This window comes from Rhinolophus ferrumequinum, chromosome 12 (assembly GCF_004115265.2).
Source record: "Rhinolophus ferrumequinum isolate MPI-CBG mRhiFer1 chromosome 12, mRhiFer1_v1.p, whole genome shotgun sequence".
In the NCBI taxonomy this organism is placed as follows: Eukaryota; Metazoa; Chordata; class Mammalia; order Chiroptera; family Rhinolophidae; genus Rhinolophus; species Rhinolophus ferrumequinum.
The window spans coordinates 21,424,386-21,712,743 of NC_046295.1; the positions used below are offsets into that span (position 1 = coordinate 21,424,386).

The following is a 288,358-nucleotide window of genomic DNA, read 5'->3' on the forward strand; positions in this document are numbered from 1 at the left end:
AAGAAAATTTTCTCTTTCAAACCCGTCAAGACATATTAGAAAAATAAATGAGACGAATTGCCTCACCGAACTTGTTTTCCATTTTGGTTCAGTTTACTTCTGTTTCTGTTTTCACCTCAGACAGTTCATTCTGTGATCAGTTTTAGAAGAACAAGTGTTTTGGGGTGGGTTCAACATTCCCAGTGGCGGTCCACAGTTCTCTGTTCTTCTCTATATTTCAAGTTTTGTAAAAAGGAATTTATTACACTTCAATAAAAATAAGGAATCCAGACAGTTCTGAATCTGGCAAGTGCATTAATGGTCTCCAAAACTTCCTTAAATAAATATTTAAATATTAAGCTCTTCCTGGAAACTATGGTTATGGTACTTCTATTTCAATTGACGTTGATTCATAAGGAGATCACTCTTTTCAGTGCAGGCTCTTGCTATTAGTTTCCCTTTGGAGTCACAGAACTATTACACAGGCACAGTCACATGTGAATGTGTGACTTTAAAGGCAATGGAATGCTTTATTAGTTCAAATATGGTTGAATACATATATGTCTCTTTCTGGATTTGCTCTTCTGCACAGACATCATTTTTCCTATCATTGCATCAACACCACACTATCCTAATTATTATGATTTTATGTTTAATATACAGAAATAGTAAGTCTTTCAACTTCATTGTTATTCAAGAAGAAATATCTCTTTGCTGTTCCACATACATTTTATAATATGCTTGTCAATTTTTACACACACAGGAAAACTGAGATTTTGGTTGAAATTGCACTAAATCTATAGATCAAATGGGGACAAAAAACATCTTTACATGTTGAGTTTTCCAGTCCATAAACACAGACTATCTCTAGCCTTATTAAAGTCTTCTTTATTTTTTCTCAAACATGTTTCATAATTGTCTATGTAAAAATCGCATATAATTATTACTCACATTTATACTTGTGAGTTTGATTTTTTTGATGTCTTTATAAATGATATATTTTTTAAATCCGTTTTTTGTATTTATTTGTTACTGGTATATAGAAATATTTTTTAGATATTGATCTTATATCCAGTAATCCTATGAAATTTGCTTATTGATTCTAATAGTTTATCTGTGATCCTCTGGATTTTCTCCACTCATAATAATGTCATTGGTAATATCTTTTTTAAATTGGTTTTAAGAATTTATCTGTGATACTCTAACTCATGTAGCTAGCAAAAATATTATTTTCATGTTAGAGGAGTTCACATATAGAACTTAGTATATTAGATTAAAACTAGACGTCTGGAGTATTTGCCTCCGTATGGAAGAATACAAAGGGCACCCAATACATAAAGAACATGTTTATTTTCTCAGGAGCTTGGGAAATACATATTTTGTGTGGACTGTTTCCCTATCTCCACCCCTAAACCTCCCTCCAGCGCCTCCCCATACCCACATATACACACCAAGAGAAACAATGCTGGCTTCTGACCAGTTAGTACCGTGTTTCCCTGAAAAATAAGACCTAACCGGAAAATAAGCCCTAGCATGATTTTTCAGGAGGACATCCCCTGAACATAAGCCTTAATGCGTCTTTTGGAGCACATCTTAATATAAGACCTGGTCTTATTTTCAGGAAAACACGGTATTTCCTTGTGTACTTCTTTCTCTTTAAGCCCGAAAGAAAACAAAAGACTGGTTGAAATGGTGTATTTTATTTGCCCATCTGAACATTATACTCTTCTAATATCACCATTGATGATAACTCATTCAACTTCTAGAAGACCTCTTCTTCCCACTTTCATATCCTCTCTCCAAAATTTCCTCCTTTCTGGTGTTATCAAGAAGTTACCAGTGTCCAGGCTTGCTTGATCCTTGACGATAGAACTTTTCCTGCTTACAGAGAAGTGGTTGCATCTGACTTTGCATCTGAGGTTGGAACCAGGTCTGGTATGGTTGTATCAAAAGCAACGGGGAAATGGGCCTTAGTCCACCCCCTATAGGACCAAAGAACTGACACAAAATAAAGGGCCAGAGCCTTTGGTTCTGTCTTCAGCAATGTTTATTGGAAACAGCGATGCTTCCTGTGGTAAGAGTTTGTACATTAAGCAGTAAGATTTGCCTTTCACTCCACATGATCCACTACCGCAGGTGGCACATCCGAAGCAGCACGTTAAACCTCTCAGAGAATCTGCATAGCTAGATAAATAGAACTCTGGATAGAAACTAACAGGGCTATAATGACTGGTACAAAAGAAAACACTCATAAATTTACACACAGCGCTGTACACACAAAAGGAAGATGAGATCAAAGGGACAGAGATAAAAGTAACGACTGAATTGGGAAAGAGTTTTGCATATGCAGCCACGCACCTTAAACCGCTAAACACAAAAATCATCTTTATTTGGTCCTCATTGAGGGCAGAATATGCACAAATGATGTTCAGAGAACACAAGGTGAAAGTGGAAAGAAAAGGTGTTTACTGTTTCTTGGTCTATGAACTAAGGGAAGAATGATCTCTAGTGTTTTTCTCCTTGGGTCTCGGTGTCAAACGGATTCATGAAACACATAACTCATAAATAAAACTGAAGTGAAGATAGGTGTTCCCTCTTCCCAGTACCTTCAGAAATGCCCTCAATACAGATATCATTTCTGTGCAGCAAGAAATTCAAGCTTGGAAATCAGATCTCCACAATTCCTCATAAAGGAGAGTCTCCTCTTTTCAACTCCTTCCACAATATGCTGATTACTACTTGTTTTACTTAGAAATAAAATGGGAGTTTCCCTTTGGCTTTAGCAGCAGGGAGGGAAGAGAACTGGCTGTACCTCAGAGATAGGCAGCGGGAGGAAGAAAGGTGAATGTTTTCAGAGAAGACTTTGAATCCGCACTCAACACTTTTTCTACCAAGAGCATCAAGGGAATAACTCATTCAGACCAGAAGACAATTTGCTGGTGAGGGAGGCTTTCTTCCACAATTCTGTGACTCACATATTTGGGAGGGGACAATGTGAAAGCCAAGACTTTCTCCTGTTTAAATGGAGAACCTGAGACCTGGCGATGGCCCCTGGGTGATAGATAATATCTTCAGTAGGATGGTTTTTCTGGGATGTGGCGCAGGGTCATTATTTTAAGAAGCCACAGCCTCCTGAGAACTGTGTGAACGGCAGGTCTCTGACTGGCTGGCCTTAGATGGTGTTTCAAAAGCACATGCCATGCCTACCAGGCTGAGAAGATACCATCCATCACCATGACTCCTTTGGGGTCACACACGTCAACCACAGACACGTGGTGGGGCTTGATGACTTGGACCACTGCGGCCTGCACTTGGGATGTGTTGTGAGCTGCATTACCAAAGCAGTGGTAAAACGTGACTATCTGGGTCAAGAGGAGGTGAGCCAGCGCGTTACACACTAATGGGGCAGGGCGACCAGAATTTCCACGTAATTGATAGGGAAGAAGCCTGACTGGCCATGAAGCATCCCCTCATACCAGTTCTCATCAATTTGGTTAGTGAGTGTGATGATATCACCCTCTTTAAACCCCAATTCCCCTTCATTTTCGGGTTCAAAGTCGTACAGAGCTCGGCAGCAGGGCTGATCCATCGGGACACCTGAGTCAGAGCAGGAGAGAAGAACACAGGAAGACAAGGGGAATTTAACTCGTGTATCTGCCATCTGCGACACCCACCTGCTGTCCCCTCAGGTTCCCCCCATGCGCCCCTTCCTGCCGAAGCTTCCTCTTTCTACTCGCCCCCAGTGTCCACTGCGTGGCATCTCCCCTCACCAGTCTTCAGAAGCTTTCTCAGATTTCTGGAAGTTGTTGGATTCCTGTTTTCTGTTTCCAGTATGAAAAATGGCCACGTCTATTCTTATGATATGTACAAGAGAATCTACGAAGGCTTGCTGCCTTCCTGACAATGCCCGGTAATGGGAGACTCAACAACTTAATGAGTTTGAAGGAGATTTAGGTACATAAATTCTGTACCTGCAAAGCAGGACCAGAATTCTTTCCATGTTAGCACTTCAAAACTTCTGAACATGTGAAATAGCACAGTTAAGTACGATGCTTTGCAACCTCAGAATAACAGTGCGGTTCTCGCTTTTTAAGAAGAAATAGTCCAACCTCTGAAAATCGGCTATAACGTGGTGAAAACACAACAGAAAACACTGGATTCAAATTTGAACTCTGTGTGACCTTGCCCAAGGCACTTCACTCTTAGTTTCTTTGTCTAACAACTCACTTCACAGTACTGTTATACCTAGTAAATGAGATTATGCAAAAAAAAAAAAATTATATAATTTACCCTTTGTAAACTGTTGCATGTATAAATATGGGAAGTGCATCAGCGTTACGGCATATAAACAATAATGTACTTTACCTTGAGTAAAATAATGAAAGATAGAGTCCTATCTTAAGAGGGATCTATGTTAAATGACCAAATATATTAATATGGCACGCGACTCAGAAAAGTGCATACAGCTCCCATGCCATCTACATGGCTTTGAAGGGAATATATTTTCTTACTTAAAGAAAGCAGAAAGAAGAGTGAAATATGCGGCTGGTTTCTGAGCAGGAAGAAGTGAGTCACACATAACTTATATGACTAGTCCTTGTAGCCAGCTAACTTCTAAGGGCCACTCCTGTCTATACCCCACACTGTGTCTGAACAGTAGAGGTGAACACAAGGGCAGAGGCCCCAACTCTCATCTCAACCTTCCTTTGTCCTGCATAGTCTCCTAAGAACATCTCATACCCTGTGTCCCCGAAAATAAGACCCAACCGGACAATCAGCTCTAATTCATCTTTTGGAGCAAAAATTAACATGAGACTCGGTCTTATTTTACTATAAGACCAGGTATGATATGATATGATATGATATGATATGATATGATATGATATGATATGATATGATATATAATACTGGATATAATATAATATAATGTAATATAATATAATATAATATAATAATATAATACTGTGTCCAATATAATATAATTACTGGGTATTATATTAATTTTTGCTCCAAAAGACACATTAGCGCTGAGGACTTGTTTTCAGGGAAACACGGTAGAGAGTGTCCTGCTGTAGAAAATCAACCACTGGAGATACAGGAGAGATAGTAGAAAGCTGCTTCTCTTTAAAATCCATATCCAGTAAAAGACGGTTTCCACTTCTTCAACCAGGCAAATCTTAAGGTTGAAAATATGTCAAGCACTAGCTTTTGTCTAAATTGTGAGTACGGGGTGCAGAGCAGTGATGCCAAACAAAAGAATACATATTGGGTATGTATCAATATTCCTGACAGAAAGTGAATTTCAGCTTTTATTGAACCAACTTCAGCAACCATGACATGATGAACTGGTTGGATGGTGAGAGGAGTAGGGAAATCTAGCAGATGTTCATCTGCAAATATTTTCACACATATGCTCCTGTGACTCAAGAAATCCAACTCAGCGTGTTCCTGGAGCTGCTGCCTGTGGGTTTATGTGAGTATATGTGGGCATGCATGGCCCAGGGGCATTCACTCTTATGCATGCTGGAAACACAGAAGGGGGAAAACAGAAAAAACAATGGCATCCCAGCACCAAACTGACATGTTAAGCTGATGTTATGACCACATAGGAGGATCAAAATCAAATGTGTTAGTTAGGAGTTGAAGAAAGTATTGATGACGGAAAGTGAGAGAAAAGGGGACAAGGGACACAACAGTTTTATAGATGACAGAAAAGGGAAAAAAAGGAAAATAAACGATCAATGAGAAAAGAAGGAAGAGTCCTTTAAAAGAGTTTCTACCTGATAAAACCAGCCTGTGGGTAGATTTACCACTGTATATTTCCTATGCTGCCAGGTTGGACTGCTCCTAGAATTTCTGGAAAAGTGTCTGTGGGATGTGCCCAAGGTCCATGTAATGGGGTCTGTAAGTCTCAGCTCCTTACCTGTAGGTTTGGGGGTGCCTGTGTGGGAGAGGCCCCCGTTGGGTTGAGTACTGTCTCCCATTGGAAACTCCAGGCTCATCCTCGGTTTAGGCTGATACTCCCTTCTAGGCTGAGATGAAGCTTGTCTTATTCTGCATTGAAAAGAAAAAAGGGGAGAAAAAAGAGTATGTAGCCAATTAAGAAGCAAAAAGAAAAGCATTAAAATCTGGGAAATGCTTGGGTCACCCACCAATCTACCACTGTGGAGCAGGGGAAATCTGAAAAGGTTCCTTCATTTTCTTATGTGACTATGCGTCTGCTTTCGGTAATGTCCCTCTATGGTCATACCCTTGCTTTCCTGTCTTCATCCTTCCTCTCAATCCCTCACTTCCTCCCTCACTTATTCAGAGCTCACTTTGCAGTGTGCTAGGTGTCAGGAACACAAAGATGAATAAGGCACAATTCTTGCCCTCAAGCAACGTACGGTCTGTAGGGGAGACATAACATACACAACCAATTACCATAAATTGTAACAGTAAATGCTGTTATGGAGATATGAACAAAATGCTACAGGAACACGGGGGAAAAGGGTGCAGGGGGCATCTACCTGTGCATGTAGAGCTTGAGAAGGTTTGGAGGGAAGAAAGGAGGAAACACTGTGTGCTCTTAGAGCAGTGAGCAGTTTGTGATGTAGGAAGGGGAAAAGAAATGAAGGAAGACCGGAGGAAGGTGGAAAGGTCCAGCCAGTAAGTGTATTCTGCACACCCCTAAGTATTTTGCACAGTTTCAGGTGTTCACTAAGCAAAGTGTACAAGAGATTGGCAAGGGTGGGAGAATTTAAGGTATGGTGATAGCAGATGACATCACAAACACATACAATATTTCTTTAGCATGTTGAAGTGCATGGTTTTAAACCTTTCTAGAGGCTTCAAAATGTTACACACATTTCCACACGGGTGCACTGTGGGAAGCTGAACAATCAAAGCACTAATCAGGGAAAATACTGAAGAGAGGAAGAGGCTGGCCAGATGGAATAATGGGAACAGTGAGGCCATTTCCCCAGCGCAGTACAATGACTGGAGGCTCCACTGTGCATTTAGCCATCGCATCAGCTATTGAGTCTATTTTGGCCATGAGCTGAGAATAAAGGCTGCTGAGGTGACCCCTTGACGTAGGGACGTTAGGGAAATCATCCTGTTTAATCTGCCTAAATAACGTAACACAGCTGTGCAGGCTTCCCCCACACTCCAGGGAGCCCCATTCATGAAGAAAACAACCACAGCCCTGCTGTTCTACCTCCTGAGGAGGTAGAACAGGCATAAGAAAGCAGCCCCCACAGTTGCACTTTGTCACCAGTCAGGGAAACAAAGTGTGAAAAGATCCAAGCTCTCAAACAGGTTCAGCTTGTTCATGAACCCCACTGGATCACTGTATGACCCAGGGCTACTTCAGGTCGCTGAGCCTCAGTTTGCTCAGCTGTTAGACGAGGCAAACAATCCTCAGCCTACAGGGCTGTTATATGAGTGATGAGGATATGCCTTTAGGACCCACACAGAACAGATGGTCAGTAAGCTGCATCCATTATCACTGGAGCATCCTGATGTCCCTGCTGTGGTAACTAAAATATAATCCAAGTATCACGCTCTTATAAATACCAGATTAGATTCAACAGAACAAAGTAAAACAAAGCACAAGACAAAATAAAATCTAAACGAATGATTCCCAGTTGCCTCTGTAGGATCAACAGGAATTTGAGCAGAAGTTTTTCTTCAAATGTATCCTATTATTTCCATTATTTCGTCACACATCATGCCATAGCAAGAAAATGGAACTGTGAAATGCAGGGGGCTGCAATATACCTTTCTTCCAGTCTGACGGTGACTTGCTGCAGTATCTGGACGGCCTGCTTATGGTACTCCAGCTGGGCCTGGACGAGCGCAGAGAGCTGGCTCACCTGTTCGATCTGCAGACCAGTGGGAGGAAATCACGCCTTTGTTACCACATTTCTGTCCTTAAGCAGCCTCTACTATCTGGCACATAAAACAGAGCTGCCCCTGACACAGATCCCTGTGCTCGGTCATGCCGTGACCATGTGGTGAGCCAGGCTAAGACACAGAGTTTTACAGGCTCCAAATCGATTAAAGATAAAGTGCCCTTATGCTTGGAAACTCCAGTACCGTGAGGAGATGCAACTCAAGTCAGAATCCTGACGATCGCATAACTCTCACCAAACAGGCTCATGCTTAGCTAGAACCTTCTGATGAGGGTTTGGCTGATTTTATTGATTTCCTATAGGAAAACACACATTGATGAAAGGAGTCATCGCTCTCTATACTTTTCATGCTAAGTCAATATTAGTACTGTTAATAAAAATGTGAATATTGATTTCTCACATGAGGCACCACGGGAGGCAGTGTAGTGTGACGGAAAATCTTTTGTCCTCTTTGAGCCTCATCTGTAATGTAAAGGAGTTGGGTCAAGTGACCTTTGGGTTCATTCCAGCGCTAATAGTCTAAGCATCCTTGGTTACCCTCCATTTGGCAGCTTGTGTTGTGTTCTGGTTGACTAGTGGCCTCCACGTCAACAGAGGCAATGCTGCCTCCTGCGTTTTGCAGCCCTGGGAACAAGGAAGGAGCACTTCATTCAGGTCACCCCTCATTCCTACAGCATTCCTCAGCAGTAGGTAGGCGGACAAGTTGTTGTACATAAACAGAAGCACAAACCTGCACTGTCTCTGGGTGGTGAGAAAGTCTGGATGTGGTCAGCACACCTTCCCTGTGCTCAGCACTCAGCACTCAGGGCAAAGCAGTTACGTGATAAGTACACAAAGGCTCTGTAAACATCCTGGCAGAAGCTGGTCAACAACTGATGGGCCCGCAGGTGGGGAGCAAGGACAGGAAAGCTAATTACCAGGTTTTACGGCATAAGTGGTCGGACATAACTTTCAGAGCCACGGATAATAATACACTACTCTGGAAATGTGAAAGCGTGCCCCAAAGGTAGTATCCATGCGTATACCACAGTCATCAATCTCAGCTGAAATTACCTTTTGCAAAAAAGTCAAAATACAGAACATCTTAACCTACATTGGACACTCACTTCTAAATGCATTTTAGTCGATATTCTTATACAACCTGAAGTCAATGCGCTCTGCCTTTCAACAGAGTATTTTTCTGAGCTATTTGATGACAAGTGGATCATCAGAAACATTCTTTGTTTCCCCGCTATTAGGAATATTTTAAGATCATTAGTAGATAAAAATGTAGTTAAATCAAACAATAGGAATACAGAAAACAATTTTACCATTTCTCCATCTACTTTATAGTTTCAAAATATTTAAAAGAAATAACTCTCTATTGAAGTTCTCACCACATAGTGTGATCAGATATTAGCATGGTTAATTATATAATCCTTTGGAACACTAATCTTGTACCTCAATGGCAAGATTCAGTTAAAAACCACAAGAGAGTAACTCACATCCATCTCTAAGAGATTGAACATGCTTGACTCAGCAATTTCTTTAGACTCATCAAATTTCTCCAGAGCTTGACGGAGCTCTTCATCTGGAATCTTGCCTTGTCGTTTCTTCTTATAATCGAAGTCCAGCCGTCGACCCTCCAGCTTCTTTAGATGATGCTGAAAAAGGCACAGGCAGGAATATGCTTTGGAAAGGATTCATGGAAAAGTCCTACATACAACTCACTTTCACATCATGCCTATTTTCTTCCAAAATAAGACAGGCTAAATTCTAAAATATCATGTCTCCAGAAAAGTAAAGAAACATGCATCAGTGGGGCAAATGCTTCCAAAGGCTACATGTGGGAAAATATCTTTAAAAATAATTAAAAGCAAGAAAGAAATTGTGGGAGATACAAGTGCCCTTTATTTTCTGCCTTAGTTGGGGCAAAGCCAAGCTAGAATATATCTTTCCCCCCTGACAGAAGCTGGGGATATGTCAACACGCCCTACACATGTGGAATGTACAGGCACACAGGGCCCACAAGTCCCCATCTTCAGAAGAAATGGTATCTCATGAGAAAGCAGGATAAAAAAAAAAAAAAACACTTTCTTTGAAATGAAGTGAGAAAATGGCACTCTTGCTTTTTTGAATCATAGAGCACTAGCGCTAGAAAGGACTTATCTTTGTGGTTATCCAATCTATTAGAATCACCTTATTAATTACTATTAAATGCTTACTTAAAATATAGATTCCTGGTCATCTAACTGGTAATATCAAGGCCTGTGGCCTAGGAATCAATATAGTAGCACTTATTCTAGTTGACTGAAGCAGCTTTCAGGGAAACACTCATTAGTTTAAGTCTCCCATTTGACACTCAGGCACGAAACCTAACTTGGAAGGGACTTAGAGGGGCCTAAAGCCCCACAGTGCACTTCGGTCCCTCCTTGCTTCATCCCTACCACGTGGCTGCCCAGTCTCTGCCCAACAGCTTTAGTAACCAAGTGGAAAAGTAGTTTCCCAAAGCTACAAAGTGTTTTTTCCTAAGAGATGCAGTGTTCCACTACTAATGGGTGGGAGAACGTGCTGGTTTTTCCCTGGATCCTGGGTGTGTACAGAAAGAAAGGGAAGGAGAAGAAAACAGAGGAGGGGTAGTAAAGAAATGAGAAGGAAAGGAACAAGAAACATATCCTAGACCTTCCTGCCTCTGATCCATGTTCTGATCCAAGCTAAATGTTTATTCCTTTGGAAGGAATACTGCTATAAAACATTTGCACTTGCAGGCAGCTGCAGGGCAGAGTACTAGGTCAGAGTTACATTTTAGACTTAGAGTGAGTCAGCCCCTTACTAAGTATGCAACGTTGAGCAAGTGGTAGGGCTGAAGGAGATTTCACCCAGAATAAGGAGATCCAGGAGGCGTCCAGTTCACAATAAAGAAAATTAAATTTCCGACAGGCTCAACAAATATTTGTTGAAAGGAATGAACAAACATTACACACCTAGATAGAGTTAAAGCCTGTTGAACTTTATTTGGAACAGCGCAACTGTTCTATGTGTCTTAGAAAGAGAACAGTCGGGTATGCTTCCTCAATCCTAGTAACTGTTATAAAGATAGAAAAATACGTGTTTATAGAATGACACAGTAACTATGTATTTAAGCTAACAACTGGTACAGGTAACATTTTAGAGGGTGAAATCAGCCCAGAAAACCATAGAATAATTAATAAAATTTTGTATTACAAAGGAAAGGATATTACCCGTCTGGAGAGAAAGGGCTTTAAAAATCTTGAAAATTTAAAGTGAAGAAGTCAAATGTAATATTCATGAGTGGAACAGTCCTAATAGTGGGGCAAAAAGTATTGCATTTCTGGTTTCCCTCAATTTATCTGGCTAGACTGTTTTGCAATTCACGTGCTCAGGGCTGACAACATGCATGGCAAGCTTGAAAACGGATTTCTTAAGGAAAAGGGCACCTGCATGTATAACTGAAATTGCCCACTCCCCAAAGGACTAGTTGCAGATACCTGAATTTCCCTCAGATCTTTGTCATGAAGATTCTGAAGGGGGTCAATGAAGTTTTGCTTTACTTCCATGTCTAAAGAGTCTTTCACCTCCGAGAGCTCCCGCATGGCCTCCCCTACCTCACCGAGCGCTGGGCCTGGAGGGGAGAATGAAGCCCTTGCTTGTTAAAGAGCAGAGTAAAATGCATCTGGAATAATAGGGCCCATCACAGAGGAAAACCCACGGATTTTGGCTTGTCTTCTGAAGACAACCGAGCTAAGAGACAGTAAGTATATGATGTCCTCCAGAGAACAGCGGGTATACCACCTTAGACAATTCATACCGGCAAGACTCAATGCCCACTAAGTAGGTGGTATCTCTTATACAATTCTGCTTTTGCTTTGAAAAGCAATTTGAGAAGCTCCCTGCCCTCCCTTGTAGTTACCAGCATTCCTTAATAGGAAACCTGCTGAAGGCCAATTCATTTAGCAGAAGTTAATAGCAGGAACAGATAACCGAGTTCAACCAGGAAAAACAGGCGTTTGCTAAGACCTCACATCACAATGGGATGAAAAAGGAAGGGGTTTAGTATGGTAGCTGAGGATCAGAGGACGGAGAGGGGAAGGAATAATATGCCTGGCATCTCACCTGAGGTAGTAGAATTAGGTACCACATACGAAAGGGCAGAGCTCTGAGAGAAAGCTCACGGGGCAGGGTATTGCATCATGTTCATTGTGACAATTTGCTCTGCCCTGATATCCAGTTACTGCCAGACACACTCAAGAGTAAGTGGCCAGACATCTGGATATATCAACCAGCTACTGTCAAGACTTGGATCTCAACAAGGAAAAAGAACATACATAAAACTTCTACAACAAATCACACTAAAAATGACGAAACAACTCTGAAAATAATTTTTTGGCCTACGAGCACAAGGCTAACTGAGAATTAAAACATAAAATGGTTTGAATACTTTCCTACAGAGTTTCCTTCGGGCACTAACACCCCCGTGGACAAAGAAAAGAATTAAAATGTGAGAAAGCACTAGTTACCAAAGTTGCATTCATCCCCAAGCTCTCTTCCGAACTTGAGCATGGCCTCTGCGAGCAGTGCTTCCGCCTGAGGGTAGCCTGGCCCTTTCTCCTGGCCACGGATTTTTGACATGGTGTTGATCATGCTGAGTTTAGCTCTGGAAGCTGAAGGCAAAGAGACAAAAAGCTTTCAAAGTAGTGAATGTGATCAAGCAGAAACAGGGCTGGATAGAGAATCCGGCCTTAACCAGTCTGCAAACCAGCTCAGCCACTGAAAACTGTCACTTCACTTTCCTAGCTTCAGTGTCTTCGTTGACAATATGTGAGGGTTGCTTCATAGGTGGGTAGAGGTAGATTTTTTTTTTTTTTTTTTTTTTTTTATCACTAAACTCTCCCTTTCTCTCCAAATCTTCTAAGGACGTTAGCAGAAAAGTCAAAGCTCTTCCAGGTGAAGATCCCATCCTCACGTGCTCCTCCCCTCTTCTTGTGCTTGTTCTGGTCCTTTCTCCATGTGGTGGCCCTGGCAGTGACTATGTGAAGCTGGATGGCCCCATAGAAAGCATTTTGAAAACTACTGGATGATGTGCTCTCTACGTTTTAGGATTCTAGTTCTGAATTTCAAATCTAGGCGTCTATGGACTAAAGAAGGAAATTAATTAATTAATTCTTGCAGTGTGGGCCTTAAGCCATGTTTCACTTACACCATGTATAACATAGAACTATTTCCAAAATCACTTCTTAACTAAGATTCTGACGGTAAACACACCCAGGAAGGAAAGAAATACTGTGTTTGTTAAAAGTACTTAGTCATTTCTCTAGCACATACTGCATTTGAAAATTAATTCTGTGTCACAAAGACAGGGTTTTAATTTCTTTTTTGCTTTTATTTTCATAAAAGAAGATGCCTGGAAAGCAATTCCAGTTTTAGAAAAAGAAACTGCTTTATTAATACACTGTTAAAATCAATGATTTACTTGATGCTAGGATACCAGCGCTCCTCAGGTTAATTATTAGCGTCGGGGGGCTGTCCATTAACCTGGGACTGTGCCCAGGATGCCCTCGGCATGGAAACCCCAGAGAACCACAGCTGAAGGCACTTCCAGCATCCCGCGGCTGACGTTTCTTCTTGAACATTTGTTTCAAATAGGCTTTTATTTCGATTTTGGGCTTCAAAGGTCGAGACTGGAGATGAGGCGAGTTCTCATGAGAGGACCCCCTCCAATCCCAGCACCAGGCATGTTACAATGACCAGGGCAGCTATGGCCCCTCCTTTACAAAGTTTAGAGTGAACTGAGGGTAGTATCTATTTGAAAAGCAAGTAGAGTGAAGTGTATATACTAAGTGTCATTCGGGGGATTACACTGAGTCACAGAAACATCTCCCTAGTGTATGGGAGTGAGGCACTGCAAAGCAAACTTGCGGAGGGAAGTGTCTTGAAACTTAGAATCACATAGTAAGCAGCAGTTAGGCTAAATGCAATATGCAAAGCCTGGTGTTAACTTGAAAAAAAAAACACATAAAATTCACATTTATTTACTCTGCTTTTCATAAAAAAGTGTATCATACACGTTCAATTTCAAAAACTGAAAATGCCACGTGATTACACTTTTTTGGCAGGGAAGAGAGCATGAGAGTATATTTTCTAAGGCTTTTCTATAAAAAGCCATATCTGAAATCCAGAAAAGACCCAGCCCCTGCCCTCAAGGTCTCACAGTCTAGTGAGGCATCAGATAAACAGACAGTGGCAACAGACATGATAACAGCAACTATGGCTAACACGTACAGGGTACTGGGGGGACACAGAGGAGTAACAACAGCAGGTCAAAGAGAAATAAACAACAACTAGACGATAAGAAGTACCAAATGAATTGAAAGAAAGGAGATACCTGGAGAGCAAAGAATTTAAATAAAACATACAATTTAAAAATCAACAGAAGCAAAGATGATAAAGTTGAAGCAAATCCCCCTGCCCCAAAGTAGAATAGCAACAACCAAAAAAACAAAAACAAAAACAAAGAGAGAGAGATAAAAATTCAGAAAGCAAACATAAAATCAGGATCTGTCCAGGTCTGGCAGCTGAATAATAGAAATTCCAAAAAAGGAAGAACACAGAAAGAGAAAAGGAAGAAGTTCTTTTTAAAAGCTCAAGAAAATTTCCCCAAACTAACAAACATGTGTTTCCAGATTGAAAGAGTCCATTGAACATCCAGCACTATGGATCAAAGGGTCCATACCAAGGACCCTTAATATGGAATTTCATAAAACTGGAGACAAAGAGAAGTTCCTAAAACCTTTCAGAGAGGAAAAATAGGTGACACACAAAATGTCAAGAATAAGAAGAAAATTGAACATAAGAAAACCATGAACATGAGAAATTTCCTCAGAAAACAATGGAGCAATGACTCCTAATTTCTTAGAGAAAATAATCTACAATTCTACACTCAAATTATCAGTGAAGTATAAAGGTAGAATAATGATATTTTGAAGTGCACAGGAAGGTCACAATTTACTCTTCCCAAGCTAATGGAAGAGGTACTCTACCAAAATGAAGGTGTAAATCAAGAGACAGGTATGAAATCTAGAAAAAGGGATCCAGTATAAGGAAAGTGGTGAAAATGACAAAGGGAGGTCTCAAGATGGTCATTATGCATCAAGCATAAGGAGCTGTAGCTGATACTACACATAACTAGGAATGTACAGCTCAGGGAGCCATGAGCTATAAAGGAGCTAGGAGCTCCCCATGTCCCCCAGCGGGATCAAGCTACAGCTGCGCACCACTGTACCTTGCTTTCTAATGTCTCCTTCACTGGCCTCTTCTCCTTCCCTACTCCCCTAACAGGGTTTTCTGGAATCACCTCCCCAATCAACCACTTGTGCTCAAATCCTTGCCTCATGGTTTGCTTTGGGGAAACCCAATCAAAGACATTAACTAATCCAGAACGCAGCATCGGGTATCTCAAAGACGACGAACACCTGACAATTTTCAACGTATTGAGAGGAAATGTGTATGTGTGGCAGAGAGTTTGGGAAAGAATTAGTGAAATATACACAAAAGGTTAAAAAATGAAAAAAAAATTATTAATTCCAGGAAAAAACAAAACGGCTGTTTAAGAAAGGAAATATAGGGTTATTATTCTACATGTCCCAGCTTTGTACAAATTTACAAGGGCATAAAATGTAAATTTTTGAAGAGACTGGCTTTTAAATGTACTAGTGAAATGAGAGAGGGAAAGGATGTGGAAGAATAGGAAAACAAAAAAAGAGCAAACAATTCTCATCTTCCAAATAGGGAATCAAACAGAAAACACCTAAGATTGGAAAACCAACAAGGAGCAATATAAGCATCTCGTTGCAAGATTAGAAACAAAACCCAAAGGAACAGCCAAAAGGATCTTAACAGTGTTGCTTCTGGGACATGGAAATGAGGGAAAGGATGCAATTCCAGGGGACTACTGTTTTCTGTAAAAAAAATCTTTGTAAAACTATACGATTTTTTATAATATGTGCATGTATTACTTCCGTTATAAAAAAAAAAAAACTAAATTTAAAATATTTCCCATTTCTCCTTCCCTCAGGAAAACAATACTCATAGTACCTTGACAATCTAGGCACTGCTCTAACCTCAAGGACCTTTCAATCAAAAAAGCTCAAGTGAAAAAAAAAAAATACGTTCACTGGTGTTGAGAGAATTGGCTGGGAAAAGGTAATAAGGATTAACAGGTGAAATGCCATCAGAAAAACGCCATTCTAGGAACCGGCTTGATGAGTCCACATTCTAGGTGAAATGTATCAGATGAATTTCAACAGCAGGAAGTAAAATTAGGATGACCATAAAAGGCTGATCTGTTCCCCAAAAAGGGCTCCCATTGTTTTGTGTTCTACTAAAAATGGCAGTTTCTTTTTTTGGCCCCCAAATCTGTGCTATCTTTTATGGAAGACAAACAGGCAAAGCTCAATCTAAAATCATCTTCCAACTCTAAAGCATAATCCCTGACGAGCTTTCTAATTCTGGGCACAGCCGAAGGGAAATCGAAGCTCTGCTGAGAGTAAAACAGAAGCTCCGCTCGCCCTGCCAACAGTTATTTTCCTCTGACCTAAAAGCAACGTCTGTGTGAGTCACTGCTCAGTCTCCCTTAAGGTTGCTTATCTAGTGAGGTTAACTAGCTGGGAAAGTTGAAAACTCAGCCCTTGTGCTAAATCTCAGTTTTTTAAACATTTTTACTTCTTAAACCAAATAAACAAACAGGAAAACAAGTCTTGTCTTTCGTGGAAAGCAGCACAGCGTGTTAAAATAAATGTTAGCATTGGGCTTACACAAACAGGTGAAAATCCAGGCTCCAAATCTTACTAGCTGTGCATCCCTGGAAAAATACACCTCATTTGTAAGTGTGTTATCAGTGCTCAGTGATCAAGAGCAAAAAGCGTAACTAGCAGAGACACACACCACAGACCGGGAGACAGGAGAACGCACCTCTTCCTTTCCCCACCATGCTCTCTTGTCTGTGAGATCTGTGCCAGAGAGCTGCACTGTCCCCTTGGTTGGATCAGGAACTACATTTCCCAGAGTCTCTTCCCCACATTTCCCACTTAGAACTGGTCCAAAGTGACAATGTACCAGATGTGGGAGGTGAAGGTAAAGCAGCAGCCTCAATATTCTTCACCAGCTGTGACTGGTGAGAAGAGGTGAGAGACTGAGGCAGAGGTGGAAATGGGTTCCAGCTGTCCTCACGCTTCCCTGCTCTGGGTCCAGCTCTTCTCAAATGCTGCTTCTGCTGCCCGACAGTGATCTCAGGCCCGCCACACACCGTTGGCTGTAAACTTTCAGAGGTAGTAACCTGAGAGAGACAACAACCTTCTACAGCCTTCCACGCCAGAGCCGTTTGCAGTCGTGCTCACCCAGCAGTGGGACCTGCCTGCCTACCTTCCAGATCCCTACGTTCCTTCACTTGGGCCAAGGCTGATCAGTGACCTTTGGCTGATTCTTCAGCTCCACTTTTTTGACCTTTATTTATCCAGATCTTCCCATAAGTGTACAAACTCTGATTCTCATACTAAATCTGTTATTCCATAATATCCACAATGGCTTTGCTGTCCTGATTTAACCCTGCCTGACACCGTGTTTGATGGTCTAATATCGCAACTGACAAAAAATTACGATCTATCCTTGAGAAAGAGCCCTGAAAGTGAGTCAATAAAACTGACTGTCCGTATTTCACTTCTGCAAATCTATGCTTTCAGGATAGTCATAAAAGAGAGAGAATAACTATAGGTAGGAAGGCGTTAGCTGCTAATTGTGGGGAAAATACCAGAAAGGAGAACCAGATGAACAAAGTGGGATTAAGATGCAGACTCGGGAGTTAGACTGTCTGAGTCCAAATGCCGGCTCTATTTCTTGCTAGGTGACTTTGGGCCTCGTTGCCTCCTCTGTAAAATGGCACCTGACTCTCATTGGGTTAGGCTGATGTAAGGACTAAATAACATACTGTATGTTACAATGCTGGCTTACGGTGAACAGTCAATAAATGTTGGATATTTCTGAGTGCCAGACATGCCAGTAAGTTCACTGTGTGATTCTGCATGAGTTACTTAACCTCTCTGAGTCTCAGGGTCTTCATCCATAAAAAGCTGAGGGGAAAAAAAAAAAAAGTATTAATTCCTAAAACTCTTCCAAGTTCCCTTACGTAAGGTGATCCTTCTTAGATATAAGACTTCTCACAGAAAGCATACCCTGGCTTTCAGCTGCAGGAAACTTCTGGCAGTTTCCTGAAGTTGCTAGAACTGTCACTCTTCTTGGAACAGCCTTCCCTCTCTCTATCTACCTGCCTCACACAATCCTTGGTACACCTCTTCTACAAAGTATTTCCCAATCACCCTTTACCTCCTCTGCCTTTAAGTAAGTGACTCCTTCCCTCATTTTATGTCTCCACTGTGTCGGGCTTACACAGATCATATCTCACATGATATTTTCTTTCTTGTTTTTTCAGCATGTCTGTTTCCTGCTACAAGTGGAGAAACTGTATCCTGTTGAATTCCAGCACAGTGCCAAGCATACAGCAGGTGCTTAATTATAAATTGTGAGCTGAACGATTTCATTTAAAAGTTTTCATTTTTTGTAAAATTCTTCTGCAAATATACCTGTTTTCCTAATCCTTAGAAAACGACTGCACTGTTTAAAAGCACAGAGACCTCCTATTATGCTCTGAAGAAAGCTAGAGGCTGCTGATAAGCCCTAATTATACACGGACTCTGCTATCTGACAGGATGGCTTGGGCCAACAGGCCATGCTGACAGCAACCTGGCCTGCCGTGCTTCCCTCACACAGACTGGAGTGTAAGAATTTTGAAGCTGCTGGGTCTTTCATGTCTTCTGATTCCATTTCCTAAAGTGCAGATGAGGGGACTCCCACTTCCCATTCACTCTTATTAATACTGATGCTTGGGAAGTAATTCACCTCTGAATGACACCATAAAAAACTGCTTTATGCGAAAATGATAAGAAACTAATCACCCAAACTCCTACAATCGGGAAATAGGTTCCCATTTCCCCCACAGGAGAAGGTTCCCAAGCTAACTGATGAGCCCTGGCTGAGGAATAAAATAGATCCAAATATGAAGAAGCAATCAATAAATTACAATGGAAACAATTAGGTCTTCCCCCCCTAAGGAAAAATTCTGAATTTGCACTGCCTGACTGAATTGCTACTTACTAATAATCTGCTTTTCAAAGACTTTTTTTCTGTGATGCAAATGAGCAAAATGAGTATTTATGAAGCACCTACTATGTGAAAGGAACTATGCTAGGGAGACTCTGAGAGAAGCCAGGCCCAGCCTCTGCTCCCAGTGAGAGACCCACTCCACTCACTGCGATCCAGTCAGACATGGGCCATCCTGTGGACAAGGTTATAATGCAGTATCCACGTCACAGAAGAGAGCAATGCCTTCTGCCTTGAAGAGTCAGGCTGGGAAGGCGTACGGAACAGGTGACACTTGAGCTGTGCTCAAGAATGGGCTGTAAAGGGAGAGCCATTGGAAAGGACATTCCAGGCATCTGGAGACGATAAGCAGAGGTACATGAAAGTGCCTGATGTATCTGGAAACTTCAAAAGGTCCGTGATTTAGGGAACGAGGCTGCAAAGGCTGTGAGCTGGGCTGTGGAGGGCCTTCAACATCATGCTAAGGAGCTTAGATTCTATTTTGTAGACAATGATTCCCATCCAAGGTTTCTGACAGAGAGTTATTTACGATCTAGCCCCTTAAAGGGGCTTTAATTCAAATTAAATCAGATTTAGGTTTGGCAAAAAAGATTCCTATCATTAATACAGGGAACGTAGGAAGTGGAAAGGAAGGCGTTGCCCCAAAGTGGGAAGACAACTATTACAGTATTAAGAGAATACTGTAATACATGAGTCCTAAGGAAAGAGGAGAAAAAGAGATGAATTACAGAATCCTTTGGAGAGTAGAAGAGGACCAGATGACTGATTAAATACGAGGAGAAAGAAGAGGGACATCTGGGATGATGTTTGGGCAATGGGGGGCTGCCCGTTAGAATCACCTGAGGAGTTTTTTAAATTATTGATTCCTTCAGAATTGGTACTGGGTCTTCTAAATTCCATAAGGAAAAATACTGACTCATGACTCCATCTCATACTATACCTAACTAAAATCAATTCCAGGTGGGTTGCAGATCTAATTATGGAAGGAAATACAGCACAACTTCTAGAAAATGATATAGGAGAACATATTCATGGCTTGGAGAGCATGCAAATACTTCTTAAAATAGGTTAAAAAACATCAATAAAGAAAAATATTTATAAAGTGCATTATATTAAAATTAAGAAACCCCTTCTTTCAAAAGAACTTCTTAAGAGTTAAAAAGCAACCAACAAAGCGAGTTAAAGACATTCACGGTACTTATATCAAAGTAGAATTTGCGTGCAGAATAAAATAACAAACTCCTATTAAGAAACTCCTAATAAGAAAACAATAGCCCAATTTAAAAAAAAAAAAAGGGTAAGAGACCCGAACAGACACCTCACAAAAGAAAATATCTAAATATCTAATTAGCATCTGAAAGATGTTCAACTTCATTAGTTATTTTGGCAATGCAAATACAGTCACACCGAAACATACCCATAAGAATGGTTAAAGTGAAAAAAAAAAAATACAGAAAACATCAAATGTTTAGAGAGTATAGAACAGGCTGAACTCTCAAATACTGCTGGTGGAGTATGAATTGATAGGGCATTTTGGGAAACAATTTGGAAGTATCTACTAAACCTGAACAGACATATACCCTGTGCCTCAGCAATTCCACCTGTAGGTACATATCCATCATAAATGTGTACATGTATAACAGACATGTCCAAAAATGGGCAATTCAAAAGAGTCAAAAACATGGAAACACCCATATGTGCATCAGTGAGAAAATGGACAAAGAATATGTGCTATATTCTCACAGTAGAATGTTATACAGAAATGAATGAAAAAAATTACACCTACACACATCAATAACAAATATAAAGTTGGACACAAAAATCCAGATCAAAAGAGTACATGCTCTGTGATTCTATGTAAGTCAAGTTCTAAGAGACAAAATTGTATGGTGTTAGAAGTCATGGCAGCTTGTGTCTGGAAGGGGGTGTCTGGGATGCTAGTCATGTTTCTTGAACTAGGATTACACAGGATTATGAATTTGTAATCACTCATTGAGATATACACATAAGATCTGACCACTGCATGTTTTTGTATGTTATAAATCAGTAAAGAGTTCAGGCAAAAAACAAACAAAAAAACACCTATGCTGTGCCCCACTCCCAAATTCCTGTATTGTTCTGGCACATGGCATGGCCGTCAACTGTTTTTAAAGTCCCCTAGGTTATTAAAATGTACAGCTAAGGTTGAGAAACACTACTTTAGCGTCGCTACACTGAATACCTGGGTGGGTGATAATACAAATCTGAGATGAAGAACAGAAGAGGAAGAAAGATTTTGGAGAGGAAGTATAAAAGTGTTCCAGTTTCAGCAAATACAAAGTCTAACAGAGTATCCATCAGGTTGCACTAAACACATAACAAAGGGGTTTTGAACCAAAGAGAAGGTGGATTGAGTAAAGACAGATAGCTTGTCTGGTAACACCTGGAATTTTTTTATACCAGTTTTATTGACACATAATTGACACATAACGTTGTTTAACTTTAAGGTGCACAACAAAATAATTTGATATATGTATACACATATGTATACAAAATGATCATCACAATGTGTTTAGTTAGCATCTATGACCTCACAAGTAACACATTTTTTTTCTGTGATGAGAGCCTTTACGATCTATTCCCTCAGCAACTTCCAAGTATATGATACTGATAAATACAGCACCACGCTGTGCATTACATCCCCAGGACTTATTTATCTTATAACTGGACATTTGTACTTTTTGACATTTTTTCACCGATTTTACCCACCCCTACCCCTAGCCTCTGGCAACCACCAATCTGATCTCTGAGTTTCATTTTGTTAGATTCCACATATACATGAGATCATACAATATTTGTCTTTCTCTAACTTGTTTCACTTAACATAACACCCTCAGGTCCACCCATGTTGTCACAAATGTGTGTATTTGTGTGTGTGAGTATTAGAATTACTTAGAAAACTTTTTTAAAACACAGATTTGAGGTCCCCACCTTTCTCCTACTGATTTACAAGGGGGTTAGATCACAGAACACGTCTCCGGGGTACTCTGGAAATGAGCAAGTGTGGGCATTGGTGTACCACTTTTTATTGATTCTGAACAATCACGTAGTCTCTTTGAGTAGGTCGGTTTAATGATTCTCAAATTTATCTCTGTAGCCCAGACCATTCCATTGGGTTACAGACAGACTCGTGTATTCTAGTACCTACTGGACTCTACCAGCATATGTAGGCATCTAGAACTTAACACGTTCAAGCTAAACTCTACATTTCCCACCATCATCCCATAACTGTTCTTACTATACTATTCCCCATTTTGGTCAATACAACTCTATTCATTCTTTTACTTGCTTAGACCTGAAACCTTATAGTCCTCTTTGATGCCTTTCTTTGTCCCACACCCCACATCCAATCTGTCAGTAAATTTTGTCAGCTCTGCATTCAAAACATATCCCAAATCAGACCACTCTGGTCTGAGCCACCATCATCTCTAGCCTGGATTATTCAAAGAGGCTCCCACCGGCCTCCCTGCTTTCGTTCTGTATGTGAGTCCTTTTCAGTGTCAGAGCATTCACTCTTCTCAAATCTCTTTAATGTGTCCCCATGCCATTCAGAATAGGAGCCAGAGTCTTTCCGATGGCAACAGGGTCCCACGCGCTCTGGGTCCCATGATCTCTCCCTCCCACTGTGCTCTTCTCAGTGCCCCGAGACACCACCACCGTGTTCGGTCATGTTCTGTTTCTTTACCCTTGATTTCTCTTTGTTGCACTGACCACCATCTGACCTTGGATATTTAGTCTCTATACTCTCTTCCCACTAGACTGCAGGCTCCATGAGGGCAAGGTCTTGGTCTGCTTCATTGACTGATGTGTGTCCAGGGCTTAGAACTCCACATTGGAGTAAAGGTAGCAGATGATTTTAGGAAATGAATGGTTTTCCTCTTCTACAGAATAGGGAAAATCAAAGCTACCTTGCTAGGTTGCTGGGAGGATTAGAAATGATGACTGTCAAGTACCTGGCACGGAGCTTGGCATTTGAAGAACACTTAATAAAATGAAAGCTATAGTCAACATGATAAATTAGTTATTGTATAAAAAGTAAGTGCACCAAGCAGTATACTGAACGGAACAAATATGGTGTTCCCAAATTATCACAAGGAGAGTGTTCTTAGAGCTGGTGGGTCGAGACATAAATATCTAATGCTGCCTGTAGCGTAACACAAAGGGCAGGGACAACACAGCCCTCTCTGGGTTAAAGGAACAGAGTCCTTCAGAGAGCAGGAAGGCATATGAGGATATCCAGAAAATTCTCCATTCCCATCTCCTTCCTTCCTCTCACCACCCCTGGGTCTGTGGATTAAATCTAAAGAGACTGCAGTGTTGACTTAACAGAAAAAGCTATAGTTATTTATGTACTGAGCATGTGCTGCCTCTACCTATGGGAGCTATTCTTCCTTGGCAGCTTCCCCCATTGGTGTGCTGGACACAGCCAGCGCTGGCTCACAGGAGCCAGCTGTGAGATTCTCTCCACAATTCTGCATTCAGTGATGTCATGTTGGTATCTTGAAAATGGCCACGGGAGACTTAGCAACACAGGAACTGGAAAATGCTACAAGTCAAGGTTTTTCTTCAAAAGACTGTTGTTGTTAAACTTTAAGCAGCACACCACTGGTTAACCCCCCAACTCCCTCAGCTTGTGGGGCATTTTATTGCACTCCAATTCTCATTTGTGGGGCTAAGTAATATTATACTTTACTTTAAAAAAAGATGAGATATTTCAAACATATGAAGAAGTATAGAGAATAACGAAGTACAGTCATATACGAAGTGTGATCAAACAATAGAGTGAATGTTTAAATAAAAAAAGTTTATTACAGTAAAAGACCCATTGCCATTAATCCCCTTCAGAATACTCCCCCTCGATTCGAACACACTTATCCCATCGTTCTTGCCGCTTTCTGAAGCAGTTCTGCAAGTCCTCTTTTGTGTGTCTTTAGTTGGGCTGCCGTGGCTGTCTTGATGTCCTGAATCAATTCAAAATGTTCATAGTCATTTTGATTTGGGGGAAGAGCCAGAAATCTCACGGTGCCAGATCCGGTGAATAGGGTAGATGAGGAAACACCATAATTTTTTTGTGTTTGTTTTTGGCAGAAATTGTCATACCAGAAGCCATGTGTGACACAGAGCCTCTCCATTGTTAATAAAAAATATGATGAATGCTGCTGCTGAGTGCCATCCAACGGAAAGGCAGGGATCTTCAATATCAGAAGCAGTGCATGGAACGTTAGTAACAATGTGTGACAAGTTTCAACTTGTTTGGTGCAGTCAGTCAGGTGTGAGCTGTGGTTGAGAGAAGGTGTATTTTAAAGTGTGCTGTAAATCATCCTCCATCATGACAATGCTCCATGTCACACATCGCTTTGGTCAAATAAAAACACTACAGTGTACCCTCGACCACCTTATTCACCAGATCTGACACCATGTGACTTCTGGCTCTTCCCCAAAATCAAAATGACAATGAAAGGAAAGTGTTTTGAATCAATTCAGGACATCGAGGCAGCCATGACAGCACAACTAAAGACACTCATGAAAGAGGACATTCAGAACTGCTTCAGAAAGCGGCAAGAATGATGAAGTAAGCGTGTTTGAAGTGAGGGGGAATATTTTGAGGGGGATTAATGGCAATGTGTCTTTTACTGTAACAAATTTTTTAAATTTAAACATTCACCATCTGTTTTGATCACACCTTGTATACACCACTCAATTACATCATTATTCAGTATGGTTATCAATCCATTGGTTCCTGTGAATCTCTGAACAGGTACTTCTGTACTAGCATTTCCATCCATCACAAAAGAAGAAATACACCGTTTGGTTTCTGTGCTTCCCCTCCTTTCCTGGCATAGAACTCCTAAAACCCTCCCAACATCTAAAGTGGTAAGTATTTTTTATATGCTAATGAGATGATTGGTGGCTGAAGGCTTCTGAATAGCCTCTATCCAGGATGGATTTAGGATGGAGTCTCCCTAAAATCCCTAACCAAAAGGCTTCAGAAAGCATCCAGGTTGGTGAACACATTGCGGTACTGTGAAGGTGGCGTGCCTGGAAGCTCTGTGCTCCCTTCCCCATAACTTGTCCTATGCATCTCTTCTGTTTTGCTATGCCTGAGTGGTATCTTTTATAACAAATGAGTAAACATTAAGTAAGTGTTTCTATGAGTTCTGTGGGTGATTCTTGGTGAAGTTGATAGGGTCAGAATTGAACTGAATCGTAGGATATGCCACTGAAGTTGGAGAATTGGTTGGTGTGCGGGAAAATCCCACATATCTGGTGTCAGAAGTGTTCTGTGGGTAGAGTGTAGAGAAAAACAGTCGTTTTCCTTTTACATTTCTAAAACAGGATGTAAAATAGGAGTGGGTGCTGAGGTTTTGACAGACATTTGTAGGAAAACTCTGGAGATCCATTTCGTAGGAAAGTACCGTGAAATATCAGCACATTTGGATCCCAAGCCTTTGAAGACAAGGCAAAGTGGTGACTCCTAAGGGGGTTTGGGCCCTTAGACAACGATGGCAGAGGATGGAGTGTGTTGTTTTCCTAAAGGGGGGAGGGGGAGAAAAGAAACCTAGGGAGCCCTGATGTCATTTTCTATTTTATTAAGTTTCATTCACTATAACTCAAAATTAAGGTTTATAGCAAATGGGATTTGTGTAGCTCTAGAGACTAGTAGTCCTTATGGAACAGCAAGTTGGAATGAAGAGGGTTAGCGCAATATCTGAGCACCGGGTGTGGGTGTACAGAGGACGTGATAATGGGTATTCAGTGCTGCAGGGGGGCAGGGATGAACTCACCCTCCTCCCCACCCCAAAGGATCACAACGGGAGTGTTTAGGCAGAAACCCTTGTGTAAATAAAATACAATTACAACCTGCTTTAAACTGCTGTATTATGCTCTTAAGAGTGGTTTCCTTTCCTTTTCAAGTGTGAAATTTCAAGTTAAAAAACACTGACAGAGCATCTGTCTATCACAACAGGGAAGAAGAAAAGCCAATCCTTGACCTTGGCTTGTATTGATAAATGTGGTTGACACAATAGGCAGAAGAGGTGGCCACAGCATTCCAAGTTATATCTTTGTGTTCTGACTGCTAGGAGAAACCTAATGGACTTGGCATCCACAAGGGAAGACCAAAGACATGGAAGAGATTTTCTGGGAGCCTTTCACTGCTTTTAGGAACTAAATTCTTTTACCATCACTACCTACCTTACAGAAACCAAACCCAGTGCTCAAAAGAGCAAAGATCTTTAGCAGACAAATACTTAATGATTTGTACTCGTATTCATAAAAGCTACCATCTGGTCTGAAAACTTAGACAGAGCCTTGAAATATCTTTGAGAAACTGAAGATCAGGACCACGATTCGTCCCACAGCTATCATTTCAGAAGTCTCTCCTACGTGTAATTCACATACATCATTTCTGCAATCCTCCCAACGACACAAGAGACAGGTTTGGCTTCTCCATTTTACAGATAAGGAAAATGAAGCACAGAGAAATGATGTAACTTGCCCAAGGACATATAGCAACAAGAAGCAGAGCAGAATACGAATCCTAGTTGTGTCTCCAAGGCCTGTTCTCATCCCAGGAGGCCACACTGGCTCTCATTCCTTTACTAGGCCTCCATTAAAATAAGTCAAATTAGGACTGTCAGCAGCAAAGTGTAGAGCTTTAGCTATATTTACACTCGTTAGGTGTTTAAAATGCAGAGGGGAGGAAGCCTGATAGAGGCTGCGACTCAGAAAGCAGGATGAGCACGCACATGAGTGCGGAGACTGGCGGTCTTCCCATCGGCATGACCTTGGGCGAGTTGCCTCATCTCTCTCCATCTCTGTTTCCTCACGACGAACATAAGACCTGCTTACCTGATTTCTTTAATGCCCTTCAAATCTAAAAATCTCTCATACAAGCATTAGAATCCAGTAGGATAAGTGGACAAGGTCATTTGCAAATGAGTAGACGGTTTCTATCGAAGTGTACAAAAAAACATAATGTAAATTTTCAAAACCAGTGAAACGTGTCCTTGGGTAAACTGTAACTGAGATCAAAACCAGTGAGTCTTCCTTTAAAACTCTAATGTAAAAATTTTAACTTGACTCTTTTTAAAAACACACCACGTTTGTTTCTATTTCTGTAAAAATGAAAATTACAGCCAGCCCATTTTCTAATGATCTGGTTTCTGTTTATGGGTTGCTACAAAAAGATTTTAAAAAAGATAGATATTTCAAGAAAAACAAAAAGGCAATTTATTCTCTCTTCTTCTGAAAAATTATCAAATTTCATTAACGATAAGTAATTACCAAATACAATAAACGTTGTGAACAAGCACTGTTAAAATTTAGAGCAAAGTCCCATTTAAATGTGAAAATGCAGCCTCTTTTTGAAGATAAAAAATTAGAACTGCATTCTCCTGTGACAGACTGTACTATCTAATTAAGGCAAGGGCATGTACTAACAAAAACTAACACGGGGCAGGTTCAAACTCCTGCTCTGCCGCTCCCCAGCTCTGCAGGGCAGTGAAGGTGCTTACCTCCTCTCTGCCTCACGGTGCCTGGTTCTAAACGAGAAATAATAATACTTAGGGATAGAATTGTTGCAATGGTGAAATGAGGTGATGAATGTAACCAAAGCAGACACTAAACCACTGTTAGTCTTTTCTCCTCTGTCCCACTTTTGGCTGGAGAAAACTATTAATGATAGCCATTCCAGTGAAATGGCCACCAATAGCGAAAAATTCTACCTACCTCTTTATTTATTATCTATCAAAGCTCAGTGATGTCTGTATTGGAGGGGAAAAAATAACTCTGAATTAGTTAAACTAAATTTGTAAAGTTTAGTACAAAGATTATAATTAGAATATGAGTATAAATCTCCAAATCACACTAGAGTTGGAGTCTAATAGTTGCAACAAAAATGTATGCAATAAATAATATTTTAGCATGTGTTTCACATTGGCGACCTGCGATGATTATACACAATGGCCTGGTTTTCGCAGGTGGAATCTCAGAACGTCTCCAAATCTAAAATGAACCCTTTGCTGCTCTATCCACTACAAGCAATCTGTTCCTGGCCTTGTACCTAACAATTATTAAGGGATGCAGAAGATTTATATGATGATGACTTAGGTACATTTCCTCAACTGCTGTTGTAATACAAATACGTAACTTTAGCACTGAATCATGTGACCCTCAACACAAATAATGGTATTTATGTAACACCTCTCTCCGAGGTGACAGAACTCTTTTATGCCCCTGCTGAAGGGGAAGCAGCGGGGAGATATTTTAAGACACTGAGCCGTGGTACACAGTCAGCAGCCTTAAGGATCTGTGAGTGGGGACAGCGAACTTCTCCCACCTCCACATGAGGTGTTGCAAGAAGCCATCACAGGTCTCACAGTGCACCCTGGGAAAGCAGGCAATCATACCAGAGGAGTACAACGTAGTTCCTGCAATTAAAAAAATACACAGCCCTCTGTGTACTAATGTCATGAGCGTTTGCCTCGTTAGGTTTTTGGAGCAGGTAGGGTGTGGGTGCTTGGCGCTATGACATGGTCTTGGGAAGGGTCCTGCAGTGCTTTTCCCTGCAGATCACACACATGGAGGAATGGAGGAATTGATGGGTAAGCACCTGAATCCCCAGGGAGGGTTGCAAGCCACTGAGAAGAGAATGTGGGTGACATTTCTTAAGCCCCTACAAAGTATTAGGCACTGTGCCGAGAGTTTTCTACGGTCTCATGTTTCAAAGGTATCTTTAGTCATAGCATGGAGTGGACCTGTCCAACCACTCCTTAGGGGACTCGGGAGACTTCATCCTAATCTGAAAAGATGTGACGGGTTTTCCCAGTCTACCTCCGGCTTCAATGTAACATATCCAGGGACCAAAAGTGATAAGAGCAAATGGCCTGATGGCCCAGCAGACAGTGACAAGTTTGAAATAGGAGCTCTGGTTGGGGAACAAACAGCCGTACTATATTAGTTTGCTATGCTGCATTACAGAATTCCACAAAGTTAGTGGCTTCAAACAACACATATTTATCTCACAGTTTCTGTAGATTAGAAGTCCAGACGTGACCAGAGTCCTCTATGCAGGGTCTCTTAAGGCTACGATGGATGTGTCGGCTAGGCTGCCCTGTAATCAGGAAGCTTGCGTAAAGAAGGTTCTGCTTCTAAACTTACTCAGGTTGTTGACACAATTTCACTTCCTTGCGGTGATGTGACTGAGGGGCTGGGTTCGGGCTAGCTGTGGGCTAGCTGTGGGCCATGCTTAGGTTCTAGAAACCCCTGCCCCCCGTCCAGCTCCCTGACACTTGGTCCTCTCCTCAGGCTGTCACAATATGGAAGTTTGCTTCTCCTAGGCCAGCAGGACAATCTCTCTCACTCCAGTCTGTTATGACACTTTTGTATAACGTAATATGATCATGGGAGCGACGTCCCATCAACTTTGCCATATAACCTAATCAAGGAAATGGTGAGTGGCTGATCCCATCAACTTTGCCAATTCTATTGGTTAGAAGCAAGTCACAAATCTCACCTAAATTCAAAGGGAAGGGATTATACCAGGGTGTGAACAATAGAGGTTACTCTAGAGTGTATTCACCACACATACCAAGACTGAAGGTGTTATCACAGTTTGTAGCATAAGACAGTGAAAAAATGAACTCTGGAGACAGCTGTATCTCAGTATGATTCTGGTTCTTTTGTTGCATGATTTGGGGCAATTTATTTAATCTCTCTTGAAGCTTCAGTTTTCTAATCTGAAAATAGGAACATTACCTATGTCTGTAAATATGAATGTTCTGTCAAGGGCTTCAGCCCAATGATCTTAAAATATGAGAGTATGCACCTCCACAATTTTTCCAAAGCAACTGTGAAAAGTATTAACTGTGCATGACACCAAGCGGATATAATATAGACAGAGTAATAGCTCTGATCCTGGCCTATTCAAGTCTTCACAGCACGCGTCTACCTGTAAGGTTAGTTACTCCTAATAGATGGAGCTTAAATATGCTTAACATGATTTGATTGATTCATTCAGCAAATTAAGCATCTACTAAGCACCAAACACTGTGCTAGGTACTGGGTATACGTACATGAGCAAAACAGACAGTTCTTTGTTCAGTGAGTGTATGATAAAGTGGGAGAGATCAACAGCATTCGTTCACTAAATATTTCCTGAGGGTGCGATATGTATATTAGAGACATGTAACAGGACAAAACCCCTACCACCCTCGTGGAGACTACATTCTAGACGGGAAATGAGGGTGATGAGCAAATGATAAATAAAAAAAAGGTAAAATAGAAGAGAGTTTAAAATAGTGACAGAATAATAGAAGGGGATATGAGAGGGTGGGGACGGGCTATTTCAGATAGGGTGGCCAGGGAAGGACTGCATAGGGAGGTGGAGTGGGGTCAGGAGAAGGAGCAGCCACATGGGAGCCGGGAGAAGACCATTCTGGGCAGAGCAACTTCCTGTGCAAAGACTTTGAGGCAGGAACAAGCTGTGCATGCCTGAGCATCAGAAAGAAGCCAGTGACAGTGGACAGAGGACAATATGGGTTGAGGGCAGAGTAAGAGCCAAACTATACAGGGCCTTGTAGCCAGGATGTCTATGATGAGCTGAATCGGAGGCACTGGAGAGTAATAAGCAGAGGAAAGGTGAGATATGACTTACATCTTTCATGGAAGGAGCTAACTGCTAAGTGGAGAATGTGAAATAGGGGAGTAAGAATAGAGGGAGGTAGTATATTGAACAAATGAAAACTGACTTATAAAAGTAAATGTTGTGATAAGCACATTAAAAGATAAGAACAGGGTTCTTTGCAGTGTACAAACAACAATGCTACACTCAGGCCACTTGCGTTTTGGTGGGAAAGAGAAGCCACAATTTAACAAGTAAAATATAATAAAAATTTAAGTAGTAATAAGTGCCATGAAGAAAAATAAAATGGGGAAAGGGCATAGAGACTTGTGGTGAGTAATAGGTTAAGCAAGACGGTCAGGAAAGCTGCATAAATACAGTGACATTCGAGCAGAGACCTGGAGATGAAGTGATTCAGGCAGAAGGACTGGTGCGTTTCGGGATGAATGAGAGTGCTTGTGTGTAGGAATGCAGGAAATGAAGCCCGATCACTGGACCTTGTAACCCATGTTGAGAACTTATCCTAAGTGGGGAAAGACCTGAGAGATTTGTGCAGGGGATTTATGTGAAGGTGTCGTGAGACTACAACACTCGAGGGGACCTGATTTGCACAGGAGCCAATGGAACACCTCTCAGAGGAGGTGATATGTAAGCCTGAGGCAGGAAGGATGAGTAAGAAGACAGATGCCACATAAGGGGCCGATGGGGCATTCCAGGAAGAGGGAACAGGCAGTGCAAAGTCGTGATGCAGGAAGGAGCTTGACGCACTGGAAAAATTAAACGGCCAGAGTAGCTACAGTAGAATGAACAAGAGGGAGAACAGATTTGGAGACAGAGACACTGCAGGGACTACCACATGCAGATCGTGTATAAGTAGCTCAAGACTATTAAAGTGAGATTCCATTCGCTTAATTTTCCATTTATATATGTATCTTTAAAGGCACACTATCTCTGTTATGATCAATTACATTTGAAGTAAGGTCTGACTTTAGCAGTCTTAATAGACACAGTGACTGAGTATCGTTAACACACCAGTTCCAGCTGACTTAATACTCTGAATTATGTAAGGTGCCTGAAATATACTAGGAACCTATTAATTTTCAATATTTTTCCGACAGATGAAGTAAAAATAGGAAAATCTTCCAGCGTTTTCAATACATAGAGTATATGAATCATACCATGTATTACCCGACCTATATTTTCTTCTTTAACATGTGCATCCTTGGACCACCCTAGTCCTTTGAGTTTCAGCAACATTTTCCTCAAAATTACTTTTCTAAACCTGTCTTTGATGTGTTTTGCTTATTTTTCAGTGTCAGGATTTGGAAAAGTAAATGCTCTGGCAACTAGATTCAGTCCACATGCCCTATTCTTTAAGTGAAGGATGGACATGTTCATTTATGCGCCTATTAGGAAGACATACAAGGGGACCACTGTACAAAGCACAATGCAAAGAGCCCCGAAAGACAAGAAGAGGGATACAACTCAGGTCCCGCCCACCAGGAAACAGCACATTCAGTGTGTCCCGGAGCCAAGGATTTGAATACGTGAATGCCACGTAATAGGCGTATGGATTTTCAATTCAACCACCACCAAACAACTTATAATCACTGTATTTATTCATCTTTGGAAGGAGATAACTAAAAGGGCAGCGTTGGGAAATAAGTATAATAATTTTGATGTAATGTCTTTCCAGGGATTAATATGACATGTTAAAATTAATACAGAGAATTTTTACTTCCACAGGCAACATTCCACAAATGAGATTTGAGTTTATTACTGAAAAATTCTGAATAGACATCTAATGAGCCTTATTTACTATTCCAATCTTAGGCATGCTAGAGAAAAGCTAGATCATGTAGACAGCATTCAAGGGGAAAGCATTTCTGTAGGGAACTAAACCCCAACTGTGCAGCGTTTTTCATATTCAAACTGTTTTTTATTGATGCATCATAGAAATCTGCATTGGATTATGACATCAGGGTCAGAATAACTTTTCAGTGCCAACTGAGAAAGCCTCTGTCATGACCAGTATGCTACGTCTGGGAAGAAAATACAGCCCAGTTTGGCCATGTCTATTATTCTATTGAAGGGGACTACCTCCAATACAGCGCCATGAAACAGATTTGCAGGAGGTTATAAAACACAAACAAATTTAAAGACATCCTGATCCAAAATCAAGTCCATTTCTCAATTAAAAAATAAAACACTAATATACAAAAACCAAGCAGCTAAACATCAAACACACACGAAAATATAAAAAATAGGTTGAATGGCAAACAGTCTTGTGAGTTCATTATGGAAACCCCTGTCCACATGGGGCTATTGAGCATTTAAAATGTGGCTAGTCCAAACCAAAATGTGTTGCAAATATAAAACACACAACGAATTTCAAAATTTAGTACAAGTAAAAACTTCTCAATAATTTTTTAAATGGGTTAGTATTTCGGATACATTAATGAATAAAATACATTATTAAAATAAATTTTACCTTTCTTTTTTCCTTTTTAAATGTGCCTACTAAGAAATTCAAAATTACACATATGGCTTGCATCTTATGTCTGTTGGAGAATGCTCATTTAGTGCACTTCCCTTCCCACAAGGCATCAGAATACTCAAACAAGGAAACTGATGTGTATCTTCTCTGGTGATCCTTGCTGTTAGATACCATGAAAAGCGGGGCTCACAATCTGTAGAAGGGAATTTCTGCACAGTACTTTTCATGTTCAAACTATTTGTCTTAGCAGGTTGGAAATGTGTGCTGGTTTATGCTGTTCCTGTTAGAATCATTTCACAGTCTGCACGGAAAGACTTTACAGCTCTCTGTTGTATGTTCTCCAAAGCCCCGCTTCGCAGGGCACACCTGTAGACCCGTGACCCCACTCACCCTCCTACCTCATCAGTTAGCTGGACTCCCAGAAGGCACAGGCCATGAAGCCCGCTGAGCCACTCTCCGCAGAGGATATGGACTTGAGGCTGTTAGACTGTGAGGTCTCAGAGAGCAGGGGCCCAGTGTTGGTCCTGTTTCTACCCACACTGCATCTAGAATCGGTCTTCATAGAAAAGCGAAAGTGTTTGATACACAGGGGTTACATGGGTAGAGCTGATGGTTTAGCGAAAGAGTTTTCCCTCCTCTCCTTTATACATTAGAGCAATTTTATCACATCAGCCACTGACTGTCAACTATGAGCTGGGGGCGGGGGATTCAATGATGAAAGAGGAAGGCACAGTCCAGATCTTACAGATGAGGACAAACAAAAGCAGCCACATGACAGGATTACAGTAACTGGCATGTGCCACCAGCGAAAAGCAGCTGGGATCGTGAGAGGGACACCGACAGGAGAACCTAATGTAGTTCGGGGTAAGGAAATCTTCTAAGTAACCTTTGCACTGGACTTGAGGGAACTGTCTCCCTGGCAAGGTGGAAGGGAAAGGACTGGCTGACCCTGCAGGAAGGGACTTTTAAGCCACGCTGAAACTTTTAAACTTAATCCTAAAAGCAATGAAAGACCATTCAAGGGTTTTATGTAAAATAATGATCTGATCAGATTTGCCTTTTAAAAATATCACTCTGGAGGTGGGTAAGAAGAGCAGATGTGGGACCGACACAGAGCATAGCTACAGACTGATGAAATGAATCATCCTCTCTTTGGTCATCCTTTCAACAGACACTGAGTTTGAGAATATAAAAGATGTGTATGCTCCACAACTATAAGAGCAGAAAGCATCCTATAGTATTAGTCTACTATAAGACACTCTCGAAGCAGCTTCACAACACTGATTTCCACGGATTCTACTCGCCTGGCCACGTAAACTTGTTACTTGGCATCAGCCTTTGTCCTGACCCAAGCCAGATCTTGCGTATTCAGGACCAACACCCAGTGATCCATACTGACCAGCTCCTGGGGTCACTGAGGCTGAGTGGTCAAAGTATTTAGCAAACTGCATGAGTTTGGAAATATTCTTCATGGTCTTTTGTGCCCAAGGGTGCCTCTCGGTATTTGCTGGATTCCTGTGTCCCCTTCTCAAGGACACTTGGGTTTTCAACCAGTGTGCTTGACTGGCCAGTGTCTTTCAAGAGCAGGCATTGGCTGCTCTCAAAGCAAGAAATTCATGAAGGTACTAAATCATTATCATACACCAATTAAGGACATATTGTCTAAATTCTGCAAAATGAGTATATGACATTATTTTGTTCTGGACTCTTCTGGGTGACCCTTCTTTGTGTGTGTGTGTGTGTGTGTGTATGTATGTGTATGTATGTGTATATATATATATATATGGCCTGCCCATCATAACTGCTTTTCTGAAACCAACTTGAGAGTGCCTGATGATGGCCTTTACTGTTCTCCTTGAGTGCAGATTTCCATTCTATTTTCAAATAGCTATAAAACTAATATAGTGGCAACTACATAGCACATTCACGTTCTATTGAAACTGTGTAATTTCTAAAAATTCAAATCTCCCCCAGTTACCTCTTCTTGCAATCCTTTTTATTAAAGTAAAAATAAGTCTCAACCCCACAACCTGCTTCCTTTCTGAATTTCTGTACCATCAGGAAGTGAAGGACCCTTTGCACCTACATGACACTGAACCCATCCTTCTCAGAGGCAAGATCATGAAACGTACAGTACGTGGGCTTAGGAAGCCATCAGACCTGGGTTCCAATCCTGACTTCATCTCCTCCTAGGTGTGTAACTTGGGGAAAGTTTCTTAAAATCTCTGGCCCTTGTTTTGTGTTTTTTTCCTGCATAAAATGAGGCTAGCCTCCTGTAATAGTTTTCTAGTGCTGTCATAACAAATTACCACAAAATGGGTGGCTTAAAACAAGAAAAATTTACTCTCACAGTTCAAGAGGCCTGAAATCAAGATGTCAGCAGGGTTGGTTCTTTGTAGAGGCTCTCTGGGAGAATCCTTCCTTGCCTCTTCTAGATCTGGTGTCTCCCTGCTTTCCTTGCCTTGGGACATAGCTGCAGTCTCAGCCTCCATCTTCACACGGCTTTCTTCCCTGTGTCTTCTCTTCATATAAGGACACCGGTCCTTGGATTTAGCACTCGTCCTAACTCCAGGATGAGTTCATCTCAAGATCATTAATTATATCTGAAAAGACTATTTTCAAATAAAATCACATTCTGAGGTCCTGGGTGGCCCTGAATTTGGGGGGGACATATTATTCAATGCACTATATCTGCCTACAACAGAGCATCATTCCATTATACTCAGGAACCCTGATGAGTCCCCACAGAAATTTTGTACTACAATGGATTTTTAGTCCTTTTTCTATACTATTAAGTTGCTCATCTGCATTTTGTTTTTGCAATCAGAAAAAATGGTTATTTTTAGAGATGAGGCAGTGTATATAACTACCACTGTACTGAAAATACATTAGTGCTCAATAAATGCTATACTGTTCTTCCCCTTTCCTATATTAATCTTAGACGTACAATGAGTTACTAGCACAATTCACCTGTAAATCTTAGGTAATCAGAGAGCACTTCAGTTCTATGCAAAGATAAAGACATAAATTTCTTAGCCCCTATAGAATAATTTCTCATGGTGAGGCAGGGGAGCATTTCTCTTTTCAGAACTTGACCTACTACAATTGTTTAAATACTAAAGAATACGTGTACGTTTAAGCAATCCCAGAATCTCTGTGGAATACAAAGGTCGTGAAGACAGCTCTGAGTAATCATTAGAAACTTGATTTTTGCTATTCTTTGCCTATTTGCCTACCATTTGGTCAGCTGTCAGTTAAATGCCTGGTTCCTACAGCTTACCATAATAACTAGTAGATTTTCCTTCCTCACATAATCCCATCTCTGATGTGGTTGAAGAAGGAAAACAAAAATAGAAATGTCATTCCCACATAGTTTGTTCATCTTCAAAACAGCAGCTGCACTGTCACAAGTAAACAAAGGTTGAATGTAAGTGTCGCCAGCAGGCAGCGGAGAGCTACTCAGGCCTGCCTTCCTCTTATCCCACATCTCTCCTTTTCTATCTCTGGCCCAGTCATGCTCAGTACGCAAGCACACTGAGCCTGGCACAGTGACGGGACTATCTTCCCCGGGACTGCCAAAGACAATGGAATCCCCAACCAGAAACGCCCAGAAACTAGTCTCAAGAGTAAGCAGTTTTCCAAATAGGAATGCGTTTCACTTACATCCATTCAGCCTTGCTTCAAGTCTCTATACTCTGGGTTAGGAACCGCCACAGAGAAAGAGTAGGGAGGAGGCACTTGGTGATGTCAGGTGCTTTGCTCTGTTATACCTCTTGCCTGTAGAGATTGCCCCAGTTCTGCCTGGTTCTCTTTTCAAGGTATAGTTCCATTATCTCTTTCATATCTTCCTTCTCTTAGAGTGTAACAGCTTAGCAGGAACTAATGCTGATCTGTGACGTGCTTGGAGCGGAATAAGAATTAAGAACAACCCTCCAAAGACTTTAGTGATGTTATATGAACAGAAACCCTCTGAATTTCACAGAAACTGTTCACCTTCCTACATTTTCACACCTTCTGGGAATTACTATGTCTTCTCTTAATATCATTCCAATTTTCTTGCTTACCATCCTTTGAAAATTAAAGTTCCATTAATAACAGCTTATTGCTACAATGACATTGCATGTCATCCAAGCCATCTATCTATACAATATTGTCTGTTAAATACACCAGTCAGATAAATGCCACAGAATCCTCCAGTCACTTCAGTGTAAGCCGTAGAATGTCCCCCGATCCCAAATGAACATGCTATACCTGAAGTCATTGAACCTCCAGAAAACTGGGCTAAGGAAACAGAAGCACACCAAACCTGAAATGTCTATTAAAGAACATTAAATGTTACCTGGAGGGATACTTTGAACCTATAAAGTGACCCTTTACCTGGATTGGGTTGAAGGTATTCAATTGTTTTAGTCATTATTTCCATCACAGCCCTGCTGGTGACATCCACTTTCTGAAATGAGAAAATAAATATATTAAAATGACAGAAATTATTAGCTTTAGAACCTTAGTTTTTGCTTAGATTTGAGTAGATATACAACTACCTTAGTTTTGAGTAGATATACAACTACTGGCAGTGCAACAGAAGTAATGGCAAGTCTTGAGTAGAAGGCAAGGGCTGAGGAAGATTAATAATGGTTTTGCATCCAGTGTGTCCCATATAGACTGGGAAGCCTACTTATCCAAAGAAGAACCTGGTAACTTCCTAAAATTTCTTTCAAAATATACGTCATTGTCTTCTAGCATCACTGATCATTATTGATCTGCCATCTTCCTGTAGAAGCCTGAGGTGATCTCTAAAAATGGTTCACTATTCAACTGACCCAGAAAACCCAACAAAATCACACAAATCAAGAATTTCCAATCTTCTTGTTCTCTTTAAGAATATCTGTGAAACTGTCCAGGCCATCTAAGATATGCATATCCAAAAAGCCACCGAGTATCAGAAAGATGTCACTTCATAGAAGCAATGCGTCATTACAATGTTCCATCGTTACAATGCTGGATCTGGTAGGTGTGCCCAGGCCAAACAGTGGGTCTGGCCACAGGCTCCATGACCCAATAAGAATACTGAATTTTTGCTGCACATGCTTCAAAATGCAGAGTGATGCCGAACTTAAGGGTTCTGATGTAAATTCTCTGGTCACTGAGGTAAACAGCCACGTAAACAAAACCCCCAAGGTAGGCCTCAATTTACAATCTCCTAGTGGATTAACTCCGACATGAGTTTGCCCTGCCACCTGAGATGATCCGTACTGAAAAGAACAAATGGTTCCTAAATGAAAAAGGAGAGGTTGCATAGGAGAAAAAGAACTAGAAGAAACTGAAGAAATAAAAATATATAGCCCAGGAATAAAGTCAGCATAAAATAAATGTAAATTAAAGTTAATATAAAGGTGGAGATAATGAATTATATTTTGCCCTAGAGGCATTTACTGTATGTCTACCGTGGGCCAGGCATGACAGATTTCTGTACCCTAAGGAAAGAAAAATATAGCATCAACTCTGTTTATTTAAGTAAGAGGCAAAGTTTTTATTTATTATTTATTTATTATTTAACTTCTAAGAACATCCTAAGTATATAACCAGTTTGAACTTCTGGTTAATTCTAAATAAAAGTCTTGGTGCTCGAGTCTATCCCTGTACAATTCTGAATGGTCAGTATTTGCATTCAACAGGTCACCATGGCCTCTCTCTGTTGGGGAGGCAATGTCAGCTGTTCAGTGTAGTTAGGTGTTCTCCACATTCTCCCATGAAATCCTTTCTTATCAACATGTCTGGTCCATTCATTCACTCCAGAGGGGAAATGACTAGTGAAAATAAATACATCTTCCTCTCAAAGTTATGTGCATATAATATATAGATATGAGTGAAAGGAATTCATTTTTGATGGTAGAGTTTCAGATTTCAATTAAGTCTATGGGAAATTTTTGTTTGGGTTTAATTGGAATTCAAGGGCTCCTCTTTCAATTCCAGGAAATTTTTCAATAATGTACTGCACCTACATATAAAATTATCTGTTCATGGTCGGGTAAGCCTCCTTCTCTTTCATAGTCAGAAACCAAGCCATGACCCATCAGAAAATTTTACCTTTCAGTTTGGTTTTCCAGTACTTAATCATTTCCCATTCTATAGAGGTGATATTAATGTCATGTAAGGAATTTGCTATTACTGTTATTAATAGAGGGAAACGCTTTGTCTTGTGAGGTCATCTTGGTACAAAATTACATTAAAAAGCACTCCAACTTAAAAGGTGCCTCCCTATATATGAACCTAGTACCATGTCCTTTGGGTCTGTGTTTTTGCGATGTCTTAGATGAGAGTATGTACTAAATAGTATTTAGTTCTGAAGTGAATAGTGGTCCCCCGGAGTTGATCAGTGCAGGACTTATATGGCCATGCATGGAGGTCCCGGAAGTACTAGCAAAATGCAAACTAACTTCTATGTACTCAATGTCAGGGAAATGAATTCAAAGGTTGTATGCAGAACAAACATTCTGAAGTCCAGGTTCTACGTGTGACTGGAGGAAAATGCAGATATCCTGCTGACTACATGACAAGGATTAAGGAATTCAATGTCAAATGTATCCAAAGGTCCTGCGTGGCTATAATGGGAAGAAAAGTAACTTCAAAGATCAAGGTTTCTAAGAGAGAGTGCCAGAACTATCCAATGATAAAATAACTTTTATATTCTCAAGTTACCTAATGGTAGGAGGCTAACCAATTTCTCACTTTCCTTCATCACTGTATTCGATAATAATTATAACTATCATCATCATAAAGCATTTTCTATTTGTCAGAAATTGTTCCAAAGGCTTTAAGTATCTTTACGCATTTAATCCTCAGAAACCCTATGAAATAGATACAGAGAGGTTAAGAAACTTGCCTGGTCTGGCTCTAGAGTCTGCGTTCTTCAGGGCTACTTCTTGAAATCGTAATCTCCTCCTAAAAAGACAGGCAACAGGGCCATCTCCCCACCTGAAGAGAGAGACCAGTCTTTGTGCTGTCCTCCAGATGGGGTTTAGGGACCTGGCAGTGGCCAATCACATAGGGCCAGGGTGAAAGCACCTGCCATTCCATCTTCTGTTTTTGTGTTGAAAGTCCTCAAAGTCTGTAGAAACTTCTTCCACAAGTACTGTTCTGCCCTGGGCCTCTGAGAAAGGGAGGCTCTCCCACACAGAGCTGTGTGACCCCACACCTTCAGTTACACAGGCTTCTCTACAGAGGCTGGGTGCCAGCAATGGAAATCTTGAATGGCCCACAGGGAGGTTACTAAGGAAGGTTTGAAAAGTGGTTGTTATTTTGGATATGCAACCAGCTCTCCCCTCTGGGCTCTGTAAATAGACAGCTCAATTACTCAGGCTCTATAAAGATAAGCTACTAGCAAGGCTAAAGGCATGGTCTCAGGGGAGGCACAGATACACTAGAGATACCAATATTAGATGATTAAGTTTGGTCCCCACAGTAGAATTCAGCAGATGGCAGTAGGAATAAAAACCACCTCAGCATCCCCTGTGGTGTGACTGAAATCTCCCAGGAAGGAGCCCTCCATGCCAACCCAGATCTTTACAGATTTTTGTGCCCAACGAGGCCAACTCCTAGTTACCTAATCTAGACATCATCATAGAACAAGCTCCAGCTAAACCCTTTTGATCAGAGTATAAAATAACCTGCACCTGAACGCCACCTCTCAAAACAACTTTATCCAATAGAATTATTTGTGTACAGCACTGTCAAGACATTCCCCCTAACAGGGAACAGCTATTAGCAAACTCAGGATCTTGCTCTTGATTTTACTCTGACAGATAATTACTTCACAGAGTTAATGAACACAGAAGGAAGAGACCAGTAGAGAATCTAGTCCAGAGACTTAGTTTTTTAACTATGTAAGTCTGGACCTAGAGAAGGGAAATAAACTCCCTGAGGTCACACAACTAGTGTGGCTATGATGCGGAAAAAGCCGTCCTGAAGGTCATAGATCAGTGGGTTTCTATGAAAGAGTGCTGGAGGAACCGAACTGATCAATAACGATCTGCAGGCAGGAGGCTGACCACTTTCTAACTTCTCTCCATCTCTGTCCTCACGAATAATGTCCAAGACTCTTTTTGCTGAACTAAACCACACTGCATCATTCAGGGACAGGCTGAGGGCCATCACCTTGCGAGAACCTTGAATGTGCCTTGTTAGGCACTTGCTAGGAAAGCCCTTTATATACTTAAATTGGCAATGTCCAGCATATGCAGGCATGGTATAATGTGCATTAACTCAGAAGTTTTCCATTTAAATAATTCATTATAACTGGCAAGAACTTTTCCCAGTTGAGAGCAGCACAGTTTAACTTTGAAATTATGACATAGAGCTAATGTCTTCTTCAATGCCCAAAGTCTCCTGTTACTTGAAAATAAGTTTTGCTGTGTCCTAAATTACAACCTCCATTCTTAAGAGCTCCTGAGCCTCCATTTCTTTAGCTAACCTTATCTGAATGGGGGTAGGAAGCCATTAGGGAGGGCTGTTTGAAGGAGGTGCAACTGTAAATACATGCAAATATGGGGATGTTTTCAGGAAATAAAAACTCTGCCTGAAATAAATTTCTTTTCAAAAGTGTAGGCATCTATTCTTCTCATCACTTTTCTTCAATTTTCTCAATACCAACATTTTAGCAACTCTCAATACCATCGGCCCTTGAACAACGTGGGGGTTAGCGGTGCCGACCACCTACACAGTCGAAAATCCATGTATAACTTTTAACTCCCCCAAAACTTAAATTGTTTCTCAGTATCTGTGAGGGATTGGTTTTCCAGGAACCCTCACATTTACCAAAATCCATGGGTGCTCAAACCCCCTATGTCAAATGGCATAAATCAATGCATACACCCGGCCCTCACCATCCAAGGACTCCCAATCGCAAATCGAAACAATACAGATATTTAATGAAAAAAGTCCCCTTATACGTGGACCCGGGTAGTTCAAACTCATATTATTTAAGGGTCTACTGTACTTTAGAGTCAGGAAGTTCTTCGTCCATGATCCATTCTTGTAATTTACAATGTTGGATAGAGAGAAAAATAGCTCTCTAAACCTCTTTACTCACTATATCAATTTTCTTCTTTGACTAAGGCAAGAGTTGGCAAACGATGGCCAGCAGGCCAAATCCAGGCCACTACTTGTTTTTACATTTTAAACAATTGGGAAAATTAAAAATTATTCTTCACTGCACAGAATAATGATATGAAATTCCTAATTTCAGTGTTCTTAGATAAATTGTATTGGAACATGGCCACATTTGCTTTGGACACCATCCACAGTTGCTTTTGCTCTTCCACAGCAAAGGTAAAGAGTTACCACAGAGACCACAGAGGCCCTCTGGCCCACAAAGCCTGATGCACTTACAGAAAAAGTGTGCTGATCACTGTGCCAAGGTTCTATTTTCACTAAGGCACGCCACGCTGGATCTCTGAATGATGCTGACCATTTCACCAGGGGCCTACGTCTTTAGAGAGAAGATACAAGAGAGCTGAAAGGCACTGAATTGACTAGCACGGAGTTAGTTACTCTTTGGAGGCATCTGAATATTGCCTTTTTCCGACTAGAGAAAACAGGAATCAGAGTTTCCTGAACTTAGGTGGGAGCACACATGAACAGCACAGCGTTCTCTGAGGAGCAACAAAAGGACTGAAAGGTACTGCATTATACCAGATACTGTCATAGGGATGCAGCCGCAGAGTTTAAGAAAAAATGCACACCTTAAAATGGAGCACAGTTTGGGCGTTCAGTGATCATAACAAATAGGTGAATCAAACACCCCCTGGGACATGGGGTGACTCAGTGGTTACACAGAAGAAAAAAAAGTAAAATGTTAAATGAAACATTAAACTCTTTTCAAATTCTTAACTTTCCATCACCAAAGTTAAAAAAATATACATATTAAGAAAGCACACGCACCCACTGAAAGCACTGAGAACCCTGAATGAGGACACGTAATTGAACAAGTCATGAAGAAAACTGCAACCTAGGAGAGTCTGTCCGGCAGTAAGACACAGGCTGGTCCAATAGGATGTTTGTAATAGTTCCTTAGTGACGCACAAGGGTTCATGGACCTGTCCCTATACTGTTCTGCCGTATAGCAGTTACCTTATGTCTTCAGAAAGCCTGATTAATAAACAGGGTGTCAAAAAACAAAAATAATCAAGGCATTAGGCTCAGATTGCCCCAGCATATTTTTTTTTTTGCTAATCTTGGCCATTACCTTTAATGAATATGGGCTTGGAAATATACTGAAAACACGTAACAGGAAGAAATTTGTCTTCCTTGAATTTCAGGATAAGCAGAAGCCATCTTGAAAGCTCATCTTGTTTGGTGCTCTCACTTATCTTACAATTCTACACCAGTGAGTGAGTATCTACGTACAGAGCTCCACATCTTCTCTTTTATCACCAGGCCCATGAAGAAGACAGTCATAGCACGACAGACAGCCATGGATCCATGCAGGGTATGCGTCACTCCGAGTGTGCTGGTTGGGACTTAACCCCTTTCCCATTTGACATAAATTACTAGAATTCAAGCAAGTGTGATACTATTAAAAAGTGACATTATTAGTAACAAATTACTTGCCACAAAACTCGAAAGAGATGACGATTAGTGTACTTCACACTGCAGTTGAGAACTGTGGGTTTAGCCTCTGTTTAAACAAGGGCAGTGACGGGGAATTCAGTATTTCCTAAGGCTCTCTCCCTTTTTAAAACAGCTCTTACAGCCGAAAGTCTTTCCTTTTGTTGAGCCTGACTCTATCTCCCCACGGTTTCTACCCATCAATTCTACTTCTGTCACTTGAGGTTGGATAAAAGGATCTATCCCCTTGCCACCCAATGACTATATGAAAATAACGACCAAGGACATTTTCCCAGCAGCCCTTCCCCACACCCCACTCTGCAAAGAACCCACTCTTTCTCACTTTCATATGGAATAGCATTCTTTCTGTTCTTGCTCAATATTCTGCTTTTCTTAAAACTTGAGGCTGCCCCTTGATAAGAATTCCATTCTTATTAAAATGGTCTAAAATCACATTTCCAACCCTACAACCCCTCTGGTTTCAACAGAAGAGATTTCCCAGGATACTTTGCAGGGTGCAAAGAGACACTACACTCCTAGGCTTGGCGTCTGCATTACCCTTAAGCGCAGGGCCAAGAGAAAAGGCCAGGATTTAGCTCAGGTGCTCTCTCCTCTAGGAAGCTTCCACTGATCTACTTAGCCTGAGTTAGTTCTTCCTTGGGAATCGCCCCAGGACATTAAGTCCTGTAAGCCACTGCTTTTTGCACTGACTTCTTCCATCAATGCTGGAAGCTACTTGAAGGTAGGAATTATGCCTTAATCATGTCTGTATCCCTGGCATGTGGAGGCTTTCACAGATATTCCATGTGAATCAATGAACATAACTGAGCATACAAACACACAGACTCACTGCAGAGACTGATGGCAATTTGAGAAGGAAGCAGAGGTCCCTTATTTTAGAACTTCCTCTTGACAAAAACCCCTGCAGCTTCTCAAAGGACCAATCCACACAATGCCTGTACCATGGGGAGAAATTTAGTTTGTGGTTAATGAAACTCGTAAGAAGCAGATACCATTTAAAATGAACACAGAAACAATTTCCATGCAAAACGATTCCACTTTCACAAACATCATCTAATATAATCTCACCATCATTCTATGACATAGATGGGAAGTCCTATTTTCCATGAAGACGAAATTGTAGCTTAGAGGATTTAAACAATTTACCAAAGACCATGAACCTAGTAGGTTTTAAAGAAAGAATTCAAACTTGTGTCTTAGGAGGAGGAGCAAAGTGGTGATGGGCAGGACTGCTGCACAGACAACACAGACGCAGGAATCTCACCCAATCAGCTCTGAGAGAGGACGACCGCAAGCACTAAGAGACACACATGGTAACCTTATTGCATCTCAGCAGGACAGTGGCTGCGGTGGCTGATCAGAGAAACAATCTCTGGGAATACCCACTGCTCTCTCCCAGCAGTGCTGCTTGATGCAAACCTTTAATTTACTTCATTGTGTTGTCTAATTGCGCCTCTGAGGATACAGGCGAACAAAGGTCTCTACTCCAACTCCCTGATGAGCAGAACACCAACTGTGGAAGGGTGTTTCTTCTGTAGGCTTGGGAATACTGAGCTAAAATACTTTTGTGAGTGATAAACATATTAACGGGAGAGAAAAGAATTGATGTTCTAAATCTGAAACATGTGCTTTGCGATGACCACAGATACCTTTACCTTTATTGCAAATATAGCATGAGTACAGAGTACAAAATTTCCAATGAAGACATAGATAACACAAAAGATGTGAGAAATACAACAGAATGAAACAATTTCGAGATCTAAATCTCTCAATCTACCTAGGTATGAACCCAAATACAAAACCGTAGGTGTCTTCTTCAATCAGCAAAAGTTCACGTTATTGCCAGAATATCTACATTTTGAAATAAAAGCTTCAGGAACTCATTATTTTTTTAGGAAATAGAAGAAATAAACCCTCAGACTCAGAGGGATGTCTGTGGTTCTGTGCCTGAAATAAAATACTTGCAAGATCCTCTTTTATTTCAATTAGTCTGCAAGACTGGCATGGATTCAAAGCCTTAATTAGTTGTTCAGTTATAAACTCTCCTCTTTTCTCCAAATTTCTTATTCTTTTTGGTCTCATTTAAGAAACAGAAAGTTAATTTGTCTTAGCTTAGGCAGTGAGCTACCTAGCTTGTTACCTTTAGTCCTGGCAGATGAAGAAAACAGAATTCGAACTGACTCCAAATTTCTAAATTCTGAAATATCTGCCTAATCTGTCATTAACGATAGGACATTTGGCCATGTGGCATACTATAGATTCCCTCCAGGGTGGGGGTGGGGGGAGACATCAAAGGATAAGGGGGGACAAAGGAAAATCGGGTGACGACAGAAGTTGATGCACATGAAAAGATGTACAGGGCTGCTCGTAACAAGGAGCATGGAACTCTAATATTACAGGGCGTAAAGGAGTCAAAGTCAAGTCACTCCGAGCAGGTGAGTAGGTATCTGGAGACTGAGATGCTGTAGAAGAAGGATGGGGAGAATACCATTTCCAGAACTATGAACAGCCATGACTACTAGTTTTCGCTGAAGATCAGGTGGTATTTAGAACTGTCTAGAGATGAGAAAGGGGAACCAAGGCAGACTTCAGTCATGGGGCACGTGGCTGCCAGACATTCAGAGTAAGAGGCTGGCTGCCCAGACTTCAGGCTGGGACTGAGGACTCTCATTGTAAATCTCCTCTCAGTGGATACCTAGCCTATCAGTGCTGTCCAGCTCAAGAACTTAGCCAGAATGACAAGCTGTGTAAACACTGCAGTCTCATTTCCTGAGACCCCTGTCTTTTGGCAACTCGTTTTTTTTCAGGAATTCAATTGTGTCCTATTCTCCTGTTTGTTGTTTCCTTTACCAGAAACACACTAGGCTCTGCAAATGCTTACTTACCTCCACATCTTCACTTAAATATCAGGAGCGTCTTCCCTGACTACTCTGTGTGGGTGCGTTTCCTCTCCTCTATGCTTCTCTACTACCCTGTGTCATTCCCCTTCCACACCAGCCAGTATTTGTCCAGAGTCTTCCTTCTGCAGTACACTATGAACTCCACGTGGTCAGGCCCTTATCTAGCTGTTCACTGCCAGGTCCGACATGCCTGGCTCGCAGGAAGCACAAAACAAGAACTTGCTGAATTCCGCAGTGAACTCGTCAGAAGAAAAAGTGAAAACGACAAGGCAGAAAGTATGTAGGATTTTTCTTTCTTTGACTTTTCCCACAAACAGCAAAAATAGCAAAACTGAGGCAACGTCCTGGAATTGATATGAACTAAATAAAAATACGGTTTCTAGGTATCACAGGCTTTTGACATTCTCTCTGTTCAAGTCCAGGGTTTGTATTCCCAGCTCCTTCACCCATCTGCAATTGAACACCTAAATTAATCCTTTGCGCAATGTAATACACACTTCACCATAAGCCTAGGAATCACTTGCTATAAACAATCTCAAAGTGAAAGAAAAGAAACAAAGAAAATATGGTGTATGTCACAAGAAAAGTGAAATGGGATTATTTTGCTCACCACTTCCACCTTCACTTGCTGAGAACCAACTTTTCGGCAGAATCCTAAAGGATTTGTACTATTTTTAATCCTTAATAAAAGTCCCCCAAGAACGGATTAGCATCCTCGTTTTTTTATTTAAAAACAAAGAAAAGAAAAAAGAGGGTCCAAGCAATAAATTGACTTGGGAAACAAGCGGTGGAAGTGGAGCAGGTACAAGGTCAGAAAGGCCCACAGCTGCCTTCTCTCCACTCCACCTGCTGCCTCTGGCTGGCATGGTCCTGCAAGGGACAGCTTCTAAAGCCAGAAAGTGACTCAAACTCTCCCCAAAACATGTGAGACATCGGTTCCCACGTTCTCTTTTCTTCCCACCTCACCACAATTCAACAGCAGCTCTATGTTGTCCCTGTTTGGAAAAATGATGACAAAATCCAGCAGGCAAATTATATCATGGCATTCCACCTTCACTGAGGTATTGTCCTTGGGATAGTACAAAGGGAAGATGGGATACTTCACATTTTTTGTTTTAAAATAGATACTGGGAAGAAAAAAAAAAAGAAGAGTATTTTTCAAAATAAAAAAATGTATTCCCAGGCACCAGTGGAGAACAGTTTCCCCTTTCCTTTCTCCCTTCTTCTCTTAGTAGCCAGGCAATTTTATGTCAAAGGGAAGTTTAAGCGGTAATGACTTACCCTCTCCATCTCCTTGAAGTCATCATCTAGCTTGGTTCCTTCAGCTCCTCCAACCTTCTCACTCACTTTCTGTAGAAAATAACCAAACGGAAAATTATTATAAAGTTTCTTTAAAAATACATTACAAATGTTAAGCACTTTCACAAACATCATCTAATATAATCTCACCATCACTCCATGACAGATGGGCTGTCCTACTTTCCATGAAGACGAAACTGTAGCTTAGAGAATTTAAACAATTTACCAAAGACCATGAACCTGGTAGGTTTTGAAGAAACAATTCAAACTTGTGTCTTCTGATTTCAACCCCAGCACTCTTTCTATTATGTAAATCATGATATAACTCTCTAATCACTGACATTCTCTTTTTCAAAGTTCTGAGGGACAACAGCATCATAAAATACTCATCTCCCTCTGTATAATGGATCTAAAATGCTCCCTAGATAGAAAAATAAAATTCTTACCTAATTAGATTGCTACTTCTTCAACTTATTCCTCAATGGACTATTGAACAGATAATCACATTTATCAAACTTGCAAGAAAAAAAAAATCATCCCAGCTGATCTTCAAATAAAAGGACTTGAACACTAGTCTTAGAAAGCGCCCTGTAGCTGTCTGCATCCTTACGTACATACGAGAAGACAATATGGAATGATATTGATGCTATTTCTTGGAATTCCCATTATCATATAATTTATATTCATCAATTTATACGTGCAAATGTTCATTTTTCACATGTAGGATTCACATTCATAAAACATTAGCTATACTATTCTGTTCTGAAATAAAGATTCAAATTAAGTCTAATAAAATTTTATGAAGGGATCACAAGAAAAATACGTTGGTTTCATCCAAGACAGATATGTTAAATGCTAACGACATCAGAATTTCGTTCCTCTTACAATACTCTAATTGTAAAGATAGACACTTTTCAATAAGACATCACTGTACTACAGAGTTATCACACACAGATATCAAAGTACGATTTTTCATTTCCTTTAGTAGCCACTGCGTTGTGGGTCTCTGAAGGATTCCCATCACGACCAGCCCTGCAGAAACCTCAGTAACAACCTGGATCATCCCAGCGAGCGTGGTTCACCTCCTTCTAAAAGGGCCTCTGGATGCATGGCTCAGTCTCCTGGCCATGGAAGCTTGTATATCCTGGATTGGGCGGCTAAGGTATATTCCTTACCCTCTTTTTTCTCTCTGTCTTCTGCTTTCTGCCACAGGAAAACCTTTAGAAGAGATCACTCTTGGAGTAACCAAGAATCTGAATTCTACCACCACTCTAGCCCTTCGTACAGATACCATTCATTTCACCCCAGCAGCAATAACAGGAAAATATGCTGTGATGGAAAGGCATGACATGGACTGACTCCTCTACTCTTTGCTAGGTAAACTCAGTTCTTATAAAAATTAAATGGCATAATAAATATAAGAATCTGTGTCTGAACCTACACAATATGTAGTATATCCTAGCTCCTGTCTCTCATCAGTACAATATGTATCTACTTATAGTACCGTGGACTTTCTCAGCCATTTACTGAACTGTTCTTTCATACCTTGAGAAGAATCTAGCAATTTTAATTAACATAATATAATGTTAGGCAGATAAAGGTCAATGATGAAACATGAAAGCTCAATAAAAGCGATATGAAGCATCTTTACTCTGTATAACTGACGCATAATTTTTCACTTGTAGTTTATCATCTGTGTACCTCAAGAACTATGTAAAACAGATATTATTCCTATGCTGCAGATGAGCAAACTGAGGGTCGCATAAATTAAATTCCCTACCCATGGTAGAGACCTTTAGCCATAAAGAGGTGTCGCCAGGACCTGAAGGGAATTTTCCCAGGCTAAACCCTCCGCTTTCCACGTCCACCACGACTTTGAAGAGCTGTCCATGGTACTGGCCTCCTCAGCCTGAAGTTCCATTAGATTCAGAAAAGCCCGAGGTGGATGCACTGCCTTAACCCTTCACAGCAGCTCTCTCACTTAACTTGTGTCTTGGGTGATGCTAGCTATTCACTATTTCAACAACAGGCACAGATCCCGGCTTTGTCTGGCATTACTACCACCTAATCTTAAGCTTGCACCAACTGCGATCTGGCCCAGCAGTCAGCTTCTTTGCCAGCTTTCTTAAAAATGTTTACCAAACCAGAATTGGGGGGTGGGGAGACCCTAGCATTCAGTTTAGAACCTCCTAGTGGGAGCCTGCATGCCAGTGACTTGATCTGCACATTCAGGTCTTCATTACAAGAAATCACAAATCAAAGGGGCCTTAAAGGTTATCAAATTTTCCCTACCATCCAACGGATTTTTTACACTGATTCTCCTCCTTTCACTTTGCTCAGTGGTAGCAGTTGTATATGGCTCATATTTCTACTCCTCTTGTGTCTTATTCTTGAAGGATGTGGTTTTTAGTTAAATTTAGGCTGGAAAACTCTAATCTAGTTGATCTCCTATTGAATAAAGAAACACATGCTACACAACCCCAAATCAACTCTCAGTTCCAGTCGACTGTCTCCAATGCCAGGGAACTCAGTATATGTATCCCAAGGTCCCATTTTGGTAAAAACTAGATCATTATAAATAGACCCTTCCCATGACCTATGAATGAGATATTTTTTATTTGCAAAGTTGTCACAAAAAAACACATAGCTGAGAAATGTCTCCATTTGTAATAACATTAGAGAACCCTGTTAACCTTGGGTTAATTACATTTTGATCATCTCTAGGATATAAAATATGGCTTTCATCAAAAACCACAATATCACATTTTCAACCCCATATGGCTTAACTGAGAATGATTTTAATTTCTCTACTTTTTGCATCTATCACAGGTTAGAACCACAGTTGCTGGCTCACTGTGTCAAACAGGACACCAAATGGGATCACTGTGTCCATTAATAATAATTTAGAACTAGTCCTGGTAACTCATACTAAATCCAATTCATCAGTCCATTAGCTGTAACTATTTGGTTTAAGGCGTGTGCGTGTGTGTGTGTGTGTGTGTGTGTGTGAGAGAGAGAGAGAGAGAGAGAGAGAGAGAGAGAGAGAGAGAGAGAGGGAGAGAGAGAGAGAGAGTGAAGCTCTCTTCTCAACAAAAGCTGACATTAGAGGTGCTCTGAGAAAAACAGTTCAGCAAACAGTGAATGAGATACAAGTACTGATTTGATTGGTTGGTTGATAAAAAAAAATTCTTACCTAATTAGATTCTTGGAAAAATAAGAGTATTCAAACTGAAATCTACACTGTTCTCTGGGCTTTTTTTTCCCCCAAGTCACAGAGGATCTAAATCTATCTAGGCACTGAATTACACAATGGGATAAATAACAACTGACTCATTCCTTAGAAGTATGCCAAATATTTTCTCCTCCGGTTCCTTAAGTACATTACTAAGACTTCTATCATTTAATGCATGAGTCAAGGTAAGGAATGTAGGCTCCCTGAGCCCATCTAGCCAACAATTAGTTTTGTTTTCCTTTCCCAGTGCCATTTATTTAAGAATAATTTTGTCCTGTTTTCCAGTGAGGTGAATCCTGAAACCAAGATTTGATAGTATTGAGTATTTTCTGATGCTGTTTGTGCTAATATGCTTGCCATTTGAGAAAGTGATCCATTAGTTAAATGAAAATCAACAAGTTCTTTGAATAAAAAGCAGTACAAATGAACCACTATGCCCTTGTGCATCTTAACAAACAACAACAAACAAACAAAAAACTCCTCTAGTCAAATTCCTTAATTTTACCCACTTTAGCACGACATTGGGAGCTTATGCTTCTAATCTTATCTTCTCTCACACCCTCCACAGGCTCTCTGTTCCAACCAAACCAAAATCTCACCTTCCTCTACCTTACCTTTATTCTTCATTGTGTTTCTCTCAATAATGTACTCAGTAAAGATTTATGGAACCGAAGCACAATGTACTTTTGTAAATATTAATGTTAAGATGACAGAGGAGGCAAAAAGTGAGGCAAGTAAGACTGATCATTTCACTCTGGGATGGACTTTCAAAATGCACAACTTTTCCAAAAAAAAAAAATAATAACAACATAAATAATAAAAACCAACTGATGTTTTAAATTAAAAGTCTTCATTCTGAGTCTGCACCAGTATTGTCTCATGCTATCCTTCTCCATATACCAAATGAGAAAAATGTCCATGGGAACCAGCGGCAAGAGACAGCTGAGATAAATGACCACTATTCTCAGCAGAGGATGCTGCACTTTCCAACAATGACTCATGCTCCCCCTCACTAACTGTCATCTCTAGGCAAAAGCCACTCCACCTTCTAAGCACAGCTCAGATTATTCCCTGCATTGCATCGCATTAAACACTGGAGGGCCAACTACCAACCATCTCTTCAACTGCCTTTTATAAAGGTCTCCTTGAAAATCACATCATCAGTGAAATTCAATAGACTGAAGACCAAATTTATTCATACCTCACACAATGCGAAGTTATTTACCTCCTAGCTTCTCTCTTTTTGTTCAGCTTTATATCTATTATCCATCATACAAAGCCAGGTTTCCTTACCATCCACCAACTATGTTTATTCCCTCTTCCTTGGGCCTGGACCTACTCACCCTTTCCTATTTTTCAAATCCTACGAATTATCTATAATGCTCGCCCAGATTTCACCTTTTCCATCCACTTGACCGCCCACCCTAGTTGAAAGTTATTAGACTTCCTTTGCAGCTTAATGAAACACATCATCTGTTGGAGTACTTGGAACTTGCCACCTGAGTAAAACTGCTGAGGACCTTTGCTCATCTGAATTATAAGACATTAAAGGAGGGAATCCTATCACATGCTTCTTTATTTGAAAACTTCCGAGACTGCATTACTGAACATAGTGCTTGCAGAGCAGACAATTATGAGTTGAAAAAATTTTATCTCAATGAATTACTCTAAGACCAAAAATTGCTCACAAAAGGAAGACCCTTAACTATGAGTTAGCACTGGTTCTGTATCTCCTTTCTAGGAGTTTAATCTCCCCTCCAAAGAGTAATGTCTTTTTCTCCATCAGCAACAGGCAGAAAATTCAATGAACTATGATGCCTGATATTTATAGCCAAAGTTAAAGAAAATTCTCTTAACTGTAACCATTCTACATTCATTCATCAAATTACTTTTAGTACAATTACAATTAAGAGTAATGACATACGTTCTTCCCATTAAACATGGTTCTAAATACGTATGTATTTTATATATGTCCATGTGTGTACATAAACACACATGTGGGCAAACATGTTAGTGTGTGTGTGTACCCACACTATAAAATAGAAAGTAAATATAATATTTTTCCAAAGTGCTTTTTAAAAATCATCAAAAATAACTTTACTAAGTACTGTACTATCTGTTTACTCATATTAAACAGATAGAATTATTTTAATGTTCCATAAGTTAAGCATAACTAGTCTGTCAAAAGAAGAAAGTAGAACTCCTGCCCACCTGTACCATGGAACAATCCACAGAATTATATACATGTATAATGCAACCTCAATGAAAATGAAGTCAATGAGAGACAACGGAGGTAATTTTTATTTTTAACTGGATCTAGAATCAAGACACCTGAATTCTAGCCTTGATGATGATATCAAATAGTTGAATGAAAGAGAAAATACATAACTTGTTATTGCCTCAATTTCTACACCCAAGAAATGAAAACCACATCATTTAACACTAGATTTTTTGGAGAATTAAATTAAACTATACATGTAAGAGCACTTTGTAAACTATCAAAAACCATTATTAAAAATAAGGGGTTTATTGTGTCTTAACAGGTGGTCTTACATGAAAGGTAGAATTTTAAGTTGGTTTCCTACATTTGGCAAAAAAAATTCTACATGCCTTAAAGAACAACATCACTTAATGCACAAGCTCTTTAGAAAGAACTGAACTACCTCTGTGGGACACTGTACTGTTTTCCCAACATTTGTAGACAACCATCACCTATGAGAATAAATAAAAGTCCATATTCTGACTCTTCGTGAAGCTTCTTCAATCATTAATCATTAGAAAGGTACTAAAAATAAAATTTATAATGAAAATATTTAATGACATATCAACTATGCAGAAGGACACAGAGAGTCAAAATTACAGCAGTATTTTCTTGGTATTTGGCTAAATAAAGTAGATCTTGCTTTTCCAGATGGTGGTATTCTCATGTATGAAAGGCAGGGTGAATTCATTCCGTGGGATATAAGTTTCACACTAGTTTTTCTCAGCTGTCATTAAATTGGAATGCTTAAATGCCATGATGTTTTGAAAGTGAATTTCGGGGAAAAAAATATATATATATATTTATATTCCAGCCCCCATCTAGAAACTTCAGATTTTCTTTGAAAATGAGTAAAGGCATTTTTATCTATCTAAATTGAGCTAATTCTGCCCATTTCTTACAATCAAGTAGAATTTATATATTGAAGAAAAGTGGAAAGGATCCTCTTATATAATATAAAAACTAGTGATTTCCCCCCACAATAATTTAATAAGATTAAGATTGATTTTCTTTGAACACCTGGAGCTAAAAACATTAAAATGAGTTTAGTGAGCTAAGCACTTGGTCCTTTTCCCAGCCTCCAACCTATTTTGCTTCTGGTCAAACACTACATAGAAAATTCAGAAATTGATTTACATGATATTCTAATTGTGTCTGGTGTGGTTCACTAGGGTTAACAGGAAAAACTTTCCAAACTCCATTTACCCAAAGTGAGACTTTCCCACAGACTATGTAGCTAATTACATACACCCCCTCAAAGAGAGTTGGTAGGATTTATTATAGGGTATCATGCAGAGTTTCCCTGGAAAGACAGTTTATACTATCACCTATAGTTTCATTTGCAAATGATGCTATTTTTGTCTTCTAGAAAAAAAAATTAAAAGTATAAAAATGTACAGTATAATAAAACAACCAGTATTTCTCTATTTTTCAACTCCCCAAATAATCTAGTTCCTCACCAAGTAAGGAGCAAGTTTCAAAAGAGGGGGATGATATTTCCATCAAGTTTCCCATCCCTGACAACAGGAAAAGTTTTATACATTTTCCTAGTCCACTGCAATAAGCCACTGAAATTGAACAAAATATAAAAAGACAGTGTTTTCTAAAAATAGACCCTAAGACTTAGGGCTAGAATTATGTCATATAGCATTTTTAAATTCTATTTAAAGCTCAGTCATAAATTCCCTTGAGGAAAAAAAACAGAAGCTGCAAAGAGAAAAAATGGTACCAGTAATTCATTTGAGATTTCCGTCCTGGTTAATGAATGACCTAGAACCTAGATGGAGTGCTATTTATAGCACATCAAAAGTAGATAATAAGCTAGGAAAGAGAGAAAAAGAGAAAATACCATGCAAAGCATTTGGAATAAAAAGAACGGAAACAAGGAAGGAAGGAAAGAAGGAAGGAAGGAAGGAAACTCTATGATACTTTAACCCCCAGATTCTCATTCTAAAAAAAATAAAAAAAAGACAAGAAATCATCTTTAGTTTAAATTGACCAAATGGAATGAATACAACAGAACTCAACTTGAATGCCAACTATGTACCAGGGACTTTGCTAGTGCTGGAGGTTTCATATGCAAATAAGACATGGCACATGCTCTCTGGGAACATGAGTTTGGTGAGATATGTGGATACACAAACCATTTCAATATACAGCAGGACCTCGAATAGCATTATTTTATTCAATGTCATTTCGTTATAAGTTGATGAGATACTATAGGAATTTAACTCTTATTTATATCAAATAGCCTATGACAAAACTGTTTTTGTTACACATCATTTTACTTAAAGTTGCAGAACATATTGACAGTGTTAAGTGAGGACTTACTGTAATGAGGTAAGTACATAAAAATATGTAGACAATCATTAGAACTTGGGATAGACAATTTTATCCTAGTTGAATAAGAAGAAAAGGTTGGGGAAAGCTTCTCGCAGTGTGGCTAATTCTCAAATGTGTATAGGTAAGCCAGAAGGATAGATAGATGTGGGATACAGGAAGAAATTTTCTCAAGTAGAAGCTACTACCTGATGAAAAACAAATATAACAACAACAGTGTATGCAGCAAAGTAGATATATTTCAGTGCTTCCAGAGCTCAGAACATAAGGCAGGGAATGATAAAAAGTGATACAGGAAAAAGCAGAAAGAGAATGGTAGTGAGCCTTCTATGCCACGCTAAAGACCTTAGTGTTTTTGTGGTTTTTTTCCCTGAGTTTTAGGGAATTTACCTAGTTGTGTAATCATCTCTACAATCCAATTTTAAACACTTCCATCACCCCAAGAAGTTTCCCTGTGCCGGTTTTTAACAATGCTCACTCCCACCATTAGGCAACCACTGATCTGCTTTCCATCTCTACAGTTTTACCTTTTCTGGAAATGTCATATAAGTGAATCATACAATAGGTAGTCTTAAATATCTAGTACCTTTCCTTTCGCATAAGACATTTGAGATTCATCCATGGCATTACATGTATCAGTAGTTTAGCTCCTTTTTATAGGTGAATAATATTCCATTGCATGGTTATACCACATTTTAATCTATCCATTCACCAATTGATGGATATTTGGATTACTTCCAGTTTGGGGATATTTTAAATAATGCTGCTATGAATGTTTGCATACAAGTCTGTGTGGATGTATGTTTTCATTTCTTTTGGGTAGAGAGCTAGAAAGAGAATCATGGGTCTTATGGTAAGTGTGTATTTAACATTTAAAAAAGTTGCCAAAATATTTTCCAAAGTGTCTTACTATAAAACCTTAGACTTTATCTTAGAATTGATGGGGGAACCTGCAACAGGTTTTAAGCTCGGTAATATAGTAAAATTAATTGTTGTCATCTGATTACAGAGAGAAGACTATAAAAAAACAACAAGATTAGAGACAAGCAAATCAGTTAGAATGCTACTGCAATCATCCAGGTGGACGATGAGGGCTTAAACCACAAACTCTGGGAAGAAGGACAGACTCAGTAAATGTTTAGGACATAAAATAAACAGGTCTTTGTGACTGATTTGATACAGGAGGGAAGCAGAGAATTCTAAGATGGCTCTTAGGTTTCAGGCTTTGATAGATGGATGAATACAAATGAGCAGAACTCAGGTACAGAGCCATAGGGTTTGAAGTCCTAGTAAATATGTCCAGCAGGGAACTGAATATATGAGTCTAAGCCTGTAGGGAGAGGTCAAGGCAAGAAACAGCTATAAGGAATCAGCAGTTATGTATTTGATTTATAAAACTGGAAAAGTAGACGAGATTGCTCAGGGAGAATATGTATCCACAGAGCAGTTATCGCTCAAGGAGAGAACCTTAAGCATCACCAAAAAATTAGCGACAGGAAGCGGGGAAAGCCAACACAACGATCAAGAAAAAAAGTCAGAAAGTAGAGGAAGAATTGGGAAAGAGAAGAATCAAAGAAACCAAAGAAGTCGTTTCTCAAATGAGTGCAAGCAAGCCCAGAGGAGGAACGAGAAGGTGGTGGTGGGTCGTGATTAGCACAATTATTCCAAGAGTCTGACAGCTATGTGACCATGCAAACTGCTACGTGTTGATGTCGGTTGGTACAATGAGCTCAAAGGCAAAGTACATGCTCTAAGGGACACCAGGAATCAGAGAACAGGAACTACAGCCTCATACTTTTTGTGGATAGCATTTCTTCCATTTCACTTTCTGCCTATAGAATTATCGTTCACTACTGCATGAAATACTCATAACAAGTAGAATAACTGACAGGTCCCAGCTGCAGGGCAGGCAGCTCAGAATATGCTCCATTTCCATCACTCATGCTTAGACAGCCTCCTTCCATCCATTCAAGGCAGGTACTTCAGCGCTGCAGAAAGCAAACATCTGGGACAAATTGCAAGCCAATGGGTATCTCAAGACACCTGAGCGACTCCTACAAGTATTTCATACATCATTTTATGTCACATGTGGCAGCCACACTCTATCCTGAGGTAACTGCTCTTCCCCTCCTAAGCCAGAGAAAACTAGCATTACGCTCACAGCTGCAATAAAAATCACAAATTTTACCTTAAATAACGATAAGAGATATGAAGAGACTTCAGAGATAGTCATGAAAATAGATGGACAGCCAGTTGGCATTCAATGAAGAAATCCCAGGCCCACTATCTTATACAGATCACTGATCCATTGACAAAGGAATTACATTCGGACAAAGAATAACCATACAAAACTCAGAAAGATGGATCCCTGTCTGAGATTATCAAGTTTGATAACTCCTATCTGCAGAAATTCCATCATCCGAACCAAAAATTTGAAAGGCGCCTTAGTGATCCAACGATATATAGAGAGATATATTCCATTTACAATCCTGGGCAGGATTTTCTGAATGCTAAGCACCCTGTCACTGCAAAGAGGCTGTGTGCACTGACAGAGGCACCACTCTGCTTCCACTCCGAGCTGCAAGGTCTGCTGCCTGCAGTGAAGCCGACTCTCCCTGGAGACTCACACCTTGCAGGCTCTGAAGTCAGAGAAGGAGAAAGGGTGGCAGCTCCCCCCACCCATCACACAAATTCATGGTTTGCTTTTTTACCCACAATCTCTGGTATTAGAACTAGGTGTCCTCTGCCCCTGCAGCATATATGTAAGAGGAAAGGCTGCTGCATTAGCTGGAGCATATATTCAAGTAATGCCACTGCATCCCATGCTAACTTGGTTCTTTCTTTCCCAATATGCTTTCCAGATGTGGAAAGACGCTACAGCCTTTATCATCCCATTTCCTATTGCCTCTATCAACTATGTAACAATAGTTATTTTTCCCACTCTTATACAAATATACATAGCATTTAATAAACAATAAGGACGGTTTTGGCTCTTCTACAGGCTTAGAGTGGCACAAAGTTGGGGACAGGCTCTAAATACGATCTTAGCAATAAAAACTGGCACTAATGGCTTCCTTTGCTTTCAAGTTTCTGCCCAGCACTTTTCAACCATGTGGAAGACTTGCTCTTGCTCCTGAAAGGGTTGACTGCTTGCAGAACTCTAATGAAATTATGTCAAAAAAGAAAATATGGGAAGGACACAGGAAAGGATATTCTGGTTTTAATTCTGCACAGGCTTACTAATGGCCCAATGTCAGCACCTGCTCATGAGCAGTAGGTGGTGAATACAGGGACTCTGAGAGGCTGTCCTCTTATTTGTTCAAATTGGACATGCGAGGAAGGGATAGAGGAATACTCAGAAGGGAGAGACTTTGAAGATGAGGCTGGGTACCTCTTGGTATGGCAGGGAAAAGAATGAAGCCAAATATGTACCAAGAAGGCAGCCTAGTGACAGTTGGTTTGAAGTCACTTGTCCTTAAGCTCTGGGATGTAAGGAAGAAAAGAGTGAATTGACAATTTTAACCACTTTATTGAGATATAATTAACATGTCACAAAGTTTATTCATTTAAAGTATACAATTCAGTTATTTTTAATGTATTTACCGATTTGTGTGGTCATCACCATAATGTAATTCTTCAACACTTTTCATACCAAAAAGAAACTTCATACCCATCAGCAGTCACTTCCCCAACTCCATTCACTGCCCCACCCCCGACAACGCCAATCTCCTGTCTCTATGGATTTATCTAGTTTGGAAGTTTCATATAAATATAATCTTCTAATTACGTGGTGTTACTTCTGGTTTCTTTCACTTAGCATAGTATTTTCAAGGTTCATCCATGTTATAACCTGGATGAGTACTTCATCTCTTTTTACAGTAGAATAACTTTCAATGTATGGAGATACCACATTTTGTGTATACATCCATAAGTTGATGAACCTTTTATGTTTTCTTTCTAGGTTGGTAACCTTGAGCACGTCATTTTCACTTTTAAGTTTTCCAACTTAAGAGGTGGATAATTAAAAGCTACTTCCCAGGGCAGTTATAGACTGTAGAATATAACTGAGTAAGCTTTGTCAACTGTAAAGTACTTCTATAATGGAAAGTAGTGCTGTTACTCTCCACATACCACGACATGACCCTGTAACTTAAGAGTGACAAGGTGACAGGACATGTGGAAATTCATGCACATGGTGACTGGAAGGTGAAGGCTTCCAAAACGCTGCTACCCAGGACTAGCATGTGGTAAAAGAGAGAAACACAAACACTTTCCCAAATCCAGGTCAATTAAAGGGTGGAGAGACATTAACATATACGGCATGATGACAGATGAGGATCTTTAAGACCAAAATGGTGTTCCTGTGGGCCCCTGTCACTCATTAAGTGTCACTCAAATTTACACTTCAGAAGGCGATGTTATACTGAGAAAGCACTTTTCAGAAGTGACCCCTTAAGTTTTCTTATCCAGTCACTTCATGTTATCCGAGTCCTATGGTGTATTCGTTCACTGAGTTAGCAAGGAGAGGTTACGTTAGAGAATATGAGAGGAAAGCGGATACATTCATGAGCCAGTGCAGTATAGACTTTTTTGTGCGTCAAAATGAGAGATGTCAATTCTTAGTTGGGGTGGGGGTTGTAAGAAAGAGGAAGTCAGGTCATCCAGCAGCAAAGAATCAGTGCAGGAGTGAACTTGTGTTTGTGATGGGAACACACCATGCCATGGGCACCTGTGCACACCGGCAAGCAGGGAGAGGGGCAGGGATGGGAGCCACTGAGGAAGTGGGCTCCAGATGAACAGGTGCGTTATGTCAGGCAGCCAGGTCCTACCAGGCACCGGACTGAAACCCAGGTCCCCTAATTCTTACACCCAATAAAACTCCTGATTCCCAAGAAACGGTATACGTGGGCTGATGGTAATCAAGAGGGATCAACCGGCAGCACTGTGGGATACTGTAACGGGTGAAATTGTTAACTTGTTCCCATACTGTGTATATTGCTAAACACTGTGGCTAAACATTTCTCTGGTAACAAACAAGGACTGATTAAAATGAGTTAGGCTTTCCTGTCCTTCAATAATAAATCAATCGCTTCCTTCCATTGCCTACACTCCTACTGAATCGGATTGTCTCTAGGTCAATTGTGCCCTCCTCTGTGAAGAAGTCCAATCCCCTCTGTCCTCCCACCACGCCTGGGCCTAACTCTAGTTAGCACTTGGTAGACTGCATTTTGCACCACCATTACCCGTTTACATGCCTCTCCAACTTTTTCAAGTTCCTGGAAGGCCGTGATTTCAATCTTGCCATCTCTATTTCTCAGGGCCTCGCTCAATGTGTGAGCAGAAGAGAAGGCAGTAGAACAGCACACCCACCACTGCACGCACTTGGTCTGCTTGTTTTTTCCTTTAGCTTCTTCTTTCCATGCAATTCTATTTGATCTCATTCCCTTGAACCATCATTGCACTTGCCTTTTCTTCTTTCCCACAAAATACCCCTCAGCCAATGGCAAAGCTTGAAGACAAAAGGTGAATATAGAAAACAGGAAACCAGCAGCAGCTCTGGGCACTTTCGACCGCAGTAGTATTTTAAATGTGTGTTTTAAAAATTAAGGTAAAATGCTGGCATGACTGTTGGTAAGAATGTGATGAAAAACGTTAGAAGAAGGAGGGTAAAAGAGTCGGCCTCTCAAACACTAATGATCGGATGAGGAGTCAAAGGTGTTACCTTTTCATACACTTGTTTCCCACCACATCTCCATCACCACCACGACCACCCTACAGCTTCTGATTTCTGCCGTTCATTCATTTGGAAAAGACTGAATTCTTTTTATGTGGCAGGCACTGAAGATGCCACGAAGGGGATATGCAAAGACCCTGGCCTATGGGGTAAGCATGGCTCCTCCAAGCGGCCAGCATGACTCAAGATCGGAGAGGGAAGGAGGAAGCACCCAACGTGAAGCTGGAGATACCTGCAAGAGCCAGACCCAGCAGGTCCTCTGGGACTAAACGACGGCCTTCCTACTAAGAGCAATGAAGGTGAAACATCAGAGGATTTATGATTCTAAAATATCATGCTAGATAGACTTAGTGCAAAGCCACTGAGCCAAATAAGAGCTTGCATTCAAAAAAGGATGCTGCATTAGGAAAAGGTTTCATTCCTGCCATAACGGCTATACAGCGTTTCGCTTTCCTTTGCAGGACCAGAGAACTGTGATTGTCACAAGTCTGGCATGCACAAGAGAACATATGTCGTCTCTCTGGAAGAAGTCCTGCATGCATCAAATCCCAAACTCGCTAATAAAAACATCTTGCTCTCTAAGTAGACTTAGAGAACATAATATATAGGTTTTATTGCTGTTGTCCATTTGTTTTGGTTATGATTCCCTTTCCCTACACAGCCCATGAAAACCCACAGTGGGACTTAATTTACTGGAACCTAAAATAAATGTTTCCAATGAATTATTTTATAGTTTCCTGCAAACTGTGTTTCCCTTGAGTGAATTACCATCTACTCTTACATAATATTTCCTAACTTAGAGTATGCTCAACTTGTCATTTAAAGCTCAGGAGAATATAGTTAGTAAAGCAGAAGGTTTTAGATAACACACTACCATTACAAGAGAAAGTTATACCATGGGAAAAAAATGGAGGGAAAGTCTCTTGCTATTTAATGAATGTGATTCTCCTTCTTTTCTACTAGCTAAACACAGGTACCTTTCTTTACACTCGTCATGAATTAATGTCACTCAAATAGGGAATGTGCCAAGGTAGAAACGGGATTTAAGCACCACAAGAGACAAGTTTCTGAAGAAAAATTAAAGATCAAAGAGGAAGGCTAGTTTCACATAGAAATCTGGCATGTTATTTCCAACTCCAAAATGTGTACACCCATCTATATGCCACTCAGCTTCCAAAAAGCGAACAATTTTCTCCCTTTGGTATGAATACTTTTAAATAAATAAAATGCTCTCCCAACTCCCCCCCCCCGACACATTACTCTCTTTCCCAATGGCAGACCATTCATTTTTAACTACTGCATAGTGTTCCACTGAAAGAATATATCAACATTTGCTTTTGTGTTTTTTTTTCCTTTAAATTAAAGTTTATTGGGGTGACAATTGTTAGTGAAGTTTCATAGATTTCAGGTGTACAGTTCTGTAATTCATTATCTATATCTCACATTGTGTGTTCACTATCCAGAGTCAGTTCTCTTTCCATTATCATATATTAGACCCCATTTACCCTCTTCTAGAGCTGCCCCTCCCACCTCCCCCCTTGTTTATCCATTTCCTTAGTGATGTATATTTGGGCTGTTTTACATTTTTTACCAGTACAAACAGTATGGTAGTAAGCACCCCCTGCATCTCCTGCTGCCTGAGTGAGCGTTTTCTCTAGGAGTTCAGTGAAATTAATGTGGCAGAAGGTACACAAGTGTATGAATCTTCAACTTATTTAGCTATTGCCACATCACTCTCCAAAGCAGTTACACTAATTTATAGTCCTACCAGTAAGGTACCAAATTTCCCATTTTTCCACATCTTTCTCATTATTTAGTTTTGTCAGACTTCTTAAATTTTGTAAAACTAATGACTGTAAATTTATATTACCACCTTGTTTTCATTTTCCTGATTGTTAGGGAAACTGAACATCCTTTCACACTAATTGATCTTTTGTGACTCTTATTCTACAAGCAGCCTATGCATATCATGTACCTATTTTTGTTGTTGTTATGGACGTTTGCTCTGCTGTTGGATTGTCTTTTCTTATTCACATGTCGTGCAGTAGTTCTTCATACCCTTTTTATTTTTTAAAAGTTCTGGCTGTCTATGAATGGGCTGGGCCAGCAGAGTCTAGACCTACTTCCACACCCAGCAGGGCTACCAAGTACCCAAAATCCCAACTGCATGTACCACCCCCTTTGAGTAAATCTAAATGCCTCACTTGAAAAATATGATACACATCCATCCATTCATCCACTCAGTCACGGACATGTATCAAGCACTAACCATGAGGAGGCATTCACAGTACTAGCAATGAGAGAAGTCACAGCCCCCTGAACCCTCTCAACAACAGGGAAAGATTAGTCCAGATGAGCTAAACATCACTTGGCTTGGAGCAAAGCCTTGCAAAATAGGAAAGGAGGGTGTGAGGGAAGTTGTACTCTAGACAGATACAGCCACGAACATGGGGGCTCTCTCCCTTCCCAGCTCCTGGTCCAGGGCTACACTTTCTCCTACGAGGGGCAGGCTGCCATGCTTCTCATTCCACTGTCCCTACCCCGCACTGCACATGCACACATCTGGGCAAGTGATGCTAAGAGGACATTTCTCTTCTTCCACTCACTTTCCACTTGCTGGGTAGGGCTTTGTCCCAGGAGCGACAGCCTCAGAACATCGGGGCTCCAAGCACCCCAATTCTAGTGCAGTCATAGGGCAAAGATTCCACACCGAGAGGAGCCAGCTAAGAAGCCAGGGGCTACTCAGTGCCAGCTTGTACAGAAGGGATGTCACTCTGAGAGAAGCAGGCTACTGTGCCTGCTCCAAACCCCTGTGCAATGGCGCAGAGGTCCTGCCCAGGAGAAGAGGCAGGCCATGATGACACAGAGCTCCATCACGCTGCCTGAGGACACTGATTTTACTTGGGACAGTGTAGGGAGAAATTCATGCCTAAGGAAACAGTCAAGAACAACGGAGGTTCTGGTGGCAAGCAATTAAGTACGTGGGGGCCAGTAGCTTTGTAATATGAGTGGCAAAAACGCAAAATGATGGACCATGTATAAATTTACCAGAGATATCCAAGCATGAGAGACATCCAAGAAGAGTTCCCCTGGGATCACACTCACCCTGAAGGTCCGTAATGTTGATACCACACCTTAGGCTGTACCCACTGAGGAGTAACCAGAGTGGTACACGGGGCAGAGAGGGAAACATTCCACAAATCACACCCAGACCCATCAGCAAGAGGAGGAAGCCTTACTGACTCTAAGGGCTTAAGCACACACTTTGACCATACACTGGCTAAACCATAAGCCCCTCTAACCTAGGAGGAAGTCAGGCTGAAAAATAAAATCACATTCACTCCTCATGGTCTGAAAGACTGTATGCCCGGCCCGTGCTGCACCCTCTCAGGAGAGACTGGGCCTTGAACCACTACATCTTGGCTAAGTGTGTGTGTGTGTGTGTGTGTGTGTGTGTGTGTGTGTGTGTGTTGGGGGGGCGGGGATTGAAAGTCACTGAACTGTGAAAGCAGTCTACAAGCCACACACAAATCCAACTGGCTAAAGTGGCTGAATCACAAACTTTGATCAATAAACGGTTTCTGTAGACCCAAGGAAAACCCTAGGAAGCCAGGCTAAAGGATGAAAACTAGAAAAAAAGTTTGAGCAGATAGTCAGAGAGCACACAATGTCAGTAAAACAGACGACACAGAAAGAGTCCAGCGAAGTCGCTACGCAGGTGAACAAGTGACCAAACAAACAATTTCAACAATCGGTCTCCGAAACTGGGGAGGGGACAGTATTCAGAGGAACAACGTTTTACCTAAAATGTGCAGTTTTCAACAACAACAACAACAAAAATATGAGACATGTGAAAGACAAACCAAAAACTAGAAAAGTATGACCCATACAGAGGGAAAAAATACAGGTAGTAGAAACTTAGGTGCCAGAAGTTATATTCAACAGATAAAGACGTGAAAGCAGCCATTATAAATACATTCAAAGAACTCAAGGAAACTAATGCTTACAGAAGTAAAGAAAGGTATGATGACAATGTCTCATTAAATAGAGAATATCAATAAACAATATTTATTTACTGATAAATAGCAATTACAAAAAAGAACCACCGGGAAATTCTGGAGTTAAAAAGCACAGTAACTGCAATGAAGAATTTACTAGAGAGCTCAGCAGTAGATCTGAGGGCAGAAGGAAGAATCACTACCTTAATAACAGATAGAGACTAAGGGGAAAAAAAGAAAAACTGAATGAAGAAAAAAATAACAGAGCTTCAGAAAGGTGGGACACGATTAAACGTACAACATATGCATAACGAAAGCGCCACAGGAGAGGGGAGAGAAAGACACAGAAATATATCCGAAGAAATAATGGCTGAAAACATCCCAAATTTGCTGGATAACACTAATCTACACCGCTAAGGAGTTCAATAAACTCCATGTAGGGTAAACTCATACTCAATTTATCAAAATATTGAAAGCCGAAGATAACCTGTTGAAATCACCAAGAGAAAAACAACTTGTTGCACTGTGGTACAATGAAACAACAATAAAATTAACAGCTGACTTCTCATCAAAAATAATGGAGACCAGAGAGTTGAAAGAAAAATCAAAAAAAGACACGTAATTTTTGACTGTGGGAGAGAGAAAAATCCAGAAAAAATATTTGAGAAGGGTCGTTAGAGGCAGTAAGAATCCTCAGGCATATGGAGGAAGAATGGAGAAGAATTACCTGAGAGAAAATATGAAGGAAAATACAGATCACACTTGTTAAAAGATTCCACCTGACTTTTTATTTAACAGAGAAAATCTCTCATGTACATGGTTTAGAAGTCTATGAGCAGTTAACAGACCTGTCAGGGAGCCATGCTGTGTTTAAGCTGATGTATGAAAGATGTATCAAATCATGTGTTGGTTTTCAGAAAGGTATGAAAAAATTATTATTAACAGCTTACAAGTATGTGCTATGTGGGTGACACTGAAGGCCAAAGTAATGTGAGGTTAATTACATAAGAAAACCAGAGAATTTACTCATTCGTATTTTTAGTGACAATATACGATTTCAAAGTTTGTAAAAATAGTGGGCACATTCAGGAGAAATGATAGAAGGCTCCATGAAAACTATTAGTGCTATGAAAGAAGATAAGACACATACATGTAAAGTGAGAATTTGAAAGTACTTTACTAAACTTTTGGTACAGAAATAACTCAAATAAGATCTACAAAGACCATTCCTTTATACCATTGCAATGACCTTGCTGTAGCTCAGAAAAAAAGGTGTTGTTTTTTTTCTTCTATGTATTTAGACATGCTTTTACTAGAGAGTACTGATTATCCTTCACAATGGAAGAAAATTTACTAATCAGGCACTGGTGATTTAGACAAAATATATGTCAGAGAAAGGGGCATGGAGCACCAACAAAGCTGAGATAATGAGCTGACTCAAAAAACTTGCCGATTATATTTACTGTGCCCTGGATATGCACCTCTCACCTAAACTACCACTCCCTACGGAAGCCTATGATCAGATATGGACATACATTACTGACAGAAGAAAAGGGCTACTTTACAGAGAAAATAAGTGGTGATGGTAGTGGCCCTATCAGAGAGTGAAGGGAAGTACTGACCCAGAGGTGGGTAAATCTTAATGAGCCATTTGGTAACAGAAGGAATTTTTGTAAACCAACATTTTATTGCACTCAAAAGCAAAATAGTTAAATTATGAAACAAAACAAAGAGAGTATTTCCAAAAGAAAATGAATGTTCATAATGGCACAGAGAAAATGTTTTCCCTTGAATGGATATTAACTATATTCAATAGGCATCTTCCAGCACAGAAAGGATAGCATCCACATACGAGGTCTGACAATTAAGTCCGCGAACTTGTTGTAATGATGTTGCTAACTTTTTTTTTTATATCAGAGGGATTATTTATTATGAATTTGTATCAACTGGACAAACAGTTAACCAAACTTACTATTTGGAAGTGCTATAAAGACTGCATGAAAAAGTAGACGACCTGAACTTTTCGCCAACAATTCATGGCTCTTGCATCACGACAATGCACCAGCTCACACGGCACTGTCTGTGAGGGAGTTTTGAGCCAGAAAACAAATAACTGTATTGGAACACCCTCCCTACTCACCTGATCTGGCCCCCAATGACTTCTTTCTTTACCCGAAGATAAAGGAAATATTGAAAGGAAGACATTTTGATGACATTCAGGACATCAAGCGTACTATGACAACAGCTCTGATGGCCATTCCAGAAAAAGAGTTCCAAAATTGCTTTGAAGGGTGGACTAGACGCTGGCGTCAGTGCATAGCTTCTCAAGGGGGGTACTTCAAGGTGACCATAGTGATATTCAGCAGTGAGGTATGTAGCACTTTCTAGGATGAGTTGGCGAACTTGATTGTCTGCCCTGGTATGATTATTTTATTAGTATTGCAGACAGGTAGAGTGAAGAGTCAGCAGCTCTACTTCAGCCTGCAGCATTCATTATCTCCCTGGTAAGAGACTGTCTGGGGCGATGCAGGCAGGAGGACTGAGCACCACTGCTAACATCACTACGGCTTTCTCTGTAGAGCTGCCCCTATTTCCAATGGGCTTAATTTTCCAATTAATGATCAAATACATACTGAGACACAAATACATACTGAGAAACTTGTATGTAAGTGCACACATGTGTGATCACACATGAAAATACACTTTTATCTTTACTTCAGCTAGAAAGGAACTGGGCAATTTAAGAGAAACTTTCCCAAGAAACTAAGAAACAAACAACCAACCGGTTAACTTTATTTAATGTAACACACAGCCACCATTTATAATGGGAAAGAAATTAATTAGATGTTGTGAAGTAAAAATAAGTCAGGTTTAAAACAGTATGATCCTAAGTCTTGAAAATATGTATTTAGAAAAAGATTGGAAGAGAAGCCCGAGTCCTCAAAATATCAAAACTATCTCTGGTGAGAGAATGATAGATTAAATTTTTCTTCTTGTGTTTGTTTACACTTTTCATAATGAATATATGTAACTTTTTCAATCCCAAAAGAAATCCTGAAATGGTTAACTTTCTTGGAAACCACTGGATGAGGCCATTTTAATGTTGATTTCCTAAGTCAGATAACGTTGGGTTGGGTGCGTCTGTACATAGGAACCAAAGCTGAAACCAGAAGCCATGTGGTCAGTCTAACCAAACTGCTCATCTCCAGGGGCTGGACAGATGTGTAGAACCCAAGCAAGGTAGTGAGAAAGAGAAGAGCTGGAAGATTCAGAAAGTTGTATGCAACGTGGCCTGAGATAGAGACTTCGCTTTGTTACATCTTCCGACTAAGCTTTTCACCTCTCTTCTGCCACAGCTGTACCCTGCTCAACAACACACTGCCACTCGGTATCATCAAAACGTTTCTTCTAGAAGACAATGTGGCGATGACTGTATTATAGCAAACATTACTTGTGTACACTGATCGCATTTTGGTGGCTCACCTATGAAGGGATCGTGGTACAAATGGACACCATGGCTCATAAACTAAGCACTACCAGTTTAGAGCGCTGTATATCTTGAATCCCTAAGACTACCGGGCTTTTGTAAAGTTAAATTTAGAAAATGGAGTAGTAAGTCCTTTCCTTTTAGTTCTCCCATTTCCTGACATGTCATTTCACCTAAAGTATCAAAACTATGCTAGAAAGTCAATTTCTTGTCTCTTTTGTCCTTTCCCTACTACAAAAAGGTACAAGATCATGCAGTTAATTCATCTGTATCTCGGTACCAAATCAATTTCTTTGTAAGAATAGATGCTGCTAAAATTATAATTTTAGAACCAAGCACAATAAATTAAAATATCTTTCCTTTCATTGATAAAGTACAAATTCATATATACTTGTCCATGATGATTTGGTTTGTTTTGGACTACAACTTTACAAAATAGGATATGCAATATGTTAAAAATGTATGGAAGTTTGTGTAAATAAGTGACAGAAACAAAAAGAAATTCTACTTATCAAAAATATATAAGGTTTACAGTTTATTATATGGAGGTGGAATAAGAAGTATAAAAAAGATTCTTTACATAGTGCTATACTTTTTAAATATTGATAAACATAAGGCACTAAAACTGTCAAATGCACTCAGAAAGACATGTGTGTAACTCCAAAAGTTAATTTTATATTCCAGGTAGATCTTGTTCTTTCTTCATATTTATAATTTGCCAGATCATGAAAACACTGATTGGAAATAGGCCTAGAAACAGTTCCTACAGAAATAGTTAACTCACATATACAATGCTTCAAATTTTAGAGTTTAGAATCTTATTTCGTTAGCTTAGCCACTTCGAAAAGTAAGTAACATTCAGCACATTTTATGCTAAGACAGCATAAAGGAACACTTGCTATGACAGTGGGAAGTCACTTGATTTTCAATAATTTTTCCCAACAGCCCTGAAGAATAGGGAGATTGTATTGTCTAGATTATACAGGTGTTTTAAGGATAGACTAAAGATTCTTTGAGAACAGACATTAACTCATCATTTTGACTTCTTGTGATATAAATTCCTGACAAAAAGTAGACCTTCAGAAGTAGGTGGAGGCAAGAACAAATACAGGGTCAGAAGGCAGGCAAAGATTTCCTGCTTTTGGTGGGAGATGAGGGTAAGGGGGATCAAATATATGGTGATGGAAGGAGAACTGACTCTGGGTGGTGAACACACAATGTAATTTATAGATGATGTGTTACAGAATTGTACACCTGAAATCTATGTAATTTTACTAACAATTGTCACCCCAATAAATTAAAAAAAATAAAATAAAAAATAAAAAATAAAGATTTCCTGCTTTTGTATCACTGGCTCACTCCTCCACCAACGTTTCTCAAAGTACCTGTGCTAGAATCACCCAGAAACGAATTTCAAGTACACTGCACTTCCCCGCCTCCCCCACACCATACCCACCAAATAGCTAAATCAGAATATTTGGAGGTGTGGGTCTGAAAATCTACGTTTTTAACACACTCCCCAAGTGTAAGAAATGCTGCCACAATGCGTGCTCTTGCAAACCCCTCCCTCAACAACCTGTCATGTATATATACCGGGGTGCCAAAAAAAAAAAATGTATACACATGACTTGTTTTCATCTTTTGTTATCGGTGTATATTGAGTAGTACAATTTTAAAACAGGTTTTTTTTTCCTTTCTTAAATTGTGTATACATTTTTTTGGCGCTCTTTGCAGTTCTTCCTCTTAAATTCATTTATTATGTTGTTGGCAATGTAATGAGATGCTTGAAAAACTACGATGAGAAGCTCTGACACCAGTGAAGGAGACACAGCGTGACCCACTTCTACAAAACCACCACATCTGAATTTTGCCACTGCTTTCTTCTGAAAGTTGTTTTCTGTTTCCCCATATGGTAAATGCTGAAGTATTATCATTGCCATCTGGAGTTTAAAAGTGTGAAACAATAAAGCATCAGTAGAGATTTACAGTGCCCCTCACTTACAAGACCTGGATTCACATAAAAATTCCCCAAGTACAAGTTGTCCTTTCTAAGAGCTGAGCCCAAATAACCTGCAGGAGAAAAAATTCACATATTGGCATGCTCCTACCCCCTCTGTGGGCACCACCACATATCGAAACTCATTAATTATGCGGAATCCAGAGGCTTCAAACAGATCCTTAAACTCAAAAGGTCAGAGGCATCACAGGCTTCAGAAAAAATAATGGGGACAGGTCAGCTGTTGATTCACCTTTGACTATAGCTAATAATAATACCAAACACATTCATAGTCCTTTTTAGTGTATAAACTATACTTCGGATACCTTAATTAATTTTATCTTTTCTGAAATCCTGTAAAGGGCCCGGCACACTTGGCAAGCTTCTATTAACAGACATTTCTGTGTCTCTGCTGCACCACTTGACATCTCTTTCCCATGAGTTTGTGGAAGAGGGAGACAGCATATTCTCTTCTGCATCCTTAGCATCTGGTCCTCTGTCTCACTCATTGAAGAAGGCACTCCCAGATACAGGAATTCTTTTTTAAAACAAATACCGCATTCTAGAGATGAGACAGGAGTCTCCTATCTAGACAACTGAGACTCAGAGAAATCAGAAGGTGTTTATCCTGGAGAGATGACTTGGGAAAGAAGGAAGCAAGCAGCTCTCAAACATGAGTGGGGCTACTGTGTGGAAAAGGGATTAGATTTACTTCACATGACTTCACTGGACAAATCTAGATGGAAGTTAATGGGACACAGATTTTAGTTCATATTAGAAAGAAGTTTCTAACAAGGAGAAACATCTAAAATAGGAAATGTGTTCTTTAAAAATGAGAGTTGCCCAACATGTAAAAATATAGGAGAGGCTGTGCAGAAGGGGATTTATATATCAGCTGGAGAATTGACCACACATCCTATCAAGTTCCATCCAAATAGAAGATTTGGTAAGTCTGTCCCTTGAGACAGCTTACACAGCTCGTGATTGGTCAAAAGAGGATAACACTCTCAGCCTCCTCTCACTGTTCCCATTAGACCACAATGGATACCTTTGAAAACATTTAGCTAACAGTTCTGACAATTCAAAAGGCATCCCATTAGACTTCAGCTCCATAGCAAGATGGAGTAAGGACTGATTTATGCTCCTTCCTGAAACCAACCAACCATATGATATGTATGTATGCATGTGAGTGTGCATGTATGTAAGAAACAACAGCTTTCAAGATGGGGCATCAGGAAATGAAAGTCAGTGAGCCCTGATTGGCAGGAAACAAATGAGATGAGCCCTATAACTGTCCCAACTGAATGCTTTGAGACATTCTGGAGGCACAGTGCAGGAAGGGAAAACACAGGCGAAGCCTCAGAGATCAGAGTCTGAGGAGAGCAAGGCAGTTAGAACTTGTAAACCAGAGTACCCAAGTGGGGAGCGCTACACAGGCACAGAGAGAGAACTGAGAGGTCTGTGGAGGGTCCCCTTGGCTAGTGGGGTAATGACCAGCACAAGCATGTGAAGGAACTAGCCAAGACTGCTGATAGAACCATCCAACATTAGACGGAATCACGCCCATCACTCACACGCAGCCAGGGATATTCCCACCAGACATACTGGGAAACCATAACTGACCCAGCACTGAGGAGAGAACTCAGAGAGGCTGTGCCTCAACAGTGGCAAGTCAGGTGCTTTAGCTACAGACTCAACATTGCTCCGGTCCTCCCCAGAAAAATTTTAAAAGACCCAAAAGGATAAAACTGTTTCCCAATAATTTAGCTGTAATCCCAGAACAAGGTTCAAGAATTTTTATAGGGATATAAAAATACCCAATAAAGTAAAATTCACAACATCACATAACCAAATATTATCAAACACGTAAAGAAGGGGAAAAGAATCACAATGAGAAAAATCAACCAATTAAATCCAACCCAGAACTGACACAGATGACAGAATTAGTTGACAAGGACACTAAAACAATTACAAAGAATGTTTCTTGACCTATGGTGGGGATATGTCCCAATAAACTCATCAGAAGTTGACAATACCATAAATGAAAAAATGCATTTAATACACCTGAACTACTGAAAGTCATAGCTTGGCCTTAAACACGCTCAGAACACAATAACCCGTAACGCCGGCAACACAGCACATTGCAGAGAATCGGCTGTGTACCCCCACGATGGCGTGTACACCGGGAGCCGTAGCTCCCCGCCGCTGCCCAGCATCACGAGAAGAGTCTTACACCATCACGAGCCCAGGAAAAGATCAAAATTCAAAATTTGATGTATGCTTTCTACTGAATGCTTATTGCTTTTGCACCATCGTGAAACCAAAACATCATAAGCCAAACCATCCTAAGTCAAAGACTGTCTGCAATTGTATTCCATGTGTTCCAGAAGTTAAAGAGAGGCACAGAAGATACATACACAGTTCACCCTGGAACAACATGGGTTTGAACTGTGTGGGTGCACTTTTGCATGGATGATATTCTTCAATAAATATACAGAAATCCCCGGGTTTTACATATGCGATTCAACCAACCAGGGATAAGAAAGGCTGACTGTATGCCTTGTTCTAGACCATTTTATATAAAGGACTTGAGCATCCATGGATATTGGTATCCTCAGGGGGATCCTGGATCAAATTTCCTATAGATATCGAGGGATTTTTGGGGACTCAAAAGTTATAATGCAGATTTTCAACAGCATAGGGTATCAGCACCCCTAACTTATGCATTGTTCAAAGGCCAACTGTACATACAAAAGATGCAAATCAAACTCCTAGAGATGAAAACTGCTATGTCTGAGATAAAAAAAACATACTGGATGGCATTAACAACACAAAATATTGCTGTACAAAAGATTATTGTATTTGAAAATACAGCAATAGAAACTATCCAAAAATCAAACACAGAGGAAAATGAATTGAAAATAAATGAGCATCAATGAGCTGGGTGAAAACTGAATTAAAAGTAAATGAGCTGGATGACAACTTCAACTGAGCTAATATAAGGATAATTGGAGTTTTTGAAGGGGATGAGAGTTGGTAGACAGAGCAGGAAAAACATTTGAAAAATCATTAAAAACTTTCCAAACTTGAGGAAAATTGTAAAGCCATAAATACAAGAAGCTTGATGAACTCTAAACACAAGAAATGTGAAGAAAACTGTACCAAAGCAAATCACAATCAAATTGCTCAAAAACCAGTGATAAAGGAAGACGTCTTCAAAGCATGCCAGACGAAAAAGGACAAGCTACATACAGAGGATTAAAATTCTGGTTGACCTCATAAACAATACAAACTAGAGAGACTGTGCAGCAACATCTTTAAAGTACTAAAATTGTCAACCAAAAATTCTGTATCTAGTCTAAAACCTTTCAAAAGCAAAGGCAACATGAAGATACTTTCAGACATATAAAAACTGAAAATAATTAACTACCACAAGAACCACACTAGAAGAAATGGTAAAGGACGTTCTTCAGGGAAAAGAAAAATGGTACCACTTGGAAATCTGTATCTATACATGTACAAAAAAATAATAGAAAACACAGAAAATGCTACATGATTAAATATATGAGATTTTTTTTTATTATTTAAATTTATTTAAAAGATAATTGACTGCTCAAACAAAAACAATAATTATTTATTGTGAGGTTTATAACACAGCTAAAAGTAAAATTTATGACAATAACATAAAGACCAAGAGGGGGAGAAATAGAAGTATACTGCTGTAAGGTTCTTATTCTATATGTGAAGTAGTAGTTATCACCTGAAGGTAGACTTGATGAATTACATATCAAAATTAGCAGGATGGCATTAAAGCAGTATTTAAAGAAAAATTAATAGAACTAAACAGTTATGTTAAGAAAGAAAAAAAAATGTCTCGAATCAATCACTTTGGCTTCCACCTTAAGAAATCAGAAGCAAATTAAACCCAAAATAAACAGAAGAAAGAAAATAAAATTCAAAGCAAAAATGAATGAAACGAAAAGCAGGAAAACAGAGAGATATCAATGGAATCAAAAGTAGGTTCTTTGAGATCAATAAAATTGGTAAACTTCTAGGCAGGCTTATTAAAAAAAAAGAGAGAAACAACACAAATCACCCATATTAGGAATAAAAACACATGACATCACTACAGATTCTACAAGTTTTAAAGGAACAGTAAGTGATGTTTTTTCCAGGAACATAGGGTTAGCTTAACACTGAAAGAAATCAATCACCATATTAAGAAACTAAAAATGGAAGATGATATAATCACCTCAATAGATGCAGAAAAATCATTTGACAAAATCCAACGTCTACTCCTGACAAAAACTCTCAGCAAACTAGGATGATAAAAGAATGCCCTTAATATTAAAAAGGACACGTGCAAGTAAGATCATATTTAGGGGTAAGAAAACTGAATGCTTTCCCTTGTGATCAGGAACAAAGAAAGAACATCCACAAGGATGTTTGTGCTAACACATTTATATTCAACACTGTAATGGAATTCTAGCCAGTGAGGAATTATTATATAATAAATCCAGAAAGAAAAGTAAAAAGAATCCTGATTAAGGAAGAAAACAGATGACATAATTCTGTAGAAAATTCAATGTACTCTACACAAAAAGCTACTACAACTAATAAGCAAGATTAGCGAGGCTGTAGGATAAAAGGTCGACATTTTCTATATACAGTTGCATTTCTATATACTAATAATGAACAATCAGAAACTGAAATGAAAATATCATTTTAAGTAGCATCAAAAATATAAAATATTTACAGATAAATTTGACAAAAGATACAATATCTGTACACTGAAAACTGTAACACTGATGAGAGAAATTTCAAAAGACCTAAATAAAGTGAGATATACTTTGTTCAGGGGTCATAGGATTCAATATTGTTAAGATCCCTACCTCTCCAAATTGATGTGTAGAGTCAATATAATCCCAATTAGAATTCTAGCAGACTTTTGTGTATGTGCAGAAATTGACAAGCAGGTTCTAAAATTCACATGGAAATATGAAAGGCATAGATAGCCAAAACAACTTTGAAAACCAAGAACAAAGTTGGAGGGTTAACACTACCAGATTTCAAGTCTTAATTACAAAGCTACAGTAATCAAGACAGTGTGGTATTGGCATACGACAGACAATGAGATCAATGTAACAGAACAGAAAGTCCAGAAATTAATCTAGGTACATAGGACAATAATTTTTTACAGAAATAGAGAATTCAGTGAAGAAAGAATAGTTTTCAACCAATGATGATTGAACAATTGGATATCCATATACAAAACCAAACAAAAAACTTCAATTCATGCCTTCTACCATAGGCAAAAATTAATGCACACTGATCATAGATCTAATTCTAACACCTAAGACTAAAAAACTTATAAAAGCAAACATAGGATAAAATCCTTGTAATGTTGACTTAGGCAAAAATCTCTTAGAAAATGAACGAAAAGCATAGGGCTTAAAAGAAAAAATTGATGAATTAGATTTTCACCAAAATTCAAATCTGCTGCTGCTTCAAAGACAGTGATAGGAGAACTAAAAGTCAAGCCATAGCCTAAAAGAAAGTGTTCACAAATCATATATCTGATAAAGGACTTGTATCTATAACATATAAACTATTCCCAAAACTCAACCATAAGAAAACAATCGACCCAATAAAGAAATGGGCGGGAGATTGGAACATACATATCATCAAAGAAAATTCAGGAATGGCAAATAAGCACATAAAAAGATGCTTAGCATCATTAATCATTAGGGAAATACAAATTAAAACCACAGCTAAATACAACAGCATACTATTAAGAGAGGCTAAAATTAAAAAGCGTCTCATACCAAGGGTTGGAGAAGATGTGGAACAGCAGAATCTCTCATACATGGCTACTGGGATGTAAAAGGGAACAACAGCTTTGTAAAATTGCTTGGGAGTTTCCTGAAAACCTAAACATAGGTCTACCACATGATCCAGCTATTCCACTCCTTGACTTGCCCTAGAGAAAAGAAATTATATATCCACAGTAAATCTTATAGATGAATATTCAGAGCAGCTTTATTTGTAATACCCGCAAACTGGAAGCAACCCAAATAGCTATCAACAAGCACAGAGGGTAAACAAATTATAATATACCCATACAATAGAATAATACTTAGCAATATAAAGGAACGAATTATTCACACATAAACATGGATGAATCTCAGACAAAAAAGAATACATGCTGTATAATGCTATTTCTATAAAACTCTCGAAAAATGCAAACTAATCTATAATAAGAGCAAGAATATCAGAGGTTGTCTGTGGGGATAGAGCCAGGGGGGAGATCGAGTGACTACCAAGGGGCCTGAGGAAAATTTGGGGGTGATGAACACATTCACCTTCTGGATTTCAGGGATGGTTTCATGGATGTATACATATATCGAAACTTAGCAAACTATGTTTTAAACAGGTACAATTATTGTATGTCATCTATACCTCAATAAAGCTGTTAAAAATAAGAAATCTCATCAAAGCCAAAGAAGCAAGATTAAATTGCCATATTGCTTAAAATAAAGAAGTCATAGCGATGCAGCAACAAAAGCTGCTGCAGCAGCTAATGTTTATTGAGGAGTTACCATGGGTCAGACAGCCTTTGAAGTACTTTAGATGGGTTTACTCATTTATTACTCAGAACCATTCTGTTGTTTCACCTATCCTAATAGCTTTAAGGTTTGTTCATGTTGTAGCATGTGTGAGAATTTTCTTCCTTTTTAAGGCTGAATAATATTCTATTGTATCGATATACAGTTTGTTTATCTTTTCATCTGTTGATGGACATTTGGGTTGCTTCTACCTATCAGCTACTGCGAATTATACTGCTGTGAACAAGCATTACAAATTATACTTCTGTGAAGAACGACCTTCAGTTCTTTGGGGTATATACCCAGAGAAGGATTTGCAGGGCATATGGTAATTCTACATTTAAGTCTTTGGGGAACAACCTGACCCTCTGATTCCTAAGCTGCAATCCACAGAGTGAATTTCCTAGAAGGCAAATCTGACCATGTCACTCCGAGGCTTAAAACTCCTTAATGGTTACTTAAGTGACTTTGAGGTGAAATTCCGATTCCTCAGCAGAGCAGGTCCTTCCCTGACAATTCCCTCCTACCCCAAATCCCCATCCCAAGGACTTCCTCTACGGTTCCAAAGAACCTTGCACATATAGTCCCTCTATTAGCACTTACCTCATTCTATTATTAATGGTTTATTTTTCTATCTCCCTCAGGTGTCTGTAAGTTACCTGATAACAAGATTCATATTTTTATTCCTCTTTGTATCTCCAATACCCTTCCAGAGTGCCTAGAATATAGAAACTTGATACCTATTTGTTAAAGGGATGAATGTCAGCTCAACTGTCCAAAGAATAAAATATTGCCCTATTGTGAAGCAAAGGAACAGAGGAAACAGAATATAGGTTAAACATGTGCATTACACTCGTATGTGTGCGTAAGACACATACAGGTTACTTATGCATGTAAATACGTATGTAATGATGCAACCTCTTTTCTTTACATATAATGTATACTCATTCACAGGTTAGCTTCCATTTTCAGTCTTAAACTCCTTACTCTGCAGTCTGGAGGCCCTGCTCAGCAAGCAGTGGAGGAAAACAGGCCAAGGATACAGAGCCCATGTACGTCAGACACAGTACCAGAAACAGGCGAACATCTGAGGTGCCTCTCTCTGCTGAGAAGGGATGAATCTGTGTATGGACTGGGCCTTTGGTTTTATGAACACACCACATCAGAAATATGTTCTTGCATCTGAGACAAGGAATCTGGTGTGACTTCTTGATTAAACGTTTAATAAGCGTCTGTTTTACACTCATATACAGACTAAACATAGTAATCTAATATTAATAATAATCACTGTCTAATAAGAAAATATTAGAAGAGTACTTCATCATACAGCTAAACCTGATGAAAGATTATGGATAATGGCTTTCCTGAAGCAATAATTCAAACTAAAATAAATGACAGTTTCTAACTGTGCACACTAGAATACTGCTGACTTTTCTTTTAACTCTTTCGATCTTTCCTGATAAAGGAAAATGTCATATTTTCCAAAAAGTTTCTGGCTGTGCAGGCTGCACTGCTGCAGGGGGAAAAAATTGTCACAGAGCACATTCTTGGGCTTTCTGTTCATGAGCTGGTACTACAAGGGGGGTGATGCCTCCAGTCCCTGCCAGGTAATTGTAAGGCGTGACCTCTCTCAGAAATAAGATGCAAATAAACAGAACAAGCTTCTTCCAGGACAAATGCATCCCTCACGGGCCCTAAGTGAGCAAGCCCTGGGAAACATTTCGACCTACACAATCAGGAACATTGCAGATCTTCAGAACTTCTGGGCTAAACACTTGATCTATATTAGAAACAAATGAAATGCTTTGATAGGAGTCAAGAGTCACAACAGCAGGAAACAGACTGATAAGCAAACACTATATCAAGACTATAAAATCAATTTCTGAACATGGAGAAAATTATAGCCCGGTCACTTAGGACTCCAAATTAAAGAAAATACACTGCTGCTAGAAGTGGAATTCTTCTCATATAAATTTTAAAAGGCTTTTAGTTGCAGGAAAAAAAAAATCTAAGATCTACGGTAACCAAGAACGTCAAATGCACTTCAAATTTTCTTAAACTTGAATCCTGTAATCAGGTTGGATTTGTATAGCCCAATTTCTTAAATGAGACCATGCAGATAGCCTTCAAATAGCACTTTTAAAAGTGATCTCAGAAGTGGACTCCTTCACATGGCAAATTTGAAGCACAACAAAAAACATTATCTGAGCTACATGAGGGGAAGTAAAGCAGTCTGTTAAAGCCACTAGAGACCTGACCATGAATGCATGGTTAAAGAACAACTTAATTTATGAGAATGTAATACAATCATATATATTTCTCATAAAGTCAAGAGAAAATGGTTCCATCTTCCAATTTTGCAGGTAAAGCCCAAGTCACAATATTTTCAAACTGGCATTTTCCGACCCTCGTGGTTAAATCACTCAAGGTAGAGTTCTTCTAGAAAGAAACATCATACAGGAAACAGAGCCAAGAAGAGTCAAACCCAAGAAAATAAAATGGATAAAACGTGGCAATCAGTTAAGATGAAGTAAAATTCAGAATCCCTATGAAAACCAAACTTCAGTCCAAGTGAAACTAGAAAAACCATAAAAAAAGAAGGAAGCAGTCGAGGTGGTGGATAACAAGTCAAGAAGCAGGCACAGCAACTGGGGAGAGGCAAGCTGCCCATGAGGAGAAGAAAGAAGAAAACGCAGCAGGAATAGCCTAGAATCTGGACACACACCATCCTTCCCCACCCCAGACACCCTGAGGGCAGCTCTGAATCACAGAACGTTCTTTACGGAGATGCCCAGACATAAAGATTTGCCGAATTATCTTTGGTAAACTCTACTTATTATGCAACTGACTTGAGTAGCGACTAGGTTAGGGGTGCCCACCCCCCCACACACGAGAACACCTGTATATAACTTTTGATCCCCAAAAGACTTAAGTTGTCCCTCGGTATCCAAAGGGGATTGGTTCCAGGAACCCCCTCCTCATACCAAATTCTCAGATGCTCAAATCCCCTATATAAAAACGGTATCAATAAATGCACAGTCAGCCCTCCGCATCCACGGACTCCCAAACACGGATCGAGAACAGTACAGGTATTTATTGGGAAAAAGGTCCATGTATAAGTAGACCTGCACAGTTCAAACATAATGTTCAAGGCTGAACTGTAATGGGGACATCATGCATAAAATCCACTCTTCCAAAAGGACAAGTGTGAAAATATATGTTATCTCCGGGTCTGACCTCGCATTTAGGGGGAATGTGAAGGGTTAAATACATGCGATGAGTGTGTGTCAGGTAGTACTTATGTGCCTATGGGTTTACTTGATGGGCTGTTTGTGTTGGGCAAGAATTTTGATTATCTGTAGCAAGTGGAACAGACTTATACACCGGCTGTGCTTTATACCTCAGGGGTAAGGATTCAGGGGTAAGCTCTAAATAAATGTTTGCTGCCAGTGATAACTCTCAGTCTCTTTCCTCTGCTGAAACACATGTATAGATTCATGCAGAAAGTCAAGAATTTTCCACATCAGTTGAAGATTGAAATGAAACTAAATTTAATTTGGGCTACTATTCATAAACATATCAAGTTCACAAATGAGACTGTTTGCATAACATGAACTCAGTGTGACACAGTAAAAGACAGGTAGATCCTAGAGAATGACATAAGGTGCCTCCAGCTTACCAGTATTTTGCCTGCAGTTGTCCTTAGATTACACAGCTTTCAAATACACAAGGAACACCACACAGCCCTAGAGGAAGAGTTGAGACCTGAAGTTAAATGCCCCTGGAGGATAGCTACAGGTTACAAACACGTTCTGTGTAGCCCTAGGAGGTAGACTCAGAACTGAGAGACGAGAACCAGAAGATACATTCAGCTCAGCTTCCGACTATGAAATAATCTGATGAACTGCCTGAGAATAATGGTTACTGCTACCTAATTTAACTCTCATAACATCCTAATGAGATTACGATAAGGAATTGGAGGACCAGAGAATTAAGGGTCTTGCTCAAAGTCAGAGCACCTGCACTGCAGTCAGGATACCGAGATCTACCAGATTCAAAAGCCGAGGTTCTTTCTGTCACTCTAGCTGCTCTCATAGATTTCTGGTCTTCAGGGCGGGTCCAGCAGAGGTGGGCTGACCACTGGCCAGCAGTGTAGGGACTTTATATGTCACGAGGTTAACACAGATGTTGCCTAAAATTCCCTTTTCACCCTGAGACGCTACAATTCTCTTACCAAAGCACACTGCTTGCATTGCCTTTCAACACTTGCTATTTTGTTGAGGTAAACCCATAGGAACTTTCTCTAGCCTTCTGTGGCTCTTGTCCTTTTAAGACTCTCTTATGTGGAAAGCAGGATTCTGTGTATGTCGTTATTCATTGTAATGGCATGAGATTAGCCTTAGACGTCAGGAAGAAGGGGACAAAGGAGGAAGATCCAAGGCACCTGAGCTGCCCACCTACGGGCCATTCATAAACAAAACCTCCCATTCACACAACAGAGACGAGGATGAAGACATACACAGTTTGCACCATATAATTTAACACAGGAAAGATTGAATGCACTGCATTCAATGATAGAGATAAATAACCATAAACATGTGCCAAGGTAAGAACAGATAAGAGGACAGTACCATGAACTATGGATTTCTTTAGGAACAGCATTGCTCCTGCTGCGTCTGGCGGAATTGAAAGGCTGGTGCAACGGAGAGGACAGGAAAGTTCATGAAAAGGTGCTGGAATCCCAGGCAACGTGGAAGAAACGTTTAAATTAAGAGAGCATAAAAATACATTCATGTCTATCATGCCCTACTGAAAACGTCACACCATGCTAAGGGATTGAAGATAACCCATTTACATAAAGGTATGAACAGAAGTGCCATCCTGAGAAGGAGAGGGCACACAGCCCTGGGTACCAGGAGACCTGGGATCCCAGCCCTACTGAGTGGCCTAGAGCAAGTCCCTTACCTCCTTCAGAATTAAAAGGGTTCTAAACTCTGGATACAATTCTAAGTCTTATAATACTTAAAATCTGAAATCTATTACTTTTATCAGTCTTTTGCTCTAAGTCTCAGAAAAACTTTTTATTAAATCTACCTTAAAAATCTGAAAACAGGACGTCATAGGAATGGCGGCAGCAGGGCGCACTATCTGAGTTCTCCTCCAGATCTTGTTGCAAACGGGAACTATAACCCATCGAGGAAATTTTCGCTCACCACACAATATTGTGGAGAGATTCGTGGATTGCTTGAAGCTAAGAAATTCTTGGGGATAAGCTAACTGGACGGAGCAAGGAGAGGAGGAGGAGAAGCGGCGTGGGAGCGCCCGGCCGGCAGCGGCGGGAGAGCCCAGCCCCCAGCGGAGCCTCAGCTGGCGGGGGCGAAAACCGAAAACCACGGAGCCGGGCAGGCGCGGGATCCCAGGCAGAGCGGAGAGCGCAGAGACCGGGGGTAGGCCCTTTCCCTGCGTCCCGCGGCTGATTTCTCCCGCCGGGAAGGCGGCGTGCCCTGCGGCGGACGGAGGGCGCAGTCTCCATACCTGGGCCCCTCCCCCCGCCCTGCCCTCCCAATCCTACCCCGCCCTTCCAGAGACTGGGACTGGAAACCGCGGTGCAGCCCCGCGGTGCCGGGCGCGCACAGGGGCCCAGGCGGAGCGGAGAGCGCAGAGACCGGGAGGCGGCTCTTTCCCTGCGTCCCGCGGCTGATTTCTCCCGCCGGGAAGGCGGCGCGCCCTGCGGCGGACGGGGGGCGCAGTCTCCATACCTGGGCCCCTCCCCCCCGCCCTGCCCTCCCAATCTTACCCCGCCCTTCCAGAGACTTAAACCAGCCCCTGAACTGAGAAGTGGTATCTAACGCTCACGCTTTGGGAAGCCTGACGGGCAGCCCTGACCCAGGCAGACTGGGCAGTGTGCGTGATTTTGGCTGCGCTAGGAGAGAAGAGACGCCTCCACCCCCAGCCACCACCTTTTCTGGCCTGCGGGAAGAGGGCGACGCACGGCTGGGCTGGGAGAGTGAAGACCCCTCCATCTCCAGCCCCCACCCTTCCTGGCTTGCCTAGGGTGGGGTGGGTGCAGCGGCCGAGACACACCCGGAGATCAGCAGTGAGGCAGGCGCAGCTCTGGGCTTTCAGCAGATCAGAAATCTTCTGCCCGCACTCACACACACACACACTGAAGAGGTGCCTTAAGACTCAAGAGTTTTGGTCACATATCTGGTGGTGCCACTCTCAGTGTGCATTTGTGCAGGCAAGGGCAGAAACTGCACTGATATTGTAAAAACTATCATCCAGACCCCTCAGGCCCACGCTTTTAAGTCTGCAGTCCCAAAGTCTCTCTGGGCACCAGGTGACCGGCTCTGCCTGCGCAATAAGCAGGGGGCTCCTTGGTACAGCAGAGAACAACCTGGACATTGCTTGGTGGGCTTAGGCCGAGACTGTCGCTGCTTTTTGTATTGCTTTGTTTTGTCTTGTTTTGCTTTGTCTTTATATCTTTGATATCTTTGCCTCTGTCGAGTGGGGTTATCAGGTGGTTTTTGCATGTGAACGTATTTGATATTTTTCTTTGTTGTTGTTGTTGTTGTTGTGCTTGGTGATTTGCTTTGTTCTGAAACTGCCCTGCCAGGGCCCAGCTTGTGAGGCACGGTCAGCAGATCAGAAATCTCCCGCCCGCACCCATACACACACACTGAAGGAGTGCCCTAGGACTCACGAGCTCTGGACAAAGGACTGGTGGTGCTCCTCTCGGTGTGCATACGTGCGGACAAGGGCAGAAGCTGCACTGACTTTGTGGAGACTATCATCCAGACCCCTCAGGCCCACGCTTTTAAGTCTGCAGTCCCAAAGTCTCTCTGAGCACCAGGTGACCGGCTCTGCCTGCGCAATAAGCAGGGGGCTCTTTGGTACAGCAGAGGACAACCTGGTCATTGCTTGATGGGCTCAGGCCGAGACGGTCGCTGCTTTTTGTTTTGCTTTGTTTTGCTTTGCTTGGTTTTGTTTTGCTTTATCTTGTATCTTTGATATCTTTGCCTGTGTTGAGCGGGGGTTATCGGCTGTTTTTTTTTTTTTTTTTTTTTTTTTTCTTTTCTTCTTCTTTGCTGTTGTCGTTGCTGCTGTGCTTGGTGATTTGCCTTGTTCTGGGACTTCCCTGCCGGGGCCCAGCTTGGGTGGCACGGGACTCGGCATATCTGGGGGCCAACTCCAGACCAAATCGGAGTGCAGCCGGGGTTGACCTACAGGTCACATACCTAGAGGGGGTTCTCGGCAGGCTCTGGAGCCCATAGAGGCCAAATCACATTGGGGTGGTCAACCCTCACGCAGCAGAGTGCCCTGCGGGGGGCAGAGCCAAGTCTCACGGCAGGTCAGCCCAGGAGTTGACCCCACCTGCTCATTAGCGGGAAGCAATTAAAGATCTTCTTGAACGGGACAGTGTACACAACACAAGACTCACCTTTGGAGCACACGCAGAGGAGGACGACGTGGTGCGAGTCAAATATAAAGGACACATACTACACAAGATAACCTAGCAAGAACTAAGAACTCTAGGGGATCTACCTAATATATCAAAATAAACACAGTCAGCCAGAATGGGGAAACAAAGATACACGTCCCAAATAAAAGAACAGAAGAAGCTTCCACAACTGGAACCAAATGAAGCAGACGTAACCAACCTCTCAGAGACTGAGTTCAGAACACTGGTGATAAGAATGTTTAAGGAGCTTAGAGAAGACATAAAGAAGGATGTAGAAATCATAACAAACGAGCTTAGAGAAAACATAAAGAAGGATGTAGAAATCATAACGAAAAACCAGTTGGAACTAAAGAACACAATTACCGAAATTAAGAACTCACTTGAAGGAATTACCAGCAGGCTAGATGAAGCAGAGGATCGAATCAGCGACTTAGAAGACAAGGTAGCAGAGATCACCCAAACGGAACAACAAAAAGAAAAAAGAATAAAAAACAATGAAGATGGCCTAAGAGACCTCTGGGATAACATCAAGCGCAACAACATGCGCATCATAGGAATACCAGAAGGTGAAGAGAGCAAGCAAGGGATTGAGAACATATTTGAAGTAATAATGTCTGAAAACTTCCCCAACCTGATGAAGGAAACCAACATACAAGTCCAGGAAGTGCAGAGAGTTCCAACCAGGATTAACCCAAACAGGTCCACACCAAGACACATTATAGTTAAAATGGCAAAGCTTAAAGACAAAGAGAGAATCCTAAAAGCAGCAAGAGAAAGACGGAGGGTTACATACAAGGGAACTCCCATAAGACTATCAAATGATTTTTCTACAGAAACATTGAAGGCCAGGAGGGAGTGGCAGGAGATACTTAAAGTGATGGAAAACAAAGGCCTACAACCTAGATTGCTTTATCCAGCAAGGCTATCATTTAAAGTTGATGGAGAGATAAAGAGCTTTCCAGAAAAAAATAAGCTAAAGGAATTTATTACCACCAAGCCAGCATTGCAAGAAATACTAAAAGGTCTTCTGTAAATAGGAGAAAGATCAAAACAACCTAACTACAAATTTAAAAATGGCAATATCTATGTACCTATCAATAATCACTTTAAATGTAAATGGATTAAATGCTCCAATCAAAAGACATAGGGTGGCTGACTGGATAAGACAGCAAGACCCTTGTATATGCTGTATACAAGAGACTCACCTCAGAACAAAAGACACACACAGGCTGAAAGTGAAGGGTTGGAGTAAGATATTTCATGCAAATGGAAACGAGAAAAAAGCTGGAGTTGCAATACTTATTTCTGACAAAATAGACTTTAAAATGAAGAACATACTAAAAGATAAAGATGGGCACTATATAATAATAAAGGGATCGATCCGACAAGAGGACATAATCCTAGTAAACATCTATGCACCCAACATAGGAGCACCTAAATATATAAAACAGGTACTGACTGACATAAAGGCAGAGATCAACAGTAACACTATTATAGTCGGGGACTTCAACACACCTCTGACCACAAGGGACAGGTCTTCCAGACAGAAAATCAATATGGAAACAACAGCCTTAAATGATACATTGGACCACTTGGATTTAATCGATATTTTCAGAACATTTCACCCCAATGCTGCAAAATACACCTTCTTCTCAAGCGCACATGGAACATTTTCCAAGATAGATCATATGTTAGGCCACAAAACAAGTCTTGATAAATTTAAGAAAATTGAAATCATACCAATTGTCTTCTCTGATCACAATGCTATGAAATTAGAAATGAACTACAGGAAAAAAACGGGAAGACACACCAATTCATGGAGGCTGAATAACTTATTACTAAATAATGAATGGGTCAAGCAGGAGATCAAGGAAGAAATCAAAAGATATTTCGAGATAAATGAAAATGAAAACACGACGACCCAAAATCTTTGGGATGCCGCGAAAGCAGTCCTAAGAGGGAAATTCATAGCTTTGCAGGCCTACCTAAAGAAACAAGAAACATCACTAATCAACAGTTTATCTTCACATTTAAGGGATCTGGAAAAAGAACAGCAAAATAAGCCCAAAGGGAACACAAGGAAGGAGATAATAAAGATCAGAGCAGAATTAAATGAAATAGAAACCAGAAAAACAATACAAAAGATCAATGAATCCAAGAGTTGGTTCTTAGAGAAGATAAACAAAATCGACAAACCATTAGCCAGACTCATTAAAAAAAAGAGAGAGAGGACCCAAATTAATAAAATCAGAAACGAAAGAGGAGAAGTGACAACGGACACTGCAGAAATACAAAGAGTTTTAAGAAGTTACTATGAGCAACTATATGCCAACAAATTTGACAATTTGGAAGAAATGGACAATTTTCTAGAGGCGTACAACCTTCCAAGGCTAACTCAAGAAGAAACAGAAAACCTGAATAGACTGATTACCACCACGGAAATTGAATCAGTAATCAACAGTCTCCCAACAAACAAAAGCCCTGGACCAGATGGCTTTACAGGTGAATTTTACAAAGCGTTCAAAAAAGAATTATCACCAATTCTCCTCAAGCTCTTCCAAAAAATCCAGAAGGAGGGAAGACTCCCAAACACTTTTTACGAAGCCACTATCACCCTGATCCCAAAATTAGACAAAGACACCACAAAAAAAGAAAACTACAGGCCGATATCTTTAATGAACATAGATGCAAAAATCCTCAACAAAATATTAGCAAACAGAATTCAGCAATACATTAAAAAGATCATTCACCACGATCAAGTGGGATTCATTCCTGGTATGCAGGGGTGGTTCAACATCCGCAAATCTATTAATGTGATACACCACATTAACAAAATGAAAAATAAAAATCACATGATCATATCAATAGATGCAGAAAAAGCATTTGATAAAATTCAACAGCCATTTATGATAAAAACCCTTAAGAAAGTGGGAATAGAGGGATCTTATCTCAACATAATAAAGGCCATATATGACAAACCCACAGCTAACATCATACTCAATGGGGAAAAGCTAAAACCATTCCCCCTAAGATCAGGAACAAGGCAAGGATGCCCATTATCTCCGCTTCTATTCAACATAGTTCTGGAAGTTCTTGCCACAGCAATCAGACAAGAAAAAGAAATAAAAGGCATCCAGATTGGTAAGGAGGAAGTAAAGTTATCATTGTATGCAGATGATATGATACTATATATAGAGAACCCTAAAGACTCCACCAAGAAGCTATTAGAGCTGATAGATGAATTTAGTAAAGTGGCAGGATACAAAATTAATATTCAGAAATCAGTTGCATTTGTATATACCAATAATAAAACATCAGAAGGAGAAATTAAAAAAACAATCCCATTTACAATCGCTCCAAAGACTATAAAATACCTGGGAATAAATTTAACCAAAGAAGTAAAAGATCTATACTCAGAAAATTATAAGACACTGATGAAAGGAATGAAGGAAGATATAAATAGATGGAAACACATATCATGTTCATGGATAGGAAGAATTAATATAGTTAAAATGTCCATACTGCCTAAGGCAATATACATATTCAATGCAATTCCTATCAAACTGCCAACGTCGTTTTTCACAGAAATAGAACATATAATCCTAAAATTTATATGGGACCATAAAAGACCCCGAATAGCAAAGGCAATCTTGAGAAATAAGAACAAAGTGGGAGGTATAACAATACCTGACTTCAAATTATACTACAAGGCTACAGTAATCAAAACAGCATGGTATTGGCATAAAAACAGACACATAGATCAATGGAACAGAATAGAGAGTCCAGAAATAAATCCACGCCTATATGGCCATTTAATCTACGACAATGGAAGCAAGAATGTACGATGGAGTAATGACAGTCTATTCAATAAATGGTGCTGGGAAACCTGGACAGACACATGCAAAAAAATGAAGTTGGACCACCTCCTTACACCATATACAAAAATAAATTCAAAATGGCTTAAAGACTTAAATGTAAGGTCTGAAACCATAAAATACCTAGAAGAAAATATAGGAAGAAACTTCTCAGACATTACCCGGAGTAAGATTTTTACTGATATACACCCTCGCGCGAGGGAACTAAGAGAAAGAATAAACATGTGGGATTATATCAAACTAAAAAGTTTTTTCACAGCAAAGGAAACCATCAATAAAACAAGAAGGGATCCTACTGAATGGGAAAAGATATTTGCCAGTGATATATCTGATAAGGGATTAATATCACAAATCTATGGAAAACTTACTCAACCCAACTCCAAAAAAACAAACGTTCCAATTAAAAAATGGGCAGAGGACTTGAAGAGACATTTTTCTGAAAAGGACATTCAGATGGCAAACAGACATATGAAGAAATGCTCAACCTCACTAACCATCAGAGAAATGCAAATAAAAACCACAATGAGATACCACCTCACCCCAGTCAGAATGGCTATCATCAATAAATCAACAAACAACAAGTGCTGGCGCGGATGTGGAGAAAAGGGAACGCTTGTGCACTGTTGGTGGGATTGCAGACTGGTGCAGCCGCTATGGAAAACAGTATGGAGGTATCTCAAAATTCTGAAAATGGAACTACCTTATGATCCAGTAATTCCACTCCTAGGTATCTATCCGGAGAAATCCAGAACTTCAATTCAAAAATCTCTATGCACTCCTATGTTTATTGCAGCACTATACACAATAGCTAAGACATGGAAACAACCAAAATGCCCATCGGTAGCTGATTGGATTAAGAAACTGTGGTACATTTATACAATGGAGTATTATGCAGCCATAAGGAAGAAAGAAATCTTACCATTTGCAACAACATGGATGGATCTAGAGAACATTATGTTAAGTGAAATAAGTCAGACAGAGAAAGATAAGTTCCATATGATCTCACTTATTTGCGGATTCTAAAGAAAAGAATAAGTGAATGAACTAATCAGAAACTGGGAGACAATGAGGAAAAACTGAGGGTTGCTAGATGGGCGGGGGGAGTGGGGGGTGGGGGGGAGGGTGAGGGGATTGGAGGGCAGTCGGTGACCACAGGATGGCCACGGGGTTTGAAAATTAATCTGGGGAACGTAATTTGGTGGTTACCAGAGCGTAAGGGGGTTGGGGGGTGGGGGATGAGGGTGAGGGGGATCAAATGTACGGTGATGGAAGGGGAGCTGTCTCTGGGTGGTGAACACACAGTGTGATTTATGGATGATGTGATTCAGAATTGCACAACTGAAATCTATGTAATTCTACTAACAATTGTCACCCCAATAAATTAAAAAAATAAAAAAAAAAAAAAAAAAAAAAAAAAAAAATCTGAAAACATTTATCCATAAAGACATACGTGCTCCAGTGGTCATTGCAGCTTTATTTGCAATGGCTAAGACAGGGAAACAACCAAAGAGTCCTTCGATAGATGATTGGATAAAGAAGTTGTGGTATATATACACAATGGAATACTACTTGGCCATAAGAAAAGATGAGATAGGACCATTTGCGACAACATAGTTGGATCTTGAGATTATAATGCTAAGCAAAGTAAGTCAGACAGAAAAAGTAGAGAACCATATGATTTACTGATATGTGGTATTCAAAACTGAAAACACCAAAAGAATAAGACAAACAAATGAAGAAACAAAAACTCATAGACATAGACAACAGTTCAGTGGTTACCAGAGGGTAAGGGGAGAATGGGGTTCTAGAATAGGGTAAAGGGGGTCAAATATACGGTGATGGAAGGAGAACTGATTCTGGGTGGTGAACACACAACGGGATTTATAGATGATGTAATACAGAATTGTACACCTGAAATCTATGTAGCGTTACTAACAATTGTCACCCCAATAAACTTTAATTAAAAAAAAATTATTCTTAGTAAAAATTTGGATGAAGCTGGCACGTTATTCTAAACATCACACTTAGTTTAAAAGTCAAATTTATGATTATGATACCAAAATTCGACCTTGATCAATCTCACAGTTGGTCTCACAAGCATCTTAAACGTCTTTATGAAAAGAGGTTCACTTAGTCTAGATTCTAAATAAAAAAACAAAATAATTTTTATTGTGTGTTTTTTTTCCCTGAGCCAAAAAACCCTTAAAATACTTCCCTACCCACAGAACATAGTTAATTCTCATTTGCTGAAGGGCTAGGAATTCTGCAGGCACCCAGGCTACCTCATTTCATCTGAGTCTTCTTTGAAGAGCTTGAGATTCCTGCCAATGTCTGATGTATACACACATCTTGAAGGATTTCTTACAGACTGCTGGGTAGTCATCTGTCACAGTCCCAAGCAATTTCTAAGGGCAGGGTAAAGCAATGGGCTTCATTCAGGTCAGAGCGAGATCCAGGACTAACAAAAGGATAATTAACTGACAGAATCATCTGACTGCAGGGCATTAACAGATTCAGAGTATTTGGAACACTGCAAGAAGGAAGTGTCTAAATTTAATTTAATAGGAAATTCTACAGCATATTCCCTCTCATTATAATTACTTTTTCTAACATTTCTAAAACTATATAATGTGTTTTTAAAAATATAGGTACTATTTACCCGAAGATTCATTTCCTGATGCCTTAAAAATGATTATGGATATTAAGGAATCATTAATATTTTAGTTATGATGATGGTATTTTAATGCTTTAAGAAAGGCATTTTACACACATATACACACACAAAAGTTTTTTTTGGATGAGATGATAACAAAAATAAGCTTCAAAATAAACAAGGATAGCCATGAGTTGATAATGGTTGAAATTAGGATGGGCAAATGAGGGTTCACTTTTTTCCTTATTTTTCCATTGTTTGAATCTTTCCATGACCCTGTTTATGGTGTTTTTTGGCCATGCTCCATGATTTCTTTTTACGTAGATAGATTTCTTTATATATATACTGGGGTGCCAAAAAATGAAAAAAAAACAGTATACGCATGGCTTGTATTCATCTTTTACTATCGGTATATATTGAGTATTACAATTTTAATATAGTTTTTTCCTTTCTTAAAATGTGTATACACTTTTTTTGACATTCTCTCTATATATTCTTTCTTTTATAGCTTCTGGGTTTGAAGCCACAATTAGAAAGGCTTTCTCCAAACCAAGATTATTTTTCTAAATTCTTCCATGGCTTCCCCATGGCTTTTATCATTTCATTTGTAAGCATGTAAATCTTTATTCCATTAGCAATTTGTCCTTGTATAAGATTTGAGCTATGAGCCCAACCTTTCTCCAAGAGGATTACTCATTTGTCCTAATAACATTTACTCAGTGATCTATTCTGTCTTCACTGATTTGAAATGCCACCTATATCTTCTATTAAATTCCCATATGCATTGGGTCTATGGACTTATTATTCTAGTCTACTGATATGATTCTTCGTGAACCAGTAACACAGTTTTAAATAGTGAAGTTTTTTTAATGTGTTTTAGTATCTGTCAGGGTTAGATTTTCCTTATGATCCTTCTTCATATTAATATTTTGCCAGGCTATACTTCATTATCTCTCCACATAACCTATAATAAGCTTATTTTGTTTAAAGTAGTACTTTATATAAGTAAGCTTATTATGTTTAAAGTAGTAGTTTTTGTAAGTATCACACTACATTTATAGTTTAATTTAGGTAAAACCGATCCTTTCATGATGCTGAGTCTTCTCATCCAAAAAACAACAAACAAACATGGAATGCCTTCCTACTTCTTATGTCTTCTTCTAGGAAGAATTTTACTTTTTTTTTTTAATTTGAAAATAACAAGTTGTATTCGTAGTCACTTTATTTTTTATTGATGCTACTGCTAATGAGATCTTCTGCTATATCTTTTAATTGGTGGCTGTTTGTAACTATGTAATCTAGTTCTGTATGTTATAATGAAAGCGATTATGGTTCGTCATGTTTTTTCATTTGATCCCATCAAGTTTTCCAGATATACAATCATAACATCTGATAATAGGAACGATTTTGCTGTCTTCCAATTTCTATCATCCTACTTTTATCCTTGTTGACCTGTGTCAGTGACAAAGTACCTCCAGCACAAAGTTAAGTGATAGCATTGTTCCTTTCTCTAATGAAAACGTTTTACTGTTTTGGCATGATGCTGATGACTGAGGGAGACTAAGGAATTAAGTGATGTGGGACTGAGGGAGATTAAGGAAGCATTAACCTAGTCCTACTAAAAATTATTGCAATGAATGAATGTTGAATTGTGCCAAATGCCTTTATCACTTATGGAAATATTTGTATTTGTCTCCTTAGACCAAATATGGTAAAATGTATTACCATATAAGCTGCCATTGCAAATCTAAGTCCAACTTGATTTCTCCTCTGATATTTTGTTACTTATATAGCTTATAAACTTATATGAATTTTAAAAATTAATAACTGCCTATTTGTTCTATATATGTATGTGTACATGTTATATGCACATATACTTTTGCTTTACCACATGAAAGCAAATTATGACTTAATGACACTTCATCTGCAAATAGTTCACTAAACATCTCCTAAGAGTAAGTACATTGTCTCAAATAACTACATACCAACACCACACTTTAAAAAAAATAATGATTTCCTACTATCATCCAGTATCTCATCCATATATGATTTGCTTAGTTGTCCTCAAAACACTTTCTAACTTCGTTTTTCCAGAATCCAGTCATGGTTTATATGTGACATTTGATTGTTATAACTTTCTAAAGTCTTTTAATTCTAAAATGTTTCCCTGCCCCTTCTTTTTTATTCCTCCATGACAATGATTTTTTTTTTTTTTTAACAGACCAGGTCAATTTTTTTGGAGAATGTGCCACATTACAGATTCATCTAATTGTTTTCTGATAATGTCATTTAACTTGTTCCTCTATCTCTGTATTTCCTGAAATTTAAACATTAGGTACAAAGGCCTACTTAGATCCAGATTAACTATTTTTTGAAGACTTCGTAGGTGATGATAGGCGCCTCAAATTACATCACATCAGGAGGCGTCCAATGTCAGGTTGTCTACTGATGCTCCGCTTCATCACCTGGTTAAAATGGTGACCCCCAGATTTCTCCATGATGAAGATAAATTTCTACAATTTCAATGAAAAAGAATTTTGTGGAGTGACAATCTAGTACCACACCAATATATTAATGGCCCTAGCACTGTTTAGTGGCCCTTATCAGAATCATTTTTTTTCCATTGGGGGTTATAGTACTGTGATTTTCTCACTCTATCAATTTTTTATACATTTACTAGGTATCATTCTTCTGTGTAACAAAAAAAAAAAAAAAAAAGCCGTTCTTTGCTTCACTTAGTGCCTTCTACCCTCAACTTAATATTGTCCGATAATAGGTTCCAAACCCTGCTTTTTTCCTTTTTTTTGGTCTACCTCTATTTGGTATACCATTGCAGATGTAATCAAGTTAAGATGAGGTCGTACTGGATTTAGCATAGGCCCTGAATCCAATATGACTGGTGTTCTTATAAGTAGAGAAGAGACAAGGAAACAGACACACAGGGGAAATGTCACGTGATGACAGAGGTACAGATTGGAGTGACATGTCTACAAGACAAGAACACCAAGGATTGACAGCAACACCAGAAGCTATAAGAAACAAGGAACAGGTTCTTCCCTAGGGCCTTCAAACATACAGCATGACACTGCTGACCCCTTGATTTTGAACTTCTAGCCTCCAGTGCTATGAGAGAATAAATTTTTGTTGTTTGAAGCCATCTCGTTTGTGGTTGTTAGAGCAGCCCTAGGATACACATGAATTTGGTCTTAATTCCGTCATACTTTAGGGAATACTTTGTTTTTAAGTTTTTACATTTTTTCCACCATTTGGCTATTTTACTTGGCATTGTCAGGACATGTACATGTGCAATTTAAAAAGTAATTATTTGAGTATGCTGAGTTTCTGAGAAGGTGACTCACTTTCAACTTTTCTCCTCAAAGAGGAGATAAGATCCAAACCCTACTCTCACTCCCCACGTCTTAGCATCTCCCTTCCCTCCCCTTCACTCCTTCCGGGACAGCACAGGTCTCGAGTTTCCTCTACATTTTTGGTCCCTGATATTTCCTTTATTTTCTGGTTAGCTCTGCTATTCATTAAAACATGTAATAGTTATATTTTATCCAGCATTCCTAGGTGCTTTATAGCAATAATTTTTTTCAAGATTTCTAAGCTAAGTCCTCTGGGAAGATTCTGTGCAAAAGTCTCCTGTGTATACACTGTGTTCATTCATTGTGTTCATACTCCAAAGGGAGTATTCCTTGCTGGTTTGGTGACTCCATTTTCACTCCTCCCTCTCTGCTTCTATGGGCCCACTTCAAGAGGGGAAAGGTTATGCAATGATGGAAGGTCACAGCTCATTTTACCCATGAGGGACTAAGGCCCAATATGAAATGACTTGCCAAGGGCAGGCACACTCCACATGCACATGATGAGACAAAGCTGAAAGCTCCATCCTTCTCCTTCTCCTTCTCCTTCTTATATTATTTTAGCTCCATCCTTCTAAAGGCAGCCCTTTGAGAGGAGTTCATCTGCCACTCTGCTTGGTATGGTTCTAATATTAGAAACTATTTTCTAGCACCTTTATATCATGTGGTTAAGTCCTCAGAGTTTGATTCAAAATATCAGAATATGTGTTTTCTTTAGTCTGCAGACCCTGTAGGATACCATATGGCTTATTGCTGACAAGATTTTAACATGGTCCTTCGCAATATTTAGGAGACTCTTCAAATTAATCAAAAGCATAGAATATGGGAAATTTTCCAAAAAGGAAGGATGAAATAAAGGGAAAACACCACAAATTTGGAAAGGGCAGAGAATCTGGCTAAAGAAAAGGTAGACAATTGAATATTTCAGAAAATCAACAAAGACAGACTTAGAAATTAGTACTGGCTAACCTAACCATGAGGAAACCACAGAAAAAAGGGCGCCGAATGGGATCGCTGCCATAGGTTTCAAGTTCTGTTGAGTTTTCGATTCAGAAGTGAGTTTTTGAGATATTGTTTTAAGAAATTTTAATTTGGAGTGCCTGAATTTACATTTATTCTACTGGGTAAATCATATGGATATAGAAAAAACAATAGAAGGTCACAAATAGCAGGCTCAGAAAAATCTGGGTACTTCAAATATGGTGAGAGAACATGAGATAAAATAGCCTCTGAATCCAAGTGGGTTGATACAACCATTTCAAAATAAAACTTATCTTAAAAAAAAAAAAAAGAAAGAAAGAAAGAAAAGAAAGACTCACAAGAAAATAATAAATCCTTAACAGATGGGTCCTGAACACACACAGGAACTGGAGTTCTCCAAAGATAATTTTGCCTGTGTGTGTGGCCATATGTTCCCCTTCAGAGACTGCAGTAGCCAGACTATTTTCTTCTTTCACAGAGATCACCAGTAAGTGTGATAAAGCAGGGTACTGTCATGCATTCTTGCTGGGAATGTAAATTGGTGCATCTATGCTAGAAGGCAAATTTGCTATATGGGTCAAATTTAATAGGTATATCTTCCGATCCAGCAACATGACTCCTGGGTGTTAAGTCTAAAGAAACAATTGAATAGAGTGTTCATCGTGACATAATTATAATTAATACTGAAAATGGCCTACATGTTCACCATTAGATAACTGGCACATATATCATCAGTGAAATTCTATGTTACAGAACAAATGGATGAGTCACCAGGTGAGCTGCCCTTGTTCAAAGAGCCAGGTGTGCTCTGCTAGGAGCTTAAGCTCAGGAGGAACCAGAGCAACATAGGCAAGTACTGACAGACAGCTACGTGGTCAGCACGCAGGAAGGCAAAGGGACAGGACAGCAGCAGGAGACAGATAAACACTAAGGCTCCTCCTGCTTGAAAGCTGCTCTCAGTGAATTTCCTCTTTGGACTGTGTAAACTTGGGGTGGGGGAGACAGAAGAAGATATCCCTGGAGAGTGATACTGAAATTCCTGTCAATCTGGCAAGTACGCATTTCAGTTAATTTTAATTTAGTTTGGAGAAATATGAGATGTAACCACTTGTTTCCTTCACCTTGAATGTGAAACAGTTCCTGCTGGTTGCACAGAACTTAATAATATCTTCACCAAATGATTGACAGTGAATCAGTTACAGTTATATATATGGAAATATTTCAGGAAATTTTGGCTTTTTTCCCTCCATGCCATTCTATATTGATTTTTTTTTCTTTTCTTTTTTTTTTTAATTTGCATATAATATACCTTTAGGAAAAGAATAAAAACTGAAAGGAAAAAACGATAAAACATCTAACTTCCCATCAAGGTCAAAAACATCTTTCATTGTACTTGTGACCTACACAGAACAGGAGCTTGAAGGACAATTTAGTCCAGCTCCTCTACATATGTGGAAACCAAGCCAGAGAGTTTGCTAACTGACCTGCCCAGCATCATTTTAATATTTTATGTCCTTCTCTTCTCTCTGTTATTTATTACGTATCAACTTTGAAATGAAATATTATCTCTTGATACTATGTCCTATTTCCTTTATGTAAAGTCAGGGATTCAGAACCATTCCAATATGAACATATTTTCACAGATTAAAAAACAAAAAAACTTCCAAGAACTTTCTGCTGGTTCTTACCTATTCACTAGGACTTTCCAGATACTTATTCTATTCTCTCTCTCTCTCTCTCTCTGTCTCACACACACACACACACACACACACACACCACAACTGTGAGTATGAGAGTCTTTTCTCTTATTATTCTCATAGAACTATACACCGTCAAGCTCTTCAATGACACTGCTTTCCCAACAGACATGTCTCCATGTCACCCTATAAATATTGTCAGCTGTCCTAATAATGGTTAATGACAAGGTCTTTGCTTCTCCCTCCAGCATAAAAGGTAACAGGGTATAGAACACAGGGATGAGGTGCCTTTGCACCCAATTCCATCTCTGTATGAGCCCAAAACAGGCTGGTTTAAACAAAGTTCGAAAATTCCACCAGCTCCATTTTATATTCCTGGGGCCACTGGATACAAAGAAGCTCATGTATTTATATATTTCAGAACTTACAGCAGATCTGGAAACCTCCAAAGCTGATGTTAAGAGCAACTATTATTGACAATGTGGCTTACATAGATCGGTTCATGAGTCAGAAGACAGCATGTTTTAGACAAAATAACAGAAACTGAGAGAGGTTAAGGTATTATTGACCAAAGCCCTAAGTGAGTAGCTGTATCTGGAGTTGAGTCCATGTCTCCAAGTCTTCCTATTCAGGAGTCTATTACAGTACACAATATTCATCTTTAAATTCTTACAGAATCTTCTAGAGAGTACCTGGTCAATTACATTTAAGGCTGACAAGAGAATCCTACAAGACCAGCTGCTGGGTAAGATTAGGAGTGAATGAGAATAAGAACACAGACAGAACACAGAGTGGATATGCCTTTCAAACCCTAATAGGCCACTTCCAAATCCTGGAGATTCAAGGCCAACCTGGTACTACTTTTTCCTTTCAACCAGCATCACGGCAATAGAGCAAATGAGAAGACAAGAAGAATGTAAGAGAAGCGATTCAAGCCATGTAGTTAGAAGACTGGGTTACATTCCTCGCAGTTTCTGTAGCTACAAAATTGTAGGATATCTGAAATCTCCTTGGTCCATTCCAAGCTCAGTCGTCTAACAGGCTATTTGGGAGGCAATGATGGGGTTTCCTTGATGAAGTCACTAGCAGAAATTACACAGCAAAGGATTTCCAATGAAGCTGCTCATAGCGGACTTGTTCATGCCAGATGACTAAAAATGTTGCTTTGAATTCCTTCAGTTATGTTATAAACACAAGAGCTGGGACTGGCTACTACTCTGATTACAGCTTATACAGAAATTTATTTGAGAATGATCCCGAGCTGAAAGTGTAAAGTCAGCAGCGAAAATGGAAGACAACAGATTGTCTGTACAGCTGTTAGCAATATATCTGCCCATCCCTGAGTGTCCACATCCCAGTTTCCACATCCCTCGTGGCCTCTCTAGTAAGTGTATGGTGTAGCTGACCCTTTAGGAGGAGGAACTGTCAGCCTGTGATGGCATCAAACTTCCAACACTGGACTTGGTCCATTCACCTAGTGGTGCACTCCTTCTTCTAAAAAATCAACTGTTATATCTGTAAGAGGCACTGAGGTTTCTGTGTTCAGTCTCAAAATCACCTTAAAATGAGCTCAAGTTAAGAAAGTGAAGGAAAGTAGGAGGGTCACAGAGATACTGTGCAAAGATGTGTAGAGGTCAATTTCATTGCATCATCTACTTAACTTTTCCGCCATAATATATGCAAGCATACTCTCTCTTTGGTTTTATTTACCCAACTGTTTTCTTCATAGAGGCCCTTAGCTTCAGGGCTCAATAATGAAATCATTGTTACAAAATACAAATGTGACAGTAATTTGTAGTTTAAATATCCCTCTTTGAATAATAAAGCCAGGGTTTAAAAGATATCCTGTTTAAAAAAAAAAAGAGTGTCTTCTTAATTTCAGTAATGTGGGCTTCCCCAAATCCTCATGCTGCCCTACTCAGAACAACAAGTTTCAGAACTGACAGGGACTTGGGGACAACAGAGTGCCTTCAGCGAAGGGATTAGAAAGGCAGGAAGAAGTCACGTGACTTGTAGCAGCACAACAGCACCAGACCTAGGATGCCTACCTACTCCTGGTCTAGTGTTTTTTCCCGCCCCCCAATATGTCAAGATACCTTTTCAAAATGCAGCATCACACAAAAAGGCCTCTATTACTTACTAAGATCGGATCTAAGAAATGACCCTGATACTCTTTACCAATTCCTTCTGATAAAATACCATGCTCCAGTTTCAGAGCCATCATGATTTATTTTCATGTTTCTATTTGAAACAAAAAAAAAATCTGGAGAGCTAGAGCTTTTCCTTTGCTTATTTCTGCCAAGAAGAAATCCACTCCCAACTCTCCACATAAAGGCCAACAGGACTGCAAAAGAGACTGTGATTATGTAACTGTCATCCGACCCACCACTACCATTGGAGTATCAAGACAGAAAGAGCTTTTTGCAGAGAAGGTCAGAGGACTCCAGGCGAGCACCCAGGGAGTTCAGATACCTCCTGGTTACAGAAAGTTTCCATCTGCAGGAGTACAGTGAGACCCAAGCAATCGCATTTCACTGAGGTTATGTGACAACAAAAACCTTATTGACTCACTGAAAACAATTCAGTTACTCCTTGTGTGTGCAGAGGAGAGGAGGTAGGTGAAGTTTCCAGCCTTTTAGAAATACAAATCTCCAATATTTGCTGACACCTCAGGCATCTAATCTACTGTGTATAAAGCAGAAACAAGTTCATGGGGTCCCTGAATTCCTCTCCCAACCTTCATCATGTGCTTGTCATCCTCAGAAGGCAGAGGGGTTGCATTTCATTTTTAGAAAATGAAAACACCTTGGTAAGATACTGAGCTAAGAGATACTATTGAACATTCCAGAATTTTCACCCACTGAAGAAAGCCATAAAAAAAAAATAGGATGACATTTCTTATTAATCCTCCATCTTCTAATTATTTTCTTCCTCTGTATTCCCTCTAGTAGTTTTTGCAGTGACTCTTTCCCCTGTAATGATCTCTAGCTATTTTTCTATGTTTTCCTATTATTTATTCATTTTATAGCATTTTATAATTTTTATTGGATTTCCTTAAAATTCAACATCATGATTGCTGTGAAAAATACCACTGAAGTGCTGCCTCCCCTACTCCAGTATGTAACCCCTAATTTGCAAAAATTTTAGTAGGCTCTATGAGTGTGACATTTGGTGTTTAACCCAATTATTTTAATATTTCAGAGCAACACCTTAGGGAAATCACCATCCCCATTTTACTGGCACACAAAAATCTAGAAAAACTACTCTCACTTTATCTAGAGGTGGATATCTTCATTTCCACCTATCACATCCTTATAATATTTACACTCTCAAATAATTGCTGCTTCCTCTCCTGGCTTCAGCTATACCATCTCAGTTGACAGAGAGAAAAAAAGTGACATTTTATAAGTTGAATTCTGAAGGCTAAATGATAGTCAATACTGTTAAACTGGTGGAGACATAGCATGCCTAGTACATGGCAAATACAGGACTATAGTATTAAAAAAAAAAAACAAAACAAACGAAAAAAACAATAGTTGCTTTTTTAAAAAACCAGAAATCTCCCAGAGAAAAAGAACTAATGTTTTCGTATTAGCATAAAAATAGGCAGTCAGCAACAGACTCTAGGTACATTCTAAGATCTGCTTCTGTCTCCAATTTCCTTACCAGGGTTTTTATTTTCTGAATAATATGAAAGTCTCCTTCTAGCAAAAAGACCCATTGCCAGTGAAAATCTTGAGAAAGAGTAGGTATAGGAAAAAGTAGTGAAATAAAATCTAGCATATACTTCATATAAATTCAGATCACCAATAAGCTTCCTAAATTTCCATTATACATTCAACAATAAACTCTTCTACCAACAGAAATTAAATTATTACTATAAAAATTCCAGCCAAGGTACAGGTAGTTAATATTATTCCAAGTATACTAATGTTCAGAGCCTATCCTGAGAGCAAAATAAGACCCCTCTCCTAGCAATAAGTTTTCCATGCATTCTACTCAGTGCCTGTTTCTTTCACCCAGCAGGTAATGCATCAAGTTCTCGGTAACTTCAATTCCATTGTTGCAAAATAATTTTATCTAGAGAGAAAATTATAAATTTCCAGGGGGCAATTTTGCTGTCCTTTTGTATGTGTGTGGAAAAACTCTTGTACAGAATGATAAAAATAACAAGCAGTTTTTCTTTTTGTTTCTTTGAAGAGCCTTTACACTATTCACATGTGCCAAACAAAATAAAAACAAAAACATCTCTCTCCCCATTTCATACCGAAGCAATGGCAACTCCTAGAAAGCAGAAACAGAGCCACATTAGTAAAGTCAGCTATCTCTGACAAAGGAGAAAAGACAACACAATGGAGAAAAGAAGGTCCTTTCAACAAAGGATGATGAAACAACTGGACATCCACATGTAAAAACTGAAGTACAGACATTACCCCCTTCCCAAAAAGTAACTCAAAAAGGATAAAAGACCTGAATGTAAAACACAAAATGATCAAACTCCTAGAAAATGACACAGGAAAAAACATAGATGACTTTTTAGATACAATACCAAAGGCAAGATTAATGAAAGACCTGATTAGCTGAATTTCATTAAAATTAAATTTTTCTGCTCTACAAAAGACACTATCAAGAAAATGAGAGACAAGCCACAGACTGGGAGAAAATGTTTGCAAAAGACACACTGATAAATGACTGTTATCCAAAATATACAAGGAACTCTCAAAACTCAATCAAAAGGAAACAAAAATCCTGATTAAAAAATGGGCCAAAGATGCTAACAGACACCTCACCAAAGAAGATATATAGATACCAAATAAGCATATGAAAAGATGCTCCACATAATGTCATCAGGGAAATACAAATTAGAACATCAATGAGATACCAACCACTACAAACCTATTAGGATGGTCCAAATCCAAAGCACTGACAACACTAAATGCTGGATAGGATAGAGCCCCAGGAATCTCATTCATTGCTGGTGGTAGTGCAAAATGGTAAAGCGACTTTGGATGAGCTTGGCAGTTTCTAACAATATTAACCATACTTTTACCATACAATCGAGCAATTGCACTTGATATTTACCCAAAGGAGGTGATAACATGTCCACAGAAAGACCTGCATACGAATGTTTACAGCAGCTTTATTCATAATTGCTCAAACTTGGAAGTGACCACGATGCCCTTCAGTAGGTACATCCAGACTATAAAATATTCAGCAACAAAAAGAATAGAGCTAAGAAGCCATGAAAAGACATGGATCAAACTTCAATGCTTATTGGTAAATGACAGAAGCCAACTGGAAAAGGCTACATACTGTGTGATTCCAACTATATGACAATCTAGAAAAGGCAAAACTATGGAGACAATAAAAAGATTAGTGGTTGTGAGAGGTTGGGGTGGGGTGAGGATGGATGAATACACAGAGCACAGAGGATTTTTAGGACAGTGGAAATACTCTGTATGATGCCATAATTATGGATAAATGGCATTATACATTTGTCTAAACCGATAGGCTGTACACCACCAAGAGTGAACTGTAATGTAACTATGGACTTTAGTGATTGTAACGTGTTAATGTAGACTCATCACTGATAACAAGTGTACCCCTCTGACAGGAGATGCTGAACATGGGAGATGCTGAACATGGAGATGCTGTGGGGGGCGGGGCAGGGGATATATGGGAACTATCTGTACTTTTGGCTCAATTTTATTGTGAACCTAAAACTGCTCTAAACAAATAAAGTCCATAGAAAGGGAAAACGTACAAAAGTATACATTGAAAAAATGCCCTATCCATCTCTGCCTTTAACTGTCATACTTTTCCCCACCTAATATTTATAAGCAACCACAGTTTTTGGTTTATTGGATATCCTCCCAAGTTTTCTTTAGGCAAAATAAGCAAATAAAAATATCAGTACACACCACCGTGTTTTCTTACATAAAAGTTATGAGTGTTCTGAACCTTTCCTCTGTATCAAAATATAACAACCCCCCCTGCCTTTTACCACTGGCTCAGTACTCCATTATGGATGTACTATCGTTAATTATCCCTATTCACATGCACTGATATCTCTTTAAAATACTTTGCCATTTCAAAAATGTAACTTTGCACATGTTACTTCACATATAAGTAAGTATGCCCCAGAAATAAATTCTCGGAAATTGATTGTGCTTGTAATTTTGATAAATATATCACAGGGCTATTTCTTCTGATGGATGAAATAAACAACTCTTCAAGATGTACCCTCAAAGAATATCAAGCAGTTTATATGAAATATGTAGTACTTCTGTCAAAGGCATTTAAAATCATTAATTTTAAAGTCAAAATCAAATACTGACAAGGTAAAGAACAATGCTCCAGGAAAAAAAAAGTCTCAGTAACAGTCAAGAACGAGGAAATCTACAATCCATTTTGTTACTGGCATAACACAAACTTTTTTTTTTATAAAATGCCATCTCTGTTAGTATAAAATCTGTAATTGCAAATCCTATCAATATTTGTCTGAAAGCAAGAACAGCAAATTATGGAGAAAGCAACTCAGCTCACTTACAAATTTTTAAAAATCCAATCACATTTCATATATTCAGTAAACTAAGTGCTTTTAGATTTACATGTAGGAATCATATGCAAATCAATTAAAGAACAAATGTAAACTCTAAGGAAAACCAATCATATAGGACTCATTTATAGAGTACTGACCCAAAAACGTTAAGAAATTTACTAAGTCCTTACATTTTTCTAAGCAGTGTATTAATTACCAATTTTATATTATCTGCTCAAAAAATTCTAAATAGGTAAATAAAACACATCTTTCTAATGTTTTGATTGACAATGGTGGTACTGTTTTCTGACTGACAATGTAAAATACAAGTGGAGTTAGGGTTTGGAAGGAATAAAAGGGTCATTTAGTTCTCAAAGGGAAGAGTCAAACCTGTAATAAAAAATCTATAAAAGCAACAACAAGGACAGAAAATAAAGAACTGAAGAAATATCCAGACACAATTTCACTGGCAACGAGCATTAACAGTTCTATTCAATGGAGTTCAATTAAATAGTTCTATTCAATGGAGTGTATACAGGAAACAACATCATGCTGCAAAACTGCTAGGGAAGAAAGGACAACAGTATGAATCTTAGGCCACACCATAAAGAATTTTAAGGCATCTTCCTGGAACTAGCTTCTTCCCAAAACCGCCTCCTCTGATGCATCAGTTCCAAGAGGCCTAGTGACTTTGTTTCCTTCACTGCATATGCTCAGCATCCAGAACAGTACTGAGCACACAGTAGGTGCTCAAGGTATATCTGCTGAATGAATAACTGAAATCTTCTTAGAGTAGTCAGGCTGCCTATGAATACTCACTAGCAATTCTTTCTCCAGACACATTACTCCACAGCCCCAAGTTATATTTCCGCTTTCTTCATCATCAGAGCTTCCACATATCAGTGCCCAGTCGGTGCACACAATCAATCGGAACAATGACAGCCAGCAGTTCAAAGTTTTGAACCTATGTACTCAAATAAGGGTATTCATAAATCCTAGAAGATAAAATTCCAAAGCTGACGTGTCAGGTACCTGGGGAGGAAACTGGGGATGTGAGGACAGAAAATGCCTATTTTGACTTGCCTACACGAACAGCTTTCAATTTTGTCTTAAAGAAGGTAGATTATAAATAGACTCTTTAAGCTCTAGATCTATTTCACCACAAGTTGCCAGAAGAAGAAAATAGTTTTGTCATTAAATGAGACTTGAAGAAATGAGAGATGTGGCAAAAGAAAACGAAGTTTAGTTTCTTTGCTAAAGATACAAAAGAAGAAATATCCTTTGTTTTAAAGGTTAAATTTGCCATCTCCTACTTTGCGTAAAGAATCTGGTCCAGGAGAAATTAAGAACTGAGCCCCTAAATTGGTAATAAGAAATCATTCCAATAAAGAAGTCATCTAGAAAAGGAATTAGCTAAACAGAATCCAGGGTCTTGCCACAAGCATAATTCCCTGCCTAAAAAAAAAAAAAAAAAAAAAAAAAAAAAGCCATTATGAACCAGCTTTTCATAATTATAAAATTAATTTGAACCAATCTTGACTCTTATCAGTCATAAAAAGAATCTTAAAAGACAAAAATGGCTTTAACTACAGAGACTCTGTTAGTTCAAAGGATCACAGAACGAAATGTTCTGGAAAACTTCTGGGTCCTAAGATTATGAAAAACAGTTTTTAAGGTTACTGCAACTCTAGAATGAGGGTACTTAGGGAAATTCTTCCCAAATTAGAGAAAAGAAATGCACAGAAATGTTTGTCATTTTAGCCACAGTTTCTTGGAAAGTTAAAAAAGAAATAGTCCCTTCTTGGCAGATAAAATGAAAACAAAAATACCAACGCTACCAACATAAAAGCAGGAAATCTCGCATGTGGCACCTGCAGGGGCAGATGCGTCATTATCTGTAACTTGTATGCTAAAGCTCTGTGATGAACTACTGCGAACGTCTCCACTCTGAAAAATATGTCCTTCCTTCATAGGAGGAGCTTATTTAAAAGTGTATTTGCCAGCACTGTGGGCAAGTGTGGGAGGCCACGATGCAGAAGTCTGTTTGCCGCTAGCTCATCACTATGCCTACAATTCATTCAGGCAAAGCTCTACTAGGTGGACAACAGCGCTCGAGTGAAGCTTCCTGAACACAGGTGTAGGGATCCACATACGGGGACCACTTGTTTGCATAAGTTCTTCAAAGTCTTTGTATTTTATTCATCTAGGTGTCCCAAGTCCGTGGCACTGTGCCTGTCATTCTTAATACACAGGAAAAGGGAGTCCATCTCGCATTATACATGTTGTATATGAGGTCTGACAATTACGTTTGAGAACTTGATGCAATGATGTGGCTAACCTTTTTTTGATATCAGAGGGATTATTCATTATGAATTTGTACTAACTGGACAAACAGTTAACCAAGTTTACTATTTGGAAGTGCTGAAAAGGCTGCATGAAAAAGTTAGACAACCTGAACCTTTGGCCAACGATTCATGGCTCTTGCATCATGACAGTGCACCAGCTCCCACTGCACTGTCTGTGAGGGAGTTTTTAGCCAGAAAACAAATAACTGTGTTGGAACACCTTCCCTCCTCACCTGATCTGGCCCCCACTGGCTTCTTTCTTTACCTGAAGATATTGAAAGCAAGACATTGTGATGACATTCAGGACATCAAGGGTAATACGATGACAGCTCTGAGGCCATTCCAGAAAAAGAGTTCCAAAACTGCTTTGAAGGGTGGACTAGGCTCTGGCATCGGTGCATAGCTTCCCAAGAGGAGTACTTTGAAGGTGACTGTAGTGATATTCAGCAATGAGATATGTAGCACTTTTTCTACGATGAGTTTGTGTCCCTAATTGTCTGACCTCGTACATTCACAGTGTTGAATTTCCTCCCCAGAAATGTGTCCTAACACCTGTTCTGGCTTCAGCAGGCCACAGGAGCTAGGTGCCTCATAACTACAGTTATTGAGTAAGATGAGATAGCATCCTACAGGATTTCTACACTAAGGCCTTAGCAAAAATGAAGAGTAATGTTTTCAATTCGAAAGAGGACATATGATGCAGGATAAACCAATATAAAGTCAAAAAGGTCAAATTCAAGGCAGCAGAAACATGGAAAAGTTCAGAATGGTGTACGGAGGTAAGGCCTGGATGGGTGCCCAAGCAAAGCAGATGTATCCAGCTTTTCTGTAGTGCCCAAGGCATATCACTAGGCTATGTTGAAAGCAGTCACATAACAGATGCAAAGCAGACACAAATATTTATCTCATAAATAGCTATTCAGCAGTAATTTCCTTTCAGGCAACGAGCTTGATACTTTGGGGGCACAGCGATAAATCAGAGATACACACTGCTGCAGTGTAGCCATTGGAAGGGAAGCAAGGTCTTAAACATACAGAACAGTAATACACAGCAGAGAATAATTTCTATGAGAGGCATAGAGAATGGGGTGGAAGCCTTAAGTGAAAAGGAAGGAGGCAGGATCAGAATTCTTCTTTCATTCACCCGATATGTACTCAGTGCCTACCTACTGGGTACCAAGGGCTGGCTACAGACAGAGAGTAAACATGCCCCAAAATGCCCCTGATACCATGTGTCCGAAGTTCTAGTGGAGTGGATGGAAAAGTTTAATGATAAATAAACCATTTCAAGAAAGACTGAGTACAATGAAGAAAAGGAAGGCAGGTTTTCTGGTTATAGACTATAAGAGACACAATTTTATGGAGGATGGTCAGGAAAGGTCTTTCTAACAAGGGGATATTTGCCAAAAGACCAGAATAAAATGTGAAGATCCCCAGGGACAGAATTCCAGGCAGAGACAATGGCCAATGTAAGGATCTATGTCAAGAACAATCTTGACATGTTCAAGGAAAAGGAACAAGGCCATTGTACCTGGAGCAGCTCAAGGAGGGAAATGCTAAGACACAGAACTGAAGAGAGAAGGGGCCAGGTCACGGGGCCCTGTAGGCGGTGGTGGTGAGAGTATTCTAAAGGAGGGCCACGTGCACTGGGCTTCAAAATGTTTGTGTTTCCTGTTACTAGCGCTTTACATTACTGTGGTCCATTTGTTATAACCAATGAACCAATATTGACACATCATTAGTTTACATAGTTTATTCAGATTTCCTTCCTTTTTTAACCAAGTGCCTTTTTGTTTTCCATGATCCCATCCAGGATACCATATTACCACTTTAGTTTTTATGTCCCCTGAGGCTCCTCTTAGCTGTAAACTGTTCTCAGACTTGTCTTTGATTTTAATGACCTTGACAGTTCGGAGGATTGACTGATCTGGTATGTTGTAGGAGCATCCTTCTACTGGAATTTGTGTGATGCTTTTTCATGATTTGACTAGCGTCTGGCTGTACCACAGAAGTAAAAGTGCCATTTCATCAGATCACATCCAGGGTGCATGTTGTCATTATGATTTCTTAGTGTTGATGTGAAACTTGATTCTTAGTGTTGATGGTGAAACTTGATCACCTGACTTGAGTAGTGTTCATCAGGTTTCTCCCTTTTGCCCACATCCCCTTTTCATATTTGTAGTCTCTGGTAGCAAGTCTCTGAGTAGCCCACACTTGAAGAGTGAGGACTTATGCTCCGGCTCCTTTTGGGTGGAGTACACAAATTATTTGGGAATTCTTTTGTGTAGGATATTTGTCTCTCCCCCCACCCAATTATTAATTTATCAATCATTTACTTTATCAGTATGGACTCATGAATATTTACTTAAATTGGGTTATGATCTAATACTACTAATTTTTTTTTTTTTTTGCTCAAATTATTCCATGTTTGGCGATTGAGAGCTGGTTGAGTTGACTCCCATGCCTCTCTAACACATTCTCATCAACATGTGTGTTTGTTTATTGGAGGAGAGGGTCAACATCTCTCCTTACCTTTCTGGCACTACCGGAAAAGGCTCATCTTCTATGTTTCTTGCCCTGGTCCTAGATCAGCCGTTTCTCTAAGGTCTTCAAAGTGTCCTGATTCCTCTTATTGGAGAATGGTTTTAGAAATCAGATCTGGGCATTAGAGGTACTCATGATCTCTGCTATATTTTAACACTGGATCTTAGTTTCCTTTTCTTCTGCTTATACATAATTTATCTGGTCCTTCTGAGGAATATGTTACTTCTCCTCTTATAGCCAATATTCTCTTTTCACCCAATGTCCATCTCAAACTGCAGTTTTCCAACTGTTGACCAAAGCAAGCTGTATCAAATACTACATACAACAGAAAAATGTTTTGCAAAGACAACTCTACTGGTTATAAAATTAGGAGAAAAATGCTAACATGTTGTGCTGCTGATTGTCCTCATAAAAGTGAGCTTAATGGACAGAACTGGATAACCTTGGTACCACTTTCCATTAGGCAGGTAGACAACTCATGAACATAACAACTTCAAACAGGTTCAGAGGCATTCGAATTTTCCAAGTACACTGAGACTGGAAGAGATGAATTTAGGTGAGTACAGGTAGCACAAGGCTAACACTCACACACTAGCAAAGCTGCTACTACCACCTGAACTGGGCAACGCAGCCTCTGTCCCCATCTTTTAAAAAAAAAAAATATATATATATATAATATATTATACACACACACGTATATACATATATACATACATATATATGTATATACATATATACATATCTGTGTGTGTGCATATATATATGTGTATATATATATATGTGTGTGTATATATATTCTCTGTGTGTCTCAGTAATTTCTGGCTGAAAGCCAGACATCTTGTGTCAAATAGTAGAGACTGAGGTAAATTTCTGCCTGGAAACGCAATGTGTCCTTCTTTGCCAGCCTTACGTGTGGGGAGTTGATTTAGTCTCGTCAGGAGCTGAGGGCTAGGTTTGGGTTTTGCCGTTGCTATGGTTATCCTCTGCTCATTATGGCTTTAGCATGACCTTGTGCTTAAGGGGAGCTGGTTTGCCAGAAAGTTTGTCTCACTGTCTGTTCTACCCTCACTTGTAAGTCTTCCATTTGTGCCTGCAGCTCAGAAAAGCAAGACTTTCCTTAGATTTCTGTCTAGTTGGTTGTTCAGCAACTTAAATTCTCTAATGGATACAAGAAAAGTTGTGATTTTGTAAATTAGATGTTTTTTTACTGTTGTAAGCAGGAGGACAATACTCTTTCCAACTTTTATATCCTAGCAGAAACCTGTTCTTATGAGGTTTTGTTGTTGTTGTTGTTTTATTTTATAACATGAAAGGATCTGGAACTTGAAATACACAAATGTGCATATATCATGTCAACTTCCTAACTAAAAGTATTTGGGAAAAGCTTGGGACTCAAGTTTAAAATGCTACCTCTTGGAATTCATTCAAACCAAATGGGTTTTACAAAGGAGGAACATACCTTATTTCCCATTTGATATCACATTTCCGAAACTCAGAGCCAGCAGACTTCCTGGTGACACATGCGTGTGTCACAGGAAAGCCTTAGTAGGTTTAGAAACGTGCTTGTATTTTTTCAGGTAAGTCGGAGAGAGGAAACACAATGGAAACAAAGAAAAAAAGAGAACAAAAAAAGATAAGCATCAACTGGTAATATTAAAGGCATGTTACTCAACTGTTCCTAGACTACGGCTTTCAATCCTATACTGATTATGCTAAGAAATCTTTTCAGAAAAAAAAAAATTGTCTTCCTAATCTTCACAGAGAACAAGTCAAAATATAAATGGGGTTCTTAAGCACAAAAGAGCGATCGTGCTCACCCCGGCAGAAATCCCTGAATCCACAGGAATGATTGGTAGCGTAATTGAGGAAGGAAGGACGACCTCTCTGAATGGTTCCATTTGGGGACAGGCCTGTGACCCCGCTAGCAGCCTGGTGCTGCAGTGGCTTCATTAATCTCTTGAGAAGGAACCACGACAGATGAGTAAGATTTTTACACAGGAGGGTAACGTAAAGATGTCAATAAGAGAACCCCGGGATGGAAAACGGGGGGGAGGGAAGGGAAAGGAGGCAGGACAATAATTGAAAAAAGAACAAAAAAAAAAAAAAAAAAAAAAATAGAAAAAATGGAAAAAAAAAGGACAAAAAGGAACTAGAGACAACATGGAAAGCAAATGGGGACGCACCTGTTGATGGGACAGACCTTCTTAGCCACAAATCTCATTTACTCAATGCAGATGGTATCATCAATCTCATTTTCAGAGGACAAAACTGAGTTGCGCAGGAAATATCAGCTTTAGAGATGCATGCGTACGTATTAAGGAAGGAAATGGAGTGAGGTCCATGCTATACTTTTCAAATTTTTGGCGAAAATAATTCTCCCCATTCTACATACTTAAATATTTTTATAGTAAATTTGGGAGGGGGGAAAATGAGAGAGAGAGAGAGAAAGAGAGGGAGAGAGAGAGAGAGAGAAGGAGATACCAGAGCCTGAAATCAGGAATTGAGATTAACGGTAGGGATTTGTTCTTCGGATAAAACACAGGGCAAAGTGACCTGTTGAGTGTGCACAGCCCCTAAGCTAGGAAGCACTTCTCTCCCTTCTAACCAGACCTTTTGCCTTCTCCCATGCTCCAGCTGCCTTTGTTATACACGCACTCTGGAAAAAGCACTCTGGAAAAAGCCATCCATGAAACAAATCCAACACACAAGTAAAAACCTGAGGAGTTTTACTGGGTTTTACTGGTCATCCACGAAGCAAGTCCAATAGCCACATAAGAGCCCTAGGGTTTTCAGGAGGGTACTACTGACAACAAATAGCAGCACTAACCACAGCATGTCCACATCCTTAAAGCACCTTCATCGCCTCTTCCCTCTCTAGTAGCAAAGAAGTTTGAAGCTCTAGGGGAAAAAAATAACCTCTATATACCTAAAGAACTCTGCAATTAGCTCATTCTTTTCAGATGTAGGGTGGCATTACACATTCTCATGCAGGTCTATTTCCTTGGCTTTAAAAGAAGTCCTCAAATTATGACTCAACTGAATTTGCAAGGCTGGGTGCTTGACACTTAGAATTCATTCCCCTTTGAAAGTTGGTCATAAATGGTTGTTAAAAGCTTACAACTTACAATGCAACTGAACAGGAACTATTATTTTAGTTATCAGGTCATGGCACTATGTCTATCTCAGAAAAGATGTTCAGAGTGGTAGGTAGATAGCTGTGCATTATAGTATTCTCTTACTTTTCTGTTATTTTAAATATCTGTTAATTTAAAAAGATAATTCACTCCATAGGTATTTAATGAAAACCTGCCAAATTAAAAAAAAATCTGCTCTGCACTATGGGGGATGCTCTCCCTGAATGCAAGAAAAAGGTGACCTACTAAAGAAGGAAGACCTACAACATTTAAAGCAGTTAAGATGAATACCACAGAAGTACTGCAAATAATGCACAAAAAGAACTCAAAACGTAGAGAAGCCAATCAGTTCCAATGAGGACCACTACGCTGATAGTTAAAAAAAGTCATCAATTCCTTCCATCCCTGTATGAACATCCCGTTCACTGTGGCACGTCTGCTCCTACCATCCAGACTGGAAACTATTTCCCCATCCCTTGGATCCAGGCTGGCCTTCTGACTTACTTTGACCTAAAACTGTGAGGGAATTGCTACCATGTGACTTTTGGGCCTGCATCTTCTGCCCTCACTTTCTTGCAGCCCTGAGTTCACCTTGTGCAGAAGCCTAGACCAGTTCCCTTAGGATGAGAGAGAGTCAGAGATAACAGCCGACTACAAACTGCCAGAAATGTGAGTGAGTACATTCTAGACCCTCCAGCTCCAGCTAAACCACCAGATGAAAGAAGACACATGAGGGAGCCCAGAAAAGACCAAAATAAGAAGTATCCAGCGGAGCCCAAGCCCAATTATGAGTCTATGATTTTCTAACAAAATCATGAACAAATAAAATATTTGTTGTTTTAAGCCAGTAAGTTTTGGGGTGTTTGGGTATACAACAATAGATAGCCAGAGAAATACAAAAAATATGTCACCAATTCTCACTGGCACTAACACGAAAAGGCAAAGACACTCCCTGCTACCACTGTGCAGTTAATTCTGCATGTCTTCATAAGCAAATGCATAAATGAATCCATCAAGAATTCAGGAGCCATACTATGCCACAGGGATACAAAGAGAAGTAACACAGAGACCCTCCATTCCAGGATCTTAGGGAGGAATTCAATAAAGTGGACAAGACTCTACCACAGAGATATACACAGGGTGCCGTATGGGGACCTCAGAGAAAGTAAACAGACATGATCCGAGATGGTAACGAGTATATGAGCAACAGAAATAAAGGTATCCTAGAGGAGCCAGAGCAAAATTTTGAAAGCAAAAAAATTAAAAGGGGCACAAAGATCAGTATGAAAGAACAGCACAATCACAGGTGAAACATCATGGTGTTTCCAGGGAACTAAAAGCTGTTCTGAATTGCTGCATCCTAAAGTATGTGTGGAGAACAGCAAGACATCAAGCTGGAGAAGGAGACAAGAGATCATGGTGGACTATTAGGTCAAGCCAAGGAGTTTGGACTTTATCCTGTTGGTGATCAAACATCATCCACATGTTTAAAGGGGGAGAGATGTGGTCAGAATTGTGTTTCTAAACAGACAATGGATGCAGTATAGAAGATGAACTTGAAAGGGCCACGTCCAGGGACAGGTGAACCAGTCAATATCAAAGTGAGAGTCACTAAACGAAGAAGAGAAGAGAAGGTAGACTTATCAGAGAGGCCAGCTGAGACAGAACCGGAAGGCCATGGCAAATGACTGGATATAGGAGCAATAGGAGAAATCAAAGAGCTCAGTAATATTCACAGGTATCACCCCAGATAGGACACAGCAGAGCAAGCACAGGCTTCTCTGGAGGGGCAGGTATGTAAAAGATAAATTCCTTGTAGGACATTTTGAGTTTGACCTATGAATGAAATAGTCAAGATGCCAAGAGTGTATTAGAACATACAAGTTTAAATTCTCAAGAAAGAGAATAAGGCTAGAGGCATACATGTAGAAGTCTTCTGTGTAAGTGCAAGAATTAGAACTGTGACCACAGATGAAATCAACCAGGGAAAGCTTATAGAATGAAAAGAGCCATATCGAAGGGAGAATTACAAGTGAACGTTATTGAAGGGTTTGATGAATGTAAGGCTTATCACTCTTTGCATCTTTCATAAAAACAATCCCTCCACAGGTCCTCTGTTTTGAGGGAGACAGAGGGAGAGTCCGAGGCTCCGTGGCAGCTCATTCACCTACCGATGGGCTGTCGCTCAGGATTCCCACATTTACTAAATCAAAATTCAACAACTAAATGCTTATTTAAGTCCCACTACTTTTCAAAATCCATGTACATGCCAGAGACTGTATCTGGGCTCCTTTCTTAGAGAATTAGCCAAGCTGTTCACTAGCCTGACCATAATGAGCTCATGTCAAGGAGCTTAGAATTCTGCTGACTATCATGGTGGTTTTACTTTCTGTTCAATCAATTATTTACAATTCGGGCATCTTCACAGTAAGCTAGTGGTACAGGGATCTGATGTTCATTCAGTTGCTTGGAAACCAAGATTTCTCAAATTTTTCTTTCGCTGCTCCCAATTTTAACTATTGCCAAACCAGAAATTTGTATCACCTTAACAACAACATAAGCAAATTCAGTATCTACATTTTAAGGAACTTTAAATAACTATTTTACATGCAAGAGTAGATTTGTGTCAAAATAAAACATCAAGTTGTAAAAGTCAGTTTCTCAGGAGGTCTCTTGTGACATACTAGGCTCTGGCATTCGTGAGTAGACTAGACATCCCTGGTCAGTTCTACCCTGACTTACATGGGATTAATTGATTGGCGTAGTTTCATTTCAGTCAAGGTATAGTACAGTCTTTGATGAGGTAAGTAAGGTAATAACACTTATTATGAGGCAAGAAATCCCTAAAGAAATGGTGTTTCAACCAAAGGCATTATTATCTCAAGGCAACCAAGAGGGCATTATCAGTTATAACGGTCATTAGTAAGTTTGTGAAATTAAATTTCAGCTTGAACTCTCAGCTCCACCACAGTAAGTCAATTATGCGCAAAAAAAGAGGCACAGAACTGTCAAAGTAATTCAAAGGATCCTGGAGTCAAGGGCTTTTGTTTTTTTAAATGTTGGATCTCAGGAAATATATATTAACTTTTCTAAAATAAAAGTTCTCAGTATGTAAAATAAAAGGCCTTGCACTGCCCAGAAAAGGAAGCCAAGAAATCTGATGAATAAATGAACGACTCAATAAATAGATGACTTAAAGATGGACTAGGCTATGCCTTTCAGTACTAAGATTTAAAGGTTTGTTACATATCTTGTCTCTTCAGCAGTACGGACCTGATGACATCTGTCCCATACGATCACTCAAATATAGTGTCAACCATAAGCTCTAACAACTTCCCTGAAAGACTCCATGAGCCATTCCATTACTATGACTAGGTTCTCAAAGTGTGGTCGCCAAACCAGCGGCATCAACATCACATGGAATTGTAGAAATGCAAAAATCTAGCCCCTTTCAGACCTACTGAATCCGAATCTCTGAGGGTGGGACCCACTGGTCTGCACTTTAACAAGCCCTACAGGTATTCTGAAGCCCTATAAACTTAGAGAACCACTGATGTAGATAAAGTCCCGTTGTTTGAGTAGGTAAGAGAAAAAGGCAACCTGATTCGGTAACTTTATTTTCCAAGCTAAACTGGACCAAAGAGATGGAGTTGGGAAAACAAAGGAAATGCTACTTGATGACCCATTTACAATTTAATAAGCAGGATAAATTAGATAAAATCATGTCACTGACATAATTGTTTCTCCCCATCCAAACTAGAAAAAACACTGAAAAAGAAAAGTTACCAAGGGGTATTAGCCAAAGCTGTGAAAAAAGGCTCTTTCATACTTTGTTGTAAGCATGAAAACTGATATACCCCTTATGAAGGGGAATTTGACAATATCTAACAAAATTACTGAAATGTTTTTAGACCTTACTAGTGAGCAATCTTACTCCCAGGAATCTGCCCTAAATATACACCTCCAACATTAGGAAAATATGTGTGCATATGATTATCCACTACAACATTGTTTCTGATTGCAAAATACTGGAAACAACTTAAATGCTGACATTTTAAAAAACTGTCTGAATAAACTATGTGATATTCACACCTAGGATACTATACAGCTTTAAAGAGGAATGACAAGCTCTATGAGTTGATCTGTAATGATACCCAGAATATACTGTACTGTTAAATGAGAAGCAAAGTTGAAAAATATATTGTATATAACCTTTTGTGTATGAAACAATGGAAAAAGAAAATATGCATGTATCAGCATATTTCTACAAAAGAAATAAAAGCAGGATAAACCAGAAACTAAAGACACTAATTACCCTGTTTCCCCCAAAATAAGACCTAACCAGAAAACAAGCCCTAGCATGATTTTTCAGGATGACATCCCCTGAACATAAGCCCTCATACGTTTTGGAGCAAAAATTAATATAAGACCTGGTCTTATTTTCGGGGAAACATGGTACCTATAGGTACCAGGAACTAGGATGGGAACAGGGTGGAAAGAATTGGAGTCATGACATTTCTGGGTAAATTTTTCACTTTTGAAACCATATAATGGTTTATCAAACCGTATTAATGCAAAGCAAACCAAGAACTGATAATTCTCTGATCCAATTTCCACATCACAATTGCCTTGATTTGTTTTCATGGACACATTTCTGGATTCTACATGTGTTAAGAGAGACTGTAATAGGAAGCCCACTTTACTAACATACTCATGGGAATTCATTTTACCCAAAAGAGATTAGAAAAACAATTTCAGTGTTTTTTTTTTCTTTTCAATTAAAGTTTATTGGGGTGACAACTGTTAGTAAATTACATAGATTTCAGGTGTACAATTCTGTATCACATCATCTATAAATTACATTGCATGTTCACTACCCAGAGTCAGTTCTCCTTCCATCACCATATATTTGGTCCCCTTTACCCTCATCTCCGACCCTCCACCCCCTTTACCCTCTGGTAACCACTAAAACTATTGTCTGTGTCTATGAGTTTTATTTCTCATTTGCAATTTCAGTGTTTTAATCAGAGATTTAAGCCTAATAGCACTGTCAACAGCTGTTCCTTTAGCATCTGGCAGCTTCATTTCATCATGTTCAATGCAAGTTTTTTATTATGAATACAGTGAAGTTAAAACTAAAGACTATTTCCAAAGGATAAATATATATTTTTAAAAGACAACAACACATCTGTTTCATTCTTTTTCTCCCTTAGCATTCTTTCATTTAAATCTGACACTGGTGGTGACCATAATCAAGAGATGGTGACTACAGGAATCTTTCTCTCATACCTGAAAACAAAAGTTCATTTCACTAATGAGTATTTAATTCATGTAATTCCAATAGCTATTTTTTAGGCTTTGATTTATTATTATTACTATTTTTTTTCCTGCATTATTTCATTTTCTAACTCAAGCTCAGCCACTGGCAGCAACTTCAACTTCCAATTTCAGATCCATTAACAATTAGTCTGCAGTGCCGTGGCATGGATTAAATCAGCCCACAGTAGATTTACACCAGCGCTCACACCTCTGATGGATCATTCCCCAGAATCTTTAATGAGAATATAATTAACAAGTAACTATGAAATGTCTGACTACAGTCACTGAACAACAACAAATCTATTATTCAGAACCCTGAGTGATCATGTTTTTTTTCATACCAGAATAAATTCCTACTTCTTTGATTCACAAACTTCGCTAATGCCAGATTCATCTTTTGTAAAATGAATCAGAGACTATATGTTAAAACTGAAGTCTAACAGAAATAGAAACCATAATGTGCAAACCAGTGGAGGGGAAATAATGAGAAAAGAAAATTTAATCACATAATAAATAAGGGGTAAACAGAAAAACAAAGAATTAGTACACACTAATATGCAAAAAGAAAAATTGAAAATAGAAAAAAACTATGAAGAAAACAAAATCTCATTGTAACAGTCATCAAGTTCTATAGTAAAATCACAAGGTAAAAAAGATTAATTCTTAGTTTTTGTGTGTGTTTTTTTTTAATTCCATCAATATGCTATTTAGAAGAGAAACATCTAAAATATAGTGGTGCTGCCCTGCTATTATTACTAAATACTGATCTCTCAAAGATCACATTTTATGTATCCTTTGTGAGTGACACCAATAGATGCTTAGCTATTTTTAGTTTCTCCTAATCCCAGAAAAACAAACAAACAACAAACAAACAACACCGAGCCCAAAGAAGTTGACAATTTTCTCCAGATAAGGGGCAGAGAAGTAAAATGTAACTTTCGAGAATGACTACTTTGTTAAAGCACAAAGCCTGCGGCTATTTTTTGTCATGTGACATATGACCTCTTTCTCTTACACTAGAATATATCCTCCCCAAGAGGTTTATTTAAAAAGAATTTGCTAAAGAAGAGAAATCATATAATTTTACATGTGCTACCATGGAAAGTGAAAACATGTTAATTCTACATGCTAACATACCAAAAGAGAGGACCAAATATTTGCATCCATGTCTGAGAGTTACTAAACACTAGAGGCCTGCCTAATCTACCCAACTCATTTTATAAAGAAGAAATTGGAGGTTCTCGTCTTTAGGCTTGCTCAATAACCATGAGGGATTTGAATGCATGATAGTATTTCTATAAGAGAGCAAATAGTATCCGACTCAGATATTAGATTCATGGGAAGCCACAGGGTGAGAGCACGGCCCTAGTATGGAGCCAAATATTCTCCCTATGTGATAGAGAGGGGCGATCAACTGTTTTCCATTAAGCAGAGCCGCAAACATCTGAACACTTAATATCAAACATGCATTAACTCTTTTCTCTAAGGCAATGCCAGGGCTCACTACTATGGGCACTCCAGGCGAGGCACAGGATAAAAAATCATCTCATCATGGGAACTACAACAGCCTCTTCTCAGCAACTGATTAGAACTACTAAATTAAAAATTAGCAGAGCTACAGAAAAACTGAACAATACGTCAACAACAAGATCGAATTGACACTTATAGAACACACCACATAAAACAATATACTACAAATTTTTATCAAGGGCCCATGGAATATTCACCAAGATACAAGTCCATCATATCTGAGGTCATAAAACAAACCTCAACTAATTTAAAAGAATGGAAATACAGAGTATATTCTCCAATAATAATGGTATCAAACTAGAAATCAATAGCTGGCAGACAACAGAACAATCATGTAACCATCTCAACATACTTCGCAGGAGAAATACTGTAACACATTTTTACACTTTATTTACATTATGTTACCTATGCAACAAGGTCATAAGCATTAAGGGTTAAAGCCAAAATTTTTATTCAGGAATATCTGACTCCAAGTCTATAGTTTCCACTAGACTGTGCTACCTCTCAACAGAGCTTCCAATCCAGTAGTTTTCTAAACTTTTGATCACACCATCACTTAACTGTTTAAAAAAAAAAAAAGAAAGAAAGAAAGAAAAAAAGAAAGAAAAAGCCTGTACAGCAGTTCCTCAAATAACATTGTTTCATTCAATGTCATTTGGTTATAACATTGATGAGATGCCACAGGAACTTAACTCTTTTGTTTATACTAATAGCCAATGGTAAATTGGGTTCATTATTGACTGTTTCATTTGAAGTCACAGACCTACTTATGCCATGAAGCCATTAGGTTAGGACTCACTGGGCTCCAAAGGCACATATTTCACGTTTATTCATTGTTATCACCCTTCTATGTAAATCAACACTCACAAAAGAGAGATTCTAAAACGACGCTTGCCTAAATATACTTCAGTACAAGTCCTAATGTTTTCTTTATGTAACACCGTGATGGTTATGGATTCTCCTTGCGTGGAGCAATCCATCAAAAGCCCTAGCTCTTTCTTTATCTGCTCTTAAGAGATTTCCTTCCCATCTTTGCTTGTGAAGTTCATTTTTCAAGCCCAAATTTCAGCACTGCACATTTATCCTTGCTCCATTATGGGCTACTGCTCCATTCTAGAAAGATATCTTCCATCCTGAGCCTGTCATCCATCGTATGACTGTCACTCCCCAGATTCACATAAACTGTTACATTAAGCACCTGCCCTGGACAGCTTCATCCAAACAAACAACGGAAATTTCAACAACACAGGACTTAATTCTTCAGCTGACCAGATTGGTATTGCCAAAAACTTGGAACATTATTTTTCAACCACTTTCTAATTCACCTAATTTTTCTTACAATCCATACTTCTCCATTTTATTTATAGAATATCACAAAAGTTTTTCAAACACCCTGTGGAAGTTTCAATGTCGTATATACCACTTTTCAGACAAGTTCACCACTGGAAGTAACCCTGAGAATCAGCTAGTCCAAACCCTCCAGTTTCCCTGGGAAACCACTGAGACTCAGAGAAGTTAAGTGGTTTTCTAAGGTCACCCAGTTAACGGAGGCCCCCCGGCACATAGCCTAAGGAGTACAACCAGCCAGCAATGCAGGTGCAAGGCTGCCAGACTGTCTCATTTCTGAAACTCAGATCTCTTCTCACAGTTAAATATTGGTTACTATGTCCAATTGAACAGTGTCCTGGCCAAACAATTATGCCCAAGTGGCGGGCCGACTTAACGCATGCCAGGCAATTTCCAGGCACCTCCTCATTAAGTTCTTCCCACGACCAGGGTTTTAATGGATGAGGCACCTCCTATAACTCAAACAGATTAAATGAACTTGCCCACATAGCTAACAAGCGCTAGAGTCATAATTCAAGCCTGTTTACTTAACGCCTTCACTACCTTGCCTCACTTAATCTTTATAACCACCCTCACAGGCAGTTATCATTAGCCATGTTTACAGATTGGGGAGTAAGTCACAGAGACTAGTAGACTCTGGCCTGAAGTCGTGTCAAGAACCCAGATTTATGAAAATTAGAATATGTTTGTCTTCCAAGTCTTCATGGGGAGGAAACACTCTCAAGCAGCGAGTCCTAAACTAGTAGTAACATATATTTCTTGACTTCCAACTGCTTTTTGTTGAGCTTGAAGGTCATCACTGAGATTTTTGTGCCTCTAATGAGATACAATTTCAGCTTTCATCTAACAAATAAATAAGACTAATTTTCAACTATATCTGATGAAATAATCAGTGAATCCTGAGAATAAACTCATTACTGTGTTTTACCACCAGTTTCTAACTTGGATTCCAGAGGAAATGTAAACATAGTATCCTCTGTCACAAGCACTCAGAGTTCTCCCCCTGAATCTAAATGACAGAGCCCCGAGATCAACCATTGTGTGTTCTTAACCTCCACGCATTCGTGAACATCTCTCCAGCCAGAGGGATATAAGGGAGTGTGCCGGTGTGAAAACAATCCCACGTACCCCACATATTCCAAGGGCTGACATTCCAGGTACAACTTCTATGTCCCTGTCCCCGTACATACAAGGTACTCAGGGATGATTTTGCTGGCCCCTATGCTAGAGCTGCAGCATCTACTGCTCATCCTGCACTGGGAGTTCTCCCAGAACCACAGAGAACGAAAGCATTGTCTGACTGAGGGATGGAGCCAAGGAAGGACTTTTCTTTATAATTTAGGATCTCCATGTAAACATAGGGAGGGATCTTTGTGGTCATTTAGATTCTCCCCACCTCCCTTTTCCCATCCTCCCCCACTCTATATTCTCCTAATTCCCTAGGAAGTATCACTAGCAAGAAGATTTCCATCACCTTTTTTCCTTTTCCAATTAAAAGTCACTTGAGTTTTCATTCAGCTCCATTTTTGCTCCGAGGAGGATAATTTCATAATTGAGTTCCTGTTTAATCAGTTACCCCTCCAGAGACACTGCATTTTAAGCAGGGACTCGCCACGATGGAAAAGACTTAATTCAAACGATTCATTTCTCATGGTTAGATTTTCGGTACCTTGGAAAGGCAAGAGGTAGTGATCTTGAGGGAGAACTTGGCGGACTTCAGCCACCTTTCTCCTCCATATTTTCTAACAGCCCCCTCCCCATAAACACACAACAAAATTCTTACTATGCAAATGCAGCAATAAGCCACATTTAAATAGTCACTCACCACCCAAGCAATCTTGTTCCTGATAGTCAGTAACCAAGCCTACAGCTGACTAAATTTAATTCATCTTTGAGTATCCACTACGTGTCATACATGTGTGTTAAGTGCTGAGGAAACAGAAACTGAAAAGACATGTTCAGATCTCTGCTCTTCAGGAATTCCTTGACCAGTGAGGGAAAGGGAGGGGAGACATATAGAAGCACAATGTCATAACAGAGGTGATGGTTAAGGAGAGGGTAATGGGAGTGAAGCACCGAGTGCCTAGGCACACTACAAGTCCTCAATCATTGTTAATGAGAATAATAACATATACACAGTTTAGTGTCAGCAGAGAGCATAATTAAGTCCTTTAGAAAAGGAAGAAGCAGGAGAAATTTTACAAAGAAACAGAAGTTAGCTTGAAAATGACTACATGATTTGATGGTACGTCATTTATATTTATTTTAATTAGTTTAACAATGTGGTATAAATAAAATATTAATCAGGTTCATTATGCTATCACTTTCTTACTTACTCTGCTTGTCACAAGGATAAATATAAAATTAACTAGAAAAAAATAAATAAATAAATAAATAGACATGAAGTTCAATACAAAAAAATTGCTATAGGGATATCTCAAATGTTCTTGAATGATTTAAATGAGATTATGTATTAAAAGGCCTAGCACTATGACTAGCATGCATAGTAGATATTTAATAATCAATATTATTTGTTACCGCTTTTATTAATTGTTATTATAAATCTATTTTCTTTCACATATTCCATTTGATAATACAGTGAAATTCAGATGAAATAAAGTTTTTTGTTAGGCATCCCGAAGGGGAAGGAAATTAAAATACGTCACCAGAAGAAATGAAATGAAGAAGCAGCATTATAATTCACTAGTAAAAGAGATAAGGTATCAGAAACGGCAACCCAGCTGGCTATAGCCATCTAAACAAGCTATATCTGGATTTTACTTCTTTCCGGGGAAAAAGTTTCCTAGAGGAAAATGACACCAACACTAGATCCGAAACCAACATGTAGATCTAACAAGAAAAGAAAGTTTTCTTTTTATAGGTGGCCATGCATCTGAAGGGATGGCAGCAGACACTCCAGACTGGGGATTTTTATTAACAATTTATCAATGACTATCAAAAGGGCAGCATTTAAATCACTGTTCATTTTTAAACCAACCTGCTACAGCCAGAGGAGAGTATATGATCTAAAAAGCGGCGTTTCCAAACACCTCAGCCTCAAGTGTGAGTTAATACAGAGCACGTGCTCACCTCTTCCGCTCCTACCTGTGGTTAGTTCATTCACTTCTGGATGCTCATCTGTAACAGGTGTCCCACAACATACAATTTTTATTAAGCCATTAAAGTTACATGGAATTTTAATGTTGAGAGCACTGCAAGACAACTGTGCTGAAAATCTTCCACCAGAATCCCAGAGAGGTAGAGTCAATCTCTTTTGCTACAAGAATAATATTTAAAATAATAGCCCCCTTTTACTGTGTGCTAAACACCGTGTTAAGGGCTTTACATAGTTTAACTCATTTAATCCTTGAAATTACCTTACGTCAAGCAACTATCATTACCTCCCTTTTACACATGATAACTCCAGAGCACAAGGGGTTAAGTACGACAACTAGTCCAGTCAGGAGGTAAGTGCCAAGAAGGTTAACAGTTAGCATGGACACGCTGTCTCCTCACTTACAAAGTTCATTCAGGCACACTATACCTTCTGGTCCTAACTGCCTTATGACGCAGGCATTTTGATGTCTGTCCCTAATTCTCAGATGGAGAAACAGACAGAGAGGTGAGTAACTTGCCCAAAAGCACAGGTTATTAGAGGGGCTGACCTCAGAATCCAAGTCAACCAAAGCAGCCTACCCGTGTTGCTTGTATGATCGCCTGCTGCCAACCCCAGAGATCTCACCTCTCCGTGGTGTGACATAAGGGGAACCCAGAGGACCATCTCCTCTCCTGCCCCCATGTTACAACTGGTCATCTGTGCATACCTTTAGCACAGTGTTTACAACAGTATATTAAAATGGCCTGTTCATGAATCTCTTTCTCTTACTAGACAAGAAGCTCCCAGTAGGCAAGATTATGTGTCGTTCATTACCCAACATACTTTCTCAATATACAGTACCTGCCAACTAGTAGGTAACAAAAAAAAAAGTTAAACTGAAATACTAATTCAGTGTGTGTAAGTTTATTAAATCACATTTCTCTTTGAGGTGAATGATTAAACAGTACTTCATGACCATCCCCTAGAAACAGTCACATTTTATTTGTAATTTTTTTTAATTTCTATAAATCTATAGTACCAGAGAGTAGTTTTCTTCAGCTTTGTTTCAATTACATATCACTTAACGATTTTTTGAAAGTCATTAAATAAAATCAGCGTTTCAATTTTCGTTAAAAGTTAACCAAAAAAGCACTATTTCTTCTTTTTTTAAATCGATTTTCCTCACCTAAACTTGTCAGGTAATCACATATGTATTTTAAGCAAACAGGAGAATATCCATTGAAAAGCATAAGAGATGTTTAAGCATGTTCCTCAAGAGATCTGAATGTAATTTAAACAGCTACCACGAGCAGTTGTTTCTTCTTTGCAAACATAAGAGTATGAACAGAATTCAGTTTAAACTATCAATCACACGCATATGCTTTAACAATTTATTATTTATTATTGAGTATTTGTGATGTTGCAAATGCAACAGATAATTTTCCCTAACGTACTACAGGCAAGATTATCCATGTGACTTGTAATCTACAAAGCAATGGCATGACATTTATTCTTCTAAATTATGGTATTCTCAATATGTGGATTCAGTCAAAAAACTCAACTTTTAACCAACTATTTTAAAAGGCCAGACTCTACTGATGTCATGATATATTAATCAGTTAGTTAATTCTCTGAAAAATATTACATATTAAAGAATATTTAAATTTACTCCAATATATCAATCCCTGCGTAACTTCCTTAGTACAAATCTGTCCATAAAAATAACTGAAAACACTCCAATAGAAATGATTGAGACAATATTGTGTACAGAGCCACCAACACAATTTATGTAGAAAACAAAGAAATTTAGTGTTGCCTAAATAACAAATAGATAAATGATTATGGAAAACCAATCTAAGGACTGAATTCTAACCTAGTCTGGCTGTCGGGAGTCCAAAAACAGTGAAACCTGCTTCTCAGTAAAGTAGCCCCCAAATCACTTTAAAGAGCTGTGGGAGAGGAAGAAAGAATGACTTGACATTCTTCCTTACATTCCTTCTCCAATCCCTCATCCCACTTTTTTCATTTGAACTCCTCAAATTTTCTCTTTCAAGTATCATCAGGTTGAGCTTTTATCATGTGTTCTATTTTTGAACAAAGAAAAATCCCAGCAACTCTGAGCTCAGTTGGCACTGTATTACCAGCAGGAACCAACATTTCTTAAGAGCAAATGGGTTAACGACCATAAAAATCATGTGACTAAGCTTCTGGGTGGAACACAAGCCCTGTTTGTGCAAGGAACATATGTTTTAAGCTTATCTTTGAGATATTTTCCATTTTTGTATCTGAAGCCAGAATTAGGTCACAGATTTTCCCAATCTACCATTAAGATATGATACAAGCATACTTCATGGAGGGAACAAATCCTCATACAATTAGCATTAGAATTAGTTTCCTTTATACTGAGTTCACTTGCCCATGAAATTAAGGCTAAATTTGCCCACCGAATTAGTGGCTTTGAGGTAACATTAAAGTACAGCTATAATATTTTTATTGCTTCTGAAATTAAGCTGAGCTAATAACTAACTTATAAGTGTATCTGCAGGTACTCCAAACCAATTTAAATTTTTATGTTTTGAATATGGACACTTTTAGCCCTGGTCAAAGCATGCATGTATTTTTTATGTGGCATCTAAACCAAAATTGTATCAGAATAAAAGCATATTACAAGAAACCAGCACACAGAAATGGCAGAGGAAAGAGATTATTTATATATGCCCATACTTCATTCCAAAAAGTTTTCAGGGCACTAAAATGGGAAACTTAAAGAGACGAGCCAATCTCAAATCAATGGTGACTTTAAATGTACCAGATTCACCTTTACCAGTCCTTTTCTTCCAAATCAAGAAAAGCAGATCTCTTGCAGGGGCAAACTGGGCCCCCCTCTACCCTCTTCTTGGGACACAACAGGCTGGGAATGACTTAAGGAAGTGGCTCTGGCGGAAGGCAAGTGCTCAGGGATGGTGTGATGACCTCAGAGATCAGGTATGACCACACTGATAGGCTATGTTCAATGTGCTCAAAAACCAGTCTCAGGGCTAGAAGAGCAAAGAAGGCAGATCCAGAAAATGAGACAGCAATTAGATCAGCAGATACAAAAAAATAAAGAAACCACCATTTCGTTTTTAACTGGTATGTTTAAATAAATACTATTTGGTTTTTTTTAAAATGGCTTTAAGTAATTAAGGTGTAATATAAAACATATTTCCCCATAAATCACTTTTGAAAATTGACTACTCAGATGCAGCTTACAAGGTACATAAATCAATCCATTATATGAAACATATTGTGAAATATTAAGTATTGCTGCCGTTTGTTTTATTAGAATGGACCCAGTTCATTTCACCACTTCCCCAGTTGCATGATCAAGGAGGCAGAGTCAGAAAATGCAGTAAAACATTCCATTTCCCTATTACAGAATTGAACTGAGGGAGAAGGAGGGAAAAGTCTGCATGCGTTCCTTGTTGTCATCCTTCTACTGCTATTTGAGAAAGGAAGTCCTATGCAAATTCAGGAAGATTATACAATAAAACAGCATCCACCGTGTTTCCCCAAAAATAAGACCTAGCTGGACAATCAGCTCTAATGCGTCTTTTGGAGCAAAAATTAATATAAGACCCGATCTTATTTTACTATAAGACCGTGTCTTAGATAATATAACATAAGACCGGGTATAATATAGTATAGTATAATATAGTATAGTATAGTATAGTATAGTATAGTATAATATAATATAATATACCAAGTCTTATATTAATTTTTGCTCCAAAACACGCATTAGAGCTGATTGTCCGGCTAGGTCTTATTTTCTGGGAAGCACGGTACCTACTAATTTTATAATAAATTACAATCTTCTGACCTATTGGATTGAGACTTCTTTCTCCTGCTGCAGCTTTCCACTCATGGACCTGGCTTCAAGCCTTCTAGGAGTCCAAAGCCTTCCCACCGAAAAGGAAAATGCATGCTGATCCAGTTCCTCTCTTCATCACATCCCTCTGCTGGAGAATTTTTCACAGAATGGCAAAAAATGGTTTGATCTATGGACATCTCTGCAGAACACTGAACCATGCATGGTTTCTTCCGGGATCGATTTAATCCCACTGGAGGGCCCCTTTCACATCCTCCGGAGCACAGCATGTCTTTGTCATTAAAAGTAGCAATTAAATAGAAAATATCCACATGCTACCGGTAACTTTTTTTTTTTTTCACAATTACCTCATTTTCTCTACTTATTATACTCTAAAAGTACTCTTCCAGTAGGGTAGTATATTTTTGTCATACCCGTCAGTATACTATTTTTTGTTCACACTAGCTATTGGTTAATACAGTCAGTGGTGATGAAACTCATTTTTTACCTACAGCTTCATTTTCATAAATTGTTCTTTCTAAATGTTTTCTTAATTTTCTCTTATGAGATTCCTAGACATGATATACCTTATTTTTATCATTAAATTCTATTCATTCCAAGCCCTAATTTACACCTTTGAACTAGCCGTACAGACAGAATACTGGCTCGGGGTCACAGCTCTCCTACTAAAACCCTCCGTTGCCTAGCCAAAAGGCAAGGTTCGTATATACTGCTACGTTTTCAATTACTACTTATCCACTCATTGGGATAACATGCTTCACTGCACACAGAGGAAAATACTCAACAGTCCCCTTCTCTCTTGCAAAGCAGTTACTCGGGAAATAGCACAGAAATCCATAAGAGAAATAAATTATAATCACCATAGTAGAGATTATGAATGATATCTGAACAAAGATACTGAGAAAAGAGGATTAATTCTTTAGCTGGGCAGCAGCGGTGGGAGGGTGGCAGAAGGGAGCTACCAGAGAAGTGTTGTTTTTCCATCCTGGTTTTCTTCCTTTAGGACAGGATTCTCATTTGATTCTCTATTTCTTGCCCTCCCACAGCCCAGCAGCTCCCTCCTTGTTTGACACATTCTAGCAGCTAGTCGCTAATTAGAGTCAAGGAAAAGTCAAAGCTTAAAATGTAGAATAAATAATGACAGAAGCCGCCTGGCTTTGTAAATACATGACACAACTACTTTTCTCAGGGTTAAAAGAAATCTTTCTTCATATGTAGGAGATAAAACTGAAGGCAACAAAGGAACAAGACAAACAAACAAAGAAACAAAAACTCATAGATACAGGTAACAGTTTAGTGGTTACCAGCGGGTAAGCAGGGAGAGGAGTAGTAGAAGAGGATAAAGGGGGTCAAATATATGGTGATGGAAGGAGAACTGACTCTGGGTGGTGGACACACAATGTGGTATATAGATGATGTATTACAGAAATGTACACTTGAAACCTATGTGGTTTTGTTTACCATTGTCACCCCAATACATTTTAACAATAATAAAAAAAGAAATATTTTGAGTCATTTCTTTTGTTATAAATTTGTTATTTTTTACCAACTTGAAGCTGGGTTATCGGGGACCCTCCCTGTCAGCCTCTTGGGAAGGTCCCCATGCGTGTTCATCAGGGAACAGCTTTCACAGGACCAGCCCAATTCAGCTGCTCTCAAATCGAACTGCTTTCACCCTTTAGGCTCCCATGAAAAGTGTCATGTATGTTCCTCTGAGCAATAAATCATTTCTACACACTGGCCTTTCCTAACCCACTCCCACACGTCATTACACAGCATACACATCATCTCAGGCATTATGACTTTCTCATACTCCTTCTTTTCACCATTGTGTCATCCCAAGGATTATAATGCTAGTAACTCTGCTCAGATTCTGCTCCTACTTTTGCTGTTTACCACCTTAACTCAGTTCTTCTCTCTGGGCCGACTTATGAAATGGGAATAGCAGCTACTTATTCTTTAGGGGATTTCTGTTTGGAATTAAATGAGACTGCTGTGGGATGGTGCCTAGCATAGAGGTTAATATGCAGAAACAACTCAATTAGTGAGAATTCTCTCTCTTTCTTTTCCTATTGGACAAACCTAACTCCAAACAGGCTTCCCCATAGGGTCACACCACTCTTGCTTCAGGAGGGTCTTGATTTATCACTTAGACAAAGGTAAGCAGTTCTCAGTCTAAGTCATCAGTGAAAAATTTAATAAGTAAACATTACGTAGCAGCATACCCTGAGATTCTACATGGTCGGGATATATTCTTATTTTTACAGTTTTAACACAATTGCATTTTGTTAACTAATATCTTGTGTAGATTTTCAACATCTCTGTTCATTGGACTGTAATTATCTTTTCTTGTATTTTCTTTGCCTCCCTTTTCTCCCTCTTTAAAGTTTTCCAGTCTTCGGTAGACATCATTATCAAGACAGGCAATAACTCCAGAGTTAAAAATGAGTCCAGAAAAAAAGTTTTAAGTCAGGTGAGGAACACAGGCAGTACCGCTGCCAGAAAAGGGTCCGTGGTAAATGCCACAGGAAAGAATTCAAGGACACACCAAATAAGCCAAGCAAGTGGTGAGTTAGTTAATTAAGTAAAAAGAAAGAAGCTAGTACACTCCCAAAATGGTGGGAGCGGGCAGGCCAGGAGAAGACAGCTGCACTGAAGAAAAAAGGGGCTTAGGAATTTATTACCCTCAAAATGAGGGCGTAAAATATCTGAAATTTAGGGGTGGCATCAAAGGTGTTCCCAAGCGGGTCTTCTCTGACCACTCCTTCAGGAGGAGGGATTCTCTAATCCTTATTTGGCTCAAGTTGGAATGTCATGGTGGCACAGGGGGTGGAGATTTTCCCTACCCGTAATGCTAATAATATTATAATATATTATAATTAGGTCAAGTTCACCTTCAGGGGTAAGACGGTGTTCTGGATCGATTCTCGGCCACTGAAATCTAGTTCTAGCCGATCCTGTAGCAGAATTTTTCTTAAGGATGATCTCATCTCCTCCCTTCTTTGTCTCCCCTTCTTTCCTCCTTCGTTTCCTCCCCACTCTCTCCTCATGGCCCTACTCTTTCTGCCTACGGTAACACTACGAATGATAGAAAACAGCCCCCAAAATTCTATACCGTACCTGAAAAAACCAAGCCAAGAAACTCTCCAGAATGAGATACAAGGTAAGAGATTTGGAGGCTAGAAGTAAAAGCATTAGGAGTCTCAGAAGAATACAGAAGAGTAAACAGATAGCAGAGAATAGCTGAAAAATTAACACTCAAGAGTTTCCAAGAACTGGGGGGAGGGGAGTAAGGCATCTGATTCAAAGAGTTTCCATTAGAAGTTAATTTTTTTTAAAAAAAAGCAATGCAAGAAAGCAAGCAACAAAGAAAACAGGTATGGTAAAGAGAAAACAAAATAAGTTGGCAAAACCAAGACTGCTTGAACAGTAACTATAATAAAGGAAAAAAGTTCATTACAAAAGACTCTCAGGTTGGATTTTTTAAAAATCATGACTCAAACAATCAACATTAAAGGTATGAAAAATATATGTCAGAGAAGCATAAAATGGAAGAAAGCCAGTTTTGCAATTTTCCTGTCAGACAGAATAAAAGTTAAAGCCAAACCATTATAAAAGAAGAGAGTACTTTTCTACTTATAAAAGAAATAATGCAGAACAAATATATGACAATCACAGAAGTATTAAGTATCTAAAATGTGTTCACAAATTATGTAAGTAAACAAGTGACAGATCTACTGGGATACATAAATCAACTATTTTCATTGGCTAATTTAATATGCACCCCCATAGAAACTGATAGAAGATTTAAATAAATGATTCATATTATCATACATATACTGTTAGGACACACCTCTCAGAAATGACAGAGAATATGTAAATATACTAATAATAGTAACACACAAAACTTCAAAAACACAAACTGTTTTTTCTTTTTAAGCACTCCTGGAATTTTCACAGATCTTGATCATTTCATAGGCGCCAATGGAATCCTCAAAAATTTAACAAAAGGCCATCAAATACATATACCTCAATATAATTAAGGTAGAAACAAATAATAGAATAATTAGAAAATATCCCACATATCTAATATAATATATATATATGTAATAATTTAAAATTATGTGATTTCAAGAAGAAATAATAAGGAGAACTAAAAATCCTTAAAGCATAATGACAAGAGAACTCACGTCAAAATTGATGATGAGGGTTAAAGGGGATCAAATATATGGTGATGGAAGAAGAACTGACTCTGGATGGTGAACACACAATGTGATATATAGATGATGTATTACAGAATTGTACACCTGAAATCTATGTAACAATTGTTTAATAACAGTTGTCACCCCAATAAACTTTAATTTAAACAAAATTATGGGATACATCTAAAACAGTAATAGTAGGAAATTCTGAGCTTTAAATGCCTTTAATAAAAAATAATAAAGATTTAAAAAGAAGCTAATAACTTAATTCATTAAGGAAGACAGAACCAAGGAAAAAAGCAAGAAATCAGAAGGCACAGAAACTATGGCAGAAATCAACGAACTGGAAGACCGGGGGGTGGGGGGGAGATCTGATTAATAAACCACCAAGTGGTGTTTTTTTTAAATGCTAGTAATTTAGCCTATGTCTCCTTCGTACCCGGAGAAATCCCACGTAGATATGGGGAGAATGTGCAAACTCCATACAGACAGTGGCCCAGGCCAGGAATCATTTTATTTTCTTATCAACATTATAACGAAACGACATTATTCAAGCGCCTGCTGTATCCCAAATAGGACCAGATTCTACAATGCAATAATGTCTGTTTTATCCTTTACATCACTATTTGCCTATGATTTTACAAAATATGCTTCAATCTATAAGACCATGAAAACATCAAGGGGGTATCACCTCAAACACCTTCCACCAATCTATACGAGTCACCTGATGATTTAAGTTTGGGGAACACACAGACCAGATTGCATGCTCTTTTTGGTACTTCAAATTGTTACAAGGATGTCATTTATTTCTATCTAGTTTAAGTAAAATCCTGGCAGGAATCACATTTTACGTATTTTATGTCAATACACATGTATAATACTTTATTCTGAATCTGAATGAAAATGACATCATCTCAACTATTGTTTTTAGTTAAAATTCTAATCAGAGTTGGTATGAAGTCAACTTTCCTCTTTCCAGAGAAGATATCATTGTCAGTATATTAGAAATGTGTGGGACACTAAATAAAAACTGGTGGACAGGAAAGCTATTCTTTTAGATTAACTTAAAATATGAGTCATTCCACATTTTTCCAGGTAGAATATCTGGATGCATTAAATACCCTTTTGGGACGTACCTGTCAAAACTTTTAACTATGATTTTTCTTCCTCATTTCTCCCTCTTATAACAGATGTATACGAATTGGTCTGAAACATTTATCTGTTCAAAATTCAGACTTAGTAGAAAAAGTATCTAAACTCTGAGAAAGAGTTTTATACATTTTTATTTAAAATAACTGAAAACATTCATTATTTTCCTTATGCCTGAAATGAACTTTATATGTGCTTTTTATTAAAAGAAAACTGTGTTGCCTCATTTGAACTATGTCTAATGAAGCAACCTCACTTGTGTAAGTAAAATAGGCACATAGCAAGTCAATTGATTTTTCATTTGAAGTCAAAAAGTTTTATGGCATTGCCCACTGCCTTTTTAAATATCATAATTTGGTAAGTTATAGATTTATCTTTGTCATACCATTATTATTTTTTCTCTTAAATCTTACCGAAAACCGAGACCTTTTGACCAAATGAGAATGCAGTATTTGGGATACTGTTAAAGTGAGCTGATAAATTCAAAATATGGTTGTAATTCTGTCTAAAAAAATGTATACTGTAGAACCTTATGATGAATCCCTGAGTGAAGGGGAAAAGCATAATAGCCCACACTGACAGATTTATTTGTGTACATACTCACTCACATGGGAAACACAATTAATCTCAGAGTGAAATAAACTCCTTGATGAAGTGGTGCTTCTTAGATCTAGATTTCACTGTGATCATTTGGAAAAAAACTGAGTGATGGTATGATGCGCAGTCCACAGTAGTCTGCTTCTGGCTTCTCATTTGTAACTGACGCTGTCAGCTCTTTTTAGGAGTTGCTTTCATCATTTCAATCTGAATGAACCAAACTGTCACAGGAAACTCTTTTGAACATTTCACATACACCGAACCACAGAAGTGAGACAATAGTTGACATCTTTCAACACAATTTAGAACCCTATGAAGCGACTCGGATGAAGTTTATTTTCTGAGCAGCTTTGATTCTATCAAGGTACTATCTCAGGACATTTTAGAAAATGAACGTGTTAAATAATAATGGCAACAAGGAAGTATTCCAAGGGAACTCTCCTTTTCAAGTGTCAATAATTTACCAATGTAAGAAATAAATACTACATAGGTTAGCGAATTAAATGGTCATGGTAGCTTTCCTAAAGAAGGATAAAGCCAAACTTCTTTACCTGGCACTCATCTTTAATGATCAGGCTCCAATTTACCTTTGCCATCCAGCTTCTTACCCTGCTTGAGTACCTTAATGTAGCTAAACTGACTATTTAATGGTCCTCAATCCCACCTCAACACCGTTGTTCAAGTACTCCCCTAATCTTGATTGTGCTCCTTGCCCCAAGCACTGATCTCCACATATCAAAACCCAATTTAATGGATGCCTCTGGGTCTGTGAGTTCCTAGAGGCCTCACTTTGTACTAAGTGCTTGATATACATTATTTATTTTAACCTTTACAATCCCTTCCCAGTGGTAGCCATAATAGCTAGGTACTACCATTAAGTACTTACTAGGAGGTACCAAGTGTTTTTTAGCATAATTGTATTTAACCTTCACAACAAGTTAGTTTGTTATTCCCATTTTACAGATGAGGAAGGTGAGGCTTTGGATGTTAATTGTGGGAATTAGGGACACCAACTCTGGTCTGAGTCTGAATCCCAGCTCCACCACTTGCACCTTTGTACAGAAGCAGTTTCCTCAAATGTTAGAGTGTGTGTGTGTGTGTGTGTGTGTGTATGTGTAACAAGAGCTCTTTCATAGAGCTGTTGTAAGCACTAAATGAAATCACCCCCATAAAACATTTAGCACAGCATCTGGCACACAACGTGAACTTGTTGGGTGTTAGCTATTATTCATTTTAGTCTTCGCCCACAGTATCTAGCACAATGCTTTGTGTATGGGAGAAACAAAAATTATACTAGTGATTAGAGAACCCTCCATCTTTTGTTAAAATACATTTCTTTTACAAATCAATTTAGAAAAGCAGTTTGTGTCCTGTTGATTTCACATTATTAAAAAACAAGACTTTGAATTCAAAATGTTTATGGATTGATCTCATTGATGCATCTTTCCTCTCACCTACTATGCTAAGCAGCGTGCACACCACGCAGTGGGGAGATGGTGATTGAGCTTAACTTCAAAGGGACTGGCAAAGCTATTTGCTTGGAAACACTACCGGATATTAGAAGGCTAAAACGGAGCATTCAACTCAAGCACAGAGCCTACAATATTAGAAAACTTGATAAAATAATCAGCATCTACCCCCAAAAAGGATCCTTTAAAACACGGGTGTCCAAACTTTTTTCAACGTTTTTCACCAAGTGCCATATGCGGTAAAATACACAAACAGCCGGGCCACTCACTCGAGGTGAAGTACGTATTGCCTCACCTGGTTTATTTAAGTAAACTAAATATATTTTTGGAATTTGCTGCAGGCCAATTAACAATGGATTGTGAGCCGCAGTTGGCCCGCGGGCCGCAGTCTGCATACCCCTGCTTTAAAAGCTTAATAATAATTTTTTAAAATGAACTCATCCAGGTAAAAACCAAACACAAATTTTCAACTTTGTTATAATCAAAAAGATCATATAATTCTATGTCAATTCAATTCCAGTATTTTACTTAGAATTTATGCATAACTTTAGGCAACCTCTAAAGGCAAGCTTTTCTGTATTTTTAACATGAATCAATATGCAAAAGATTTTAATTAGAAATTGACTGCAAAAACTACAAGAAAAACTTAAAGAACACATTGTTGATACTGATGCACTTAGGGTGGCCTTTCTTTCGACATTTATATATTTTAATGTGATCACACACTAAGTATAGGAACCATCTGCTAGTTACCACGCCAAGTTATTACATTATTACGGACTATATTTCTCTTCATCTTTTTCACCCATCCTTGTACCCCTCTCCCCTCCGTAGAGATCTCAGAAATAAACACTCACTTGTAGTATGCTCAATCAATCTATGACAAAGACAAAAATATACAACGGAAGAAAACAGTCTCTTCAACAAGTGGTGTTGGGAAAACTGGGTAGATACATCCAAAACATGAAACTGGACCACTGTCCTACGCCACATACAAAAATAAACTCAAAATGGATTAAAGACTCAAATGTAAGATCTGAAAATATAAAACTCCTAGAAGAAAACATAGGTAGTAAACTATTTGACATCAGTCTTAGTAATATCTTTTTGGATATGTCCACTCGAGCAAGGGAAACAACGGAAATAAACAAATGGGACTTCATCAAATTAAAAAGCTTTTGCACAGTGAAGTAAATCATCAACAAAACGAAAAGACAATGAGAGAAATGAGAGAAGGAGAGAAAATATTCGCAAATGACATGTCCAATAAGGGGTTGATATGCATAGTAGATAAGGCACTCATATAACTCAATAACAAAAAAATGAATAACCTGATCAAAAATTTGCAGAGGACATAAAAAGACATTTGTCCAAAGAATACATACAGATGGCCTACAGACATATGAAAACATGCTCAGCATCACTAACCATCAGAGAAATGCAAACCCAAACCACAATGAGATACCCCCTCACATCAGTCAATAACAAGTGTTGAAGAGGATGTGGAGTAAAGGGAACCCTTGTGCTCTGTTGGCGGGACTGCAGATTGCTGCAGCCGCCATGGAGAACAGTACTGAGGTGCCTCAAGCTTTTCTCTATTTACACTCTTCCCTAGAATTTAATTTAAAGAGTTAAAATTCTTATGCAATTAATTATTATGCTACATTAGGCAACATGTTGAAAGAAGGCCCACCAAGAAGAAGGATGTGGGGACACTGTCTCATTCCAAGACTCAGCTCACAGGTGACCTTCTCAAAGGACCACTCTCTCACCACCTTGTCCAGAATAGTTATCTGTCACCCCAATTCTTCTCCACCTCATCATTTGGTTTTCTCCATGGCATTTTCACAACTGACTATGCTTTCATTTACTAGGTGACTTTTCTGTCTGTCTTTACTATTTCTAAGAGGCTCCACTAGGACAGGGAAATAATCTGTTTTATCTTCACATCTCTCTAGCAAGTGCTCAATAAAACATTTGTATAAATGAACATCCAATGTGTATAAACAGCACAATGACTTCTTTGATATTGACTTGAAAAATGTGCTGGGGAATGAGAAAATAGTAAGGATTTCTCTGGGTTACCGTACAAAACGTCAGTCCTATGAAATCAGCGTTTTAAGATAAAAAAGTACACTTCATGAGGAATGGAAACCAAGTATTTGATCTAGTTTATTGGTTATCATGACATGAGTAACAACTACCATCTGGGCTCCTGCTGGTACCACCGGCGCTGTGCTAGGCACTTCCTTACATTCTCTGACTCCCTCGAAAAAACCACTGCAGCTGTTTTGAACATGTTAGCAGTAACTTCTGATGGTATTATCCCACCCTAACTGATAAGGAAGCTGAGGCTCAGAAAAGAGGTTCATAGCTAGTAAATGAACAAGAAAGAACTCTAACCACACTTCTGTGTCCAAAGAGTATGTTGTTTCCACTATTTCTTTGTCCTCATGAAGGCCTGTGTGGAACTCTGTCTTTTATACAAATTCATTCTTTTAGACATGTTACAACACAGTTCCTGGCTTTAAGAGTTCGGGTGATGAACACAGACATATCAACAGATAATAAATAGTGTAGCAAGTACTACACGGAAGCTATGAGAAGAGGTTTATGGGATTCAGAAACAGTTCTCAGAGCTCTAAAACAACTCTTATGTAAGCCTGGGAATTTAAGAATGATCTGTTTGGGCCTATATCTGATGGCCCTAATCCAGTCATTCCCCATTTACAGCAATGCTTACTCAAGTAGTAATCGTCATTAATAAAGTATGCAGCTAAAACTGTGATATGGTCTCTACCATTGGGATAAAATATAACATAAGCTAAATTAACTGCCAAGTGTTTGTTCTCATGTCCTAATTCCATCAAACCAAAGTGCCACAATTTACTGCAAGCTCCACCCAACAACTTGAGTTCTCAGAAGACACACCTACTACAGAAGAGACCATTTTAACAAGAAAAACTACTTGTTCTGAGTTCATCTTTTGAATTCTTTTTCCTTCCAGGCAATCAGCAAGTTAGAACAGGTACGATGTTTCCCGGAAAATAAGACCTAGCCGGACACAATCAGCTCTCATGCGTCTTTTGGAGCGAAAATTATTATTAAGATCCGATATAATATTATATGATATATGATATGATATGATACAATATAATATAACATAATAAACCTGGCCTTATATTATTTAAGACCTGGTCTTATATTATATGATATGTATAAGACCCAGCCTTATATTATAGTAAAATAAGACTGGGTCTTATATTAATTTTTGCTCCAAAATACACATTACAGCTGACTGTCCGGCTAAGTCTTATTTTTGGGAAAACACGGTATTCTATTTCAAGTAAAATGAAGAAATTTAGTAATAACGACACAATCACAAAGTGATTTAAGACCTCCTTTTTGCTCTAGCGTCTAACACACTAGAGTAGCTATTAAATTAACAAAGAAAACCACCCAGGAAAAGCAGTGCAGGCAATTGTTTCAACAATAAAAAGAGACAGCAGGTCTTAATTTTGGTTTTCACTTTCAAGACTATGCCCAGGAGAAGGTGACTAGTGCCAGTTTGGTGGACAGCAGAGAAACAATGTTTGAATTAAGTGTCCACTTGAAATTATTTTCCAGTGTAGGTTAAACATCTGACTTGATGGAAGGGCGACTGATGCAATGGCTAGTAAACTTGCACGATGAAAAAAGAATCTTCCTGGACCAAAAGAAAATACCTAATTTCCTTTAACATCATAAAAACAGCGGAACGGCTGCAAGTTGTACCGTGGCATGATTCCAACAGGGAAGAAGGTCATTTTTCAGGGTTATAAGCAACATGGAGAATGGAATGATGGATGCCGGCTCTGCCGTGCTGTTGCACACCATAAGGTTTCCTTACACAAACAGTTTAGCTACCAGGAAAATGTAAGATTGGAAAGATGGAAAGAATTTTGGTTTGGGATAAAATGTTGGGAACTCCAGATAAATCAGGCAGGTTTTTCATGGCATAGATCATCTATCTATTTTTTTTTAACATTTCCAAGCAGCCCACAGTGGCAAGTTCTATACCAGAATCTAGAAATACAGGGATAAAATGTAGATTAAGCTTCGCAATCCAAGGTTGTCTAGGGCTAGATATCTCTTTTTAAAGAGTTGCTATCGTTTTAAAAACCTCATCACTAATACTCCGCACACAAACACCTAGCACACGCATACTTACCACCCTCCACCAAGACCCAACCCCAATTAATAGCCTGTGAAAAGCACAGCAAGGAGACAAGAGCTAAAATAACCACATTTGTGCTGACGAAGCAAAGCTCCCGTGTTGCCAGGCTTCACAGCCTCGGCAGTCACGTGCCCACATACAGCTCAGCCACTGAATCCAAGACCTGTTGGTGAGAACTTGCGGCCATCATCTAGTTGATAAATGACGGCTACTCTCTAGAATGAAAGGTCAACTTTGATCCTTCCAAAGCTTCCGTAATAGTCCTCCACTGGACTCCCCTTCCAAAGCCTTTAGGGGACCACTCACTTTTCTCCCCTGTTCCTGAACCCTCACTAGCATCACAGCTGAGTCCAAGAGAGACATTCCAAGGAGGTAACAGAGACCAGCCTGTTGTGAACACTCAGTACCCCCGTGCCTTGTACCGCTGTCACCTGCCTTCTCAGCTGCACTAGGTGCTAGGTGAGGGGAGAACTGTGCAACTCCAGCCCCCAGAAGGCAGATGCTAGACACTACTTCAGGTGCCTACCTGATTCTGAATTAAATTGAGCCCTTAAAGAGGAAGCAGCTTAACCCAGGCCTCGTGAATCTGAGTCAGGTGATCACCTCACCAGCCCTTTGTTTTTTCACTTCATCCTAATGAGAGGGGTTCCGGTAAGCACTCACTTAGGCCTGTGCTTCCCCACAGAAGCTGTCACCGTACCATGACTTGAGAGCATGCTTACCCTTCTCTGTTCAGGACCCTGCTGCAAGCTCCACAAAGCAGAAAGTATGCCCAGCATTTACTCGGGGCTCAAAATCTGTCGGCCGACTGAGGTGATCAAAGACATCCTCTCTGTACCCTTCACGGAAGACAGCAAAGGGCACTGAACAAACCACAGACCAGCCAAGCAAAGATTAAGAGAACTGAGAATGGCACGGCTAGCCTAACCTGAGTATTTAGCCTTAAAGAAAAACACCGAGAAACATTGCAGTGATTTACCCACCTCACAAAAGTTAGTGGCAGAATCAAGACTTGAAGCTAAGTCGTTACTGAGAGCCAACGAGCCCATGCTGTGCTAGACATAGAACGGGGACTCTGCTGGAGGCACACAAATGACATGGACCGATTACCCTGTTTCCCCAAAACTAACACCGAGCCGGACCACCAGCTCTAATGCGTCTTTTGGAGCAAAAATAAATATAACACCTGGTATTATATTATTATATTATATTACATTATATTATACCCGATCTTATAATAAAATAAGACCGGGTCTTATATTAATTTTTGCTCCAAAAGACGCATTAGAGCTGATGGTCCAGCTAGGTCTTATTTTCGGGGAAACACGGTAGTGTTATGCTAACCTTTCCACTGGTCTTTTTTCCCATAGATTTCTAGAAGAAAGAATATTATATGTGGTTAAGAAAGTTCTTAAGCTCTACTAAAATCTTTCTGAAAATAACCCTGAAAAGAAGATGCTCAATCCTAAAACAAAAATGCTTTTGCCAAGAAAACCCGGATTTTCCCATGCCCAGAAAGAAATTATCAGACACATTTCAAAGCCATCACAAAGTATCGATCTTTCTGAGGTTGATTTCAAAAGTGTAAACATGAACTTGTAAGCAAGGAGCTGACCTGAAGCCATCAATAAGCTCACCTCTCTGTTTTTCAAAGTAAGTCTCTTCCAGGTATGGATTGGGAAATTTAAAAAAAATTCATTTTCAGAAAAAGTACAGAAAATATTAATACGTTTATTCAGGTCAGTGGAAAGGGCATTAGAATAAAGGATCCTAAGCTTAGGGATAATATTCAAAACATCTAACCCCAGTGCCTTCTGAGCCCCGACTGACGCGCACTGTTACCCAGCCCAGCTGATACAAACGTCAGTACGACAGGGCTTCATTTTCTCCAGGATATCAAATGAGTCTCCATCTACAGAGCTGCCAGAAGTCTTGTTTGGTGGGTTTAAATTAACTCCAGAAAAGGACAGCAAGAGAGATGACAGCAGGGACAGTTCTAAAGGCCAAGGTTCACCAAACACACCTACATCAAGGTGAACATAAGACCTGAACAAGAAAGGGTGACAGAACACGTCAACTGTTGTTGTTCATTATGTGCTACGAAGGCAAGAACTACATCCTTCAAACCCACACCCCTCTCAGCACACCCCAAAATATATAGTAGTCAATAAGGTTTGATAAATTGGACAATTAAATTGGTCACATTATTTTGATACAATTATTCTGTATCATAACATTTCCCAAGGAAAAGTAGAAGATCCTAAGGCTTAACACTCAGACACTGGAATGTCTTAATGAAACACATTACTTTGGGGAAAAAAGACACATAAATCTATTCCAGTGGTCTCCTAACTCTAAATACAACCCCAATCAGTAAAATACTTCAGTATGCAAGCTCTTGATATTTTATTTATAAGCGGTATGCATCCTACTACATTAATTCAAAATATAAAAACGTTTTTAAATTTGATGAAAATATAGAAATATTAAGTTATAATATATTTTCCCTACATCTCTAAATACCATCTTACAGACCCGGTGTGGAACCACCTGTCTATGAGGTGTAACAATTAAGTTCACGAACTCATCCTAGAAAAAGTGCTACATACCTCACTGCTGAATATCACTATGGTTACCTTCAAAGTACTCCCCTTGGAAAGCTATGCACCGATCCCAGTGCCTAGTCCACCCTTCAAAGCAGTTTTGGAACTCTTTTTCTGGAATGGCCATCAGAGCTGTCATCCTATTACCTTTAAAGTCCTGAATGTCTTCCTTTCAACATTTCCTTTATCTTCAGATAAAGAAAGGAGTCACTGGGGGCCAGATCAGGTGAGTAGGGAGGGTGCTGCAATACAGTTATTTGTTTACTGGGTAGAAACTCCCTCACAGACAGCGCCATATGAGCTAGTGCGTTGTTGTGACACAAGAGCCATCAATTGTTGATGAAAAATTCAGGTTGTCTAACTTTTTCATGCAGCCTTTTCAGCACTTCCAAATAGTTAACTTGGTTAACTGTTTGTCCAGTTGGTACAAATTCATAATGAATAATCTCTCTGATAGCAAAAACAGTCAGCAACATCACTGCAACAAGTTCACGGACTTAACTGTCAGACCTCGTATTCTATTCCATATTTGGTTTACCAATTTTTAGTGGATTAGAATACAGTTTGTATTATACTCAAACTACAGCTAGTATAATTTGTTTGACAACTTAGAAGACACTTTAGTAAGCTGATGCACTCAAGGTCATCTGTTTTAATGTTTACCTACTATAACCCTCTCATTTTACTGCTGAGTAAACAAAGACCAGGACATCTTCAATGGCCTCCCCAATGTCACACAAACCATCCATGGCAAGATCAGCAATAAGCTACTGCCAAGGTTCCCGAGGCCAGGGATGAACAGACTCCTGGTTCTCTTCCCTAGTCCACACCAGCAAGACGTCTTACAGAGCCATCGTCACTGCACTGAAACCTGAGAGGGAGCTGGTCAACAGAGTGCTGGGAACAGCACAGCACAGAAAGTTACCATCGGCAGTTTTTATGGAATTGATAAAACAGCAGGTGGCCCAACTTTGAAAGAAAGTTTATCTAAAATCTAAATTCAACCTGATGTTCAAAGCCTTTCTAAAGCAATTCAATCAAACTATAGAATATGTTTTCAATAAATCTCAGAAAGGGGGGATAGAAGCAGGACATTTTCTTAAAAAAAAAAAAAACAGAAAAAAGTATTGGGAATAGATTACAGATGTAAAGGAATCTAAAATACTGAAAGTAAAGTGTCATCTTAGTTAAATTGATTATCCACTTGGAAAACATAATCTCTTACATGGGATCTGACGATTAGAGCTAAAAGAGGCCTCCAAGACCAATTTGTGGTACAAAACTTCCTTTTCAAACATGAAAAACTGAGATGCAGAAGCCTAGAAAAATAATTCATGTCAGTAACACCATACGCATTGATGTTTGAAGGGGGTTACTGTGAATTCTAGGGGGATTGAGTCGGATATCTATCTTACACTGTGAAAAAACAAGTTACTGAATTTTTAGTTTTGTTTTTTAAAAACAAAATATACTGCGAAAACAGAAATACTTAGAAGAAATGTGACAACAGTGAATAAATAGTCTGCTGTGTGTACATTAGCTATTAAATTTGTAGGTTTCACCTTTCAGCCTTGTTTTATTAACAGAACAGTTTCCAAGAATTCATAAGGCTGGAGATCAGTTCAACTCCTCCTCCCGTCCATCCACCCTCTGCGGAGCCACCATCGCTGTGCCATAACTGACCCTGAAAGCAGACTATCAAGCAATCACAGCATGCAGAGGCTCTGGGCATTTTTTAATGCTATGAAAGATCACATTAAACCCATCGCTACTTACCCTACTTTCCCTTCGTTCTGATTGGTTCTGTATGTTGAATTCCTCAGTTCCTAAACAATTAGAGGGTGCTAACCTATGGGAGAAACGGGTTGTGACTGAAGAAATTATCACCAGCCAGCCCTGCCTTGACCACAGTCAGCAGGCAGAGGCGGGGCCTCAGGACCAACCTCCACTTCCCGTCCCCCATCCGCCAAATGCGATTTTGAAGTCCCACAAGCTACATCATCACCGCACAATAAACTAAGGAAATATCTGGTTTCCAGATTAACTACTAATTAGCAGTCATTTCTTTAATCAGTGCACCTTTGGTCTTGCCTAGTCTCTAGGTTCAGTGGTGCTATGGAACCACCACGAAGTTCTTAGAACAACAAGAAAAGCAAGAAGCCAGAGCAGGCGCCTTTCGCTTTTTACCACCCACCACATTCTGCCCTCCCAGTCGCTCCACTGGGTGGCCCTCCTAACACTGCAACCCTGTGCATATGCTCTCCTACAAGCTTCTCACCAAGGGGCTGGTGTGTTTCTGAACACAAGGTCAAAGACATCTGTGCACAAGCAGAGCAGCGTCCTGCAATATGTACTCAATATGGACTCAGTAACATCCTACCACAGACATGTTGTGTCTGGAAGACTGTTAAGATATGAAAGGTATGATGTTAGAAATTTATGAATGAAAAACCTATTTCCGTCGCTTGTTATGAGCACCATTCATTCATTCAATAAATATTGCATAGTCTTCAGTTATAAACAGGCTGGTAAAGGTATTTTCTAGCTTTCCAATGAACCACTATATATTCACCCATTCATGTACCGATTCATTTGCTCAAAAACTATTCATTGAACTCCAGTTATACACAAAGGTATAGCCCCAATTCCCAAAGACAGTGATTCTGAGGCTGATTAAAAGTTGAGTCACTTGGAAGCTGGCTAAGACTGAGGATTATTATACATTAACCCAAAAGACTTGGTTCCAGTAAGAATGAGATGTGAACCAGGAATCCGCACTTTTATCAAGTGCTTCCAAGTGGTTCTAGTGCAGATAACCTTTAAACAGTGGTCTAAGCGAAGTCAGAATACATACAGAAAGAAATATTCATGGAAGCACCTGCAAAGCCAAAGTAGTGTCAATGAACATGAGTACAGGACTTCACTGAACTGAGAAACCTGGTCTCAGGTGTGTGAAGAAGGTGGGCCTTCCAGTGGAGGATCACAAAAAGGGAAACCTGGATACAGGGAAAAGAAATAGGTTTAAGGCAAGCCACAAGTGCTCTCTGAATACATAACAAGGGAATCCACTTAACATGGCAAGAAACTTGGGTCAGACTGCCAGAAATCAGTATCTTGGTTCTTTAAGTCTCATTTTTGTCCCAAATATTCTTCAGAATCACCCAAGTTGCATGATTTCTAAAGAATATAGCAATATCGGTTTTAGGAGAGAGACTGTATAGCTTCATTTTTATCATGAAGCTCTAATAATTTATTGACATTAAAATGATGGGATTTTAGAGATTGTGCAATCCCCTTATTGAATAACTGCACAATCTGAGGGCCAGAATGGCCTGTGACGAGGCCCAGATAACACATTTCATGAAAGGCAGAACTGGGGTGAGACCCCGTCTCCAGCCTCCAGCCATCCCAAGAACACATGATACTCATACCTAAAGAACCACATCCCAAATTGCCTCTCAGTCCTCTGCAAAGGCCACATGCTGAACTTTGATGCAGCTTCATACAGTTTGGACAAAAGGCATCAGGGGGAAAAGAGGCAATTTAATTTTCTAAAAATTAATTAAAACATGGATTTTTATAAACAGCTGGTATTGGCTATCACCATATGCTGTGCTAGGGTGAGCACTGCTTCTAAAAATATTAAAGCTTCTTTGATGGAATTGGATCTGAGATCAATTGTTAGCTGGTAACCTATACGAAGCCTTGCTTCACATGGAAGCTCTATAAAAGCCTAGCTGGCAAGATTTCATCCAGGAATAGTTAGTGCGCTATATGCAATTCTCCCTTTAGCTGGACACAACCTACTCATAACTGTGCTGGAAAGTAAAGCTATGCATTGAACGAAAATCCTCCAAACACGCTTCTGGGTTTCTAGCTTCAAATGTAGGCTGTTATTTTATCTGCTCTCACCTTAAGATTGTCAAATCAGAGTCAAAAGGTCTGAAGTCACAAACGCAAGCTGTACCTCATTAGGTGGCATCCGCACTTACGCATACTTAACACACACAAATTAATACATACACACAAACCAACTAAAGTTACCTGGTCGTCTCCAGAACTAGAGATGTATTTTTAAGAGTGGCACTGTGTGTGAGAAATAGACTAATGTTCCTACTCTACTAGAGCCTTCCAGAAGGTTCTATTTGGGTTGGGAGTGTTAGGGAGGTGAGAGGACAGGGAGAAGAGTCACATACTTCTTGAACAGCCTTTTGCCAGCGACAATCCTAACTGCTTGATCTATTTGGCTCCCTTAAACTACAACCCACACCTTTGAATGATGTAATCATGTTCAAAAGAGGAAACTGAGACTCAGAAGAGCTTAAGTAAGTTGCCCATGGTCACAAAGTCTCATCTGTGGCATTCAGTGACTTGTGTGCTGTACTGCAAAAACAATTCCTCGAAGGGAAGGCACCCCTTTGAACCAGGAGACTTAGAGCTCTTGAATCTCCTGTGCACTCATTTTCACAACCAGCCTGTGCAATGTCTGGAAAAAAGTAAGGAATGTGAGGTGTGAAGAGGTCAGAACACTGCAGAGAAGAGGCTAAAGCCACACCTTCCCAGAAGGTATCACTGAGTCCCTAGTGCAGCAAAAAGAAACGATTCCCCACAGTTCATGTGCGAAGAGCCATAGGGCCACTCTGGATGTCAGGTGTCTTATCAGCTAATGTCACCTGAAGCTGTTACCTCAGGAGGTTTTTACCTGTTTGATGATTCGTTTACACACTTATCACAGAAGGATGAGGGGCACGGTAGGATAATAAATTCCTTTACCGTCTCAGAATGCCAGCAGAGCACAGCCGCAGCAATTTGTTTTCTTAATTGACAACAGACATTGCATTACATACAAATTTCATTCCCAGAATTAAAATCCCTGAGCTTTGGGTTTCTATTTTTCATGCCAATGAGGCTACGTGAAAAACACCTTATAATTGTGATTACTTTAATTATTTCTAATTTTAAAAGTCAGATAACAGATGGGGTCTGCTTGCTAACACTTCACTTCTGCTAGTACTTTTCCTACTCCAGCTGAGTCACTGTAGGCAGGAAGGCCCTACATTCTGGCCTTCACTTTAGAACAGCTCTCAGTGGGGCTGAGAAGGAAGAAGCCAGCGCAGTGACTGGGGACTGAGCATGTTCCGAAAGCTCCGCCATGATCCCCGCAACGTGCAAGCTAGCTCTCTGCCTCTTACAGGAAGATGACCTGAAGGTGGCCCCTGAGCACTACCTATGCTTTGGGGTGACTTTTGGTGCCACAGGATGAAAAAGAGGGAGAAGAACTAGAGGACGGCTTGGTGGGTGCTGTGAAAATGACAGTTGGTGTTTTTGTTCCTTGAGTGCACTGAAAGAACACTGGCGTTGGGATCTGGCAGATTTTACTGGTAGTCCAAATTCCTCTGTTCGATAGCTTGAACATGTTATGTTTAGCCCCTACCTTACAGGGCAATCATGAGAACTGAATGAGGAGAGGTGCACACAACACACAATCCAGGGCCTGACACAAAGTCAAGGAGAAAGAAAGTTGTCCTGGCTCAGAGCCATGCTCAGGGAACCAGGAGGGCATCAGAGGAGAAAGGAAAACAAAACCTAAAATGGTGCAGTAAGGGGAGGCCATTCTCAAGGCCTACTCCCCCAGACTCGTCCACAATTAAAGGGCTCAGAAAGCTATGAGAGACACAGCAAGCAAAGCCAGTTCTCCACAAGCAGGTGGAAAAGACACACTGGAGACCGTGCGTTGGAGAAGGGCTGCTGTGAAGACCTGCTTTGGGAATCTGCAGAAAGCTATAGGAGCTTCTCCTCAGAGAAACATACGAGGTTTGACAATTACATTCGCAAACTTGTTCCAATGATGTTGCTAACCTCTTTTGATATCAGAGGGATTATTCATCATGAATTTGTACCAACCGGACAGTTAGCCAAGTTTACTACTTGGAAGTACTGAAAAGGCTGAGTGAATAAGTTAGATGACTTGAACTTTTTGCCAACAATTCATGACTCTTGCATCACGACAATACACCAGCTCACTCGGCACTGTCTGTGAGGGAGTTTTTAGACAGTAAACAAATCACTGTATTGGGGCACCCTCCCTACTCACCTGATCTGGCCCCCAATGACTTCTTTCTTTACCTGAAGACAAAGGAAATATTGAAAGGAAGACACTTGGATGCCATGCAGGCCATCAAGGGTAATACGACAACAGCTCTGATGGCCGTTCCAAAATTGGTTTCAGGGGTAGACTAGGCGCTGGTGTTGATGCAGAGCTTCCCAAAAGGAGTACTTCGAAGGTGACCATAATGATATTCAGCAATGAGGTATGTAGCACCTTTTCTAGGATGAGTTCGCGAATGTAATTGTCCGACCTTGTATTCATACACACGAGTAACATTATGCATTTCATTTCCTTCCTGACTTAATGGCCTTCAATTTACTGGTGAAGGTTAGCGGGCAAGTCTCTTGAAGTAACTGCACTAGACTGCCATTGTTTTACTTCAAAAAGAAAAAAACAAATAAAAAAAAATATCATCTCTGCCATCTGAAAATCCAAACACATGCAGCCTTTGACAAAATGACAAAAACAAAAGCGGCACAGGAAATGTGAGAGATGAGCACACAGCCCAAGTACTGCCTTTCTGAAGCCACACCTCAGGCCCAGTAAAGCCCCTAGCGGGGCAGCTGTGTGGTTCTCTAACCTCAAGCCCTCTCCCCAACTGCCTCTCACCAAGGTTTCCAAACCTGGCCATAGGCCAGAGGAAATCTGGAAATCCTCCTATGGGGTCAGATCCTGACATATGGAGGCAATAGAAGGACCAGGTGCCAGGCAGAGGTCAGAACCCATCCCAGACCTGCACCTGCCAAGGTGTAGATACACAAACACAGGCTCCCACACGGTCCATCTGCTGTGTCCTCCGGCCAGAGCCTCCCTCTGTGAACCAGAACCAGAGAAACAAGAGGATAACGCTCCCACCCCCACAAGAGAGCCCATCCGCTCAGATAAGGGACAGCTCCAGTGAAGAGTCCAACATAAAGACCAGGAGAAAAAGAACAGCTTTTCTGCTCTGCTTCATCAATTACAAACAGTGAGACTGATTGGTACAGTTTTCCCTAATTGCCTTGGAATAACCCTGTGGTTTAAGGGTATACTTCCTGGGTCTGGTTTTCCATGAGGATACAGAGTGACCTCAGCTGCTCTTTCACACTGAAAAAGTACCGTGTTTCCCCGAAAATAAGACCAGGGCTTATACTGTATTTCCCTGAAAATAAGACCAGTTCTTATATGAATTTTTGCTTCAAAAGACACATTAGGGCGTATTTTCAGGGGACGTCTTACTTTTTCATGTACAATAAATCTACATTTATTCAAATACAATCATGTCATCTTCTTCTGGAACATTGTCATAACGTACTAATGCATCCGTCTGGCTGACGATCTTAACTGGGGCTTATTTTCGGGGTAGGTCTTATTTTCGGGGAAACACGGTACATCCTCAATATGCGAAGCTCCATATAGGAAGCTGACTAAGGAAGACATCTACCCCCTTCTAACCACAGCAATTTCCATTCCTAGGCCACTTCTAGAGGGCTCACTCACCTTCTTCAGTCTCTGAATTTCCAAGACCAAGGTGAACGAGTATGGAATTGAGAGACAGAAAAGCTGGGCTGAAGTCCCGGTTCTGCCACTTTTTAGCCGTTTCCCCCTACAGAAAATGACTCTCTTTGCCTGGTTTCATCACTTGTACAATGGAATTAATCTCTCCCCAATCACCACCCAAGGCTACTGTCAAGAGGATCCCATAAGCGGACACGTAGGAAGAGTGTTTAAATAGCTCCCAACAGTAAGGGAATGTCAGAAACCATCAGGGGAATTGTGGGGTGATGAGGGTAGGTGGGCTGTATGAAAGAAACATGTGTCCCCACAGCCCCGCAGTGATGATCCTGCTCATGCCGTACCACAGTACCAGGAGGAGCTCCCAGACCAGCATTCAGTCAACAACAGATGGGGCCAGTGGCACCCACGGGCGCTCCCAGGGAGGGAGGCGGAAGAGCCTCCTCTCACCTGCTCCACCTGCTTTTTCATGCATGAGGATCCAATGTTAAAGGAGAGCCTGCAGAGCTTGGTGAGACAGCAGGACAACTCAAAGTGCAGGCGTGGGAGAGTAAAAGGATAGAGTAACACGTTCATTAAAATGCAGGCCAGACCCCTCCCAAAAAGGTATAGCCAGAAAGAAAGGGACACCATCTGTCCGGCTAACTCTAGCCAAAGCTTACAAATAAATTAAATAGAACAATCTTCATCTCAGACATACTCTGAATATATATTCTTTACTGAACAACTGTAAATCAAAAGTGCCCTTCTCCTACACCCCATAATTTCAACTTGATCCAAAATTCATCAACCAAGCAACTGGAAGTTTCCAAAGAATTGGCCCAACACTCAGACAGCCGAGAGGTTCACTGAAAACGTGTACCTTCAAGTGCCGTACACTTTTTCCGCTGAAAGGAACCTAGGCTCCTCAAAGAAATGGCTGATTCCAGGGCCGGGACAGAGTATATACAAGATGATCCTGGAACATCTCATTATGCCAGAAAGTAAAAAAAAGTTCTCAAAAAAATAAAAAATGATGGGGAAAACACCATATGGACATAAGAGCCAGACTGAAGGGGCTCCCACTGACCAATGCTGGGAAAATTCGAGCACCAAAATAATTGAGTTGGGTAGTGGCTCATAAACCATTAGAAAACAGGAATTCATGAGTACATACCAAGAACTCATAGACAGAAAAATAGACAGGAATGAAGGATCAGATTAGGAGAAAAAAGAAAACAATTATACAGTCCAGACCTGGGCAACACCTTGCCAGAGTGATTAGAGTTAACACCACCGGTGGGCATTATTTGCCTTCAGATGTGACATGCCGAGAAGGACACAACCTATAAGACATTCCAACTGAGATTGTAGAGTCAGAATCCAATCATGAGGAAACATCAAACAACCCCAAACTTTGGACAATTCTATTTTTTTTTTTTTTTTTTTTTTTTTTAGGGGGAAGGGATATATATCTTAAAAACTGTCAATGTCATAAAAGACAAAACACGGCTGTGGAAGTGTTTCAGTTTAAGACAGATAGTGAATGAAGTAAAAGGAAATATCTGTCCCTAGACCAGATCCTGTATTGAAGGGCAAAATATTATAAAAGATATCACTGAGTTCACTGACCAAAGAAGAATATGTTAGATTTGATTTAAAAAAAAACAAACAAAAACACATTATATCAATGTTAAATTTACTGAAGTTCATGAATTATATAAGAGACCTTCCCAATTCTTAGGAAAGAAATATTTAGGTATTTAGAGGTAAAATATCATGAATTATGTAATATATATACTCAAAGTGGTTCAGAAAAAACACTGTGTGTAGGGGGTATGTGTGTGTGTGCGTGTGTATGTGTGTGTGTAATGATTCAGAAGCAAATAGGGTTAAATGTTAACAGCAGGTGGATCTGGGTAAAGGGCACACAGGTATTGTTGTGTAAGTTTGAAATTATTTTCAAGTAAAAAGTAAAACACAGAACACATGTCCTCTCATCCTCTGATTACATTCTTCTTGAAACACTGTAATGCCTTAGCTTCTAGAACATCAGTCTCTTTCAGATTTCCCAATTCTTTTCTGACTTCTCCTTCATAGACAACTGTTCTTCAACTCGCTCCCTAAAATTAGTGGGTCTCTTGTCCTCAGTTTACACACTAGCCTACATAAAGGTCTTTCATTCACATCCAAGGTTTGAACTACACATGGACACAATACCACCTAAATCCATATTTCCACCGGCTCTATTTACTGGATTTCTCCACCTAGATTCCCACAAGTTCCTCAAACACAACTCAATCCTGCCAGGAACATAGCTTCTAGATCCGGGGAACATTCAGACATAGCTTGGGACCCGATAAAGCAACACCACAAGACACCAAACCTCTTATTCCTCCTCTTCCTTACCACTAAGGGGACCCTCAGATGAAAAGGCAGGGAGAAAGAACAGACCAATGCTTTATTTCACACTTCCAAACACCAGCAAGCTAAAGGAGAATGGTTAACAAAAACCTCCAGAGAAAACAGAAGAACTGAGGAAGGAACAGGTATAATTTCACTCTGCAATACAACAGCCAGTGTAGTCCTCAGTCTCAGAAACCACAAGAGATGTCACAGTTCTAACGTCCCAAGCGCATACCCTGCCAAATGAAGGAACAGCACACGAGGCTGGAGACCCATTAATTTTTACCCACCATGGCTGCCTCTCCCCTTCCTCGTTTTGAAAACCAGGACATCAAGGGCACCCAGTTTCTCAGGGAAGAAGATAGGCCAGATCTGTATCAGAAAACCACAGGTATTATTCAATCCCAGTTAATATTCTTTTACATTTTCAGTTGGTATCACTTTTTTTTAATCTTTGTAGAGGGATACAAAAAATAACTTGAGGAAATCTCTGATGGAATACAGCATCCCACAGGTAGAGGCTGAATCTGGAAACAGGAGATTTTTCACTCACAAGTGGCCTGGGTACCCAATTCCAAATGTCCCTATTACCATGGGAACATTTTTAACCAAGGTACTTCTTTACAAATCCCCTCCCTCTTAAGAATGCTACTGAAATTAGTACCCAGCCCTGGCAGATCTCTGATTAAGAACTGGACGCTATCCTCCCATTTGGACATCGCAGATGGCTTATTTGCATATTGCCATTCTCCTAGTTGATGACTGTTTGGGGGGATATGGAAAGAAGCAGATGGGTGGACAAACTTTTTTTTTTAATGTGTCACTCTGGCAAGTAACCAGGCCAATAAATAATCCCTAAATAATAAACTTTCATAACAACTCATAATGCAAATTCATTAAAAGGTCACAAGGAGAAGATCAGTTTATGAACATACAAAATTTCAAAACAACAAATAGAGATAGCCTGAGTCTAGTTTTCCCAAAATTTACATTTGGGAATAATCCAAAACTAAATCCAATCCCATTGCTCTAGAAGCAGGAATTAGTAACGTCAAGAAAATTACACAAAATACGGCCATTGGCTGTGGAAAATCAAGGTGAAAAAAACTACAGAAATTAAAGGTTGGAGAGTAAAATTTTTACTGGGCTAAGTGGAAAACAAAGTAGAAAACTGAGACAATTACTGGCAGAATTCTAGTCAAAAAGTCATCCTAATTTTGCCCAAAATAAGTAGATAATTTAAAGTAAAATCTGTTTTTGTCCTGAATTATTCACATAATGGCTTTCATTCTCTATTACTTATCACATCAAGACAAGAAAAAATGCACATTGGAGAACAGGCATCTTCTAGTGAATTCCAGGGGGCTGTGCCACCATCAGCCAGATTTTGGCAAACTTAATCTTAAATAATTGGAAATATTATCCTGGCATCAATACTTTGAGAGTTAAAGAAAAATGATCATCTTCGCCACTTTCTTAGCTGATTAGATTTGTAAAAATTCTGGGCACTATTCTGTGTGAATCGGGTACAGGGCGTAATGAAATAAAGACACCGTACACAAAGTCATCTTGTGATTGGGATTATAGACTATGTTATAAACAGTAGGAAGTCAGTGATGGTGCCACAAAGATCATCAGGACAACACGTAACCCACTGGTTGATGAGAGGTAGGTCTAGCACATATTTGGTGGACATAAATTAGCACAAGAAAGTAATTTTGCAATATGTACTACAATCCAGTGATTTTAGTTCTGGTCTGCCTCCAAAGAAATAACCCTGAATGCTAAAGACTTTTACTGTAAAATTATCTGAAATAAAGAGAAAAAAGTCCTTTCACAGATTATTGATTATGCAAATAATGGTGCAATCATACTATCAAGTTGTCTGTAGGTATTAAAATGAGTTTTTAAAAGGATCCAAATCACACAAATTTGTATGTTTGATACATGAAAACCACAGCAACCAACTGACATTTTGTCAACATCGTTAAAAGCCATGAAACTTCCACATAAACTACACATTGTAAATATTTAAAGAAAATCATTTTCTGATAACTACCAGGGCAAATTTGGTGAGCTTCAAAGCCAATAACTTCCCACTATATGGGGGATAATGGCCTTCTGAGCATCTCCATCTTTCAATCTAACCAACAAAACTAAAGTCATCTCCACCTCCCCCAAAACTTGCTCCTCTTTCTCCCCTGGTCTTTCCCAACCAACTAATGGTACCACCATCTAGCAAGACACTCAAGTCAGAAAACCCAATCTTGTCCCTCTTCCTTCACATTCAATCACCAAGTCTGATGAATTTCCACTTGAAAAACCTTTCTGAATACTCCATTTCTCTCCAACCCCATTGCTGGACTGTCAGCTAAAGCCACGATATTTTTCACGCCCAGGTACTGCACCAACCCCCTAATGGATGTCCTTCAAAGTAGCTGAGTCACGCTCTGTCCAGTTTCAGATCCTGAGTCTGTCACTTAGTAGCTGTTTGTCTGTGATCACGTTACTTACGTTCTCTGTGCTTCAGTCTCATCAGTTACTTTGAGATAATAATAGTACCCACTTCATAAGGTTGCTGTGAGGGTTAAATGAGTTAATATATGTAAATAATTAGAACAATGCCTGACACCTAAGAAACACTACAAGCATTTACAATTACTGTTATTATAAAGATGTTCCTCACCGCCTCCCCGACACAAAGAACAGTGTGGGGTGCATAGATGCTCCATAAATATTCATTAAATGACTATTTTAGGCATACACTGATCATATATCAATACTATTCTGACCAAAATATTCCCTAATGCTGGATAGCTTTATTTCTGCCAACTCTCCATAATAATTTGAAATAGAGCCACAATTTAACTTCATGAATCAACCTGAAAAGAAAATGGTTGTCAAATTAAATTTTTTGAAATTTAATGTTTTAAAAATCAGTTGTTCCAACTACTTAATTGGGGTGCTTCCCCCCGCCCCGGGAAATTTCTTTACTTTTATCTTTAGCTTCTGACAAATTAAAAAATCATACTAAATGTCCAGCCATCTACCCATCTTCTCAGAAAACAAACTACTACATCTCAGAATCAGAAATTGGGAAAAAAATATTTTAAGACTCAGTGCTGATGAGGATGAAATACTAGTGGCAGCTTATATGAAAAGTCTGTAAAAAGTTATAAACTCTAAGCAATTCTCTTTAAAGCTATTCCCTAAAGAAATAATCAGAAATGTGGACAAATATTTATACATAAATGTGTTCATGCCAATGTTCTATTGTGAAACACTGAAAATAGCCAAAGTATCAACAATAGAAGACTGTTTAAATAAATTATGGTTCACTCAACTATTCTTTTCACTGTTTAAGCAGCCATTTAACAATCAGACTTTAAAAATATTTAACATAAATAGTTATGTTAAACCACAGAGAAGGGTGGGAAGAAGAGGGCTGGAAGGAAATACAACCAAATGGGAAGGGCAGTTTTCTCTAACTACTGAGATTATGGACGATACCCTTCTTTGGGCCAGAGTTCAAAGCCCAGCTTTGCCATTTACTGGGTATGGGATCTTGGAGTAGTTACTATGCTAGTTTCCTCATTGTAAACAACAACAGAATTCTGAAGATTAGTTAATACATGTAATGTGTTGAGAACGGCCCCTGGCACACAGTAAGTAAGCACTGCACAGATGAACTTCTTCTCAATGATCTTGTGTCATTTTTGGAATTTAAAAAATCAATGTGCATTACTAACAGTTCCTAATTTCTTAAAAGAAACCAAATCTGGCAAAAATTTAGATTAATATGTAAGTCCACAATCCCTTATCAGAAACCTTTGGGGTTTAAAGTATCTTCAGATGCAGTTTTTTTCAGATTTTTAGAAAGACACAGTGTGTTGAGCATTCTATATAAAACCGGAAGACAGGTCTGCAATCAAATACATTGACGATAAGTGAGTGCAGGTGAGGTTTTACTGCTAAATACATTATGAAGAAACTTCAAATTTTCAGAGCTTTTTAAATTGCAAAATGTAAATAAGGGGTCCTGAATCTGTATTATCAAATGCTAGCATCATGGCAAGATCAGCAGTCCCAAATGGCATATGATGATTTAGGTCACTTCAGATGCTTGGACAAAGAAATAATGACAACTTCCTAAGTCCTCAACCCTGGTAGGTCCCACTAGAGCAGGTTTATCAACAGGTACTACTGACATTTTGAACTGGATTTTGAATTCTTTGTTGTGGGGTTTTGTCCTGTGCATTGTAGCACGTTTCGCAGCCTCCCTGGTGGCAGCAGCACCTTCTCAGTCGTGAAAACCAAAACTGCCTCCAGATATTGCCAGATTTCCTCAGGAGAAAGTGGAGGAGGGGAGGCAAAATCACCTTTGGTTGAGAATCAGTGCATGAGCAAAAAAAAAAAAAAAAACAAGTCTACCACTTGCCACTACAGATTCCATGACAGAACTCCAAGCTACAACTTGTCCTGGAATTTCTGCTTATTTTATAGTCTCACCGCTCTGCTTCACCCCCTACTATACCCTACACCCCAGGCAAAATGAACTTGCTTTTTCCCCAAGTACATGATTCCATAACTCCAGGCTTTCGTTCACACAGGACTGCACCCAGAATATCTGATCCCACCTGCCTTCACATCCACCAACAGAAGATGGTCCTGACATACAGCTTTCCAAAGGTGTTCATTTGTCACATTAAGCATAGGGACGAGAGCAGTGAGCAAGCTACAGGTGTCCAGAAACATGACTCCAAAGGCAAGCAATCTGTCAGCTGGAAAAACCAAATGTTTAGCTAGTTTTCGCTATCTGTAAAATTGGGGAGACAGGGAGCAATCATACAGGTCATCATTTCCCAAACTCGGTTTCCCCAGAAACTATTTTGACAGATGTTAACAGGTATCTGGAAAGATGCGATGCTCAAATTAAGTACATAAACTTATCTTTAACAGTTTGTTGTCGAAACCAAGTGAGTACTTTAACTCTTTAATATGCTAATTATTTTATGAAACTCCAAGAGAAAATAGAGAACACTGCATTTCCCAAGCTTATTTGGCCATTAAATCCTGTTTCCCTTCTCCAACAATGTCTACTTCCCTGATGAGGATTCCAAGGATCACCAGTCTAGGAAGCAATGACAGAGCCCTAACCTCCAGGGACAACCCTAAAACCACCTTTCAGCTATTGGTTTCTACTTCTTTCTAAACAAATCTACCTATGTGTACAATTTCATAAATGGCAGCATTCTCCAAAAGAGCAAATTGAACACATCTTAAATGTGCACCAATAGCACACTGGTTAGTAGGTTAAGGCATAATAACAATAGCAGAATACAGCCCGACATGAACCAATGAAATGCTCTCCTTGTACGGAAACAGAGGAATCGACAAAGTACCTGAAGTGAAAACAACTAGACAGAATATTATGTTTTGTAGGCCACCATTTACGTAAGAAAGGAAGGGAAGGAAATGAGAAGAACATACGCAAATTTGCCAACACATGCGTGGACTATCTCTGCAGAGAAACACAGGCTAACAGTGATACTGGTTGCCTCCAGGGAAGCGGACTAACCAGGGGGAGGAGAATAGAGAGAGTTATTGGTGTCTAACCTTCTGTACTATGCTGACTGTATTACAGATTTAGAAAGAAAATTAACCTTAAAAATAACTATGTAAACTACTTTTCCAGTCTCTAGAATAGAAATTAAAATTAAGATGCACTAATATACTAACACTGCAGGACGCATTGGTAAAGAGGCAGAATAAGGAACTTATTCTGATCTTAATCAAATCAGCGATATGATTTGGAAGGCTGATAGCTTCATATTTTTTAAATAATAAACAAAGAAGGAAATACTTTTTGATAAAGCAGTAACATCTGATTCCCCTTCATGATTTCACAGAGATTCCTGATCCACCTATTCACTCTGCTCTCTCATTTGTAGCCTCCTACAACTCCCCAGCCCTCAACCTCCTCCCTCACCCATCACTTCACAAAAAATAAAACCACCACCTCCACAAAAATTACAATAACTTCTTTGATTAGTTTAGTGCATATGGAATTCACTTGGACAGATTACTCCTTATTGTTTTCAATTTTTTAAAAGCAAGCATCACTACAACCAATTAGCTACATACAGCTGAAGTTGTCCCCGCATGCTTTCCCCCAGTGGAACAAAATGCAGCTGCCACCGTCCTGAAAAATGGGTCACTGATTCACTGTGTATATCATATAAAGACATCATGCCTCTTTGCTAGCACTGCATTTCTTTAAACAAAAACAAAACATAAAGCTTCCTAATTTATCTTTTCCCAGGAACCTGAGTGCTTCATTCACTGTGTGATACATATTTACACAAAATAGCTTAGAAATAAATTTTCCTCAAAACATTAAGGCTGGTGTAAGATAAATAAAATGACGGGTAAATATCTCTCCACTACCGAACAAAGACCTCATTAATTAGGGAGACCTGGAGAAAGCAGAATGTTGACTGCCTCTGAATTTTTGATTCCCATAAACACCTTTCTGGGTTCTACCACTGAGATCTATGCAACCTGCTCTGCAATAGAGAAAGTAAAATGGTGCAAAACTATTTTTTAAACTACTAGAGCAAACTACCAACTGATTAAAATGATTACACTGCCATTTGACTGAGTTCTACAAGGTTAGTGTTAAATTTTTTCTAAAGAAAAAAAAACGAATTATTTTCTAAGTTTTTTTCACTAAGAGTATATATTAATACAGAAATAAAAAGCAAGGTGTTATAAGGGGAACATTCAAAGATGGAAATATTATACATTTTTTAAAGGGCCAGTTTATTCATACAAAACATAGGTGGTCAAGTATATGGCTTTAATTGAGAATGGCTAAAAGATCCCAGAAAACACTTCTGGAAAAACAGACTTTAGGCAGGTCCATAGCCTCAACCTGTCAGTGCTCACCAGAGGCCAACCTTTGAGTCACCAAATTGTGCAAGAAACACTCAGCAATTTGTTGCTATCAGTTACTTATCACCTGTGAGCAAGCAGCTCACAGCCAGTGTCCAGAATAGTTGGGAAGGGTGGCAAGGACAGGGGACCCTCGGAGCAGGGAGGACATTCTTAGATGGACCGAGATGGGGTGCTTGCCCCAATGAAGAGGTTTCATTGGCAGCTGGGTACCTCTGTGGGTCCCTGGAGGCCAGAGAAGCTTGCCCCTGTACCTGGAAATGATGCTGTATAGCTAACTGGGTGTGGGGAAATTGGAATCTTAACCTTTCTGGGCCTCAGTTTCTCCATTTATAAAACAGTAGTGGGAATAACGATAATAACAGCAATACACAGCTCACAAGGTTGTTACATGTACACAGTGGTTACATAACACTCCCTGACATGTAAGAGGTTCTCAACGAATGTTAGTTGCCTGCTCTCTTTCCCCAGAGCTTGACCTATTATAAAAAATAGCTATCGTGTCCCAATTCCAGGGCCACCAAAGATACTGACACAAATCTTAATAGGCCAGCCCATCCTGCTCCCTGAAACCCAGCCAAGTCAATTTCCTTGACATAAGGGTTCAATCCAATCTTTCCTATTTCCTCCAACAGAGCGATCTGGCTAACGCAGTCATGGTAATTTCCAAGTCAGACAGAGGCAAGGATTTTTATCTTTTTTTCCTCTTCTCAGAAACCGCGTGTTTTTAGCATTAGAAACACAAATGCACATACACACAACAGCAACTTTGATGGGACATTGAGGAAGGACAGAATGCTCGTGATTTGCTGAGAATGATCAGCACCGTCCAGCACCTAGAAAAATAGCAGTCAGGTTAAAGAAAAATCCTTACATCCCAAGAGATCTGTTAAGAAAGCATGTCCCCAAAAGTTGAAAAAAAAAAAAGATATAAAAGGCTTTTTGCCCACTGCCTTCTCAAACAGAGCCAAATAATTGAGTCTACCCATCAAAGAGGGAGAGGGAGAGGGAGACGAGAGTATAAAGGAGTACAAAACACTTTAGAAAGTGACCACACAAGATCTTTTGCGTGGTTGTCAGTCATTTGAGTTACCAGGCAGCCAGCCAAGGGAGGCACGGGTAATTTGGTGGCATTGTGATGCACTTGGGGAGGAGAGAAGAGGGAAAGGGAAAGCTTTTCACATTTGCGAAAGCCGAAATAGGAATTTCTAAATGACTGTGTAATAAATACCCAAGTAACTGTGAAATGCTAACATGAGTCCTGTGCAGGTATAAAAACATCTTCCTGGTATTCTTTTCCCGGTCATTATCTGCATTATGAAATGATCACTGGAAAGCCCAAGAACCAAACAAAGATTTTCCCCAATCAGTAAGGTATTCTGCATGACAAATTTCTTAAAAGGTCTTTAAATATCTAGAGGAACACAAACTTGTCCTTTCGTTGACAAAAATTTCAGAGCTTAGCACAAACAACATAGGAAAGAATGCTGTCTTCCTCTGGGGAGATTAAAATGGCCAAACATGCAGAACTGCAGGGAACAGACTGCTTGGGGGAGGGACAATCATGTGGCTTCTTGCCAAAAATAGAGCCATTGTTGTTATTTATCAGAACACAATATTTTGTCATTTTAATTTTCACCAACATCAGCTGGATATTTTGTAAAGATAGGCATAGTTTTCAGCAGAGCGTGGATGGCATACTACAGCTTTCATGGAAACAGTGGTTGAAAATTAAGGAATCCAAACTTCATTTGAAAAGAAAATGGAAAATACTAATACTTTACTTCTTCCACTGAAAGCATGTAACGATGCCCCTAGTATTCCATTGTCCCACAGTTCTCAGATTCTAGAGCTTGTAGCATCAGGAAAGCAACAGTTTCACTAGGAAATTACTCTTGTTGACTCTTAATGTACAAGGAAAAGACTGTCTCAACCTCAAGGCTAAGAAAAAAGGCAGCATAGCATCTCCTTACTCTTGCTCAAAATAAACTTAAGTAAAATGACAGCAAAAGAAAGCAATGAAGTGCTAATAAATGCCACAGCACGGATGGAGCTTGAAAACATTAAGCAGAGTGAGAAAATTCGTACACAAAGGACCACGTATTGTACCTCTTTCATATGGCAGATGGACAAAATAGGCAAATCACATCCATAAAGGCAGAAGTACACGGGTGATTGTGAGGGGCTTCCAGGAAGGCGTGGGCACTGCAAGGAAATGGCCAGTGTGTGCTAACAGGTATGGCGTTTCTCTTGGGGGTGATGAAAATGTTTAAAATTGATGTGTTGGTGGATGCACAAGTCTGTGAATACACTAAAAGACATTTAATTGTACACTTTAAATGAGTGAGTTACATGGTCTATGAATTATGTCTCATTAAATCTGTTATTTCCGAAAAGTAAAATGAAACATACTCACATTTACAAACATACATGAAACGAAATGCGTCCTTTCAGTCTCTCTCACACACACATAACCCTCTCCTTATTTTCAACCGAACGATCGATCCCTTGTCCTCTAAATTCTAGAGCTATTGTTTCACAAATTTAAGGGACATAAGAATCACCTGAAGACCTTGTTAAAGAGTAGATGATGATGATTCCTTGGTCTGGAGTGCCGCCTGAGATGCTGCATTTTTTAACAAGCTCCCAAGTGTGCACAATCAAGAGGGTGGTGTCCTTATCACACACTATAGATGTTGTACCACATACACGGACTCACAGCCCTTCCCAAAGCACTCAGCAGTGACTGGAGCTACTGAGTGGCCACAAGCCACACCCAGACGTATCAAAGGAAGGGCCTTTCCTCCCTGTCGCTCCCATGCCCAGTCTCCAGGGCCAGGAAAAAAGGTACTGTCACCACTGAACACTTGGACTTCCGACACCAGGCCAGCTCACGGGCTTGCCCTCTGCACCCCCTCAGCTGCCGCGAGACCTTCCACCACGTATGGCCTCGTCCGAGCTCATTTCCTCGTACTGGAGCCAATACCACTAGCTGCCGACTTCACAGAGTCATGTCCGGGGAAAATAAGAAAATGCATGCAAATAGAGTCTTAAGAACAATAAAATACCTTATGGTGGGCAGAAAGTGTTGAGATAGGCAAGTTGTTATTTCAATTTCCCTGGTGGATGCAAAAGACAAATTGGGCGGATTCTGGGGGTTGGGAGGTCCTGCCGCCTCCTTCTGTGGGCACTGAAGGCCAAGGCCAGGCTGCCACCCTCTTCACCCCTGCTAACAGGTCTTAGTGAAGGCAAAGCCAGTTCCAGAGAAGGAAGACTTCAGCAACCAAAGTTAACCAGACATGTTGTGAGAGGCGGCAAAAGCTTTAGTCCATACCGTAAGGATCCACCAGTTTCCTGTGAGAATGTCAGTGTGTGATCATGAACTTAATAATGGCGTACTCGGTTATCAGTCATGGAGTCTCCGACACAATGTCGCATATTCAGTTCACGCACATCTCAAGCACACTACTGCAATGACATGCAAATTCAAGGTCGCTGATTACACTGTAGCCAGAAGGAATTGAAGCCTATGAAGTTCTAAATGAGCTTTCCCTTCTATTAAATTGTTGTGCCCTGAGGATAAGTGAAGACTTATTTCACTGTAGAATATATTTTAGGTTTCATGAACAATTTCAACCTCAAGCAAAAATGCAAAAAAGAAACCAAAATGTCCTATACTGTCTATCATGGACCTATATTTATTCCATAAAATTAGTATCAGAAGTTACTTTCATAATTATGAAACTATTTAAGAAATACAGAACTTATGATGTATTTCTCTATAAACAGCTTCAAAACGTTTATAAGACTTGTGAATATTCATCCAGTTACTTATTACAAGACAGTCTTAAAATCAGATGCAATTACTCTATTTCCTTATAGCAAAATGACCGTTAAACTTTATGAAATACAAGACCGACAAAGCATATCTTCCTATTTGCAAGGTTATATTTGTTATATAATGTCTACACTATGAACACCAAAAACTAAATTAAAAAGTTATTTACATATTTCATGAAATAAAATTGTCATAATGATTAAGTACAGATTTAGAGAAACAGGGAAAAAAACAGTTAATTGCCAATTAAGAAAAAAAAAGAATCTCTGCTGGAAAAAAAATGAGAGCTTTATATAATAACCTGATACAATTCATATCTTCTCAGACAGTAAATTTTTAACTGCATTAACTTTAGTGTAAGGAGCCCACAACCTAGAGAGATAACTAATGATAATATATTCACTTAAAAATGTGTTCCTGTAATGTGTTCCTAAGAGAAGGCGTTCTGAAGAGGCACTGCCCTATTTTTACTACAATTCTGCATGCGAGTCAGCAAACTATAGAAGACAATTTACTTTGGAAACTTTTATAATGCCTCTGCTTGAAGAATTTGTGTGAAACTTGTACTCCTACTCCCCAACCCTCAAAAAAGAAAATAAATAAATAAACTAGACATTATTCAACCACCACAACGCTTACACCCTGTTTTTTTTTAAGTATACGTTTTAACAGTTCAAGGGTTTCCCCAACATTCTCAGCTCCCCTAGTGTGCATTTACCCTACCACAATCATCGTCATCATTCCAAATGTAGTGACCACTGAAACCAATCCAAGGCGCATGGTAGATGAGGGTAAAGGGGATCAAATATATGGTGATGGAAGAACTGACTCTGGGTGGTGAACACACAATGGGATTTATAGATGATGTAATACAGAATTGTACACCTGAAATCTATGTAACGTTACTAACAATTGTCACCCCAATAAAATTTAATTAAAAAAAAAAAAACCCAACAGTCGAACCTCAGCTTTTATGTGTCTCTCATCCTAAATTATAAACTCCGTGAGAATAGGAAGAGGCCTCTAACTCCCATCTTTAATTTCCCTTATGACTTCACAGGAGACTGTCAGCCAAAACGTACTATAAATAGAGTCAGAGCCCTTGTACTTACATACTTTCTGATCTTCAGAAATCTCCTTCGTTATCACATTCATAAATAAAGTGATCAATTAAAACATGAAAAGAAAGGAAACTATTACGTGCTGCATGCCAGACCCTTATGTGCACGTTGGTATTTAATCCTTTCAATACCCTGAGGAAACTGAAGTTTGAGAAGGTAGAACCTGCCCACAGCTAGACCAGGTGGGGCCTCAAATCAAATCCAGACCCGTTGAGTTAAAATTGCACACAGATAACACACTGACCATCTGAGGAAATATTTGATTTACTGATACCACGAGCTCCACCCCAATTTAGCAAATAAATACTTGAGCAGTACACTTGTATCACATAGTACCTTTGTTACTCACCTGGAGTTCTCAGGCAGCAAAATGACAATTTGAGAAGCACAGATGAGATGCATCCTACCGTGGCTTCCCTGAGTCTCCCACCCACCAATGACAGCCCAGGGAGCTCAGCTATCGCTCTGTAATGTGATCTGTAACTTTCTTTTAGGGAACAAAGTGTTTTCCCCATATTCTCAAACTACGTTCAAGCACCTGTTCAGGGTTGCACATTAGAGACTCACAAATTTGATACATTCCACAGATCTATTTTTATGAACCGTAGATGTTTTTTAAATCTTTAATAGTTTCCCTTCTAAAGATTAGCCAAACTGGGCTCACCATACCATGCCTACAGCGGCAGTCTTTCCAGCTCTCCACCTGGAAAGACTCTGCCCCTCCTGGTAGGCTGTACTCCTCTACCTGCCTGGTTTCTGTAGGCATTTGATTTGTGAACCTGCACTTATCAGAGTTTTCTAGGTAGTGACTGGGTCCCAAAAAGTGCTCAACGAGCCTGCTTAAACACAAAGTCAAGCATCTTTGCTCCTTCTTTTCGGTCCCAACCCTCCTGCAGAAAATCCCAGAAAAAATATCCCCTAACTACTTACTTGGTGCTTGGGCTGTACGGCCCTGAATATCTGGGCTCAAACTCTAATTCTTTCTTATAAATCGTAATCTTGAGCAAGCCGTTACATCTCTGCACTTCCACTGCCACATCTACAAACGGGGATGCCATTAGTACCTACTTCACTGGGTTACAAGAATCGTGGTTCATTAATAATGTCAGTCACTAGCACTGACCCTGCTGGACTGAAGCCCGCTGAGGGGAAGACCAAGCCTTCATCAGCCCTGCACCACCCACAGCCCCAATACTGATGCAGAAGTAACAGACGCTGGGGGTCAGTGTACCATTACCGGTAGGATATTGAAGTAACAGATCGCTTTTACGTATCAGTGGGTCTCTTGGACATCCATCCACTAAAACAGAGCTGCTTTACTAAAAATATGTTATTTTTTAAATTATTATGACTTAAGAGCAATGTAGCCACCTCCATGGAATTTTCAGTGTCTTCTATTCACTGGAAGAAAAAGGGGTTTGGTTAAATTATGTTTCCACTCGCATGTTACTAAAAATAATTCCTGTGTTTTCCCCCCACCTAATTACAACCTGAAATCCAGCTGCCAACTCCTGTGCTTTGAGCCTTAAATAATTTTATTTGCCTTCTTGAAATGTCTATGTAAGGAGAGATGGCAAAGAAACATGAAAGCATGTCCAACTCTTTCAAACTTCAGTGCTCTGTTTCTAACAATACTTTACCTAGGAACTGTCAAAGCAGCTTAAAATATTGCTGTGCTTCATCCAACAACAAATTGTCACTTCACTTGAGAAAACATGAGTCAAAATGAAAATACTTGTTGCTTCCAACCTATCTGAGAGAGAACCAAACCTGTTCATCAAGGCTTCCTCTAACAGATTTCTACAATAAAGTTTGACCATGAAGAGAGTTGTGTACAAATTCCAAGTTCAAACAAGATTTATTTCTAAATATATAACTTCCTCACTTGTTTATATACAAGTACTAGTCAGGCCCCCAAACACAAGTATTCCACTTTAATTTCAACAGATGAAAGAAGTAAAAGAAGAATCTTGAATTTCTCCAGGGTGATAAATATTTCATATCATCATACATCTAGCACTGAGCACAAGTATTTGAGACATAAAAGTATTCCATAAATCATAAAATGAACTGTATTTAATCCATGAATTTGAATGATCAGCTTGTGATGATACCAAGTTTGACATTATTTTCATGTAATTTCAACAGAGGCGATCCTGCTATGGACTGAAGCAAACACAACCACAAAGGACTCGCTCTTGGGGCCTGATCGGAATTTTAGCCATTCAAATTTTGAAGAAACAAGTCAAAAATACAATTGTGTATCCTATGACATAATGTAAATACAGACAGACTATGAATAGAGAGCCTGTAAAAAACACTTTGGACAAAAGCCTTAATATAATTTAACTGACTTACAAAGCTAAACGTACTATCATTTTAAAGAGCCATAGTGAAGAAGTCCTCTTTCCCTGGACACACAGACTCTCCCTCTATACCAGCCCCTGCAAGACGAGAAGAAAGAAAGGACTGCGGCTGGTAAGCACGCTCCACTGAAGCTCTGTGTTTGCAGATGTGATTCCATCTTTCACACGAATTCATGGGACATCACAGTGAGACCTTGTTTCCAACTGCTTAGGCTCCATCTAAATCGCCATTTCACTGCCAGGAAAGAGTTGCCTAGACAAGAAGTGGAGCTAGTCAAGACACATCCTGAATTTCATAATTTCATTTCTCTGTTACGGTAGTTATCAGCATCACAGGACAGACAACTCCTAATACTAAACTTCTCCTTTACTAACCTAACAGAGAAAAAGGGAAATGTCAAACAAAAAATGTTGGGCAGCTCAGACTTTAGGAGAATATCAAGCTTCCACTTCACAGAGAGCATCAATTAAACCTGACATAACTTTTAAAATTGATTTTAGCTTTTGTTTTTCCCGCAATACCATATCTTTCAAGATGGCCAACAAGAAGAAACCCAGCTGGTCCAGCCATGGGCCGTCAGAGCAAGCTGACCAGCATGGTTCACATCAATTAAAAGAAAAGGAGATGGCGTTCAAGCAATGGAGAGGCTAACGGTTCTCACCCTGGGTTGCATGTTGGTATCATTTGGGAAGCTTCTGGTTTAACTGGTCTGAGCACTTGTTTTAAAGCTCACCCAAGTGATGCTGACCCAGCAGTGAGGGGTGAGAATTATCGGATTAGACTACTTGAAAAAAGAATAAGCCATTACTGACAGTGGTCATGTGGTCCAGTGCAGAAATTTTACAGCAGACAATGAGTCAGTAACGGGAGGATGTTTATCATGTGGGGTCAGAAACAAAAATACTGGTGAGATAACACTAACACCTTTGTCCCTGCCTCACACTACGCCAAGCTCCACCTACAGGCTGGCCAACTTCTGGGAACACAGAGGAGTCAGTGTCCCCTTCCTCAAGAGGTCGTGGAAAGTAGGCTCAAGAGAACACCCTTCACCCTCAGCCCAAAATCAGAGTTTGGCATGTCTGCTCTCAGCACTGCTCTTGAAGACTAGGACTTTATAGATGTGAGGCCTCCTGTCTGCAGTGACGTGATGTCCCCTTAAACATTAAAACTGACAGAGCTTGTTACCACTAATCACGTGCTCGGTCGGGTACTAACTTCCTTCACAATCACCACACCAAAGCAAGAAATTCACCCACCCTATCTCACACACTGGTTAACAAGGAGAGACTAAGCAACTTGGCTAAGGACAGAGAGCTAACAAGTGATTGCCACTGAGCCTCAATTCCCAGCTTCTGCAGCAGAAGCTAGTGCAGCAACAATGATGGTTATAAGTAGCTAGCATTCATCTGTAGTGCGTGCGAAAACACCATGTTAAGTGCCTAACATGGATCGGCTCAGTTAAGCCCCATAACAACCTAATGAGATATTGATATGACTCCCATTTTAAAGATCTGAAAAGTGTTTAGAGAATTTAATCATCTGTATGGATTTGGGCAAGTAGTAGAGCTAGAGTGAAGTCCAGGCACTATTATTCCACAGCCTACTTCTCAGTATTCTCCGTATGTACTGCTGCCACAGAAAACTTTCTGGGTGAGCCAGAAGTTTGGAGGACCACATCCACCAATAAAGTGGGTAAATCACAACAGTTGAGACCCAGCTTTCTCACCTATCATCTGCAGATAATGTCTCAGGACTCTTCCAACCAATAGTTTTGCTCGCTGTATCATCCCCAGGACCAACTATAGGACCAGGATAGCCATACCCCACTGTGACAAGAAGCCAAAAAAAGAATCAGTGATTAACTCGGTTGATTTTTTTATTGTGATAAAATATACATAACATAAATTGACCACACTAATCATTTTTTAAGTGTACAGTTCAGTGGCATTAAGTACATACACAATGTTATACAGCAATTACCACCATCCATCTCCAGAACTCTTTTCATTTTCCCCAACTGAAACTCTGCACCCATTAAACACTAACTCCCCATTCTTCATCTCCAGCCCCTAGCAAGTACCATTCTAATTTCTGTCTCAATCCATTTGTCTACTCTCGTATCTCATACAGTCGTACCTCGATCATACCTTGATCCTCAACTGGAATCATACAGTATTTATCTTTTCTGTGATCGGCTTATTTCACTTAGCATAATGTCCTCAAGGTTCATCATTATAGCATGTGACAGGAGCCCCTTCCCTTTAAGGCTGAATAATACTCCACTGCATAGCTATACTCCATATTGTTTATGCATTCATTGGTTGATGGACACTTAGTTTGCTTCTACCTTCTGGCTATTGTCACTAATGCTGCTATGAACATGGGTATAAAGGTAATTCTGGGTCTTCAAGGAGGCAAGATGGATTCAGTTTATGTTCAAAAAAATTTTGTATCAGGAGATTTCTCATAAACAAATCAGAACTCTTCCCTCTTCCTAAACTGAGCCAAGCTCTGTAGTGACAGGCCTGGACACCCTGTAGCCTGTCATGGGAATCAGAGTCACACACAGCACTGCTCGCTCACAGGGTCCAGGTTCCTGTCACTAAAATGGCTTTTACACTATGACTGAAGAATAATAAACACATGCTACCTAAGGAAAATAATCTACCAAGAAAGTACTATAATGAGGAAGAGTTGAATACACTTCCCAGGGTATTTAAGATGGAATTTTATTGACAGCACGTCAATTTCTAGAGTAGCTATAGGATTTCTTTAAAGCACCCTGCAGTTAGCTCAAACATAAAAAAAAAAAAAGAAGATTCAATAATACAAGTCCTTTGATATTTTTTAAGTGTATTTATTCTAACTATTTTTTTCCATTAAAGTTGACATATAATATTATATTAGTTTCAGGTATACAACATAGTGATTAGACATTTTATATAAAATGTCTTACAAAGTGATAACCCCCATAAATCTAGTACCCATCTGACATCAATTATTACAGTTATTACAGTATTACTGACTGTATTCCCTATACTATACTTTATATTCCAATGTCCATTTTGTAATTACCAATTTGTACTTCTTAACCTCTTGAGTTTTTCATCCAGTCTCCAAACCCCTCCCTTCTGGCAACTATTAAAATATACTCTGTATCTACAAGTTTGCATTTGTTTTGTTTGTTAGTTTATTTTCTTTTTCAGATTTCACTTATAAGTGAAATGATAAGGCATTTGTCTTTCTGTCTGACTTATTTCAATACTATAATACCCTCTAGGTCCATCCATGTTATTGCAGATGACAAGATTTCATTCTCTTTTTATGGCTGAGTAATAGTCCATTATATGATATGTGACGAAACAATACAGTGAATGTTTAATTAATATATATTGTGTGTATATATATATATATATATATATATATATTACAATGAAAGACCGATTGCCATTAATCCCCCTCAAAATACTCCCCCTTGCTTTGAACACACTTATCCCATCATTCTTGCCACTTTCTGAAACAGTTCTGGAAGTCCTCTTTCGTGAGTGTCTTTAGTTGAGCTGTGGTGACTGCCTAAATGTCTTGAATCATTTTGACTCTAGGGAAGAACCAGAAGTCACACGATGCCAGATCTGGTGAATGAGGTGGATGAGGACACACCAAAATGTTTTTATTTGACAGAAATTGCCATATACCAGAAGCGATGTGTGACATGGAGTGCTGTCATAATGGAGGATGATTTACGACACTTTATTTTTTTTCATTTTTTTTATTAGACATTTTAAAACACACCTTCTCTCAACCATAGCTCATACCTAACTGACTGCACAGGACAAGTTGAAACCTGTTACACACTGTTACTAAGGTTCAACGAGCCACTTCCCATATTGAAGATCCCTGCCTGTCCATTGGATGGCACTTGGCAACAGCATTCCCTGTAGTTGTTAACCACAACAGAAATGCTCCATGTCACACATCACTTCTGGTATGGCAATCTCTGTCAAATAAAAACATTACAGTGTATCCTCATCCACCTTATTCACCAGATCTGACACCGTGCAACATCTGGCTCTTCCTCAAAGTCAAAAAGACCATGAACGTTTTGAATCAATTCAGGACATCGAGGTAATTGTGACAGAGCAACTAAAGACACTCACGAAAGAGGACTTCCAGAACAGCTTCAGAAAGTGGCAAGAACCATGGGATAACTGTGTTCGAAGTGAGAGGGAGTATTTTGAGGGGAATTAATGGAAATGTATCTTTTACTGTTTCTTTTTTATGTAAACATACACTGCATTGTTTGATCTCACCTCGTATATAGGTACCACTTCTTTATCCATTCATCTACTGATGGACACTAAGGTTGCTTCCAGATCTTGGCTACTGTAAATAATGCTGCATATGGATGCATATGTCTTTTGAATTAGTGTTTTGGATTTCTCTGGATAAATACTCAGAAGTCGAATTGCTGGGTTCTTCTTTGTCTCTTGTTATAGCCTTTGTTTTAATGTCTATTTTGTCTGGTACAAGTATTGCTGCTCTGACTTTTTTTTTTTTTCCATTTCCTTTTTCATGAAATATATTTTTCCATCCCTTCACTTTCAGTCTGTGTGTCTTTAGATCTGAAGTGAGTCTCTTGTAGGCAGTATATGCAAGGGTCATATTTTCTTACCCATTCGGCCACTCTATGTCTTTATATTGGAGCATTTGATCCATTTACATTTAAAGTAATTGATAGATATGTAGTTATTATTATTTTATTATTCATATTTTTGATGTGTTTTTTTTTCTTTTTTCTCATCCCTCTAAGTTTCCTTATAATACTGGCTTGGTGGTGATAAACTCCTTCAGCTGTTTCTTGTCTGGAAGCTCTTTATCTGTCCTTCAATTCTAAATGATAGCTTTGCTGGATAGAGTAGTCTTGGTTGTAGGTCCTTGCTTTCCATCACTTTGAATATTTCATGTCAATTCCTTGTGGCCTGCAAAGTTTCTGTTGAGAAAAAAGCTGACAGCCTATGGGAACTCCCTTGTACATAACTAACTGCTTTTCTCTTACTGCTTTTAAGATTCTTTTTAACCTTTGGCATTTTAATTACGATGGTTCTTGGTGTGGGACTCTTTGGGTTCATCTTGTTTGGGACTTTGGAGCTTACCGGTTTGTACGTCTATTTCCTTCACCAGGTTAAGGAAGTCTTTTGATATAATTTCTATGAGTAGCTTTTCAAGTCCTTGCTCTATCTCTCTTCTCCTTCTGATATCCCTACGATACAAATGTTGGTACACTTGATGTTATCCCAGAGGCCCCTTAAGCTATCCTCACTTTTTTGGATTCTTTTTTCTTTTTGCTGTTATTGGGTGTTTTCTGTTACCTTATTCTCCAAATCGCTGACTCCATCCTCTGCTTAATCTAATCTACTGTTAATTTCCTCTAATATATTCTTCATTTCAGTTACCTTATTATTCATTTCCAACTAGTTCTTTTTATGTTTTCTATCTCCATTTTTATGTTTCCTATCTCTTTGTTGAAGCTCTCACTGAGATAACTGAACATACTTACAACCAGTGTTCTGAACTCAGCATCTGATAGATTGCTTGTCTCCATTTTTCCAGTTATTTTTCTGGAGCACTGTTCTGTTCTTTTATTTGGGACAGGTATCTTTGTTTCCCCATCTTTGCCACCACCCTGAGTTTGTTTTTATGCATTAGGTAGGGCTGCTATGTTTCCCAGTCTTAGTAAAGTGGCCTTATGTAGTAGGTGTGCTGTGGGGCCCAGTGGTACAGTGTCCAGAGCTGGGTGTTCCAGATGTGTTCCTTGTATGGGTTGTGTGTGCCCTCTTATTTAGTTAAGCATTGATTACTGTTGGCATCTCAATGGGAGGGACTGATCCTCAAGCTGAATTGTTGTGAGGACTGGCCACGACTATGGTGGAGGAGCTGTTGTGCAGGGTCTGACCCTAAAGAACAGGATTTGCTTTAGCAGGGCTCTGATGCCTGATGAGTCTACCCCATGGGTGTGTCATTCAGGGAGATGGTGCTCTGGTGTGGTCTGAAGCTGGTCACTGGATATTCTGGTTCTGGGGCCTCTTGGGAGGGCCTCTGGTGCAGGCCAAGTTCAGCCACTGCCTGTACCCTACCCAGGGCCATCGGTATGAGCTACAAAGTGATCTGCAGATGCTTGCCACTTGTGTTGGCTTGGAGGTGCCTAGGAGATGCTAAGCTGTGAAATAAGTCTGGCTGCCACTAATGACTGGCTTCGGGGGTGCTTAGCAAAAGGTATGGGCATGCTGAGGCCAGATGCTGCTTGTGTGGGGTTTGTGAGAGATTTCAGGAATGTCTTCAGCTTGGGCCAAGACAGGACATTTTTATGGAAAAGCCACTGCAAGCAGCCTGGGTGGGCCCAAAAGTGGGGTAGGGCAGGGTCTCAGGGAATCATCAGGGCAGGGGGAACAAACGGTGTTAATCAAGTTCATGGAGACTCAGAGATGGCACCTACCTGTGACTGCATGCAATGTGAGGGAAGGGCTCAACAACAGAACAAAATGGCACAGAGAGCCTCCCCTCCAGCCCTCGCTCTGCAGCCAGACAATTCAGTTCCTCCCCATATAACCCTGGCACCTTTTGAGCTGCTGCCCTTTCTCTGAAGCCAGACAATTCAGTTCCTCCCCATATAACCCTGGAGCTCAGAAAGAGTGAGCCTGTTAACAATAAGTCCATGCGTGTTGAGACACTTTAAGAGGAGCATTTGGGACTGCAGTCATCCTCCAGCTCACTCAGCCACCATCTGCTCATTTTCACAACCAGAAGTTATGGGGACTTCTCTCCCCAGCAATGAAATCCTAGGCTGGGGAGCCTGATGTGGCATTGGGGCACCTCGCTCCTCTGGAGGGACCTCCATAGCCAAGATGGCCCTCCTGATTTTTAATGGTCACATGAGAGTCTGAGACCAGCCCGTTCCACATCTCTGCCCCTCCTACTAGTCTCCAAGTAGCTTCCTCTGTATGTCCTTAGTTATAGGACCTCTGTTCAGCCAGACTTCAGGTGGTTCTCAGTGATGGCTGTTCTGTAGTTTAGTTGTAATTTTGATGTTGCCATGGGAGGAGAAAAGCACAGAGTTTACCTAGTGTGACATCTTAGCCAGAAGCACAGTCCATTGTAATTCTTACAATTATTTTTTTTTCCATTGTGTTTCAGGTGTTTCCTACATGTCCCTACTCTATTTTCAAAAAATAATGGAAGAAAAAGGAGGAAAATGTGAGAGTAAATTGTCTCCTTACCACTGTTTATAATCCACCTTTGCTGATCAATAATGTTTATTTTTACACTGCTTGGTGTATATGGGACCAGGGCACTCCCAATATAGGGTTTAAGTCTCACGTGGAAGGCAAGATCTAACAGTTTGACAGTCATCAGACCTGCCAATCTGTTGGAGGCAAGGGTGAAAAAGATAAGGTGGCTAGTGGCCTCTATAGCAGAATATACTACAAAACACTTGGAAAGAGAGAAGCTGAAGTGTCACAAAAATGTTTTGGCTAAAATGTACCAAATCAGAGATAGTTTTGTATGCTTCATTGTGACCTAGCCATACAATTGATTTCAAGTGTGACTTATCACTGAATCCCTACATAAAACAAAAGAATTCAGATAATAGTAATCAAATTGATATTCTACTGATTGGGTTTTTGAGTTAAATATAACTAACAACAAATGTCCCTGTATGTGACATAGCATCTTGGGGGAGACAGGACCTGACATATAAGAATGCTTCTAAAGGACCAAGTAGGCTGCAGTAGTATTTAAGAAGCCACACCTCAGGGAAGGAGAAAGGCAGGACAGACCCAGCTTGTTTGGACTGCACACTAAGAACAAATTCAAAGGTTATTGCAAGCAATTATAAAGGGGGTTGGAGGAGCCCATAAGTCCCATTTCAAGTCATGGTCCCACAAATTATGATCTTTTATATCTCTAGCTATCCTGATCCTGAAGAAGGGTACTGGGCTGCCAAAAGCATCCCACCTTGAGTTGAGAGGAAAATGTCAAGGATGTCTCATTTCTTCAATCTTTTCCTCTTTAGGTCACACCAACCAATAAACACAACTCTTCACTTTTAAGCACTTTATATAAAGAATGCCAATTTGGCTTTCAAAAGTTGGGAGAGAGAGTCAGAAAAGGAAGAGTTAGGTTTCATCAAGTTAAACAAAAAGGTTTTCTGCAATGCCCTTAAAATGATGAGGTCTCAGCTTCCCTTAGGGGAAATAATCTGTAAAATCCCCAGCCCAAAAATACAACTCATGACTCCCAAGCTTGACCGTTTCTGTTGTATAACTACTTGAACTACTTGTAACTATTTGACAAAATTAAATCCACCACAGACAGATGAAGATTTCCCACAATGAGACTCTCTCCCCCAATCACCATATCTCAGGTTCTGAGGGGAGGATTCAACAAGTCACCAAATAAACTGTACCGCTCAAAATGATCTAAAAAATTACTTCTAGCTCTACTTAAGCATTCCATAGGACCTAAAAAATAACAGTGTAATTTAACCATTCACTTGTTTTTTCCTCTATTTCTTAAAATAATAATAACAATAATAACTTAATTACTATCATGGTTTATTTTAATATCCAACTTCTCCTTTTCTGAAGGTAATATGGGAAGATCTGATTTCTATAATGACTAGAAAGAAGACTTTACAAGGGATAAAAAGAAATACTACCGTGTTTCCCCGAAAACAAGACTGGGTCTTATATTAATTTTTGCTCCAAAAGACGCATTAGGCTTATGTTCAGGGGATGTCATCCGGAAAAATCATGCTAGGGCTTATTTTACAGTTAGGTCTTATTTTCAGGGAAACATGGTATCCATATAGCCATTGGACAAAATAACCACCTTCTCATAAATCTGGAGAAAAACACACACATACACACACACACACACACACACACACACACACACCATGGATACAGTTAAAACCAGCATTTCATCCTTTAAAAAAATAAACACCAAAAAGGCAAACATGAGCCAATGATTACATTACTTCACAGAAAATGGTGAGCTGCTTTTAAGTCTAAAAATATCCTCTGAATATGAAGCCCTGTGTTAATTTTTTCTATCTTTCATCTATTTTGCTAAATGTCCTTTGTTAACAGATTGGTACAGATTAAAGAATAAAATATCGCTTATGACAACATGAGCTTCAACAACCAAAAAGAAACACATCTGGGCATGACAAGCACACTGAACCCCAACAGGACCTGAGCTATTGGCTGAAGAGGCTAAATGGAGCAATAGAGCTGGAGAAACAACAGGCTGGAGGCATCCAAGGAGAAGCTTGTGCAGTGCAGGTATGCAATGATTAAAAATGCTGAGGGTCACATTAATTAAGAAAATAAAATCTCAATGGTTATCACAGAGCTAATTAAAAAGAAAAAAACTGCAGAAAAAAAATTATAGCAATCCATTACCTACTGCCTCCTCCAACCGCTTATTATAATCTTCGTACCCTGAAACCTAAACTCTAAATTCATGTGGCATTTTTCACCTACCTAGACAAGTTCTTCCTTCTGCTCTGCCTTCTAACAATCCCTCGCCTAGGACAATGGGTAAAGAATTTTTTTTTTATTCCAATTGTTTCCTCATTGTTGATTATCCTAAAACCAATCTTTAACATCCATTCCCCACAAAATCCAAAATATTGTACATATTCATTGAGCCACATAGAGTGTTGAATATCGAACACTGCTTGTAGTTCTGAGATGAGCAAACTAGTAACTAAAGAACAACTGGATACCTTACAGTGAGTGGAACAGAAACAGCATTCTATGGATATATCATTAGCAAAATTATGCGGCTAGATTATCCCTGTGTATAGTGTGTGGAGGGTTGCTACATAATTAATACTTGATTAAACTGTTCTCTGAAGATCTGAGAAAAGATCAGACTGTGAGCCAGCTGTGCTGTTCAATATTCTGTCTGAGGGAGGTGTGCGTGTGTAGGTGGTTTCTTCGAAATTCTCCCTTCAATACGATATTCCCATCTTTGACACTCTGGTGTTGATTTTTGTTTTTGTTTTTGTTTTGCCCTCCTTTGTCTTACTGTGTCTTTTAAGGCAAAGAACATAGGGCATTTAATTAAAAACAGAAGAGTTTAAGAACAGTGATGCTAAAAAGTCTGGGTTTCTATTAAACATCGATCCAGTTCATGCAGGAAGGCTTTTTGCTGTAGAATAAATGCCAGGATTCATGCAATTTTAATGAAAATGCTTCGAACCCCATTTCCTCCTTTGTGTTTGACCTTCTGTTTGGTACCCTAAATATTTCAAACGTCCCTAATATCTTAATTTTTTATTTCAAAAGCTAGAAAACTGTTCAGATGAAAAAATAAATAGAGCTATACAATCTTAGGTATTTATTCTCGTTTCCTGGATAGTATTCTTATCATCAAAAGGTGTATGTATGTTCATTCTACTTTTTTAAAGAAACAACATCCAAAAAACTTACGGAAAAGCTTTCAAAAGCCCACATCTAGAGATAATTATTAACACTGAGAACTTTGTTTCATACCCCTATCCTGCCTGCCACATGTTTGGACACAGGCCATGCCCACAATTTTACATATAGGTTCAGGCTACACTTGCCCTACTATTAAGAAAACCTGCCTTCTGCCCTGAGTTACATGTATCAAGGAAAGGCATCATGTGAATATAGATCACCTCATTTTTATAATAATAGCTGCATAGGACTCCATTGTTCGACTACACTCATTTCACCACCATCAACACAGTGGTGAATTGTGAACATATGCATATGTCTTTGCACACGTCTCTAATTTTCCTACCTGTGATCAATTTTAAGAAGTTCCTTAATCAAAGGGAACCGACATATTGACACACTGCCTAACTGGCTCCCAGAAAGAAGGAAGCTGTAAAGTCACATGAGGAGTAACCATTGGCTCCACACTTTTGCCAAAACTGGGTTTTGTCCATCTTGTTTTTTGGTTGTATGCTGTATATCTTAATCCCATTAGTCGTTTCCGTCACATTTAGGATACTTTTATCACTTATAAGTTCTTCATTTTTATGTAGCAAAAATCAACCATCTTTATTCTGCAGTCTCCAAACCTTATCAATCATGTTCAGAAATTATTTCTGTACCTCAAGAGAACCCATATTTTCCTTTTACTACTTTACACTCTTTAACCTTCATATTTTCCAACTACCTAAAATTCATTTTAGTGTAAGTTATGATAAAAGGATCCAGTTTTATTCCGTTTCCCAAATGGATAGATAACTATCCGAACATGATTTCCTGAGTAATTCATTCTTTTCTCCACTGATCTGAAATGCTGCCTTTATCATATAACATGTCTCCTTGAAAATAAGAAATAGCCACACAATCAGCTCTAATGCGTCTTTTGGAGCAAAAATTAATATAAGACCCAGTCTTATCTACCATAATACAATTTTTGCTCCAAAAGACTCATTAGAGCTGATTGTCCCATGTAGGGACGGAGTCCCAGAGAGCAGTTTCCAGGCTCTCGACCACAAATGAGAAGATGCTGGCTCGGTTATTAGATGGCCATCAGCTGTAACTAGTTGACCATCAGCTATAATCAGTTAGCCATTAGCCACTAATATAACTGCCATGGCTACGCTAGAAGATTGGTTGGTTGACAAAGAAGCAGATGGCAGATTGTGGCTAGCAAGTGTGGTTAGCAAGCGGATTACATTGCAGATTGTGTGGATCCGACTTCCTGTGTCTCACCTGGCCGCTAGCGAGACAGGTGCAGGAAGACACCTTGTTGGGATACTGGGAGATGTTTGGATTTGTCTCAACCAGCTGCCATCGAGAATATAGTGGTCTACTCCCCTATCTATGGCTCCATTGTTGTTCCTTTTTGGCCTCACCATACTCTGAGTCCACCCGCTGAGAGTGGGACCAGAGACCCTGCATTACACATGGCGCAGCGAGCAGGGTATGGTGCGGGCCAACGCTTTCCGAAGGGCAGTGGAACAGTTTGTACATATGAACACTCAATCTCAGGAAGCCCATGAGGAGTGGCGCCAGGAGCAGGAAACACAATCTGCCTGGGAGAGATGTGATCCCTTGGTGAATTGGTGGTCCTCTTGAGCCTCCGGATGGCACACTACCCTATTGGCCATAGCAGGTGGCGCTTGCGTTTTGTGGTCCGCTGCTGCCGTAGGCTCCTAAAGTTGTAGACATCTTACACCAGGGCCACCACCCCCTCGGATACCTGGTATGGCAAGCAAGGTTCCATTCAGGTAAGAACGATGTCTGACTCTGGGCAGGAGGACATGTGGCACCCACACAGTGTGTGGTGCCTGGTAGCCACTGTTCTCAGGAATTGGACCCCCACAGAGCGGTGGAAAGACATGGACAGTTCTTTAACCAGCTAGGCCAGAGAAAGCGAAGGTCATTGTGACCTTGTGGGCTGGGACGTGCTTGCTGAGGCAGCCCAGGTGCGGGACTTGTAGTCCCAGGAGGAAACGCTTGCTCAGTCCTTGGTGGAGGAGGTGGGTGAGGTCAAGATTGTCCCTCACCCCCAGGTTGGGGAGAACTTGGAGCCCTCACCCTGCGGAGAGGGCACACATTGTGAGGCCAACACACAGCTCTGGCAAATGACTGTGGACTATGGGGAACTGAATAAGGTGATACCACCTGTGCATGCTGCAGTGCCTTCCATCCCTGATTTGATGGATCAATTAACTGCTTGCTTGGGAACGTACCACCATGTAGTGTAACTGGCGGATGTTTACTTCCTGTGTCTCACCCAGCTGCAAGACTGTGGTGCAGGAAGACCCCTTGTTGGAGTATTGGCGGATGTTTACTTCCTGTGTCTCGACCAGCCACCATCGAGAATATGTAAGCACCTTGGCTGTGAGCCACTATTGTTTCAGCATAGTACCCTAAGAACCCTGGCTGGGCCCAGGAAGTCTGGCTGTGCCGAGAAAGACTGGCAGTACCCTGAGAAACCCTGGCTGTGCCCAGAAAGACTGGTGGAACCCTGAGAAACCCGGGCTATGCCCAGAAAGTAGGTGGACATCGAGGGACACCCCCTGGGACATTACTTGAACTGGACTGAAACTTTTTCTCATGTCAGGAACCCAGCTTGCAAAAGACACTGGTTGCACAGGGTGTGAGGCGAGATCCAGGAGGGGTGGAATGTGGGGACAGAGTACCGGAGAGCAGTTTCCAGGCTCTCAACCTTACATGGAAAGATGCTGGCTCAGTTATTAGATGGCCATCAGCTGTAACTAGTTGGCCATCAGCTGTAACCGGTTAGCATTAGCCACTAATATATATAACTGCCGTGGCTATGCTGGCAAATTGGTTGGTTGACAAAGAAGCGGACAGCGGATTGTGGCTAGGAAGTGTGGTTAGCAAGCGGATTACATTGTGGGACCTGTGTATCGTACTTCCTATGTCTCGCCCAGCAGCCAGCGGGACTGGGGTGCAGGAAGACCTCTCATTGGGGTATTGGCGGATGTTTGGATTTGTGTCTCGACCAGCCACCATCAAGAATATAGTGGTATGACTCCCCTATCGATGGCTCCTTTGTTTTTCCTTTTTGGCCTCACCATATTCTGTGTCCATCCACTGAGAACGGGACCAGAGACCCTGCATTACATCTGGCTAGGTCTTATTTGTGGGAAAACACGGTACCAAATTACCACAGTATACTTGTACTACCTATTTCTGGACTTTCTAGTCTGTTCCACTGACTAAAGAAATGAATTATTCAGTGACTGATTTCAAGTCTACTCCAACACCCAAAATATGGATTGCCAGTGTCAAATTCTGCATCCACCATTATGGAACAGCTGTGTTACTTTGGATACAGCCCTGAACCTCTCTGTGCTGAGCAGTAGATTATCTCAGGAACTTCCACAGAACCTCAAAAACTGACATTGTGACAAGTGCTACTATTTCACAGGGATAGATTTGGCATCAGAAAATTCTACATGACTAGTGACGTCGGGACAAAACGTGAGACTGTACAATGTAGAAAGAAGCCACTGTAATCAGAGAACCTAAAAAGTCAAAATGGGAGTGTAAACTGAAATATGGTCTATTCCCTAGAGAGGAATTCTAGTTCTGAGCAATTTCACTCATCCAAGGGACATTAATTATCAACCGTGAAAAGACAGCCTCTGTGTATTAAATATATTGAATGTACAAACAAAATGAAATCAAGACCACAAAGCACAGTGGCTAAGGCCTCTGCACTGCCATATTTGGCACTCAACAGCACCATGGTTTGTTACTCTTTATTTCTGGAGGCAGAGTCTTTCGCTTTGTTTCTCAATGTACAAGTTAATATTGGCTCCAGAAATTTGAAGAGATTCTGCAGAGGCTGAAAAAACAAGCTTTATTCCAGAAATGACTTCACAGCCTATTTGTCTCAGAGCTTGAAGCACTTTTCATTGAAGCCATTAAAGAGTGCCAGGCCCCAAAGAAAGCCAAACCATCCATAAAGGCACACTTGTGCCTAACCAGCAGCCACCCTCAGTGCTCCGACTCATCTTGCCAGGCCTGTCCTCTCTGGGAGAAAGCTAAAAATGGCCTGCCCATCTCAATACTGAAGCTGTGTTTCTTGGTAGTGGTTCCGCCATTTTTTGTCTATTTTGTTTGGGGTGGAGAAGAGGGGGTATTATTTTTCCATCTGTGGCTTTCTAAACTTTGCATTTTCTGTCCTCAAAATAGAAGCCCACTAGAGGCTACTGACAGTATTCTTCATCCATGCTCAAAGGGAATCAACAGGAATGTCTCCTATCTTCTTAGGATATCGCCACTTCACTCATTCTTCTTTGGTGCCTCCAAACCTTTTTTGTCAAGAAGCTAAGAAGTGACAGGCACCCAGGAGACTCCTGGTATAAGAGCTGGGGGATGAAGGTGAACACTTAACACCAAATTACCGAGCACATCTTGCAGAAGCACTGTTCTACATTATACATGTCCTAGCCACCCTCCTTCCCTTTATGCCAAACCAGAATCAAAGCCATGACACTGAGAAGATAAGACTAGGGATCTAGGGGAAAAACTTCATTTAAAAGAAATGCCAGCAAAAGCCGTTAGCAGTGTTCTTATTTAAGGTGCTTCTACACTTCTTAGAGAAATAGGAAAAGCAGCAATGCATTCAGAAGAAACCCAAGCAACAGTTTAATTCGGGGGCTCACTGAAGCACACAGCTGGTGTTCTAAATCGTCTGAAGTTAAATGCTAATGCAGGAGCAAACCTGCATCGATTTATAGTTCTAGAACTTGGCTGGAAACTAGGTTTGCTCCCAATCCCAGTGATGGCTTGTAAGATTCTATTCCTTGTTTTCAATTTAACCTGAGGAAGGTAGAGATGGGAATAAAGAATAAAGATGATGGCGTGGAAAGAAAATTTAGTGATAGGTATATATCTAAATATAAAACATAAGGAAGATTTATTGATGATAGCCATTTTGACTGGGGTGAGGTGGTATCTCATTGTGGTTTTTATTTGCATTTCTCTAATGATTAGTGAGGTTGAGCATTTTTTCATGTCTGTTTGTCCTCTTTATACAGATGAAACAGTCCATCTTTCATACAAATGAAAATTAAATTTTTCATCTGTATGTCCCCTTTAGAAAAATGTCTCTTCATGTCCTCTGCCCATTTTTTAATTGGGTTGTTTGTTTTTTTGGAGTTGAGTGAGTTTTTTAATAAATTTTGGATATTAACCCTTTATCAGATATATCATTGGCAAATATCTTGTCCCATTTAGTAGGCTCCTTTTTTTGTTGTATTGATGGTTTCCTTTGCTGTGAAAAAACTTTTTAGTTTGATGTAATCCCACGTTTATTTTTTCTCTTACTTCCTTTGCCCGAGGGGATATAGCAGTAAAAATCTTACTCCAGATAATGTCTGTAAACTTTCTTCCTATATTTTCTTCTAGGAGTTTTATGGTTTCAGATCTTACATTTAAGTCTTTAATCCATTTTGAATTTATTCTTGTATATGGTGTAAGGAAGTGGTCCAGCTTCATTTTTTTGCATGTGTCTGTCCAGGTTTCCCAGCACCATTTATTGAATAGACTGTCTTTACCCCACTGTAAATTCTTGCTTCCATTGTCGTAGATTAAATGGCCATATAGGCATGGATTTATTTCTGGGCTCTCTGTTCTGTTCCATTGATCTATGTGTCTGTTTTCATGCCAGTACCATGCTGTTTTGATTACTGTAGACTTGCAGTATAATTTGAAGTCAGGTATTGTGATACCTGCCACTTTGTTCTTATTTCTCAAGATTGCCGAGGCTATCCTTGGTCTTTTATGGTTCCATATAAATTTTCTTATTATATGTTCTATTTCTGTGAAAAATGTCCTTTGTAGCTTGATAGGAATTGCATTGAATCTGTATATTGCCTTAGGCAGTATGGACATTTTAATGATATTAATTCTTCCTATCGATGAGCACGGTATGTGTTTCCATATATTTGTATCTTCTTTAATTTCTCTCTTCAGTGTCTTATAATTTTCTGAGTACACATATTTTACTTCTTTGGTTAAATGTATTCCTAGATATTTTATAGTCTTTGAAGCAATTGTAAATGGGACTGTTTTCTTAATTTCTCCTTCTGCTATTTTATTATTGGTATATACAAATGCAACTGATTTCTGAATACTAATTTTGTATCCTGCTACTTTACTAAATTCATTTATCAGTTTTAACAGTTTTTTGTTGGAGTCTTTAGGGTTCCTATATATAGTATCGTGTCATCTGCATATAATGACAATTTTACTTCCTCCTTAACAATTTGGATGCTTTTATTTCTTTTTCTTGTCTGACTGCTGTGGCTAGAACTTCCAGCACTATGTTGAATAGAAGCGGAGAAAGTGGGCAACCTTGCCTTGTTCCTGATCTTAGGGGGAATGGTTTTAGCTTTTCCCCATTGAGTATGATGTTAGCTGTGGGTTTATCATATATGGCCTTTATTATGCTGAGATATGATCCCTCTATTCCCACTTTCTTAAGGGTTTTTATCATAAATGGCTGCTGGATTTTTTCAAATGCTTTTTAATCCAAAACTCTAATTTGAAAAAATGTATGCACCCCTATGTTTACTGCAGCACTATATGCCATAGCCAAGACATGGAAACAACCGAAATGCGCATCGGTAGACGACTGGATTAAGAAACTGTGGTACATTTATACAATGTTGTATTACGCAGCCGTAAAGAAGAAAGAAATCTTACCATTTTCAACAACATGGATGGACCTAGAGAACATTATGCTAAGTGAAACTAAGTCAGACAGAGAAAGACAAACACCATATGATCTCACTTATATGTGGAATCTAAAGAAAAGAATAAATGAACGAACTAATCAGACACAGCCTCAGAGATATAGTGGAAAAACTGAGAGTTTCAAGATGAGAGGGGGGTTGGGGATGAGGAAGAAGGTGAGGGGATTAGAAAGCACAGTTGGTAACCACAAGATGGCCACGGGGATATGAAAGTCAGTTTGGGGAATATAATCAATAAAGTTGTAAAGATTTTGTAGGGTACCCGATGGACACTTGTCTCATTAGGGAGACCACCTCAGGGATGATGTAGATGCCTGATCACTGCACTGTACACCTGAAGCTGAAGCTGAACAATAATGAACGTCAACTATAATTTTATACATATATATGTGTGTGTACATATATATACATATATATGTACACACACATATATACATATATATATGTACAAGAAGTGGAGTGCAGCATTAGGAATAGACACAGTGAAAATGTAACGGCTGTATGTGATGTCAGAGGCATAGCAGATTGGGGGAGGGTCGTTATCACTTTGTGAGGGATATAAATAATAAATGTCTAACTATTACATAGTTTTGCACACCTGAAACTAATAATAATTTTTTAAAAAAGAATAAAAAAATAAATAAAAAAACGTCGAGATACAAACTGCTCATCCATACACTTACTGATCAGGAAAAAATTACTGTTTAAATGTTAATTTAAAAAGTAAGCTTACAGCAATAGAGCACAGTGCCTGGCATACAAGTTTTCAGTGTATTTTAGCGACTATTATAGCTCTTTTTCCAATATAAGGCCTACTACATATCTGTTTTAGGGCCTGCTTCTTTCACTTAGCAATAATCATGACTATATCCCTACACCAATAAACAGTACAAAATGGTTGTAGATGCTCCATAGTATAGATATGTCATGATTTACTTCCCTATCCTCTATCATTTTGACATTTAGGTGGTTTCCAGTTTTGCACTATATTTATTAGCTGTGGACAGCTCCTAAAAACAGAATTACAAGAAAGAAAATTGCTGATCTCCAGAAGTGTTAACAACAGTTTACACTCCCACCACCAAATGAGAACCACATTCCTACACCTTTGCTAACTCAGAATGTTATCATCCCTTTAATCTATGCTGATCTAAACAATAAAAGATGTCATATACTGCTGTTTGATTTCCATGATTTGTACATTTGTAGCCTGGCCACGTGCAGTTCTTTCACATATTGCCTTTCCATATGCTTTTCCCCAATTTTTCTAGTAAGATGTCCATCTTTATCTCACTGATTACTAAATGCTTTAAGATATTCCTTGGTTTGACATTTCAGGCTGGAATAGAACTCACAGTTGAGAATTACTGGCAGTTGCCAGCTCTGAAACTAGCCTGTGTGGATTAAAATCCTGGCTCTGCCACTGAAGCTGTGGCACTACTCTGTGCTTCGGATTCCTCATCTGTCAAATGGGAGTAAAAATGCCCTTATAGGGTTGTTATGGGTAGTTAATGAGCTAAAATAGTGTCTCGCCATCCTAGCCATTTTTACAATTAAGGAACTTTAAAATTACAAGTTTGCAATTTTATGAGGGCATGTTTTAACTCAAGTTAACTCAAGAATATGTGATGTATTTTAAGCATAAATAAACTAATGAAAATATATATATACAGGATAACTTCTTATACATATACACAGAGACGGATAATAGAAAAGAAACAGGATGAATGTATTCATTCAATACGTATGGCATGCCCACCATGGGACTGGCATTGGGGACACAACGAAGGACAGAACAGAATCCCTTTCTTTATACCCACCCGAGGGAATACCAACAATGAAACCGATGCTTGCAGTACAGTGGGCCAAGCATCACTAAATTTAAAAGAAGTACTATGGGCCGTTTTCATTGCACATGGAAGGGCATTTGACCCATACCAAATAAGGGAAGGGTAAATCTGCCTAAGAAATTATCAAGCTGAGACCTTACAAGTAGTGTTTAGTCAAGAATCAAGTGGAAAAGAGGGAAAGGGAATTTCCACAGAGGACAGCATAGTACAAAGGCTTTAAGGCAGGTAAGCTTGTGTGCTACAAAGGAAGAATGTAAAAGATACTCAGTATGGATGGAAAAGATAATCACACATATAAAGAGCTGTGAGAGATGAGACTAGATCGGCAAACGGGGTTCAGATCTCAGTCCAAACTCCTTTACGGGACTAATAAGGGCTTTATGCTGGGAGCCATAGGAGCTACTGAAGAGTTAAAGCAGAGGAGCAACGTGAGATTTGCTCTTTAGAAACATGACTATGGCTACACTTAAATACTCATATGAATCAGAGGGGAACAAGACCAGAAGCATAAAATGTCAGAACTTAAACTCATATGAAGACCACATTACTCCAGCTATGGAACTTAGGAATGGAGATGGGGAGAGGTTGAAATCAAGTGACCAGAGACTTGTCTGGGGTCTCACAGGTCCTCAGAATGGGAAAACTAGACATCTGAAGTCTCTGAGCTTCTACTCTTGGGCTCCTATTGATTATGTTCTATACAGCCTGACGACGGATAGTCTCTCACCATTTTCTAAATGATTTTCTAAATCTCTTGAGATTCTCTTGAAGTAGGCCTCTGCATCCCTTCTAAACATTAGGCACAGAACATAAAGCAGCACAAACCAAGAACTTATGTATTATAATAAAGATTACTCAGTGCTGTTCTAAACACATGACTCCTTTTATGATACATAATCAGATCCCCTATCCTGAGCAGACAATTCCTTGATGGTGAGAAAGTGGTCAACCATTTATATAGTCAAACTGTGGATGGGGGCAAGTTTTGAACAATACAGTTGGTGTAGAATTGTTTCCTCAATAACACTAATTCCCTCAATGAGGATAACATTCGCTTTATTCTTCCTTCAATCGTTCTGATTTAGTGAAAAAGAATCTGTGTTTTGTTAGGGTACTGACTGCTTTTCTAACATTTGTTAATCTCCTGTTTCAACAAAAGCAGAATAGACCTCAAGCTCACAGATTTACTCAAGCATGAGTATCTAGGACTTATCTTTTTTGCACGATAATTTCCTACTTCTATAATAAGTGATAGTGATTTTTCCACTTATGAAAATGATGTGACTTATTTTTCAATTAAAGTCAAATCTGTAGTTTAAAGATGAATACAAATGCCAAAAGCCATGAAGATAAAACTGAATGACAACTTGGGGGAACAGTCAAATTTCCCCATCATACCCATATGGGGAGAATCTACAGAAGTTGACGGCCTCAACTCACTTGAATCATTCATGAAAGCAACCAGCAGACACAGTGACATCAGACCAAGAATTTAGATCTCACAAAGGACAGGCTAATATATACCACATGGTATAGGCATAATTCATTGCTTTATAAAAGTATAGTAATAGTCATCAAATTTAGACAAATTCATTGATAAAGAGATTTTTATGATAAGCATTCCTTTCAGATAAAATGGTTCATGGTGAAAATGGTTTAAATGTGTACATCTTGAGACATAGAAAGTTACCCAAAGAGCTTGTAAAAAAAATGAATTAAATTCATTTTAATGACCACACAATTTAAATTTTTAAATAATGATAAGCTTTCCCATCTTCTGTTGGAGCTAAGAAAAAGAAATTCTCCATGTCTATATCAAGACATTTAGAGGTGAGATGGATGATGAAGACTCTAAGTGGCTCTCTGAAAAATATGGACTAGGTTTAAGGTGAAGGTAATGACCAAAAAAAGTGGAAAACCTAGACTCTGGATTTGTGAGCTTCAAAGGGACCAAAGATACACAGAGAGTAGTGGATGAGATGAACACAAAAGAGGTTAATGTTTATTACATAATTAAAAAGTGGAACGAGAGAGAACTCAAATGTAAGGTTGAGGATAAGAAGCAGACTGAAACCTCTGGATAACAGGATATTAACTTTCATGAGTGAAATCTTGACGATGACATTGATGAGGAGGAGCTCCAGAAAGTACTTCTTTCAGTCAGTCTACAGACATGACACAGGACAGCCACAGCAACAAGCTTGGATTTGTAGGTCCCTCTTGCCCAAAAGTAGTCACTTAAGCAGTTTACTGAATAATATAAATATGGCCAGCAAGCCACTGTACACGGCATTCCCTCAACATAAAGAAGCACAACAGTGTCTGAACTTCAGTGAGTCGTAAATGCAGAAAGGGTGAAAGTTGTACGCCGTCCCCCCCATCACGTACTCAATTCCTACAAGACACCTCCCCTCATTTCATCACTCAGACATGGAACCATGTCTGCCTATTCTCTCCTTAGCCGAGCTGCTCAACTGACTGCAAGTCCTTACAGGACATCTCAGGATGCCAGAACTCATTTCTTCCAAAACATGTTTAACACTGTCCACCAGTTGCACTTAGAACCATTCAGGGCTTTGGATCTGGGAATTATGTCAAAGAGCATGGAGCTAACGCATGACAGACAAACACCACAATGCATGTTACATGTGTCTGTGATCCTCAAAAACAACTCAGCGAACAAGTCCAAGCAGCTGTCTGATGTGTCCACACCAGGTAAGGGCCACACAAACAGATGTAGGGTGAAGAATCAACCACTCTACTCTCACCGGTAAAAATCCCTGATGCCTTGTTGGAGACTAATAAGTCAAAAATGTCTTCACAGTTCTACAGTCTCTCCATTTTAAGGTGAACGAAGCTGTCACTGCACTACCAGCCCACCCAGCTAAGAAGCTGCTCAGAAAGTAGTTAACAACTTCACTGTTTAAAATTGATCAGGGACCACAAAAAAGAAAAAAGAAAAAAAAACAGAAAAACTTGGGCTTCACCAGAGATAAGTATCTAAATATCAAACAGTCTAAACACTGTAGGAGAAAAACACCCTGTAAAATACAAAATGTATTTTTAAAAAGGCATATGGAACATAGAAGCATATGTAATAAGACAAGATTGATTCAGCAAATTACACTTAAATTTTATATATGTGTGTTGTGATATATATATCTATGCATATATATATCTATATATATATGTACATATATACATATACACATACACACACTCACACACACATACACACATACATATATACCAGGGGTGACAAAAAATGTATACAAGTGGACACTTTGGTCAACATTGCTCAAGCAGTAGTTCACCATAATCAGAAGTGTCTGGACACTGATGGTAACCACTTTGAGCACCTCTTGTAACTGCAGAAGTCAAATGTGACTTGTATTCATCTTTTGTTATCGGTATATATTATTACAATTTTAATAGTTTTTTTTCCTTTCTCAAAATGTGTATACATATTTTGGCACCTTCTGTATATGTGTATGTGTGTGTGTATGTATATATATACATACACACACACACACACTCATAAGCATACAGTACATACAAATTAAAGTGTTATAGACACAGGGATAGCAAAGCTGTCTAGCTTCTTACCAACATCTACTTCTATATTCTGGGTACACTGCTGAACTACAGTTCCCAGCCTCCTTCCTTCCTCTATTATTGCACTTAGGTGTGTACCATGGTTTGGCCATGTTACAAGTTCAGCCAACTGAACACAAAGAGAAGTGATTGTTCCTTGTATTAGTTTTCTACTGTTGCATAACAAATTATTACAAATTTAGCAGCTTAAAACAAAAGCCATTCATTAGCTCACAGTTCTACAGGTCAGACGTCTGGGCCAGCTTGACTAGGTTCTCTCCTCAGGATCTCACAAGGCAGAAATGAAGGTGTGAGCTAGACTGGGTTCCTATCATCAGGCTGTAGGGAAGAACTCCTTTCCATCCAGGTTGCTGGCAGAATCCAGTTCCTTAAGGCTGTGGGTCTAGGGTCTCCATTTCCTATCTGGCTGTCACACAGAGCTAGACTCTGCTCCTAGAGGCTGAGTGTATTCCTTCCCACACGGGCCCCTTCATCTTTAAACATCAATAGCATGTCCTGTCCTTCTCATTACTTCCAATCTCTCTGACTTTCCCTTCTGCTCCAGCCAGAGAAAATGCTCAGCTTTTAAAGGACTCATGTGATTATATTAAGCCCAATCATATCATCTCCCTCTTGCCATAAAAAGTAACAATCTCAGGAGTCACATCTTTCCATAGTGATAGGTGACTCACACTCAAGGGGAAAGGATTATACAAAAGGGAGGGTAATTGAGGGTCTTCACATTCTGCATATCACAATCACAATCCTCTTCAAAGCCTGGCCCATGAAACTCTCCCATTCTTGTTCCAATACACGCTTTCCCTTTGGCAACCTTAAAACTCATGTGTTAAAGATGGCGTGATTCCAGTCATCCTGGATCCCTGAAGCAGACAGGAAATAAGCATGAAACGAGCTTTGAGCAACAGAGATGCATTAAGCCTTTTTGGTTTAAACCAAAGTATTAGGCCCTCTTTCAAAGTTCAGATCAACAGAACCAATCCAACTGGTTGAAAACTAGATCAAAAAAAGGAACTTCCATTGTGGTAACTGGCAAGTGGAATTGACAAGAAGAAAACAGATCAGAAGTCTTTTATATGTTTTTGAAGGAATTTTATCGTCCAAATTATCCATGAGCCATGAGTAGTTAAAAGCCCATGACTATAAAATGATACCCCAATTTAAAATAAACAGGAAGCTTACTTTAAAAAGCTGTGCATCTCTCAAAGAGGCCACATTTCTTGACACCATCTTTAGGTCTGGCCAAATAGAGGAAAAAACAAGAGTTCTTCCTAGATTGCAGAACCAGGTTAAAACCAAGGAACTTCCTCTACTGTAGGGGTTGGGGACTTCACAATGCTTACCCAGCAGGTGGCATCACTGCTACGGACAATAACTGTGCTATGATTCCCGTTTTGTTTCCTTTCCCAAATGGGAGAGTTCACTGTGGACGATACGAGGCGTGATCAAAATATACAGTGAATGTTTACATAAAAAAAAATTATTACAGTAAAAGACACATTGCCATTTATCCTCCTCAAAATACTCCTTCTCTCTTCGAACACACTTATCCCATTGTTCTTGCCACTTTCTGAAGTAGTTCTGGAAGTCCTCTTTCGTGAGTGTCTTTAGTTGAGCTGTCGTGGCTGCCTCAATGTCCTGAATCGATTCAAAACGTTTACCTTTCATGGTCATTTTTATTTTGGAGAAGAGCCAGAAGTCACCAGATCCAGTGAATAAGATGGGTGAGGACACACTGTAATCTTTTCATTTGACATAAATTGCTGTACCAGAAGTGATGTGTGACACGAAGCCTTTCCGTTGTGATCAACAAAATACGGTGAAAACTGCTGCCGAGTGCCTTCCAACAGAAAGGCATGGATCTTTGATACAGGAAGTGGTGCATCGAACCTTAGTAACAGTGTGTGACAAGTTTCAACTTGTTTGATGCAGTCAGTCTGGTGTGAGCTGTGGTTGAGAGAAGGTGTGTTTTAAAGTGTGCCGTAAGTCATCCTCTATCATAACAATATTCTGTGTCACACATCGCTTCTGGTATATGGCAATATAGTTGACATTCAGTGTTATTCTACTTCAGCTTCAAGTGTGCAGCGCAGTGGTCAGGCATGTATACAGTCTATGAAGTGATCCCGCTGGTAAGTCCAGTGCCCATCTGGCACCCTACATAATCTTTACAAATTTTTTTTAAATAAATTTATTGGGGAATATTGGGGAACAGTGTGTTTCTCCAGGGCCCATCAGCTCAGAGTCATTGTCCTTCAATCTAGTTGTGAAGGGCTCAGTTCAGCTCCAAGTCCAGTTGGCATTTTCAATCTTTAGTTGCAGGGGGTGCAGCCCACCATCCCATGTGGGAATTGAACCAGCAACCTTGTTATTGAGAGCTCGTGCTCTAACCAACTGAGCCATCCGGCCGTCCCTCCAGAAGCTCAGCGGCAGCTCGTTGTTTTCAATCTACTTGTGGAGGGCACAGCTCACTGGACCATGGTGGAATCAAACCAGCAACCCCATTGCTCAGAGCTCATGCTCTAACCAACAAAGCCCCCCAGCCACCCTCTTTACAACATTATTAAATATATTTCCCATACTGTATTTCACATCCCTGTGACTATCTTGTAACTACTAATTGCACTTTCTAATCCCTTCACCTTCTCCCCCATCCCTACCCCCTCCCACCTAGCAACCATCACTTTTTTTTTCCTATGGAAAGTTCAGTTTGAATTACAAGACATATATCTCTGAGATATCATAATTCAGAAGAAGTCAGGAAATACTACCTAGTAGTCCTTCAGAGACCAAAGCATCTAAGCAAACCTCCTAGGAACTACAGACAAAAATTCCTCTCAAAAATTACAGACAGCTTCTCCATAGTTATCCATACCACATACAGTTTGACCCCTGAGGGCATAGGATAAAGCAACTAGAACATCATATTCTGAATTTAGTTGGACTAAATGTGAAATTGTCATACACAGTGAAGTTACTTCCTGCAGCATCAGACTCAGCTGATGTTAGTACCACCTCAAAATATTCTGTTGACAATCCACAAGAACACGTGACAGGGTCTCACAATGAAGACATTTCAAGAGGTAGAGCTATAGTGCTCTTCTTCATCTTTATTCTCCATTATAGATCACAGAAATCAGTTTTAAACATTTGGGCTCCAAAATGATTAGGGAAAAATCTAAACCCCCAAATTGAGACAAGCTGTACTGCAAAATTTTAAAACTTCATATTTTGTTACCTGAAACCTCAACATCCCCACACATACAAGCCGTGAGCACACCACCCAGGTGAACGAGGCCGCCAGTGTGATAAGGTGGGCCCATTACAAGTTCCCGTCTCTCTCCACCCCTGACCATGACCTAGTAATGTTCAAATGCACCAAGGAAATCCTCTCCATGCTTTGCCTTCTCTTGTGAACCCGCCATGGTCGCCAACGGAGGCACATGTCCAGGGTCTTCACGCTCTCTCAGCTCCCCACCTGCTTGGCTGCACCCACTCCTTGACTTTCCCTCCATGTGTCCGCTCTTGGTGTGCAGGGACTCTGTGTTTCTAGTACCTGTGAGTATAATAAACTCTGTTTTCCTGCATCTCTGTGTCCCCTATTTTGGCTGCACCCAACTGATCATCACATGAAAGAAGACAGAACAAGGGTACAATGAATTAAAAGAACAGAAAGGGGGGAAAAAACGAAGTCAAGGAAATCCTTTGATGTCATACCTCATTCCCCGCCCCCTCCCCCCAGTATGTTGCCCATCTGGCCTTAACCTCTGAAGGACTGTTCATCCTTAGGAAGCCCCACCACTTTAAACCCTGGAGCTGTTTCTGAGTTCCACATCACCTAATTCTCACCACAGGTGTCGCCTGCTTTTCGAAAATTCATGTTCCACCACTGGTTTTTACGAAAGACTTACATTAGTACCTGTTTTCGCTCACCATAAGAAATCCCAAGAGGATTTTTCCTTTTATGAAAAAAGGCAAAACGCAAAAATAACATTCCGAGTTTGTTTGGTAGTAGCTGTTATTGAGGAAGCATGCACCCCCAGTAGCAAGAGCGGCCCCGCCAAGCTCCTTCCCCAGAACCACACGCAGCATCTCAGTATCAAGATGCCAGAGCTCTGAACCATGTCTGTGAGCATCTGTGTTGTATCTTGGTTTATTTGGTGCTTCTGTTAGCAAGATGTGTCCTAAGGTATCAGAAAAGCCTGAGAGAGCTCATAAGGGTGTTATGCTTAGCATAAAACTGGACATAATTAAGCATTTTGATCACGGTGAACAAAATAAAGACACTGTGCATGCACTGAATTTTGGGTTTGGGAATCCTCAAACAATTTTACATGTAAATTAATGGTAATTGCTTCTTTGCTTTACGCCATTTCTGCCTATGAAAAGTTTCGTAGTAATGCTCTACTTTTCATATAGTGGAGAAAACCTGTCCATGGGTCTTGCCCTTCTTCCTGCTTCCTCAAGCTACCCACACCGAAAGAAGCCCTAAGGTTGCCTGATGACCCAGAAATCTGTATGCAGCATAAGAGAACGGAATCTGCTCTGCAAGCATAACCGCCCTCCCCATATCATTTCTCCTTAAAATAGTCACCATTTCCCGCAACCAAGTCTTGCCATTTCCAAGGATATTTCTAAATAATTTTGGAGATACTTTAAAATTTTCCAAGAGATTGAAACCAAACTTCATATAAACTCAATCTAAAACGTTAAAGAGTCACCGTGGGGGAAAAAACTTGCAAATATATAACTGTGTCAACAACAAAAACTTTGATCAAGAAGAATCTCAGTCTCAAGGGAAATTTTTTTCAGTTGCCACTTTCATTTCAAACACCTTACGTGACCATTAGCCGAGTGTATCAGTAAGCGAGAGTTCATTAACAGGTTTTTTAACATCGTTCAAGTTATCCTTATTATGCAAGCATGGCCCTCTCACAAACATTATCTCATTCAATCCTGACACCTCTGGACAGGTGTTTTGTTTGTTTGCTTGTTTGTTTAATATTTGATTGCCCCTAAAATTAGTTCGGAGGACGCAGCATTTTAACCAGATGTTCTAAATCCCAATAATAGAATGGATGGAGTGATCATTACTATAAGAATCATCCCTTTCTCTTCTGATAACATGATCAATTTCTTACAGTGTATTTTTACTTAGAGGAGAGGGGTAAGAGTGAGGAATTTCTTTAAGAAGCTGGTGAGAGGCTAAGGACACCTTCCCTCAGAAAAAATGCACGTATAAAATGAGACCTATAACCTTAGAAAATACATAGGTCCTCCAGCCTATTATGGACGCCAGCTAAGAACCTGACAAGGGCACAGGTATAAGAACCCTATGCCAACCAATAAGCCCTATTTGAGACTTTGAAGGCAGCAGAAAGCTTAGAGCAGGCAAAGAAGAAATTGAGAACCTCACTCACATAGTCATAGCTAATTACTTAGTATTTCATTAAATACCGTAACAAGTTTTCAGTTTCACCAAATCAACAAATGCATAAACAAATTTATGTAACGGTTTCCAAAGCAAAGTATCTATTTGTAACGCAGGATTTTAAATATGATGACAGCATGAAGAAATTAGAACAGAAAGGCACAGAACACCAATGTAATTAAATTTTTCCAGTTGGAGAATTTGAGTGTGACGATAAAGCCTATACCAGACTATATCATAATATACAGCCTCACCAAATATGAGTTTCATCATTTCAAAAAAACCAGAAGATATAGTCTATAATAGGTATATATCCCAACCAGACTCACTGATAGATGCATATCTCATTTAATACAACAGAAAGTTATTATTTGCAGACTGAATGTCCTTTCAAATGTTGAATCAAATACACTATTTAGAAGAACACTGTGGTGATCCTTTTATACAAATAATGACTGTTACAGGTTGAATTACGACCCTCCCCTCAAATTCTGATGTTGATGTCTTGTCCTCTAATACCTTAATGTGACTTTATTTGGAAAGAGGGTCATTACAGATTTAATGATAAGGTAAGGTCCTACTGGCGTAGGGCCCCAATCCAATACGACTGGTGTCCACACAAAAAGGGAAAATCTGAACACAAATAGACAGACAGGGAGAACACTAGGTGAACATGAAGACTGAGACCTGGGTGATGTGTCTTCAGGCAGACCTCAGAGATATGAGTTCCATTCCAAACCACCACAATAAAGCAAGGATCACAATAAACCAAATAGTAATATTTTTTCTGGTGGAGAGTCTTACCTTCAATCTGTAAAAGACACATCATCTGTGAAGCTCAACAAAGTGAAGTGCAACGAAAAGTGATATGCCTGCACAAGCCACGGAAGGGCAAAGATTGCCAACAAACCATCAGAAGTTGGGAGAGGGGCCTGGAACATATTCTTGCCTAGTGCCTTCAAGGGGAGCCTGGCCCTACTGACACCTTGACCTCAGATTTCAAGTCTGCAGAAGTGTGCAACAATAATTTTTGTTGTTCAAGGAACTCAGTTTATGATATTTTGTTATAGCAGCTCTAGCAAACCAATACAATGACCTAATAAATTTTATTCTTTAATACTTTCACATGTTACTATGAAGCAAGTTATATCCACATCAAATGCTTGATAAAGTAGAAAATACACACACACACACACACACACACACATTTGAACCAAACAGATATTTTTACCTAATCTTCTGCCAGTTGAAACCAACAAGTGAAAAAAAATTGACATGACTCTTGCTAAACTCTCAAGAATAAAACTCACTAAAGTAGAATAATACATGCTCATTAGCCCTGTTTTGCAGAAAATAAAAGTATCTTACTTATTCTAATTGCATGGCAAATTACATCTTTTTGAGCAATACAGTTTATTAAAGTACAAAGATGATTGATTTTTGCTATTTTAATATATTCTTAAGCTAGAAGGCTTTTCCACTCTAGTATTAGTATTTTATCAGGCAAAAGCTTTTCTTTCACTTCCAAACAGCTGAGCTATTGAAAACAGCTGTCAGCAACAAGGTAGAAATCATCAGTTCTAAACCAAAACAGTTGTGATACATATCAGAGATTTCAAATCAGTGGGCAAACACTAAAGTTATACTGCTTTATTGATACCAATATCATTCCTCACTAACATAAGCAAAAACTCAATTTCATAGAAACAGGAGAAATGCTTGTTTCTATGAAGAGAGGAAGAGAGGTCATCCACTTCGAAACATAGGCTACCTAATCCAGCATATCTATTCTCAAAAGGAAATAATTCTAGTTCTACAGCTTCCTCTGCAGATAAGATCAGGTTCGTGCGCTACATGGGGGAAATGGATTAAAAAGTGAACTATGGCTGTGTCCCCTAATGTCTGTGTCACATGCAAATATTAGTACTGGCTTTACACGCCCTTCGAAATACACATACATGCACAGGAAGAATAACCTTTGCCCTGGGCTTCCTAAGACTGTGCAATACTAAGCAATGAATAAGAGATTGTGCGTTGTCTCACCTTTAAAATGAAAGGCTTTTCAGTAAAAAGAAGAAAATGATGCAGTGATTCTGCATCTAAATTCAGTGTGATAAGTACTGATCTTATCACAAGCAGGCCTCCTCCAATGATCTAAGAAGTTATTTCACATCACAATTCCAATTCTGTATTCAGAATATTAAGAGCTACATATAATTTCAAGATTAACCTGACATGGAGCCTTCTGATTATTTCTGTTAAGTAGCAAAGCTAAAAATTCTATAATTTCCTCATGTCTCATTACCAATGGAAGGCACAGTATTTTATCCTAATAAAATTATCCTTAATGTTAATAGCATTTATTGCACACTTTCTGTATGTGTTCTACAAACTCATTTATGTTCACATCAACTCTAAGAAATAGGTAATTACATCATTTTATAAAGGACAGACTCAGAAGTTAAATAACTTGCTCAAGGTCACAGACAGCAGATGAGGGGTCAAGCCTTAGTCTTTCCTACTCTAAAGCCAAGGTTCCTAACTGCCATTTAGGACAACACTAATCTCCAAAGAAAGTCCTGAGAATCAGCGTGAAGAAAGGATGTGGTACTGGTAAATTCAACGCGGTGGTCTGTTTTACAGGAATGACAAGTACCCGAAATAAAAATGGTTTGTGACATCAAAGAAGTCCTGCCTGAGAATTTATGGGCAGCGCATACGCTGGTTCTCTGAAGGAATTTGGGTATAAAGTTATGAGAGACCTTCCAAATTACACCAACAATACATTTATATTTACAACATTTCTGGCAGAGAGGTTTCAGAAAGATCCAATTTGAAAAGCAAAGATGATTGCATTGACGGGCATTTTTTACTGCAACTGTCTTAATTTCTTCTATTTCCTAAATCGACAGAAATAACTGGTTCTATAAAGGCAAGTCTGTGGTGACAGAGATAGCACGTGGGTGCACAGATGAATTTCATGCTGCATCTGTCACCGTAACTTAACCAAGATTCTGTAAAACACAACCCTTACCTTCCTGGATGTGGTTTATAATAGGACTGTTACTGTAGTAGCCTGGGGAAAACCTCACTACTTCTGAGGAATTATGAGAAAGCTCAATATTAAGGCTAACCTATGAAAAAAAATACTTAAGACTAAATTATGAGAAACATTTAAAGAAATCAACAAAGCCCTTAGGCTAAAGATCCCTTAAACTCAAACTGTTTCAGAAGAATAAAAAAAAAATAGTAACCATATTCATTATATAAGAAATAGGTCACATTATAAGTATTATTTCCCTATATAAAACTCTTCAACCAAGCCCAATGAGATTTAAATTATTAGAATCTGAATTAATAAATTTTATTTTAATCACAGCTTATTAACCCCATAGAGAAAGATAGCCATATCCAAAATGTGAAAAGCTCACTAAAAATAAAATTTTAAAGATTTTAAAAATTAGTTATGTTAAGGCTGCAACATCCTTTGGGAAATTTTTTTTTAAGTTTACTGGGGTGACAATTGTTAGTAAAGTTATATAGATTTCAGGTGTATAATTCTGTAATACATCATCTATATATATGTGGTGATGGAAAGAAAACTGACTGTGTGGTGAACACACAATGTGATATATATGGACATTTTTTAAGACATGCAGACTGCTGGTCAACCTTCTACCTCAAAGCGATTTGACGACCGACTTCCCTAAGGAAAAGTTAATGCCTGAGCTTTCCAGAGGAAGCCCCATCTGCCCATTCCTCTGAGCCTGTAGAGGACCAAGGAAGTAGGGTTTCAGAGATCACAGGGGAGAAGCCCAAACCGCGGACATCTCCGCAGCCTCCTCCAGTGCGGGCCACCGCTCGTGCCAGCACATCCCGGGACAGCCCGGCGCACCGACACCGCAAGGTCACGGGGGAAAGAGGCGACTTTACATAATCTCCTGCCGCGCCGCCCCGACACCTGCAAGCCCGGGTCTCCTCCCGGTAGCGGCTGCGCTGGGAGGTGCGGAGGCGGCGCGCGGGGAGCCTAGGTGGGACGCCGGGGACCCGCGGGCGCCCGCCAAGCCGCACTGAGCCGGGGGTGGGAAACCGATGGGCGGGTTTCCAGCGCGGGGATGCCGAGGCGGGCGGAGCGGGCGCTGCGGGGCGCGGCCGGGGCGGGCTCGGCGCAGGCAAGGGTCCCCACGCTCCCGGGCAGCTGCAAGCGCGGAGTGCGAGCCCCTCGCAGCTCCGCCCGGGACCGCCCCGCGCCGCACCTGTCACGCGCCTTACCTGAGTGGCTTTATGGAATTGCTTCTTGAGTCCGGCCACCGACATGGTGCGGGAGGACGCGCGGAGGCGGGCGACTGCTGGTGCTAGAAGGCAGCGGCAGCAGAGCGGGACGGGAGGGCCAAGCCGGGCGGCGCGCTCGTCGTGCCGCCGCCGGGGCTGTGGGCGCGGGGGCGCGGAGCGGCGCGGGACGCGGGCTGGTGCGGAGAGACACCCTGACGTCAGGGGCGGGTGATGCGGCCTCTTAAAGGGGACGCGGGAAGCCCCGCCCCGGGCGTTGGGCCGCAGGCAGGTGCCTTGGCACCCGCTACCTGGGCACGGGCGTCGGACGAGCGGATCTGGCTCCACGGCTCCCACGGGCGCCAGTTAAGGAGGAGGGCCAAGGGCGTTCTCCTGCCCCGGGAGTGTCGTGCGTACCCCAACAGGCTGAGGACGGGACCCTGCAGCTTGGTAGCCCAGGCACTGGGCACGACTCAGGTGACTTGCTTGGCTTCCAGGTAGCTGGGGCGGCGTTGCCTGCCCTTTGACCCTGCCCTCTCTGCAGCCTAGAAAGAAGGAGTGGCGTTCTATCTGGGGTAATGAATAAGTCATTGCTCTTTCTGTGACATGCCCCGTTTGACTGGTTACAGAAAACATTTCTTTGCCATCGTTTCAATATCCTTTAAACCTACATAACGTTAGGAAATACCACCACCGACTCCCTTTCTTTTTGTGTGTGTGTTTTTTGCATGTTTGGTCTGATACAACTTAACGACTTAAAAATAACAAAAAATTTTAAAAACCTTAAAGTTGGGGGATAAATAAAATTGAAGTGGGCTATTACTGTAGTAATAGTATTTAATCCTGGTTACAGATATGGAAGAGATCGAATATAAACTTGGCTTTCACTTATGATAGTAGATTTCAGATTTTCAATCTAAAATAAGCATTATATAATGTGAAAAAGCATGATGATACTAAGCTGTACAAATACTACATATGTAACAAAGTATCTATGGCTAGGCTAAAGGGAAACTTTGGTAGAATTCAAATAGTTAGTAGCAGAGCAGCACTACCTGTTTTCTATGTTCTGGTAATTCGCCACTTCTTCTGGTTTTTCTAGGACTGAGGAGCACATAGGGAAGAACTTGAATGCTGTCCCCAGGTAGGAACCAAAGTTATAAGGGGGAGAAGTCAGAGTGACAGAAGCCAAGATGAAAGACATTGCCAAGGATAAATAAGAAAACAGCATGGCAGAAGGAGTACTAGGAATACCTTGCCTCCACAACCCCTGCTGCCTGCAAGGAACCATAGACCCCACCTCCACCCTTCTAGCCAAGCTGCTTGGTCACAGGGTAAACAGGTGATACAACGGGGTCCTGACCATCGGCTGAGCTACCAGTCATAGTCCTTGATAATGTGGACTCAAACACCTAAAAGAAGAGTCGAGCAGATAGTGGTAGATAACAGAGAAGTAAGAGCACACAGACTTGTGACCCAGTCTCCAGAGAGAATCAGACAAAAGCAGCAAATGTCCAATGTGGTTGTCATTACTGATGTCCATGTACCTTCCAGATACATACATGGTAGAACTGCATTTTCCACATATTTTATGGTTAAATGGAGGCACTGTGACAAGCTTTCATTAGTGAATTAGGAAGAAAAGTGACTGTCACTTCTTGGCATAGAGTTTAATTGTTGGGATGAGATGCTACAAAGCTCTCTTTTCACTCTGCAACAATATTCTAAATAGTTGTGGTCTGTCAAACAGAATCCACTGTGAAAAGGAAGTAGAGCAAAGTCCCCAGTTGATGTCCAAGAGATGTTCAGTATGAGTGAGACATAAACCTGAGTAATTTTAATCCACAGAGTCTGGAGTTGTTACTGTGGCAGAACTGGCCCACCTGACTGATGCATAGACAGAACATGCTTTCCCATTGCCCGAAAGATGAAGGAACATTTTCCAGTTCTTGCCATTGCCCACTTGTATTTTACTTTTTGTCATCAGATGTCCATGAAGTAAGTTGTCCATTTTATTCTTACAAAAAGCATCAGTGAAGTGTGAGGAGGTGTCTTCTCTTTTTTTTGCAGTCTCACTGAAGCAGTGGGCAGACTCGCCCCTTGGCCTGAGGGTCAGAGGGAATGGTGACTCCATGCCCCGACCCTCTTACCCTGCATTTTCCTTAGCAGCTAGGGAGGGGGAAGTGTGAGCTCTTCCATTCTAAAGGCATGTCGGGCAAGGGGCAATCAGTGTCTCAGAAAAGCATTTGACAGGGAAAGATGACAGTCCTGCCTATAGATAGGTGGGGCTACTGACTCATCAAAGTCTAGGACAAACCATTAAAGTGACCTGACTGAGGACCCATGAGGTGGTATGCCCAGGGCGACTTACACCTGTGGTGATCATCATGGTGATTCCCAGGTTCCTGACCTTAGGAAACTGCAAGACTTTGGACTTAATGCATGAGTAGGTGGAGCTCTAGGTGGGAAGATTTGGGGGTTAGTGTCACAATGACTGCTTTTGTACTCTAACAGTTTGGTGAAGCCAGCGTATGCCTACACACAACACACACACGAAAAGACCGTAAAATGGTAATAATAGTCATGCTGCTGGAGCAGTTCTCAAACTTCAGGGTGCCTCAGAATCCCTTGCAGGACTTTTAAAGCACGAATTGCTGAGCCACATCCCTAGTTTCTGATTCACTAGGTCTGGGTGGGGGCCAAGACTGTGCATTTCTGACAAGTCCCCAGGCGATGCTAACGCTCTGGTCTGGGGACCACACTTTGAAAACCAGCGGATCTTAGTAGAGCTTTTAGGACTGAACTTTTTTTTTTCTATTCTCTCAATTTTTAAAATGTTTTCCCATTAATTGTATAATAGAAAAGTTTTTTTTATAGTTAATTTTTCCTAACTGGTCTCTGATCTGAAAAACGGGACATTTTCATAGACGTATGGGCCTTGATTGAAACTGCGAAGAGAGAGAGCAACTAATGTACAAAGTGGGAGGGCCTGGGATTCCTGAGCGCTGCTCCCTAACTGTGAAAGGTGTGAAATGAGGACCGAGAGTCTCCTTGGGACTTTGAATACTTAACCCTAAATCAAACAAAAGCAAGTCTCTATCTTTTCTTGGTTCTTCATCCACCAACTTAGAAGGCTCATCCTGCTATACATCAAAGAAAGTACCTTGGGAGGAAGAACGATCTGAGGAATTTTAAATCCTTTTGAAACCATGGTTAATTCTCCCAGGTATCCTCTGGGTCTCATGTAAATCCTGCATTTCTGCTGAAGCCATAGTTTACACCTATAAAGATATTTTAGATGTTACCCTTGAAAGAGATTTGTTGAGTTCCTCCTACTAGCGGGAATCATGGTAGAAGGTTTGGAGGTGGTCAGGTGAGATGCCAAGACAAGTATGGACTGGACCTTGAACCCCAAGGGGTTTCCAGGCCAGTAATTCAGAAAATGCTTCCTGTAGACAGTTACTGTGACTTGAATACAGACGGATGAATGCACTAGACTGAAAATTTTTCAAACATGAGTGCCCTCTTTGGTTGCACAGAAGCTGTGACAGAGGCTCTATGGAGAATTGCGGCAGCACAATATAGGGAAAGAGGGACCTAAGGTCAGCGAGTCAGAACTTTGTTTCATAAGAGGTGGTTGCAATTCAACATGCTGCCCTCTCCTCTCTTGAGATCAAATCAATGTACAATGGTAAATAAACCTAGATCTGCTTTTAAAAGTTCCAATTAGATAAAACCCCTACACAGCACCACCTCACAGATCTGGCAGAAAGTTCATGGTCAGCAATAATTCCATCACATCGTTCATGCACTATTTCTCCTTGCATTATAAGAAAGCTCTGGCAAATACCAGACTTTTAGTTTGCACAGAACCACTGCATCCCTGGCACCTTTCAGAGGACTTCTCCAAGGACACAGACAACAAGCAGCAGCTCTCATCTTTTTGCCCTTCAGCCCCTGACACCTCTCCTCTGGCCCACACCAGGGCAAACTACGCCTGACTTTATGTGTAAGCTCATTAAGTGCAAGAAACACAGCAAAGCAAAGGCATTAAATCCCAATTTTGTGTTTTACCGTTGAGAAACAGAAGCAATGAAAGGAAGTGTCTTATTCATTGTTATTTTTACTTCCACTGTTAGCCTCAATTCAGAGCAGAGTCTCCATTCTGTGTTAATGCACACAGATGGGAAGGCATGAATGAAAGATTGAACAATTTATCACTGTCACTGATGCCATATTCTTGCCACACTGGGTCTGATGTTTCAAAGCCTTCACCCACCATCCCTGTATGAAAGCATGGATTGTGCAGGACCCAGACAGGTGTTCATAAGATTTGGTGCCTTTGGATGCTGCCAGTAGCCTTGGGCCCCCACACAGCATGGACAGGGCTCACAAGCCCTTTCCTAGAGATGGGAAATCAAAGGAAAGACTACTGTCATTTCCTTGCCTCCAGTTTTGTCACCTACCACTCACCCTACAACAACTACAAAGAGAGAAGCACACATTCTTTTGTCTCTTAGAGGTAGCATGTGTGGGTCTTTCTCTCTGTACCCCTCAGCCCCACCTTTCCTTCTCTCTCACCTAGCCCTCTTCCCTCCAAAGAACAGGGCCTCTCCCTGTAAAAACTTCATTTAGCCAAACCTATTAGCCCAATCACTGAAGAGGAGAACAGGAATGGGACTTACTCAAGTGGGTGACTCACATTAGGCTCATACATCTGGGCCCCTTTCCTGACTTACATCCCAGTGTGAAAAGGTTCCAACTTCCCCAGCAAAATCCTGCCACCTCCAATGCCCGTCTCCAGGCCTCTCCTTTGAAGTCTTTCTCCAACTTTCTAACCCCATGTTCTGTCTTCATTTGTGGAATCCCAAAGCCCCGATTGTGCACCTGTACCATGAACTTGGTCGAAGGTGGTCTAAGATAGGTAGATAGATAGATAGATAGATAGATAGATAGATAGATAGATAGATAGATAGATAGATTAGATAGATAGATAGATAGATAGATAGATAGATAGATAGATAGATAGAACCAAAAGATGTGTACACATTTTAAGAAAGGAAAAAACTGTTTAAATTGTAATAATATATACTGATACCAAAAGATGAATACAAGTCATGTGTATGTGTATACATATTTTTGGTGCCCCTGGTGTGTAATATATATCTTATTTTATATATATATATATATATATATATATATATATATATATATATATATATATATGGAGATATATATATATATATATGTATTATTAGATTCTTAACTCTTTGAGTGTAGGGTCTTTACTTTTACAACTCTTAGCAGATAATATAAAAACCCACTGATACAGGCTAATTGAAATTTTAAAAGCTTGGTGAAATTTTAAAAGCTAGATGCAGCAGAGGTCCAGAAAGCCTGGAACTACCATATTTCCCTGAAAATAAGACCTAGCCAGGCAATCAGCTCTAATGCGTCTTTTGGAGCAAAAATTAATATAAGACCTGGTATTATATTATATTATAGACCGGGTCTTATAGTATAGTAAAATAAGACCGGGTCTAATATTATCTTTTGCTCCAAAAGACACGTTGGAGCTGATTGTCCGGCTAGGTCTTACTTTCGGGGAAACATGGTAGCTGACCTTTTCTCTGTCTGAGCAGGCTTTTCAGTGGTGCTACTCCCTTGCTGCTCCCTCGCTATATCCAAGCCTGGATCTCCAGGTTCCTGTCAATTCTGAGAGTCCCTGATGACCACCCCATAAATCCCCTTTGTTCATGCAGTTAGTATTGCTTTCCGTTACTATTTTTTTCTCAATTACAGTTGACATTCAATATTATTTTATATTACTTTCAGGTGTATAGTGTAGTGGTTAGAGATTTATATATTTTACAAAGTGACCCCCCCCGCCCGATTAGTGTTACTTGCAATCAACAAACTAAATGATATACCCCCTCCATCCCCCAACCCCTGCAATAATAATCTCTAATGATAAAAATAATATTCTAATCTCAGTTCCATTTCTTGTTGGAATCGAGCAATTCAAATACAGCACTTCAGGCAACTACAGTTCCTGCTAAGCACTGCATTAGGCTCCCTTCTCAGACAAGGGTGGACAGATTGAGTGATGAGGAATACAGTCCTTTAGCAAATGTCAATTCTCCCTGTAAGACATTGACATTCTGATTTACAAATCAAACCTTCCATTTATTTGATTCGTATGTGTCAGGGCTGGAATTTCCTAAGCCCCTGGGAATTGCCAGCTGAACAAATAAATAAATGCCAAGCAACCGGACTCTGAGACGGCAGTGCCCACTCCTGGAATGAGAACAACCTTAATTAAGGGTACATGGTTAGCTGATTTATTCTATTAGCTGATTTATTCTATTCCTGGATGGATATTCTGAGGAGAGAGTCTGAAGGAATGTTGTTAACCCTGGACTTAGCATCTGGCTAGTCAGCTTGTTAAAGCGTGTGTTAGGAGCCAAGTTCTATTTTAGTAGCTAGTTAGCCAGGCAGAGAAAAGCTATTCTTTAGTCACAGCATGCATTCTACTCTGTCATCTCCAGTGTATTATCTTAATTACAGAAAAGTTCAGGTAAGAAAGGAATGATAATTTAGTTTAGAAAAAAACCTGTCAACAATACTAAGAATGCAGAGCACAACCTTCCAGTATTCTGTCAGTGTCAGCTTTATATAGGAAAAAATAAATATATTCTACTATACTATGTTTTAATAACACAAAATACACTTTTAAAGGGATAAGAGGATAGGCAATTTATATACATTTAAATAGCTCACTTTTCATTGATTGCTTGGGGGGCCTTTCTTTTTTTATTTTTTGCCTTTTAAGAAATTGTCGGTGGTTTTATTAAAAGCGCACAGGTTTTATTTTCTCTAATCCACAGACATAAATCTGACTTCAGTGACAAGTCAAATATAAAGGACTATTTTCAGACAGCATTTCAAACACTTAAGTTAACACTAAAACTCCACCTTCTCAAAAATACCAATTTTGTCTCAAGGCAAAGGTACAGGAAGTTTGCCGTGTAGAGAATTTGACCCTTCTGGACTCCCTCTAAGGCTAACGTGTTTACTCTCCCCTAGAAATCTTCCCCAAATGTCTAACCCCATGGTGCTCAGTGATCCCCAGACCAGCGACATAGCATCACCTGCGAACTAGTTAGATTAGCAAATTATCAAGGATCAAGGTCCCACCCTTGACCTACCGGACAAACGACTCTGCGGGAAGGCCATACCATCTGTGACCTACCAAGCCCTCCAGGTGATTCTGATGCATGTTCAAGTTTAAGAGCCATCGGTCTCCAAGCTGCAGTGGTAAGTGCTGGGAGTGGGAAAGGATGGACACCCACTCCCAGAAGGCCAGAAGGCGCAGGCAGCCAAACCTTAAACCTTTCCCTTACAGAGGGCCATTGGATCATCACGATGGGCCGGTATTATGATTTTTATTCTACAAGAAATAAATTGAGACAAAATTATTAAGCAGTTTGGCTAGAGATTTGATGCCTGTATCCATTTGCTAAGGCTGCTGTAACAAATGACCACAAACTGGGTGGCTTAAACAACAGAAACTCATTCTGTCACAGTTTTGGAGGCTACAAGTCCAACCTGAAGGTGTCAGCAGGGTTGGTTCCTTCTGAGGGTTGGGAAGGAGGATCGCTTCTGTGACCCTCACCTGGGTTCTGGTGATGGCCAGCGATCCTTGGTGTTCCTTGGCTTCTAGATGCTGCACTCCAATTTCTGCCCCTGTCTTCCCATGTTGTTCTACACTCTGTGTATATCTATGTCTTAATTTTGCTTTTACAAGGACGCTAGTCATGTTGGATTAACAATCCACTCTATTCCTCTATGACCTCATCTACATTTAGCTAATTATATCTGCAATGAACCTATGTCCAAATAAAGTCACATTCTGAGTTGCTGGGAGATTAGGACGTACAAAGAATTTTTTTTTTGGGGGGGGCGAAGCGGGGGCGACACAGCTCAACCAAGAACAGGGCCCTGACTCAGGACTCCTGTTGAGAACACTTCTCATTCCTCAGCATTCTTAAATCACCACCCTGACACCAGGGACACTTGGCAGATTTCTTCATTTAATGCCACTGGCAGAGAAAAAGTCACAAAGAGGGATACATTACTTACTCCCTTCACGCAGTGTGTGTCCCCAAACTAACGATGCTCATGTACATTAACTCAGGATCTTTTCTGGGACCCTTCTTCCCCATTCCATATCTGGTGTATTTAAACATAATAAATAGTTTCCTCCTATTTCTTGGATCGATAGCTAACTATTTAAAGACATAGTTTAAAGAAAAGAACATAATATCCATGATCCATCCTACATTACTCTGTGCTCCTTCTGGTTTTGGCCATCTAAAACAACCAACTCTGGGCAATAGGGGAGACTGTCTCATTAGGCCTGGAAAAGAGAACTTAAATTCAGAAGACCATAAATTCAGAACTACTCCACAGTTTTGGCTACACCCTTTTGGGCTCACAGATCTTCCTAAAGAAAAACTGCTGATATGTGCAATCCACTTATCTTATGAGTGGATTCTGACCTTTAAGGATTAAACAATCAGAAGGAGAGGTAGAGCTAGAGATTGAGTATCCATCAGCACACCTCTCACACCTTTTGGAAGCACTGTTAACCTGAGTGTACCTTACACTTCAGCAATCTCTATTTAAGAATTTTGCCAGCCAAAAAATGATAGAGCTCTCAGACCTAGATTTTATCATGAAATTCTTTTAAATACAGGTAAACACTGAGAGATCTACACTGGGCAATATTTAAAAAACAAAAAACAAACAAACAAACAAAAATCTAGTTCTTTCCATGAATACAATTAAAATACCTAAGAAGTTAAGTGAAAGGATCAACCCCAAAGTAATTACCACTTCTAATTTCTTCCATTTCATTAAACATAAATTGTCATCAAATTTTCAATTAGATTAATTGAAGCATTGATGTAATATAATCAAAGCACATTACATCACTTTGATTGTACAAGCATTGATGTAATGTAATGTCTCTTGTAATCAAAGTATTCCCTCTCATTTAGTTTCCATTTGTCTAATATTTTGCATTATGTAAATGACCGTATATGAACTTTTAAATGTTTCTAAATCTCTTTTAATACTTTGGAAATGGTTATTCTGCTTGGTTATTGCAAAGACTCTGAAATATTAATTTTTCTCAAAGTATTTTATAGTGATAATTTACTCAAAAACTTTTCTTATCTATCATAAACTATTCAAGATGAATGTTAGCTATTTTAAGAACAATTTTCAAAGCAAAGACTAAGACCCCACAGGAAAATGTACAAAAAATATGACCTCACTGAAGTTATATAAGTATGTATATGAAAAAACCAAGTACCACTAGAAATTAAGTTAAATAATTCTAATTTCACTAAATTGGCAAAAATTTTTTAAATAATATTTATTTTGATGAAGGTATTATGGAACGAGTGTCCTGTATACTTCCACGCAGAGTAAAATTTGGACGATTAATGAAAAGCAGTTTGGCACTATATATTAGCTTTAAAAATGTATCATTAATTCAGTAATTTTATATCTAAAAACTACCTTAATTAAGTAGAAATTCAGGCAATTAGCCATCAGGAAACTACAGATCAAAGCCATAATGAGATAACACTTCATACACAGGAGGATGGCTATAATAAAAAAAACAATAGATAACAAGTGTTGAAGATGTAGAGAAATTAAAAACCTCCTACATTGCTGGTGGAAATACAAAATGGTGCAGCCACTTTAGAAAACAGTCTGGCAGTTCCTAAAATGGTTAAACATAGAGTTACCATATGACCCAGCATTCCCACTCTTGCTTATATACCCAAGAGAAATGAAAACATATTTCCACACTAATTTATACTTGAATGTTCATACCAGTATTATTCAAAATAGCCAAAAGTAGAAACAATCCAAATATTCATCCACTGACAAATGGATAAATACAAAGTGGTATAGTCACACAGAGTAATGTTATTTGGCAATAAAAGAAATGAAGTACTGATACATGCTACCATAGGGATGAACCTTGACGACATTATGCTCAGTGAAATAAAGCTGCCACAATTGTCTCACTCCATTTATATAAAATGTCTAATATAGGCAAGTAGAAAGTAGATTAGTAGTCACCTTGGGCTGGGGGACAGATAGAGGGGTTGGGGCTGCTGACTAAAGAGAGTGGGGTTCGTCTGGGGGTAATGAAAACATTCTAAATGGACTGTGGTGAAGAATGCATAATTGGTTCTAAATCCTGGATTTGCCATTTTGTGGTGATCTGATTACCTCTGGCACTTACAGTATTCTCTGAAATGGCCAACAGTTTCTTCCCCAAACTCCTTCCCTTCTCTCATTTTCAATTCCAAATGAAACGTTCCTCCTCACCCAGTCTGCTCTTTCCCTTCCTCACTCCCCAATCTTTTGTCTTTCCCAGAATCCAGTTTGTTTTTCTGTGCACATTGCCTGATTCTACAACCTCGACACCTAGGAACTGAGCCAGCACACACACAGACATCCCCTTAAAGAGAATGGAAAAAAAGTTGGCAAAGAAAATCCCCCCTGGCTAGCCAGGCACAGGAAGGCTATAAACACTCACATGATAGTAATTTCTGTCACCACCATCACAGTCTGGTTTTCAAAAAAAGAGTCCAGACACTCATCTCATCCTCTTCGTCTGGATAGTCTCCCTGCCTTGTTCTTTCCTCCCTTCCCTTTCTAGCTGCCATCCATGGAAATCAGCCTGCATTTGGGTGATAGACAAATGCCTTCCCTGATCAGCTCAGCTGGGGATGAGTTCCACGTCACTATCCAGCGAGGCTTGGTTGGAACCTTTCTTGGGGTTCTTAGTGTAGTCAGTGGGGAGGGAGGGTAAGGTGTGAGTTAAGGTCAAAATACACATTGTAAAGTAGAAGCTAGTAAGAATCAATCAACATAAAATACTACTAGCTATTTCTCCGTACATGACATTTGATAGACGTTACCTCATATAACTGTATGCTGTACGGCTTCTTATCGCTATTTATGGATGAAGACACTGCAATTTGTATAAATCAAGTGATTTTTCTCAGGGTTAAAATTTGGTAGGAAATGGAACAGGAGTTCAACCCTAGCTCTGTGTGTCTCGAAGGCCTATTCTACTACCACTCTGCTTCTCCTGCCCCAGAAAATGTGGCAGGATATAGACTTGTCTTCCTGGAGAGAGAAAAGCACTCAATGCAACTTGGAAAAGAAAATTCTTTCAACAGCCCAAAGTTTTCCTTGTGGAAGGTTTTCAATGATAGACTTAATATTTGCCAAATGTCTCTATTTCTTTTTGTGTCAGATTATTCTGTTTTTCAAGCGATGTGTACATTTCTTATAAAAATTTAAATATATTAGCATTAAATTGTTCATTATCTTCTCATATATTTAATGTCTGTAAGTTCTATAATGATGTTGCTTTCTTCATTCCTGACATCGGTTATTTTTGTCTTCTCTTTTTTTTTTTTTTTATGTGTCTCAGCAGGGGTTTATCTGTTTTATTGGTTCCTCCAAAGAAACAATTTTGGGTTTATTTTCTCTATTTTATATTTGCTTTCTATTTCATTAATTTCTGTTATCTTTATTCTTTCCTTCCTTTTACTCTAATTTGATATTCCTTTCTATCTTTTTGAGATGAACGGCGAGCTCAGTGATTTTCAGGTATCCCTCCCTCATTGCACATGAAGTTACAAATTTTCTCTTCAGCATAGTTTTAGCTGCATCCCACAGAATTTAATATGTAATAATAGAATTATTCTGTCCAAAATATTTTCTAATCTCTGTTATAACTTTTGCCTTGACCCATGGGTTATTTATAAATATATGTTGCTTAATTGTCAAACATATGGAAATTTCACAAATACCTCTTTACAAACGATTTCTAACTTGATTCCTTTGAACACTGTCTGTTTGATTTGAATCTATAGAAATTTTTTGAGCCTTAGGTACCAGCATGTAGTCAATTTCTGTAAATGTGCTGTGTGTTTTTAAAATAATGTGATTCTACCATTGCTGAATATAGTAATCTACGTATATCGACATGTTGTTTGATAATTACAGTATGTTGTGAAATCTATATCATTATTGTTTTGCCTATATATATCATCAATATCTGAAAACGTTGTGTTAAAATTACTGCGAATGTGAATGTATCTATTTCCTCCATTTCTGTCAAATTTTGCTTTACTTACTTTAAAGCTATATTATTATCTACGCACAATTTAGCTTTATTGTGTATTTCTGGTGAGTAAAACCCTTCATTCTATTTAACATGTCCTTTATTTCAAATGCTTTTTTTTTTAATTTTTTTTTCTTTTTCTTTTTTTTTAATTTATTGGGGTGACAATTGTTAGTAAAATTACATAGATGTCAGGTGTACAATTCTGTATCACATCATCTATAAATTACATTGTGTGTTCACCACCCAGAGTCACTTCTCCTTCCATCTCAAATGCTTTTTTTAATGAAAATACTTTATCTGGTATTAATATCAATAAAAGACGGCTATTATACATTAGCTTTCTTCCCTCATGTTTTAGGTGTATCTTTTATAAACTTCATAATATTTTTAATCTGGTTTGAAATTTTTCCTTTTAATTTGATCATTTTGTCTATCTACATTTAATATAATTTCTGATGTATTAGGTTTAAAACTATATTCTTACTGTGTTCTCTATTTTTTCTATCTGCTTTGTCTTCCTCTTTCCTGATTTTCTTAACTTGTTTGGATTGGCTCAGTGTTTGTTATTCAGTTTTTTCCTACTGGTAGCTTCAAAGTTGAAAGCTCCTTTTAATGGTTACATGTGAGATTACAACATGCATTCTTATTAGAATGTAATGTTTATTGGTACTCTTGCCCTTCTTTTGGACAATGCAAGAACTCTGGAATACTTTAATTCCATTTACCTGCCTCTGACTTAAGTCTGTAAGACATTTTTATTATTGTCTTATACAGCCATCATTCGTTCCAATTTATTCATCAACATCCCCTTCTATTGCTCTTCCCTTTTTCCCTGCTTCTCTCACCTTCCATCTGTGAACATTTGTGTTCTGTCTGAAAAATATCCCTTGGCATTTTCTTAAGAATAGGTGTGCTGGTGATGAATCCTTTAACGTTTTGTTCATCCAAAAATGTTTTCATTTCAGTTGGATTTTCTAAGGATGAAAATAGAATTTTAGATTGGCAGTTATTTTCTGTCAGTACTTTATATTTCTCCATTTTCTTCTGGTTCTCATCATTTCTCATGCAAAGTCAGCCCCAGTCTAATTTTTGTAATGTGAGGGTAATTTGTCGTCACTCTTCCACTTCCATGGATGCTTTTCAAGATTTTCTATTTATCATGTGTTTTCAGCAGTTTCTTGTGATGTGCATAGGTGTGGATTTCTTTTTATTTATCCCATTTATATTTTGTAGGACTTCTTAATCTGTGCCTTGATGTTTTTCACCAGTGTTGTAAATTCCTTTGCCAATATATCTTCAATTAATTACCTCTGCCACATTTTTTCTGGAACTACAATTACTCATATCATAGACCTTTTCACTATATTTTCTCTGTATTACCTTCCCCTTAGTATTGTTTGCACTTTGTCTTTCTCCATTCTTCATTCTTGCTTTTCCTTCATTAGCAATATTCCTAAGTATGTTCAAATTTTTCATTCTTTCATTGTTTGAGCTAGCATATAAATGTATAATTGATTTTGCGTAATTCAATGACCTCGATAAATTCAGTTATTAATTTTTAATTGTTTATCTAAAGATTCTTTTGGATTTTTCTATGAATGCAATATGTGGTGTGTGAATGGCAGTCACTTTTTCCTTTCCAATATTTTATTTATTTTCCTTGACTTAATTGTACTGACTAGATCTTTCACTGAAATGTTAATAATAGTGGTAATAGCAAGTATCCTTCCTTTTTCCTGATCTCAGGGGAAAGTTTTTAATATTTCATTATTAATTACTGTATTTTCTTATTTTTTCTTTATAGTTACCTTTCATTCTACTTAAGAAATTCCAATCTATTACTAGTTTTCTGTTTATTATGAACATGGATAAATTCTGTCTAATATTGTGGCTACATACATTGAAATATTCATTCTTTTCTCTTAATTCTCTGATATATTACACTGATTTGTTTTATTTTTTCTTTTGTAAATAATTTTTCAATTACTTTTGAAATACAATATTATATTAGTTTCAAGTGTACAACATAGTGATTAGACATTTACATAATTTATGAAATGATCACTCCAATTAATCTAGTACCCATCTGACACCATACATAGTTATCATATTATTATTGACTATATTCCATATGCTATACTTACATCCCCATGATTTGTACTTCTTAGTCCCTTCTACCTTTTTCACCCATCCTTCCTTCCATCTGGCAACCATCAAAATGTTCTCTGTATCTATGAGTTTGTTTCTATTTTGTTTGTTCATTTATTTTGTTTTCTGGATTCCACTTATAAGTGAAATCGTAGGGTATTTGTCTTCCTCTGATTTATTTCACTCAGCACAACACCCTCCAAGTCTATCCATGTTGTTGCAGATGGCAAGATTTAATTCTTTTTTTTTTTATGGCTGAGTAAAATTACATTGTATATATATGTACCTCTTCTTTATCCATTCATCTAATGATGGGCACCTAGGTTGCTTCCATATCTTGGCTATTGTAAATAATGCTACAATGAACATATGGATGCAGACATGTTTTCAAATTAGTGTTTTCGGTTTCTTCAGGTAAACACCCAGAAGTGGGGTTACTGGGTCCTTCTATGTCTCTTCTTATAGCCTTTATTTTAAAGTCTATTTTGTCTGGTATAAGTATTGCTAGCCCAGGCTTTTGTTTGTTTTCCATTTTCATGAAATATCTTTTTCCATTTCTTTACTTTCAGTCTGTGTGAGTCTTTCCATATGAACTGAGTCTCTTGTAGACAGCATATGTGTTTGTTTTCTTATCCATTCAGCTACCCTATGTCTTTTGATTGGAACATTTAATCCATTTACATTTAAAATAAGTGTTGATAGGTACGTAGTTATTGTCATCTTATTATTTATATGTATGTTCTCTTTTCCCTCCTTCTTCTTAAAGAAGTCCCTCTAATATTCCTTGTAATACCAGTTTGGAGGTGATGATTCCTTTATCTATTTTGTGTCTGGGAAACTCTTTACCTGACCTTCGATTCTGAATGATAGCTTTGTTGCGTAGAGTCATCTTGGTTGTAGTTCCTTGTTTTCCATCACTTCGAATATTTCATGCCAATTCCTTCTGGTCTTTAAAGCTTCTGTTGAGAAATCAGCTGACAGTCTTATGGGAGCTCCCTTATAGGTAACAAACAGCTTTTCTCTTGCTGCTTTTAAGATTCTCTCTTTGTCTTTATCCTTTGGCATTTTAATGATGATGGATCTTGGTGTGGGTCTCTTTGGGTTCATCTTGTTTGGGACTTTTAGAGCTTCCTGGGCTTGTATGTCTATTTCCTTAAAGAACTTGGGAAAGTTTTTCATAATCTCTACAAATAGCTTTTCAATTCCTTCCTCTATTTATCTTCTGCTGGTACCTCTATGATGTGAATGTTGGTAAGCCTGATGTTGTCCCTGAAGCCCCTTAAACTGTCTTTTTTTGGGGGGAGGGATTTTTTCTTTTAACTGTTCCAATTGGGTGTTTTCTGCTATGTCATCTTCCAAATTGCTGATTCAATCCTCTGCTTCATCTAATTACTGTTGATTCCTTCTAATGTATTTTTAATTTCAGTTATTGCATTCTTCATTTCTGATTGGTTCTTTCTTTATATTTCTTATCTCCATTTTTATGTTTCTTATCTATCTCTTGAAGTTCTCATTGAGATCACTGAGCATCCTTAGAACCAGTATTTGGAACTCTGTGTCTGGTAGATTGCGTGTCTTCATTTTGTTTAGCAATTTTTCTGGAGCTTTGATCTGTTCTTTCAGTTGGGACATGTTTCTTTGTCTCCTAATTTTGGCTGTGCCCTGTGTTTCTTTCTATGGATTAGGTAGAGCTGCTATGTCTCTCAATCTTGGTAGAGTGGCCGTATATAGTAGGTGTTCTGTGGGGCCCGGTGGCACCATCTCCTTTGTCACCTGAGCTGGGTGCTCCAGGCATGTCCCTTGAGTGGGTTGTGTTTGCATTCCTATTTTAGTTGAGCCTTGGCTGCTATTGGCATGTCAATGAGAGGGATTGATCCTCAGGCTGTGAAGACTGGCTGTGACTACACTGGAGGAGCTGTTGTGCAGGGGCTGACCCTATGGAGCAGGATTTGCTTTAGCAGGGCTTTGGTGTCTTCCCAGTCTGCCCTTTGGATGTGTTGTTTGTGGAGATGGTTGTGTGGTCCTCTGGTGTGGTCTTAAGCTGGCCACTGGGTGTGCTGGTTTTGGAGCCTCTGGGGAGGTGTTCTGATACAGACCAAGTTCAGCCACTGCCTGTGCCCTACGTGGAGCCACTTGGTATGAGCTACAAAGTGATCTGCAGATGATGTTACCACTTGTGCTGGGCTTGGAGGTGCCTGGAAGAGAGTAAGCTGCAAACTGAGTCTGGCTACTGCTAATGCTTTGCTTGGGACTGCTTAGCAAAAGGTACAGGACATGCTGAGGCCAGATGCTCCTTGTTTGATATGTTGAACCTTTGATAGATTTTAGGAAATTCTGCAGCTTGACCCAAGACAGGCTGTTTGTATGGAATAGCCACTGGAATTGGCTTGAGTGGGCCTGCAAGTTGGGTAAGGTGGCGTCTCAGGGGATCACCTGGGTAGGGTGAATGAATGATGTTAGCCAGGTTGATGGAGGCTCAGATATGGCACCCACATGAGCATGCAGGCTGGTTGCAGAGGGGGCTCATCAAAGGAACAATGGCTTCTGCCAGCACTTCTGTCTGGGAGAAAGCTGTCCCCCTCTAGCCCTCATTCTAAAGCCAGACAATTCAGTCCCTCCCCCTATGTCGCTGTTGCCTGTCCAGCTGCTGCCCTAGTGCTGGAGCTTGGAGTGAGTGAGTCCATCAGTATATAAGTCTGTGGGCCTTTTGAGAAGAATGGCTGGGACTGCAGCCACTCTTCATATCACTCAGCCACAATTTCCACTGGTTTTCCCAGCCAGAAGTTATGGGGACTTCTCTCCCCAGCACTGAAACTCTGCGCTGGTGAGACTGGTGTAGAGCTGGCACGCCTTGCTCCTCAGAGGGGATCTCCACAGGCAAGATTTCTCTCGCAAATTTTAACTGCCACACGTGGCTGTGGGACCAGCCTTTTCCTCGTCTCTGTCCCTCTGCCAGTCTAGACCTGGCTTCTTCTGTATATCTTTAGTTATATCACTTCTGGTCAACCAGACTTCAGGTATTTCTTAATGACAGTTGTTCTATAGTTTAGTTGTAATTTTGATATTGTCATGGGAGGAAGTGAGTACCACATTTACCTACTCCATCATCTTGACTGGAAGCCCTGATTTATTTTTAAATATATAAATAATCTTAGATATCTAAATAACCTTAAATATCTAAATAACCTTAGAAAACAAAGACATTCTTAGAAAACAAAACTTTGTCATATTGTATATGTGCTTTTTGTAAATTGATGTATTACATTTACTAATATTTTATTTATGATTTTTGCATCCATACTCATAAGACTAAATGGGCTATTACTTTCCTTTCTTGTAACAGCCTTTTTAGAATTTTTATTTGATTCTTTTAGATATCTGGGGACAGAAAAATTCTGGATTCATCTTAAAACAATTTCAGGCCTAGAGATCATTCTAAGCTGGCTGCAGTCCCTGAGGGCACCAGGCTACACCCTGTTAGCCCTGATCCCTAGGTGGAGACCTTCTGGATGTCAACTGAAAACATGGATTTACCCACCATAATTGCTTTGGCAAGGCTTAGACTTCAAATTTTGTCTTCCTCAACTCTGGAAATTCTAAAAGGTGTTGCTTAGTTCTCAGCCTGTTGGCTGACTTTTGTAGAATTTGCAAAGATCCCCAAGGAAAAAGAGCTTCCAAAACCATGTTTACCTCTCTAGATTTTCATCTTTTCCCAGGATTATGGTCTGGTGATTTTTCATTGCCTTACATCTCCAATGCCTTAAAGTAGATTTATAAAAATATTTTGTTCATCACTACTAGTTGGCTTTCATTGCCTTATATCTCCAATGCCTTAAAGTAGATTTGTAAAAATATTTTGTTCATCACTACTAGCAAAAGGTTTACCCAATTTCTTTGTACCATCACCAAAATCAGATGTTCCAGGCTGTTTTTAAGTAATTCAGTGATTTCATAAAATAAGTTTTTGAGATTCTTTGGTAGTCACCAAAATGTTCACTTCACAAAAGGCTGCCTCTCTCCAGTGTCATGCAAAGGGTTGCAGATTCAAAGAAAAGTTTGAAAAAAATATAATATACCACTGGTGATATGGCTAAATAAGAATTTAAGTTGGCTACTGAATAATTGTATTCAGGATGAAATACAATTAACAGAGAAATTCATTTATTCATTGCTGGAGAGGAATCCCAAGTGTGTTTATCATGCCTAGTGATAATATTGAAGATTTAGTATCTTTTTAAATAGAAAAAAATATTAGATTGACATTTATGTAGGCAAAATATAATTAAGATGGAAACCAATTGACCAATTATGCTAGTGACATTAATAATATTATTAAAATAACCAACCCTTTAACTAACTCCACAGTCGTGACACACAAATGTCCACATTAGTCTCATAGGCACTAGCTCTCAACCTATAATTTTGTAGAAAAAAATAGTTACTGGCTCAGACTGAGAGTAAGAAGTCACATCCTCCACCTCACCCCAAGCCAGAGAAAATTAGAAAATAGATATAGTAAATGGCCATTTTCAACAAAATGCCCTTTTGTTTATATTTAGTCTTATCTTTTACATCTTTATTCGGGTGTTTCCTTTTAATATAATATTATTTAAAAAGAAGAGAAGCCTAACAGTGTGTGCAAACGGAGAATGTTAAAATAAGCTTCAAATAAATGACTCGGGAGGACTTCCCGCCTGATGATCTATAATGCATGCTCGTCCCCTCCATCCCACACGGGAGCAGAGACAGGCTCCTGCTGAATCATAAATACATTGCCTGATAACATCACCAAATCCTTCACAATCTCGAGAGTGAAAAATGAGGCTTTAAAACAACATTATGAGCAATACAAGAAACACTGAAGTAAAACAACTAGTATCTTGGAAGGGGAAAACGCAATGACTGAATTCCCAGTATTACAGCATGTTGTTACAACAAAAATATTTGAATTTCCACAGTGCTCTAATGCTGTGGGATAAAAGGATCTGTTCCAAGCAGTGACCGATATAGAAAAATCGTGTCTTAGAGGTTACTGGAGAACATGTGCTTTAACCTAATCTATACATATTTTATCATCAGTGTCAGTGAATATTTGTTGAGTTCTCAGAGAGCATTTAGCTATGCCTGCAAACACCTGCAGCAAAGTACACAGAGAAGATCCAGTCCTTTCCCCTAGGATATTTCATTTAAAATGAGCAAGATACACAGCTCATTCTCTTTCTATGGGCAGATATCACTTTTATTTTTTTCTCCAACATGGGATTCTTAGCATCCACCCTCCAAATGAGGATTAAATTAATGGGATTTAAGTGTCTCTTCGCAGAAATGGAGAAGCAAGCAAGCTTGATGACTATGTACAAAAACGTCAATCCAACTATGGGGAATTTCAGGAATCATGAATTGTAGAAGAACTAGGTGCAGCTAGGGATCATGAAATCAAGTACCTGGGATGCAGGCCAGACCATAGCCATAAAAAAATAAAAACAAAAATAAAAAAGGCTTCTTCTCTTTCTGCCTGAAGAACAAGGCCCTCTCAGTTTGTCTTTTGTTTCCACAGACCTAGGAGTTCAGAGAAACATTTTTCTACTTTATGAAAATCTATTGGCAATCTGATGATATGGTAGCCAACCCTTGTCCTCAGTGCAGGGAGTACATAGAGCAGAGTGGCAGGGGCAGGGCCAGGTTTCATGGAGGCTAAAACTTACACAATTGTGGAGGCCTCTTTATGAAAAAAAAATACAAAATTACAGATACAATGTTAGGCGGAGGGCTTTGGAGCAGTAGGGCCCTGACGCTTGAGCCTTTTATCTTTACAATAAGTGCACCTTTGCTCAGTGTCTCAAGGGGGAAGCCTCTCCTCAACTCCAGGTAACAGGTACCCTTGGAGAGACTACCCAGAGTGGCCAGATCTTCTGATATTTTAAGAACAGCCAGAAATTTGGATGTTTATGGGACCTGTCCCCCATTTTTATGAGGTTGGTGCAAAAGTAATTGCGGTTTTCGCAGTTATTTTTAACCTTTTAAACCGCAATACCTTTTGAACCAAACTAACAAATATTGACAGGAAATTCAAGTGGAAAAAGTAAAAACAAACCCTTGGTAAAGACTCAACCTTTGGTCATCACTTTGGCCCCTCTGGCAAATTGAGTTTCGTAGTAATTGAGGTCAAAGAACGACTATTGTCCAAATCACTCAGCACCTCTCAGCTGTACACCCTGGTGGAGGCTGACGTAACTGAAGCCGCGATCCACATGTGAAATGCCTTGAGCTTAAAGAATGATTTGGGGTGAGGAGCTTGAGAAGAGGGTACATGCATAAAGAAAACATTAGAACAGGGTGGCAGAAGCAGATGACAGATTGAAAGTGGGAGGAGAAAGAAAAACTACTTCCAGACCCCTTTCTTTGGAAATAGATTGAATTATGACCCCTCGCACCGTGATTTGACAGCCGCGCTGCATGGGAGACTTTCAGGCGGCATTTCTGAAAATGTGGTCCGCAGACCACCTGATTCTGGAATACCTGGTGTACTTGTCAGAACGCAGATAGCTGCTGGGCTCAACCCCAGAAGTCGTGTGTGAGTCTCTGTGAGTGGGGCCCAGAAATGTCACTTTAACAAGTACCAGGTGGTTCTTAGACGAAAAGGCAGCTGAGAAACACTGGACAACATCTATTTTTTCTTTCAATCTAGCCAAGAGCTGCTCATGGGAATGGATGCGTGTGGAAGCTTCCAGACTTCCAGTTACCAGAATTGGTTCTTCTGGAAGGCATTAGTCAGTTGGTCTCCAACCACTTACTGCCTTTTTCGTGGCCCACACACTTTCATTTCTGAACCTGTATGGCTGTCCAAGCTGCCAAAAAAATTGAGGCCTTGACACTTTAAGAACACCCTGTAAGTGAAACAAGCCAAGTCCCTGAAGGTTTAACTTCTGACTTCCTCCTTGACATCCTTGCTGACACAACACAACCTCAGCTGTATTTTGTTGACACTTAGCAGATGAAGTGTCCTGAAAACCCAAGGTCTGCTTTATATGAATTACAAAATGCTTACTGAGGCCAATGGCAATACTGGAGCCTGCTTATTAACACATTCTTGATTAGATTAACTTTGTTTCCAAGTCTTGTGCAGAAGAAAAATCCAAGGTATTTCTGTGCTACGGGAAGAATGTGTGTCCGTGCAGCACACACCCCATGGGAACCCCCCTTCTCCAAACTATCTCAACTGCCCTGCCCTATGTGCCTGAACTTAGAGCCCTTTGGTCTTTACTTTCCTAATTTGCATGACTAGTGTGACGTAATTTGGGTATTTACTTTCTTTTCTCCTCAGAATTTCAACGCGTTAAGAGTACAGGCCGTGTGTTATTTAATAAGAAGTCAGTATCCACCAACTGGGGAAAAAAGTAAGATATGATTAATACCATGAACAAAGAGAAGATATCGTGAGATACGAGGGAACTGAAAAACCAAGTTACAACTTGACAAAGGCAGACACTGGAGGATGGGGGCCGAGACTGTCTGGCTCATTAGGGCTCTTATATAATCTGAGCCTGAGACAAGATACAGCCCACATGCAAAGACAACTTTCATAGCACATCCTTTTTTTTGGTCCCAGTCCTGGTATCCCAGAGATTGCCAGTCTGCAGGGAACCAACATGGGAATCTCCTGTCCCTGGGCTACCGTCCGGTTTCTTTATTTGGGTTATGGGTTGAATTGTGCCCCCTCCCCCATTCACATATTGAATCCCTAGCCCCAGTACCTTAGAATGTCACTGTGTTTAGAGATAGAATTTTTCAAGAGGTAATTAAGTTAAAATGAGACCATTAGGATGGGCCCCAATCCAATATGACTGGTGTTCTTATAAGAGGAAATTTGAACACAGAAAGAGACACTAGGTGCACAGACAGACAACCAAATGAGGAGGCAGCAAGAGCGTGGCTGGCCATCGAGCAGCAAAGGAGAGAGGCTTCAGAGGAAACCAACCCTACAGACACCTCGGTCTTGGCCCTCCAGAATCCAGAACTGTGAGAAATTAAGTTTCTGTTGCTCAAGCCCCCCAACCTGTGCCATTTGGTTATGACAGCCCTGGCAAACTGTCCACAATGGCTCCTGGTCCTTTATTTAATTGTGGGTCTAAGTTTGTGATCTAATAGTGCATCAGTCACAGGGTGGCAGAGTAGGCAACTGTTCCACGCAGCACCTGGGAAAGCCTGACATTGACTGCTGATTGATTGCAGTATTTCGTGGCCTCCCAGAGCCTGGGAGGGAACGAGGAATGACTAGTGAACAGTTGATATAGCTTTTCTCAAACCTAGCTGCACATGAGAATCACCTAGAGGGCTTTAAACTCTACCCATGATGCTTTTACTCACCCCCCAACTAAATAAATTGAATCAGAATATTTGAGGGTGATGCCTGGTCAATATATTGTGTCAATTCTCCAGATTACTATAATATGCGTCCAGGTCAGAGAAGCATGGGTTAACAGATAAATTTGTTTTGTTTTTTATCTTTTGCTGAGATATCTACTGAGAATCTCTCTGATACTGAGAACCAGGGGAATTTCGCTGGTTACAAAGGCCCATTGACTAGGTTATAGGACTTGAAGAACATACCATTCTAGACATTTAAAAATGGCAAAAGCCAAGCGTGTATGCATGTGTTTATGTGTGTGCACACACACACACGCGCACAAATACAGGCATACCTCACAGATATTGCTGGTTCGGTTCCAGACCACTACAATAAAGCGGGATCACAATAAAGTGAGTTGTAATTTTGTTGCTAATGGATGGTCTTGCCTTTTGTAAAGAATGCAACAGAAAATGAAGAACAAAAACACGAGGTATGCCAGTATTTATAATAATTATTCTGTGGTGATTCTGGCTTCTGAAGTACTTGCACCAACAGGGTCTCACCCCATCCTCATGGACCCTTACTAGAACGGTCTTATTATTGACGTGGTCCCCATTTTACAAATGAGGAAAGTACGCTCCTTTGAAGATCAATGGGATCCTCCTGTACGGTTGTAATGGGTTGGGCCCTGCACAAGAGCTTCCAGGCAAAGGCACCGTGGGCTGAAACAGAGCCTATGCGCTGCACCCTGACGAATGCTGAGTTTTTCTAATTCCCACAACGGCGTTGTCTGTGCCACTGGCAGTCCCCCAAAGTTGTAGGATTGGGTAAGAGAGCCTGAAATTCCTCCCCACCACCCTGAGGTGTAATGTCTACCACCGAGCTCCAGCAGACGGAGGCGTGGTGCTCCGCAGCGGAGGATGGCAGCTTGCGCACGCGCTGGCTCACGGGCTCTTCCGCGCTGCCCGCCCCCCACCCCATCCACAATCAGGGTCAATGGGGCCAGAACAGCCCTGGCAGCGTGGTACATGTGGGGAGTACGGGCCTGGGCGTTAGAGGCTGTGGGCATGCTTCCACGGCCACTGCTGTCCCAGAGACTTCAAGCACCATGTTTAATTTCTCTGGGCTTCAATTTCCCTTGCTGCCCCACTTCTACTTGTAACATTCTGTATGTTTAAATCTTATTATTATTATTGGCTTCCAAAAACTATGTCCATTTAATCCCATCTCTTTATAGGAAGAAAAGCTCGGGAGTGACTGCCAATACTACTTTAAGGAGACATTCAGATCTGTAAGAGAAAGACTTCATCTCCTTTTAGCTAACACAAGAAATTCATCTAATTTCAGTATCCCCAGAGGTGAGCTATATAGAGTCTAAATAAAAGTTAAGCTCAAACTCAGTGACAGTGATATCTTTTTCTTTCTTTTCTTTCTACTTTTTTTTTTTAATTGTGAAAGTAAGCCAACATAATTAAACCCCAGAGTATGGCAGTTATATTTTATGTTAGCTATGGAACATACAATTTAAAAATCTTAAAATTATTAAAATAGATTTTTCTTCTCCTCCTACTTTAACCACTTTGGAGTAATACCCTGCTCTGGAATAGTACAGTTCTCTCTTTCTCTATTTTTCATTCTGTGGAAAAGTCACAATGTTGTCTGTGTGACATAATTTTCTTCCACAGTCACCCACTATGGAAAAAACCCATTAGCATAAGATTGCTGAGCCATGGCTCAAGGGCCAAAAAATATGGAAGGACTGAGGCTGGCCATCCCTGGATCTCCTAACAAGGATCACATGCATATGGTGTGTGTGGGGGTGGGGGGGGGAACGGTACAGAGAAAGATGCTGTCTCATGACCACATTCTGGTGAAGGAGACTTTAAATGCAAGGATGTTTAATTGAGTATCTCACCTCTCCCCATGACAAACTAGACAGCACAATGCCATTGTGTCTTTTGGAAGGCTTTCTGATGGTGACTCGGTTACAAGTTGCAAATACGAGGTCGGACAATTAAGTTCGTGAACTCATCCTAGAAAAAGTGCTACCTACCTCGTTGCTGAATATCACGATAGTCAACTTTAAAGTATCCCCCTTGGGAAGCTATGCACTGACGCCAGCGCCTAGTCCACCCTTCAAAGCAATTTTGGAATTCTTTCTAGAATGGCCATCAGAGATGTCATCATATTACCTTCGATGTCCTGAATGTCAGCAAAATGTCTTCCTTTCAATATTGTCTTTATCTTCAGGTAAAGAAAGAAGTCATTGGGGGCCAGATCAGGTGAGTAGGGAGGGTGTTCCAATACAGTTATTTGTTTACTGGCTAAAAACTCCCTCACAGACAGTGCCGTGTGAGCTGGTGCATTGTCGTGATGCAAGAACCATGAATTGCTGGCGAAAAGTTCAGGTCGTCTAACTTTTTCATGCAGCCTTTCCAGCACTTCCAAATAGTCAACATGGTTAACTGTTTGCCCAGTTGGTACAAACTCAATGAATAATCCCTCTGATATCAAAAAAAGTTAGCAAGATCATTGCTAGAAGTTCACAAACGTAATTGTCAGGCCTCGTACACAGAAGCACTGTACTTAAAAACACAAAAGTGTATTTCTTTTAACATATCTAAATCTTAAACCTCTTAGCACTTCACTTTAAGTGTCCATCTTTATTATGATGCTCATAACGCCACCAAGTTAAAAATGACTCTACGATGACACATCTGCAATGGAAAACAGTCTGGCAATACATCAGAAGGTTAAATATAGACTTATCATATGATACAACAATTCTACTCTTAGTTATCCATCCAAGAAAAATTAAAGCATATGTCTGCATAAAACTTGAACATGAATAGTCACAGTAGCATTATTCTTATTCGCCGCCAAATAGAAATAACCCAAATAACTACCAACTGATAAATGGATAAATAAAATGTGGTATGTCCATACAATGGAATATTTTTCAGCAATAAAAAGGAAGAAATTACTAATATATGCTACAACATGGATGAACCTTGAAAACATTATTCCAAGTAAAAGAAGCCAGTCACAAAAGACCACAGGTCATATGATTCCATTTATAGTCAATGTCCAAAATAGACAAAACTATAGAGACAGAAAGGAGATTAGTGGCTTCCCAGGACTGGAGGTGGAGTGAGAGGTAGAGAGAAAAGGAGTGACTGCTAATGGGTAAAGGGTGTTTTGGGGGCGGGTAATCGAAATATTCTAAAACTGACTGTGATGACGATTGCAAAACTCTGTGAATATAGTACCAGCTACTGAATTGCACATTTTAAATAGGTGAACTGAATGGTATGTGAATTTTATCTTAAAATGTTATTTTAAAAGTGACTAAACAAAAGAAAACTTAATGGAAATGAAAAGTAATCTTCAATCCAACGTGTGTATATATATATATATATATATATATATTTTTTTTTTTTTGGTCCTTGATTTGAACACACACTATCATTGTCTAATGTCTACTAATGTCCACTAGCTCTTTGGTTCAGAAAATATAAACTCTCAAGTCTGCTGCTGGCAGCACTTGGTTGGAAAACGTCAAAGCCACATAGGCAGGGGCATCTAAACATCCAGCGGAATCGCTGCCTCAGAGTGAGATCCTGTCTAAATCCTCCCAGAACTAGAAATAAGGCTTACTGGTCCCATCATCAGTACTTTCTGAAAGAAGATCAGGTCTCAGAATCAGGAGTAGCTCTTTGCAAAACCATGTGCGGTTGGAGGTTTACCTCATGCCTGAGTATCACAGAAGTAGAATACAAGACTTTCAAATGACAGGATGTTGAGAATGAGTGGAAATAAAGAGACACATATAAATCTTGAGTTGCATGCCCAGGGCTGGGGGAGAGTGATGTTGGTAGCAGAATAGGAAGTGCCCAATGTTCTGTGAAGAAGATGAGAGCCACCATACCTTGTGGGTAAGATCGATTTAGGGGTGCTCTGTGACACCCACGCAGTGACCTCTGGCAGTCAGACAGGCAAGAGGGAAGGCCGAGCTAAAGGCCAGAATTTGATTGTTGTACAATCATCTTTCGTTTGCTTTTCTATACATCCAGTCGCTCAGCCACTCAGCCACTCATTGAATGGACATGTACTGCGTTCCTACTAAGCACAATATTGTGCTAGACAGACACAGGGATGATACAGCTCTGCCCTCTGGATATGACAACCTTCTGGTCCAAGACAGTCACACCAGTCCTTGGACCCAGAGGGCTCCTTTGCACCTAGGAATAGTCACAGCTTCTTATTTTACATAAGACCTTAGAGATTTCAGAAGTGCTTACCGGTACATTCTGTCACCTTTACAAACAGGCTAGAAAATTATCACCCCTCTGGACAGATGAAAAAATAAAGGCTTACGGGACTTGTTCCAGGTGTCTCAGTGGGTGGCAAAGCTTGACTAGAGTCCACATCTTCTGACTTCTTGTCTGATGCTCTTTCTATGGCCCCTTGAAAACCAACAATGAGAAAAAGGAAGAACCCAGTGCCCACAGCACTACAGCCTTGTGCTACCAACAGGGGAGCTGCTGGGAAGCACAGGAAAGGTGCCGGCACATCCTGTCTGTGAAGCCTGGAAAAGGCTATCCTGGCAGGAGCAAAGGCAGCCAGGTAGCCTGGGTGTACGTGACAGCTCAGGTCTTCTGACACGGCACACACCCCTGGAGGTGCATGTGCTTGGAGCAGCTCCTTGGTCCTGTAACTCCCATGACTCTACAGGGGTAGCTGGACAGGAATCTACTATCAAATAACACACCACGACTGTACACAGACTGTTCACTGTCTTGTCCAACCCTTTACCTTCCTCCTCTTCAGTTAGTCCTGTTCTGGCTGAAGGAATATAAATGGAAGTTGATTACGGGATTTCTAGAAAAGCTGTTGGATTCAGGGTGCAAGTGCTGCCTACCTTCCCCTTCCCCTTTTCATCCATGAATCTTGCAATGAGGAAAAGGCCGGGACAATCACAGCACTGCGGTTGTCCAGACATCACTGCGCAGCGCGACCAATGCCGGCAGCCACGTGCCTTCACGCCGCCCTTTATTTTATGTGAGAAAGTAAACCCCTGCTGTTTTAAACCACCACAGACCGATTTTGTTACTGTAAGAATGCATTCTTGATTAACATGACGGGTGATGTTTGGAACCAGACTATTCAAATCCCGACCTCTTGGGAAGTAAGTTACCTGACTTCCCTAGCCCTTGGTTTTCTCATCTGTAAAATGGGAATCATAAAATAGCCTCTTAGAGTGTCTGGAAGGCAAATAAGGTAATTATGAAGGTGCCTCGCATACTGCCTGGCACATAGTGTTACCCCCTTCCCTTAAGAATCCTGAATTTGTTATTGTGATAATTACATCACTATTCCTTTTTCTCGTAGGTACATTAACTTATCAAGAAACTGTCAATGATTTCTACAAAATAAATTAATGATTAAGATGTATTTTAGCTTGAAGATTCTTCCATATTTTAGAAAGTTTATTTTCCTATTGGGATATATAGTACAAGTATTTCTGATGGGTGTACCTTTTACCATAATGAATAGTTACTGAAGCAAGACAGTATTGAATAATATTAATGTAGCTAATAAGCATTTCTTAAACACATTTTCTTGGTTTAGATCTCCTACTAAATATTTCAAATGTAAAAAGTTAGTTAAAAAGATGTGATTCTTTTCTGGAGATGTTTGGTTTCTAGCAGAGGTATATAAAAATTTTTATAAAAAGTTTCTGTAACCAGGTTGTGGAATTAAAATAATTAGACAAAAACTTCAACATAAATTTCAAATAAGAGTTAAGTAATTCACTGTAAAACAGCATTTTTATTCCAATAATTTATAAAAATGCACATGATTTGTTATTGAAAATGAGTTTTCTTTCACTCACAGAAGGAAAGTGCATTTTTCATTTTAAGAGTATTATAGCGTAATGGTTAAGAGCATAGCCTATGGTACCAGACTACCTGGGTTCAAATTATACTTAACTAGTAGCTAATATGAGTGTACTTGGCTCATTTAACATTTTTGTACCCCAGGGCCCTACCTATAAAATGGGAAGACTTTTAGTACTTTACCCCATCGGGTCATTATAAAGATTAAATGAATTTTGACACCCAGTATTCATTAGACACCCAGTATTCATTAGATACAATCAACTAAACAATAGCTATATTCCAGGATAAATTTATAGTTCATACCTATTTTCAAACAGTATTTTAGATACTTGAAGATTTCTTTCTCTTCTGCACTCTGTTAAAGTTTGGCCAGTACCTCTCCAAAGATTTGAGCATTCCCCTATTTCCAGTTGATTTTGAGTGATCTTCCCTGCCCCAGGTCTCTAAAATCAAAAGAACAAAGCCAACAGCAGTTGGCTGAGTAATGAAGGTGGTGGTGGCATTTGAGAAAACCTGGGGAAAAAAAAAAAAACGCAGGGGCTCTGCAGTGCCATGAAAACCAAAACATGTATGCCACCGTGTGTCCCGCCAGAGCCAGCTATGCACAGGCGCTCAGACAGGACCGCCACCTTGTTCAAGCCCCAAGGAAGGTGAGTTCTGGGCTTGTACGACTCTCCATCTGTTCCCAAACCAGGCAGCTCTGGGTCTCTTCACGTCTCCTCCCCATGGTGCCTTTGCCGCACCTGTCTCAAGGTGACACAGCCCTAAAACAGGTGTGAAGCAGAAGCCCCACCCCCTCTGTCCTGTGCTGTAGCCCCTCTAAGCATGCTTTAGTCACATCTGTTACCATGGCCAGGGAAGCAGGGAGAACACACCCCTCAGGCCCACTCTCACTCCTCTCACACTAGGGTTGCCCTGCTTATGAACAAAGACACAAGCAATCAAAGACAGTTTTTGATGATTCTACCGTGAAATGGGACAAAGTGGTAAACACCAATTTTTAAAAATAGTTTGTACGAATTTTGAGTCTACGAAGTAAAAAGGCAAACCCTTTCATTTGTCAAGTCCCATCAATTGTCAAGATAACTGAATTCACAAACTGAATCACATTTTCTGATTCACTTAAAGTCTCAGTGAACAACGCTTTGGACCACATATCTCTGTGTAATACGTCTTCAACAACAGAAACTTTTGGGAAAATTCCTTTTCAAAGTGGAGGCATAGGAAGCCGACATTTAATTAACTTGATTTAATTACTAAGAGCTTAAAGGAAAAGTTGCATTTGCTGTGACTTACTGCCCCCCAGCGTCCACTGCCATTACTGACATGTGTATTTGACTTGGAAAAAGGCTTTCTTGCTGACTGTCCTTTTCGTTTTGATGAAGATGGTTTGGTTTGTTTGATGCTCAATGAATTCTCACTATCTTCCGAGTTTGAATTTAGTAATCACAATAGTGAGCCTACAACTCAAAGGAACAAAAACACAGAACAAAATATGCCCTGTAGTGAGCACTGGGACATTCAAGGGGCTGCTTTGAACATTCAGCCTTTGCGAGAGCATTCCAAAATTGATAATATTTGAAAAAAGAGACGGTTTCCCAGCGGAAACTACTTGGGCAACTTTCTCTAACAAAGAACTAATTGTCTCTCTCCCTGACTCCATGGCTCTTGGCTACTTCTTAGCATTTTCTGCCCTGACATTTGACAGAGACAGGTAATCTGTGGCCCATCAGTTGGTCGCCGGTTAGCGTCTCTGGGGAGAGATCTGGCGGGGACTGAGGGCAGGTTGCATTCACCATCAGCACCTAATTAAAATAAAAATAACAGATGGATCTAAATAAGATCTTGGATTTCATTTCCTTACATTTCTGTGAATCCTACATCAACTTTTCGTCACCAGCTGCTGCCCAAAGACTCAGGTTAGGTTTAGAAGGATCTCACTTGTCTGCGTATGTCCCATCAGCTATGCTCATTCACCAAATACACTGAAGAAGCCAACTTCCTTCGGTACTCCTTGAAAAAGAGTCCACAAGGCTGTAGAATGAATATAAAATCAATCTACCTGTATGTACGGCCTAGTGAGAATTTGTAATCGTTAGATGTATAGATATTCTATTTGTTCTAAATTAAATTTTTTCCAGGCCCCTGTTCTGTTGGGCTGGTGGGGATTTCAATCAGGCTTATTATTGGGGTTTCCTAGGACCCCACCCCCATCCTAGCCCCAGAGCTATCTGAGGTTCTGAGGAATCTTATGCAGAACAGAACATTCAGGAACTACCTACTGATCTTTGATCCATATTTGTGGTCACACACGTGATGTGGCAATAGGTGAAGAAACTGATTCATGAAGTCATTAGATAATTTGCTCACCATTTCACAGCAAATCCTTAGGAGAATCCTTGCTAAATGTTGGGTCATCTGACTACTCACAGAAGCTGATATACTTTTTTAAAAAATCAGTATATTTTTCTTTTTCGTTTTGGAGTTGTAACTCATAATTCAGAGCATGCTTTTTTGACACTACTCACCTCTCCCTACCCTCTTTGCCTCAAAATAATAATAATTATGTCTGTCATTTATTGAGCTGTGCTAAGTGCTTTCCATTCATGATCTGATTTGATCCTTACATCAATCTTGTGAGTGAAATTATTATCCACATTTTACAGATGAGGTTCAGAGAGGTTAAGTAACATACCCATGGTCACACAGCCAGTAAGAGGCAGAATTAGATCTAAACTAGATTAGAGCTAAATTAGGTCTTAAGTTTGTCTAAAACCTATGTACTTAACTACTATGCTATATTGCTTTTTCTAGTAAAATTAGAAAGGAGGAAATTGTACATTTTTTAAAGACTAAATTGAATCAAAATATTGTTTTACTTTTTTGGGTGAATTTTAGACATTATGATGTTACAAAACCACTGTTTGGAGTTCCTATGTTAGTCTTTACTTTTTCAATGGCATAGTGGTATACTAGATAAATTCATCCCCCAAAATTAAAGTGTAAAATTACTGTAGATGCATGAGAGTAACTTAGAATTAATATTCTAAGACTTCTTACAATTAAGGTATTACTACTAATAATTTGGCATTCTTATAGGGCAGTGCAGAGATGCGTATCTCTGATCCCATCCTAGTACGACTGTCTACATGTACCTCTTTTTCTATTTATCTCCATTTTTAGAGGCTTCCAGAGTCTCAAGATTGGCTTTAATATCCTAAGAAAAAAACTAGAATAAAATCTCAGGCCCTTGAAGAAACAACGAAGAAAATGAAGATGGAAGGAACATAGGTACAATTGTTTAAAAACAATAGAGAATGAGAAAAAGGCCATTTAGTAACTTTCCCTTCACAGAGAACTTTTGAGAAGCCCAAAATTTTAAAATGGAAATATCTTTTATTCAAGCCTGCCATCTTGAGGTCAATTAGAGAAATACTTAGTCTTTTGGGGGAATCTATACCATATAAAAAAAGCAAAGTTGTTTTGAATGAGATTGTTTTAACCGCAATAATAAATAAAGAACATGAATTACTCTCAGATAATATGAATCCAAAGCTTTCCACTATCGGCATGTTGACAGTCATTATTGTTTGTTTGAACCATGGTTTTCCCAATGCCCCCCAGCCAAAGACCACCGGAAACACACGTGGAGTTGACAAGTTAGGTGATTACTACATGTGGCAGTAAGGGAGAAGACACAGGACGAAGTATGCAACATGTCAAAAAGGATTTAAGGTTTAAGGAAACAGGCTTTGCTCTGGATTGGATGCCGACATTTGTATGGTGCATTTGTAAACGAACCAGTATGAGGGAATTTTTATTAACTAACTCATAGTTTAGTAATATTTCCTTAGTTTTTACCCATGTGTTTCCACGATCCCGTCCAGACACTACATTAAGTTTAGTTGTCATGTCTCCTCAGGCTATTCTTGGGCGTGACCTTTTCTCAGACCTTTCTAGTTTTGGATGACCTTGGTAGTTTTGAGGAATACTGGGCAAGTATTTTATAGGGTGCCAGTGGAATTTGTCTAATGTTTAACTCATGATCAAACTGGCATAATGACTAAACTATTGTCTGTGTCTATGAGTTTTTGTTTCTCATTTGTTTGTCTTGTTCTTTTGTTGTTTTCAGATTTATATACCACATATCAGTGAAATCATATGGTTCTCTGCTTAGTGGTTACCAGAGGGTAAGGGGGGAAGGGGGTGGTAGATGAGGGTAAAGGGGATCAAATATATGGTGATAAAAGGAGAATTGACTCTGGGTGGTGAACACAATGTGATTTATAGATGATGTAATACAGAACTGTACACCTGAAATCTATGTAACTTTACTAACAATTGTCACCCCAATAAACTTGAATTTAAAAAATCTGGCATGATGAGCTTGGGGAGGAAAGCCACAGAGTTACAGTACAAATGGCATCATCAAATCACATCAAGGGGACATACTAGCTGCATGATTTATCACCGTTGACAATGACTTTGATCCCTTCCTGGTATTTGTCAGGCTTCTCCCCCTACAAAGTATCCCCCCTCCCCACTTTCATACTGTCCTTTTCAGAAAGAAGTCACTATGCAAAACCCTTACATAAGGATGGGGACTTATGCACCCCCTCCCTGACAGCGGAGTATCTACAAACAGTTTTTGCAATTCTCCTGCACAGGAGATTTGTTTATTCTTCCCCCATTTATTTATTCGCTTACGTGTTTGTGTCAGTATGGACTCATGGATATTTAGTTTATATTTTGGGTTATAATCCAACACTACTCTATTTATTTTGTTGATCAAATTGTTCCAGCTCTGGCCACTGGGAACTCTTCCAGTTGGCTCCTGAGTCCCTTGAACAAACCCAATCCATGTAGGGTTTTTTGTTTGTTTGTCCTTGAGCCCTTCTTTACTTTCTGGCACTATAAGATACCCCAGGCTCATCTTGCATATTTCCTGCCCCAGTTCTAGAATCATCCATTTCTCTAAAAAGTCCAGGTTCTTTTTTATTAGAATCCAAGACCTGGGTGCCAGGTGTGGTCATTGCTACTGAGATGCCACAGTTTCTATTCTCTCAGCTAATAGAACAATGAAATATGTGTGTGTACACTGACCATGTATATACACTTATCTATATTTCTATATGTACCCGTTGTATTTATATTTAGCTGAAGATAGTTCACACTGATGCCTCAAACTCTGATTCATTACTACATGGATCATTCTAACATCCTCTCTTGCTTGCCTCTAAATTCCCACTCCAACAGTAAGAAACCTGGCTCCCACCATCTGCGATCCATTCACGTAATTCTTCAGTTCCAGTGTGCATATGGAGCAGTTATCTGAATTTTAACAGATACCCCCAAGGAAAACAACTTTATCAACGAGAGCACAATAAGAACTTATATTTTAAGGATACATTTAAGTCTTTGATAGCATAGACTGCTTGAAGCTTTTCTTTGTAAGTATAAACCATTAACAAACATAATTAAATCCAGGCTATCTAAGGGGAGTCTCTAGAAAGCTGTGCAGAGTATGGAAAATTGGCTAGCAGAGGTAAGCAACCATGGGAGTTTTTCTTCAGGTAATTGAAGGAGGGTGGCAGGATTTGGAGTGTCACAGCTAGGGACAGTGACATGTGAACAGGGCACATCATTTCAGAAGCAGTTAGGTGACTAGTAGCAAAGTGGAACGCATTGTTGTTGGTAGAAGAGTTTGTAAAGCGTGGGAATCACTAAATTTAGTGGAGACTCTAGAAATAAATGGAACTTTTTACATGTTTTACCATTACTCTTTTATCATGGCTCTTAGAGAAGGTACATATGACTTGGCTATTGGAGCTAATGAAAGACTAAAAGAAGCAACAGGTCTCTAATGATTCCCATAAGTCAGTATTCCTAGAGAATGCCCAGAATTCTGGAAACATCTTTGGTACACAGTTATAGTATCAGTTCTGTTATTAAGCATGAGTATGTTTCTCTTAACCTGAAAGTATTCAATAATTTAAAAATATTTATGTTAAAGATATTTAACTTAGATAAACTTTCTTTATAATTTGTCAGTTTTTGCATGCTAAGTCTGATAGACAAAGTCTCTATAACAATTAATTTAAATTTGGAGAATTTTAGATAAACCTAATTATTCTTATTGTACTTTATTGATCTATGAGTACTTATTTCATATTATTTTGATGATTTTGAGGAGATATATATATATATATATACCAAAAAATGTATACACATGACTTGTATCCATCTTTTGTTATCAGTATATATGGAGTATTACAATTCTAATACAGTTTTCCTTATGCATGCATTTTTTGGCACTCTCTGTATACATACATATATATAATATATATGTATAAAACTATTCAGACATTTGTATATTTTGTTAATCTATTGCCATTTTAAGAAGTATGGGTTAAATTACATTTAGTAATAAGTGTTTCATATGTTTTTAAAATTTTACTTAGGAATTGTTCAGACTCAATGAACTTAATCACTTCTCCAAGATCTTGATGTTAGCGAAGAATCTGGAAATTATAACTTAGCTAATATTTAATTTTTCTTTTGGAGCATTATAAACTTTATAAAATTAAACCTTTAAAGAAGATACTTATTATTATTATTACATTTAGTTGAGTAAAATTTTATATATATATATATGTAATTTTTAATTATAAACCAGCTATGGAAACACTGGTAGTTTATTTAACTGATAAAACCAAGGAGGAAATTTTGAATTATGAAAAATTTAATCCTGGTCTTGAACAAATTAAAATATTTTGCTAACATTTATTTCTCTATGGTAAACTAATTTTTTTGGATCCTGATCCAAAATTACTTTTATTTTGAAATGAAAACCATTTCTTACTATTTCATAGCTATAAAAACAAAAGCTGTTATGTAAAGACACTTTCTAGTACTCATAAAAAGAAATACAATTTAATAACTATTTCTTTCTTTTAGAAAATATTTTATGTTTATCTGTATTAAATATTCCCACAGTGCATGAAAAATTACTTTTTGATCAGTTTTTGAAAATTTTTGAAAAATTATTTTTTTGATCAGTTAATTATTAAACTTTACCAGAAAGGATAAAAGAAAAAAGGAACAAACAGAAAATGACATACGGCTGTTTTTTTCCCCAAAATGTGGGCCCTTGACAATTTTATCAACTCATACAATTAAATCACCATCAATAATTAATCTTTGAAGTACAGAATCAAAGAAGAGAGTCACTCCTGACAACTTCCTCATGGAGGATTCTTTGCTTTTTGTTCAAAGGTACCTCTGAAAATGAACAATTTTGTTCATGTCAAAAGGTCCCCCAAAATGACCACTGCAATTCCAAGTTGTCCCTGGTGAAATTTTGCCAGTGATGAGATCAGCATCCAAGTTAACATCAAAGTGAGAAAACACGATAAGGAAGCAGATATTAGCCTAGAAGAAGTGCCATTTTTGATTAAGAAGATTCTATGAGAACTGAGTGGTCTAGTCTATAAAGATGATGCTTGTGCAACTTTGTGAACCTGGCCAAAGGCCAATCGTTGTGACTCAGGGCTGAACAAAGCCTGCTGGTGATGGGCAGATGAAACGAAACAAAGCCTTTCTCAAGAACACAAAGATCAAGGAAGGAGTCCTTATAAGGTTTTGATTTAGTGACCAGAGGCAAAGTTTGTCTAAAAAAGTAGGTCCTAGGAGACCTTCTGAACTCCTCAGCCCCCAGGGTAGGTTCAAGGAGAGAATTATCAGACCTAAGTCCATCCTGCACTTACAGACTTCCTTTTGTAGATAAACAACACTCAAGACACCCCAGAAAAGTGGACAGACACTAAAAACCTGCAGACAGGTCATAGGATCATGTGTTTCAACATTATTGTTCCTTGCAGCAAGGAACAATAAAAATCCATACAATCACACAAACACACGCACACCAGCCAAGGTTTTATTCTTACAAGCATACCTAAAGCATATAGCTAGGGGTGTTTTGATGGAGCTACTGAATCATGATCAACAAATACCAGAGTTTTACAGTTTATAACAGATATCTATGTTCTTAAGAGACTTAATAGAAGCAGAGGATGGAAGTTTAACCTGATTACGTTATCCATCATGGAATAGTGTAATGGTTAATTTTACTTGTCAACTTGACTAGGCCACTGTGTGCCTAGATTTTTATTCCATCATTGTCCTGGGTGTGTCTGTGAGGATGTTTCTGGGGGGAATTAACACTGAATCAGCAGACTGAGTAAAGGCTGAGTGAGAAGGAGCTCCGCCTGCCCGTCTCCCAAGAGTCAGAACTCTTGCCTCTGGATAAACTAAAACACCCCATCCCTTCTCCTGGGTCTCCAGCCTGCTGACTGCAGATCTTGGGACCTCTCGGCCTCCATAATCATGAGCTGGTTACTTATAATAAATCTCATTATCTGTTACAATAAGTCATATAAATCTTTATGTATATGAGTATATGTTAATCATATAGATGTGGGTGTATAATACGTGTGTATACACATATATGTTATATATGAGGTGTGATAAAAAAAAATATGGTAAATGCTGCTGCCAAGTGCCACCCAATGGAAAGGTGATGTTAATTGTTTTTGTTTTTTGTTTTTGTTTTGTTACCTTGATGGAATTGTGTGAGAAACAATATGGTGAACTCTGAATATTATAAGGGCTTATTAGAGCATTTAAGAAATGATGTGCATAGAAAACAGCCTGAGAAATGGGCAGTTTCATCCTCCATCATGACAACACTCTGTGTCACACATCACTTCTAGTACAGCAATTTCTGTAAAAAAAAAAAAAAAAAAAATCATGGTGTGTCCTCATCCACCTTATTCACTGGATCTGGCACCGTGCCACTCCTGGCCCTTCCCCAAAGTCAAAATGACGATGAAAGGTAAATGTTTTGAATCATTTCAGGACATGGAGGCAGCCACGACAGCACAACTAAAGATATACTCATGAAAGAGGACGTCCAGATTGGCTTCAGAAAGTGGCAAGAACGATGGGATAAGTATGTTCAAAGTGAGGGGGAGTATTTTAAGGAGGATTCGTGGCAATGTGTCTTTTACTGTAATTTTTTTTTAATTTAAACATTCACCGTATTTTATGATCACACCTCATACACACATAGCCAACTGGGTGTGTTTCTTTGAAGAATACTGACTAATACAAATATTAAGTTGCTATTAACTGGTATGAGTCATATACAGAAAGTCTATTTACAAATAACGACTTCTTGAACTTTTCCCATTTTAGGAAACAATTCACATACTTGAAATAAGAGTAAAAGGATCTTTTCAAGAAGAAAATAAAAAAAACTTATTAGTGAAAGTTTAGTCTTAATGTTCAATGACCAAAGAAGTTTCTACAGATCCACAGAGGTCAACTCTGTAATGGAGGAATACGTTCAGTTGATGAATGTCCCTTAATGCAAGCTTCAATAATTGATTCTTTTAACTATCTTTAGAGATTAAAAAAAAAAAAGACACCAGATATTCCAATTCCTGAGATGTAAGTGTAAAGGCCTGGAATTCTCAGAGATACCAAAAAAAAAAAAAAAAAAAAAAAAAAGGAGGAGGATTGTATGAGGCCAAAAATTCAGACAGCACATTCTACTGTTAAACAAAAGAAAAGAAAGCAAACAATCCGTAGATAATCTTCTCAAAATCATTTTTCAGTATGAAAAATCATGGTAGAATTATATTCAAATTGATTTTCATGTACTAAGTCTCTTTAAAGAAATACATATGCATAAATCTTTCAAGTCACCTAAAACCTCTCTTCACGTTCTAAAAACAATTTTATTAAAGTTTTTTAGGTGAAGCCGTCTTTAGATATTGGAGTTTCTACATTGGTTGTAAGGTGTTCTTGGGGTGATGGGATGCGGCCTCTTTAAGAGATTCTAGCATCTGCATTCCAGAGGTTTCTAACTCATCTATACATCCAAGGGTGCATTAGTACCTTTTACTCAATGATTTTGGAAACTGAGAAACCAAAATATGGGCAGCAATTTAGAAGGAAGTGCCTGTTGAAAAGAGGTAAGACCCTGGAAGAGGGGACCAGAATTTAATGGGACTTAGAGAAATGGATAGGAGTCAAGAGGATTTTGTCAGCAGGTGCCATGCAGATGAAAAGAAAATCTAGGTGGACAACAGCAAATTAGATATGAGTTTGTACAGCAAGTCTTAGAATAAGAGTAATCAAAAATATATTTCATTTCATCTGTTTCTTCTCATGTGTGTCATACTAAAGGCTAGATGGCCTCAATCTTCCTGTGCCTGAGGAGAAAGGCAGGCTCACTTTTAATTGTGTGCCAGCCAAGTCTGTCTTTCTGAGTCAGTCTTAATCTCTAAGGGCTCGGTAGTGTTGTAATTTTAAAAACTGTATGTGAAGAATTCTTCTCCCATAGCAGTCAAGCCCTCACATGATTCAAAGGCTGTAGGAGGTATGACGGGGTTTCATGTTTGGTTTGAAGACTCAAGGACAGGACGGCATACCGGTAAAAGTTTTTGAAGTCCAGAGGTTGAATATCCAGCTCGCCCATCTACTGGCTGTAGAATTGGGCAAGTTCGTATCTGAGCCTCCTTTTCCTTACAGGGCTGTTCTAAGGATGAAACCAGTGAGCAAAATGCCCAGTCCATAGCTCAACAAATGGCCAGCCAATTCCTGTTGTTAACACATAATTTGCATGTATGGAGCGAAGCCAACTGTCATTTAAGTGGCACCTACGATGCCACAGGCAGTGTACTAGTCATTCTCATGTACTACCTCTTTCAATCCTCACGAAGTCCCCGGTAGATAGATATTCTTTTATGTCATAGGAGACTGGAACTGATACTATATCACAGCAAAGTATAGTAGAAAATGCCCTGGAGAGGGGAAGGGTGTCTTACTGTAAACAGGTGGTTGCTAATTTCTCATTCAGCTAATAGGTCACCATTCTATGACCCAATACGAGGAAGATAATATGTACAGAGTTATAGTCAGGTTTGTCAATATTGACAGGAACTATAAAGGAATAAATAAAACCTTTGAGAAGCTATGTTAGAATGAATCAACATTTGCAATTTTTTAGAGCAACATTTAGGAGAAATTATAATTATTTTTTTCAAAAGTTGTCTAACAGTCCAAAACCTGAAATACACTTTGTCCTGGAAATTACGGCTTCGAATGTCAAAGACAGTCATAATTACAGTGCTATTTGGTGCTTGAAAGGAACATTTTCTTCTTCTCTTTCTCTTACCTGCAAAGTTGGGAGTTGCCACATGATGATAGTCGAATTATATGCCATCCAACAGGAAAAGGTGCTCCTAACTATAAAATAAGCCACAAAAATGCTGATTGGCTTTTGTTCAGGAATAGCTTTCTCTTTTTTAAAAATGACTAAAAGCTAGGTTATTCATTAAACAAGTGTTATCCACCCAGGCATACTCAAGAGTGAATTAGGAAGAAAAAAAAAAAAAGAATTATGCAATTGAGCAAGTCTCTTGCTAGTCCTCATGCTAGAACCAGCTAAATTACATTTCTGTTCTGCTCTGTTACCGAACCTGGTCACAGGGTTGTTCTGCGGGCTCACTTACAGCTTAGAATGTTCTAGTGGCACCTTTGCAGGTTCCTGTCCACCAGCACACCTTTCCCTACTGCTCTTCATGTCCCAGGTCCTGCCTCTATCCTTTCTCCCTCCCTGCCTTCCCACCTTCTCTAAGGCTTTTCTAAACCATAGGGACCTATTTTCTGTCTCTTGGGAAATCTCAAATCCCAAAGAACTGCAGCATCTTTCAGCAAAGCTTGCAGTGTTTCCTTCTTTAAAAAAAAAAAAAAAAAAAAAAAAAAAAAAATTATTTTAAGAATTATTTTATGCCCTCTCTAGCTAGATTATTTGTGGATAAACAGTTTGAAAGCTCATGGATTCATTTTATAAATTTGTATTGCAAGTCAGTTTTCAATTCTAATGCAAATAATAGTCCATGGAATTGTCCATGCTTCAGACCTGGATTATGTTTTAAAATCAGAAGAAGAGGGCAACTTAAATTAATTTCTTTAGTACATAGATCCCTCAAAAGATTGACATTGTCTGGCCATGACCACAAAGGCACAAAGGCCAGGGGGCTGCCCTGACCATTAAAATTAGGGCTTTACATTGTTGCCAACATGTCTAAACTCTAATGGAAATAATTACAGGAAAAAATAAAAATACATCAAGCTGACAGTTCCTGATTTTGTCCTACTAGGCTGCACCCCAATTATCAGTTAAAATAAACAAACACTATTTTCAATAAACAGAGTTCTCTTTTCATTGTGCCATTGGCTGTGCTGGGTTCTTTGGCTAGCACAACAGGAAGCCCTCTCACTTCCAAAGCAGGGCACCATGTTTCCCAGAATGCCTTTTCCATATGGCTCACAGTTTGGTTTTTGCTACAAGAGGCACTTAGAACGTGCAGGAGATTTTTGAAAGCTCAGCCATCCTTCTCAGGAGGTCACGGTGGCCAGAGATGATGGTTTCTTGGACTTTTTGCTAACTCCAGCTTTCCTCCAGGCTTCAGTTCTTCAGGCTAAAGTCAGGAGTGCGCTATTTTTCTCTGATCTTCTCCCTGTGTCCAGAGCCTCTCTCCATTAGCTCCCGTACATATGCGCAAGCCCTGATCCCTCAATTACATTCCTTTCATCCTCTAATACTTGCAGGGGCTCTGTTTTCAGGACTGAACCCATTTCCATTATTAAAAATTGTACTAGTGGTTATTACAGGAGGTCAGACAAAGAAAAAAGTTTCCAGCGTCCTGCAAAAGTTTCTCGACTAAAAAAAGGCAAACAATTGTAATTCATGGAACACATGCAGAAAAGCGTTTTCTAGTTTTACAAATAGCTAAATTCACACAAGAAAAAAATAAATTTTTGAATGCAAGTGAGGATCCTGTGTTAGGTATCTTTCTTGATAAAAATCTTAGATTTTTACTTTTGAAAATACAGCTTTTCACTGCTTTCTCTGCTGTCCTCTCTGAGAAGACCAGCTATGTTGCCCAGTTCCCAGGGGTTAGTTAGCATATTTCCCAGCATGCCTCTTGCCTCACCTCAGCTGTACTATAGCTTTATGTCCTGTTTATTAATATCTGAAGTAGAAACTCGACTGACACCTAATGCATTCCACTGACATTGGCTAGCAGGCTGCTTGTAATTGTCTGACCTTCTCGTCCTCTCTGCATGTTAAAATTCCTTAAGGAATGGATGTGCTAAAAGTTCGGTGCCCTGAGATTGTTGGAGGAAAAGGTCACAGAAATCCAATAAACACATAATTTTCTTTCTCACTGGTGATGAAGTCCATGATCCAGTACCATGTGCCTTACAAAGAAAGTGTAGAAAAGCATTTAGCCTTCAGAGACTGCTGGCATGTCTCCCTCCATCCCATACATTTGCCCACATGTCAATTTATGTTTGAATTAAACTTCTAACTAGGACTTCTAGAGTAGTGAATCTTTGTTTTAGATATGTTTTAAATTTTAATATGTAACAACACCAGTAAGGAGTTAAATATTAAACAACAAACTCAGAAAAGTTATATTTGTATAATTACAATTTAAAACTTTCTTGGAGTTTCACCTTGTGAGCATTAGGCTAAATTAACATTAAAATCGGAAGAGTTAATTTTATTCATCTGACTTTTTTTCTCATGCACTATTCTGTTAGTCAGGATGCAGTAGGTTTTTCCATAGTAACAAACAACCTCCAAATCTTAGTGGCTTTTCACCTCAGAAGTTTATTTCTCACTCGCACGCATGATACACTGAGCCAAGAAGGGTGCTCTGCCCATCCTGGATGTCACTCAGACATCCTGGCTACTAGACACTCCATTGCACCCTGTGTTTCCAGAGTTCTAGGAGCAGGAGGAGGAGAGCTAGAGACCCATGTACTTGCTCTTAAATCTTCTGCTTGGAGACACATGGACTTTCCATTCACATGTCAGTGCCTAAAGCAAATCGTATGGCCTCATTTAACTTCAAAGTGGTAGAGAATTATAATCCTACGGGAGGCCAGAGGGAGAGCTGGAATATATATCCATGAGCCATAACTAAAGTTCTTTTTCAGATTACAGAAACATAGCAGTTCCTTTACTGCCATTATCGGATTACATTATAATACAGTGAGTACGTGCATTATCAACAGGGCAACATTTTCTTTAGGGGATGGAAACTGGTGGGGCGAACGACAAAACTTAGACATTACAATGGTCTACGGCCCACCAATGCCACATTATATAAACAGATGTATTGATACAAAAATTTTATTGGGGGGGCAGTAATTGGGAAAAACGTCAAGAAAGACTCCTTGGAGGGTCAATAATAAAAATAAAGTTGAGAAGTACTGGTCTAGGGGAAAGCATACTGAATTGGAGAATCAGGACATATGAGTTTTAATTCTGGCACTGAACTAGGTTAATTAATTGATCACTCAGTTAACTTGAAAGCTTAGTTCTTCTCATCCTTTGTATTAGTTTCCTAGGGCTGCCATAACAAACTGCCATAAACTGGGTGACTTAAAATAGCAGAAATTTATTCTCTCACAGCTCTAGGGCCTAAAGGTCCAACATCCAGGTGCCCGAGAGCCATGTCCCCTCTGAAGGCCCCGAGGGAGAAAGCATCGCAGGTGTCTGTCATAGCTTCTGTGGTCGCTGGCTATCCTTGTCATTCCTTGGGTGGTGGCAGTATCAGTGCCATCTCTGCCTCTCTCTTTAGAAGGTCTTCTCTCTGTGTCTGTGAGTCTTCAACTCTCTCAAATAGGACACTATTCACTGGAATTTGGCCCACCCTAATCCGGTATGATGTCATCTTAACTTGATTACGTCTGCAAAGACCCTAATTCCAAATATTGTCACAGTCACAGCTACTGGGGTTTAAGACTTCAACTTATCTTTTTAGGGGACACAGTTTGAACTCAAGACAGTTTAATTCCATAACTCTATGTATGGCACATTTTTTTTTTTGCAGTGCCCATTGCATTCCAGGCTCTGTGTTTGAGATAGAAAGATTCCTTTGCTCAGTGCATATCTGTTTAGTCCCCACTATGTCCCAGGTACTGTTTCAGGCACTAGGGTTACGGCCAAATAAAACCAAAAACAGATGGACAGTGTAACAAACTGTGGTATATCCATGGAATACTACTTTTCAATAAAAAACAACAAATTACTGATACATACAAATTGGATGCATTTATAGGGAATTATGCTGAGTGAAAAAAGTTATAAATTCCAACTCCAAAGGTTACATACACGTACTGTATAATTACACATAATTTTTTTTGAGGACAGAGAAAGAAAGAGAAAGAGAGAGAGAGAGAAAGAAAGAAAGAAAGAGAGAGAGAGAAAGAGAGAGAGAGAGAGAGTTGATGAGTCAGCAGGGCTGACACACAGCAGTATACGCTGGTGGACTGGCCCAGGCAGCAGCTGTTCTGATTGGTCAGTGCCTCTGTTTTACCAGTGTTGAGGGAACATCACCCTCTCAGTGCCATTGCTTTTTCAAAGTGATTGACAGGGAGGCCTCACTGGTCAGATACCATCTAAACAGAGACACAGAGAAGGTAAAGGAGTGAACCATGTGGGCATTTGGAGGAAGGGCATTTCAGGCCCAAGGGTCAGGAGCCAAGCCCTGAGGCAAGCCTGTGTGTGGCATGGCTTTTTGTCATAACATGACAAAAGTTTAGAACAGAGGGCAGTTAGTAGCTGCCAGGGCTCAGACATGGGGGTCGGAGGGACGTAGTGTGGGTATAAAAGGGCAACACGAGGGATCATTGTCATGCTGGAGTTGCCCACTGCTCTGAGTGTCCTTGTAGATGCATGAATCTAAGCACATGACAACACCGTATAGAGCCAAACACACACACACATAAATGAATAAAAGTAAAACTGGGGAAACTGAATAAGATTGGTGGATTGTATCACTATCAATATTCTGGTTTTGATATTATACACATTATACTGTTACAGTGTTATTTCAGAGAAACTGGAGAAAGTGTACAAGAGTTTTCTGTGTTGTTTTTTATAATTGCATGTGAATGTACAATTATCTCAATAAAAATTTCAATTAAAATTTTATCTGGAAACGAAACTGCACAGTAACAGGCTTTCAAACATTAAACACACCCACACATACAAACAAAATACCACTGAAGGAGATATCTCTAACTAGATATTTAAAAGTAATATAAAGCCATAATAGTTAAACAGAGTGCTATTAGTACAAGAAGTCAATTACACTAATGGAGAATCCATAAACAGAACCATGTATATTTGAGAAATTAGTATATTATGAAGGCAATACTTCATATCATTGGGGAAAGGAAAGGTTAAGTAATGGAAAAATTATTATTAATTTGGGAAAAATAGATCCCTATGTCACACTACACATAAATTCAAGATGGATTAAAATCAATGTATAAAGAACAAAGCTACATAGCTGGTACTGAATGGGATAGAGGAGGATTTTTAAAAATATATAATTTTAAGACAGGGAAAAGGTTTTGGAGAAAGGCAAAAACAATTAACAGAAAATGGACAAACTATTTTTAAGGAATTATTTGCATATAAATAATATATCAAACCAATTTTGTTCATTGAACTAAATGTGATAGGACCGCAGTATGTAGAACTCCATTGGCAGTTAATTTGCTATTTGATGTCACCTAGGAAACAATCAACTTGCCCAGGAAAACTAATGAATTTGCCTCCATAGACACGCGATACTACCCTAACATATGACTTGTTGGGTCTGGGAACACCCAGCTCATGATGCACAGCTGTGTTTTGGTCACATAGACCCTTGATGTCCCAGGGCCAGGCACGCAGTAGCCTGCTTGGAGCTGCTTTTGGAAGACAGCATATTCTTTCTTCAGAAACCTAGACGTTTGCGCTGGGACGCTTCTATTGGGGCTTGTCAGAAAATCCTCACGGCATTCTTATTCACTGCGGATACTCCCAGCATAGTGGGATATGCTGGGTCATTCGACCAAGGAGAGTGTTGCTTATACCGGGCTGAATCTGTTGCAGAGGCCACCCTCATTCAGAGTCACTCAATAAATGCATCAGAAAGGATTCCCAAGGGAAACATATGCTGCTTCCAAAATCTGAAGCAGCCGACTACCTAGTACTCTATTCACGGGAAGAAGTGAAAGGATTCATCTTACATCTTCGAGGGGATGGTCTGGAACGCTTCCAACCATTTGATACTTAAAATTTTCACTAATGGGGCAGACCCTTGAGTCTCGGTAGGATTGATTTCTGTCCTCTGGAGTCTGGCACTCAGGGTACTTGCCACTCCATGTTCATCTGATCCAGTTAACATGACGTGAGTAATATGGTGGACCAGGTGATATTCTGCAGAACGTCCAGTCAAGATTCCTTTCGATTTTATTAAGGAGCGGAGAGTTAATACCACCCTAGGGCAAAACCATGAAGGTGTTTTTCTGTCTGTTCCAAGTAAATGTTTACTTACATGCTGCTTTGATCTTCTTTGTTGATGGGTTTGAAAAGAATGAATTTGCCATATCAAGAGCTGCATATCATTGGCCCGGGGGCTCTACCAGTCAGTCTGGTAAAAATACCACATTCATTATAGGAACTATAATTGGAGCCTCCCCTTAGTTCAGTTGGGGAGTCCACCATAAACTGCCGATTTTTGCAAGGCCCACGCTGGAGAATTGAATGGAATGATGGATCACCTCCATCTTGACATCCTTTAATTCTTTGAGATTGGCCTAATTTTTGCCATAATATTCAAGATGCAGTATGCTTTCTGATTTACCATTCGGCCCAGGCAGGAGGCACCTTCAGATGCTTTCATTTGGCCATTTCTACCGTTATGACTCTTACACACAGGTCAGGAAAACAATCTATTGATTCTGTCAGCTGTAAATTAGATCCATTTGGATGATGACCTCAGTGGGAGCAGGAAAATGACCACACAGTAGATTCCTGTGACGCACATTTGGACCAGAACTCCCTTATTACCTGAGTCCGGTATGATCCACTTTAATCAGAGGTTATGACGCTGTTTGGAGTCTTGGTACCACTGTCAGTTCAGATCCTGTATCCAAAAAAGGAGAATACAATTTCCCACAGTATGAAATTACTCTGTAACTGTAGGTCCCTTTGGGGGAAGAATTGGCAAAACCACGACTGATATTTGAGGTGTTGCAGAGTCCTTCCTCTAGGCTATCTTCAATCAATAGACTCAGCCTGAGAACAGGTTCAAGTTTGGAAACAGTGTGAGAGGTTATGCTTTTTTTCAAAATTGCAGCAGCTGATGTCAGTCTATCCCTCACTCACCTGTGACCTTTTTGATTATATAAATCAAGGAACACCCTAATTGGCTATGCATTCATCTATTTCACCCCTAGTTGCCACTCTGGCTTTGCGGTATAGCAAGGATGTCCACCTTTCTTCTTGCCTTGACTGTTGTCATTTCAGAACCCTTCCATCTTGTCACTAGGAAGCTCATTTTCTTATCAGCAGCTTCTACCTACAAAAGACAGTCACCATTGAGCTTCTTGACACTGCTAGTGCTTCTTCACTAGGTAATTCTTATTGTTCTAGGGAAGAGTGCCCTCTAGACTCTCCTGGGCAACAAAATCAGCTGGTGAGTTCTACTGTCTGTTATAATACATCTAGTCTAGCGTGCCCACTCTCTGAACCATTTGACCTCTTCCTCAATACCTAGGATAATTATGATACGTCTACCCAGTTTGCACTAGGCTGTCACTTTTGTCCAAGTTTCAAAGGGTAATTTCAGCAGTATACACATATTAAGACAAGTCTCAGGAGTCCTTGGCAAGATGTTAAACTACGAATCACAGGGGATTGTCCTATATCGACATACTCTTCCATATCCAGCCTTATTTCTTTGTTCAGCACCCTCAAGATCCATTTCCAGGTATAGTCTCCCAGTCCTTGCTGACGTTATTTTAGCTTGATTCAGTAGCTCTTCTGTGAAACACCTCTTCACTTCTCAACCTTGGGCAGTACTTCCACAGTTAAGCCATGCTACAACTTGGCTGTAATTATTGATCTATTAGTAAAAGTAATGGGGAAGGGGAAAGACCTTGAGGGAGGCAAGCATCAGCTTGAGAGGCATTTATCTCAAGTGAAATCTTTGCCTGGTCTCTAGGCAATGGAAGGCTGCTATCCTCCAGTAGGAGGAGGAGTAGGTCTCTTTTGACAGGCAGAAAATTCAGATTGAGGGTTCAAAATTCTCAGTTGCATTTACTCTGATGTCTCCAGCATTTACTGTGATGTTCCCAGCATCCCAGCCCTCCTCTTTCACTATTTTCAGAGAACTATGTGTAGAAGACTTGCTGGGGATATCGGATTAAATACAATTGGACTTGCTAGGGCTATGCATTCACACACACGCACACACACACACATTCATGTATATGTATGTATGTATGTACATTTACTATTGTTACAAACAGATCCTGGCCCTAATTTTCAGTCTCATTGTGTCATTTTACAGGAGATGAAGTCTACTTAAATGCTGCCAAATAAGTTTTCTGGCTTTTACACTATGCCTTAAGGTAATAGCTGACTTACTTGAGGCTGGCATTTTCTTCCTTCAATGCATCAGTAGTACTTAATGGTAGCCACCCGATTTTAGAGTCTGTCTAATAATTGTTTCCCCATACCTTTCAAATACTAGACAAATTACAAAAGTGCGTCCTTTACCACACCTCATCCCTCCCAGCTGACCACAGGTTAAGAGTTAGTAATTCTGCTACTACAGCATGTGGGGTTATCATGCCCAATTCCCACCAATAATGGGTTCTTTGCTGTCATCTGAACAGTGAAAGGTACAATTCTAGAACCCCATCCTGAAAATCTCCTTCCTCGGAATATTTCCGATATGGTCTTTTAGTTGGGTTCCTGCAGAAGCAGTCCTTAAGACAAAAATTTGAATGCAAGGAGTTTATTGGGGAGATGATCCCAGCAGTGTGGAAACCGCCGTATGGAAAAGGTAAGAAAAGACAGAGACCACAACCAATTAAGTGTGCCTTGGCAGAGAAGGTAGCTTTGTAAATAATTCAAGTGTACTCCTGATGGGGAAATGATGTAAATGTGTGAGAGTTTGTCACTGAAAGAGCAAGGGGGTGGAGTATTTATATACCAACTTCTGCCAGGGATTGGTTCAGGGTTGCTCCTGAGTGTTACTTTTCTAGCATTTTGACTGCTAATGGGTACAGTGTTTCTTTTGGGGGTGATGAAAATATTCTAGAATTGGATAGTGGTGATTGTTGCACAAACTTGTGAATATACTAAAACCGCTGATTTTTATACTTTGAAAGGGTTGGTTTTATTGTAAGTGAATTAGATTTCATACAATATATGCAAATGGTCACCCACCACATAAAATATATGTAGATTTAATGCATTCTATTTAATAGTTAACCATAGATAAAAAATATTATACAACTTATTCAACCATTTATCTACTAATGGGCAGTGATATTGTTTATTGCTGTTTGTCTCTACAAATTATTTGTTAATATTTATTCCTATTTATTTGTGCTTTTACTCTATAGAGCAGATTCCCAAAAGGTTTATTTCTGGGCAATTTTTAGCAGATACTTTAAATTACCTTCCGAAATGTTAACAATTCACATTCTTACCAGCAATATATGAGAGAGCTCACTTCCATATATTCTCACCAGAACTGGATTTTTTTTTCCATTTTGAGAGGTAAAAATTTTTTTCTATTTCCATTTAAGGTTCAGTACCTTTTTATATGCCTATAGGCCTTTTTCAGTTTCTACTTTTCTTATCACTCATCTGTACACTTTATTATATAAAAGATGTTAAATTTTGTCATATGCGACATCAAATATTTTTTCTCTATTATTCTGTTGGTATGAAGTATTACATTAGTATATTTCCTAATTATTTTATTTGGATTGAAATCTATCTGGCCAGATATGTTGTTATTTGAATAACTAGAATTTCCCTTTTAACCTAGAATATTTATAATTCTACTGCATAGTAAATGATATTGATCTATAGTTCTCTTTTTAGTACAGTTTTCTGGTTTTGTTATTTAGCCTATTTTTGCTTCATAAATATGACTTATGGGATCTCCTCATCTTTTTCTGTGAAGTTAAAATAAGAGGAATCATCTGTTCTTCGAGGCTAGATAGATGTCAATGATAAAATCATAGGTTCTGCTGCTTTTCTAAAAGGCAGATCGTTAGCCGTGTTTCTAACTTCTGTTATGTAAAAGGGTTTATTTTACTTTCTATCACTTCTTAAGTGAACTTGGTTTATTTACATTTTGCCAGAAAATCATACATTTCCTTAAGATTGACATATAGTTGTATATATCCTTTTACAATTTTAAAAAATCTTTCATATCTTTGACAGCTTCTATTGTTGCATGTTTTCATTTTCCTCTCTTTTATCTTTAATTAGGCTTACCAGGGTTAACAAATTAAATTATAAGTAACAGCTTTGTTTTTGTCTTTTTTAGCTGTATTTCTTTTTAGATTAAATTCACGTTCATGAATACTTTCCTCCTACTCGCTTTAGGTTTATTTTGTTTTTCTTTTCTATGTGTTAAATTGGGTATTTAGCTTATTTTCACTCCATTTTTTAAAATAAACACTTTTTGAGTTATTCATTTTCTTTTAAATACAGGTTTAGCTGTGTCCCATGGGTTTTTTTGATAAAAGTTTTCTAGATAGTTTGTCATTTCCATTTTCTTTATCTTTATTTCAGGGATGGTTTAAAAAGAGTTTATAAAAACTGTCTTTAAATTGAAAGAGAAACACACCACGGGGACATATTGAAAGAGTATAAAAGGATATACTGTAACAAGCCAGACTATCTCCCAGCACAGATCCAGTCTTCTCTCCAGAAAAACTAATCTTCATCAGATTCTGCTGTTTCTCTAATAATGTGAATAGAGTGTACAAGCATGTTTTGAAAGGTATTTCTTAACTTCTATTTTGTTACAAGTCTTCCCAAGGTCATTGGTGTGACAGGGTAGATTTGAGGAGCCGAAGGCTTTATTCTACTCTGGTCTTGAATCTCTAACCCTTTATACTTCCTGCCTCCAGCTCTCAACAGTGTTTCTACAGTTCAAAGTTGAGAAGGGGTCACAGAGTGGACTCACAGGGGCTTCCACATCTGTCGATTTCTGATATTGGTTTTATTTTGTTTGCTGTGAAAGTCTAGAGATGAGAATAAACTACCTCCTTACATTCATCTGTTAAGCAGATGGATCCCACTCTTGGTGAAGAGGGCTTCTTTTGTTTATATCTTATGGTGGTGGTGCCAAGAGGCATTTGCAAGTTTGCAACCCATGAACTTCATCTTCCTTCCCCAACCAACAGCAAATAAATAATCATTCGAAGTAAAATCTATGCCTACCTTGCAGAGTCAGCTTCATCTCGATTGTCAAACCTACACACCGGCTGTGTGGCAGGCAGCTCCTGAAATGGTTGCCGATGATCTCCTCATCCTGTTATTCCCATTCTTAGGAAATCTCCTGCGAGTGTGCGAGATGAAGCAGACTGCCATGTACTGAGGGCAGCTGTTAGCCAACAGCTGAAAGGAACTGAAGCCCTCAGTGCAACCGCCTGTCAAAAACACAATCCTGCCAATTACTTGAGTGAGCAAAGTGGATCTTTCTGAGTCAAGCCTTGATAGAACTGCAACCTTCTGAAACCTAGTGTCAGAGAACCCATTTCAGATGTGCTCCTATTCCTGACCCACAGAACCTGGCTCAAATAAAGGGTGTTGTTTTAAGCCACTAAGTGTTAAGGTAATTTGTTATGGAGCAATAGATAATGAATAAGCCTGCGTTTTAGAAATTCTTTGTAAAACCCGTGGTGATTACTGGGAGTTCTTTCTCAGGTTGGTCTGGAGAAAAGTTATATGCCCTACCCAATCCCAATTATGCTGTTCCCATTAGCCCATACTTTTTGAAAAGACCACAGAAGCAGGTTTTGGAGATAGAAAAACAAAAACATGATAAATGTGATCAGGGAGAGAATGGAACTTAAAAAGAAAAATATTACCACTATACACCTATTACAATGGCTAAAATAACAAATACCAACACCAAGTCCTGAAGAAGACGAAGACCAACTTGGTCTCTTAGACGTCACTGCTGGGACTGTCAAATGGTATAGCCACTCTAGAAAACAATTTTTCAGTTTCTTACCCAATTAAAAACACCCTTACTGCATGACCCAGCAATCAAGCCCACGGGTATTTATCCTAGAGAAATGAAAACATGTTCATATAAAAACTTATACATGAATATTCATAGTTACTTTATATGCAACAGCCAAACCCTGGTGTATTAGCCAGGGTTCTACAGAGAAACAACCAATAGGATGTGTGTGTGTGTGTGTGTGTGTGTGTGTGTGTGTTCTTTGTGATGATGGAACAGCTCTGTGACAGTTATACAATTTCCACGTCACAAAATTTTATAAAATTATACCCCCAAGAAAAAAGAATGTAAAAACGTGTGAAATTCATATGTGGTCTATATTTCAGTTACTAATATTTTACGAATGTCATTTCCCTGATTTTAGCAATGTAGTGTGGTTATGTAATGATGATAATATATTGCATTCATTTTACCATAGGTATAGTGTCACTGTGTATAGAACACAATACTTTGCCATCTAACTAAATAGCAAAAGAATCCACACTCCACCATGTCTTAAAAGTGTGACATCTGACAGTCATTTTTCTTTTCTTGTTTTGACACAATGGGTATACACTGGTATTTAAAAAAAAAAAAAAATTCACAGTGTGGTAGAATTTGTGGCACTTAAAATGCTGTCAAGTTATAACTGTGTCACTGTGATTTGCAGTGTGTCAAACAGTAGTGCAAAGTGATGAGTGCACCATATACAGTCTCTGCCGCGACTACTCACTTCCAATTCTGTAGTGTGAAAGCAGCCATAAACAATACGTAAATGAATGAGCATTCTGTGTTCCAATAAAACTTTATTGATGGACACTACAATTTGAATTTCATATAACGGTCACCTGCTACAAAACATTATTTTCCTTTTTAAAAAAATCACTTGATAATTTATCACTTGATAAAACCATTCTTAGCTTATAGGCCACACAAAAACAGGTGGCAGGCCAGATTTGTTTGTGGGCCATAATTTGCCAACCTCTGCTTTAACCTCGTGGGACCTATATTCTAAGAATGAGGGAGGAAAACAATAACAAGAAAATAAGTAAGCAAACAGACAAAAAAAGATAATTTTGCATTATAAAATAAATGAAATAATAAGATGGCCAGGGAATTTGTCTCTGAGGGAATATGAACCTGAATGGTGAGAAGGAGCCAATCATGAGAAAAACTGAGTACAGAGTATTCTAGAGAGAATAACAAGGGTAAAAGCCTGGAGGCAGGCACAAGCTTGGTGAATTAAAGTAACCAGTCAGGTGTGGCAGGAACACAGTAAAGAGGTGAAATAAGGTGGGAATGTTTGGGAATCTAAATAAGGATGCCACCATTGTTAAGAATTTAATTAGTTGACCACAGTAGGATCTAGTCTAATTTTATACACTGGGTTTGTGGTCCTTTGCTAATTTACCTAGCCACACAAAGAATTATGAACTTGAAAAAAGAAAGAGAGAGAAGGAGAAAATGTTTTTATTTTTGCCAAATAGTTCTAGGAAAATACAGTATCCCCTATATAATCCACTATGTTGAGAACAGACATAGTTGGATCACACAATTTATTTGATGAAATGCTCATCTTTAAATTATGATGCTTCATTTTATATTCGCTTACAGTGCAAGTATGTTGCTCTTTGGATGATTTAAGGCCATTTATAGCAGTTTTATGTAAAAAGTCTAGTTTCTTTATAAAATTTAAAATAGTAAGTCCTGTTTAATTTTTTTTTTTTTAATATTCAGACCAATTTGTGTGTGCCAAGGTTGTTCTAATTTGTTCTAATGCACTGGAAGGAAAATCATTTTTAAGTTTGCATTGATTTGTGGCAATATTTGTACTCAACAATCAAATGCTACACTATTTCCTTTTAAATGGCTATGCACTTAATTAGTTTCACTTGTTCAGCAATTAATTACTTTTAGTGAAATCTTATTTTGGTATTGAACCTGACTATTGATAGTTGGAGCAGATTCTATATCAGGGGTGCGACGCATGTTTTCCAATCACACCAGATAAAAAGTTTTCACATTTGAAAAAAAAGTTCTCTATTGGAATATCATCTAATATCTTTCATAATTGTGAAATACCCTTCAACTAGTTTCTTTCTTTCATTTATTTTCTCCAGCACTGCTTCTAGTAAATATGAGGCAAACGGAAGCTGTAAGAGAAACACAGAAAAAAAGATTATCAAAACTCTATATTTTCAGTTCGAAAACATACACTGAATACCATTAAACCATTAGAACTCAGCTATCTGCAACTTTACACCTACTGGGTACCCTACTGGGCCTCTTTTCAACTGATCTTGCTGGTTAGTGTGGGTCATTTTGTCTTTTATAATAAAAATGATAAAAGAGCAGAAGTAAAATGAAAAAAGATAAACGCCTTATTGAACAATTCATGGTTTACTGACCATGTTAATGATGTAATCTGCAATACAAGCAGCTAAGCCATTTATCTTCAATCAGCTGATCAATAGCAGGTTACAGTCATCTCTGGGGCCCACAGGCCCACAGAAGTAGTACTATATGTTCATCACTCATAAAAGAATGAGCGAGAACTATCAATACGCTTGTCTGGATTAGAGCTGAACATCTCAAGAGTTGTAGGGTAAAATTTCAGAGGAAAAAAAATGGCAAAAGTATACCCATTGATTAAGTGGTTACAGAAGTTTGTTTGGCATATCAAAGTGTAATACACATGTTGCAAACTGCTGAGTTGATGAAATGTAGAGTATATTTTTAAATTTCATAATTTATATAACTTTTCTAGTAAAGTTTTCTCGTTCCTCCTGCTTCACTGGGCTGCCTGTAGGACTCAATTTGAAATGTTCCCATTACCTCCCATAGCACCATCAACTTCCTTTTACCTTCCTTCCTAGCTACCTAGTCTCACACAAGAGGTTTATAATCATTAAGAAGTTGATTAAATCATTTCTTGATGGCTGTATTTTGTCCTGAACATATTAATGAGAATGCTTGTCACACACACACCCCTACCCTACAGAGATCTAACACCAGGCCCTTTTTGGTGCTAGAGTGCCCACTATCACTCATCAGCACCTGACTGCAGACAGCCTGCTGCCTTCTCATGAGTTGCTCAGCTGTGCCCAGCTCCGCTATGCTCAGCTAAGGTGATTACAATTAGCCAAACCAATCAGAATGGTTCTTTCCCAAATTTGAACTGGGGGAAAAAAGAAGATTGGCCAGTGACAGTGGAAACAGGCCAGACAGGCACCAAAAAAGAAAAAGAAAGAAAAAAAGAAAAAAAAAAACACAGTTTACGTAGGCCATGAAGGAGAAATAGAGACCAAAGGCAATCCACAGAATTGCCTCAGATCCCAAATAGCTTTCTAGTTTAACTTCCTTCTTATCTTTGTAATTAAATTCCTTCTCCATTAGGAAGTCTGAGTCTACGTCAGGACAGACTATATCTATAGTTTACTCATATGTCAGAAGCTTCACACATTTGTCTTAATGAAAACTTACCACTACAGAAAGCATAAGATACCAAAATATCACATTTGTTCACTTCTAAGATACAGGTGAATATAAGAGACGCACATTGACTTAAAAAAAACACACACAACTTTTTCTGGTGGGAGGAATAAACCTACCTCTTAAAGATACCCATGCTGCATATGTATTCCAATTTCGGAAATGTGAAAATGTGGGGAAAATGCATCTTACAATCAATGAAAAAGAATATAGATTGGGTAGATTTACAACTGAAACTATACTTAAAATACGACATGCCTTGGAAAGTGCTTTAAAAATTCACATCGTTTGTTTATTTGCTTGTCATATTTTTTAAAACGCAAAATGTTTTAAAAACATTTTAAGAAGACTGGGAGTCCTGAACTTTCTGCTACTTTGGAGTCCAGTGCAAGTTTATTTCATACAGGCACTTTAGAGTCAATTAAATTCTCTCTATATGGTTCTAGAAGGGGCTAAGGCTTCTAGAACTCCCCAGAACTCCCTCAGACATGGAAATCACAATCATTTTCTTCCTGGTAGGTTTTTGGAGTTGAAGTAGCAACCTGACTGGCCAACTGCAACAATCCTTTGTCACATGCCCTGTCAAATAGATTTGAAACAACAAACCCAAGAATTATGCTGCCTCAGATTTCATTTTGAATGGCGTGTTCCAGGGACTACGAAGTCAGAGAGCCTGTATGATTTCTTTCTTTCCTTGGATCAAAAAGGAGAAGCGATACTCCTGGTTTGTCAGTGCACAGGCTTGAACTTCTCAGCATGAAGGGGAAATGGGCAGGTGAGGAGTTGATACTGCATGAGATTTCTTGGTTGGGAAGTTCAACTAGGACATCAGAACAACCACTAAGAGTTTTGCTTGGTCTTAAAGTGGGTCTTCCTAGTGGTCTGGCTGTCCCTGTTGCAAAAGGTGATTGTTATTACAGGAGGGACTGCCCCTGATTTCACATAGGTTTTTGGCTTCTCTTACATGGAAACATCTACAGAGATCTACCTTTAGCAACTGTTAGGCCACTGACACAATCTCAATGTTATCACTTACGCTTACAAGTTGTGGCTATTTTTAGAGGCGTTTCTGTATAAAGCTAAGATATGAATGATGGTTGCAGAGGTTTGAGAGCCACATTGGAAACGGAACAGCCTAAAGACCATGACTGTAAAGCATGTATTAGGTCGGTGCAAAAGTAATTGTAGTTTAAAAGGTTAAAAATAATTGCAAAAAACCGCAATTACTTTTGCACCAAACTAATAGGTAACAGAGCATCAGCGCTCACTGGAATGTATTCCTAATAACATGACATTGAAAAGGTCTGTGTTGAAAGAAAATAAAACGAAGTAAGGGTAACTTTTTACATCTAAAGGACAAGATTAATGTTTTAACCATTTTTATTCTTGTTTTTAGCTTGAAAACTATTACCAAAAAAAAAATATATATATATATAAATATATATATATATATACATATATATATATACACATATATATATTACTTTTAAAATGCAAATTGGTTTTAATCTAGCTTGACTCATACTGAAAGTGAAGCTATTTTAAGTATGATACCTGCTTTTACAAAGGATATGATTCAGTGAGACTGAGACTTTAGTAAGAAAGGCCAATATAGTTTGATCAGTATAAAATGAATGGTGCAAATTTAGTACAAATAAATATCCATACATACATAATGTATATATATATAAATATTTATGTATGTACATTATGTATTTATATATGTGTATTATACACACATATTTAAATGGATAGTTTGAATTATTATCTTATAATTAAAAGATTGAACTTGTTACAATAACCAAAAATGCTATCAGAAGGTACAATTAACTTATAATTTACATTGGGCACTGAATTTTGAACTGTTCCCTAAATTTTGTTTATATTCCTGACACATATCATATATATATATATATATATATATATATATACACACACACACACACACACATACACACACACACACACACGTATATATATCAGAGTTTTGCTGAAAACTGACACACAGAGACGATAGCATTTGCTAAACTTTGGTAAAGGCTATGATTTGTTTTCACTTTCATTTCTTTCCCCAATTTTTTTATAGTGGTAAAATACACATAAAATTTACCTTTTTAACTTTAACCACATATCTTTTTTTGTAGAAACATGAAAATAGGCTTGAAATTGTTAAATTAAAAAAAAAAAATCCCAGCAAAACTGTTAATGGAGAATTTTAAACTCGCTATTTCTGCAAGTTGTGAGAAATCTGTGTGGGTGACTGAGTGTGTGGGTTTATATGTGTGAGAGAGGGTGAGTGTGTGAGTGTGCATGTGTGTGTGTTAAATGCAACACAGAAAGCAACAGAGTAAATGTGTTCAGAGTTGTAAGAAGAAATTGTCAGTTAACCTTCAGGCTGGAAGTTATGCTACAAAAGCCAGGGAGATTTATAAAACACTTCTCACTGCAACACTGAAAGGCATTCTATGGAAGGCAAGCATATTTTGCAAAGATGGCACTGGGGAAAGAGCCATTTTAAAGTCCAGCATTTGCAAGATCTGAAGCAATTAATAGGAACAGGGATATTTAAAGCTAAAGAAAAACTACAAGTCTGTATTTTAAATTCTCAAAAACTTAAGGTAGAAAAAAATAATTTTTATTATTGTCCCAGTATATTTTCTTGTATTGGGACAAAGTGGACTAAAATGGACTGAACGAAATCCAGAAAAGGATTAGCAAGTAACAGAGAATAAGGCAACAACAAAACAAAATCAAGACACATTTTCTAGCCATTCCTGGCTGAGGGTTTTTATACAAATCCTGGTAAAGGACCATATTGTGGTTATAGCTGTGTATTGTTTGTCTTAAACAAGTATACATATTTTACTATGTACACCCATAATTCTGTTCAAGTTAATTATTTAATAAATTTCACAGTTTATGTATTTTAACTATTTGTTTATTGTTCTCCATCCCCAGAAATGTAAGCTCCTTGAGGGCAGGGATTTTTGTCTCTTCTGTTCACTGCTGTACACCCAAACCTGAAACAATACCTGACACTGAGTAGGCACTCAATACATGTTTTGTGAATGGATTCCATAGCATCGGTTCATGTTTATCTCTACTAATTCTTTCCATTGCCTTTATAAAGTCCCAAGAACAAAGGACTATTTCATGTATTACCAAGGCCTGAAAAAGCCTAAGTGAACTTTATTATAATTTTGAGGACCAGAATGGGCAGAACAAATAAACAGTATCTCTTTGAGGACAGAATATAAATAACTGATTTCTTGTTTGGATATGTGAGGAGGAATATCAATTACAGTATAATAGAGGGACATCTCCTTATGTGCCAACTGAAAGGAAATAAATTAAGTAAGAAATAAAATAATTTATCTCATTTGTTCATAGTTATGACAAGTAGACAGACATTTAAATTCAAGTGCATTTAAGGCAATCTCTGCTAACGCTGGTGGACATCACATATGTGATATAAGAACTTCATTGAATTGACTTTTAAATGTATTCTCTTTTATTGCTTTTTCAGTATGTCTCATAGTAAGGAATTCATTTTTTAAAAGGAGATATAGTTTACATAACATAAAATTCACCATTTTAAAGTATGTAATTCATTGGTTTTCAGCATATTCGCAAGAATGTGTGACCATCACCACTATCTAATTCCAGAACATTTTCATCACCCCAAGAAGGAACCCTGTACCTACCAGTAGCCACTCTCCATCTCCCCCATTACTGGCAACCATAATTTACTTTCTATCTTGATAGGTTTGCCTTTTCTAGATATTTCTTATGAATGCAGTTATACTATACTATACTATATGCCTTTTGAGTATGGCTTCTTTTACTTAGCGTAGGTTTACAAGGTTCTTTCATGTTGTAGCATGCATCAGTCCTTCATTCCATTTTACGGCTAAATAATATTCCATGTATGAATATACCTTATTTTGTTTATGCATTCTTCAGCTGATGGACCTTTGGGTTGTTTACACCTCTGAGCTATTATGAATAATGTTGTTACAAACATTCATGTAAAAGTTTTTATATGGACATGTTTTCACTTCTCTTGGGTAAATACCTAGGGGTTGAACTGCTGGGTCATATAACCTCTATGTTTAACTTTTTGAGGAACTGCCAGATTGTTTTCTACAGGGGCAGCACCATTTTACATTCCCACCAGCAACAAATGAGGATTCTAATTCCTCCACATTCTCCTCAACACTTGTTCTTGTCTGTCTTTTCTATTATAACCATCCTACTGGGTGTGATATATATGAGTATATCTCATTTTGGGTTTTGGTTTGCATTTTCCTAATGGCTAATGGTGTTGAATATCCTTTAATGTGCTTATTGGCTATTTGTATATCTTCTTGGAGAAATGTCTATTCAAATCAGTTTCTATTCTTTTTGTTGTTGAATGGTAAGAGTTTGATATGTGGTAATAGTTTAACTATTCTTAAATAGTTAATTTTCAGTGAGAAAAGCTGTACAGAAACCTGGGCTGAATTAGTGACAAATCACAAATCCTTGCATATTGTTGATGGAACACACCTACTAAATTTTATATAAATTTTTCAATTTATCAATCATTGACATCTCCTTCCTACGAAATCTGGTCTACCTCCTTTGATCCCTAAAACTCTTAAAGGTATCATAATCTTTAAGAGTTTTAGGGATATTATGCAGAGATATTATGTACGATATTAAACTCATCCATCTCTGGTTTCTGCTTTCTGACCACTTATCTCATCTCATTACTGCTATCTTCTCAGTCACTATAATGAGGATCAAATCTGTCTCATCTTTTCTATTTCTATAGCTAGGGCATGTCCAGGCCATCACTGCCTAGACTATCTTCTTGTTCCCAGTCTCTTCTCCCTCCAAACCACCCTACATACTGATCTCATGAATCTTTCTAAAGCACAACTCTGATTGCATCCTCTTCCTACTCAAAAGCTTTTATGGTTTTGTCCCAGCCCATGTTTTCTATTTCTGTTTTTTTTTGTCTCCCACTCCCTAAACTACAAAAAAAACTAATTTCAGGAGTTCTCCAATCCTATCATAATCATTAATTTGCTTTTTTTTTCTCTGCCATCAATTGTAAGTTTTTTAAAACATAGTAATGTAAAAAGAGAAATTAGTACAAGAAAAAGATGTTCAAAGAAATTATAAGGCAGCTATGCCATAAAAAAAAGAAAGTAGATATTAGAAAGATTTTTTTCTTATTATTATTAGAAATATGTGGGAATAAAGGTTAAGTGCAGATAAAGATCAATGTATAAAAGTACCAACTGCATCAAAATTACTTGAAATAATGCAGACATATGTTTGCATTTTGTATTAAATATAGGTAAGTTAAGGTTTTAGACCTTTTAGTTCCATATACTTCTGGTTAACAGTAGCAGTAGGTATTATATTATGGTGCAGTTCCATATTGCCACATTGCAGAATAGCTTTGTATTTTGTGATAAATATTTTATCAATATAAATTTGGCACATGGATGCAGAGAAAATTTTTTTTAACAGAAAACAATTCTGTGACCTAATTGTTAAACAAATGATAAAACCACAAGGCCAGATTAACTCCTATGATCCCACAATTCTATTACATAAAGCACCCAACACAGAGGGAGGACATACTAGGGAAATTTTCCTATAATTTTATCTTCAAGTATTTTAATAATCAAATATCAATACTGAATTAATTGGTATTTATTTTAGGGAATGTGCACAATTGCTCCATAGCTTGAAGATCATGCAACCTCAGATACATGGAGCTCTACGCCATAAACTAAATAAAATGTATGAATGAACAAATTTACAATTTTGCCCACACAATCCTGTGAGCATAACTTAGACTCTAAAAAAACTAGTGGACAAAGAAAACCTTTTCTCAAATTCAGGACAAATATAATTGCTGGAATTGAGAGCAAAGAAAAGTAGGCTTAAAAAAAAAGAGAGATGTTTTCTATTTTATCGATTTTTCTCTTGGGCATAATTAGTATAAAGTGACATTCAAACGCAACCAATGAAGTTCCTATTTTTCCCTCACCAAATTCAAAGACATCAGCAAAACCACCTATGTCAGTAATAAAAATAAAAAGTGTTTGACTTTTTAAATGTTATCATACTGTCACAGTGGAATAAAATTAGCTTGAAAAATGATCTAACGGTACATGCTGCAGTTCATTATGTATAACAGCAACAGCAGCGTTTCCCAGTGTTCATAAAGGCTGCTCCATTAAATTTACCTCCAGTCAATAATTAGGAGTCCACAAATAAACCTGGGCAATTAAATCAATACTGCCAGGCAATTATATTCCAGAGTCCAGGCTCAGTGGCACAAAAAGGCACTATATCAAACTGCGGTATTAAGCAGTCTACTGCCATTTTCAACAGGATTTTTTCACACTAACTGCCCAGAATAAGCATACATCCAGGTCAGGCAGCGCGTATGTGTACATCTACATGCGTCGGTCAAAAAATGACTGGTGTCAACAGAGCTTTAAGATTAGGTTGGTGCAAAAGTAATTGTGCTTTTTGCAACTATTTTTAACCTTTCAAACCACAGTAACATTTGCACCAACCTAATAAAATGTAATAAAGATTCATACATATGGATGTGTTATTTTATGTTCATAATGGACACAATCTCCATATTGAAGAGTCATACAAGTTAAATGTTAAACAATTCATTAAAAAGTTAATTTTTATTATTTATTATTTATTTTTATTATTTCCAATCTGGAAAAAAAAAAAAACCCGTAAGAATCCTTACTGAACTCCTTTGATCAGCCAGGCACTGGGTTGGGTGCTGGTGCTGGGCACGTGATATGGTTAAAAAATGTCTATTGAAGTGATTCCAGGTACAGTTTCAAAAATATATATAAAACTGATACTGAAACTATGAATAGTTCATGTGTTATTTACTTATCCTTGGCTTTTCTGAAAGCATAGATATTTCTATCTGTTAATATAAATGTAAAATAAGTTCATTTAATACCGTGTTTCCCCGAAAATAAGACTAACTGGAAAATAAGCCCTAGCATGATTTTTCAGGATGACATCCCCTGAACATAAACCCTAATGTGTCTTTTGGAGCAAAACTTAATATAAGACCCGGTCTTATTTTTGGGGAAACATGGTATCAGACTTTACTTTTAATCTTTACACAGAAACATTTACGCCTTTCCAAAACTCCTAGGACAATAATAATACTTTTTGCTATTTTGAGAAATAGGTGTTAGCTGTTTTCATTCCAGTTCATTTTCAAAATAAACAAGTCGGCTGAGCAAAAAGAACTATAATGAAAAAGTTTTAGAATACATTATATGCTGCCGGTGATGTCAAAACAAAAGCTGGCTATGACTAGAAAAGCAGAGTTCTCACCTGCCAATAAACTGCCCTTGATCACTTACAAGAGGGGCACATCCCCGCAGACTATATGTGTATTAAAAAAATACTTGAAAGGGAAGAAAAAGTATCACACAGGTCACAGCAGCAGTCTCCACAGACCCCTCAGGGATTTCCACTCGTCTTGCCCTTGTCATCCTGTATGCAGCTTTCCACTCGGCCCCAAAAATGTCGATAGGAAAATGTTTGAGGGGCCTCTGGTGGAAATTTTTTCATTCTTTCTGCATTGACAGGATGCCAAATCAATATTTACTTCCCACTAACAAGCTGCTCGAGGTCTCAGTAGAAAATATTGTAGAGAATGCGGGAAGACACAGTAATAAACAGCTGTCTGGCTGTGAGGAAAACATGAATTGACTGGAAACAGGTCCATAGTAAAAGGTCACCGAAACCCATGAACTCCTCAGGTGTCCATATCAACCACTAGCTTTAAAGACACATAATAAAGAATCTCTTTTCCTAAGAGGGCTGAGAGAATGGATCCCTTTCAGTCCATCAAGCATAGAGGTTGACTCAATAATTTAATTAATGCATTTGCTAAGACCCATGTTGGCTCTTTCCCAAGGCATTTGCTTCATTTGTTAAGTCCAGTAGTACAAATAGAGAGTTCATTTTCCCGTCTACCTATCGAAATACTTCTTTACCTCGCAGAAGTAAATAATGTGTAAGTGTTTACAAAAAGTCAGACATCCAGTAGAGAAATGTAAGGCTTGGAATTTTTATCTGGAAGTTTTCATATGTGAAGCAGAAAAACAAAATACCTGTCCTTCAAGAAGTTTCTGAACGTACAACAGCCATTCCCTGTCATTTTCAGCATCTATCTTTGTCTTTTCAATTTCCTAAGGAAGAAAATTAAAAAAAAAAAAAAACACTGGCGTTAACTGCATTTATATGAAGTTGATCATACCATTAAATACTGAATAAATCTAGAAGAGATATTGGTAGAACAAAGAGCCGCCTGGCTTTACAAAGTAGGGAATATTCAAATCCATGCTCTTTTAATATTTAGTTTATAAATATTTACATACATGTGGAAGATAAAGTTATATTTCTATATTGACAATATAATTCAGGAATGTTGCATGTTTGCCTTCACAGTGGAACTCCAGATAGGGACTGAGGTGGAGGTGAAAGTGATTAAAATAAAGTGAACTATAGGCTAGAGCTATATAAAAAAAATTCATTTGCAAGTGACCCTCGTAAGATAACATAAAACCTTATACTCAAAAAACTGACTTCTCAATAGATAACTCAGAAGTGATTGTTACAATTACGGACAAAATAGAACATGGCATGGCTCTGGTGTAATTAATTGCTTTTTTATTTAAAATACAGGATAATTAACTGACAGGCAAGGGACATTCCAATGTAAATTGTCTTAAGTCACTAAATATTTTCAACCCATCAATTATCAAGGTAAAATACTCTGAAAGTATATTTACAAGTGCAGTTGATTATTTATTAAACTCATGATTAGTTTGCAAGAAAGTGGACTTTTCACACAGGCAAGTTTGCAAACGAACGTTTGGTGAAATTTACTGTATGCCAGGTATCAGGTGAGGCGTGTCACAAAGGCTGTCACAGGTTTTTACATGAGTTTACTAGAGTTCAATGTATAGTTTAAAGAATGTAAGTCAGGTGGTTTGGGCTCTGCTTGGGCAAGCCACTCAACTTTTTTTTTTTCTTCTTTTTTTTTTTTAATTTATTGGGGTGACAATTGTTAGTAAAATTACATAGATTTCAGGTGTGCAATTCTGTATCACATCATCCATAAATCACACTGTGTTAGACCTCTGAAAGATGTGGGGATTAGTCTAGATAGGCTCTGATCTAGAATTAAATCTCATAAATATATCAGGTTGTACTGATGCTCCTCAGACACTGTGTGTCTAGTAGAGTCTTTTGACTTCCAGGAGGACTTCCAATTAGGTTGTGTGGTACACACACTGCAGTGCTGTGTCCTCAGGCTCCATCCAGACTGCCTCTGCCTAGAGGCAGGGGAGCCATTTCTTCACAGATGTGAGTCGTCTACTCTTTGGGACTATAAACAGAGATCCATTTCTAATCCATTTAATCGAAAAGGACAACTTTTTCTAATTTGTCCATCAAAAGAGCGTGCTGTTTCCTAAGTTGTAAACCCAGTGACGGCATCTTTTGAGGCCATACAAAGGCGATGGTCCTGTCCTCCATAATAGGTATCTGAGTCTGTGTTCACACATGCACACACAAATACACACATACGAGCACACACATGATGGATTTTGCTAAATATGCTTGTTTTAAAACTCTTAGGCAACAGTGGTCGCCTTAACCTTGATTTTTTGTTATGTTTCTCATTATCAACAAATTTTTCATTAATGTCTGTAAATAAGGTATAGTTAACACGCTTGTCAGAGATACGAGTATTTCCTGTGTGTCTTACATTTGATACTATTTTTTATAATACTCGTGTACTTCAAAGTTCAGAATTCAGTAGAAAGCCACAGACATTGGGGACAGGTGCTGAAAATAGGAAACTGCTCATTCACTATCCTGTTTACCCACAGGATAAAAGCAATCTCTTTGCAGGATTCCTTTGACCTCTTTTCTAAAAATTCGTGGCAGTTTGAAAACCTTTGCAAGTTGTAGATCTTCTCTACTCCAGAAGTATTACACTTTCAGAGGCTGACGGAGGACTGGAGGATGTTCTCATACACACATTAAGTCTATTATTTTCTTTATTCACAGAACGAATATTTATTGGGAAGCTAACAGTCTCATCATCTCTTTAATCTTTCCAAACAATAAAAAATCGAATATTCAGGTATTAAAGTTCAGAGACTTCACAAGATTGAGTTAAGAACAAGACTGAGTATCCTCCACAAGTTTCACAGAAAACAGTGTACAGGATGAGTGAGATTCTGCTGCTTATAAGGTAATAACTATGTGAAAAATGCAGTGCCCTCCCCAGGAGATATCCAGATACTACTGAAGACCTATACCTATATGTATATAAATTCACTCAGATGGAATATTTTACACAGTTTAATGCAATAAGCATATGTTTCTTTAACTTGATCAACAATAACTTTTAATTTAGCTAGGAAAGCCAATAGATTTACTTCTTTTAAAATCTCCCATAAGAGGAAAAATCCTCAAATCAATGGTGACCCAGCTTAACTGGCTTAATTAAAAATAGTAACTTACAAGAGATATGATTAATTAAAGAAAATGGAGAAGACAGGAAAGGATAACTGACTTGAATAGTAAACAAGCAATTCTAAAGGTTATATGTACTGGCTTATTTCTATATTATACAGTTAAATTTCTCTAAAGGTTTTTTGAGTCAGTTAATACTCTTGATGTATCTTTCATTGGCACATTAATAATCTTACCTTCATTAATATTATCTTAAAGGTGACATTCTAAGAGTTCTAAAACAATAAAGATATTACTTAAATTCAATGTGCAAAAGCCATTTATTGATAAATATTTAAATGATCTTACCATTTCATCTTCTGTGTCCAATATTTCCTCTAGATCTGACTGTGAAATGTTCAGGATAGAAGCTGCCAAGGTCTGGGCTTTATGAGTTGAGGTTTTACAAGCGTCCTTATTTCTCTGCATTTTTTTAAGCTCTCTGATTTGTCGCCTTATCGTCTGGACACCAATTTGTAACTCTTTGACCAAAGCCTGCAACATATTTGAAAGAATGTGGGCTCATATGGAAATCATGAATGAAGATAATGCACTCATTAACATAAAAATGTAAAGATACTAGCAAATCATTTTTTATTAGGATTATGCTCATTTTATTTATTTTGAAAAATAATGGATTGCTCTTTATTGTCAGTATGCAGTAAAAGCTCTCTTAAATGACCATTTAACCAACTTGCTGGATTAACCAAAGCTCTCCAACCGCTTTTCAGATTCACCAACTAATATCCTGGTTAGTGAATGCTTGCAGCAGGAAGGCTACTTTTTATCATGCTAGAGCACAACTACTCCCACCAGTTGAGGTGATCCAAGAGTCAGTTCTCTTTATTTCTAAACATCAGGTATATTAGTTGTAACAGTTTAGTTATATAATTCATTTAATTATAACACAAACTGCTGAAATATGACCGCAGAGAGAGAGTTGTTTCTATTTTATTAAAACTGGATTAGAAATGCCTTGGAAGGACTTGATAAAGACAAAATGGGTAAAGTGCAATTAAATCATGTGTGGGCAAGACAACAATACAGAATTGGGGAAAAAAATCATAAAAATCTAGGATTGCTTCACAAAAGCCTTTAATTCTCCCTTTGAGAAATGAATAAATGCTAGCGCATACCATGCCTATGTGTGCATAAGGAAAACACAGCCCTCACTCTGGGCAGACACAGTCCCGCCTTCATGAGAGGAAAGCAGACTGGCTAGATGTTTAGGATGTTTTCAGTCTTTTGCCAGTTCAAGCAATGTTGCAATAAATAATGGTGCTCATATATACATTTTGCATTTCTAGGATATATCCTTAGAAATGAAATTGCTGGACCAAAATGTGTGTATAACTATAATTTGAAAAGCTGTTAATTCTCCCCCTCTGCAAGACAGCACCAAGACTCCACAAGAATATATGAAAATATTTCTTTCTCCATACCATTAACAAACACCAATCTAGTATTTCAGTGTAGTTTGCCTTTTCACTGTATTTTTAAGTTTCATTTCTCTTATTAAAAACAAAGTTGAACATCAGCCTTAAGAGATAGTTGTATTTGTTTTTTCTTGAGATAATTATATGTACTTTTCTTAAGAGAAAATTATATTTCACTGTTTCTATTTTTCTTAGTGATTTATAGGCATTCTTTATATATTAGGGAAATTATATGTATATCTATTGTATAGATCTAAATTTTTTTATACTTTGTATTTTTCTTTTGACAGTAATTATAGTGTTCTATGCCAAGGAAAACACATTTTAAGTTTTTTATGTACTCAATGAGTCTTTTCCTCTCATTTTTTAATTTAGTGTACCTTAAAGAAGCATCCAGAAATATGTGTGTGTGTGTGTGTGTGTGTGTGTGTGTGTGTATGGTCCAAGGGTGCCAAAAAATGATGTATACAGATTTTAAGAGATGTTATCTTAAAATGTGTATACATTTTTTTGGCATCCTCTGTGTGTGTGTGTGTGTGTGTGTGTGTGTGTGTGTGTGTTCTAACCTTGATTTTTTTCTGCTATTTTTCTAGTTTTCATCTTTAATATGTTTTATCTATTTATAATCATTTAGAAAATTATTACACAAAATCATACTTAGTTGTACAACCACCACCTATTAAAAAGTCCACCTTTCCCTCAAAGGGGGATCTCACTGATCTCTTATGTGTTTAGGTCAGTTTCTGGACTTAATATGTTATTCCATCTCTCTTTTTGTAAGTGAAGCGTTGTGTTTTAACTAATGGGGCTATATAATGAATGTTAACATCTAGTAGGGCTATCCCCCTCTCATAACCCTTCTTTTTTCAGATTTTTCTTGATAATTTTTGCTTGTTTGGTTTTCTGTATGAAATTCAGATTGATCTTGTTTAGCTTCCATCCCCTTAAAAAAAAACCTTACTGGTAATTTTATTTGAATTATGTTAATTTTATTTGGAACATGTTAACATTCTAGTATGTTGAGTCTTCCTAATCAAAGACCATGGTATTTCCTTACAATTATGTAAGCCTTCATTTGTGTTTCTGAGGATCATTTTTAGGTTTTCTCTTTATAGATTTAGTTTATTCCTGGGGATTTAACTTTTGGGGAGGTTGTTTCCAATACTGATTATTGTTTGTATATATAAAGATTGTTAATATATATTTAGCTCACCAAAGTTACTTATTTATTATAGGAGTTGTTCAGTTGATTCCTCTTTAGCTTCTAGAAATTGAATCATATTTGCAAATACTGACAATTTTATCTTCTATTTTCCAAATTTTATGCCTCTGATTTCTATCTTTTCTTACTGACTCAGTAATTAAGTATTTCCTGAATAATATTATATAGTAATACTAATGAACATACTTGACTTGTTCATGGGAGTCCTTCTACTTCCGAGGAAATACAATGCCAGCTTTTGAGTTGAGAGCCATATTTTACTATATTTTAATGTGTTAATATATAATATATACCGTGTTTCCCCAAAAATAAGACCTAGTCGGACAATCAGCTCTAATGCGTCTTTTGGAGCAAAAATTAATATAAGACCCGGTCTTATTTTACTGTAATATAAGACCGGGTCTTATGTAGTATAATATAATATAATATTTTACTTTTATTTCTTATTAAAAATGGATATCAAATTATCTTAAGTCCATATAAACTAGCATGATTTTTCATCATAAATCTATTAATAGGATTATTAACAATTTTCTTAGTTTAAAATTATCCTTGTATTTCTGGAATTCCACTGACTATGATACATTATTATTATTATTTGTGTGTGTGTGTGCTGCTGAATTGTATTGCTAATATTTTATTTAGGATTTCTCCACTAGTATGAGACTGGTTTTAATTTTGTATAATCTTCCAAAAATTTGGAAGTCATCTTTCTCTTTCCATATTCTACAGCAGTTTTAATGAAACTGAATTTATCTGTTCTTTATTGACATAGTAGCAGTCATCTGAATTTGGCTTTTTATTGCAGGGGAAGGTATCTTTTTTATCTGTTTTGATTTTCTATTTCCTGTAGAGGGAGTTTTGGTACACTATATTTTCCTAGAAAAGTATCCATTTCATCCAGGCTTTCAAATGTATTTTCAGAGACTTGAGCTAAGCAGTGTGACATGACTGTATTTTTATTCTGTGTCTATGGTTATTATTACTTCCCACTTGTTATTTTGTAGTTTTACTTTCTCTTTTTCTTAATTATGTAAGCTAAAGTTTCATCTATTTTGTTGCTTGTTTCCTTTTTTTCCCAAAAACCAACTCTTGTATTCATTTATTAATTCTACATTCTTAATTCATTCATTTTATTTCAATCTTTAGATTCTAGTTATTTAACTGTTGAGTTGAATGTTTATTTTCATTTCTTCTTGTTTATTAATATAAGTATATAAGATTATAAAACTTTAGAAGTGCTTTAGCTGTAGCCTATGGGCTCTGATATTTCTAGGATGTTATTATTTTAGGTATATTCTGCAATTTGTTCACATTCCCTTCTTACCCCAAAAACTTTTTTTCCTTTAAATATTTAGGTGGTAGTTGACCTCTGTTTACTAGTTTTGCAATTAATGGCAGTTTTATTGCATTATTCTCAGAGAATGTTATCTATACTATTTCTACTTCTCAGAATTAAGTGAGGTTATCTTGGTGGTGTGTCTCAGCTTACATCACCTGAAAACAGACACCGAGGTGAAGATGTGTGTGCAGGGGAAGTGCATTAGGAACAGCACATTATAAGGAACTTAGGGAAGCGGGATTGGGTAGAGGAAAATGTTGACCTGCACTGCAGTTCCAACAGAGGTTCCATGCCATCTCATAAGGAGCTGTGGAGCTCATATAGCCTTTCAGAGTTGTCTCATCTTTGCTTTTTCCCTCTTATCCATGACATGAACTTTTTATTTGGCTGTTCTTTATTATTTTCAAGTCCAGGAACTTTACTAGAACATATCCAGGGTATGAAATATTAGATCAATTTTCCATGGTTCATGTTATGTTCTTAGAAGTATTTCTGGAAATTAGTTTTGGATTATAGCTTCAATATTTGTTCTGTTCCATTATTTTAGTTTTTGTCTTTGAAGAGTACAATTATACACATGTTGAATCTATCACTTGCTTCACAAATCCCAATTTTTTAAACTGAGGCATAATTAGAAGGAAATAGTGCACATATTTTTAAGTATTTAGTTTAATGAGCTTTGACAGTTGTATGTATCTATGTAGCTACCACCCTGTTCAAGACATAGAACATCTTCATATTCCAGAAATTTCCCTGACGCCCGTCCTAGACAATTCCTCCCACACACAGACAGCAACCATTCTAATTTATATCATCTTAGAGTAATTTTGCTTGTTCTAGAATTTCATATGAATGGAAGAGTACTATGTACTCTTTTATGTCTGACTTGTTTCTTGTGTTTTAAAGATTCATGCATATTGTTTTGTGACTTTGTAATATGTTTTCCTTTAACTTATATTAAATACAATCATTTAAACATATTTATAAACTCGCTTATATAAAACCAGAAATATATTTTTTGTTGAGATGATTTTTTTCTCTTCTTTGCTTCGTCTGCTAACTTGCTTTCATCTGCTCCTATGTGTCAACATCTTTTACCTAAATTCTTATATTTATTTCCACTTAAGCATGTACTTTTAAGGAGAAATTATTTCATTAATATTTTTAATTAACACTAAAGTATAAATCTGCTTTGTAGCCACATATAAGCAGTGAAACTTATTCTCCTGCCATCTCCTGTTTATTGCCTTCATTCTTATTGCTATATATGTGTAGATACAGTGTTGGTTCATTTCTCAGGACACGTTTTTGAAAGAGAAAAGTTTTTTCTAGATCACCTATCTGTAGAAAGTTATGGGGCATAGGGGCCTGTGCTATTATTTTCCAGGCTGGTGAAATTTTACCTATGAATGTATTTATTTATTTATTTTGATGAATTCTATTAAGTTATTTTTGTTATGGTTTGTTTGGTTTTTTACAATGTAAGGAATCTCTTTTCTTGGCTATTATGGAAAAAGCTGCTTATACCTTGTCGTTGTAATTCTTCCTTAAGCCCTCTGTTTTGTTTTCTTATTGAAGGTTCTAGGACACTCCTATCATAAGCCATAGCAGATCCATTCCACAGTTGCAAACATGGGATTTAGGATTTGCACCTCGTGTGACCTTCATCTCCGGCGAGTATATTTTCACTTTATTTTTCAGAGGTCTCCAGCACCTCAGTATTCTCTCCATGGTGTCTTATTTTTGCTTCCTTTTTCACTTCTTCAATCTTACCTATTTTTGACTGCTCTTCCATGTATTTTGAAATACAGAGTTTTAGCTGTGACTATGTTTTCTGTAAAAAGGAGTTGAATTTTTGTTCCTCATTGTCCTTATCTGTTGTATGATTTCAAGGGAGAGAAGGGGAGGAATGATTTTACCCCTCTGTAATCAAGTCACAATCCCCTAGTGCATTTTTCTCTAATATTTTATTATGAAAACGTTCAAACATGTAGAAAGTTTAAAGAAGTGTATAGTGTATAACCAGGTACCCATTACCTATATGCTACAATTAACTTTTGCTATACTTGCTTTATCACATACCTGTCCATCTTACTTTGTTGATGCATTTCAAAGGAAGTTGCAGATATCTTATAGTTCCCACCTAAACACTTCAGCATTCACATCGTTAACTAAAAATCTAAATATTTATTTACAGTTCTTACTACTTTTTGAGATAAAATTTATATACAGTGAGATGCATAAGTCTTAATTGCAGTTGTATGAGCTTTGACAAATGAAAACACTGGGTACCATACTCAGATCAAAGAACATTTCCATCACTCCAAAAAGTTCACTTGTGTCCCCTTCCTAGTCAATTCCTGACCCTAGCCGTAAGAGGCAACCACTCTCTCATACTTTTTCTCTATAGTTTTGCCTGTTCTACAAATTCATATAAATAGAATCACACAGAATGTACTATTTTGTGTTTGGATTCTTTCATTTATAAGGTTTTTGAAATTCATCCACATTGTTATATGAATAAGTAGTTCATTTTCTTTTATTGCTGAGTTGTATTTCATTATATAATTATAAGGCTGCTAGTCCATTTTCCTGTAGATCAATACCTGGGCTGTTTCCAGTTCTTGATATTATGAGTAAAATGGCAATAAATATTCCTGTATACATTTTGTGAGTATGAGTGTACACGTTTTCATTTATCTTTGGGTAAATACCTAGACATAGAATGAGTTATATGGTAGGTGAGTGTTTCATTTATTAGAAACTACACAGTTTTCCCCCAAATTTTGTACCACCAATGCTGGATGAAAATTCTCCATTCTCCAGATTCTTTCCAACATTTGGTGGCTTACATGTATTTTCTTGAATTTATTCCAATAATTTTGTTTTTTTAATGCTATTGTAAATTGAAGATTTTTATTTCATTTTCCAATTGTTTATTGGAATAAAAATACATAAAAATACATGTGATTTGTACTTTGACCATGTAATCCATGAAATGGCTACACTCTCTTGTTAATATTAGTTGTTTTATAAATCTTTAGGATTTTCTATGTAAGGAATCATGTCTTAAGAAAGAAAGTTAAAAGCAGCAAGAGAAAAGCAGTTAGTTACCTACAAAGGAGCTCCCATAAGACTATCAGTTGATTACTCAACAGAAACTTTTGAGGCCAAAAGGGATTGGACGGAAATATTCAAAGTGATAAAAAACAAGGACCTACAACCAAGATTACTCTACTAAGCAAAACTGTCATTTAGAATTGAATGACCAACTGTCATTTAGAATTGAAAGGCCCAAGATAAAGAGCTTCCCAGTCAAGAAAAAGCTAAAGGAGTTCACCAACATTAATCTAGAATTACAAGGAATCTTAGAGGGATTTCTTTAAGATAAAAAAAGATAAAGAATATGAATAATAAAATGGCAATAACTACATATCTATCAACAATTACTTTAAGTGTAAATAGAGCAAATGATAGGGTGGCTGAATGGATAAGAAAACAAACCATATGTTGCCTACAAGAGTCTCACTTTAGATTGAAAGACACACGCAGACTGAAAGTAAAGGGATAGAAAAAATGTATTTCATGAAAGTGGAAACAACAAAAGGTGGAGTAGCAATACTTATGCTAGACAAAATAGACTTTAAAACAAAGGCTATAACAAGAGACAAAGAAGGACCCAGTAATCCCACTTCTGGGTATTTATTCAAAGAAACCCAAAATACTAGTTTGAGGAGATGTGTGCATCCATATGTTCATTGCAGCATTGTTTACAATAGCCAAGATGTGGAGGCAGCCTGGGTGTCTGTCAATGGAAGAATGGATATACAGTAGGAGGTATATGTATACAATGGAACATTGCTCGCCCAGGGAAGGGAAGGGAATGGGTTCTTGCCATCTGTGACAGCATGGATGGACCTGGAGGGTATTGTGCTGAGTGGAGTATTTCAGACAGAGAAAAACAGATACAATGTGATTTTGCTTATATGTGGAATCTAAAGAAAAAAATAAACAAAACAGAAACAAACTCATAGATACAGAGAACATTTTGATGGATGCTAGATAGGAGGGAGGTGAAAAAGGTGAAAGAATTAAGCAGTACAACTTGGTAGTTACAAAATAGTCATGGGAATGTAAAGTAAAGCATAAAAAAATATAGTCAATAATATGGTAATAACTATGTATAGTGCCAGGTGGGTACTAGACTAGTCAGGGGAATTACTTCTTAAATTACACAAATGTCCTTTTCAGGAAGATGGCGCTGAAAGTGAAAAAGGAAGCACCTGTCCCCCCACCCCAAAGCCAAAGCCAAAGCAAAGCCTTTGAAGGCAAAGAAAGCAGTCCTAAAAGGTGTCCACAGCCACAAAAAAAGAAGATTTGGACGTCACCCACCTTCCAAAGGCCCAAGACACTGCGGCTCCGAAGGTAGCCTAAATATCCTTGGAAGAGCGCCCCCAGGAGAAACAAGCTTGACCACTATGCCATCATCAAATTCCCCCTAACTATCGAGTCAGCCATGAAGAGGATAGAACACTTGTGTTCACTGTGGATGTCAAGCCCAACAAGCACCAGATCAGACAGGCTGGGAAGAAGCTCTATGACATTGACGTGGCCAAGGTCAGCACCCTGGTCAGGCCTGATAGAGAGAAGAAGGCATATGTTCGACTGGCTCCTGACTATGATGCTTTGGATGTTGCCAACAAAATTGGGATCATATAAACTGAGTCCAGCTGGCTAACTCTAAATACAAATTTTTTTCACTGTAAAACAAACAAACAAACAAACAAACAATAAACATTAAATTATACAAATGTCTAACCACTATGTTGTACACCAACAATTAATATAATATTGAATGTCAACTGTAATTTAAAAATTTAAAAAGAGGGGGAAAAGGTACAGGGGAATAAGAGGTTCAAATATCTAGGTATAAAACAAGTAAGTCATGGGGATATAACATACAGGCTAGGGAATATAGTCAATAATATTGTGATAGCATAGTATGCTCTCAGATGGTTGCTGAACTTATCGTGGCGATCACTTATTTAGGTATGTAAATGTTAAATCACTATTGTGTATACCTGAAACATATAACATTGTGTGTTAGATATGTTTTAATAAAAATCTTTTAAAAAAAGAATGATGCCCTATCAGAGAAATGTAAATCAAAACAACAATGAGATGTCACCTCACACACATTAGGATGGCTACTATCTCCCCCGAAAAAAAGGGAAAAAAAGGAAAATTACAAGTGTTGGCAAGAATATGGAGAAATTGGAACACTTGCACACTGTTGGTGGGATTGTAAAATGGTGAAAGTTTATTCTGTCCCAATGCTCTATGCATCTATTTCTGTACTAATCATGCTGTTTTATTTACTACAGCTTTATAACATGTTTTGATGTTTGTTAACAAAAATCTTCCTCTCCCTTCCCATTCTTCTTCTTCTTCAGCCATCTTCATTCCCTCTTTCAGTAATTTTTTTTGGAATAACTTTGTCAATACCTGGGTCTGCACTGACATTTAGATTGATTTTGGAATGAATTCTCACATTTACATATTGGTTCTTCCCATTCAGAGAAGGAGCACATCTACCCATTTATTTAGTTCTGTTTTATGTCTTTCAGTGTTGTATCGTCTGCTTTATAGGTTTCTTGCATTCCTTGAAAGGTTCACTCCTAGGTATTTAATAGATATTTGTTATTATAAATTGAAATTTTAAAATAGCATTTTAATATATGTTATTACTTTTAAAGGCAACTTTATTTTGTATGTTGACTTGTATGGAACTCATTTCTGAATTATCTGGTTATTTTAATAGTTTGGGATTTTATTCTCTTGGATGTTCTAGGTATACAAACATGTCACTGACAATCAGTTTGGTTGTATACATCCCCATAATTATATATTTTTCTTGTTTATTTGCATTTCCTACAACCTGTAGATTAAGTATTAATAGTAGCAATGAAAGAGACATCTATGCCTCATTCCTAAGTGAAATAGAAATTCTAATGTTGCACATAAAAAATGATGTTTAATGTAGGTTTCTCAAAGGTATCTTTTATCTCGTATATCATATGTGACACAGGTTTGATTACTGTTACAATGACCACATAAAAAAGTAGTCAAATAAGGTGAAAGTTTATCTCCTTTTTCTTCTGTAAAAGTCCAAGCATACGCATTTGAAGGTTATACAACAGTTTCATAACGTTCGGAACCCAGTTTTCCTTCTGTTTTTGGTCTGCCATTTTTTAAAAATAGCTTTTAGAACAGCTTTATTGAGATATAGTCTACATAATTTAAAGTTCACCCAATTAAAGTAATATACTTTTAAGAACTTTTCTGTAAAAACAGCTGTCATTTACCTTTTCTTTATAATAACAGGAGGAAAAGAGTTCATTCAAATTGGATTTTATGATAAGACTGCTTAAAAACTGTAATTAAAAGTGGTGGAGTTCGAGACTTAGCTTCCTTCTTGCCACAAAAATCAACAATTAACTATCCATGAACACAGACAGCTCTCGTAGAGCTCAGTAGTCCACTTAAGATATATCAGCAACACAGTGGAATAAGACCCTGAGAATAACCGCACACAGAAGAAAGGAAAGACAGCTTTATGTCACCTGCATCATCCCATCTCCCAGGCCGGCACCGCTTATCGCCAAGCGGGAACTCCCCAGTTCGAAAGATTTCCCCTCGCTAAGAAAGGGAGAGTGTGGTGAGCAACCAGCTTCCTCAGCCTTTCGGGGCACTGCATGAAGGGCCCACTTCTGTTTCATCCCACCCAAAAACTGGCAAAGCCGAGACATATAGAGATGGCGTGGAACAAGAAAGAAGGGCTAAGGCCACCCATATCAGCCATGCAGCGAGAGCAACCATGGCTCTCGGTGGCCTGCTCTGTGGAGGACCCCAACAGCTTTTGCCCCTGAAGAAACCAATGGCCAGGATAGCTGCCATGGAACCCCTGCAGATTTTGCATGCCTGAGTCCTGCCCTGTTCCCTGTACCCCGCTGGGCTCCAGGATCTGCACTGAAACCCAGCCTCTGAAGCTGCACAAGCGCAAATTGCCAGCCTAGACCTCACAGCTGATCCTCGATGCGTGTGTTTGGGGCTAACGCCTCTAGCACCTGCGTACCACTGGCCTGACTCCTGTCACGGATTTGCAATGACACACAAGTGCCCATGGTAAGACCCAGAGGCCACAGGATTGCATGCTGACAGGCCTGGCCCCGGAAACTGTTTGTGGATCGAGATCTGGCCCTTTCTCTTAACACTGGCCTGCACCACAATGTGAGACCCAACATTAAGCAAAAAATGCCTACACTAAGTAAAAAGATCTCAAATAAACAATATAACTTTACACCTTAAGAAACTAGAAAAAGAATGAGCTCAAAGTTAGTAGGAGGAAGGGAAAAAAACAAAGATCAGAGAGAAAATTAATGAAATAGAGATGAAAAAAAGGACAATAGAAAAGATTAATGAAATTAAGAGCTGGTTTTTTTAAGAGATTAAAAAAATAGATAAAACTTTAGTTAGATTTACTATGAGAAAAAAAGAGAACTCAAAGAAAATTAGAAATTAAAGAGAAGACATTATACTCCTTACTGCAAAAATACAAAGCATCATAAGAGGCTACTATGGACAATTATACACCAACAAATTGAACAACCTAAAAGAAATGTATAAATTCTTAGAACATACAACCTACCACATAAGACTGAATCATTAATAGAAAATCTGCACAGACCAATAATGAATAATGAGATTGACTCAGCAATCAAAAACTTCCAAAAACGAAAAGCCAAGGACCTGGTGGCCTCAATGGTGAATTCTACCAAACATTTAAAGAAGAATTAATATCAATTTTTCTCAAATGCTTCCAAAAAATTGAAGCAGAGAGACAATACTCCCAAACTCATTGTATGAGGCCAGCATTATCCTGATACCAAAGCCAGACAAGGATATTACAAGAGAAAAAAAAGCATTACATGCCAATACCTCTGATTAATATAGATGCAAAATTCTCGCCGCCCCCCCCCAAAAAAAATACTAGCAAACCAAATTTAACAACACATTAATAGGATTATACATCATAAAGAAGTGGTATTTACCCCTGTATATAAGGATGGGTCAACGAATGCAAATCAATAAATGTGATATATATATATACTACATTAACAGAATGAAGGATAAAAATTATATGATCATCTCAATAGATACAGAAAAAATAATGGACAAAATCCAACATCTTTTCATGATAAAAATTCTCAACAAAATGGGTATAGAAGGAATATACCTCAACATAATAGAGCCCATATATGACAAGTCCACTGCTAACATTATACTCAAGGTGAAAAGTTGAAAGCTTTCCCTCTAAGATCAGGAATAAGACAAGGGTACCCACTCTCAGCACTCTTATTCAACAGAATACTGGGAGTCTTAGCCCAAGCAATTAGGGAAGGAAAAAATAAAAAGCATCCAAATCAGAAAGGAAGAAGTAAAATTGTCTTTCTTTGCTCATGACATGATTTTACATATACAGAAAATCCTAAAGACTTCATCTAAAACCTGTTAGAACTAATCAACAAATTCAGTCACATTGCAGGATACAAAACATAAAGATTAGTTGTGTTTCTATCCACTACAACAAAACACCTGAAAAAGAAATAAAGAAAACAATTTCATTTATAATAGCACCAAAAGCAATAAAATCTCAGGACTAAATTTAACCAAGGAAGTGAAAGATCAATAAGACATTGATAAAGGAAACTGAAGAAGAAACAAATACATGGAAACATATCCTATGCTCTTGGAACAGGAGAATTAATATTGTTTAAATGTCCATACAACTCAAGGCCACCTAGAGATTCAATGTATTCCTTATCAAAAGTCCAATGTCACAGAAATAGAACAAACAACCCTAAAATTTGTATGGAACCACACAAAAAAATCCCTGAACAGACAAAGCAATCTTGAAAAAGAACAAAGCTGTAGACATTGTATTTCCTGATTTCAAACTACATACAACTCAATAGCAAAAACAAAAAACAAAAACAAAACAAAAACAAAAAAAACACCAAGTATTCCACTTTAAAAATGGACAAAGTATATGAATAGACATTTTCCCAAAGAACATATACAAATGGCCAACAAGTACATAAAAAGGTGTTCAACCTTGGTAATCATCAGGGAAATGCAAATCAGAATCACAATGAGCTATCACCTCATGCCTGTTACAATGGCTATTACCAACTAGACAAGAGATAACAAATGGTGGCAAGAATGTAGAAAAAAGGGAACTCTTGTGCACTGTTAGTGGAAATGTAAATAGGTATAGCCACTATGGAGAACAATATAGCGGTTCCTCAAAAAAATAAAAATAGAACTACCATATGATACAGCAATCCCATTTCCGGGTATATATCCAAAGGAAATAAAATCAGGATTCCAAAGAAATATCTGTATTCCCATGTTCATTGCAGCATTATTTACAATAGCCAAGATATGGAAACTACCTAAGTATCTATCCATCGATGGCTGAATGGATAAAGAAAATTTGATATACAGTATAATGAAATAATGTTATTCAGCCATAAAAAATAAGAAGGAAATCCTGCCATTTGTGACAACATGGATGGAGTTAGAGGGTATTATGCTAAGTGAAATAAGTCAGACAGAGAAAGACAAATACTGTATGATCTCACTTATACGTGGAATCTACAAAAGCTGAACTCATAGAATCAGAAAGTAGAATGGTTATTTGCCAGGAGCTGGGGGCACTGGTGGGGTGAGGGCAATGAGAGGTTGATCAAAGGGTATAAACCTCCAGTTATACGAAGAATATGCTCCCGGGATCTAATACACAGCATTGTGAATATAGTTAACAATACCATATTTTATATTTGAAAATTGCAATGAGACTATATTTACATGACATCACCATACTTACAATAACAAAGTGGTAATTATGTGAGATGAAGGATGTGTTAACTAACCTTATTATGGTAATCATTTCATAATGTATACATGTATCAAATCATTACATTGTACGCCTTAAACTTAAACAATGTTGCGTGTCAAGTATATCTCAATAAAGCAGGAAAAAATGAACAGAAAAAATCATAAGACTAGATCAGTGCCAAAGTATTAACAATTGTACATAATAAAATAAAATTATAATGCTCCACAAATGTTCTCACTAAAGAAGCAAGAAATTTATATGCCCAAAACATCAAGTACATGTTGATAATTAAATGATTTAAGCTTCAGGCTAAATGTTGTTCTTTGGCTGGTATTTATTTCACAGCTAGCAAAAACCATTGAGAAGATCTGGCATATGACTCTCACATACAAGCCCATTAACAAGCATATATCAGGGCTCAATCAAACTGAGCAAATACTTCTAGAAATTCCCCTTGTGTGTTTTATTCAGTTATTAGGGGAATTCAAAGCCTCAACTCTGACACATATATCCAGCCCAGATGCTCAAAGCACTTGATTTTACCCCAGGGCAAAATTCTATATTCAAGACTAGATCTAGAACAGATGGCCACTCCACCTCTTCTATAATCTCGTTGTGCCCTATGAATAAATGGAAAGACTAAAGGGAACACAGATTCCACAACAGGGACAGAACAAACATTATTACTATCAATACTACTAATAATATTTATTTAGTACTTTGGTGGACATGATACCCTAATAAGTTCTACACAGAAGGAGTCCTGGTGATCATTAACAACCCATGTAAGAACTGTGTGCATTCTTTACGCTCATTAAAGAATGTGCACAGTCATAGCCTTCACAAAGTTTTCAATCTAAGCAGTGATTAAATGTCCAGTATGATTCTTGAAACATATATAAAATCAATTCCTCAAGAATTTAGTGAGCCCTATTATGTGTCAGTACTTTGGGGATAATAAATGACAATGTCCCTGCTCTTGTACTGGGTATAATCTACTTGAAACATAAAGATAAAAGAGTTCACAGTTACATGCTAAATTATGGGGTACATACAATAAATATTCAGGAGATAAGTGGGAGCCTTACTATTACTACAATTGCTAATAGCTGACTCTTAGATAGCTGACACTTCTGGTCTAGTGGACAACGTATTATTTATCTGTGTTAACTTATTTAAATTCTCACCTCAAGTATGTTCCATTATGACACTCATTCCATAAATGGGGAAACTGAGGTACAGAGGACTGAGTCACTTGGCTGCAATAATATAACTAGTAACTAGCAGAGTAGGGCTCTTTCCTATTCTTTTTTATTATTTTTCTTTACTTTTTATTTTATTAGTTTCAGGTATACAAAACAACATAATGATTAGACATTTATACCCCTCACAAAGTGATAACCAACAAGCCTACAACCCATCTGACACCTTACGTAGCTGTTACAATACCACTGGCTATATTCCCTATGCTGTACTTCACATACCATGACTACATATATATTTTTAATTGTAGTTGACATTCAATGTTATTTTATATTAGTTTTAGGTATACAGTGCAATGATTAGGCATTATATAATTTAAGAAGTGATCCCCCAATTAAGTCTAGTACTCATCTGACACCATACATAGTTTTTACAACATTATTGACTATATTCTCCATACCGTATTTCACATCCCTGTGACTATTCTGTAGCTACCAATTCGTACTTCTTAATCCCTTCACCTTTTTCCCCTATGCCCCCAACCCCCTGCCATCTAGCAACCATCAGGTTTTGTTCTCTGTATCTATGAGTCTATTTCTGTTTTGCTTGTTCATCTATTCTGTTATTTAGATTCCATAAGTGAGAATGTATGGTATTTGTCTTTCTCAGTCTGACTTATTTCACTTAGCATAATATCGTCTAGGTCCATCCATGTTGTTGCAAATGGTAAGATTTCATTCTTTTTTTATGGCAGAGTAATATTCCATTGTATAAATGTACCACAATTTCTTTATCCAATCATTTATTGATGGGCATTTTGGTTGTTTACATATGTTGGCTATTGTGAATAGTGCAGCAGTAAACATAGGGGTGCTGCATATTTTTTTTTGAATTTATGTTTTAGATTTCTTTGGATAAATACCCAGGAGTGGAATTGCTGGGTCATAAGGTAGTTCCATTTTTAATTTTTTCAGGAATCTCCATATTGTTTTCCATAGTGGCTGTACCAGTTCACAGTCCCACCAAGAGTGGGACTCCCTTTTCTCTACGTCCTCTCCAACATTTGTTATTTGTTGGTTTATTGAAGATAGCCCTTTTGACAGGAGTGAGGTGGTATCTCATTGTGGTTTTAATTTGCATTTCTCTGATGATTAGTGACATTGAACGTCTTTTCATATGTCTATTGGTCATCTGTATGTCCTTTTGGAGAAATGTCTATTCAGGTCCTCTGCCCATTTTTTTACTGGATTGCTTTTTTTTGGTGTTGAGTTGTATGAGTTTTTTAAATAAATTTTGGATATTACCCATTATCAGAAGTATTATTGACAAATATCTTCCCTATTCAGTAGGACGTCTTTTTGTTTTGTTAATCATTTCCTTTGCTGTGAAAAAACTTTTTAGTTTGATGTAGTCCCATCTGTTTATTTTTCCTTTTGTTTTCTTTGCCCTAGGAGATATGTCAGTAAAAATATTACCAAGGGTAATGTCTGAGAGTTTACTTCCTATATTTTCATCTATGAGTTTTCCAGGTTTGGGTCTTATATTTAAGTCTCTAATCCATCCTGAGTTTATTCTTGCATATGGCATAAGAAGTTGGTCCAGTTTCATTTTTTTTTTTTTTTTTGCATGTATCTGTACAACTTTCCCAGCATCACTTATTGAATAGACTGTCTTTACCTCAATGTAAATTCTTGCTTCCTTTGTCATAGATTAAATGACCATATAGACATGGGTTTATTTCTGGACTCTCTATTCTCTTCCATTTTTCTATTGTCTGTTTTTATGCCAATATCATGTTGTTTTGATAACTATGGTCTTGCAGTATAATTTGATATCAGGTAGTGTGATAACTCCATCTTTCTTCTTTTTTCTCAGGATTGTCATGGTCATTCAGGGTTTTTTATGGTTCCATATAAATTTTAGGATTATTTTTTCTAATTCTATGAAAAATGCCATTGGTATTTTGATAGGGATTGCATTGAAGTTATAGATTGCTTTGGTAGTATGAACATTTTAACTATATTAATTCTTCCTATCCATGAGCATGGTATATGTTTCCATTTATTTGTATCTTCTTTAATTTCTCTCTTCAATATCTTATAGTTTTCTAGTACAGGCCTTTTACTTCCTTGATTAAATTTATTCCTAAGTATTTTATTTTGTGATGTAATTGTAAATGAGATTGTTTTCTTAATTTCTCTTTCTGATAGTTTGCTATAGGTACATAAAAATGCAACTGATTTCTGAATATTAATTTTGTATCCTGCTACTTGACTAAATTCATTTATCAGTTCTAAAAGTTTTTTGGTGGAATCTTTTGGATTCTCTATATATAATATCATGTCATCTGCAAATAATGACAATTTTACTTCTTCCTTTCCCATTTCTATGCCTTTTATTTCTTTTTCTTGTCTGATTGCTCTGGTTACAACTTCCAGTTGTATGTTGAATAAAAGTGGTGAAAGTGGACATCATTATCTTGCTCCTGATCTTAAGGGGAATGCTTTTAGTTTTTTTCCATTGAGTATAATATTAGTTGTGAGTTTCTCATATATGGCCTTTATTATGTTGAGATATATTGCCTCTATCACCACTCTGCTGAGAGTTTTTATAATAAATGGATGCTGGATTCTGTCAAATGCTTTTTCTGTATCTATTGATATGACCATATGATTTTTATTTTTCATTTTGTTTATTTGGTGTATCACATTAATTTATTTGTGAATATTGAACCAATCTTGCATAACAGGAATGAATTCCACTTGGTCATGGTGTATGATCTTTTTAATATATTGCTGGATTTGGTTTGCTAATATTTGTTGAGGATTTTTGCATCGTTGTTCATTAGGGATATTGGCCTATAGTATTTTTCTTTTTTTTTTTTTTTGTAAAGTCTTTGTCTGGTTTTGGAATTAGGGTAATGATGGTCTTGTAAAATGAGCATGGGAGACTTCTCTTCTCTTGGGTTTTTTGGAATAGTCTGAGAAGAATAGGTATATATCTTTTTTGAATGTTTGGTAAAATGCATCTGTGAAGTCATCTGGTCCAGAACTTTTGTTTGTTAGGAGCTTGTTAATTACTGATTTGATATCATGGTAGTAATCAGTCTTTTCAGATTTTCTGTTTCTTCTTGATTCAGCCTTGGGAGATTGTATGCTTCTAGGAATTTATCCTTGTTTTCCAGATTGTCCAATTTGCTGGTACATAGTTTGTTCATAGTGTTTTCCTTTTTTTTTTTTTTTTTTTTTTTTTTTTTGTATTTCTGTGATGTCTGTTGTCACTTCTCCTCTTTCATTTCTGATTTTATTTATTTGGGTCGTCTCTCTTTTTTTCTTGATGAGTCTGGTTAAAGGTTTGTCAATTTTGTTTATCTTTTTAAAAAATCAGCTCTTGGTTTAATTGATCTTTTATATTGTATTTTTAGTCACTATTTTGTTTATTTCTGCTCTGATCTTCATTATTTCCTTCCTTGTACTAATTTTGGGCTTTGTTTGCTGTTGTGTATCTAGTTCCCTTAGGTGTAGGGTTAGACTATTTGAGATTTTTCTTATTTCTTTAGGTAGACCTGCATTGCTATGAATTTCCCTCTTAGGACTGCTTTCACTGTGTCCCATAGTTTTGGGGTTGTTGTGTTTTCATTTTCGTTTGTCCCAAGGTATCTTTTGATTCTTTCTTGATGTCATCGCTGACCTATTCATGATTTAGTAGCATGTTATTTAGCCTCCATGTGTTTGTGTTTTTCAGTTTTTTCTTCTTGTTATTGATTTCTAGTTTCATACAATTGTAGTCAGAAAAGATGCTTGATATAATTTCAATCTTAAATTTATAGAGACTTATTTTGTGGTCTAACATGTGCCCTGGAAAATGTTCAATGTGCCCGTGAAAAGAATATATACTCTGCTGTTTTGGGGTGAAATGCTCTAAAAATATCAATTAAATCCATTTGGCCTAGTGTGTCATTTAAGGCTGATGTTTCCATGTTGATTTTCTGTCTGGAAGATCTGTCCATTGGTGTCAGTGGGGTGTTCAAGTCCCCTATTATGATTGTGTTACTGTTGATCTTTGCCTTTTTGTCAGTCAATATTTGCTTTATATGTTTAGGTGCTCCTATGTTGGGTACATAAATGTTTACTAGGGTGATGTCCTCTTATTGGATTGATCCCTTTATTATTATGTAATGTCCTTGTTTGTCTCATTATAGTCTTCATTTTAAAGTCTATTTTGTGCAATATAAATATTGCTACACCAATTTTTTCTCATTTCCATTTGCATTAAAAACACTTTTTTTTCATCCCTTTACTTTCAGTCTGTGTGTGTCTTTCGATCTGAGGTTGATCTCTTGTGGACAGCATATGCATGGGTCTTGTTTTCTTATCCATTCAGCCACCCTGTGTCTTTTGATTGGAATGTTTAATCCATTTAAGTTAAAGTGATTATTGGTAGGCACATAGTCATTGATTTTTTTTATTATTCATATTTTTTATCTTTGTTTGTTTGTTTTCTCCTTTATTCTGCTTAAGGAAGTCCTTTTAATATTTCTTGTGATACTGGCTTCGTGGTAATGAGTTCCTTTTTCTTCTCTGGGAAGCTGTTTATCTCTTCTTCGATTTTAAGTGATAGCCTTGCTGGGTAGAGTAGTTTTGGTTGCAGGCTATTGTTTTACATCACTTTGAATATTTCCTATCACTCCCTTCTGGCCTGCTAAGTTCCTGTTGGGAAATCTGCTGAAAATCTTATGACAGCTCCCTTGTAAGTAACTACTTGCCTTTCTCTTGCTGCCTTTAGGATTCTTTCTTTGCCTTTAATCTTTGCCATTTTAAATATGATGTGTCTTGGTGTGGGTCTGTTTGGGTTCATCTTGTTTGAGACTCTCTGCACTTCCTGGACTTGTATGTCTATTTCTTTTGCCAGGTTAGGGAAGTTTTCAGTCATTATTCTTCAAATAGATTCTTGATCTTTTGCTCCCTCTCTTCTCCTTCTGGTACTCCTATGATGTGAATGTTGTTATGCTTAATTTTGTTCCACAGATCCCTTAAACTTAATTCATTCTTTTTTCATTCTTTTTTCTTTTTGTTCAGATTGGGTGTTTTCTGCTACCTTGTCTTCTAAATTACTGATTCGATCCTCTGCTTCATCTAATCTGTTGTTGATTCCTTCTGGTGTAGTCTTTGTTTCAGTTATTGCATTGTTGTTGTTGTGAGTGCCATTGGCTATGCTGCTTAGGTGGGCAGGGCAAGGTACCAGGGAGTCACAAGGTTTAGCCAGTGGTTTTCACAAAGTTAATGCAGATTCAGTTCTTGCGCCAGTTCCTAGCCTGTGACCACTTTGCAAAGCACCCTGAGAACACCATAGCAGCCACCACTTGCCTTGGGATCACAAATCTCAGAGAGCCACCCAAGAGAGGCTGTGGCACAGGTTTTGGGTCACTGCCTAACACGAAAATTTCTCCAGGATGCCGTGGTCCATCCACTGCTGTAAAAGGCTTGTGGGGCAGGGCCAGCCACACAGGTGCTGGGAGTGCCCCTGTCAATGCAGCTAGGTGGGCAGGGCGGGGTTCCAGGGAGCTGGTGGGTTTTACAAAGTTAATGCAGTTGTGGTTGTTACCACTTTGCAAAAATGCCCTGAGAACACCACAGCCAGACACTGCTTACCTTAGGCCCACAGGTCCCTGAGCGTGGCCCAAGAGAGGCTGTGGCACAGGTTTTGGGTCACTGTCCACCACCAAAATTTCCTCTTTCAGCAGCCCAAAGAGGACTTCCAGAAATGCTTCAGAAAGTGGCAAGAACAGTGGCATAAGTGTGTTTGAGGCGAGGGGGAGTATTTTGAGGGAGATTAATGGGAATGTATCTTTTACTGTAAAACATTTTTTTAAATTTAAACATTTACCACATTTTTTAATCATATCTCGTTAAATAACATCAATACCTAAGGGGATAAGGGAACTTGAAAATATTTTACTATATGTTGACCAGAAGACCTTCTCTACTACTGAGGGCTTAAGAGATGCCAAGCAACTGACCTATCTAGAGAGAGAAACCAAAAAATGGAAAGAAAAATCCTGACTTGAGAGAACTAACATATTAATATATATGAAATTGTATACCTTAATATACTATATATTAATATACTATATATTAAGTATATTACACATACTATTATATACTACTATATACTATGTAGTATATATATATGCAGCAAGTCTAATTGTGTGCTTCAGATGACAGTGGGGTTATTTGGGAAAGGAGATACTAAGTGGTGATGCTATTTTATTTCATAAAAAGACATTTAAATCTTCATTTTATGAAGATACATAAATTGAAAATATTTTATATGTTGACATAAATTTCTACTGCTATGATATGCTAGTTTTTAATAATGCAGGCCTTTTGAAGGAAAAAGTAGTATGAGGAACTTAATTTCATCCAAGATTGGTTAAAAAAAGAAAAGAACGTTGTGATTTTGGAAGGAAAGGGATAAAGAAGCAGTCTCCCACTATAGTCAAACTGTTTCAGTACTTACTTTTAAATGCCAAAAGGACTATTATTAAAATTTCCCATTCCTAATGGAAAATTTGATTAGTGTTCGTTATTGCATGCTGATTTTTTACAAGGCCCTAGTACACACTGTGGAGGTAGAGATTAATAAAACATGTCCTTGACTTTAAGGAACGCAGAATCTATCTAGTGGCAACAGATCTGTTATCTAAGTATAATGAAAGTCAAAATAAAAGGTACTAAAGAGGTGTAAACAACTCACAGTGGGATTAAAACAGGTGGAGCAATCAAGCAGATTCCCAGCTCTCAGGACACTGTTTCTCTGAAAGCAGAGCTGCTCCTCCTAGGTTTTTCCAGAGGGTTAAAGGAGAAATACTACCTGTATGGGGTGCAAGTACAGATTGGAGGTCCAGAATCTCCTCATAAAGGCTTTCAAACAAACCACCTGTTTAAACCTGTATCTGCCCCGTCCCCATCACTCTCCACTCTGGGGGTTCCTTGTGGAATCAACTCCTGAGCCTTACTGAGGTTCTTCCACAGTCAGAGAACTTCTAGATGGGCAGCCTTTGCAGGCACTTGGGCTTGTCCTCCTTTTGTTCTGCTGTGCCATTTGCCATTCTTCTATCCATTCCATGTCCTGACAGGTTGTGGATTGGGGTTCAGATGTTTCCTTGCTTTACTGAACAAGTCTCTGTTTGTTCTTCCTTGGATGATTTTGAATTACTTAATTATTTCATCTTAAAACCTGCCTTGATTACGTGACCACTACAAATTCATAACTAAGTTGACATTAAGAAAAGAATTAATGATAGAGTGAAAAATTTTAAACTCAAGCTATAAAAGAAAATCTTTTATAGAGACATTTTGAATAATGTGGCATGGAGGGTAGGAGAAGAGGCTTTGTGGTTTAGGAACACAGAAAGAAACTTCACAGTATTCCCCAAAATATCTGAAGGAGGCCATGCCCACTCTGCTGGAAGTAAAGTACAAGCAAAAGGCACCAATAATTCAAACCTTCACAAATATGGTGAACTCTTCCACTTTCTCATTGGCTAGCATCAACTTCTTCTGTGCGCTTCCTAGGGCCTGCTCACTTTGCAATGCCAATCCTTGAAGATGCTTGGATGCTGCTGTTTCAATTTCTGCCATTGCAGATTCAGTCTCATTGATTTTTGATACTAGGAGAGAAAGCTTGAGATCCTGCAGAAGACCAATAGTCATAGAACAAAAATATTTCCTAAACAGATTTGGAAAAGTTAGTTATACATGTCAGATAAAGAAAGGGTTTCATGACTCTCTCTATATATGTATTTATTTTGACTTGGGTAAAATTGATGGTGGTTTTTGTGGAGCACATATTCTTACATATTTATTATCAAAATTAGTTTATGCTTTTAAAAAATTGCAAGTCATTAAAGATATAGTAGCTATTTCAGAGCATAAAATCTCATATACCAAATGAAAATATTTGATTAGTTTTATAAGTTTAGGTGGACCTAAAAAATTTATATCTACTTGTGGCAGTTTAACAATAGTTTTCATATATAAGAAATTATCAAGACACAAAATCTGTTCCTTTAATATAGCACTACTTCTAATGCTAACCAAGTTCTTAGTGTTTCATGTAGAGATAAAAAGTATTCTTTGCAGTTATCTGAAACATTTAAGTACCTCATAACAGTTTGGGGGAGAAAAAAATTACAACTTTAAAAATGAAAAAGACATTGTTATATTCTCTCTCTAAGGTGAAGTGTCCTAAAAGCATACCTTTTTTTCTAATTCCTCTTTAGTTTTCTGATACATCTGTTCATACCGAGACTTCTCTTTATGGGCGACACTAAGTCTTTGCTTTAGTGAATCAATTGATACCTTTTTATTGAAACACTCTTCAGTTAATGTCTTCACCTACAGTGAAAGCATAAAGGTAATTATTGATAAAGGCATTCGAGTAGTATACTGTATTTATTTAAACAGAAACCAAATGAATACATGAAGAAATCTAATTCGATTTATTTCCTCATAAATGATGTCAAGTAAAAATATTATGATGAGACTAACAGTTCTTCAATCAACAGCAAAACCAAAATTTGCACAAAAAAAAGTACGAATACTGGTGTGTGTCTCTCACCTAATAATACAACATTAATTTTAACTAATTAATTTTAAGCTCTCTCTAGAGTAGACAACATTTAGTGAATGCCAAAGCACAAGCTGCTTTATGAGTTGTGCAAACAGCATCTTTTAAAAAAAATCTCTTAGTCAGCAAGTTGCTGATTTCTACTTTGGAGTCAGATATTATACAACTACTTTATTTTATTATATTTTTTTATTTTTTGATTATATTTGACATTCAGTATTGTATTAATTTCAGGT

General features: G+C 38.8%; 2 protein-coding genes, 1 long non-coding RNA gene and 1 pseudogene across 5 annotated transcripts in view; 2 read left to right on the plus strand and 2 right to left on the minus strand.

Annotated features, from left to right (window-relative positions):
- Positions 1 to 2,008: 2,008 nt before the first annotated feature.
- SH3GL2 (SH3 domain containing GRB2 like 2, endophilin A1) lies at positions 2,009 to 198,647 on the minus strand. 2 transcript variants are annotated; one of them, XM_033123674.1, is made up of 9 exons: positions 198,436 to 198,647; positions 48,049 to 48,117; positions 37,619 to 37,691; positions 12,392 to 12,535; positions 11,363 to 11,496; positions 9,359 to 9,517; positions 7,741 to 7,844; positions 5,903 to 6,033; positions 2,009 to 3,576 (listed from the first exon to the last, which is right to left on the minus strand). In XM_033123674.1, exons 1-9 carry the CDS (start codon positions 198,478 to 198,480, stop codon positions 3,377 to 3,379), a joined length of 1,059 nt encoding a protein of 352 aa, XP_032979565.1. In that variant the 5' UTR covers positions 198,481 to 198,647; the 3' UTR covers positions 2,009 to 3,376. The 2 variants fall into 2 exon arrangements, with proteins under 2 accessions (XP_032979565.1, XP_032979566.1); XM_033123675.1 differs by lacking the exon at positions 198,436 to 198,647 and adding an exon at positions 110,641 to 110,667 and having other exon boundaries at positions 3,377 to 3,576.
- LOC117032283 (uncharacterized) lies at positions 170,142 to 183,153 on the plus strand. 2 transcript variants are annotated; one of them, XR_004424714.1, is made up of 3 exons: positions 170,142 to 170,199; positions 175,130 to 175,324; positions 183,095 to 183,153. It is a non-coding gene; the product is annotated as an uncharacterized LOC117032283 (long non-coding RNA). The 2 variants fall into 2 exon arrangements; XR_004424713.1 differs by lacking the exon at positions 183,095 to 183,153 and adding an exon at positions 178,774 to 181,863.
- Positions 198,648 to 251,702: 53,055 nt separating the features above from the next.
- The window catches only part of CNTLN (centlein), a 245,702-nt gene continuing 209,046 nt past the window's right edge, over positions 251,703 to 288,358 (minus strand). Inside the window, exons 22-26 of the mRNA XM_033124096.1 lie at positions 287,753 to 287,890; positions 287,000 to 287,185; positions 264,637 to 264,822; positions 261,912 to 261,989; positions 251,703 to 252,401 (exon numbers count right to left, since the gene is read on the minus strand). Of these exons, the coding sequence (XP_032979987.1) occupies positions 252,300 to 252,401; positions 261,912 to 261,989; positions 264,637 to 264,822; positions 287,000 to 287,185; positions 287,753 to 287,890 (690 nt within the window). The 3' untranslated portion in view covers positions 251,703 to 252,299. The remainder of the gene's footprint in view (positions 252,402 to 261,911; positions 261,990 to 264,636; positions 264,823 to 286,999; positions 287,186 to 287,752; positions 287,891 to 288,358) is intronic.
- Positions 272,583 to 273,046, plus strand: LOC117032510 (60S ribosomal protein L23a-like; annotated as a pseudogene).

Coding starts and splice junctions, on each gene's coding strand:
- SH3GL2 (XM_033123674.1), bottom strand. CDS start 198,480: ATGTCGGTGGCCGGACTCAAGAAGCAATTCCATAAAGCCACTCAG. Junction 12,536..37,618: donor ATACCTTCAACCCAATCCAG/GTAAAGGGTCAC, acceptor CTTTGCCTTCAG/CTTCCAGAGCTAAACTCAGC. Junction 9,518..11,362: donor AAGATCTGAGGGAAATTCAG/GTATCTGCAACT, acceptor TGCCTTTTTCAG/CATCATCTAAAGAAGCTGGA.